Source organism: Paramacrobiotus metropolitanus, unplaced genomic scaffold (genome assembly GCF_019649055.1).
Source record: "Paramacrobiotus metropolitanus isolate TYO unplaced genomic scaffold, Prichtersi_v1.0 Parri_scaffold0000076, whole genome shotgun sequence".
NCBI lineage: Eukaryota > Metazoa > Tardigrada > Eutardigrada > Parachela > Macrobiotidae > Paramacrobiotus > Paramacrobiotus metropolitanus.
Window position 1 is genome coordinate 189,223 of NW_026570296.1, and position 233,638 is coordinate 422,860.

At 42.8% G+C, this 233,638-nt stretch overlaps 21 protein-coding genes and 4 long non-coding RNA genes across 50 annotated transcripts; 10 read left to right on the top strand and 15 right to left on the bottom strand.

The window, feature by feature from the left end:
• The first annotated feature begins 836 nt into the window (after positions 1-836).
• Positions 837-1,952, top strand: LOC129595322 (uncharacterized). The gene is made up of 3 exons (XR_008691306.1): positions 837-966; positions 1,229-1,347; positions 1,838-1,952. It is a non-coding gene; the product is annotated as an uncharacterized LOC129595322 (long non-coding RNA).
• A 3,462-nt stretch (positions 1,953-5,414) lies between these two features.
• Positions 5,415-8,777, top strand: LOC129595288 (uncharacterized). 2 transcript variants are annotated; one of them, XM_055492242.1, is made up of 4 exons: positions 5,415-6,164; positions 6,866-6,976; positions 7,549-8,352; positions 8,604-8,777. In XM_055492242.1, the coding sequence occupies exons 1-4, from the start codon at positions 5,580-5,582 to the stop codon at positions 8,763-8,765; spliced, it is 1,662 nt and encodes a 553-aa protein (XP_055348217.1). In that variant the 5' UTR covers positions 5,415-5,579; the 3' UTR covers positions 8,766-8,777. The 2 variants fall into 2 exon arrangements, with proteins under 2 accessions (XP_055348217.1, XP_055348219.1); XM_055492244.1 differs by lacking the exons at positions 7,549-8,352; positions 8,604-8,777 and having other exon boundaries at positions 5,415-6,072; positions 6,866-6,879.
• A 1,972-nt stretch (positions 8,778-10,749) lies between these two features.
• LOC129595289 (uncharacterized) lies at positions 10,750-15,139 on the top strand. Of its 2 annotated transcripts, XR_008691300.1 has the most exons (4): positions 10,750-10,854; positions 11,039-11,147; positions 14,060-14,433; positions 14,885-15,139. It is a non-coding gene; the product is annotated as an uncharacterized LOC129595289 (long non-coding RNA). The 2 variants fall into 2 exon arrangements; XR_008691301.1 differs by lacking the exons at positions 10,750-10,854; positions 11,039-11,147 and adding an exon at positions 12,004-12,290.
• A 652-nt stretch (positions 15,140-15,791) lies between these two features.
• Positions 15,792-18,511, bottom strand: LOC129595291 (uncharacterized). Its single transcript, XM_055492246.1, has 4 exons — positions 18,365-18,511; positions 17,430-17,563; positions 16,120-16,228; positions 15,792-16,055 (listed from the first exon to the last, which is right to left on the bottom strand). Exons 1-4 carry the CDS (start codon positions 18,509-18,511, stop codon positions 15,792-15,794), a joined length of 654 nt encoding a protein of 217 aa, XP_055348221.1.
• Positions 18,097-31,615, top strand: LOC129595308 (uncharacterized). Its single transcript, XM_055492266.1, has 8 exons — positions 18,097-18,181; positions 29,403-29,480; positions 29,896-30,084; positions 30,178-30,228; positions 30,288-30,338; positions 30,576-30,635; positions 30,755-31,024; positions 31,160-31,615. The coding sequence occupies exons 2-8, from the start codon at positions 29,477-29,479 to the stop codon at positions 31,306-31,308; spliced, it is 774 nt and encodes a 257-aa protein (XP_055348241.1). The 5' UTR covers positions 18,097-18,181; positions 29,403-29,476; the 3' UTR covers positions 31,309-31,615.
• Positions 31,616-32,727: 1,112 nt separating this feature from the next.
• Positions 32,728-35,259, bottom strand: LOC129595309 (uncharacterized). 3 transcript variants are annotated; one of them, XM_055492267.1, is made up of 4 exons: positions 34,966-35,219; positions 34,663-34,716; positions 33,447-33,591; positions 32,728-32,856 (listed from the first exon to the last, which is right to left on the bottom strand). In XM_055492267.1, exons 1-4 carry the CDS (start codon positions 35,085-35,087, stop codon positions 32,752-32,754), a joined length of 426 nt encoding a protein of 141 aa, XP_055348242.1. In that variant the 5' UTR covers positions 35,088-35,219; the 3' UTR covers positions 32,728-32,751. The 3 variants fall into 3 exon arrangements, 1 of the variants encoding a protein (XP_055348242.1); XR_008691302.1 differs by lacking the exon at positions 32,728-32,856 and adding an exon at positions 34,895-34,965 and having other exon boundaries at positions 33,496-33,591; positions 35,039-35,219; XR_008691303.1 differs by lacking the exons at positions 32,728-32,856; positions 33,447-33,591; positions 34,663-34,716 and adding an exon at positions 34,880-34,965 and having other exon boundaries at positions 35,138-35,259.
• A 1,613-nt stretch (positions 35,260-36,872) lies between these two features.
• Positions 36,873-43,652, bottom strand: LOC129595270 (nuclear receptor ROR-alpha B-like). The gene is made up of 8 exons (XM_055492219.1): positions 42,898-43,652; positions 42,224-42,365; positions 41,737-41,832; positions 41,545-41,673; positions 40,050-40,492; positions 39,300-39,446; positions 39,001-39,211; positions 36,873-37,543 (listed from the first exon to the last, which is right to left on the bottom strand). Exons 1-8 carry the CDS (start codon positions 43,024-43,026, stop codon positions 37,248-37,250), a joined length of 1,593 nt encoding a protein of 530 aa, XP_055348194.1. The 5' UTR covers positions 43,027-43,652; the 3' UTR covers positions 36,873-37,247.
• A 1,881-nt stretch (positions 43,653-45,533) lies between these two features.
• On the top strand, positions 45,534-47,254 carry LOC129595280 (uncharacterized). Its single transcript, XM_055492231.1, has 4 exons — positions 45,534-45,708; positions 45,893-46,030; positions 46,225-46,253; positions 46,479-47,254. Exons 2-4 carry the CDS (start codon positions 45,991-45,993, stop codon positions 46,965-46,967), a joined length of 558 nt encoding a protein of 185 aa, XP_055348206.1. The 5' UTR covers positions 45,534-45,708; positions 45,893-45,990; the 3' UTR covers positions 46,968-47,254.
• A 1,002-nt stretch (positions 47,255-48,256) lies between these two features.
• LOC129595265 (uncharacterized) lies at positions 48,257-60,507 on the bottom strand. Of its 16 annotated transcripts, XR_008691288.1 has the most exons (8): positions 60,118-60,507; positions 59,947-60,024; positions 59,706-59,844; positions 58,340-59,314; positions 53,280-58,211; positions 52,423-52,451; positions 49,522-52,188; positions 49,119-49,336 (listed from the first exon to the last, which is right to left on the bottom strand). XR_008691288.1 is itself a non-coding variant. In XM_055492209.1 (7 exons), exons 5-7 carry the CDS (start codon positions 57,169-57,171, stop codon positions 51,688-51,690), a joined length of 675 nt encoding a protein of 224 aa, XP_055348184.1. In that variant the 5' UTR covers positions 57,172-57,188; positions 58,115-58,211; positions 58,340-59,314; positions 59,947-60,024; positions 60,118-60,375; the 3' UTR covers positions 51,481-51,687. The 16 variants fall into 16 exon arrangements, 12 of the variants coding, with proteins under 12 accessions (XP_055348184.1, XP_055348188.1, XP_055348187.1 ...); XR_008691286.1 differs by lacking the exon at positions 59,706-59,844 and having other exon boundaries at positions 60,118-60,506; XR_008691287.1 differs by lacking the exon at positions 59,706-59,844 and having other exon boundaries at positions 56,852-58,211; positions 60,118-60,501.
• Positions 60,508-75,591: 15,084 nt separating this feature from the next.
• On the top strand, positions 75,592-80,132 carry LOC129595316 (uncharacterized). Its single transcript, XM_055492281.1, has 9 exons — positions 75,592-75,934; positions 77,752-77,861; positions 77,923-77,944; positions 78,016-78,092; positions 78,180-78,262; positions 78,349-78,484; positions 78,979-79,015; positions 79,333-79,412; positions 79,490-80,132. The coding sequence occupies exons 1-9, from the start codon at positions 75,761-75,763 to the stop codon at positions 79,791-79,793; spliced, it is 1,023 nt and encodes a 340-aa protein (XP_055348256.1). The 5' UTR covers positions 75,592-75,760; the 3' UTR covers positions 79,794-80,132.
• Positions 80,133-82,117: 1,985 nt separating this feature from the next.
• Positions 82,118-83,352, top strand: LOC129595317 (uncharacterized). Its single transcript, XM_055492282.1, has 3 exons — positions 82,118-82,266; positions 82,463-82,491; positions 82,802-83,352. The coding sequence occupies exons 1-3, from the start codon at positions 82,227-82,229 to the stop codon at positions 83,330-83,332; spliced, it is 600 nt and encodes a 199-aa protein (XP_055348257.1). The 5' UTR covers positions 82,118-82,226; the 3' UTR covers positions 83,333-83,352.
• Positions 83,353-88,575: 5,223 nt separating this feature from the next.
• LOC129595320 (uncharacterized) lies at positions 88,576-98,371 on the top strand. The gene is made up of 5 exons (XR_008691304.1): positions 88,576-88,785; positions 89,110-89,194; positions 95,024-95,288; positions 95,886-95,992; positions 96,572-98,371. It is a non-coding gene; the product is annotated as an uncharacterized LOC129595320 (long non-coding RNA).
• Positions 98,372-98,859: 488 nt separating this feature from the next.
• On the bottom strand, positions 98,860-106,104 carry LOC129595321 (uncharacterized). The gene is made up of 3 exons (XR_008691305.1): positions 105,687-106,104; positions 99,434-100,828; positions 98,860-99,375 (listed from the first exon to the last, which is right to left on the bottom strand). It is a non-coding gene; the product is annotated as an uncharacterized LOC129595321 (long non-coding RNA).
• Positions 106,105-110,080: 3,976 nt separating this feature from the next.
• On the bottom strand, positions 110,081-112,896 carry LOC129595315 (uncharacterized). The gene is made up of 9 exons (XM_055492279.1): positions 112,575-112,896; positions 112,419-112,500; positions 112,192-112,213; positions 111,995-112,016; positions 111,855-111,931; positions 111,668-111,752; positions 111,456-111,594; positions 110,968-111,079; positions 110,081-110,796 (listed from the first exon to the last, which is right to left on the bottom strand). Exons 1-9 carry the CDS (start codon positions 112,683-112,685, stop codon positions 110,325-110,327), a joined length of 1,122 nt encoding a protein of 373 aa, XP_055348254.1. The 5' UTR covers positions 112,686-112,896; the 3' UTR covers positions 110,081-110,324.
• Positions 112,897-112,980: 84 nt separating this feature from the next.
• On the top strand, positions 112,981-120,888 carry LOC129595292 (uncharacterized). Its single transcript, XM_055492247.1, has 14 exons — positions 112,981-113,389; positions 113,512-113,618; positions 113,798-113,819; positions 113,907-113,983; positions 114,108-114,190; positions 114,288-114,442; positions 114,883-115,448; positions 116,663-116,828; positions 117,001-117,104; positions 117,264-117,285; positions 117,433-117,509; positions 119,070-119,152; positions 119,288-119,574; positions 120,216-120,888. The coding sequence occupies exons 1-14, from the start codon at positions 113,276-113,278 to the stop codon at positions 120,675-120,677; spliced, it is 2,325 nt and encodes a 774-aa protein (XP_055348222.1). The 5' UTR covers positions 112,981-113,275; the 3' UTR covers positions 120,678-120,888.
• Positions 120,889-121,485: 597 nt separating this feature from the next.
• On the bottom strand, positions 121,486-128,907 carry LOC129595311 (uncharacterized). 4 transcript variants are annotated; one of them, XM_055492271.1, is made up of 10 exons: positions 127,967-128,202; positions 127,419-127,895; positions 126,902-126,993; positions 126,590-126,642; positions 126,157-126,285; positions 125,606-125,767; positions 124,540-124,985; positions 123,665-123,826; positions 123,341-123,551; positions 121,486-122,067 (listed from the first exon to the last, which is right to left on the bottom strand). In XM_055492271.1, exons 2-10 carry the CDS (start codon positions 127,443-127,445, stop codon positions 121,754-121,756), a joined length of 1,596 nt encoding a protein of 531 aa, XP_055348246.1. In that variant the 5' UTR covers positions 127,446-127,895; positions 127,967-128,202; the 3' UTR covers positions 121,486-121,753. The 4 variants fall into 4 exon arrangements, with proteins under 4 accessions (XP_055348246.1, XP_055348245.1, XP_055348244.1 ...); XM_055492270.1 differs by lacking the exons at positions 127,419-127,895; positions 127,967-128,202 and adding an exon at positions 128,618-128,907; XM_055492269.1 differs by lacking the exons at positions 127,419-127,895; positions 127,967-128,202 and adding an exon at positions 128,210-128,422.
• A 2,393-nt stretch (positions 128,908-131,300) lies between these two features.
• On the bottom strand, positions 131,301-134,667 carry LOC129595313 (BTB/POZ domain-containing protein 6-B-like). The gene is made up of 6 exons (XM_055492277.1): positions 134,253-134,667; positions 134,034-134,156; positions 133,212-133,371; positions 132,965-133,143; positions 132,669-132,804; positions 131,301-131,850 (listed from the first exon to the last, which is right to left on the bottom strand). Exons 1-6 carry the CDS (start codon positions 134,405-134,407, stop codon positions 131,365-131,367), a joined length of 1,239 nt encoding a protein of 412 aa, XP_055348252.1. The 5' UTR covers positions 134,408-134,667; the 3' UTR covers positions 131,301-131,364.
• A 1,938-nt stretch (positions 134,668-136,605) lies between these two features.
• On the top strand, positions 136,606-139,335 carry LOC129595314 (BTB/POZ domain-containing protein 6-like). Its single transcript, XM_055492278.1, has 6 exons — positions 136,606-136,892; positions 136,985-137,107; positions 137,499-137,658; positions 137,728-137,909; positions 138,260-138,395; positions 138,564-139,335. The coding sequence occupies exons 1-6, from the start codon at positions 136,723-136,725 to the stop codon at positions 139,020-139,022; spliced, it is 1,230 nt and encodes a 409-aa protein (XP_055348253.1). The 5' UTR covers positions 136,606-136,722; the 3' UTR covers positions 139,023-139,335.
• Positions 139,336-141,763: 2,428 nt separating this feature from the next.
• LOC129595293 (BTB/POZ domain-containing protein 3-like) lies at positions 141,764-142,562 on the bottom strand. The gene is made up of 4 exons (XM_055492248.1): positions 142,405-142,562; positions 142,193-142,315; positions 141,964-142,120; positions 141,764-141,910 (listed from the first exon to the last, which is right to left on the bottom strand). The coding sequence occupies exons 1-4, from the start codon at positions 142,560-142,562 to the stop codon at positions 141,764-141,766; spliced, it is 585 nt and encodes a 194-aa protein (XP_055348223.1).
• A 492-nt stretch (positions 142,563-143,054) lies between these two features.
• Positions 143,055-145,291, bottom strand: LOC129595319 (BTB/POZ domain-containing protein 1-like). Of its 2 annotated transcripts, none has more exons than XM_055492284.1 (5): positions 145,223-145,291; positions 144,473-144,898; positions 144,122-144,278; positions 143,871-144,055; positions 143,055-143,798 (listed from the first exon to the last, which is right to left on the bottom strand). In XM_055492284.1, exons 2-5 carry the CDS (start codon positions 144,511-144,513, stop codon positions 143,735-143,737), a joined length of 447 nt encoding a protein of 148 aa, XP_055348259.1. In that variant the 5' UTR covers positions 144,514-144,898; positions 145,223-145,291; the 3' UTR covers positions 143,055-143,734. The 2 variants fall into 2 exon arrangements, with proteins under 2 accessions (XP_055348259.1, XP_055348260.1); XM_055492285.1 differs by lacking the exon at positions 145,223-145,291 and having other exon boundaries at positions 143,055-143,669; positions 143,727-143,798; positions 144,473-145,105.
• Positions 145,292-145,496: 205 nt separating this feature from the next.
• On the bottom strand, positions 145,497-183,000 carry LOC129595312 (BTB/POZ domain-containing protein 3-like). Of its 3 annotated transcripts, XM_055492275.1 has the most exons (8): positions 170,706-170,860; positions 170,395-170,613; positions 147,743-148,077; positions 147,545-147,667; positions 147,162-147,321; positions 146,916-147,100; positions 146,335-146,470; positions 145,497-146,270 (listed from the first exon to the last, which is right to left on the bottom strand). In XM_055492275.1, the coding sequence occupies exons 2-8, from the start codon at positions 170,467-170,469 to the stop codon at positions 145,779-145,781; spliced, it is 1,506 nt and encodes a 501-aa protein (XP_055348250.1). In that variant the 5' UTR covers positions 170,470-170,613; positions 170,706-170,860; the 3' UTR covers positions 145,497-145,778. The 3 variants fall into 3 exon arrangements, with proteins under 3 accessions (XP_055348250.1, XP_055348251.1, XP_055348249.1); XM_055492276.1 differs by lacking the exons at positions 170,395-170,613; positions 170,706-170,860 and adding an exon at positions 182,220-183,000; XM_055492274.1 differs by lacking the exons at positions 145,497-146,270; positions 146,335-146,470; positions 146,916-147,100; ... (3 more) ...; positions 170,395-170,613; positions 170,706-170,860 and adding exons at positions 176,851-180,546; positions 182,220-183,000.
• Positions 183,001-186,366: 3,366 nt separating this feature from the next.
• Positions 186,367-202,549, bottom strand: LOC129595294 (uncharacterized). The gene is made up of 6 exons (XM_055492250.1): positions 199,122-202,549; positions 187,243-187,402; positions 186,926-187,110; positions 186,685-186,820; positions 186,474-186,621; positions 186,367-186,413 (listed from the first exon to the last, which is right to left on the bottom strand). The coding sequence occupies exons 1-6, from the start codon at positions 202,547-202,549 to the stop codon at positions 186,367-186,369; spliced, it is 4,104 nt and encodes a 1,367-aa protein (XP_055348225.1).
• Positions 202,550-219,567: 17,018 nt separating this feature from the next.
• Positions 219,568-221,471, bottom strand: LOC129595318 (uncharacterized). The gene is made up of 4 exons (XM_055492283.1): positions 221,319-221,471; positions 221,073-221,257; positions 220,442-220,577; positions 219,568-220,374 (listed from the first exon to the last, which is right to left on the bottom strand). Exons 3-4 carry the CDS (start codon positions 220,514-220,516, stop codon positions 219,886-219,888), a joined length of 564 nt encoding a protein of 187 aa, XP_055348258.1. The 5' UTR covers positions 220,517-220,577; positions 221,073-221,257; positions 221,319-221,471; the 3' UTR covers positions 219,568-219,885.
• LOC129595295 (BTB/POZ domain-containing protein 3-like) lies at positions 221,069-222,456 on the bottom strand. The gene is made up of 5 exons (XM_055492251.1): positions 222,296-222,456; positions 222,097-222,219; positions 222,022-222,028; positions 221,319-221,426; positions 221,069-221,257 (listed from the first exon to the last, which is right to left on the bottom strand). Exons 1-5 carry the CDS (start codon positions 222,454-222,456, stop codon positions 221,069-221,071), a joined length of 588 nt encoding a protein of 195 aa, XP_055348226.1.
• Positions 222,457-225,476: 3,020 nt separating this feature from the next.
• Positions 225,477-230,089, bottom strand: LOC129595267 (BTB/POZ domain-containing protein 6-B-like). Its single transcript, XM_055492217.1, has 6 exons — positions 229,641-230,089; positions 229,435-229,557; positions 229,162-229,321; positions 228,636-228,820; positions 228,359-228,494; positions 225,477-226,326 (listed from the first exon to the last, which is right to left on the bottom strand). The coding sequence occupies exons 1-6, from the start codon at positions 229,793-229,795 to the stop codon at positions 225,820-225,822; spliced, it is 1,266 nt and encodes a 421-aa protein (XP_055348192.1). The 5' UTR covers positions 229,796-230,089; the 3' UTR covers positions 225,477-225,819.
• Between the last annotated feature and the right edge of the window lie 3,549 nt (positions 230,090-233,638).

Consider the following 233,638-nt stretch of genomic DNA (forward strand, 5'->3'; position numbering starts at 1 on the left):
GGGAGGAAACTATCCAGGTAAGCACGAACTGGTTCATAGAATTCTAATTTGCGATTATTCATTTTCCTACGAATGTCGGCTTTAGAAAGAGAGCCGTTAAAGTGCTCAACAATAGCCGGCTTAAAGAATTCAGGCCACGATTTGCCTTTATTATCTTTCCGAAATTTTTCGAACCATTGAAAAGACGGCCCAGTGAATGCACCAATTACTCGACGACATGTTGTTTCGTCGTTCCAGTTATTCGTGGCTCTGCATTGTTCAACATTCATGAGCCATCTTTGAATTTTTTCCGGGTGAGCATCATCAAAGGCAAGTAACTTCATGCCTCCGACCGTTTTATCGCCGTCTTTCTCCGTGAATTTTGCTAAAAGTTCAACAACGCTTTCTTGTGTAAGCGCCGTCCGATCAGAAATTTGTGTTTGTCTAATTAACCATTCCTCCAGTTGGGGATTTCTGGATGTAGACTCATTACTGGCCACACTGTTGGGACGGCGATGCTCGTCATCCAGGGGAACGTCATCCCCAAATTCATTCTCGGTATCAGAGCTGTCTCTAAGTTCCGTTCCGCGCATCGGGCGGCTAGATTCGTCAGCTGTTCTTTTTAGAATTTGCTGCCGTAAATCTGTTGAGCCGTTTTTCTTCTGCTTGGCAGGTGCTGTTTCCCTTGGGATTTGACTTTCTGACGATGAACGCGGGATAGACTGAGCCTCCAAAAATTCGACTCGCGATTCCTGTCTAGGCCTCCGCAAGATGCCAGCCGGATTACTGCCAGTAGCTAAAGGCTGATCAACGTATGACGAGAAATTTTGGGGATTAAATGGTGTGAATGTGGGAGGGCGTAATACGTCTCCTGTTGCTACCGGTGCTTCCCTTTGAAAATATCTCTCACTGCCGCCAAGAGCAGTATTTGGATTTCGAAGCTGGAGAAGTTCGTTACATGCTTCCCTGAAATCCACTTCCATCTTGGTAAGCTGATCGTGTTTTTCATGCCATTCCTTCCGGCATTGCGCATTTTCCGCATATAGCCGGTTGCACGTTTCCGATTTTTCGTAGGCGTCGGCCTGTGCTTTGTTCTTGGCTTGAATCGCGTTTTCACAACTACTGCATCTTTTATCGTTTCTCAAATCATTTAATTCCTTTTGAACTTTCTGAACGTTTTCTCGCTCTGTATTCAACAAACCTTGTAACCTTTCGATTTCCTTTTGGGACAAATCATCCTTTTCTTTAGGGATATGCATCGGGCCGACCGAAGACTTATTGTTGAGCTGGACTCTCGCATGCGTAAGATCCCGTTGAAGAGACTCTTCAGCGTCTTTAGCCCGCTTCTTTTCGTCATCCAAGTCTTTGGTAAGTTTCGTGACCAGGCTCTGCGCATCCGTCAAATTTTTATTAGTTAATTTATGCGCATCTTTCTCAGAATTACAATCTTTCTGAGCTTTCGACAGCTTTTGGTTCAAATCAGATATTTGTTTCGTTAAATCCGGTGCTGGTTGCGCACTGAGGCCATCAATCGTAGCTTTCGCGTTTGAAAGGTCTCTCTGAGCTTCTTCCAACTGTTTTTCCAATTTGCGATTCGTGTCTGTTAAAGTATCGCGCTCATCTTTCATTGCATTAAACGCGGCTTCCGCATTTCTGTTGGCTTGTCTTAAACCATGCAGATTATCATTTGCAATGCGTAATTCGTTAGCCAATCTGTCATTTTCTGTTTGTTCATTTTCGAATTTAACGCGCATTTCATTGAAATCGTTTTGGAATTTCAATTTTTCGTTTCGTTCCGCATCTACACGAGCGTCTAAAGACATTATATTACCCATTTCATCTACTTTTGTTTTTGTAGATGCGATGAGCGTGCGGAGACTTTGGATCAATACGGGCATAGTTTGCCGGACTATCAAGCCCACATCCTGGTCAGTTTCTGCCGCAGCCAACTGCTCATCGACTTCCCTAGCTTGGGTAAGGAAGTCCTCATCTGGTTGTTCAAAATCCTTTTCTGACACAAAGCTATGTAATTTTAATTGTGCCGGGTGGAACGTCATTGTTCCACCGCGAATGCTTTTACTTGCTCTTGTTTCAGATCCTTCGGAGATATCCGCTTTGTCCGCAGCCGACAATGCTATCAAGTTGTTGTCCGACTGGGACGACTGGGGTTCTGTCTGGCTCTCAGCCACGCTTGGAGTCTCCGATATGGGTTCGTCCATTATCGCAGCAGACGCCTGGGCTGGAATTCTCTCCTTGGCGCCGCGCGTGACACGCTCATTTGCTGCCTGTTTTTTGGGAGTTTTTCCCGTAGCTTTAGACGCTGTAAGTGCAGCTTGGGCTGCCTCTCTTCGTCTATTCAAATCTTCCGTATATTCTGGCAGCCACCTGTTTGCATCCTGCAAAGCCGCTATAAACTGCTCATCAGTGATGTCCAGGTAAGCTTCAGGGATACATCCCTCGTACTCAATCCAAGGTTTAAAATGTGCTGGTAATCTCGTTTTGGAATTTAAGTACCGTCTGATTTCCTGGTAGTCAATCCAAGACTTCCCACAGAATGCATCTTGTGCTTCTGGTGGTTCAACGTTAAGAGCAAGGTACATCAAATTCAACGGAATTTCTTTTGCGTTGAATTTGAACCTTGTCTGAGCTCTCGATCCATCGTACGCCCCAATAATCACTTTATTATCTGGGATTTTACGCGGTGGTGGGCGATTTCTAGGAATCGAACCGCCCGACATTTCTGCTTTTATTTTAAATAACCTTTGCGGCTATTCAAAATAATACTTACAGTAGCGATTGTGCTACTGCTTCCGAAATTGCAATTGTGCAATTACTACTACGTCACTTCCCAATTCTCCTTTTAGGTTTGAATTGTTCAGTGATAGATTACTGACAGTCGACCTTTGCGGTTTCGACTGTAACAACTTCCTAAAATTACACTGCTACACTTTGCGTGCTGCAGTTATTCAACATTCACAGGTCAATCACCGTTTGCCGGTGTTTACCTTTTTTCACGGTCAACTCTCTCTAGCTGCTGATTCTGGCTACCGCTTGCGGCTTGCCTTTATCTAGCTGCTGGAGATCGTTATCTCACCTAGCCACTGACAATGGCTCGGTAGTCACTATCTGATCTATCTGCAGGCCAGGTACACTGACACTGCAGTTTACGTTTTATTCACCGCGGCTACTGCTTTGCGCAGACAACCCGGAAATTACCCACACAGACACCGATTAATTACACAGCCGACCTTTAAGGTTTCGACGGTCCAACTTAATTAAATTTAATTTAATTGGCGAGGAAGCTCACCAGTGAGGAAGCTCACAATTGCGAGGAAGCTCGCTAAAAATAAATTAACTAGGCCAGATCAGGAACGCTGACCTCCTTCGGCGTACCTTTGCGGTTCGACGCCTTTCAAAAACGGACCACTTTTACCAATAAATTACCATCAAACTTTCCACCAATAATTTTCGTTACATCGGGAAAATTAAAAGACACCGGTGGGCGCCATGTCGTGTATAAGCGTTCACGCCGGTTAAGGCTCCATGAACAATCTTTACTCTTCCACGCCTGTAAATGTCAGTCGGTAGGCACTCGTACTCTCAAACTATAACTGAAGAACTATGGTGGAAATAAAACGAGCGAATCAGGAACACAGGAACTCAGGAATCCCTCAGGAACACGCTAACCACAACTTCCGGTCGTAAGTCCTGTGAGGATCGGCAAGAGCTAGGACGATTGTGTCACGAGCAAACCTGTATACTAAGCGATAATCCGGGAGCAACTATGCACTTCAGTAGGAACAAGTATTGCTGTCTCTTTATCCAATTCACATCACAGTTCACAACGCTAGGAAATCGTAATTAGAAACAGTCTCAGAAGTAAATCTCAGACTACTCATTCCCGATATTAGTGGCGACATGAACTTATATAGACTTCGCGTTATGACATCATATACATCGCTAGTAAAAGAGAACAGCAAATCACAGTAGAGATTGACTAGATTATCCGTTATGTTGCAGGTGGAAGGCGGACAGTCAGCATCCGTACGTACATCCGGCGTATGATCCTACTCCCATACGTCATTGGTATATGACATTCTGTAGCGAGATGATTTGTTTACATTGACGCGAAAATCGTTTGTGCGCGCAACATCCGGTTCGGGAGTCAAATTTTACGAAATGGCTTAGTTGAGACGCATTACCGTCACTTAAATATTAATATAGGTTAATTAAACATCATAATTTCTGACGATGTACTGAAACCGCCGCATTATTATTTTTAACAAAACGGAAGCTGTGTGATCAGTGGTGCACCATCACCGAAACACCAAAACTGGGCGGACTAATAGTCGGGATAAAAATATTTACATCTCTAATAAAATAAGGTTAATCCAACAAACACGTACCAACACCTTCTGTTGGTACGTGTTAACCCATACCCATGTAGTTCTGTGGCTTCCGGAAACTCACTGGTATCAAGTTGCAGGACGTAACGCTTAACAATCCCCTGCAACAGCCGGAAGCATGACCACAGTTTCTCGATACGTGCCATGACGATCGCGTCGCCGCCGTCGTCCCGATTGACCAACGCTTGCATCAGCACATCCACGTAGTACTGGTGTAAAGCTCTTATCCCGGAACGATGCCGTAACTACAACGGAAATTTTGTTTTAAAATTCCGTTTGAATTTTTGAGAAAACAGTTTTATAATGAGGCTTTTAGTACACCTGTTTGCCTTTTAGAATTTATTTCACCGATAACTTCCCAACCGCCTGGTGCCATGCGCGAAGCTGCTCGCCCAAAACAGAGTGAGTCCACTATACCGCGGCCAGATGCATACCGACGTTGCAAAAGTACCCCAAGACGCACCACCTGTTGCATTCCGGCAGCGGCGCGTTGGAGACGCCAAGATCTGAAGGGCGACGGGGTTATTATTGTTCATCGCACCGTTCCTTAATGCACAAACGCAGCTTTTTGTAGAGGTTTAAAGTGTGCAGTTGTAGATAACACGTTGGAATTTCAACGTGTGACTGCTTGTCTTTCGACAACGATGGTTTCCTTGCTGAAGCAGAACACGAAATGGGATTACATACCGCATCCGGATTGCGCGCGGGTGGATTCAGACAAGAGTGTCAATATGTTATACTGCGTTATATACACTGTAATTATTGCTTTTGAACGCTTAATACCCTGCTCAAGCGTGTCACACTTGTGCAGCTACAGTAGGGATCGATAAATATACTGAAGAACAGAACAGGATGCAGTATGCCGTGTACGGGACCGGCATCTGATCCCTGATACACTGCGTGGTTAGTCATGCCGCGTCTGTGGATACATGCTACGCCGGCTACGGTATATGACTTTTTACCTTCGCGCAATAAAGCGCTGCTGCAGGCTTGTAGCACGCCGCGCGTTGGTCGGGAAGAGTCTTCGTAAAATCTAACTTATTTCAGTCCAAGCGTTGCTGTTCAAAGTGAGCAATATGTTGCATTATATTCACCTAAATTATCAAAAGCTTGGCGCAAAATTGGTGCTAAACACTGGTTTAATACTGTCTGCTTATTACGCCACGAAAAGCACCAGGTAATACATAATACGGTATGTTTGAATACGAGTCGTATTACTCGAACCCTGTATGGTGTTATGGCGCCGTGGACGTACAAGATGAGGATGGAACATTCCGCCATGGTTTCATCGTTGATATGGACCTCTTCGAAGGCTTTATCGTTGATTTCGGATATCCCAACCATCATGCTGAGCTTGTCCGTTTCCATCGATGCCTTGGGCAAATTTATGAGTTTTCCTTCGCCCTTGGCGATACTGTGCAGATTTTGTGGCGGGAGTCTGACAGCGAGGCATGTCGGTGGTATCCGGCCAAAGTAATCGCGGGATCGTGTTACACGTTTGCTTATGTTGAGACCGAACGGCACGGAAAACTAGTGAGGGAAGTGGTGAGAAAGAATTGCATCATGCCTTTAGGAGAACGACAGCCCGTGGAGCGGCGGAATTATGAGCGGCACAGTTTATCGCTGGGTTGGATAGCTTCGGATCTTCTGAAATCCCGGAATCAAGACGATTTTCAATGGTGGAATCGTGAGTGGGGGCGCAGACGCGACAGCATACTCGTCAAAGCTGAAAGAAGGAAACTAATTTATATTGCTCAATGTCCACACGTTCGGAGACCGGTACATATTACGGCTTCGACATTCTTTGCAGTTTGGACATTTTCACAATATAAATTCGTATGCCGGGCACGAGAGCTACACCACCTTACAGGAGTTTAATTAGAGTTATATAGAGTTTAACCGTTTAACCAGAGTTTGACCAGAGCTAGTGTTACAATACAAGCATAAGCTTGTATAACTCTGGAAAACTATGGGAACCAACTTCTAAGTTTTATAAAAAAATTTCAAATTTTTAGTGCGAAACAACGCAGAGAATCCCCTGTCTGTGGTGCCCGCCCCGCGAGTCCGATTGTGAAAGGGTGCAGATGCGATAAACGTCGAAGCATGTCGACAAATGCGTACTAGTATCTGTACAAGTATACATATAATATTAAAACGTACACGGAACTGAATGTAAAAGCGTATTATAATAGAAAAAGGCGTATTACTGGCACTACCATTTTGCCAGCTTTTTAATTTGACCTGTATGCCTAAAAAAAACAAGGAACGCACGAAAATCTCAGCACAATCTGGTAAAAAATTTCAAAGATCTAGTCACCGGGCGTGTATCTACAGTAAATAGTGGGGATCAAAAGTAGATCACTGCATGTTTTTTTCCCACATATCTCGCGTCTGAGTTCAGAAAATCTTCCCTTACTTGCAAAAAGGTCAAGTGTCTACCCAGTATATCTCTAATGTTGCTTATCAAAATGTTTTCATAGACTGAAATATTCCGGATAATGGCAAAAAAGATACCGCTTTCAAAGTTGCCGGATTGGAGAAGAGCTGGAAAAAACGAACGGGAAATGCGCTTTCTTTCCAAATCCTGCCTGGTAAGGTTAACGTTAATTGTGTTGCGGTGTAAGCCCTTTCGCTCACTTGTTCACGTAAAAACTGATAGTCATGTCATATCATTTTGTTTCCGTCTGTTTCTCAAGTTTCACTTAAGTTGCGCCTATGTTTCACTAAACTGGCACGCGCCAGCTCTTCCCGTCCGAGATTAAATGTGCGCACTACAATACCAGTTATTATTGATACTCTTTCATTTCAGAATTAAAATAATATACTGATTGAAACGTGGTTGTTTTCATTGCAATTACCACCAGTGTATACAGTGCAGGCAAAGCGTACTGCAATGGTCAGGGGAATCTCTCATTTTAATTTCCAAAACCGGATAATACATTTTCGCATTTTACGCTAAAGAGCACTACTAATAACTGGGTGGAAGGTTGAAATAAGGTGCTGGCGATAAAAATTGTATCAACAAAATCGCGCAATATGTTTAATGACGATTGAAAAATTTATAAAATTCAACAAAGATCTTCCCGTAGCCTTACGAATGTCCTTCATCTACTTTTGTTCGGTAATAATAATAATTAATCTAATAAACTGATTATTTTCTTAGGCTTTCAAATTATTCAAAATACGACACCGCTACCAAACGTCTATAAACTCGTGGCTACCCGTTGAAATCTTTCGTCGAATATTTTCCTTTTTGGAATTCCGGGACCAGTTTTTTTGTCGGAAAGTGTGTAAATCTTGGCACAGCATTCTAACAACGTGTTCGCGATTGGAATTCGACCTGCGAACATATGACAACGACGAGCTGGCTCTAGTTTTCGATAAGAATATCACTCAGTTCACTAGAAAAATTATATTATCGAGTGCTGCAGTACCCGATAGTTGCAAGCCATATAGCTGCCATCCTTCGCGGATCCTCAATCCCATCGGTATTCTGGTTGATTTACTACAAGCTAAAAGCGTTAAAATGCAGACCATAACTATTTCGAATTGGCTTGTTTGGGCACCGGACGTCCTAAGCTGGTCTCGCTCGTTAACTCTGCAGTTTCGTTCGGACTGGACAGACATATGTGACAAACTTATCCTGGACAATGTATACATGAACGGGATCATGTATGTGGATGCCGAATCGTGCAGGTGTAAGTGGAATGCCTTCGTTAGAGGTTATGATCACAGGGTTCGATATCTGGATTTCCCTATCTTGGCTGACTCTAACCCATATCGCCTAACGCACCATCCACACATTGGACGCTTACAAAAGTACGTCATCGTCACGAATCAAACCGAACAAATGCAGAGTGCAAGGAAAATACTGGAAGATAATTGCCTTCCGATGAGCGAGGAAGTTCTCAGCCTGCTAAAAAGCCGAATAGACAAGCAATCTGTACCGAAGACAGTGTTGCTACAGGTAACAAAGCTATCGCAGTTTCAGCAAAATGCGTATAGCTAACAGTATCCCTATTTGTATTTGTAGCGTAAGTTCAGTACAATGTCCACTACATCTTCCATTCTGTCATACTGCTTCCCAAAATTTCTGCGTCCTGCTGTATTCATTCTGTAGTTTTGCATTCTACTTCATCATGCATGTACTGTATTTGACCAGCTTGAGGTTATTCCGATGTCTTATAACCTGAAATATGTTGTGCGAATTTTTTGCAGTTGTTAAAACAATGGCAAGCAGGAGACCCACGTTTTACCGACAGCATGGATGATCCGTTGGCTTATGTGCCGCTCCATACCTTGCGAAAGTTAACTCTGTTCACACTGCGATGGTACCTGGACAGTGAAAGTTCTGAAAGAACTATTTTTCATCAGCAGTGAGGAAGGGCAAGAATCTGGATACATATGTATATCATAATTATATTGTACGAAGCGGCATATACCGTATACCAGAGATTGTTTAATTATTTAAGGCGGAGGTTTGCGTACAGTATTTTCGTTTTTGTGATATTCAATCGCTGGCTAATAGCACCGAACAGTTTTTAACGACTGGAAATACTTGGGTTTTGAAATACCGAATGTGCTTTTAGCCTTTTGATCCAGTGTTCTCAGCAAAGACGCAGGGGTAAATGTCCGCGTAACCTGCGCGGGTTATAATTCATATGGGAAAATTTGTATATGGTACTTTTATGAAGTACGTACTGTATTTATATAAAGGGTACCCTTATAGGCACCCCCTAAAACCCCCGTATATTATAGGCTCCCAATCCGTTATTTTAGTTTTCTCTATAGTGCACGCATTCGTAAAACATTTTGTTATTTTGCTTAAGGGATTTGGCCCGGTACGTTGCACTAAATTCGTGTACATTGACGGGATTATTCGCTTTCGCGCACTTCCAAACACCTTTTTGAATTGCTTTTTGACATTAGTAGCCAAATGGTTTGTGTACAGAGGCGTGAAATCCGTTTTCGCGCGCAACATCCGGTTCGGGAGTTATGGCTATTAAAAAATTCCTAAAAGTTTAAATGCATTCAGGTGAGCCAAAAGACTCATTATGGACCGATCTCATGGACCCAAAAGTCTCATGCTAGAACAGTGGATCGTTGTAAGAACGATCTTTGTGATAATCTGCGTTTACGTGCAAAATTTGAAAGGGATCGGTCCATAATGAGACTTTTGGTACATCTGAATGCATTTAGACTTTTTGGGATTTTCTAACAGCCATAACGGCCGAACCGGATGTTGCGCGCGAAAACAGACTTCACGCCTTTGTATACCAATCATTTGGCTACAAAATACTATGAAGCAAGGGAAAAAAGTGTTTAGGAGTGCGCGACAGCGAAAGTTCCCGTGGATGTACACGAATTTAATGCTATGTACCGGGCCAAATCCCTTAAGCGAAGGCTACCAGGGCTTGAACATCTCGGGTGGTCATGTGGTAATATGTACGATATTAATAAAAAATGGGTGCCTATAATAAGCAGGGTGCGAAAAGGGGTGCCTATAATAAACGGGTGTTTTAGGGGTTGCCTACAACGGTTTCCTTATATAAACGCTGGTTTTTCGTAGCAAAATGTAGTGTAACACTGAATATGGTACTAATTATGACACAAACATTACCCTCTATAATGTTAACCTCATAATTATATCGTTTCCAACATCATAAGAAGCCGGTCTTTTAACCGGCATCTACAGTAAAATAACCATACAGCCGTCTACTTAGTTTTATATTTTCATTTCATAATAGTAATTAAATAGTAAATGTCATTATATTTGTCGGCGCACTGAAGCAGAAGTATTAACAATCGTGGAAAACCGGAAACTGCTGCTGCTGCTTAGAAAATTGCAACCCATATTCAATAATATACAGATCCATAGTAATATATATACATATAGTAATATATATCGATAGTAATATATACATATACTGATATACATATAGTATACATATAGTAATATACATATAGTAATATATACATATACATATAGTAATATATGTGTCCATTGTAATATATACGAGTACATCCATATAGTAATATATCTATCTATATATATCCACGTATCACACTGTGACTGCATATTCAGTTGCGCACCATCGCCGGAACTTTAACACATCGACGGAATATTGGTCTTATAAAAATGTTGCAAATCTGTATTAAAATACGTTACTCCAATAAAAATATGTCAATACTTACCGTACCTGCTACTTCCGGTCACGATAAAATCCTAGATAAGAGGAGCGTACGTTTGCTATCGGCAACTATGAGTAATGATTTATATCAACAGGAACTGTGACGAGAGGCGGTCTTCAATCTTTTAGAGACCGGTACACTATTACTATCAGTTAAGGGAGTTGTGTTGGCACTTAGCACCAAATTTGCATACATGTGCGGAATTTTGCGCACCTTCAGAAACATTGTCTTATAACACTGTACCCACATGAATTGTGTATAATGCAAGTAGGAACAGGTTTGTGTGCGCGTAGCATCCAGTTGGAGAGTTACGGTGATAAAAACTTCAGAAGTTTTAAATGCAAACAGATTTACCAAAAATTATATTTTTCAATAGTTTCATAAAATTTACATGATCATTTTACAGAACCTGATTTAGAAAATGTACTATAGTTTACAGCCGCTTTGATTTTTTTTCGCAGATTAAAATATTTCGGATGATGGCTAAACGGAAAACGACCTACGAAATATGGACTGCGAGAAGAGTTGAAAAAACGATACGAGGAACACCTTCCTTTGAAATCCTGCTTGGTAAGTGCAGCTAACAATCTGCGTTAAGCTAAGGTAGAAACAGCTATGCTCAACAAATAGGTGACCTTTTGTTGCATTTTGTTCGAGCCTCTTCTCAACCAGTTTGCACCGTTTTCTACCGTTCGCACTTCCGTACAGGTTCGTATAACTATTCCTTAAATAAATCAAGCTTATTGGTTGTATCGTGGTTGCCTTCGTTGTGCAATGTGCATCTTGTATCGCGAGGCAAAGTGTTTCCAACTAACATTGCGCGCGCAAGCAACGCTATATCTACATATACCGGATCGCGTTATAATTTCTGTCACGATTAATCTGATAAACTGATTGTCTTATTAGGCTTCTAAATTATTTAAAACACGGCACCGCTATCAACCGTGTATAAACACCTGCCTACCAGTCGAAATCTTTCGTCAAATATTTTCCTTTTTGGAATTTCGGGAACAACTGAACTGCCGCACCGTGTGCAAATCCTAGAACATCACTGTAACAATGTGTTCGAGGGTTGGGATTCTGCCTGCAGACATATGGGAATGACGAGCTGGCTCTAGCCTTAAATAAAAATATCAACCAGTTTACTAAAAAAGTTTTCTTATCGGGTGATCCGTTATCTGGTACTTAATATCAGCCATTTTTCCCGCTCCATAAACCCCATCGGTATGCTGACCAGTTTACTGAAAGCAAAACAGGTAAAACTGCAGACCACGGCTATTTGCAACTGGTACGTTTGGGCCCCGGATATCTTCACCTGGTCCATTTTGTTGATTCTGCAATTTCGGTCGGACTGGAAATATCTATGTGAAAAACTAATCCTGGACAATGTAAACATAAACGGACTGATTTATGTGGATGCCGAATCGCGCAGCTGTAACCGTGAAGCTTTCGCTGGGCCTTATGACTACAAGTTTCGAAATCGGGATTTGAACACCTTGGCTAGCGCTCACCCATATGATGACCATATCACCTAATGCACCATTCACCCGTTGGGCGCTTAGGCAAATACGTGATCGTCACAAATCGAAACGAACACATGCAGAGTGCAAGGAAATTGCTGGAAGATAATTGCCCCTTTTTGAGCGAGGAATCTCTCCGAATGCTGCGAAGTCGACTAACGAGTAAGCTGTACCGAATAAAGTTTTCCTCCAGGTAACCAGCTTTTGCAACTTCCGCAAACTGCATATACTACGTACCTGCATATTGTATCACAGCATCACTACATGTAACTGCAGCGAAGTACAGGGCGATGTGCACTGTATAACCATGTCTGTAAAATTCCTTGACATTCTGCGACCTGCTGTATTTCTTGCTTCATACTTGTTTCATCATGCACTCCTCTTTTATTCGACAACAGCCAGTACATATAATAATGCGCCTGCGCGGGTTTACACTAATAAAAATTTCAAATTTTAAACATTAAAAAACAGCCAAAATTATCAGAGTCTTTCATTAGTTTAGAACGTGCGTTAAATGTACCCAGAACAGCAGCTGCATTTCCTCTTACTACCGCTAGACTTAAACGTTGTCTCAAAAAGGCTGTAGATCGAGGCTCCCCGGTAATATCGCGGATCTTGCGGCCGACAAAGCGGATTAGCTCGGCGAAAGGCAATCCAAAAGTCCCAGACGTCTCGAGCTCTCGACGGCCAGAGGATAGAAAATATATACCAAATCTTCGACGAAGGCGTATTTCCGCCGCTTGAAGTCTTCTGCCATCTGCGCCACATGCACTTAACGTATTTGACCAGCTTGAACACGCATTAAAGTTCAATAAGCATCCGGTGCCTTATTACGCGATGCATCTTTGTGAATACTGGCAGTTGCTGAGGCAATGGCAAGCCGAAGACCCACGTTTTACTGACAACATGGACAATCCGTTGGCTTATGTACCGCTCCAGTCATTGCGAAATTTAACTTTGTTCGCATTGCGATGGTATCTGGACAGCAAAAGTTCTGAAAATGATCTGCTTCAGCAGCAGTGAAGAAAGGCACAGAAAACTGGGTATATCGAACGAAGCGGCCTAAAAAAAGACAGTCAAAATCAAGCTTTGCCGGAAATTTACATAAAAGAGATTGACAGTTGCCTGGACAAGGAATCCCTGTACTTGCTGTCGTCATTCGGTTGGAGTATGACCTTGCGGCAGTGCATATGGATAAATCAGGCGCGGTACCTAAGCAGCATGTTACGCCGCATTGTAAACACCAACCGGCTGTCGGCAGCATGTAAAGGGAGTGCTTGCCTAAGCAACCCCCAGCCCCTTATATTTTCGTTTATGTGACATTATACCACAGGCTTACAGCACAGAACACTTTTCGGCGACTGCTCGCTTGGCTTGCTTCTAAAAGCCAGACTGAGCTTTTAGTTTTTGATAACATAAGAAAATTGAAGCTGTTATCTAAAAATGCCAATGTAATACATCTTCTGACATACTTCGAAAAATTTATAATTCCGCCTACCCATGCAGGTCGACGCTTTCCACTCCCGGCTATGTATTTGAAAATGCAGAATGAACAACCGCCCTTGTTGGCGACTGCAAGTTTATTAGCTATCTTATTCGATCGAGATGCTTTTCGAATTTTTCTATTGGTTGGCGAAGTCAATTCGTACACGATGCTGCACCGAGCAACAGAAAATTCCAGAAGCACTGTAGTAACTGGATCCGGTGCATCTATTTAAACTTGCAGTCGCCAAGAGGGCGGTTGTTCTGACTGCATTTTTAAATGAGCCGGGAGTCGGAATGCAGTATCGAACTGCAAAGGTAGTCGGAATTATAAATTTTTTCGACATACTCGTACAAAAAATATCTCAACGTCATGTCATTTTTAACGCTGCAAATGCCTTATTTTAGTAGCCGGTGTCTGCAACGACGATAACGATACAATTATCCATTAGTTTTGAATTTTATTTCAATTTGATATAGATTACAGGTTAGCAAACAAACATCAGAGCATCAGTGGCACACCAGCATTAACAAGCTCAAAAAAATATCAGCTGCATAATCAGTTGAGTACCACCACCGGAAACCACCACTGGACGGACTTGCCTCGGAAAAGCTCATCGTCAGCTCATCATCCTCTTGGGTTGCTGGCACTCCTATGGATTTCTGTGAACATCGATGCCTTCCGTGCACTGATTAAAATTTTCGGCTGGCATCCATTCATTTCATTGGCAATTTCAATTGTCTGCGTGTATGTGCGTGATGTTCCCTTTATTATACAAATGGTCTTCAACGATGCATGTCTGCCTGATTTATAACAAATCCGGGTATTTCTACTGAAGAATGCAGGTAGCCAGGTACGTATGTAATAATGCACCAGTACTCGTAACTTCTAAAACCGTGTATGTGTTAACTGCGTAAACAGTACATATAGGTTAGTATAATCTGACATTGTGCAGTAATGGCCGTAGTGGAATGATTGACCGTTATGTCGCCGTATAAATCGGTATTAAAGTGAAATCATCTGACATTACCATCCGGTGAAGAGCTGATCACGAATGCAGTATGTAGGAATGGTAATTCAGAAGATGCAGATGATCCAGACAATGCCATCATTTATGATTATCCGAGTTGTATCTTTACTGCGCACTCGGCTTCAAATGTATGATCAGGCAGCATTAGCATTGATTCGTATCCAAGTAAATGTCGATGTACTTTATTTCGATAATTACGAGTTAAAAGAATCAGTTACTACCTTACTACGGTAGAGCCAATAAACTGCATCCCGATAACAACTTGTTTTTGCAGGTGTTAAGCGAATGTGCGCCAAAAGTGCCAGCATGCAAACTACCTTTGAAGAGAAATCTGCCATGTATCGATCCCATTGTAGGCATTGTTTATAAAAAAACCTGCATCTCTATATTATCTGAACCATCGGAGTGGCATGTCTCCGCTTATCCTTATCCGGTTTAATAGCTGTTCCCTCTCTGTGTGGCAGCGTATGGCGATACTAGCGATTAGCATCCTGTGGTTTGCCATTATGCCATCTGGTCGCTTAAAATATCGCGATGCGTTTCAACAAAAAGTGAATTATTAACATTACGAGGAATTGTTCATAGAATTATTCTGTTCTATTACTAGCAGCTGCAACCGTTCGAGTATTAAACGGGGAAGTGATGAGTGCCAGTGCGAACGAAGATTTCCCAAGTCAAAATGTCGTACTCGTACTTGCGAAGTACACAGAAAAGTTCTGGATTGGTTCGAATGTGGTGTCAGTTTTCTGAGAAAACCGTAATCGTACTTAATTTTCCTCAAAGCTCTAAACCAGTTCTAAGTTCCAACCGGAAGTTGCTGCTTCTGCCGAATTTTTATTTTTGTTGTTTACTACTGTGATAGTGTCTGATGAGATGCGTTCTTTTTGGAAACTTACGAAACTTTCCGTTTGAAAAACTTTCCGTTTGAAAAAATAGCAGATTCAGCGTGTTTCAGTATTTTAATTCTGAACATACAAAACCGAACGGCTTTCAACTAGTCAGCACAGAATTATTCGAGCTACAAAAATAATTTTAGCAAAAGTTGAACAGAGAGTAATATTTCCGATTATTTCGTCGGTCAGAAACAAGTTTATTTAAGCAGGAAAAAAGTAATATTTCGTTTAAAGCCTAAATCGTTTGCATGTTGAAACAAGTGCCGTAGTTATCCACTTTTTTCCGCATTACTTCCTCTCCAAGCTGAGCACAATCCAATTGCGTCCATGCGGGCGTTCCACGACAAAGCGCTGCTTATTCTTTGAAACGGGGAACGGGAAGTGCGGTATTTCCTGACGAAGTGGAACATAGGGATCACGCCCTTCTCCAGCTGCGATATGAAATGCCAATGGACAGCGTCGACGCGGACAGACGACAGCATGGGAAACTGACAAGCTGATAGGCCCAGACAAAGGAGCAAAACATTTTTCACACTGGATGTAAGTAGCGTTCTACAACACAAGTATTACGTGCATTAGTTACGGATCGGGTAACATCTGGCGCTAACTACCGTACCGGATGCTTCTGGAGCATATGATTGCCAATTTCGTTGTAAATCGGCTTGTCTCGGCAGAAAGTACACTCCAACCAGTATTTGTAGTTTCCGGTTCGCCGTTCGTCTGCACTGAAAAAGCAATGGATCCGTTATTTGTTCTTTTTGTCGTTATAAACGTAAGATTCAGATAAAAATAAATTCGGATAAGAATAAAAAGGTTTGAACTCGTTATAGATGATAGCACTAGATCGCTTCAAATAGAAGAACATTTTTTACATAATAATTTAACTCCGGCTATTTACAGACTAATCGTTGTTCTATAAAGTTTAGCGTTACGATGTTTTTATTCAGCAATCGCGGCTTCAGATGCACGTGCAAATGGCTGCGCAGAACCCCGCTGAAGAATATCAAATACACTAATCCACATTGATCGGTATTCGAATTCCTGTAGCTCGTATTTAGTGCTCTGCGAACGGCTGCTGTATTTTGTCTAATTATTGCTAAATTTACGCTTTGTCTTGTAAACGCCACCGACCAAGGCTCCACGGTAGTTTCACGGATCTCCCGGCCGATGAAACGAATTATTTCCTCAAAGACTGTAGCAGTGTTGGTGACATCGCTGTTAGTGCATAAAAACTATTCGTATTTGGCAGACGATAGCGTACTTCGCTGACAACTGCTTATACCAATTGTCGCTTTTCTATTGCGAACATAAACCCAAAAATGCTAACCGTTGCGACACCCTAACCGTTCTGACACTGTTGCCGCAATCTGGGCTTCGGGGCTAGTTATAAGACTAATCAAACTCCACAAAAGCATAGAGCTTGTGTAAGGCGACCGTAAGTGCTTACTCAAAACTTTTAGTTCCTCTTGTTAGTTAAAACAAAACAAGGGATGCCGATTCTGTCTGGATAGTTTGGCACTGATAAGTGGCCGTCACCGACTGATTTAAATAACAGACTTCGTAAAAGATCAACGCTTAATGTAAACAGAAAAAAAATTACCGATAGAAGTATTACTGATATACAGTACAAGAAGCAATCTGCGTTCTAGTTGCATACGTAGGCCTAGTAATTTTATGGTCTGAAGAGAGCTATTTAATCGTTTATAGGTGAACAACACCACGACCTTTCGCAATCAATGAAAACAGTCCGTTACAACAGCGGCAGTTTCTTGTTTTAAGGGTTCGAAGGTAAAATTCAAAAGGACAACCTGACAGTAGCTAAACAGTTAATAATATTGGCTTTACTTAGATGTTTTGTTTCCAGCGCAACAGTTACCAAGCGAAAACGACATCAATTTACATTGTGTGTCATAGAAATGCACTTACTGCAGTAGCAAGTGAAAACCTTCGGTGCGCATAGCACTCTTTACAGTGCAAGGAATGCTTTCGCACGGGCCCCAGTCTCCTTTTTTCCCAATTAGTGCAGGCAGTCCGCAGCATTGGAACACAGTGTCGACCAGCTGCGCAAACAAAATTAAATTTAAAAAGCGCCTAGATCCGTAAGGGAAGTGACCGATGCATTTCACCAATTTGGTGCACATTTATACAAACGTAATCTTTATTATCAACCTTTCTTACTCAAATTTAGCGTGAAAGCCTCATAAAAATCAGTAGCGCTCTACGATTACAATTTTTACACCGAACCAGGTTCGCACCATTTTTTTATCGTTTGGAAGTGAACCGGGTACTCACAATTTTTTGCAGTCCTGAAACAATAAAATTTTTTTCGGAAACATCGTGGAAACCTGGTTCGGTGTGACAACGGTCTGCACGTTCGTATTTTTTTTGGTGACTTTTTTGCTTAATTTGATGAAAATCGATCGCTCTACAATAAAGCTTCTGGTACGCCAAAATGCACTAAAAGTATTTTTTATTTTTTACAGCAATAACTCCCCAAACGGACGTTACACCCTCGAACGGTTCTCACGCCCATGTATATCAATAATCTGACTACAAAATGTGATGGAGCAATGCAACAAGTGACTAGGAGAGTGCGAAAGTAAAAGTTTTCGTGAGTGTTCACGAATTTGGTGTCGTGCACCGGGTCACTTCGATAAACTGAGAGACTGCGACACAGGGTGATTGGTATTAAAAGTTATATCTTCTACTCAGTAGTATAACAAGTGTTTCACTTTTTTATCATTACAAGTTTTACACCAGTGGTATAAAGGTACTAAAAGCCCGGCTGTAATAAAAACACATGCACTGCCACTGATCCGCTAGGATAGCACAATATCTCAACGGCATCTAATCCTAGTTACCTTGCTTCCCCGCTGCAGTAGAGGTTCAGCCCACGAGCAGACATACTCGGCCGCAAGATACTCGTTCATTACGTGAAGTGGCTTTCTTAAATTCGGAGGCAGGACTGCGCATTCGAAAAACTCCTTCGACACGTTCATATCCGCCATGACGCCAGCGCAGAAACGCAAGAATTTGGGCGATTTTTCAAAATCCCAGTCAGTACAGATAAAGCGATAGAAATTTGTACCCAGCGCTCTCGCAGCGGTTGCTGAATTTCTAGAAAATAATTAGGGTACTAAACGACAAATTTTTGGAAAACGCTGCAGTGCAGTGATAATAATTTATCAAAATCGAACGTTGAGAGCCAACTTTAAAATGGCAGCACAATAACTATAGCGCAGTACGCATGTACAAATGTACATACATGGTCATACTCCGTATACCGAAGTTTATTTTGCTATTTCTTCAACGAAAATTTTAATAAGCGGTAAATTTAATTTGATATTTGAAGCGGCAGCAGAAACTGCTTACACGGTGAAATCCAAGTTTTTGCCCAGATGGTCAACAAGCCACAGAAACTCCAAGTCACATCCGTCCAAAAAGACAACTTTTCCGTTTGCTCGGTCGTGCAGCCAGTTGGGCAAAACGGCATTCAATGTGTCAAAATGAAACGTAACTGCAGTAGGGTAAGGCAGCCGACTTTTCTCCCCTTCTTGTGGCAGCAACATAAAAGCTGCGTTTAGGTTTTTGACGACTTCGGAAACCCAGCCAAGGGGCACGAGCTGTGTCGCCGCAACAAACGGGCCCCTGCAGCACGATTAAATCTGAGCCATGCACTATGTAAAACAACAACCAGTTGCAAAATTGATGTTTAAAGCTAACGGCACTGCAGAGTGCGTATGAGAAATTACATTCGGTAAATGTTTCTGAAAGGCGCGTTGAAAATCCAGACTTTAAAAACACTGGCTTTCAGTTTTTAGGATCTAGCCGGACATCTGCCAAACTGACCTTCTGTTTACACTAGCCTACGCATCTTTTGGAATTTCTAAGTTAAAAATCACAGATTTGCAGTAACCCCGCCTTTACGCACACCTTGTACATAAACTTAAGGGAAATGGCCCGGTGCATGGTGCCAGAAATGGGATACATACACTAAAACTTTCGCTTTCGAGCACTCCGAATCACTTTTTTGTCATACTTTATGTCATTCTAAAGCTAAATGATTTGTATACATTGTTCGGAAAACCGTGTGCCTTTTATAGTAAAGTTTCATAGCCATGTGCCTTTTATAGCAAAGTTTCAAAAAGATCGGGTAATAACCAGAGTTTTGGTACACAATAGTGCTTTTAAACTTTCCGCCCACTTTAGTACGCTATATCTCGGCAACCGGATGTTGCGCGCGCAAACGGTCTTCAGAACGATGTATACAAATCATTTAGCTTTAGAATGACATAAAGTATTTCAAAAAAGCCTTCCGGAGTGCGCGAAAGCGAATGTTTTAGTTTATGTATCCCATTTCTGGCACTATGTACCGGGCCATTTTCCTTAACTGGAAAGAAATACGCTAAAGTTTTAACCTGGCCGTCCCGTAGAGTACAACACAGAGCGACAGGCTTGGGTAATAGCTGCACATTTACTGCTTTCCAACTGGAATCGAAATAAATATAAAAATCTAAACCTAGTTACATACGGTCAAGCTTAGACCTACGCATTTACAGAACGAAGTTCGAACTGGCGCTCTCAGTAGCATTGCTAGCGGCAAAACGTTTAAATCGAGCGCCGAGGCAGTGCAAAAATGCCGCTCATTAGCGGTACTACTAAATTAAATATTTTGCGATACCACTAGAATGTTGAGAAAACGCTGGCGTCTACAGTATTTGTTAAAAACATGCGGAAATATATTACCTGCATCTCTAGAAGACAAAAGCAAATCACAATGCGGTACGATAAATATACCCGGAAAATAACGAAATTTGCTTAACCTTTGGCGTATTTATCTTTCAGGATTTACTGTACACCTTTCCCTTCTAGTTGCGCAGATCGCAGCCTCAAAACGCACCAGGGTGCATTATTTTTCACCGATTTGTGCGGTTAAAATTTTTAAAAGTTTGTTTGGCAAAAACGTAATTGCTTTTGTTAAAAATTGTAATAAAACAAAACAGTTTACGAATACATGAAATAGTTTTCTTCATCAGAAATCAGAATTAAAGCCGGTGTAAAGCAATCGGCTTCGCCGGGCGACGTGCTTGAATTATCCACTAGATTTAAAGTACGCAAAAATGCTTATTTTTAACATGCCCTACCAGCGGCACTTAGGACAGGTTGGGTTAGCACGGTCAGCTTCCGCAAGGGTATCGTTATTGCGAACGGAAGTAATCCACTGTTTCATGCAATCCATGTGAACGACGTTGCGACAACATACGGTGATATGAGCGATAGCGTCATCGCTTTCATAGCAGATGAAACACTGAATCCAACCTTTGGCGTTCTGAAGTGAAAAACGCCATGATGTAAAAAACGTACAGCTACAAAAAACGCATATTCCATCCACAGTGCGAGCTCACTCACAGCTAAGCAATCTTTTAGGGAATCTGGCATTATGCGCGGAAAACCGGAAACGGGAATGAAAACTTAAAAAATCACCAGATCAATCAGTAGTCAAAGAAAACGTTAAAAGGTAACCCTATAACAGAACTAGCGAAATTTAGAAATATTACGCAGAGCTGCTAGACATTACTGTGAGCTGTATGAACCAGGGCGGTTTGCATTTGTAAATGCGCTTGCTCTGCTCGACTTTACGTTGTCTGTTGGTGCATGTGGCTCCAAAAGAAAGATGGACGGCAAGAGAATGGGACAGTGGTAATGAGAGCAGGCTGCGCAGGCGCCCGATTTATCGCGGCAACCGGCTTTCTTAGGGTAAAAGGCCGCTTTGTTGCAAAGCGCTGCCGCTTCAATGAAAATTCACTCGGCAAATCAGAGACCTAGAAACAGGTTATATACGATTACGAAGAGAAAAATGAAAAAAGCCAGGAGGCGGATGGCCGAGCAAAACTTAGGACCAGGCTTCACTCTTCGGCTGTGATGCAGTTTCTAAATGCAGCTTCTGATGTCTGCTTGTTGCAGTACATATTTATATTTAGCTGCGTTTTGTAAGAATATACTGTATATGAATTATTTAAATTACCTAACTTACAGCTGTCGTTTTTTGGTTTTATCGGTTGGAGGGGTTTAGTAATACCGGACAGGATACTGGTCATCATTAATAACAGGTTTCGTTAATAACAGGTTTTATGTAACACTAACTTTTGGAGAGAAGTAAATTATGAAATTTCAATGTCACGCCACAGTTAGCAGCAAGACTGAACAACAATTAGATGACTGCGCGGTACTGCGCACGTATGCAATATTATTGTTTTGTGCTTCAGCGCAGTGTTCTTCCCAAAAACCTTGTACACTTTTTGCGGCAATCGCACTGTGCGATGGTTTATCCAGTTGTCGAGGACAAATACCTCAAAATTAAGGATATTTTAGGATAGGGTTTAAGGATAAGTACCTCAAAATCTTTAAATGCGTACGAATAAAATAGTTACAAAAAAGCTTATGCGAAACACAGCGGTTTACCAATAGAAAGTGCTAGGAAATCACATTTATTATTGTTGCAGCTAGAATTATTTCCCTTTGGAGTTTAAAGACTTGCATGAAACTGACTATAAAAGATTTATACCATTCCCGACCCAAGTCCATCTGATTCGTAGGGTTTGTTTCCCATACAAAAATTTACCGTTAATGGTTTTTATCTAACTTTATAATAGATAATAATTACCGCAACTAGGCAAACGGAAGTACAAACGAGAACAATGAGATACTTGAATCCGCTTAAAAATTAATGATAGTCACCAAAAGTATTCGTAATTATAAGTAGCGTTTTTCCACACATTTCACTGAAAGGGAAAACGAAAATGTGGCTCATGCAGAAGCTTGAGAATGAGAATTCTACTGCTAAGTGCATTGACAGTAACAGTCAACTCGGATTCAAAAAATTTCGAAAAGCCGGTAAAACTCAATGTGTAGGACATAAGGTAAATGAACGTTCGCATAAATATCAAACAAAATAACAAGCGCACTGACAGTACGCACATCCAAAGATAATGCGTAGTTGTCTACATAAATCCACGCTTTTTGGTTCCGGTTCTAGCTTTCTTCAAGGATCGATCCGGTGACTCAATCCTTCGCTTTTTAGCATCAACGGCGGAGACTTCAACGTTTGAACGCGGCATGCTGTTACCGCCAACGGCGTTTTCACAATGAATTTCAGTAACATTTTGCTGAGCTTCTATTTTCACAGATCCGTCCAATTTTACTACGTTACCAGGATACCTGAAACCGGTAGAGCTACTGTAAATAAAAGTCACCTGGCTTAAGATAAAAAACATAAAATCGCAGTAAACATATGCTGTCAATCCCATCTTACTGTTAAGTACATATAATTGAAATAATGCAACCGATTGTTACCTCGTCTTATCGGTGTCGTTGGTATATTCGATTTCATATGGCTCATCAAAAAATCGCCGGCAACCCGAAAACAGAATGCTGGTTTTAGACCGTCCGAACAAAGATTCCCAATAACTAACAGGTTTTGACAAGAGATCTGTTGTTGCGCTGTTTTCGTTGAGGCTGCCATGGATGCTATCTTGCTGATAAATTTTGCTATCAGTATGTTGAGGTAAACAGTAACGAAAGCATAAATGCATGTCATTTACGAATAACGTTTTCATTTTGCTGTTATTCCGTGCTTGACTCACGAGAATCTTCAAAATTTTTGCAAAATAAAAGTGACGAGTCACCCGCAGACGTATTTATAAAATAATTAATGCATTATGTCGCTCTCTGATAAAGCGCAAAGCAGTACAAGGGATGATTGTGAGATTCGGCACGCAAAGACTGCATGGAAAAGCTACAGAAGGGAAAAGCTACAGAAGGCGCTGGCAGTGTGAGAAGCGAGTGCACAACTGAGCAAGGGGCGTGCTAGTTTTGCGGCAATCAACTTTTGCAATGCTGTTGTTGCAAGCTTATAAGCGCCAACGACACAGGTACATGGAAGTAAGCGGCCTACAGTTTCAATGTGTAAGTATCAAGGCACTGACCAGCCTGCCTTCGAGTATGAAATGCAGTAAACCGGAAGAGACCTCGAGGAACAACTGTTTAAATACAACAAATTTAGGCCGACATGTTTGAAAATTACAATTAACGTAGATGGTAGGCATCATAAAAAAGAATAAAAGCGCAAAATTTATACCGTTTCGCAGTAAGAACAATCATCTTATTTTATCCCGAAGTTTCATAGACAGCAGCTACGGACAGATTTGCTGAACACCATCCCGCTGGCCGACAACTACCGTACATTATACAATGTACTTTGCATTTGGCACAAACACTACAAACGCAACTTTAGAAACATCTCTGAACACTGAAACAACAGGTCGAAATAAGCTTTCGATATCCAGAACTGAGAACGTATTTGCTTGAGAAATACATTTGCGAACAAATTCGCATGGCCTGCCATCAGCTAACTTGAAAAAAGGAACCGTCTGCATGCGCTTTACGACTGCAACAATTCTCGACTGATCACGGAAAAATAGAAAACCGTGAATCTCTACCACCTCACAATCGTACAGCTGAAAGATGCTGTTGCAATGCATCGTGCGGCGGTTATAGCTTTTGGCTTCCAAAGGGACACAGTCGCTTCTCATTATTCGCTGGTATACACAAGCATCGTCAACGTTAAGGCCATGTAGGGCATGCATCCAGTCGGGATTCACAGTTCTTTCAGGTCGTCCCTTTGGAACATACTCCCAACGCCCTACTTTTATTGACCCAACTACGCGTACAGTTTCGCTGTTTGTCCGGATAAATTCCTCCTGTTGGAAACTTCTAGCTATTTGGCTAAGAAGGTCAGTAGTGCCGTGCACAGATCGCATTAGGGTTCCAAGAAAATCTTCGAAGCAGAAAGTGGAAGTATGATAAACTGGACCCCAGTGCCTCAAACTGTCTGGCAGGTGAGAAATTTGATGTAAATTGTATAGCATCTTCCGCTCTCCATAAAGCTGCTGGAATGATTCCAGGTACTTTTTCAGCAACATTTTTGCGCTTGTAGCATGGGCATCCAAATCGCCATGACACAAACTGTGATCCATAAGGACCAAATGCACAGCGAGAACGAGGTCAATCAAGTTGTTATAAAGAACATCCGGCAGTATACCATCCAAAGAATAAAAAGCTGCGTAAAGCAAAAATTGCAAGTACTCAGCACCAGTTTGCTTCACCCGCGTCGACAATTCCGCATAGGTTCGATTGAAGAGGCTTGGAAATTTTAGGCTTTTAGATCTCGAATCAACACGTTCTTGCCACGTAATTGCGAGCAGTTTCCGTCTTTTGTCGTGCATATCTGAATAAACTTTTATATCAGCCATACTGTCTTTGGTCCAGTATCGAAACAGATAACGCACGTGGCCGATTCCAACTGCGTGCAGAATGTCTGGTGGCGCTCCGGAACCAGGGTCAAAAGAATTAATGCGCAGTAACCGGCTAGGACGAATAACACCTTGAAACGCCGCACCGGTGCTAACAGCTTGTTTTGCATTTTCACATGAATCGCGTCTGCTGCGATTATCGTAGGCTGCTCCCGGAATGAAAGGATAAACCCGAACGCTTCGATTACCAGCACCACTTCGTTTGCCTGGATGGTAACATACAGTGCACCCGTATTCGCCATGGAATGACCCGTGTCCTAATGCTGCCATTCTTGCAATGCTGTCGGCCACTAACAGTGGAGCTCGCACAGTGAACAGCCGTGTAGATACACTGATACCACTGTTTTCTAACGCAGTAGTTTCGCGAGAAAATAGGTCCAACAGTATATGGACTGGTGGGAGATGTGGACCAGTAGCTAAAGCGTACAAAAACCTTGTACGGTAGCGCAAACGCGGTGGCAACTCGTTAATTATGAAACTCACTGCTAGCACTTTCCCATTGTCGCTTCCGTTTATTCCGAACGTCGAACCTTCATCCACATGAAAGGTTAGTGAAATAAAGTTCGGTTCGCTCTTGATCCGCTGGTATAAACTCCCTTGCATTACGTCCAGTGATTGTATCTCAGAGACACTTGTTGAATTCAGGAGTAATTTAGCTGTAGATGATAACAAAAAGCGTCGAAGCAAATTGTCCAGTGAGAATGTAACAAAAACTCCAGAGTTGCTTTTCTTGGCGATCGGCGCGCTCTTGCATTTAGGGTGTGAACAGTATACCAGGTTACTGAGCAGCATTTCTTGGCCAATGTATTTGCCATGATGTACACAAAACTGATGGCGTTCATATTCAAGAAGATGCGGTTTCAGCGATTTATCCAAGTAATAGAGATTTGCTGGAAGATTACGTTGCCGCCCAGTTATGAAGTTCAGCATGCTGTCCTGCTGCGAACGCGACAATTTGTGCTTGCGCACGGCACGTAGAAATGCAACCATGTCGGTAACGGTGTCGACACGAGGAAATTCCGTAGCGTCGGTGCTCTCAGTTGAGCTGCTCCCTTCAAACAAACGTTCATTTGGTGGTACTGCTGCAGGATCAGTTGCAAACAAGCGGCCCACTGGCTCCACCTAAAATGTTCAGAGGCGATAGTTGAGTTGAACGTACTGAAATAGTAGATTACTTCAGCAATATGGAGATATGCCATGTGATAATAATTCAGCTAGTGGGAATCATTCCAACATAACGTAGGTAAGAAAAAGTTGTCAAAGCAAAAAGGTCAGGTCGCAAAAATCTTTGATAATCGTTGCACATTAAAACTATGAAGAATATCCATCCAATTTCAAAGGGGGGAGCGCATTACGCGTTTTAACTACATTTCCGAATCGGAAAGGAAATCAGTGTTCTTTCTGTGGTTGATGTATCATGTTTTTGTATATACGGTATACAGTAGTTGTATATTCAGTGTTCGTTTTTAAAAAAAATAATATTATTCGTCCCAGTTTTTTAGTATTATACTGTTAATAAATCACATTCTTGGTATGTACGCAAAACTATCAGTCACACGAAAGTTCGGTACAGCTTTGACTGGAAGAGCGATGCGGGCGATACGGCCGATACTCCCGATACGCATGTGCGGTACCCTTTTTGCACGATTCGCTCGTCATAATTTTTTACTGTGCATTAATGTGTAACCAGTGTATACGGTATACAGATGCGTTTATACACGGTGTACGGTAAGTACTGTGTGCTTTGTGCACTCTCTTCGCATATTACTTGTGAAAATATTAGGAAAACCACGACGCTATCTCGACTCGTATCAACAGATACCGCTAATTTAAGTTAAGTTTCCGATAGTTTGTTTAAAAAAATATACAGCAGAGGTTACTTATAGTTATGCAAAATCCGTCTGGAAATTAGCTTTTAATCCACGTCCACTCACCTCATTCTGAGCGACTTTTTGAACAGGATGAACTTGTCGAAGTACAAAATTGTCATTCCGGTATTCCTGCTTTTTGCGATAATATGTACTATTAGGCATAATATCCCCATACAAGTATGCGTTATATCTACTACGCTTCTTTGCAGAGCGAAAACTTTCGCCAGCAGCGGACACGCGTTTTGGCATTTTCTAGAGCACTAAGCGGAGTCTATTTGAAGATACTGCAACCACTGCAACTGCAACGGCACCACAAGGCTGGCGCAAGGCACAAAGGCGCTTTGTCTGGCTAACGGGGTTCAGATTTCCGCTGACGTCCTAATTTAGGCTAGTAATCGCTGCTTAGTTAACAGGTGTGAGAAAGCGCGGACCTGGAGCGTCCGCGCAACGCAGTTAACAAAAGCATATTGTGCATTAACCACCGGGTACAAATTTTCTTGTCGCTACACCAAAATGCTTCGGTAACCGATGAATTCCCCCAGTCTAAAAAGAAATTATCGCCGCTCAACCGGCAAAGTAATCGAAATTTTTGCACTAACAGTCTGCTCCCAACGTCCACCAGAACATTCGACAAGTAATAGTTGGCTTTTATGGTTTTTAAAGTACTGGTTTTTATGCAACTTTAATTAGGTGTTAGACACTGTCTTTTCTTGGTTTATGGTTGATTAAGTCATTAGAATGTCTTTTTCGCCTAAAAACTTGCGTCGACGCCATTCTCCTGCACAGAATGCTGATTTATCTGTGTTTGACGCTCATGATCAAATACATCAGGCCCATGCCGATCGAAAAGGTTCAAGAAAAATAGGGCCACCGTACTCTGGTGGCTGCTTTTAATTGCATTTTAGTGTGCAACCACGTTGCGTTTCAGATTATGTCTTGGTGCGATTCGTCGAAGATCAGAAGAGCCTGCTCTTGAACATGGCTAAGTCATCTACGAAAAACGACTGGAGACTAATGGAGAGCCAGTATTATGGGCCAATTCTCGAAGAAAAGGATGTCATTCTCGCGCGCGCTAGCAAAGCAATGGATCCATCCCGACGGTTTTACGAAGCCGTTGTCGTGCGAATCGCTGCCATAGAAGAAACGTTACAGGAAAAACGCGGTGACCTTTCAAAGACTGTAAGCTGGTTTTAAAACTTGGTATTTATTCAGTTAATTAGGCTAATGTTAATGAATAGCTTTTTTCGGAAATTAGTTTAATTGTTGCTGTAAATGAAAACAGTTTGACTACTTAGCGATGCCGGTCAGGTTTTCTTTGCCGCCCGTTTGCCTTTGCCTTTACAGTTTGCCTTTTTCAAATTTGCGTGTGCCTTTGCTTTTATCATCAAAAAACCTTAACCGTTCTAATTTACCCTTAAACAACCTTTCTAATTATCTTTAAGGTTGACAATACAATTTTGTTCCACAGAATACCATCAAGAACCTTATCGATCAACCTCGAGCTGCTCAGTGTCTATACGTATTTATGCGCATGGCTGCATAAATTTTTGTTTAACCACTTTGGGTCCGCGCTTTTGGTTTTGCTTTGGTATTATCCGCAGTTTATTGCAATGCTGAAGTGAGTGAACTAAGTGCACTGTAGGCAAACCCCCAAAAACGTGGTTCCGTTATGTCACCAAGCAAAAGCGCCGATGACATCGACTTTTTGGATTCGCTGCCTCGCGCAAGCACTTCCGGTGGCGGCGCCTGGATGTTTGACCCGTTTACCGGAGAAAAACTAGGTACGCGGTACGAACGCAAGCTAAATAAATGGAGTTTCTGTAACAGCTTTATGAATATTTCAGCCGACGTGTCCAGTAAGAACAGCGATCGACCGGCTGTTCACAATACTTCCGGCAAGTATTTCAAAATTTTGCTTAATCGTTTTATACGCACTGATTCAATGGCGCTGTAGCATATCGTGTTTGGTATAAACAGATTTACCAATTTCGTCTATCGTGTAAATGCAAGACATATTGCAGTATCTGTACATCTATTATTTGCTAACTAAATTTTGTACAGGCGAAGCTTTAGAATTTGTGTTGTGTTGTTACAGCTGTTTATTAAATTGAGATGGGGAACTGCAGCTATTTGGCACATCTTTAGTCCTCGTCTGTTGCTAATATACTGTCGTGCAGCTTTTTAACCTGTTATACCGGAATCGGACACTTAGCTTCTATGACTACCTATTTTAATTACTAAATAGTACAGACGCCTCTGACCGCGGCTATAATTCTTTTGCGATTATTTGGGCGTCCGTACGAAACTTTCTAAAAATTAGCAGCAGGTGATTTTGTCTGAATCGCAAAAGACGTTTCTACGTAAACTACTCGGGCATTTCTGTACAAACGGCGTTTTAGAACACGCGGTCATATAGCCAAAGTGGCCGGTACGTCAGAATTACCACAGTAGAGATAGCACCTCCTATTTCTAAAGTTTCGACAACCTTGCTAAAAATTTATTTAAATTATACAACATGTTGCTGTGTAATTTATTCGTGGGATGACTAATAGCTGTTTTGCGAATGTAGAGGGCATTACTCGCAAAATGTTGGATATTGGAATCACCAGAAGGGAAACAGCAGAACTGTCTTAAAGCGCTTTCTGTTTTACTTGCAGAAAAACACGTTTCTTCTTGGAGCGACGGCACTGGTTATTCCAAATCTGCTAAAGCATCCCGGGGCATTCGAGTTATGGGTGAGATTCTTGCAGATTATTTACATTACATTTCGTAACCCGTCTATCAAACGCAGGCTTGTCATCTTAGCTATCGTTAATTGCTCTCGGTACTCAACCTTTTTACGGCCTTCCTTATCTTCGATAGTAGCATTTTTATGTTTCTTCATGACTAGCTTGTTTACAAAATGTCCGTTGATAAAAATGTTTTTATTTTCACGGTCTAAGATTTACTCGCAAAGAGTGCAATGTAAATCTGCATGCTATCGTGAGAAACATTAAGGAAACTGACTTAGTTAGATAAACGTAATCACAAAACAAAAACCGTACAGCAATAACCATTGAAATTACATTTTTTGCTGTTCTCTATCGTCCTCGATCTCCGAACCGGCTTGTGCTTAACCTCAACATGAATTTTTTTAATATTATTATCTAGAATATCCGGACAGTGATTCGGACAGTAATGCGAACGAAGCAAACGACGAGCGCACCGTAACCCCGAAAGGCAAAATCTGTCCCGGAATGCCTATATCCGGAATCCGGTCTGCAACTATGGCTGGCTTAAAACGGCGAATTGGAGAAGTCGCAGGTGGCACTTTCGCGGATGACGAGACTTCGAATTCCGGTAGGTGACACTCTAGTTTAGGCAGAATTTTGAATTAATCGTGAAATAAAAAATAAAAATACAGTTTCAAAAAGTTTATTCTTTATGAAACAGGCGAACCGGAAATGCAGTTGTTCGGTGAGGCGGCTCGTTCTGCAAAAAAAGGTGAATTTATCCATAATATACAGCTCTTATTTGTGTTTAAACCTGTTCTAATTTTGCAGACAAGGTAGCCAGGAAAGAACGCTTGAAGGTTCCACCAAAAAAACCTGAGGGTAAAGCTGTGCACTGTAAACAAGTACATTCTCTTAAACTTGCTGTACATTGTTCGCATTAATATTTATTGTACTGCTGATATTATTTATCTATTTTGCACAGCCATCAAATATAAGGCGCTGAGTGAAATATCCACCGCTTACTATCCACCACCGAATCGCAGTTCGATTTTTTGCAGTGAACTACTGAATTTAATTAATAAAAATAGAAACCAGTGTAATTGTGAGCTGTTACAGATGGCATCTTCAAAAAGAAAGAGCAATCCCACACTTCACGACGGGGGAAACCGGCGGCCGGTAAGAACTGTTCGCGAAACGGTCTCTTGCCGTGGCTTGACTTTCAAACCCGTGTTGTATGCAGTATCTATGCCGCATGAAGTTTAACAAAACAGTTTCCTGGTTCTCTAATTATTTAGACAAGAAAGAGCTGCTGCACGGAATCAAGATATCGCTCAACACCAAAGGCGCGGATAAAATGGAGCTTTTTCCGGGCGCCGCTCGTTACCTTCCTCGCGGGAGATTGATGAATTTCAAGGCCCACTGGCATCGTAGCCACCCGATGACCGACGCCGTGAATCTAGCATGTATGATCTTCGGAACGACCGAAAACATTCTGCTTTTGTTTGACGGAGCGCATTTTGGCCTGAAAGCGGCGCTCGGAGCTGACGTAGTGCGCGATTTGCCGGGTACGTAACAACGGAATCTACCCGAATGAATAAAATTACATGAATAAGCAATATAATATTATTTTGTTTTTATTTATGCCTAATTTTGCAAGCATTTTGGTTGCTCAGTAACGTTATCTTGGCTATCGATTTCAGCATTTATCAACAGCGAACATCCGGGTATCGTCTCTGGAAGCCAAGAAGCAGTCAAGGAGGAACTGTTGTACAAGGCATTTAGTCGCAAAGTGTGGTACCTGCGCACGGGACCGAAGACCGGCACAAAAGATTCGACTCCGGAGCTCTGAAGCTGTACATAGTGCGATAGCGTTTAGAAAACGCTGAATTATCATAATCTGTGCGGCAATGTATTTCGTGCAACTGCTTTTCTATTAATTTCAAACTTTTGCCGGCACGTTGCAATTTTCTTGAATTTCACACTTTGGTAATGCATATATATGCTAATAAGCACATATTATCTCTTCGCCCTTGGATTATTTCTTTCTTGCATTTATGTTGCTCGAATGCTTTTGCGCTTACTGAAACTATTCAGTGGTCAAAGATGGTAAGCACGCTTTTGCATTACTGTACCGAAAAGTTGTTATAAAGATCCAGTATTGTTCCTTAATTTGTTCACCGTAACACCCAAGTACGTACGCAAAACAGTACGAAAAACACTCCCAATTTAGTAACCACACGAGGTGCAATCTGGAAGTTCAAAGTACTGATCAGGTCTTCAAACCAGTTGCGAAATCGGTACTACTTTTTGACTTGGGTTTCGCTTACTGAACAATCGAAAAGAGACAACACACCGGTTCTGTAAGGTTACTTTTGGTAAAAATTGTCAATATGATAGCAAACAAAACGGATCGGAACAGCTCCTTTGCGGCAAGCAGCGACGACGCCGCACCAGCCGGCTTGAGTCCGGGGACCTACGGGTTTGTTATTAGTGTGGCAGTCATATGCGGCGGCACCATTATATACAATATTCTCATCATCATCGCATTTATTCGCGACGCTGCCGTGCGCAGTCCTTTTTCGTACTACATCTTGAATGTTTCCATCACGGACCTAGCTCTGGCTCTGTTTAGCATGACCGGTTTCGTCTGGTTCACTTTGTCGCCCACATCCAACGCTAGCTACTGCCCGTACTACAACTTCTTTGATAACTTATTTGCTACCGGTACCGGTCATTCCATGATGCTTATTAGTCTGGATCGTTTGTTTTCGCTGTATTTTCCCATTCGTTATCGGAATTTGCGGTCTGTCAAGTTCACACTGATGGTGTGCGCTGGCATGTGGATTTATTTGTTCTGCTTGCTAATGCCGTATAACGTTATGGATGCGTTATGGTACAACGGGATGACATTGCCGTGCTCTATCAATTTCAAATTGCAGCATACATATTCGCTGGTTGTAGAGTTTTTTGCGTATGATTTTCCGTCATGGTTTGTCTTATTCAGTTATGCACTGGTGTTGTGCAAGCTGCATGGACGAGCAAAGTCTAAGCAGCAAGGTAAATCACACCGTTCCTTAGGTTAATTAGTTAAAAATTTGTAGTGCTTCTTTTGCATTTAGGTTTCCCCAATAAAGTGAACGGGGAGCGGGCTACTGTTATGCATACTAGTCCAGCCCACACCAACGTCATAAATGCACATACTGTCGGCAATACGGGATCCGCACTTAATGGACTAAGCAAAACGAAATCCATTGAGCGTGAAGAGAAGAAGAGTTTCCGTGTCTTCGCGTTGTTAGTGCTGTGCATCGTAGTCTGCTTCGTACCAGGGAACGTTTACTACTTGTTGGTGGATTTCTGGCCGTACTGGAACGATGACGTTTACGCTGTTGTAGCATGCCTGCAGTACATGAGCTGTATATTTAATCCGGTTATCTATCACTCCACTCTGCCAACTTTACGAAAGGCCGTTAAAAACGCTATATTTTGTCGCTGAGCCGAGTGTAGTTCTGAAATTGACTGTATAACAAAGCTTTGTGTACTCCAGTCTCCAGGTATTCTTTTTTCGCAAGAGCGATTCTTTGCCGTACGTCTGAAATGAGGACTATGCCATAGGGATGATACAGGAGACGCAGTGGCCGACGCAATGGGCCACACTGCGGATTGCGGGTTTGTTGTCTCCGCTACTCGTGCAGTTCTTTCGAACCATGGCTCGAAAAATGCGCGAAAAATTTTCGAGCTTGTATAGTTGGCAAGTAGAAAGTTATCAAGAAAACGAGAATTCAGATACTTACTGGTATCGTATTTTAGCTTAGAGGTCTATCGCAAATTGCCCGATAGACCTCATATCGGGCAATTTGAACTATGAATTGCGAGCAGAACCTGGAATCTGTTTTTCTTGACATGACGGGATAGTATATATGGACATCACGTGATGCCGGTTCATGTACACAGAATTAATAGAGAAAATACGAAAATGACAACGCTTACTAGTTCCACATTGCCGTGTAATGCAACTACAGTACTCATTTGCATAGTACGGAGATCCTCGCTGCCGTTGGCCTTGTAGGCATCCGCGCCGCAGGTGTAACTGACCTTTTGCAAGGGAAAAAGGTCACACGCACGGCGTACCACTCTACAATGCACAATAAGGAAATATGAAGTCCTTGGATAGAAAAATGGATCCTGTTTCGCTGTACAGCTTCGACATCACCAGTTTTGCAATTACTTTTGCTTTTCCAAATTAAGAATTAGCGGAATGAAATTATTCACGCTGCAATTTGCATTTCGTAAGTCTTTTTTCTTTCATAGCGCGATGTGTCAAACGCATTAATTTATGATGGCTACAGTACGAATTGAAAGGGGTAGTAATAATCAATGTTACTGGTACTGGTAATGGTTGCACGTTATGGTACTGTTAATGTTAGTGGTAGCGAGAATGGTACTGTTGCTGGTAGTGGAACTGGTTGTGGTAGTGGTACCATACCATGGTACTGCCACTGGTAGTAGTAGCGATTAAGATACTTTCACCAGTAGTAAAGTTACCTGAAAATCATTATGATATCGTTTACTTAATAATTCAGTAATTTTTAAATAAAAAACTGTAGTTGTTTATTGTTAATAAAGTGCGTAAATGTACGTCACATAACTGTTTCAAGAAGAAAGGGTATTTCTTATTTTTGTTTTACAGCAAAAAACTTAGACATTCTACTAAACGTGTTGGGAAAATGGAGGGACGATACCCGGCACATTTAATTCTAGCGCCTAAAACGCTGTTATTGTTCAAACTTAAGTCATATGAGAAACATGATGTGTTCATCTTGTGATCACATATGCACGATCTTAGCATATAGGTCTATAACCGACGCTTACTGCGACCCGGAATACCCGCTAGGTATATTCACGTTTATTTCCATCTGTCTGTAATCTGTATATATATAAGCTGTACACTGTTGTACCATCTACAATCATCTACACAGAGATCTCTAATTATCTGTATGCACACTGTACCATCCGTGTACAGTCATCATGTACCATCAATAAAGATACAGCACGGTCAGTCTCTCGTGTCATCCCTTTTGTTACTGGAGCCCACTATTACACTTATTTATGGAATGTCAATCTTTAGATGCTTGTCTGAGTTGTCGTACGTGTGCCATTCTATGCCACTTTTTTTATGCGGCCTTTCATGCAGAAAAAACGTTACCTCAGACAAACGTTGGCGTTGTATAGACGGATATGATCGATTGCACCGAAAATGCTGCAGCAAAATAACAAAGGGCTATTGTAACGCAGTGCGCCGCATAAAATAAAATAAAATGGAAATGATTAAATCATTATCGCTGGTGTCTACGAGTATAACGGAACAAAATTTTTGGTCCGTTATACTCGTGGGCACCAGCCATACCGATTATTATACCGTGCACGAATGGTCGTACTCGTATAATGATCGAATCCGGAAGATCGGTCATCTGGAGTATCGGATCAGGAGGATAATTAAACGACGCACCTGTGAAAAAATACGATCACAAGTTCCCCAACCATTCCGTCACGGGAGTGCAACAGATATAAGCGTGTTTTACTTGTTGGTCTGTTGTTACGAAAGCCACTATTTTCGGCTTCCGCCGACATTTCAAGCAGCAGAACAAAATGCCTGCGAAAAGGAGTATTAATAAAATTACCCCGACGATTACGGCTAGCAGTAACGATTCTGAGTCCACAATCTAGACTCAGAATCTTTGACGCTTGACGTAATCATATGGACTCCATATCGGCAATTGATGAAAAACTGGCAATAAAGCGCATAATTACTGTTCCGTGCAGTACATATGCACCGTAACACCTTTTACAGTGTACCTACATCTATACTAAGCACATCAAGTAACTCAGCACATCAACATAGTCAGCACGCTAACCTGCAGCTGTAGGTTAGCGCAGGTCTGCAGGTCCCGCTGCCGCTGCCCTTCTGCGCCCATTAAAGTAATACGTAACGCGTTAGGGGTAGGGGGATGGTATAAGCCTTTTGCTACGCCGTGTCAAATGGGGTGAGAGGTCAAAAATTTTCTGGGCCGACACCTAGCCCATAAAAAAACGAAACAATTTAAAATTTTTAATTGCAGTGTTGTAGTTGGTCATGTGGCTTTCCGCTGCCTACGCAGCTGGGGGCGAAGATTTTGTTATGTGGTATTACAAGAGGTTGGGGTTGATCAGAATTCCGTTGCGTAATACCTGAATGACGCCTTGCCGAGTGACCGCGTGCGCACCGGCAGCGGCTTAATTTTATGGTTTGTGCGGCCATATTTTCTTCCGTATAATGTTTGCCAATTAATATTACTGTTCAGTGTTCACGATATTTGTGTCACTGGTGTGCGTGCGTGCGTGAGCTATGTGTATTTGCGATTTTACCGCCATGGTCATGCTGTAACTTGTACAGTCTGTTTTACCTTGGTCGGCGGTCTGTAGAGTCGTAGACTAGGCCGGAGATGATTTTGGTGCGCTGCTGCGAAGGGCAGACATCAGGCTGCGCATGTTTTCTGGAGTGAAACGGTCGACGGTGTTCTTTTGCAAAAGAATATTATGTTAATAAATTTAGTTTATGTCTATTTGTATTCACTCTTTTTCATTTCACCATTATTTAATTTTTGTTTTTTATACTACTTACTGTTTTTTTGCTTTATATTAAAGTGATTTTAATTTTATGTTACTGTACTTTTTCACAGCTCTGTCTCCCGTACCGGATGTTGCGCGCACAAACGATCTTTATGCCAGTGTTTACAAAAATGTCTTCTGCTTATAGATTGTGGAAAATAATGCAAAAAGTGTATAGTAGTGCGTGAAAGTGAATTTTCGTGTGTGTGCTCTGCACAGAAATTTGGTGCCATGGACCGGCTCAATCCCTTCAAATGTTGCTTTTCACAAACCCGTTCTTTGTCTGCTTTTCTCTGTATCCGATTAAAGAGAACAATTTTTTACGGCAACTGCTTCATATACAGCAGATGAGATTCGTTTCGGTTCACTTTAATTATTATTTTCCTATCTCATTTAAACTTGTTGTCTGTAAGTTCGATTCGAGTACAGTTTCATTAATTATAATAATATGCAGTTGTACCGCTGCCACAGCGATGGCACAGCCACACATTGAGGTGATCACCGCAGCCATCTTGGTGCACTTCAGTGGAATGGTTCTGAAACATGGGGTTTTACTTTCAAGTCACCTTTTATAATGTAGCCGAATATTATCGGTACTTCTGCCAGTTCAGCTTGCACGGTGAACAAGTTTTCTTAAAGTGTTTATACACTGACGTACCGCAGATGACTCCCAAGTCCCACAGTTACGAAATAGTTGTGAAAAAAAGCAAGCCTGGGAACACTTTGCATTTACATTAGCTTTATGTCGTTTTCGATGCTAGGAATGCCGTAAGAAGTCGTTCCTTTAATTGGGGTTTCCAGCAAAAGAACGAAACGATACAGTAATCCATTAGGTTTGTATTTTCATCTCATTATAATATACTTCCTTACAGTATATATAAACATCTTAATATCTATCGGTGTGTTGAAACAGCAGTATTAACAATCTTAGACAAAAATACAAGCTGCACGATCAGTTGTGTACCATCACCGGAAACCAACACTCGGCGGACTAATAATCCTGATAAACATGTTGTTACATCTCTAATAAAATAAAGTTAATGCATGCAATATACTCTGTATACCAATACTGACTGTACTCTGCGACTTCCGGCCACGACGAAATTCTAGATTAATACATTTTCTATCGGCAATGCAACGGAATCAGGCCGTTTCCGGTTCGAGATGGCGCCATGCCCGCAGCTGCTGCCCGGACGGGAGGACATCGCCCAAACGCTGGCCACTGCGCAGTTTCATGGGCATCTCGCTGGTGTCCAGCTGCAGGACGTAGCGCTTGACGATCTCCTGGAACAGCCGGAAACCAGACCACATTTGCTCGATACGTGCCATGACGGTCGTGTCGCCGCCGTTGTCCCGATTGGCCAACACGTGCATCAACACATCCACGTAGTGCTGGTGTAAAAGGGTCAGATAGCGTTTATCCTTGAACGACGATGTGACTACATTGCAAAAAAAATCCTTATTTTAAAATTCAAAGATAATTCGAAATTCTATCTCCGTGCCGAAATAATCTTCATATTTTTAAACATTTTTTCCAGCAAAATCGGAAGAAGATTGCGTTATAACGATGCTTTCTGTACGCCTGTTTGCTTTTAATGGAAGTGATCCGAATACACGGTGCCCAGTTCGTTTACAAGTACAAGAACGTGCAATATCGCACGCTCGCAAACACTTCTTTGCATTATTTCAAGACACTGCTTAGCCAAATGATTTGTGTACATGGTCAAGAAAACCGTTTGTGCGCGCAGTATATGGTTGGGGAGTTACTGTATGGGAAAGCAAACTCCAAAGAGTTTAAATGCATTCAGGTAAAACAAAAGTATCATTATGGACCGATCTTCTTGAAAATTTACTAAAAAAGACGTATACATACATATTAAGATTATTTGTTGACACGAGACCACAATTCTAAAATTTTTTTAAAATTTTAAAATTTTCAAAACTCATTATCTTCAAATTCGAAAGGTTAAAAATCGGTTCCGTGTCAAAATATAATATGTTGCGGATGGATGCACCAACCAGATGTTGCGCGCACACACGATTTTCTCACCCCTGTATAGGTACACAAATATTGGGCTACACAATGTCATACAACAATGCACAAAAGTGTTTGGGACCGTGCGAAAGCGAAAGTTTTTCGCGCGTACACGAATTCGGAACCATGTATACCGGCCACTTCCCTCAAGGGATAGTAGGCCGGTACCTAGTGGCACCAAGTCCCTTTCACGCACGGGGACTTCCGGTCTTGTGCACTTCCCAACCCTTTTTTTACGGTGTTGCATGACATTCTCTGGCAAAAGGAACGGAATGCATTGGTGTAGAAACCGTGTATGCTTGCAATTTCCGGTTGGGAAAATGTGGCCATACATACGGGTAGCATAAAATTCCAAAAGATAAAACGCAAACGCGGGTGCAACCAAACATTATAACGATGGGTACTCAAAGTCTCATTATGGACCGATCGTCTTCGAATATTACCGAGAAAGACATGCAAAGCCAAAGATCGTTTGGACACGGAATTAAAATCTTACATTTTTTCAATTTTCAAATTGATTTGAAATTGCAGAGAATCTAACGGAAACATGGTTGCGTACCGAAATGATCTTCATATTTATGTGGATTTTTCTGCAGAAGGTGATCCTTCTGCAGGTTTAAGCGTAAATTTCGGACACATATTTACGCTTAAAGCCTAAAGCTCAATTTGGGCATATTTCATAATTCTTTAACCGGAAGCTGTGGGCACAAACATTTTGAAGCCAATATATACAAATCATTTGGCCACAGAATGTCATGAAACGATGCAAAAGGGTGTTTGGCAGTGCGCGAAAGCGAAAATTCTTGTGCCTGTGCACAAATTCGATACGGCATTCGGGAATGACGTTCAAGGATCACTCACCGGGGTCAAACAGCAGAACGACGAATAAGAGAAACTTCTCGGCGACGCTCAACTGCAACACTTGCATCCGCGTTGATAACTGCACGACGAAATCCATATAGTCGGCTTCGCACACCCAGTGACAGTAGTAGGCGGTGGGCGTGTCCGGTTTGTGGAGAAATATCAGCAGCTGCTGGCGCTGTTTGTTGGACATGAAGTCCGAATGGAAAAACTGCCCAATACGAATACCGCACTGATTACGGTGTAAGGTGATACGAAAACGGGAATTTAAATAGGGAAACGCCGCAATAACAACATACCACCCAGAACATGGAATGCCGCTCCGCTAAGAGATTCTGCTGATACTGCTCATCTAAGTCCGTAAAACCCGGGATCGCCTTGACGAAGCGGCTGAAGAGCTTCGTGAAGAAGCTGATTTCGGTTCGCACTGTCTCGTCAAAATCCGGCTGTGAATGAGCAAATCTGAACTGTCATTAAATTACATACATATCCCTAATTAACGATAAGCTTTTTCTTTGTATATAAGAATTCTCTTTATATACGAGAATTTTATTTCTATAAGAGAACTCCAATCAATGTAGCATTAGTTGTATCATCAGCTATTTAGCATATATCTGCTGAGGCACTGTACAATATATGTGATTAGCGTGAGTTAGGATAATCATGTATATATATATTCTTAGTTAGAAAGAGCGGGCGAAGCGCGTTCTACTCGTTTTCTCAAGCAGCGTTTTAGTTTAGGTGTCGTTAAAGGAAATGCTACGGATTTTTTTGAGTTCATGGCCCTTTACCTAAGAGAAAACAGAGACTTTGGTTGTTTTTTAATGTATAACTTTCACCTATTAAGCAGTGTACCAGCGCTTGCAATTACTGTTATTTGGGTGGCTGTTGCCAATAAAGATTATTCTTAGTTAGTAAAAATAATCATAATTATTTATAATAACTGAATACCTATAAAAAAGCCGATCAAATGCTAAAAAGGATTTACAGACATAAAAAGGCATGGGTTGTCGCTGACAAAGATAAGTTTGCAATTTTCAGTTTCTCACCGCTGTGCAATGATGGATCTGCGCTGTCTCGCTGTGGCGCTTATAAAGCTCCAGTTGCTCGCTGAGCGCACTGTTAACGGCGGCCTGCACGGCGTCGAACGACACCCGCAGCAGGACGTTACGCTGGCACACCACGCCCACATAGCGCCGCATGAACCGCGGACTCTGCACACAGCCCGAGCGGGCCAGTTCCTCCATGTTGAACTGCGGGAACAAGGTCGGCTGCAGACACCCCGAGAAGTAATGCGTCCGACCGGCATCGGGAGTATTCAGCGCCACGAAGGGCATCTCGTCCGCCCGCGCCCCAGGGTCCGGATCCGCCCAGCGGATGGCCTTGATATCCGTGCTGGAGGAGACTTCCGCCTCCCCGGCGGTGGACTGGTCGCTTTGCATGCTGCGCTGGATGTCCTTCAGTTCGCGCCACCACAGACGCTTGGACAGCACTGCAATGGGTTACACATACAGCATCGAGTGTCAGTACTACGTTCCGTAATTATTTTTCCATCTGCTCGCATCGTTTTCACTAATATCCAACATTGTATATTTTATAAAAATTCGTATTTAATTTTTCATGGTTTTGCTTTCGGTTAAGTGGAATTACAGGACTGTTACCTTTACGTTGCATTTTTCTGCTGTCGCTAAGGACTATCAGGCTTTTGTACGAATCTGTGTAGTTAAAATCGATACGAAAAAACCGTTAAAAATGATTATGATCAGTTCCTTACTTTGTAATTAATAGTTTTGAGTTTTTGACATTTCTAAACTCGAAATTTTTAATTAGTATCTACCAGCGCAGGCTTGTTGTTCTGTTAATTGGCTATGGCCCGGATAAATTAAACATTTCTGACAGTGCAATACAAAACTTCAATTTTTAGAGCTTAGCAAACTTAAAATCAAATACCGCCGCCACACTGGGCGGCTCCAACAGCGTCAAGCACCGGAACCGGAAGTATTCTCAAATTTGCTCGTTTTTAAAGTGGTTAGCCCTGCGATCGTCGCGAAATTTCGATGTATTCAACAGGATTAGTAGATTTCAAAATTATACACCAAGTCACCAATATACATGGCGACTTGAAGGGAGTCACTCATTTGAATTTCGAAAAACGCGTGTACAATCGCATCTACGCGTTTTCCATGCAGCGAAGGCAATGCCAGTACCAACAGGATAATTCTTTAAACCAAGAGAAATGTTGCAATGTTTCAGAAATGTTTCCTAGTGAAACGTAGGCTGACTAGAATCGATATGTCAGTCACACTCTCATTGTACACCTTTCTCGGTAGGTTACAGGACGGGATAGGCTAAGGGAGACAATCGATATTAATCTGGCAAATGCCATCATCTGCGCAGATTGAATACCCATAATCGGCGCTTTTCGTGGATCTAATGTCGGTCAATCTTTGGGACAGGCCCGTATCGCTAATGGATTTACGGATAAACAAGGCTAATATCTCCATGTCAGCGTCAGAGTCGATTATGCAACTCCGACAAGCATACCGTGAGCGCCCGTTGCCGCTGGCTCGGCATCCCCATCCGCTTGGTTCCGGTACCGCGGGGTGCGTTGTAATCGAAGTCCGAGGACGGCCATCCAGTCCATGCTGGCCTCCGGGCTCATCGGACTGATTTCTGCTTAAAACAGGAATTCTAACATAATTCCTCGTTTCGTTAACCTTCGAAATTTCGACGTACCCCGGAATCCATAGGTCAGCGGTTCCGGTGATGGGATCTTCTCTTTTTCCCCGGAATCCTTGGTAGTTAATTTGGCCTTCTTATTCTGACGCATCGCTAAACATAGACACCATCAAGATCAGCAAATTAATGATTAATCAAATTGTACGTTTAAAAATGTCGAGCTTGTACGGTAATAGGTTATTTTTTTCATGAAAAAGAAATTGATGATCTGTACGTTTCCGTGAATTTCATGGGCGAAGGTTTTTACTAATAAATACCATTATTTCGGAACATCTGGCGACTTCGTTGTGTTCAGAAATTAGGATAAGACACGTGCGTAATTACTGATGAAACGAAGAATTATGCCACATAAATGTGAGAAAAACTGGAAACATAGTTTTCGACGATTGACGAGTACTTCCTTCTAATTTGCTTATTAACCATCATATGTCCGAAGTAGGAATAGTTATAAAACGCATTAAGATTCGGGTTATGATTAACATACCCTGGGCGCTCATTCCCTCCTCTTCGCAGCGCCGGAAACGACAGGCTTTGCAGCGTCCGCTGGTCTTGGACGTCATAACGCAGCGTGATCCAAAGTGGCAGGCATACTTGAGGGAATTCTTGATGGCGCGCTTGTAGAAAGCCTGCAATGAGGACGATATATCATCATACTTACATAATCATGGCCAGAGTCCACTTTTTCCATATTTTCATTTTTAGCACAGCTTGTACAGATAAAAACGCTTAGCATGTGGCGACAATAATGCATAATTTAGCTGGAAATTGTGGGGCACAGCATTAACAGCAGTATACTGTCCCAAGTTCCAACCCGAATCTTACGCATTTTTCATATCATACTTAACCATACTTAATATAAGCTTTTAAAAATTTGATAATTTACGTACATAAATGATAAAGCTGGCTTCTTTTCGGAAGCAGCATAAGCAGTTACAGAAGAAGCTCGACATTTATACATATGGAAAGGTACTAGCATCATACATAATTATAACATATTTACATCGAAGATAAGAACGGTGTGAAAGTCTGGCTTTTGGCGTTTTGGTTAAGTGATAATTGTTGATTTCTGATTAATTGCCCACAGTCTTAAATAAACAAGTGCATTTACCATTTGCTTAATGGAAATGCGATCTACTGCTGACAATATAAGGTACGTACCTTGCATCCTTCACAGCTGATGACGCCGTAATGCAGTCCCGTGCTGCGTGCTCCGCAGATGCGACACCGCGGTACGCTGATGCAGGAATCCACGGGCAGACAGCTGGTGGACGATCCATCTAGACCCATAGTCCAGAAAATGCAGGCTGGACTATGTATTACAGTGCCCTACTGTACGCGATGCCCAGAATTACACAAGTTGTTGATGCTAATTGCTAAACAGCCACGTAGCCTCACTAATTCCAGCAACGAGAATATAGTGTATATTCCAGTAACAAGGATACACTGTATGAGAGATAACGAGCGTTCCCACAATCCGCGACGGGATAGAAAATTATTCTATGCTATGCCATCAACTGATGGTTCCATGCATAGAGCAACGCGAGTTCGTGGATCAATAGTCAAATCGTAAATAGCTGTAATGACAATTAGCGTAAGGTATAAATGATCTAGGCCCCTTTGACGTCGGTGCAGTGAGACGGGCACATGCGTTGGTGATTTGTAGTGAAAATAAACGCCACTGTGCTGTAGCTGGCAGCACGTTACATTTGCTGCTATCAGTCCATACCATGCTCGTATGCAGCGGGCTTCTTCCAGATACTGCACGGATTTAATCGTAAATATTTATATATCAACTTTACGACTAATTGAATTATGAATACTTTAAATTTTTACCTTAATATAAATGTAAACAGTGTATGTATAAATAATGAAAAGATTAGTCATAACACGAGCATTGATTCTGTATGTAGTTTGGGGATGTCGTATACGAGTATACTATACTATACTCGATCAGCCACCTGTGCTGCTCTCAACCCACGATAACTTGATTATTATTAAACGTGGCACAAACAAAATGTGCAGACAACATGTGGTACTGTACAGTCCATGTATCGCTCATATTCCGGATAAGCGAGCCAAAAGAATCGATTTCAATATCGCAAAATTCCCTGGGAAATCGCTACAGTTGTACAGGGATTAATTTTGCTACGGGTAGATCCGCGCATGGCATGTGCCTGTGGGATAAATATGTACACGGCACATACAAACTGGTTGTTAATTTTTTTATTACTGTTTGAATGCCAACAAGCTAAAAACACAAGCATTGTTTTCCGGCATCCAGAAATGGAGTTTGTTCCTGTTCGGTTTCGGTTTACCGATGTGTACACATTTAACGTACTGTATATTATACAATACAATGTTACATTATGTATGTACTGCCGTGGTACGATAAATAATTAATTATTAATTATTCTGCTAATATTTTGCTGTTATTTTGCTGATAACTTAAGTTTTTTCGTGTTATTACAGATACAGCCTTGAAACGATGTAGGTCCTTACATCATTTATACTTCATAGATGTACTTACAATACAAGTTGCGTACTTTAAAGTGATCGTGAGTATACAGGAACAAATGGGACCAGATTCGTGTACATAAAATGTACATGCACAAAAACTTTCACTTTTGCGCATTCCTAAACACTTTCTTGCGTCATTTTATTCATTTTATTGCAATCTACAGCAAAATTATTTGTATACCGTACTATTTTGTAGCATATTGTTGTGCGCGCCTGTGTATAAAATCCGGCTGGAAGTCATGGGTGAAATAACTTAAAATATCTAATAGAATTCCGAAAAGCTTAATTACAAGGTGTACCAAAATTGCATTCAAGGGAATTTGACCCGCTACGTACATGTACAATAAGTCGTACATGCAAGCAAAGGCATGTTACTAGTTGTTATTCAGTTGCAGTTTAGAGAAAAAGAATTAACATCACAAAGCAGTACATTCAATCAACAGAAATCAGGCTCGTGAGGAAATTCATTCAACAGAAAACAGGCTCGTGAGGAAATTCATGCACATCAATACATGCACGAAAACTTTCACTTTCGCGCATTTACAAAGAATTTTTTTGTATTGTTTTATGACAGGGTGTAGCCAAATGATTTGTATACATTGATTGGTAAACATATACCACGGATAAGGTTCGGGAATTATATAATTATGTACAGAGTTATGGGAATCAGTAGTTTTATTCTTGTTGCTTTGTTTGTACGTAAATTTGTGTAGTTACATTTACATGTTGAGATGCTGCTTCCAATATAGCCACTGTAGAATGAATGAAATGCTGCGTAACGTCTGAACTGCAGTTACGATGAGTCGATGACTACCCGGGCTAGCGGCACGTGTGTCTTCCGGTTAATAGAAGCGCGGGACGTGATACGTCCATGCAGCGGTGAAATTGCACATACAGTGTTGTCCCGTTCTCGTAATGGGCCCTTCTCATACGGTCAGCTTTTCCCGGCCCGACCGGTTCCCGACACGACGTCAGTTATGGACACAATTAATGGAAAGAGCGGAAAAGTGTAAGGTGCTCTAACTGTTGTGTTACTAACCTTTTTTACTAGTTGTATCTTAAAATCGTTAGAATCATGATTATTGAACGGTAAAATTTAATACTGCTTAGTACAGACAGTATCGTACGGTGCCTGGAGGATACAAAATGAGTAACGGAATCACAAATTCATGATTATATTCACTATATTTGCCGAATAGTTATTGGCAGACATTTATTAAACACGAGAACGTTGTTATCATATATCTTATTTGCTTAGAGAAACTATTTCGTAACGAAGTTATCTTGGGCTTTAATTAAACTAGAATCAGTTTGCTAATAGGCCGCTAGTCATTTACTTACGGTAAACGCGTAGGCAATTAATTACAATTTTCTTGCATCTGGAGCCTGGAACTGGATGGGACAAACAACAAAATACAACATTTTCGAGATGCAAAAACGCCCCAAGTTAGTGTGAGTGTGAAATGGTTTAGTTGTCTACGGCCAAGAAAATTAATTAATGATCAGGATAGCAACAGGTTATGTTATGGCTGCTTCGAGTCAGCATTAATTAGGTATACCTTAAACAACAAGGTATATAAGCCGACGTCGTCTTGTACAAAATTCTGGTAGAATCCTAACATACGGTTTATGGTAGTGTGACCGTGACGGTTTAACCGGATATACGTTATTTATACCCAGTACCACACAGTCCTGTCGGCATTGTCCCACAATTCGTTGAATTTCCACAGAGAAATGGAAACGTTCTTATCTTTGGCATTTCTTGCTGTGTTCGGTAAGGCTAATCACTGTATTTTTTTTAGTGCAGTGCAAAAAATTTTAGTGTAGTTATTGCAAAAATTATTTTTTTTTGTTAACTTCGCTTAACTTTCGCAACGCTACACCCACCGGAAACAGCTCGGAGCAACATGTGTACGAGTACAGATACAACGGTTTGAAAAGTCTAGACTTACTTGGCGTATTTTTTAGCTGCCCTGGCATACGGAGCAAGCGATAGCGTAAGTGGCATTAATTTCAATACGTACTTCAATAAAACAATAAAAATGTCTAGTTTGGATATGATGGACGAACATAATTTGAATCGACTATAACCGTAATTTGTTTATTAAACTTAAACAACATCCTATAACGGAAATAAAATATCTTCGGAAATTTAATTTTCCCTTGTAAAGGCATCCACTGGTTTACAATGTTTTAATTAAGTATAAAATATGTGCTTTTAGAAAGGGAAGATGTTCGAAATCAAATCCGTCGCAGTGGATTGTGGTCAAAAGATCCCAGACGTCGCCAGTAAATCGGCGGACGATTGCGGTAGCAAGTGCCAGAAAGACGCCAACTGCCGATTCGCATCTTACAACATCAAGGACAAAAAATGCCAACTCATTCCGCCAACTTCTGACTGCAGCTTCGGTGGAGCCGGTTTTGATAATTTCGAGCTCATTGGATTTGCCTACAAGAAATTCACTAAACGCGACAACGCCTTCCTGGATTCGGCGGAGCTGAAGAATAAGAAAGGGAACACGGTGCTCAGCAGCGGCAATGGGTTGTCGGCGGATACGTGCAGAAATCTGTGCGATATCCATCCCAACTGTAAAGCGGCGTATTACACCGCCGCCATGGGACAGTCGGGCTGCAAACTGTTAGCTAAAGCGGAACCGGTCAAATCAGTTCCCAATCCAACCTCGACGAACATTGTGTTCGCTGCCGCATAGGGAACACGTGAAGGATTATCACCTTTTGAAGTGGTCGGCTACTTATTTCGGGAATAGATCGAGTAAACACATATAATTTGCTAACGTGCCAAAGCCTGGTGGTATTACGTCAGGCTGCTTATCCTGGGTTGGATTCATACGTTGAATAACATTGAATAACCAAAAGGCGGTATAGCGTTTTCCAAAATAAGAAAAAATAGAAATTTCCAATTGCCTGTAAGATATCTCCATTTGGAGGAGCTGACTGTCTTGGGATGTGGCGTGCCAAATAAACTTTATTGTAATTGCGCATGCACCGTATGCGAAATCATGGAGTCATATTAATGCACAAAATAAAATGTGAAAGATTTCCAACCGGCACGTCTACGAAGTATCTGTACTCTGATTCTGTACACAATACTTTTATGGGAAACGCACTTCAAGTCAATAAAATTTTAAGAATATGCAATAATTATTCTACGGATACTAAAGCAATGCCGTACAATATGCAAATACTTTATGTATTGTATGTACAGTACAAAGTACATGATTCTTAAATTCCCGTCTTTTCACTCTTGCACGAAAATGCCCATCGACAGAGGAATGTGTCATTTGCGTCGATATACCGTCGGCGCTCCAAGAATTATCAATTCTAATCGACAACTGCGGGAGCAGATGCCGCGCGTGCGCGTGTACCCGGAACATTAAAAGAAGTCCAGGTTATATTTAAATCCAGTAATCTACCTACCGTACACGACCAACATATGTTTACTCCCTTAAGAATAATGAACCTGTCCGACTGCTTTGGCTGTTGCCATTATCAAAAAATTGGGAAGGCGTTTGCAAAACGCTCAGAAAAGATTTGATCACCCACATATGTATAGATTTTTTATTGGTCAAATCAAAATCGCAATGCATAAGCAAGAAAAGGAACACATTAGACTATAACAGAAAAATTTCGTTTAGTTTATCTAGCCCTTCCATCGTGCCCAGCACTGAAGCCGCATTTCCCCGCTGAATTTCGATGGACAAACGCTGTCGCAGAAATTCGTGCGAGCGTGCTTCCCCGGTGTGCTGCTGCAGTCTTTTTCCCAGCTCTTTGATGATGGCGATCGCCGAAGGTCCCCACGGGCCTAGTGTTTCGAAAGCGATCGGGACGAATAGGTAGCGGCCGGTCAGATAGAAATATAGCCCTGCTTTCTTTCCTTCTGGGCAGCGGCGCGCTCCCGCTGTGGTGGAAGTGGCTTTAAGATGCGATAGCGCAACCGTGTCTACACATGTCACGTCCCATGCAAGACACAATCCGCGCTTCCAGGCGAATGTCGTGCAGCCATCCGGGCGGCGTTCGTTTGTGTGAGATGTGCCGCGCGGCTCTAGTTTTGCAGGCACACCAGCGGATACAAAGGCTCTACAAATGATGCTGTTTAACCCGCCGTGGCGCGGATGCCGTCCGGCGGAGAAAACACACGATAACCCGTGGTGCCCGTAACCACCAACGGGTTTGTGGCATTTGACGCAGTCGTGCGGTTCACAGATCGTGGCGCCGAGTCGGAGGCCGATGCTGATCTTCAGTTCGTCGTCCCCCAGTAGATTGCCGATGTGAGCGGACGGCAAGGCGTTCAACCAAATTCCGGCTTCTGGTCTAGACTGGGCAAGCAGGCGCGCAGTGTTGATTTCGTCTCCTGAATCACCCACATGAGTTTCTCCGACACCGGCTGCCACTGGAGATACGGGGAGGAAACACGGTGTCAGTTAAGGAAAGAGCGGAAAAGTTAATTGAGTTAGCGCTCTAACTGTTGTGATATTAAGCTTTTTTACTGCGTAGTTTTCTCTTGAAGCCGTTAGAAACATGATTACTGAATAGCAGAATTTAATGCCGTTTTGTTCAGACAGTGTCGTACAAAACGTACGAGTACAGTGAATAAGTAATGTCTGGCAGAGTATACAATGCCAGTCAGGAAGTCACAAATTCATGATTAACTAGTGTTCACTGTACTTGCCAAATAGTTAATAGTGCAGACATTTATTAAATACGAGGGTGGTGTTATAAACTTTATTTGTTTCGAGAAACTATTTCGTAACGGAATTATCTGCTGCTTTTATTAAACAGAATCGGTTTTGCTAATATAACGCGGGGCCATATGGGCGCCACGCGTATCCTCGACAGCGAACAGCGTGAACCCGGATGAGGCTTTATTGCCGAATCTAATGCGCACCATGGCGCAGCAACACCAGACTAAAGAGGAAGGATTCTGCAGCCAGTGCAACTGTGCTGCAGATCCGTCAAAACAGCGCAGCAATGTGCGGGGTGGAAATCCCCAGAAACAGCGAATAGCTACTCAGGAGGGCGGGGCGTCCCGCCCTTACACTAATATGCAAAACCGATTCATCTGAAAATAAAAAAAAGATGATTGTGAAAAAAAATATGAATATTATGAAAATATATGATTGTGTAAAACGGCTGATTGTGTACAACTCTTGCTATAGCGCACTAGAAAAAGTTTTGTCCCAACTCAGGTAATCTATGCGCTAGTCATTTACATACGGTAAAAGTATAAGCAGTTACGGTAATTACCGTTTCCTTACAGCTGGAGCCTGGAACCGGATGGGACAAACAACAAAATACAGCATTTTCGCAATGCAAAAGTGCCTCAAGTAATGTCTCAGTGCGAAATAGTTTCGATGTCTGCAGCGAGAAATGAATTAATTAAGCAATCAGGTTAGCAACAGGTTAGGATACTCGGTGTCAACATTAGTAATGGAGTTATTACGTGAAAAATTAACATTAACCAGAGTTCTATAAGCCGACGCAGGCTCAAACAAAATTCGCGTAAACCGTAAGATATTCAGTAATATAGTATAACTGTATATCCATTATAGGTATACCCGCTAATACCCGGTAAGGCGACCGCTTCGTTCTGATAATTTTGTTGCATTTGATAAAAGGTCAAGAAAGTTACGTTTTCGTTAATTTGGCCCGAACTTCCGCTCTAGTTCAACGGAAAAAATCCTCGTGCACGACGTCTTTCACGATTCGACTAATATACTAACTTTGCATATAATTACAGCTACCCTGGGAAACGGAGCAAGTGATAGCGTAAGTAAACGTCAAAATATGTTATTACGGGCTTCATAATTAAAACAATACAAGTATAAATTTCGTATTCGGATATGATGGGTGAGCTAAATTTAATTGTTAACCTTGGCGGGGTCAGTTGACAAAAAGTGCCAACTGATCCCGCCAACTACAGATTACACTTTCAGTGGAGCAGATTTCGACAATTGCGAGCTAACTGGATTTGCCTACAAGAAATTAACCAAACACGACAACGCATATGTGGAAAATCCCGAAGAGCTGAAGAATAAGAAAGGTGAAAAGGTGCTCCTCAGCGGCAATGGGATACCGGCTGATAGTTGCAAATCCCTGTGCGATATCCATCCCACCTGTAAAGCAGCGGATTATACGACCGCCATGGCACAGTCCAGTTGCAAACTGCTGGCGAAAGCCGGTGCAGTCCACCAAATTCCCAGACCATCCTATATGAGCACTGTGTACGTCGCCGCGTAGTGTAATCTCATAAAACTAAGCCAAAAGAAAGGTAAAATGTTTCCCAACAAGCCAAAGAAATTCCAGTTGTCTGTAAGATACATCCAATTTAAAGAGTTGACTGATGCGGCTTGTAGTCTGCCAAATAAACTTATTGTAACTGCGCATGTTATGCGCAAATGCTGGTGTCACATATCAATGAGCAAAACAAAATGAGAAGATTTTCGAACCGGCACTCTTGCGAAGTATTGCTGCACTTGCTTCTGTTAATTTTGCGATGTCCAATAAGTATTCCATGGATATTCCAGCAGTGCCGTATAATATGCAGATGCCCTACTAATGTATGTATAGTGTAATGTGTATACGGTACAAAATACCTTTTTAATTCCCGTATTATGTTCTGGGTACAAAAATGCCGTGGTATAGAAAATCTACTCTGTAGTAATTTATTAAGCCGAATATGAGCTAAAACTGTGTTACTTTTGGTACACAGTCCTGGCGAATTTCAAAAGTGAAACTGTTTTACAGAGTAACGTAAGGTGTCAGTATTTTTGAACTGAGTTCTGGGAAGCAGAAGTTTGTACGTTGACCCTCGATGACCGTTTCAATCAGTTCAGCTAGTAGTGCAGTCTTGTAAATAATTTTTTCAGCCGTTCTACTTTTGTGGATTGTTCACTTGTTGAACGCAAGACTTCTCAAATTTACCAAAACGTGGTAAAACACCTTGTGCCAGGCACTGAAAAATGTTGGTTTGCCGTAGTGCAGTGCGACGCATGTGTACAACTACCTGCGTGGAAGTTCCGCTCAGAAAATATTTCGCTTATTAATATGACGCTACCATTTTGCATCCAAGCCACGAAAAAGTGATCGAAAATTAAATTTTGTTAAGCAGCAATTCAACAGCGGTGTGAGCGTTATAATTATGATCGAGCTGCGGCCGGTACAGCCATTATGCAGCTCGTGTAAATGAAGATATCCGACCAGACGTTACTGACAATCTGTTTTGTTAATTCTGAAAAATTCAGTACTTCATTGCTTTGATTCAAAATTTTAAGAGATAGAAGCTACCCAACCAAATTGGGAACCGTTTCTACAATCTTACAGCCGGACGTACTGCTACCAGGCTATGGCCAGATTAGCATATTAAATGTTTATTATTATCATCCATCCACCTGACTCCCTCAAATGCCGGCCTTACACGGCGATGAACACAATGCTCGTCGAAGTCGGGTTGGTAACTGGGTAAACCGGTTCGGCTTGGGCCATCAGTTGGCAACCGGACTTCCCCACGGTATCCGTGTAATATGCCGCTTGACAGTTGGGATGGACATCGCACAGAGATTTACATTTATCAGCGGATATCACCGACCGTTTACCATGGGCGCCCTGCAGCACCACTCGACCTTTCTTATCCCTCAGCAGCTCCGTATCCAGGTAGGCGTTGTCGCGTTTGATGAATGTTTTAGTGGTAAATCCAAGGACTTCGTAATCGTCAAAGCCGGATGTACCGAAAAGGCAGTCGAAATTCAATGGAACGAGACCACATTCTCTGTCCCGCATGTTGTAGGATGCCATGCGGCAGGTGGCGTCTTTCTGGCATTTCCTACCGCACTCGTCCGCCGATTTGTTGGCGATGTATGTGATCTCTTGATCACAGTCAATGACGACGGATTTGACTTCCAGCAGCTTACCTTTCTAGAAGCGCGTTGTACATTGTACATCGTGTACGTAATGTACATTGTACATAATGTAACATTGTACAGATAATGTATGTTTAAATATTATTTTTTGTAGATAATTATTTTGCTTCCGTTTGATGGTGCCTATGGCTAATAGATAACGGTCTGTAAACTCAGATTGTGTTCGCTATATCCGAATATGAAGATCTCATTATTTTTATCAAAGTATTAATATCAGCTGTATACTTACGCTCTCGCCTGCTCCGTACGCAAGGGTCGCTGCAATATAATTACAAGGAAAGTAAGTTCACTGGATAACTCGTCATACCACGGGACACATGAGTGAAATAAAATCCGCAAACGCTTGTTCGAATAATCTGCAGATTTTGCTGTTAAGGGAAATTGGTACCAGTTTCGTATGCATCCAGTTCCACTACAAATTCTGCTTCTGAAAAATTACTCTTAAGTTGTTCACCCTTAGTCCGTTAACAATTTTTTTGTAATAATTAAAAGAAGTTACTTACTTGAAATAAACAATTTTCATAGGTGTCAGCGATAATAATAACACATCAAACCTGACTAACAACGCTCCATAAGTTGTTAATACTGTAAAATGTAATGCTACATTGACATTTGACATGTACGACTCAATGTATTTGCCAAAGAAACCTATTTAATTTTTTTAAAAATTCATTTTAAAATTCAGGAAAAGGCGACGCGACTTTAATATGGTCATATTTTCTTTTCCCAACGTTTCACAAAGATTTACGAATAACCTGACTTTCGGTACACCACAAAAAATATTTGAACTGCTGTGTCCATTATTTTAATGCTGTGATATCTCGCGCGCAGCCGAATGTTGCACGCATAAACGTTTTCAGGTCAATGCATGCAAGTTAGTCAGTGCAAAATGACATAAACGCTGCAGTAATTGGTTCGGAGTGCGCGAAAGCTAATGGTTTAGTGGATGTGTACGATACCGGCACCACGTACCGGGTCATTTCCCTTAAATTAGTACGGAAGTAATGCCAAACTACTGGAAAACTGATTTTCTTGACCATTCACCAACTGCCATAAAGCAAAACAGAGCAGAATGGTCAGCCTTACCCAATCCCATGAGAAAGCCCAAAGATAAGAAGGTTTCCATTTCCGTGTTGGTCCGTGTGGAGATGCGACAGGACTTGTGGAGATAGTGTGGTAATACGAGTAGTGAGGTACTAGCCAATTAATGTACACGCTATATTATGTAATTCGTACACGGTATGCCATATTACCATATGTTACGTTTAATAAAATTTCATACCCGACTGCGTCGGCTTATATACCTTTGGCTGATATTCTTAAGTGTGACTAAGTACCCAATTAGAGATGACACCGAGTACCGTAACCTGTTGCTATCCTGATTAATTATTTTCCTTGGCGATATAGCAGATAGATATCGCCACCATTTTTCGCTTTTGGCGTGTATACTCATCTCAAACATGCTGTGCTGGGTTGTTCGTCCCTTCTAGTTCCAGGAAGAACGGAATGAACTGCGTACTTTTACGGAAGTACATGACAGCTGACTGCATAGAGCAAAATGTGTCATCTTCCGACTTCCGGGATGGGGTTCAGAAAAATAAAATTTGCAGGAACCCAACATTCACGCAGATCAGTATTGACTGTCCTGGATGCACGGATCTGCGATTGATTTTGGATTAGTATTGAAGCACCGAGCATTCGGTTACAAAATTGTCTCTCTAACTCAGAAAACATACGTAAAATCCTGATAACCACACAGTGGCACACACTAATGTTCATTAATATTAACAAGCTAATTATTTCCATTGAGTTATTCGCCCAGATACCAGACCCATATCGTTTTGTAGAGAAAAATCAGCTCTTTTAAGTAGTATTTTTTATAGCGGGGTGGCTTTTATACTTATCGTTTAAAAAGCATCTAAAGTTAGTATTGCAAATCGTCGAGTGACGTCTCTGTGCGCACTTCAAAGGTGCCGCCCATCACGCATCCGAGATACCGATCTTCAGTGAAAATTGAGCGCTGGCCTGCCTGTACGACATCTACGTTAGCGATAAAGAATTTTTTATTTGCGTTAGTTTTGAGTTTACAAAGAGCTCACAAAATAGATTGTAGATATTTTCACGTGCATTTAAGGTTCTAAATCCTAAAATTATAAGTTTGCTAATTTTTAGAATCACAAATAAAAATTACACCGCGTTCAGGTGTTCAGTGCTCAGAATATACAGCATACCGTATACCAGCTCCCACTGAATCCGGATATGATCTGCCGAGCTGATAACCACGCCATGCAGCATATCCGCGTTCAGCGCTGCAGAAGATCGGTATCTCGGATGCGCGATGGGCGGCATCTTTGAAGTGCGCACAGACACGTCACTGGACGATTTGCAATACTAACTTTAGATGCTTTTTAAACGATAAGTATAAAAACCACCCCGCTATAAAAAATACTACTTAACAGAGCTGATTTTTCTCTATAAAACCATATGCATCTCGTAGTTGTGCGAATAACTCAGTGGAAATAATTAGCTTGTAAGGAAAATGTGCCGGAACATGGTACTTAATTCGAGTGCATGCACCAAAACTTTGGCTTTCGCTCACTCTAAAACACTTTCTTGGCTTTTTTATGAAGTTTTAAGCCGAAAGGTTTCTATACATTGGCGTGAAAACCGTTTGTGCGCAACATCCGGTTGTAGATTTACAGATGAGAAAAATCCCAAAAGGTTTATAAACGCACAGAGATGTACCGAAAATCTCATTATGAACCGATCCAGTGCATATTTTGCATGATAACGTAAATTAACACGAAGGAAGTTCTTACACTGAATCACGTTTCCACTTTCCACCAGGTTTCTTTAATTTTTAAAATTTTGTCGTTCATTTTAACCCACCAAAGTCAGCTACCAGAAGGAACATGAATACCAATCTAAAAATTTGTGGGTCTTCCTCAAATAATTCAATCAAGAAAAATTATTTTTTTGGGAATTTTCTTGGCCATAGGTCAAGCAGGGCGATAGCCTGCCAAACTGACAGGGATGGGCATCATGCCATTTGGCAGGTAAAACGCCGGAATTTATGGGAAACGATGGGGAGATCGCACTGAGAAGCACGACTACTTAAAAAAACCGTTTTGACAAGATCTACATTTGTCAGATACTGTTATGGTCATCGAAATGACCAGTGGTCAAGAAACGGTAAAATTGCACGAAAATATGTTTCCGAGCGGCCATAGGCTAACAAAGGTGCAAAATCCACTTTGTTTATATAAGGACAATACAAAATGACCCTAGGTCACACAAAAACAACAGAATATGTCGGCACAATTAGATATGCGGTTTTTGTCAGTTATACTCCCGTTATACTGCATGATACACTGCAACAGTAACAGCAGTACATATGTACTTATTTGCCGTTTCCTGCTTTAATTTAACTTTTAGTGAACTTTTTAATTTTTTAGATGGTACAACTACTGAACTATAAGTAAATTATGCAGTCTAAAAGTTGCCTGCCCCTAAAAATTCGGCGATAGCTTCCCTTATTGCATAACTTGCATTAAACCCTGTAAAGCACATCGGCACCGGCACTACCGGCAAGGTCATTTCCGCTATCACGCATTTACACCACAACAACTGACTGCAAGATGCAACTCATAGAATGTGGAGATGTTGCACAGAATTAAAACGGTAGTATGTAGATACATTTCATATAATTTTACGCTCCCAGTGATGCAAATCATGCCATTACATCATATCCTGAACTGGGTGAAGACCATCATGCAGTTCTTTGTTATGTTTAGGGCTATTCAGAGCAACCCACAGAACGGTGATGAAAAAAGATATCAAACAGCTTCAGTTTTGCAATGTCACATTTATTCTTACATTTCACAATTTATTTGAAAGTAACAGCCTAAATTTTCCGACAAAAAACATGAATTTTGGAAATTTTTCTGTTGTTGACCATTGGTCAGTTTGATGACCACCGAAGCAAAAGGCATTTTTGCACTGTTTTTGTCTGATTTTTTGATTCCTTGTGGGACATTTTACCAAGTATCTGAGATTTTATAAAGAATTTATAGTTTTATTGTTAAAGTAGCGCCATGCCCATTCCTGTCAAACTTGGCAGGAAATTTTTGAATGACCCTGTTTGCCCAATGTCCAGTTATTTTTCAAAACATTTGGTGCTTTTGTAATGTCAGCCACCGGGTCTCTTTGAGTGATTTATCTGTAAATTATCGGGTAATGGGAAAGCTGCAGGAGCAGCCAAGACCTCTACGAACCCAAAAAGTGCAATTTCGGTCATCTTTGGTCAATGGTCGTGTGCCCTATACGGGTTTCATTTGATGGTCGAATTTTTTTCAACAGCCAGCAACATCCCTGCTGTGAAATAAAATCATTGAACATAAGTTTCTTCCATTATGAGCTGGAAGGGGAATAAAGTCCGCCACCCTGCCATTTGACAGGGATGGTCGGGAACGGGTTAAACATGTACCAGTTAAACACGTTAACTGTAGTCGAACTAAATTATTTTTCGCACTTCTTTTACTGTTAAAACTTTGACGGCGAAGTAGTACGTTCGCATCGGCATTTTCTGATATTCTGATGGGGATTGCCGAATAAAACGAAAGCGATTGCCTAATAAAAAAATATGTTTCAAAACGCACCGAGCTGTTCTCATCCCTTTCGACATCTTTCAACATCTGCATATCGCGACTGATTTTCCTAATTGCTGCCGTTCTATGGCCGGATTATCTTGGGTGATGATTTTTAAAATTTCTCGTAGGTGGTCTCTGTACACTCGACATGATTAATATGTGGTGACAGTTGTACACAGATTACCAGATAAATTGCGCTGGCAGAGTTTGGGATCCACGCAGTGGCGGCAGTGCCACCAATTCCTCGGGCTTATCGACTCTGTCAGATGCATGGCACCGCAGAATACATGGGCAGTATTGGAAAATATGCGAGAAAGATGGAATGGCATTTACTTCAAAAAGTTCCCTTAAACGAACAGAAGTTACAAAACAAAGTCCATGTTGACCGTTCACCAAAGCACTCAGTAGCAAATAAAAAGAATGAAAAAACTTTTTTACGCCAAGTTTCTGAAAAAACGAGAGAAATGACTTTTGGCAAGATTTTCAGTTTTATTATGCTGTTGTTCATGGCAGAACACACTTTACCGCGGCTGTCGCAATCGAAGATTTCGGATTTTGGTTGTTTTGATTTTTAAGTTTGATTTTTTTATTAGCGCTCCGCTGTACTTTTTACCGAGCGTTAAAGATGAAGTGCCTCCTTTATCAAGTCATTAAACAGTTTTTCTTTGGTTTTCTTACATAAGACAATTTCTAACTGAAAACAAATTTATTTTTTATTTATCTATTTTGTCGGCATTTCCGGCTTTTTATTTTTGCTACATAATTCATAAATATGATAAAATGAATTTTCTGAATTATTTTTTGGCATGTAGTTATTTAACGAGGAAGTATCAATTTTTCAAAATGTTTTTGTTGTTTTTAATAACTAGTTGTAGGTGCCATCGGTACTTATGTACGTACGTATGTACTTATGTACCAATTACGTATACAAAATAAAACGACTTTTTGAGATGCCGGTTTAAAAGGAATCAGAAAAACGACAGTTGGCAAATGGAATTTTTGGTATTTCCGTTAAAAAAGCGCTATCCAATGACGTTTATATCAATTTCTCAATAAAATCAATTCAGACGGTACGTGCAGATAATTTGCGTTCAAATGCGGCCGCCGGCGAGTCGGCGACCCTCTTAAGTTTACTTCCTCATCAAATATTACAATTTGCTGATCAGTCAAGGTCCGTCTAACTATCCCATCTTCACGTTTCTACGTTCACAGCTTTTGCTATGTTTACCAGCAACGAAAAGTCATACTGCAGTAGACTATAGGAAAACGCACCTACCCGAATGTTGCGCGACAACTTTTCCTGTGATTTTCCGTTTTGGCCTTTGCGTAGTGGCATGATCCACAAAACGCGACTACCGATTCTTATATCCTGAAAACAGCGACAGTAGGTATTATGAATGGTTTTCCATTTTAGTGTTGGTTAACGGAACCGCGACATTTCGCCCAGGACGATTCGTCGTAGGGCATTTAGTCGCAGACATCTCGCCGCAAGGTCACCTCGTCGCGCGAAATTTCGTCGCGGGACAGTTGGCCGGCAGGGCATCCCGATGGGAGACATTTCGTCGTGGCGTCGTTTCGACGCAGAGCCAATTCGTCGCAAGGCGATCTCTACGAACAGGGATTCCACCTACTGGGCAAAATTTTACTAGGCTTTCCAACCCCGTAAAAACGAAAAAACCTCATAAACCGAAAATTAGGGGAACTGCATTAAATTAAGTCATTATAACCAAAACATAAGTATTAAAAATTTAAAACCTTAGCTGTGGTGTACTTAGCGGTTAATATATTTTATTAACCAACTCGCGGCTAGTACGACTAACAACTAATAACAATAATTGTGTAAGACAATAAGCACTTGTATATCGGTTGCTAGGTATAGAGTACAACGACACTGTACAGTCCACTGCTGTACATATACCACATAAGCAAACATACGAAACCTATGAAAACATAAGAAGAAATCACTAGGAACACAAGAAAAACATGAAAGCAGAGAGGAAAATTCGGAAAACCTGTAAAACTAAGTGCACATATTTGTTTGCGGTGAATTGTCGGCCGTCAGTCGGTTGGCGGGTTCCTACAACCACTAGTCCCACTCCCAAAGGGTCACAGTCCCAATCGGTCCCAGGCCGAGTGCAACACAGTCACAGACGGTCACAGTCACATAAGGTACCAGTCACGTAGACTCACAGTCCCAACTCCCACCCATTCACAGTCACAGACTTTAGCAATACCCGAAAAGTGAAGGAAGAGCAAAAACCTTCACGAGACGATATTTATATCCATATCCAGTACCCGGTAACTACGTACCGTGTCAAACGCAAAATCCTGGACATCGTTCCATATCATATACCCGCGCACTACCGTCATGCGGTCTTCACGCGAATCGGATGATTGAATCGTACGCGCGCGGCGCTTACCAATATTGTTTACCAATCTGAATATCAGCAAGGCAGAAATTCATTCTGAATCCTAAAAACAGAAATGCATGACAGTCGTCAGAACTCGCTCCCGAGGTTGGCGTAGTCACGTTTCACATCCGATTCTCCATTATTATCCCTTATTTTTGTCAGAGAATTACACATTAAAAATCATATATTGGAATAAAAAAAAAGCTTGCCCTTTTCTAACGCGGAAATTTGTTAGAATTCTAAAACACGAGCAACTGTAGCAAAATTAAGCGCGAAGGTGACCGGTAAAAATCTCGAAAGTTTTTTCATTAAATCGTTAAAAAATAAGGACAATTTTCATAAAAATCGTCGAAAGCATTTTTCACTTTTCGAAATTTTTGAAAAGCGGGCAGTTTATTTCAGCTCTCGTTTTTCCCGCTACCTCCCGTTCCGAACACATGACATCTGGCTACCTCATTTCGTCAAAACGAGGATGCGCGAATATGCGTGTGTTTCCGAGTTCGTGAAAAAAAGATACATCCTTGATCAAGCCACACAACCCGCTAGTTTATCAATATTCTGCTTACAGCGGTCAGGAGGTTATCGGATAGACTGCGGGAAGAAATTTTTGATCACCTCGTTTATTATTTGAATTAGTTAAGCACAGTAAGAGCAAAGGTAAGTACGTGTAATTTCAAATAGTCCGGCTCTTACCAGTTGGCTGTCCACCGAGTCCCTACGCCCGACGAGTCTCCGGTGTTCGACGTCGGTGAAATCTTTGTGCAGATGCACCTGTGTGGTGGAGCAATTTGGGCAATACAGATGTCTCGTAAATAGATCTTTCGCTTAGCTAAGCCGGCTCCTTTGCGTCTCATTATCACGAACCTTTTAGATCACAGTATGCTTGTCAACATACTCGCAAAATGCGAGGTCGCCAGCGATTATTTTATTTGGTTTGTTATTCGAAGACGCAGTTCAAGCCGCTTGAAATACAATAAAAGATGTAAAATGTAAAACACAATAAAAGATGTAAAATAACTTTGGGAAGATGCTAATTCTAATTTTTCTTGTTGATTGATGAGCGCGCCACAAATTACTTTTCATTGGGGGCTCCTGTTACATGGCCGGATGCGTTGCAACAGCTTATACTCAGCTTTTCTTCGAACGCATCGCAACCGCAAGTTTCATCGGTATCTCTGCAGCGCAACACCAGATTTATCTGTATACTTGCGAATGCACAAGACGACAATTGCAGGGCCGAATGTGCATGTCGCCTAAAATACGTCGACTAAACTGTATCGCCAGCCATTGCAACTCCAGTAGAATATCACCAGTTGTTTTACACCGCAAGCGGAATTACTGTACACTTGCGTGTTATGATAATTATTATATTGTAGCCGCTAGATGAACTTCCACCAGAGTCTGGTATACGGAAAATGACGCACACGCTGCTCTATATTATAGTAGCTTATGCAAAACCCGGCAGGAGGCAGGCAGCGGCCGGATCTGAAAGTGGAGTAACTTCATCTAGCGGCTAAAACAAACTAGTAAATAAACTGCAAATATCCAGATTATGCGTTCATGTATCATAACACACTCGAATCGAACTGAGACGTCGCTTCCGCTGGAAAGGGTTGGTCGCATGCACTGTTATAGAAACCGACGCTGCTTCAGTTTTCGTTCTAGAGCTTCAAAAGGCTAGAAAGCGCAGACAAAATTCCATGTTTAAACCTCTTGGAAGTCTGGATCTTTAACACGTTTCTGGAAAAAAGCCGGGCGGTCAGATGAAGATCCTGTCTGTTGAGGAAATTCCGAAAAATGGCGATGGAGCGGAATCGAACCGCTGGTTACCGAGTGAGATCCACGTAGCACAGCCACTGTGCCATCGCCGCTGTTGGCGAAGATCAAGATATTTGTGCTTGGGCTTGAGCCAACCAGGTAGTAGCGAAGGTGTCCCACAATTTCATAGAAAATAAATGTGCGCCTGCGGCTCGAATTTACCACTACTGTTATATTACAGCAGTTTTGATATAAGCAGAAAATTACAGATTTATACGAATATTTTGGAGTTTGCCTTAGTGCTTTTAGTCTTCGAAAGCGACATTTTTACCCCGGAAATGATCGCGCCATTCATCCCCCATGGCCGTAAATAACACATACTGTTGATTCTTGAGGGAAGTTACCGGTACATGGAGCCAAATTCATTCTGTACGTGCAGGAGAACTTTCACCTTCGCGCACTAAGCACTTCAATGTCATTTTCTGTAAATTTTATAGCCAGATGCGTTGTGTGAATGTCGCAGTATAGTTCTCCTGTAAGCGCACCTGTGCTACACCTGTACAGGTCGACGATGACCTTTACGTGTTACCTATGTCTCCCTATAACGATTAGGCAACGCACCCGTATGTTAGTGACCTTTATTCAATATAACACTATGCCCACAATAACAATGCTAATGCTAGGTAATCCAGGTGTAGGCTGGTAGTCGAGTGGTAGACTGCTGGTGGACTGCTGTCGGACTACTGTCTGGTACGGTGTGGAGGGGTGCTTTATATATGGTCCTGGTCCGGATGGGCTCGGCTGCCATGGGTGGGGCTGGTGTGGCGACAAGCCAATGACAGAGTGCATGACGGCATGATGATGTAATATGCGGTCAGCGTGATGCCATATGACCGCGCAGGAATGTGCAGGGCATACCTGCACGGGCTTCCGGTGACTAATGGTCATGCGGTGCGACTAGTGACGATGTCGTCACATGAATTGGGACAAAAACCGTCTGTGCACGGAGTACCCGGTTGGAAAGTTCTGGCTGAGAGAAATCCCAAAAAGTTCGGTACGAACTGCATAAATAAAGTTGCGCATAAATAAACGCGACGGGTTTGTTTTTTTTTAGAAATGGATAAACGCATAAACATACCGATATATTGTAGTCAACAAACCATCCGGATGCATGACCCATCCGACGGCCGCCGGACGCTTTTGCCTGTAAGTTGGAGAGCCCTACACCGTTTCGAGAAAACGTCCGCCGTAAATTTTTTGATAGATCTGCATACGGACATTATGTCCCAGGCTGTAAATTTTACATTATAATTGCGTCGCCTTTTTGGGTAGGCATGGATCCCGGTTGCTGGCTTTGAGCACGGGTATTAGATTTACGTTTACGTATTTTTGAATAACATACTTCATAACCAGAAGTTATAACGTTGCCCCTTTTCACACTTCAATCAACATTGATCAGTTTTTCCGCATCCTCTGAGACATATGTTGTTTGAGACATATTTAGTTGTTTGAGACATATTTTTGATGTGAATTTTAATAAATGGTTTATTTTATTTTCGAGAAGACAAACTTTGAGGCACTCATTGGTGTGTCCAACATATTACAAAGTTTAAACAAATAAGCAACCATCATTTAAACAAGACTATAGAACGCAGTTAGAATAGGAAGGCTTCAGTAGAACTATAGCCAAACAGATTACCTCTGTCGCTCATACTTGTATCATACTTGTATTATTCAGCAAATGCAAATGCAAATGAGACATTTTTATTGATTTCACAAGAAGCGGTAACATCACTGTTTCAAAACAATAAATCAAATACAAAATAATTCATTTAATGCTGCTGCTCCCTCCATTGTCCCGAGCACGGAAGCAGCGTTGCCTCGCTGAATTTCCAGCGACAGTCGTTGACGGAGGTACTCATGGGAGCGAGGCTCACCCGTATGCTGTTGAAGTCGCTTGCCAATTTCTTTCACTAATCGGCTAGCTGACTTTCCCCATGGTCCAAGAGTTTCGAAAGCCAGCGGTACGAAGATGTATCTGCCCTGAAGGTACAAGTACAATCCCGCTTTCCTATCCTCCGCCTGTGCGGCGGCGGATCCCGCTGTGACTGATGTGGCTTTCCGGTGAGACATAACATCAGTATCCACGCAGGTCACGTCCCACGCCAAACAAATACCGCGTTGCCACGCAAACGTGGTGCAGCCATACTTGTATCTGTACACACTTTGTAGCCTCATCGCTGAGGTCGTCTTTCCGATGCTGCGCCGCGCGGTAGCACCTATCCGCTGTGTCCGGCGAAGTCTGTTTCGCGAACTGGTTTCCCTGAAGGGATCCAAGTCGCACATATGTATATGACGGCACAGTGGCACGTGAGAATGGTGCGTTGCTCATGGTCCGTAGGCCTTCCGATAACCGTGCATCATGTCCGGTTCGCATGCTGCAGTTCCCTGGAATAGGCGAATTTAACTCGCTTTGACGGGAGGGGGACTGAGAGCCCGGGAACCCGTCCTTTAAAATTGTTTAAAGTACCGTAATTAAACTGGTAGTTTTACTGCATAATAATTCACCAAGTTTTTACTGCCGTGTTAAAATTACAACAATGGCCTATTCTCGCGCGAAGCCAACGAGTGGTTTTACTGCAGAAATTGCTGAAAATTCAACTAAAGCGAGCGAGTGCTATTGATTTCTTCAACTACCGGGCGAAAAGTAACTTGTGCTACAATAGTGTAGAGAAAACGGCTCGTTAGATTTGCATACAGTTTTTTGCAGTCGTTTTGAAATGAGCACTTGGGCCGCCGAAAAATGCCAGAAGTGTCGAGAAAACTCTGGGAGGTCCGGAACATAAGACGGAGTTAACATAGGCGCCTGCTGGGAATGCGCTACAATGAGCGGCTAACCACCTAGCTTCTGGTTAGCCGCTTTGAGGAGAGCCATTACCGTAGCGTCCCCCGAAGGCGGAGCCACAGCCGACGCCGGTCTGCGGCGCGGCGGAGCCAGCGAAGACCTTTCTCCAAACTGGCTAATCACCAGCGCCCTCTGGAAAAAATCCTTTGCTGAGTTTACGAGAAGGAAAAAAGGTAGACATTCCACGTTTAATGGCGCTGAGAAATTCCAAATACTGGCCTGAACTACTGTACATCAACAATACGAGTATGCCGAAGATTGCCCGGCAGTCTTCTTCCTGTTATCAATGTTGTAGCCAGCATCGAGGATTGATCGGGGAAGGTGTGGCTGAATTTTTTATGGTGCCTCTCATTGCCTCTTACGCTGCGTGTGATTTTGCATGAAAATGCACTCTAAAAGAAAAAGGTAGTGTGTACTTGTAGTATGTGATGCTTGTTGATGAGATTATCATAACTGTGCTTGTTTTTCAGAAACGTTTTGAACGTTCGGCATGAATAATATAATCTGTCCGGTTGATCTATCCCTGTTGCCATGGTCGCTAGGGCTACTGAAAGAAAAATGACACGGGCATGCACTGGCTAGGTATTTACGGCAGTGGGACGAGACCGGGATCACATGAAAGTCCGGCTGCAATAATGTCGCGGAGTCGCCGCATCCAAAAAACAGGTAGCCATCTTAAGGCAGCACGAGCCTTTCGCCGAATTCAGACACTAACATAAACCTTTTGAGCAGCGGAAGTTGTGATACCACTTCAGCTGATGGTTTTGCAGATGTTGCAAAAAAACGCTATGCGAGCGTTTTGTGGTCGTCTAAGAGTGAACATTCAGTTTCGAGGAGGCTGATCGTGTCAGTGGCAGTTTGCCTACACTTTAGCGAACGCGAGCCTCGAGACGTAAGTGAGTAAATCAGATTACATCAGATTTGTTAGTTTTTTAACTACATAGTACTCTGTAATAGTACACTTTATCTCCAACCATTACAGCACTATGGCGGCATGCAAAGTACTATACTGTTTTAAGTTATGTGGTACACGAAACAGTTTCGCTACGGCGTTTCTTGTGGTCTACGGTCGATTGCAAAATCGCTGATTTCGAGCGCAGTATGTTTAATATGATAACCAGGCAGAAGGGCGACAAAAGTAGGTAGATCCGTAGATGGGACGCTACCGCAAATCGACTGGCACATGTTTACTTATTTTTGTCATCCAATGTATTCTATAAGTAAAATAACGGTGATATTTCTTGCGTTTCACGTTAATACATCGGTGATTTACTTATTCCGCGTAGTTTGCACGGGATCTACTAGTTATTGTTATTGTTAGAACTACAGAGTACAGTAGCACGATGATTTACGCTCAACTACAACTTCCGGTGAACCTGCAGTAGAGTTATCAGACGGCGCATTTGTCACTAGGTGGAATCGGTCAAGCACCGTTCCTGCCGGCAAATCCTTTTCTAGCCCAGTGGAATGCAGATCGGCATTCTGACTAACCGGTGTCCGAAAGAGCGGCATAGGTTAAAATAGTGTGTGTTATTACACAGTTTGTGTATTATTAAATGTGCTCTGTGTATTATTAACTTCTCGAATGTGCAAGATTAAAAAAGTTGAAATCCGTTGAGAAAACGTTAGAGGGGTCTGTCGAATATAAAATTTGAATTAAAATTTGTATTTTTAATGGATTTTCTTAATTTTTTAGGGCAAAATCTGCCGTCGGCTTCGCGCGAAATTAGTATTATTAAACGTCACACTTGGATACAGTGGTAATCGTGCACTAAATATTCCTTAAAAATCCCTCTCACCAGTAATAATTCGCGACGGCCCTACTTGAAATTTAGAACATGGGTCAGGTTTTCTGTACCTTCGGCATAAATCCAATTTAAAACAACCTTCATTAATAGCAATAACCGGTTCATTTTACGAGAATCGGTATTGACCTGCAAATTTATGTACGCGTATTACACGTTGTTCAAGATATTTGCTCGTTGTTTTATTACCGTTAGTAAAGTGAAGCTCGGCACAAATTAAAACTCCAGCAAAATAGTTTTTCATGCGTCTTTCATGAAAATATGTAGCTGGTCGGCTTCGCGCGAAAATATTCTTTATCCATAGCTGCTTAATAAGAACTTTAACTTACCCCACCCAGCGCCCCCGAGGTCCCAGGACTAGGAGCAGCCCCCCTGGGGGTGGGGGGGAGTGTGTATTACTAAATTTCTACTATTTTAATCTCTGATCGGCGGCTTGGTTGGCCTGGACGCTGCACGTGCTCTGGAGATGGTAAAAACCGACGGGGAAGCGTCTCTTCTTCAGCGTTGTAGGAGGAGACATTCCTGGGGCAGTCACGGCTGTCGGCGAGCGGAGGTTGCCATGACAGGATTTAGGAACCCTGCCGAAGTATGGCTGCACATTAAGAAGCACGGAAGTATAAATATGAATCATTTTTATCGAAGAAATTTGCAGTATTCGCGTCTTTCGCTGTATTCTCTGGATTGTTTCCTAAACCGGCAACGTAGTCGGCATGGAAACTGGAGTGTTCAACGCTTTTGGTATAATCGTTTACAGTATTAAAGGCATTGAAAACTCCTTTTCCATGTCGTTCACGAGTCCGACTCCTGAGGGCACATTATGGAACAAGGTCATATCTGGCTTTAATATCTTCGGCCTGTTTTGTTTATTCAGATGCGAAAACCGAAGAAAGTTCAACTCGCTCTTGATATGCTGTCACATGGAATATGTGCGAACTCAAGCGAAGCAGTTATATTATGAGTGATGTCTGTGATTAATGTGTGAGCCATGTGACAATAATTAATCAAAAGTGCTACGCACCCGGAAAATTATAATAATAATTATAATGGATTGTAAGAGGAGAATCCTCTGTACACACAGCAGCCGCCTACCTGGTTGGCTCAAGCTCAAGCACAAATATCTTGATCTTCGTCAACAGCGGCGATGGCACCGTGGCTGTGCTACGTGGATCTCACTCGGTAGCCAGCGGTTCGATTCCGCTCCATCGCCATTTTTCGGAATTTCCTCAACAGACAGGATCTTCATCTGACCGCCCTCCCTCGCTGAGATCATCACGGACAGCCGACTTATGGCTGCCTCTGTTATAGGATATATAATACAATAATAAAAAGATACAATATTACCGGGCGCGTAATTAATTTGCTGTGCTCCCGGAAAAATTAACTATGCGCCCGGAAATTTCCGGGCGCGAATTTGGTTTGCTGTGGGCCGGAAATTCGTCGTAAAAATATAGTTTGAAGGCATTACAAACGTTTCAGGTTTCCATATTACTGTATTAATTCTGAGTCTGTTTCGAAGCGGGCCCACGGTTGTTCCGGTTCCTGGCGAGGCTGTATCCGTTGTCGCGGCGGAAAAGGTAAAAGCTTCGATATCATGCAAATAACGAATCTAATTGTTCACGTGCCGGAAATACTTTCGTTTTTTGGGTGATGTTAAAGCGCAACCACGCTATAAACCGCAAGAACCGCCTGAATTATTTTTGGCGTCTGCCAATCGCCCAAGTTAGTACCCGCACCCGCACAAGAGCGTAAAGCTTTCACAGCTGGCCCTCCATCCGGTTATCCGGGGATTTCCACCATCTGGATAAGAAATGAGTTGCTCGATCGGCTCCGTGGATCGACGATGTGCAACAAGGGATAGCAGTTTGCGAGGCGACGGTTATCCCGATACCACTCGAGGCTTCATCGGTGTCCGCGGCGCAAATGTCCTAGAAACGTTCGATGTTTCGTTATCATGCAAAAAATAACATAATTTTGTACAAACCAGAATCAGGTTTTTTCTCGCGTGATACCGAGGCTAAGCTATGCCATAAATTTTAAAAATCCCCTGGATGGACGTGGAATATTAAAACAGACAGAGACAAAAACCGGAAGTACTCCAAAAAGAGCATAGAAAAGCTGTTCGAAATACGCTTTATTTAAAGTCCATTATTTATGCTGTTGTGCAGATACCGTACAACAGTACTTATAATAATGGATTTTAAAGCATATACCGGTATTTAGAAAACGTTGCAAATTGCGCACTGACATCAGGATCGTTGCAATTACGAGTTATGACCGGTAGTCCGGTACAGCTGCTGTAAACTGCCGAGTACTTGTACGTACGTAGAATTATTATATTTATAATGCGTATAATAATTTGAGTACGAGTACGTATGATTAATTGCTTATCGTACGTCTTATTTAATTGAACGTGTGCGCATTTCGAGTTTAGTTCTGTAAATCACCTGTTTCGGCACTGAATATACATTGTACCAAGTACCAACCAGAGCCCCCGATCAAAGGCTAGTGCTGCTCCCTCCGAAAATTTCACTATTGTTTGAAGACAGAGTTAGCAGTGAGAACACTTAAAAAATTGTTTCGCCGGAAATGGTCTAGTCGCATGTCCAAAAACCAATTTAAAGAAAATCGTATGCATTGGCGCTGTAGTGCTTATGGTTAGTAACCCCTTTACAGCACCCTTTACAGAGTGCTTTAAATTTTTAAAAAAGCTTGAAATGGCGTGGTTAAAAAAGCAGTAACGGCACACTTACCCTCGTCAGAAATATCATATAGTTTAATCATTACTTTTGAATTAGCTTTAGATATTAGAGATTACCTCATTTTTTATATTAAACTTACAAATATGAAACATTTAGATATGGATATCAGATACCATTTTGTATTTATTTTGGCATATTCCACATAACTAGTTGTACACAAAAAGACCAACATCCGAGACATACCTTCTCATGAAAATACCAACATAATTAAGTAAAAAAATTGATTTGGATAATGCGCCAGAAGCATAAACGGAAAACTGGCAAGAGCGATAGAAATTGCAAAAGAGCCAGCATGGAAGCATTAGCGACTACTAAATGCATAACAAGTCAATTATCCACGATGGCAAGGACAATCATGGATGTCGACATCCACGCGCTTCCCGGTGAATTCGCGTCTGGCAAAGGACCTGGAGAGCAACACTTCATCTGCCCTGCAAAACATTCAGATTTTGATCCATCAGCATGGTTAACTTATTTACAATAAGATATTTTCAGATGCACAACAGTTGCAATCAAGGTTTACTTGAACGCAACAGATGCTGCATTCCTGATCTACTGCATTCAAGTACGGTTATTCGTTATAGAAAAGCGCTGCGTGTTAGGACTTTTAATACACCAGCAACAAAATTGCTGTGCATGTCGACATGCAGTTTTCAAACGAAAAATCTTAAATTAAGCATTATTGTTTTTGTTAACGGAGCATTTGACCAATGAAATAAAGCGAATGGAAAAATGGACACTTTGGCATAAATACTCTGTATTGTTTTTATGAGCCAACTGCAATGGTCAGGACAGTGCAGCAACAACGCATTAATTCATTATTTCTTATTTTTTAAAAATTTATTATTTGAAAGAGAATCTGGAAAATGGCAAAAACAAGTTATGGACGCTTCATATGCGCACCACCAATTACGCACTGACTGCCACTTTTGAAATAGGCATGTCGACATACAAATAAGCAATACGATAGACATATGCATGTCGACATGCAAAAAAAATAAAAAAATAAAAAGACTTAAAGTCAGCTCCAGTTTTATTACGGTGAACTTGTCCCTGCGGCACTTTGAAATACCTAAAGAAATCTTCTTTAGTAAAAAATCTAGTTTCTGCTCGCTTCTTATGTTTAAGGTAACAAAAAGGTCTAATATTCCCCTTAAATTAAAATTTGTTTTATCGTTTTGTAGCTGAAAATAGCGCTTTATTTAGTCTACTACACAATTAGATTGCCTGTTGCTTTACTGCATGTTCTCATACACTTTTGTCCATCTAAGCAGAACCTCCTAAGGAGCTGGAAATAAAAAGGCACACAATAATTCGACACGTGCTATCTTTATGACGTTTAAATTGGAAACTATTCGATAAGCTCTTACCCTAGAACTAGTCCGAAATTGCAGTGGATCCTCGCATCATTGCAGACTGTGTCGAATGTTGCACTTTTTCCATAAGCATGCCGTGCGTGACAGTGCCACGCAAAAGTATCAACACTAGCAGTGCTTTTTTAAATGTTTTGAATAAAATTTGACTGTCGACAGCCATAAAGCAAAAAACGTCAATGATTCAAATAAAATACCAGAAACCATTTCAAAAGCACAGTTACAAAAAAGTCGAGATTTGCCTTTACCAAAACTGGCTGTCAAAATCAGCTTGGGTGCAACGGCGCTGAACGTGAACTTGCGGTGAGCACTGAAACTGCCATACAGCCAATCAGAAGCAGCATGAAAGTAGCCTACAGTGAGCGTAGTCGGCAACAAAAGTAATGCAGCCACTGCGTGGGCAGTGTCAAATAATACTCAAAATTTTGTCGTTAACGTTTTGCCTCCAACTAGGTAAATTGGGGCAATTTGTTTTTTGTTTCGAAAGACTTTTGCTTCTTTTTTTGCGATTTTTGCTTTTTTGTTTTTGCGACTTTTGTTTTGAGGATAATTGTTGTCGGTCGACCGATCATGTCCTTACATAGAAACTATGCCTTTCATAACTGATTATTTATCAAGGTTCTGCAGAAAAGCTTTGATGCTCTATAACGGCGACACATGAATCAAAATCGCTTTTAGGTTATGTGGCGAGGCGATCAATGTCGGTAGACCGACAAAGCTTTAGCTTCAGATGCAATATCTTGCATTGTTATTTGCAATGAACCAGAACCGCGACGGCGTCGGGACTGTTGGCAATTAACATGGGCGGAGTAATTCGTATGCGTAGTGCAGGATCTTGGAATTTGGCTGGTTTATTTTTTTTATCTTTTTGTAATTGTTTCTTGCTGAGCGAGATATTGTTTACATGTCGGTCGACCGACAAAGCTTTTGTTCTTCTTGTATTACGTTTGCTTCTGTTTAACGTTTTGGCTAAACAGTTGCGAAGACGCGGGTACGAGTTTCGAATAAATTTTGTAACTTCGATACGTTTTCGTATTGATATAAATCATTACATAAGATCTGCTGCCAAAATCATGCCGTCGGCACATTTTATGATAAACGGCTTAACATTTGAGGTATGTTGATACAGTTTAGAACAAACTTTTTGACGAGGGTTAGCCACGCCACGCGAGCCACTGCACTACGCGATATATCTCTTGTCACCGCCACACACGCGCGGCTGCATGGGCCGCCACTGTGCAAATGTACATGTACAAAACGAAAATGAATTTACTTCATTTTCAAAAAATAAATAAACTGATTAAATCAAACTAACAAAGTTGGATTGCCTAGCCGCACTGGCCCGCAAATGTATGGTGGCAAATTAAATGGCAAATGTATGACAAATGTATGACTGCAACAATTTTGGTGTAGTGTATACCTCATTAAAAGTAAATAGGTGATTGATATTTATTTCGCTACTTGTATCCACATGTGTAGTCACCCGTAGTTCGCGTGGGTCACAGTACCCCTTAAAACAGCACTTTTTTGCCGGGAAAAAACAAATTTTGTAACGATACAAATTTTGTCGAAGTCGGACATGAAGTGTTCCGGTCGAAATTACATAAATCCTGATCGTACAAAAAATGTTGTTTCTATCTTTTAAGTACGTGTATTGTTAATTATAAATTTTTTGCATTTGCTTTTTGGTAGGTCAAAAGGTTTTTAATAACGATCTGAGTGCAGGTGTTTGTTGCCTACTTGTGTCTGAGCGAAATACTAGTTCGCGATTGGTAAAACGGTAACGAAAGTATACATAATTAGTATGTTGTGATATACAGCTGATTTCATTTTCAGAGGGTTTTAAAAGTTTTAAAAGTTTTAAAAGTTTTAAAAGTTTTAAAAGTTTTAAAGGTTTTAAGACTTGGCCCATTTTGTACCTACAGTGCATTTTCAACGGAATACGCCTCCCTGGAGACTTAACAAACTCCCAGTTTTCTGTGCTTTAAGCCAGTAACAAGCCATCGGCATCCACCACAACCTTACTTGATAGCACTACAGAGTACAGGTGCACTTGGATTATGATGTACAGAGTAATTAGGCAATAACAGTGCATTGCACATTATCGACGATCAAAAGTTAAAGCAAGGGCTAAAGGTGCATTGCCCAGAAAGAACAGCTGAAACGGTGTAACAATCTTTGACTGAATGTCTTAGAAGATGTTGCGAATTTACTAATACATTAGCTCGTATTAATTATTAGATGCCGGATAGTTAAATTTTGAATACATAGCAGCGGATCAACGAAGATATATTTTTATACGGTGCAATGCGGTGCAGAATGCATTCGACTGAAAAGTCAAGTTTGACTTGGTACCTCACTGACAAGTTTTGCCGCGCGCATTGGAACAGCGCATAGAATCCACAGCCGTTACGGCGCGACTCTGTGTGAGTTGCTGATAAGATGTTTTTTTCGCATCAATATTACTTACGCGTACGTGCGCGTCTGCGATAATTATGTCTTCTTTTAACCGGTGCACGTCAAAAAGCAATATTTTGCGCATCACTTTTCGAAGGTTAATAATTTAGTTAGTGATAAGTGGTGATTTTAGTTTTACGCGCTGCCACTGCTACGGGAAAATATAATGAAATAGGTAGTATGATCGTTGCGGTTCTGGCTAACATGCAAGGAAGTAGGAACAAAAGTCATGAAATTTGCGTTTTAGGCATAATTATACTGTACTCTATAGTTAATCGATGTTTTTTGCATTCCGGACACTTTGACAATACGATTTGCGAGCCGGACACCACAAACCGGCATCCCTTTATTGTTCCATATTAGAAAGCGTGATATTTTTTTATGATCTTGTATACAAGTTAAGCATAAAATAATAATTAGCATATATTCAGTTTTTGACAAATATTTTTGCCAAGTGGAACAACATGGAGAATGCTTTGTCCAGTGCGCGAATCGATATTGTTAAATTGTCTGGAATACAAAAAAAAACAAGTAAAGCAGATTTTGTAGTCAATTATTATTAACGATGAGTATGAATACTTGATGATAATTGCAAAAACCTAATCTTCAAGGTACACGTCGGTCGCAACGTACAGTATATACCGCACCTACGTACAATACAAATGGCACTCTCAATTAAAGCATGGCTTTATACGCATTAGCAGCATATGCAGTGATTAATTAGTACATGACCTTTCCAATAACAAGAAAAAGAACTAATGTAGCCCATGCAATTTTCGCAGGTAGTAAGTTAATCGGTGTAATGATTATAATAACAGTCACAACGCCTCATCAGCAATACTGCTACTGTTTTGTGTTCGGTCTTTAATTTAGCAATTGATCTTTTATATATAAGCAGTTCAGCTCCACACAGTCTAATTAGTGCAGATGGAGGATTAGCAGGCGTAAAGTGCATTTCAGACTCTTATACATATGCGTTAATTAGCGCATAGCTTAATCATCGTTGCACGCTCATGCCACCCGTTGGATTAAGTTTCGTGAACGTGTAACGTTAATTAAAATCATTTTTTACAATAAAGATCATTTGTGTTTTTATACAAGTATAATCAAAATAATGAAATAGTACATAATACAAAACATGTTAGGCAGGTTTGGACGATGGCAATGGGAAAGCTCAATTGCCGGCAAATGTTTGTCAGCGGAAATCAGTTTTTGCGTTTTCGGAAAGAAATATGTTCAATAACGACAGCCTTCGTGCTGCACCAGATAGAAATCTAACTGCCCAGACGTTATCAGTCGGGGCGAAAGTGATTTGAATGAACCGACATGCACACTTGTGTATCACATGCCGTTTTTTGTGAGTCGCTCACCCGAAACACACAGGTTTGTGGCATCACGTAAACACTGTTAATAGGGGTAGGGGCTCGCGTGGCGTGGCTTCAGATAAGTCGTTACTGCTTTTTTAACGACGCCACTGCAGGAAAACGGTTCATCTTTTTTAAAAATTTAAACTACTTTGTGTTTAACCGACAAAAGAAAAAAAGAGGAAGGAAATCGGTTTGGGGAATTTGTGATTTACGATTGTTCAACCGAATGACCATCTCCCTTTGACTTATTATAGCAAACCAACCAAAGTATCATACGAGTAGTTATGGGTAGCTACTAACTATTCTTTTTTCGGCGATTAAAAGTACGTATTTTCGGCGGTTAAAAATATACGGTTTAAAATACGTATTTTCCAGTCATAGTGTTGCCCGTTAACACTCAATTTATAGTATTGCTCCATCACTTTTTTCCGTTTTGTATGACCGGCTTGGTAATACTCGTATAAAACGTTTGTCGTGTTTGGCATTTACTCTTCTGTCCGTATTCAGCAGTTAATTACTTCTGCTGCTACAATATTTTGTATGTTGAGCTGCTGCAGCCTGCAGGTACACATTTGCTATGTAGGCCTAGGCCGATAAGTTGCAAGACGTTCTAGAATGTTTATGTTGGCAAGTCCGCTGTTCAAAGATAAAATCAATGCAAATCTGCAGACGGGAGGGGGTACAAACATTATGCACGTAAAATATCGCTTCGCAGCCGAATCAGGAATACTATGGCCAGAAAATTACAAAGTAATATGTACATTGTACATTGACAATATAATTATACGATACTTGCATGATGCTGCATCCTCGGAATTGGCTTTTGGCTACGCCCACTGGATCATTGCCGGTGAAACTATTTTTTAAGTGTTCTCACGGCCCACTATTCTTCAAACAAAAAATCAGGTTTTTCGGGGTGGGGTAGCCTCTGAGCGGCCCCTGGTAAGAAATTTTCTTAACATAGAGAGTAATTAACAAAACTAAGCTTGGAAAATGTGCATCAGATATTAAAATGCAGTCGTACAGATATATTGTCATGTCAGCGCTGCTCCCATTCCTCAACACACTGCAAATGTGCAACGCAATTCTTATAATTGTATATTATTCTTACATTATGTGATTTTGCATTACGTGATTTTGCTATGTGTGAAACATTATTTTATATAAAATTGGACATGCAGAAAGTTTACTCACTGTATAACGATGATTGTAGAGGTAGCTTATATGATCACATGCGATAATTTTATTGGTCAAACCAAACTCGAGGCACACGGTATTCGGAAGAAAGTACGCAAAGAAGAAAGCAATCACGGACAAAATAAAGTATGCACATTAAAATGTGAGTGTAATTATGTAATCATGAAAATTAAAACGGGTAATTTAAAATTTGTAACGTAAAATTGTGTAAATTTAAATACAAATTTTTATTAAGATGTGAATGTAAAATGAAAATGTAGTTAAAAATATTACTAAAGATTTTGCAGTTCGATAGAACGCCGACATGTTAACAGATACCTGTATCTGCAAGGGCCTTGACAGTACTACACGAATGCAAGATAGTAATTATGTCGGGTAAACAAAAAGATACGAACATCTTTTACATATGTACTGTAACTGCCCTCATATAATAATTATTGTACGAGTATGAGGCAATTAACAACTTCATCATAATCTTTAAAAATTACTTTCAAGATTTTCGAAAACGTGGTAGGTTAAAAAAACCGAAAGGAATCTGTGATGCGCACAATAAAAATATGTTTTCGGCAAGTGACTGACGACTACGAGAGATGAACGAGCACTGTCGGATGCAGATGCCGGCAGCGTTTGGCCTTTATTGCGGCATGACCGTGAAACCGTGCAGATAATGTACTAGACGCTGTTGTCTTCCGCTTCTTAGTTCCATTTCTGCAGGCCCACACCGTCATTACCGTACAGCACGCCCAGATTGGCGAGGTAATTGTCTTGCAGCATCTCATGATGATGACAAACAATTAAGCAACACGAGCGCGCCGTATATCCACGTCGCGGCTTTCGTGAACATGGTAGCCGTGACAATACAGCCAATGTTATAAGTAGCACAGCCATGAAAACAGAAGCCGCCGCCCGTATTTCCGGGACACCCGGTATTACGTCGGGAAGAAGGGGGAGGCTATCCCGGGCATCACTATGTATTGTTGTGGGATGTGTATTCTTGGTGATGATGGGCGGGGCTTACGCCACGTTGGGATACTACCGCACGTATACTGTTTACGGAACGGTATGTGATCGCGTTAAAATAGGTATTAAATCGTTCAATATTAACAAGAATAATTATTTACGTCATCGTTCATGTAATTTAATAAATTTCCATTTATGCTTGATATCAGTTATTGTTTTAACGTTAAAATGAACGTTTATATGCTGTATTATGTTTAAGTATTTATGGTACGTGATTATCCACAATATTATTGCATAATATTATTTGAATTATGAAATAAATACTTATGGCACTCTTACCAATTAATATAAAAATGCCATCTAATAGCTCAAATCACAATAATAAAGTAATAATAACTTAAATAATAATAATTAATAAAATATAATTTATTTACTTGAAGTATTTATAAGCACTGTTTTTGCCAATAATGTATTACAAGAAACAGCCTCGGCTTCGCCTCCGCGTTTCTTGTGGTCCATGGCCATTTTATTTGGATTTGAATGAATATTTATTAGATTAACATCAGTCTATCCGTCGAAACATGATCGGTACACGAATTTTCTATGAAAATCAGTTCATGATTCTCTCAACCTTGAAAGCATTCCCTTTCGCTGCACATACAGATAATTTTACGATATCCCATACCCGAATAGAAAGCCGAAATATCAGTCTATAAGTTGTGAAATTCGAAACAGTGATAGCGCACTGGATCACTAGTTCGGTAACTCATCACTTCACTGGCTCCTTTCACTGGAAGTTGGTGTGTGCCCAGTGGTGTATGTCCGGTCAGTAGTGGTGGCTCGATTACTTGCTTAGCTAACCGGTTCCGTTCTCCGGACAGTAGTGGTAGCTCAGTCACTCATGTACAATATACAATAATGACAGCTCGGTCACCCGCTCACCACCCGGGCTTTCTGCGCCGGACAGGAGTGGTAGCTCGGTCGCCCGCTCACCTAACGGACTTTGTACACTGAACAGTAGTGACAGCCGCCACTGACAGCTCGGTCACCCGCTCACCTAACGGGATCTGTACACGGACAGTAGTGGCAGCTCACTACTCCTTCACCGAACGGGCTTTTTGCGCCGGACATTAGTGACAGCGCGGTCACCCGCTCTCCTACCGGGCTCTGTGCACCGGACAGCAGTGGTAACTCGGTCACTCGTTCCCTAACGGGCTTTTTACACTGAAAACTAGTGACAGCTCGGTCACTCGCTCACTCGCTCACTCGGCATCGGACAGTAATGACAGCTCGGTCAACCGCTCACATAGCTATCCATAGTGGCAGTTCGGCCACTCACTGGCTTAGCGGGCTATTTTAACTAGAATGTAGTTGTAATTTGGTCAACTAACGGGCTTGTGCACTGAACAGTGGCGGTAGTTCTGTTTATCGCTGCTTGGCCGGCACTTGTTTAGAAATTGTCCTCGATGACAGCGTTGGATATATGTAGTCGTTCTTGTCGCAATAACGCCAACGGTCTGCTAATTAAATTGATTCCGATATTTTAATTAGCGGAAAATACTTTCATTTTTTAACTATATTTTATTTGGTTTACGTGGCAACATTGCCTGGTTAAAAATACCACGATGATAATTATATTATAATAATTTAGTTACATTTGGTGAAGGTAGTCAAAACTCTTCCGCTGTGGCGCTCGAAGCGGGAGAGGTTTTAAAAGAAATGAATACTATCTGGCCGGGTTTTCGATTACGGTCATTCAGAATATAATATTGGTTTTGGTCAGTCTTTTCTGGTTTGCCGGCTCTGGTGTATCCCATTCGTGGCAATATAGATCTGAATCTTGATAAATTGTAACAAAACGGTTGTTTTTCCGGAAGGCCTTATTTTGTGTATTTTTTGGAAGCACTTTGATTGCAGGGTGATAACATTATCAGTACATTCTGCGCCCACGGTGGCCCCGGTCCCGGACATCCTTGGCGGAAATGGAATGTAGAATGCCTCGATGGGGAGGCCGTCATCGGGATACTGTATGTACGCATTCCGACGCAACGTTTTTCATATGTTTATATAAATTGCTGCGTTTGACAGGGATTCATTGAGTGACTATCAGGTATACACGGTTTGCACCGCGCAGAAAAGTACCGGTTAATGAGATATCTTGTTGTTGTCCTAATTTGGCAGAATATTGGCAATGTGTGGTGCAAGTACATGTTTCCTTATAAACCGCCCACCAACGGCATTTATCCTTATTATCCCAAGTAAGTGTCTCCTTATCGCACATGCTATTACACTTTACATATCAAAATTATTTAAATTTTAATTAAATATATAATTGATTTCGGTAGTTGTTTCTCCAAGAACATGACCTTCCAGTTCTTCTGCTACACACCAAAATACCATGATGCGTCGGTGGACAGCTTTATTGTTGGTAATTACGATAACCATAATTCCATAATACCATAATCCTAATGAATTCCATAATACACCGTGTTATGAACATTATTGGAACACAAGGTTTTTATGACGATGACTTCTCCTTCAACATCTACCGGAAGACGCTGGATGATCCGTCACCGTATAAATGCTGTAAAGCACCGACGGGATACTACATCGATTATTCCTCCTGTTACTATTTCCCCACGCATGACCAGTACGTACTTACACTTTATCAATTAACAGTATTTTATTACTGTTATGCAGTAATGTTTGTTACTATATATTAGCGTTCTCATTGTTTTATACTTATTATTAACTTTACTGTTCTGATATTTATGTATGCATTTATAACGTATGTATTAATGGATTTTGTTTATTCTTAAAAATAACATTTATCCAACAGTAAAGCACTTGCTTCATAAAATTATGCTCAGTACATACTATTATTTGTAGACTCCTGCATTATTAAACAAAAATGCAGGCTTTCTGCACAGCTACATAATTTAAATTATTCCACTGAAAAGGCTTAGATGTATTAAGTAGTACATTGCGGGTATACGGTTAACAATAGTGCATGGTGAGATTTTGTTGGGGTACTTTTTTATTTCATAGATTTGTAATGCAACCTCCTCATAATGGCATTATGAATTATAATTATTCTTTACAATGCAGCGACTGCTACTTGAAAAATCGTGCCCTGCTTTGTAGATTTTGGGAATATTACGATACTCCCCAGTATTTCCTGGTACGTACATTTAGCATTCTGCGCTCAAGTGCTTAAACCGCACTTGTACTTCTAGGTTATAAATTATTATTATCCAACCTTATGTAATAATGTTGTATATTAAGTCGCACATTTATTTCATGCGTTGGATATTTGTAAAATGTACGAGTATTAAAGTAAGTACATACGTAATAAGCGAAAAAACACGCGCTTTATTGCAAGGATCCGCGTGTTGAAGTTTTTAACTGCAGTAATGCTTAATTTCAAACGCACTTATTCATCCGCCGCGGTAAGCATAAAATTATGTTAAGTGATTGTGATTTCACTTTGTGGTGCAGGTGTACTGTACAACAGGATACGTAATGACGGGAATAGGGAAGAAGGTCAATCCTTACACGACGGAAGCGCATATCGAATGGTACGTCGATGTGCGCACATATCTGTTACTTATTGTTAGTTTATGCTTGTCTAAAACGAATGTACTGTACACTGCAGGATCCAGTGCTGTCGTCTGGGCTTCGGCACGGTACCTAACATCATGCCCGCGCCACCACCCCTCGCCGACGACTATTATTATCCCAGCAATGTCTCCTCCTACAGCGGCGGGGAGGAGGCGCGTCCCAGTCGGCCCTATACCGGCCTTGGAGGGACATACGGCGCCGGAGCTAGCCAGGCCTCGGGGCGGTCGCTCTTCCAGGCGGAAGACGGGACGCTGGTGGATAAGGGTGTTGATTTACAGCACTGGGCCTCCATCGACGGCAAGATGAGCGCGCTCTGGCACAAGAAACAGGAGCTATAGCATCCATACTGACTGACAGATTATTTTGAACAGCAGCGGCGAACTCCGCTTTCGGCGCCGGTGGATGATATTGCGATTGCGCTACCGATTGTTGATGGTTGATTTTTCATTGGATTTTATTTAAGTTTGATATCGTGAGTCTTGTTTTTCTACTGTGATACTACACCAACGTCGTTCTATGTTTATCGTACTACGGTACTAGTACCATGGCATGCTAGTACTCTTGGTATCAAAGAATACTTCAGTTTTAAGCGAAAGTTTTAGTGTATGTATCCCATTTTTTGCACTACGTACCGGGCCATTTCCTTTAACGCATACAGTCCGTGTGTAATCAATAAAGCGCGGATACATGGTGTATATCACTTAACAAAATTATGACTATTAATTTAATATTTTATTATTACTTAGACGTCAATTTGTATACCATATAAATTAAATCGTATAAATAACCCGCCGTAGCATTTCGTTACATCATTTGTATGACTACTCGCTTACACCATTGATACTTAATGCCGTATCTGCTGCGTCACCTTCTGTGTCGTATGCTGCATTTCTTCGCATGAGATCTCACTTACAGAAAATTTACTCTTTATTATACCCGTTCCGCTTATAGAGATAACAATTAAGTAACTTCTCAACGCCTACTATTCTAGCGAACAATGAACATGCACGGCACACTTGAATCAATGTTGCTAATATGCTGCTAACCACAAAATTGTGCTCAATGAATAAACTAACCTAAAACTATTTGCGTGTTATTATTATCTTCGCTCTCTGTTTAAACCTAAATACGACATCGATTATGCATATTTGTGCAAGGCAGCGAATATGCACAGTCAATGGGAACCCCGATTATTCCTCCCGGATAATTATTGGCCGGGATTTATTATTACGTACGACGACGCTCAGTTAGTACAGTACATATTTGAAGTTAGGACAATACCCCAGTTTGTTTGGCTTCAAACTGCGAGACTGTCGCGCCACTAGGAAAAGCAAGACGATGGAACGCATCACTGAAAAAGCACGTCAATATTGACCAGCCAAAAATGATCGGCAGCTATAACAAGTACATGGGCGGTGTGGATTTATGCGACAGGTTCATCAGTGATTACCGGCCGATGATTCGAACGAAGAAGTGGTGGTGGCCATTCTTTGCCAACTCAATTTCTCTGATGACTGTAGCAGCGTGGCGTATCCACAGAGAGGTAGGAGGAAACCTGACACAGATCCAGTTTTTATCGGAAGTTGTCGAAGGGTTGCTTCTGTCGGGACTGCAAAAGCCGGCTCGTCTTGGACCTTCAACACCAGTGACCAGCACTGTTCGGTTTGACGGGATCAATCACATTGTGGAAAGATGCAAGCGAGGCCACTGCAAATACTGCCGGCGTAGTTCAGCGTGGCAGAAGTGCGGGAAGTGCAATGTCCGCTTGCACAAGGCCTGCTTCCCGTTATACCACAAACGTTAACTACGAAACTTGTTTGTCTTCCCTGGAAAAGGCTTTCCAAATTTTTTGCCATTTTTTCTCATTTTCTACTGACTGTGTGTGTGATGAAACGACTGTGCCGGCTGCGATCTGTATTTCTGCAATTTTTATTTTTTTCTTGACCACTGGTCATCTCGATGACCATCACAATGCTCTTGTTTTTAAGTACTCGTTGAGATCTGTTGTTTGAGCTATTGTCGTATCCCGTGCGATTTTTGTAACTATTGTTATAAACGTAATTAGATAACATGTCGGCCCAACATGGTTCCCATGCGTGTTATTTCGACATGGTCATCTCCCGCTTGACCTATGGTCGGTAAAATTTTGAAAAAAATATTTTTCTCTTAATTGAATTTTTTTATCCCAGAATGCAAATTTTCAAAACCGTAGTCCTATCCCTTCTAGTACCCGGTTTTCCTGGGTTAAGTACAGTAAAGTACTGTGCCTAGAGAGACAATTTCATAACCGTTTAATATTGTGCTTTATTTAAACCAGAATCAATTTTGTTAATATGCTGCAGTCTTGTAGTCATGCACTTCCGGTAACCGAAAACCATTAAATACGTTTTTCTTACAGCCGGAGCCTGGAACTGACAAGACCAAGCATAAAATACTTCACTTTCGAGGTATATAGAAGCGCCCCAAGTTAGTGTCAGTGTGAAATGGTTTCGATGTCTACAGCTAACTTCAGGGAATTAGTTAATGAGGATAGCAACAGGTTACGATACTCGGTGTCAGCACTAGTCGAATACCAACTACTTAACACAAACCAAAGATGCATGGGCAGATATATAAGCCGACGCAGTCTGGACCAAAAATTTTTGTAGAGCGTAACATTACCGTATTATAGTTCAACCGTATATGTGTTGAGTGTTGACTAGCATCAGATTAATTATTACCATAGCGTCCAGTCGGCAGCATAACAGTTCTCTGTACATCTCCACAAGAAAATGCAAACCTTCTTGTCTGTGGCTGTTCTTGCTGGAATCGGTAAGGCTGACCATTCAGATTTCATAATTTTATTGGCAGCTGGTCAAAGGTCAAGAAAGCCACCTATTGATAATAAATAGTTTACTGTTTAAAATATGGTAAAATATTTATGAATCGTAATTGATATTAACGTTTACTTTCAGTGACTTAAATATGTATGCAAAAAGTTCAAGTGTACTTACTGTGCATGTTACAGTTACCCTCGCGTACGGAGCCGGCGTTTTTGTAAGTAGCCAAATGATAATGCCATAGGAAGTGATTTTAACGAATACGAAGCGATTGGATTTGGATCTACCAACAAGCCTGTCAAACAACGCAAGAACGTGCATTCCTGGATGCTGGAGAACTGCATTAAGAATTTCGTATTCGAATGTGATAACGTTGGGTGAACTTAATCTAGGCTAACTTAAACTGCCACCACGAGACGGAAAGAAAACAACTCTTAGGAATTTCCCCCTTGAATGACATGTGTTGATTGACATTGTTTTATTAACGACGAACATTGTGCAATATTTTATGTGTTTGTACAATACAGGAAAGCAAGATGGTGGAAGTCAAATCCGTCGTTGTGGACTGTGATCAGGAGATCCTCTACACCGCCAGCGAATCAGCGAAGGATTGCTACAACAAATGCACGGAAGACGGCAACTGCCGAATGGCATCCTACAACATCAGGGACAAACAATGCGGTCTCGTTCCACCACAGTTCGACTGCACTTTCGGTACAGAGGTCTTTAACGATTACGAAGTGATCGGATCTACCAACAAGCCGTTCATCCAACGCGACAACGCATCTCTCGATGCTGGGGAGCTGAAGAATCAGAAAGGTCAAAGGGTGCTACAGGGCGCCAATGGTAAAAAAGCTCGGATCTCGGCTGATAAGTGCAAATCTCTGTGCGATTTCCATCCCAACTGCAAAGCAGCGTATTACACGGCAGCCCGGGGCCAGGCCGGTACTTGCCAACTGATGGCCAAAGCGGAACCGATCCGCCAAATTATCGAACCAACTTCGACGAGCATTGTCTTGGTAGCCCAGTTTTGGGGTGGATTACCTGCCCCCACTTGATGGATTTGGTTACTGTACTGTAGTTTGATAAAAACACGCCAAATAATCGTGTTAATAATAATTTGTTTAGTGGGAACTTGCGCAAGCTGTTCCCAATTATAACGAATACAAAATTAATAATAATAACACTCTGACGTTCGATCTGCTTTGCATGTAGTTTGACAAAATGTGAGTATACTAACCATGGTTAGGACAAAATGGTCGCATACCCAACATGTCCACATTCAGTACGAATGCAGCGCAGTGCACTGTACGACTGAGTTCAAAATGTCCGTTTCGTACAAGTGCACTGCACCGCTTGCGTACAGAATGCTGGGTATGGGGCTATGCGACCATTTAGTCCTACATTGTACTGTATATAGTATACGTATAAGTGAAATGAAACATCCATTCCAGTTATTATAAGAAGGAACTGCTTGCAGAAAACTCTGACCTTTGCCATGTTATTCTCAGGACTTAAACGCTGTCCACCAGCCTTCTCCGTTCCAAAGAGATTTTTCGACAGCGTTTGTCTATGTAGATCCAAAGAGCGCACGCGCTGTATGTTACGAGCAATTTGTCGGAATGCAGGGAAAACGGAGCAGAAGGTTTTTTTTCTTATACTTTTAGTACGTACTTCTGAAAATGTGCCATTCAGAAAATTAGAGTTGAAAAGTGATGCAGCAAGATAACAACACACGAAGTAAATGATCTGCAGACACCTTTCAAGTACGAACTCAAAGTGTATGTTGCATTGGGGTTATGCATAAAGTATGTAACGCAGCAAACAACGCAAAAAGTGTGACCAACGTAGAACAAAATTAATAATGCCTAGCCCATTACGAATTATGCAAAGTACGTACAAATGTTCCTACCATTTTTTAAATTTTAAAATAAATGACAATTTTTGAAGTTTAGTTAATATTTTAATAATTTCATCACCGTAGCAGGTAATCCATAAACCTGCTGTTTTTTAGGTACATGCAACATCGGAGTTGTAACCTGGCCGAGCGCTTTAAGGGCGCCAATACCGTACTTGCAGCTGTAAATTCGGTACCCAACTACCGACCCTGTGGCTGTGGTTACTTTATCAAATTATCTGAAGCAACTGTAGCCGACTTCACAGCCTCGCTTTTTAAAATTTTTCATCCGCACCATATTTTCTCTGAAAACCAGTTTTTTTTTGGGCTAATCTGCGTAATCCGCACTCGTATTTATCGAGATGAACCGTGATTCCGTACACGTGGAATCTCGTAGATATCTCTATTGGTTACTCAGGAAACTTAGAATGCTTCATATCAACTCAACTCGAAAAGAAAGTTTACGCCACAGCAAACGGTGCATTCTCAATATTATGGGATCCAACGATATGCAGTAGTATAATTATTACAAGCCCAGCACGGATGAATATTGGCCGATGACTATTAAAAAATAAGTAACTCTAAGCATGTGTTGGTTTGCGGTCGCTAACAGACTGTCATATAACATTAATAAACCCGTACGTATGTTTAGTAATATCTATATTATGATACATTTTACATAAGTTAATCGAAACCGAAAACACGGAATGTTTACTTGTACATACAGTACATAACTTGCAATGATGTCTGACGTGATAATGACTAACGTGTTAAGTTACAGTACATGATTTTTTTACTTTGTATTGTACTCGTACTTATTGTTAAGTAGCAGCTCAGATATTTCTACTGTTCTGGGTCAAGTTGTGTTAGAACAGTGTGTATTTCTTATCGCGTCCATGGTAACAAGCTTATGATTGACCACTGGACTCAGACAAATGATTTTGACAAAAAGTCAACATTCTTGGATCCACCGCTATACCTAGAGAATTTTGATGTACTTTAAAGCAACAAAATTGGTGAAGTAGAAGCCGAGATCCTTCGCCTCAAAGGACAGGGGCCGAAGTCCTGGCACAGATAATCAGTATTCATATAATTACCAGTTTACGGGATCTACATCCGTACACAAACTTTTGCGGCGCAAGTTTGCTACGCAATGCACACTTCGCAACGGTTGATTGCATTGGTCCCAGCCGCTAAGAAAACTACGAAAACTAAGAAAGAGAAAATCTAAGAAAACTTGAGGAACCCTAAGAAAGCCTAAGAAACCTAAGAAAACAAAGAAACCCAAGAAATCTAATAAACCTAAGAAACTTAAGAAACCTGAGAAACCTAAGAATACCTAAGAATACCTAAGAAACCTGAGAATACCTAAGAAAACCTAAGAAACCAAAGAAACCTAAGAAACCGAAGAAAACCTAAGAAACCTAAGAAACCTAAAATATCTAAGAAATAGCGTATATGAAAGAATACGAGGTATACCGATCACGCTGGTGGGATTGACTGCGATTAATTTTTGCACATGGTTTTTAAATTTTCAATACTTTGGAACGTGCCGATGCCGAAGGCCGCGGTCTGTTTCGGTTTTTCCGAACGGTCCGCGAACAGACAATGCATTGACCATGTATGTTTATGGGGGCCCAAGGCAACAGTTTGTTTTTTGGGGCTACTCCTTCCCTTTTGGGGCGTATCGATGACGCAGTAGCGTAAGAACATTCGCGCCGTTGAGACGAATTTAACGCACTTGGCCGCGTCGAAATCGGTTCAGCCGTTCGCCCAAACATCGGCTACATTATCAATCGTGTATACATGGTTACGGATGTAGATAACCAGTTTACGGGATCTACATCCGTACATGACTTTTGTGCCGCTTCTTCGTTTCGAACTTTCGCCCTACCTTAATTCCGGCCGCTCAAGAAAACTGAAAGTATAACAAATCTGAGGAAACCTAAGTAACATAAGAAAATTTTAAGAACTCTCAGAAACATAAGAAACCTACGAGAACTAAGAAGCCCAAGAAAACAAAGAAACCTCACAAACCTAAGAAACCTAAGAAACCTAAGAAACCTAAGAAACCTAAGAAATCTAAGAATCCGAAGACATCTAAGAAAGCTTAGTTAACAGAACCTGAGATGATTAGGTATTTTGAAACGCCAGGTTCATAATGGTATTTTGTTGCGCATTTACAATTTTTGCATGAATTGTTAGCGAAGCGAGGCCGAAAGGCGCGATTTGTCTTTGTCGCTCTGCGTTAGCTCATGTATGTCTATGGAGGCCCATAGCAACAAGTCGTTTTTTTTGGGGCTGTCTTGCCCTCTTGAGGCGCACAATATTCGCAGTGTTCCTATGTCACTCGCGACGTTGCGACGATTCCGGCGCACTTTACCGCGTCAAAATCGGACCATCCGTTCGCCCGATCATCGTGGTCGTCTGCTTAGCATGTATAAGAGGTTACGGATGTAGATAACAAGCTGAGCACGGATGAATATTGGCTTACGACTGGGTAAATGAATCAGTTTAAAATTCATAGGTTGCAGTGTATTCGAGGAAGCAATAGCAGTTAGTATTTTGTTTGAAGCAGTTTCGTGCACAGCGGCTAATAGTCTCCTCAGAAGCTTGCAAATGAACTGAAGACGAGCTTGATCATTTGTTTGGTCCGATTTTGGACCATGAGAAACGCAAAGGCGAAGCCAAAGCTGTTTCTTGTTTGAGTACAGTATAATTGTGACCGTGGTAACAGACCAGCCCATGTTAGACCTATGGCATCCATGGTAACAAGCTTTTGAGTGACCACTGGGATTGCGGTTCTGAATTCAACAAACAACGACTGGTCTTAGATCACCCGCCAGACTGGGAGGTTTTCATAACATTTTGAAGCAGGAAGATCGGATGAGCAGAAGCGGAGATTACCGCGGTCTAACATGAGAGGCCAAAGACCTGCTAGAGATGTTTAGTATTCATATAACCAGTTTACGGTATCTACATCCGTACGTACACTCGTGGCGCACATTAGTTTCGAAAATTACAATTTAAAGAAACATATAGGTCTTCTGTATTCATAACATTTTATGAGCGTAAGAATTCTAAAAAGGCTTAAAAACGTAAGAAACATGAGCAAGCTAAGGAAATCTAAGAAATTTAGTAAACCTACGAAACCTGAGATAACCTAAGAAATCTAAGAAAATTAGGAAACCTAAGAAAGCTGAGAAACAAAGCAAAAAATACAGACTGAGCTAATCGCCAGCTTGATTACTATTATTATTTTGCCCTGGTTTCACGATTTCTTATTTTGTTTGCCGAAGCGATGCCGAAGGCCGCGGGCTGCCTCTGTCGCTGCGGCTGTACAACTGAATAGCCCACGTCCGTCTATGGGGGCCCATGGCAACAATTTCGTTTTTAGGGCCCCTGTTTCCCCGTTGGGGCGCATCGATTAAGCAATAGCGTAACATTAACGGCGTCTTTGCGACGATTCTAACGCACTTTTCTGCCTGAAAATCGGCCCAGCCGTTCGGCCAATCATTCGGAACAAAGCATACTCGTGTATAAGATGTTACGGATGTAGATAACAGTGTACGGAGGACTACATCCGTAAGCAATTTATCGGCGTCGGCTTTTGGTGATTAATTTATGTTTTTGTTTGCATCGAGGCCGCTGGCCGAGGCGTGTCGTGTCATTTACGCACATTGGAACAACTTGTCCATGTATGTCTATGGAGGCCCGTGGCAACAATTTTCCTTTCCGGTCCCCTTATTTCCCCTCGAGGCGCATCGTCTCGGTAATAGCGTAACATCCACCGCGTCGTTGCAGCGGTTCTAGCGCACTTGACCGCGTCTACCCGTTCTCCCAAACATAGGTTTTTTAACCTTACTCTGTCACGGTTGTTACGGATGTAGTTAATGATTTATGACTAAAGCATTAATTTAACGAGTATGAGGCGCGATTCAAATTCTACGTAACGCAATTTTTCGTGATTTTTTACTACTTGTTACCCCTTGTAACACTAGCTTTACAAAGCCTTCAACCCGCCAGCTGCATACGTAAAGGAAAGCCCGAACACACCACTATAAAACTGCATTTCAGTTATACTAAATTAAAATTATTGAAATCTAAATTATATTAAATTATTATATTAAATTTCAATTATTCATATTATTTACGTATGTAAATTAAATAATGATAATAATTATCGTTATTATTAATCGTAATTTTTTCCAAGTACTGTAACACAGCAGCACACAGTCAAGACCACCCCTATCCCTCTAGCGTTACGCAATACTAGAATCGCACCTAATGGTTTTGATTGGATCAAGGAAGTTGCCGGGAAACGAGGAAAAATGCCAGCCACACGTTTTACGACAACGTGACGGCGCTCTGAAATTTACCTGACCATTGAAATACTGCACATTACAATAGATATTATTCATCTGCAATTCTTCTGGTTGGGATAAATTAGATTCTGATGACCTTTTCTGTTATTCTGATCCAAAATTATATTACTGGTACACAACAAATCTGTCAACTATGGATGCGCAGTCACTATCCTCAGGCCACACCTATTTTTATCAAGGCCACTATCTCATTCTTCCGCCGCGTATAATCATTCTGGCGCGAACTAAGGTACTGGTACTCCATGTTGGCAACTTGGCCATAAGAATTTCATTACAAATACTTATTCCAATTCCTATTTACTAAACATTGTAATAGAAACAATAAATTGCGGTATTCCGAAAATAACATATCGTGTTTCAACAAGTTCGTTGCAATCTGTATTAAGGCGTAAAGTGCAAGTTCTAGATCGTGTAAAAAGTTGAAAGTAGAATGTAACTGACAATACAAATAATTGGCAACACAAAATCAAACAAATTTATGAATGACGCTTCCCGATAGCCTGGTAATACTTGTACGAGTATATCTCCGTTATTACTACAAGGTAATCTTTAGCTCCCGGCGGTCGGCTGGAGGTGACCTTAGCCCTCAGGTCCCTTGCGATGGGTGAAGTTAATCCCGAACATGGTGCTAAATTCAGGTAAATGCAGAAACTCACTTTCGAGCATGTCGAGTTTGCATTGTATTATGACAATGTGTAGCCTAACATTAAAGTACAATAATTTGAATACATGGGCGAGAACACTATTTCTGAGCGCAGCATCCGGTTGAGGAGTTGTGGCTATAAAAAATTCTAAAATGTTTAAAGTGTGATTATGAGCCAATCTCCTTCACATTCAGCAGAAAAATACACAGAAACGTGTTAGACTGTTTTGACACGGAAGCGGGACCCTGACAGTTTTCGTATTATAAACGAATTTTGAAATTTTTATAATTCGTTTGAAAATTGGAAAAACGTAGTGGAGACGTGGTTTCGTGTCAAAATGATCTTCAGACATAACGCACAATTCTGTGCAACATTTGAAGAAGATCGGTCCAGAATGCAACTTTTGGAATCCATTTTCGCTTTTATAAGTTTTGGAATTTTATTTCACCCATATCTTCCCAACCGAATCTTGCGCGTACAAAAGGATTCCACATCATTGTCGAGATATACGAGTACTTGTACAAGATTTAATTATTAAGAGAGTTTAGATATTTGGCGTGGCAATGCTCAGTTGGTTTTGGCCACCATCCTCTCACGCTCGAATTGGCATCACGTTTTCTTTTGATTTGTTGAAGCTGTTTTATGACGCTGTCCACTACACTCAGGGTTAATAAACATGAAAATTATTAAGATAATTCGCAACAAACCTGTTCAAATTAAGGTGCTATAATTTTATTATAAAATCGAAATATTTTTTAATTTTAAATTAATTTTTAATTATTTTATAAAAGCCCTATATGCCTGACCAGGGAACATAGGGGTCCTCCCCCTTCAGAAAAATCTCATTTTTTGCATAAAGGTAGTAAACATATGTAGGACATTTAAAAAATATTTTCAGCTGCTGTAATCAAGGTAGGCGTGGTCAAACGTATGTAATTTAAAATTATTAAGTTGGTAAGGACTGCACATATGATAATAAATCGATTTTTTGTCAGTTAATTCCTTGATTTCATAAGTGACGCATGGCTTAAGGCTGCGAGTTCACCTGCTGGGGTCAAGAAAACCGCACTGAAAACCACACATCAAGCCTTTAACTTTAGTACTGTACTCCTGTCCTGTACTTCACTAGTACTCCTGTACTTTGCTGCAGAGTAGCATGAGTATCTGTATGAAAATCTTCTTTACTGGAATGGTTATAAATATATTCCTTTATCATCAGTTTTTCTCTTGAATTTCGTTTGAGCAACTATAAATTAGCACGACCTCAAAGTGTCTATCATGTACAAAAAACCAAACGGTGGTGTCACTCATGAAAACGATGAAGTAACGGAGAAGAAACCTAATATACATATTAGCATATGTGAAAATATTTTTTAAATGTCCTACATATGTTTACTACCTTTGTGCAAAAAATGAGATTTTTCTGAAGGGGGAGGATCCCTATGTTCCCGGTGAGATTGCTGTTCGAATTTTGTGCTTTAACGTTTTTAAAAATTATGATTTGGAAACAGGAGATATTTCAGAAAAACTATTTCTAAATATTTCTAAATATCCAGAGCTAGTTACTGGTATGCTTTTTAAAATTACAGATATTCTTATGTTTTTTATTCCTTCTTGTTGTGTTTATATTGTTATAAACCATGTCGATAAACACATAGTATCGTTGTGTTTATTGCTGTGTGTGTGTGAGAGAGTAGAAAACATGCAGGCACGTAAGAAACATAAGGTAACTTAGGAACAAAAGGTAAAGAAAAAATAACATAAGAAAACACAAGAATAAAGAATGAATAAATCATAAGAAAAACATAAGAATAACAATATAAGAAATCTAATGAAGAAGCGCATCTCTTGGAAGGCGAAGGCGAAGGAAGAGGCGAAGACAGAAGGCCACTCATACTTCTTACCCACCCCGATTTTCCTGCTATAAAAGTATTTTAAAATCCTCTCATTGCGGGGACTATCATAGAATTTTGACCTTTCGCTATTGAAATTAGGCTGGGTCCACTGGTCCCCAAAAGGGATCACAGGGTTCACAACTTCACATGGACTGGACTTGGAGTATTACCATGACTTTAGTGCTTATTTTGCAGTACTCTGACCAGGGCACGGTTAGAGGTTCGCCTCTCACAAAAATTTTATTTTTTTTCTGGAGAGAGAGTATGCCCAGGGTATATTTAAAAAAATCCTTTCATCGGCAGTGGTCCAGTGGGCGTGGCCAAACACAAATTTAATGGTTGATAGTACTGCATATACTGTATGTATATCATTGTCGTATTAAGTCGTACTCGGCATTACCATTATACTGAAACAAATTTTATTTTCCGAGTTGTGTTGCCCGTTAGCCCCTACCCTGTAACCTTTACTCCTTCATTCGATTTATTCCTCAATCGTTGTTTGAAAATTTAAAATTTTTAGAGAATCTCGCTCCTTATTGAGCTCTAAAATATTTGCAGCACACGGACGGTTCAACACAGTCGATAAGTAGCGAGATTCTCTAAAATTAAATTTTCAAAACAATGATTAAGAAAAAAAATAAAGAATTGAAAAACCACAATGATAACGGGTGACTTAGAACTCGGAAAATAAAATATGTTAGTGTAATCAGTAATAGTGCGGCTGTACGGCAATGACAATACATGCAATACCGTCAACAATTAAATTCGGGTTTGGCCACACCCACTGGGCCATTGCCGATGAAAGTATCTTTTTAGATATACCTGGGCCTACTCTATCTCCAGAAAAAAAATAAAATTTTTCTGAGAGGCGAACTTCTGATTGTGCCCTGGTGAGTGCAGTGACACGCTTAATTGGGTGACAAGCGACAGCAGCACTCCGGTAATCAAAAGCGCATAATGTTTTAAATGTAGACCTTCCTAAAAATAATATACGTATATACAGTGCTTACACGCTGCATTAAAAATTCCGACAAAACACGTTAGTTTTCGTTTCGACAAAACTGCAATCCGTACTGAGTACAGTACGAGTACAGACTACAGAATATTGGCTTTACAGTATAAAACCAACATGCATTCGTGCTCAGCTTGTATAAAATATTTTATTCATAGTGTTTGTGGTTGGCGCTGCTTGATACCGCACGTTGTTATTCCCGTCCAGCGCGAATCGGCCGTCCATAAATGCATGCAGCAATGCGACCGGGCGACAGCAATGCTTACCTATTTCGTTTAGTATTGGCATAGAAAATTATTATTATTTTCTATAATAAGTACAGTTTTTCTATAATATTAATAATTTTTCTATAACAATAAGGTATTTGTAATTTTCTATGGTATTGGAGCGTACATATGACGACTGCCTGTTAACCGAGGGCCCAGAGAGAACACAGCTGGTGCTATACACGTAGTGCATGATTGTATTACATTGCCATGTCTAAAATGTATTAATAATAATGGAGTTTATTTTATTTTTTTCGCTAATAATTTATTAATGCTTTCTGTTCACAGAAAAATTTCACAGTAACTTCAGAAACGGTCACGCTAAGCACAATCAACAAAGGCGGCTTAATCACAGAACAATGGAGTTTATTGTCCTGGCACGGAGCAGGTGCCCCCTGTAGGCTTCAGACAGTGACAGAGAAAATGGTACAAGGCACACATGATTGTATGTGCATGCACATATCGCCGAGACGGGCTTGAGTGTCTGCGTTTGTATACTTTGGCTTTGAATAATTTTTGATTGACGGTATGTACGCCAATACATTCATGCTAGGTCAACAATAATACGGTAAATGCATTCGTACCAAGAGTTTGGCTTTCGTTTGCGGCCTGGCTTGTACGGTAATTACTGTACAGTGTACGCTAACCCTGCACTTGAAGGAAATTTCTACAGTATGAGTGGCGCGACACTGTGTGTCGACAGTGTCATGTATTCGACTAATGTGCGCTCTCCCACAACGTACGCCCGAGTACACAGGTCAAATTTCCTTCAAGCGCAGGCATACAATAAGGTCTGGGGCCGATCGGAGAAACCGGTTGATAGAAACGCCTTCTGTTCTCAGACCTGCCATTCTCTCGAATTGTGCAAATAATGTAGACTGTACCAAAAGTGATGGTAATGACCGAATACTGCAAATGGAAGCCCGGACTAACGAATCGAACCGGTTTATTTCTCCAGTTGAAGGCCACTATGTGCTTAAACTAAACTCCTAGCGATAACAGCATCACGTGACGAGTCGAGTTGATGACTCTTAGCAGGCAGTTAAATTGATAAGGCTAAACGTTTTCATTAAAGTAATAAAAAACTTTAATACAGTACGACTGTACTGTACTTTGCCACCGCTAACTCTCACGCGGTAACGTACGGTCGTCAAGTCTCACGCGGTAACGTGTGGTGTCACGTAATAAGGTCCTGCCGTTAACTGTCACGTAACTCTCACCGTTAACTGTCACGTAATAAGGTGCTGCCGTTAAATGTCACGTAACTCTCACCGTTAACTGTCACGTAATGTGCTGCCGTTAAGTGTCACGTAACTCTCACCGTTAACTGTCACGTAATAAGGTGCTGCCGTTAACCCCCACGCGGTAACGTGCGGCCGTTGACTGTCATGTAATAACGCAGTGACGTTAACTCTCATACGGTATCGTACGGCCGTTATCTTTCACACCGTAACGTACGGCTGTTAACCGTCATGGGATAATGTACCACCGCTATATCTCACGCGGTAACGTACGGCCGTCAAGTCTCACGCGGTAACGTGTGGTCGTTATCTGTCATGTAATAACGTGCGTGCTGCCGTTAAATCTCAGGCGGTGACGTGCGCACGCCGGTAAGTTTAATGAGGTTAGTTCGTGACTTGTGTAGTTAAATTTTTATAGTTAGCAGTATATTTTGTCCAGTGAGGGGAGGGGGAAGCGGAAGTGTTCTCACAACGTGTGCCATATATTACACAAAATTCTTTTTGATTCAGCATGTTTTGCTCGTTTATTCAGTAAACTGAATTTAAATTACAGTAGTTAGTCTTATTTAATTCGTTAATTTTGTCAGTTCAGGTTGGTTGAGCAAATTTGTTTTGCTTAGCTAGGATTTTCTAGCAGGTACATATTACTATTTACTAGGTATTATTTACAAACTTTAGTAAATTTGGTTTTTTTAGAACGTTTTATTTTACAACTTTTTACTTGATCACAACCGAGTAACTGTGCTGTCTCTGCATAGTGCAGTATTCCCCCGTTGTATTGCGATCGACCAACGCTCTCGGAGAAGCTTATGTGAGCGTGCTTCTTCGGTGTGCTGCCGGAGGCTTGTACCCGTTCCTTAATGATAGCGATTGTCGATGTGCGCGATGGGCCAAGCGTTCAGCTTAGTTAGTTGGGGTTAGCTTGGTTTTAGTAAGCTTAGTTCGCTTAGTGAGTTGGCTTAGTAAAAAATCTGATTTGATCGCTGAGAGTTGGAGGCGGGATCCGCCGCTTATTATGAAAGATAGTATAATCCACATAATATCAGCCGCGCCCCTTAAGCGGAGGGATTTCCGGTCATCTCCCGGAGGGCTTAGTAAAAAGATTTTTATATACTCGTATTTACTCGTACGTACGGCTTACTGCATCGCAGTTCTTGCGTACAGACAAACTTCATTCCTCGCCACGTCGGAAAATTTGTGCTGCGATGCATTACTCTATAACTAGAAAAATACAAGTTAGCGTGCTTTGGCAGACCGGAGCGTTGCTAAGGAAAAATTTGCTTTATTGTTTGTTGCTACTTCCGTAACGCACTTTCGTAACGAACACAGGTACATTTTTGCACTGGTACTGAATTAAGAGAACCTTCGCTACGCTCCGCACGATTAAAAGTGAAAGTAAAAAATTTCAGATCGTTGCCACTGCCACCGTCAAGTTTTCCATTGAGACGCAAGATCAAGAGCCTGTTAAATCTGTAACACCAGACCGAATGAAGCAATTGCAAGATTGTTCAGGGTGCTGGCGAAGCGATAGATCTTGAAGGTTTGCATGAAGAGTGCCTGAATAAATGTCCAGAGTTCTAAGAGGAAGTTATTTGCTATATGGAAATTGGGTTCTGTTTTACTCCTGGCATTAATGCAACTCAGCAAAAAGACATCGGAAAGTCTATTTGGAAGGTAGGTGATCCTAGGGTTGTCATCACGTCATCACACACTATCACAATCACGCCGATTTCCGGTTCCCAATCCCATCATGCCGGAAAATTATGGCTGTGATAATGTGATGGGATGAATGATGGGATTGGGAAGTGATGGGATGGTTTTCCACTGCCCGAAAATATGTGTTTTAGTGCCAAAAATTTATTGCGCTTCAGTTATTCCACATTTGCGCGCTACAAATTTTTCTTCCTTTAAAAATCAGGCGAGCGGTGCCCGGAGAAAACTTTATAATAAAGACCTTTAGCAGTTTTGTCATTACGGTACGGTACGCCACTTCCACCACAATGACCACATGCCATTTAATTTGATTGATGATGCCTTTCTCACTTGTGATAACTGTCTTTACAACATTCATACTTTATGAAAACATTAAAATAATTATTTTTCGAAATATAATCCATTAATATTTATTTTGTTTTCGTCCCACCAATCCCGCTATTCCCATCACTTCGCAATCCCATCACATCCCAACACAAAAATTACGGTGGGATGACAACCCTTGGTGATCCCACGTGGTAGAACAGAGCCGATTTTATATAACCTGCGTTTTTGTAGGTTACGAGCAACAAGCGCGGTTTACGAAGGATTTATTTTGCAAGCGCGTCCGATTATAAGAGGGAAATTTGATGAACGATGCTTGAACCATTAGAAAACCTTGACAGGTACTTTCGCATATTGCCTTATCAGCGGAACACCACCGACTCCCTCTCCTGAGTCCCCTCTCAGATCTATTTTGTTTTTTTGTTCACCCAGTTTCACAGGAATGGCTTGTACAAAGTAGAAGGCAGTGAACTGTGATTTTGAGAGATAGATTGGTAGGAGCTTCTTACTTAGATTATGCGCTATCAATTTTCAGCAAACACAGTATACTGCGAACACTAAAAGAGATTAAATGCTCCTACAGATCTATCTCTAAAAAAAAAATTACTGCCATTTTCTCTGTTCAAAACCTTTTTGCGAAACCGGGGAACAGAGAATACTACTGAGCGCGCATAAGTGTCGTGTTTTTCGCAGATCCACGTAATAAATACTTCGCATACGACTGATACGAGTACTGTACTTACTAACGCGCGAACTATGAAGTAGCGCACGGAAAATTTTTGACTTTTAAACTTTGTTTGCACTCCCTTTCGAGTCTTGACAATGACAGATTATTTAGCTTTGTTGGAGTAATCTACTCGTGCTTATATTGTTAACTACTATCAAGCTAGAAATTAAACATCTTTGAAAACGCGTTGCAGATCAGCTACCGTGGTCGCCTTTCTCTCAAATAAAATTCAATCTGAATTCCTATTATTCCAAAGGTGCTAAATCAGTTATCTTGGCCATCTCGTGGCCCATCGGAGTGCACGTCACACCAGGAACTCGAAGACCCTTCCGGGTCAGGGCAGCAGTATATCTGTTGGCGTAGTCCAACGGAAGAACGACTCCTTCCCAAGGTCACGGTAGAGCCATGGAAATCCTCCTTGACCATGCGCCACAAAATAGGACCCGGGAAGTGTTGGGCGTTGATGTTTTCAGTACCATCGGCAACATGAGCGCGCGACACTCCATAGTAACAGTTCCCCGTGGTCATCGTTACTTTTTATAACCAGCACTTGGTTTCGGGGAAAAAGCGATTTTGCTCCCTCACGCGTTTTGCTGCTGTAGTTTCGCCGAAAGAAATGAAAAAACTGGCCTTGTTTCACGTGAGCGCTAGCTCGAGGAAAGCCGGGAGCGTAGCGCAGTTGGTTGAAGTTAGTAAGCGCGGGAAATATGCCTTCATCGAAGAACTGGGATATCTGTTCTATCCTCTGGCAGTCGAGACGTTCGGGACGTACTTTTCTGAGCTGATCCGTTTCGCCGGCTGGAAGATCCGCGAAGTTACTGGGGAACCTCGTTCTACGGCTTTTCTCAGACAACGTTTAAGCTTAGCAGTAGTCAGAGGAAATGCAGCGGGCGTTTTAGGTACGCTGCGTGCACGTACTGACAATATGGATTATGGGTGTTTTTTCAATGTTTAAAACTATTCATTTTAATTGGTGTAAATCTGCGCAGGCTTATTGTTAAAAACTAGGTGAAATTAGTTGAATGAATGAATTAGATGAAATTTTTTCTGAAATTTTTCTATAGTTTCTACATGTATTTCGCTGCCACATCATTTTTTGACGATTTACCTTTCTAGACAAAATTAATTATTGCTGCACTTTAAATTCTGTACTTTAAATTCTTGAAATTCTGTATGGTAATTTGGTAAACCGTGTTTTCGCAGACCGGATTGCTTGCTATGGGTTTTAGTAACTGCAGTAGGTATGAGATAGATACTAGATTGTATGAACGTTGAACTGAATCAGCTAAATAATTTCTATTGTAAGGCAAAGGTAGTGCCTAGTCCTGCATGAGTAAGCCAGGGTAGGTAATACCGTCTTAGGTACGAAATACCGGTATCAGTAGGTTAATAGAAAGGCTACCGTTTCAAGCAGCATTTAAGAACAAGGATTTTGTTCAATTTGCGTGCTTATAGCGGCAACTTTTTTGGCTTCGAGATAGATATGGCACGGTTTGTTACCGCACGTAATGCGATTTTTGTTTCGTTACCGTAACCTCACGAAGCACCAGCGCAATTCCAGGCATTTCAATGAACTCAATGCAACCCTGTAGTTTTGGGACTTGTGCTGAGCCTTAAAATAAAGTTTTATTTTAATTTTACTGACGTAGAACAAACAGAAGATAAAATTTGCAGAGCAGTCAAAGTACTAGTTACTGGAGAGCAGCGATGCATTATGGCTGTCCAGTTGTCTCCGTACCACAAAATCATGCCTGCGCTTTTAAACACCGTGTTTTCATCGTGGAACATCATGTTTAATTTTTTAACATCCTCTCTGCTTTTCGATGAAATCATTTCTGTGTTTTTCACCGTTCGCAACCATCATGAGCGTTAACATACTGTACTGTAATGCACTAAGCCCAACGAATCGCCATAATGCATCTGTATCTCTACTATCTAATAATAATATTATATCTATTATTATTAGATATGTAATATTATTAGATATTATCTAATAACTTCAACTGCTCTGCAGATCTTATCTTCTGCTGCCTTAGCTGTATATGCGGAATGTGCTACGTGCAACGACCGGCTGACTATAAATCAGTTTTGGGCCGGTTGCAGCAGTTCGTAAGCTTATTGTAACACTTACCGAAGAAGGAGCCGAAGGGGGAACGCCCGGATAGCAATACAAATTTTTTGCCTACCGTACAAGTTTTTAAGTTTTGGGCAGAACATCCAAATTCATGTAGCTTGATAAAGTGTTTTCGTTTTGTAAATTATCTTAGTTCGCTTCTGCGAATTCTAAACGCGGTCACAAAGATTACAGCCGTCACGAACGCTAAACTGGACAGTGGAAACTGTTTTTTTAAATGCTATGAAAAATGCATGTTTGCGTGTATGTATTAGCAAAACCGGAGCAACACCTTTTTGCTTGTATGAGGTTATAACTTTTTTCAAATACAGTACCACCTACCAGTACCCTTAAAAATCAGCGTATTATGTAATTTTAATTTAGCAGCAAAACCATTCCAGCTTCTTATCTGATAAATGTGGAGCTTAATTTTTTACTGGCCGTAACGGACAAAAATCATTGGAAGCACTGCTTTTGAAAATGGACGACTGTCAACGACCGGAACGATCAGTTTCCATAATAATGTGGATGTTTATATTTTACTAAATTTAATTAGTAGGACAGCGAATCATTTGCTATTCAGATATGATCAAAATTAGGAACCAAATCAGTATTCAGCTAAAAGCTAAAAAAATTCATGAAATTAAAAGAACATTACTTAAAGAGCGGATCCAGTTGGGCGGGAAACCGTCTCCACAAGCTGGGTAGGATTGGGTAGGATTGGAGCTAGGTTGGGTAAGGAACCGTTTCGACAAGCTATCCTATCCTGGTTTCATCACTGAATCGCCAATGTGGATGACAGTTAATGCCGCGTCGTTGGCGGTAGCAGCAGCTACCGTTTCCGGCGGTGGAACAATTGCCGGAACGGCTCCGGCAAAGGCTTGCTATAAAAATAGTCAAATTTCATTGCCATACAAATACCAAATGAACTTTCCTACCAACCTGAAGGTCGTTTGATCTTTGTGTGCCACTGATGGCTAAAGAAAAAAACAATCGAAGAAAGCCCTTCGATTTGGCGCAAATGCCAAAGGTCACGAAAAAGAGGACTGCGACAAGGTACTGCGACAAAGGTAAATCTAAATTGTCCATGTTTTACAGTAGAAGTACGAGGAGTTTAATGTAGGCTAAGGTAAAAATGAAAACATGCAGGTGCTTCAATTATGCTTGTGCGATTTGTGTGGTATACGCCATGGCGCCACAATTTATACTGTACATCATCGTTGGAAAGTGCCAAAGTGGAACTGCATTGTCGGCGGATGACCGGCCAACGTTTGCTTGATTAGCGGACGAGCAAACTTAAGCCATATTGTCAACGCAGGTGCAACTGGACGCCGAGGTGGTCAACAAACAGCGATGCTGTAAGTATACATAAAAGCCTCTTGGCTACTGCGTGGGGTCAACGCGAGACCGGTCTTCGAGACTTTCATAGTACAATACCTACTGTCTACGGAGCGTTCATTTCATACAGTAGAAGCGTCCATTTCACGTGCGTCCATTGCGCGTAGCGTTTTTCATTGCTTCAGTTAGCTTTCCGTCGTGTGAAAATCACAGTAATTTTTTAATCGTTACGGGCACCAGTATTTCGTTTAATTAATTCCCCAGAATGTTTATTCTAGGGTTGTTAACGGTACATTCGGTACGGTGCGGTGCAACTGCGGTGCGACTTTCAATTAAAATCGCACCGAATCCATCGGCGCTTTTTAGAAAAGTCGATCGTCGGTGCGGTGAAAATTTAAAAATCGCATCGCGGTGTTTTTCACCGCACCCCAGCGGTGCACCTCGATGTTCACCGTCTGCGGTAAACCACGTGAAACTGCTAAAAATGTGAAATAAAAATAGTAAATTTCGACTTAGCTAGTAATAGTCGACAATCAAACTAATAATTACTTCATCGGTCATCATATGGTTCCGAGCGGAGAAATAGCGCAAAACAGCTAAAAAGTACAAAAAGTTGTATTGAAAATCTAGTGAAAACGTATGCCGGCTTTGCGCTTCGCGCCAAAATTTTCTGGTTTTTTTAGCTTTGTACATAGTATCACATTGTTTTTTGCCTTTTGACTTTCCCGTAAAGAAATTCGAAAAGAAATACAGCAGTTAATTATTACGAGTTTCGGATAAAGCTCCTTTTGGCACATGGTTGATTAATAAAAGAATAAGATGTAGTTCATGATAACTCTCTTTTTCCACCCTTTTCAGACGAAATACTTTCCGCCGTTTTCGGTTCTCTTGAGTGTTTGCTTCACATTGGCCATTTTATCACGTCGATCACGAAAGCCGCGATGTAGAACTAGATATACGGCGCGCCAGTGTTGTTTAATTGATTGTCATAATTTGATTCTACAAAAGACAGTCAACTCGCCAATCTGAGCGTGCTGTACGGTAATAACGGTGTGGGTGTGGAGGAATGGAATGATCCATATTTATTCAGCTTGCCGATACAATACAGTCACAAGTTTCCATAAAAGTGAAAGAATTGTACTGAATACACAGCCTCAGCCGACTACGGAAATAGGCGGCTGAGTGGAGTCGGAATGGAATTACAAAGCGGAAGGTGACAGCAGTATCTTGTACATTAGCTGCACGGTTTCACGATCATGCCGCAATGAAGACCAAACGCGGACGGCATCTGCATCCGACATTATTCGTTCATCTTTCGTCTGTATGTTGCTGATAATATATTTTGAATATGCGCCTCTTAATTTCGTCTTTTATAACCTGTTATGTTCTTGAAGATCTCCAAAAATCAATATAAATTTAATTTTATAAAAATTTAATTTTGAATTTTTAAATATGAATGAGTATCGCAATTATCGCATATTGGAGGACATGCTGCTACAGTACGCAGTGCGTAGGTAAAACCTGTGATCTACGTACTCGTAGATACCGTGAATTTGTATTTTTTATTTACCCGAGATAACTACCTTCAGTACCTTGTTCTGGCGTAGTATTTTGCAAGAATTGTAAAGTCCCCTGCTCACGCAGGTGTCGAACGTAAGTATGTGCATTTTATCAACTGTAAATATTTTGGAATTTATAGTAATAATTACCTATAATACTTTTGCTGTTCGTATTATTTATTATTTACTGTATGCTTACTACCGTTTGATATAATTACTTCACTATTGCGTTCGGGATCAGCCACTACACGCATCAAGTGTGTCTGCGCTGGTGCGCACGACGGATTAGTCTTTTATTAATGTATTATTTTCAATTAGTACAGTAACTAAAACAAATATAATTATTACAATGAGTTCTTTTAATAATTACTATAACGTGAAAATCATAAAAAGAATATGGTAAGATTATGTGATGATAAGTAATAATATTTTATAATGTTACTGACTAAACAACAATATAATAATAATACTATTATAATAATAGTATTATCCGACCTGGGCAGCTATGGAAAATGCTCCCACCGTTCAGGTAGGAAAGTATAAAGGCACTTGCTGGCAGTTGCATGGCTTTTTATAAACGGTCGCTGCACCACAGTGTACTTAAGCGTACACTTACAGTGCTGATCCTGCGGGCAAGAGCACTACATGCTAATCCGGCAGATGAGCGGAGGCATACTTAACCGGCTGCCTGCTGCGGCATGGTCACAGCGGCCGCCCCTGCCGTTCAACCAGTTATCACTTTTAAAACCGGTTGAACCGTAAAATGTTCACAAAAAACCAGCTCGTTATAAACCTTATACTGCATAACTTTGTGGTAAGGTTTGAATGCCCACGCACATATCTCTACGGCGTCATTCAGGGTGACTGCAAGAAATTTATTAGGCTGATACTTGACGACGCCGAACTACAAAGTGCACGAATAAACCAAATTTAACGAGGGGACACCGGCAGTCAAATTACAGAGTATAAATTTTATCGGCGAAAAATAAATAAATATTTCTTCGTTTCAATTTAATTTCGTTAATTTATTTGGAAGTTTATGCCATCCCAGTATCAAAATTTCCAAACCACATAAACTGACCGAACTTACGACGGCATCATAGGAAATTAAATATCGTACACGTAGTACTGTACTTCTTTCTCGATCTTAATCTGTACAAGTATCTGCGCTTTTTTAACCACGATTTCATCGTCAGTACACAAAAATTGTTATTGACAAGAGAAGTACCTATGTCGGAAATAGACAATTCTCGAGCCGAATGCATAATTCGCGCGATTAACGGAAAAAGTAAGCATAATAATTTGGAACCTGCGTCCATTACAGATTATTGTGCTTGTGTTAGTACTACATGTTCACTGTGAAAACTTTTTCTATAGAATCTTGTGCCTTAGTAGGTTTTGTTAGACATATTTCGTTCGTTCAGCGCCAGTAATAACTTGTGTTAATACTTTACGGTACTAATTGTACATGGCACTCATTCGTCAATATATATGATAGCTTACTTTCGCTCGTGTCTTTTCCAGTATCACCTTGAACCCCGCAAACTCAAAACAGGTACATACTGTATTATTATGCACCTGATTAACAATATGACAAGTTATTGACAGCGCTTTAAACATAAATAAGAAAAGCGCGGCGGTTTTCAGATAAGATTTTTTGTATGAAGTTTGATGTTAAAGTACAGTACACGTCCTTCTAAGTTGCACGTAGTCGAGTATATCTTTAAGGAAAGTTCCACAAGTTTATCAGAAAGTCACATAATATTTCATTTATCAGCCTTTCAGCAAAACCAATACTGTAATTGTTTGCTGAATTAGCGAGGGGCTGCTCACGGAGGCACTTTCCCATCCGGAATTTTATTCAAAATGAAGTATTTCAAACGAGTAAAGGGGGAGCACGGCTTAAGACGTTAAACGATTTTGCAAAAAATCTGACAAAATTACTTTTTTTATTTGCATTTCTACTGTAGCAATTTTAGCAGTAAAATCGTTTCGCGCTTGATTTACTTTGTTTATAGCTCCTTAGTGTAATTTGTAAAGCGAAATCAAAATCTCTGGGCGAAATTTTCTAATGAATTTCTAGCAGTTCCCACAGGAATAACGTGGGCCGGCTTCGCGCGAACATTCACGTTTTCTTTAAACCTTTTGCAGGATGCAACCGTGCATCCTGCCTTTCTTTCGATACAGGAGATAAAAATCAATCTCATTATTTTAATGGAATTTTAGCAGCAAAAATGCTTGATCGCGAAAATTGACATTTATGTAATGTTTGACCTGGCACCCACAAAATTGCCCGCAATATGTATTACGGACTAATAAAAACTTCGTTATAAAGCGCTTCGTTATAATAACGTTGTGTAGTAACGCTTAATCGCGGCGGCAAAAATGGGCTCAGAAAGTGTCAAAAGAAATTGTTGCAGTTTAAGATTCTTAAATCAGGACAATATGGGAATAAACTGCTTTCTCTAATAAATTGACCCAAATTGGTAGTCCATGTATGTTAAGTTGCTGTAGCCGACACTTGTCGGCGGTAAATTCCTTATTCTCAAATAATGCCGATCCCTGTGGTCGTCTTCCAGACTTAATTTGACTTTGACTTAATTCCTCGTTGAACTGATAATCTTCTGCGCGGCATATCTGTCGGCATGGTAGTGTCGGTTTGTAACACATCCAGCAAAAAGAGCCTTCCATATTTTTCCGTCAGTTGAATTACATATGATACGTTTGAGTTTATCTTGTATGATACCATTTGCCTTCGGTCAATCTTCGGGTGTAAAATGTAGCCGTGTTCTTCTCGCTATGGCAGAGAAGCATTGCGTTTGCGCCAAGAGTAAGCGGCGACCATGCCCGTGCATCGACATTAGAGTGTGCTACTTTTGTTTATTGTACGCAATAAAAAGCCATTAATTTTCATTTGGTACACTGCACCATTTCCGTTTAACCGAGTTACACAGTAACTGCAGTTATGTTATCGCATAGGCGAATTAATTCGCCTGAGCGAGAGGGGCACTGAGAACCTAAGAACCCCAAAGATAGCACAATAACTTACTGCAACACTTACAAAACATTGTATAAAAAATACGAAGCAAAATCAAAATTTTTTACAGCAAGGTGTCAACTGTCAAGTCGAAAATTAAATGAAATAAACATTTTCGCGTGAAGCACAAAGCCGGCGAACGTTATCGCTGCGGAAACTGCTAAAAAATTCATAACAAAAAATGGCTAAAATTATGAAATATTTTTACGCGGATGTCAAATGGCAAAAAAATGCGATACTTAATGTTTAAAGTTCAGAAAGACGGTGACTTTTCACGCGAAGCCAACGACCGCTTTCGTTGCAGAAACTGCTATAAATTCTATAAAACTTAGTGAAAATAAATTGAACAGTTGAAATTTTTCTGCAGCGGAAGTTAAGCGGCTAAAATAATGTGATATCATGTTCAGGAAAAAAACTGAATTTTCGCGCGGAGCGCGAAGCCGAGGCACGCTTTCACAGAAACTGTTAGAAATTCGATAAGAAATAGTTAATTGTTACGAATTTTGGATAAAGCCTCCTTTTGGCACATGGTTTATTAATAAAAGAATAAGATGTAATCCATGATAACTCCCCCTTTTTCAGACGAAATATTTTCTGTCGTTTTCAGTTCTCATGATTGTTTCGCTTCACGTTGGCTATATTATCACGTCGATCACGAAAGCCGCGATGTAGATACCTAATGTTGTGGATCACACATTCACACTCATTGTAAGAAAATTCTTAATACAACCATACAGCCTGCGACAATAGTGCCGATGAGTACCCCCGGACCGCAGGTGATTACAAAAATAAATTTGGAATGCGCACACGTCCAAATAAATTTTTTATAATGTATTGTATTGTACAGTATGTACTCAAAAATTTACATTTAATTTACTCTTTGTACAGAATTTCTGGCTGTTTCCGCAGTAAAAATTTGTGTCGGTTCCAAGTTTCACGCGAAACTGACTCTGTACTTTGAGTTCCAAGAAATTTTGAATTAGTTTTTCAATTTTTTTGCAGGGATAACGTTTGCTGGCTTTGCACGAACATTTTTTCTGCTTTAGTTTTCGAACCGGCACCTTGCTTTAAACACAAGTTTAAATCAGTTTAATGAGTTCTAAAAAATGTTAGGCAGTTTTTGCAGCAAGATCTTTATTATTTTAACCGAAAATTATGAGAATACGTTAATAGCCGGATTATGTTTCTAGAGGATACGATCACGATACAGCAAGATGCAGTGGACTTCATAAAGATGTATTAAAAGTATGTTTTTCCGTACCTGGCTGCGTACTTAATGCTTCATCAGCCCCGCTCTTGATGTAACAATAAATAATAATAATAAATAATAATAATAATCCCGCGTAACACAGCTGTATGCATAAGGCATATCCTAACACAGTTGTAAATCTTCAAGATCACATTCGCGCCAGCTCCTGTATAAAACATGCGACTTGGGATCGCTATAATTGGATTGTTGTTCGAAAAAGGAAATTAACGCGCTCTGAATGTGCTGTAGCAATATTATACTTATCTTAACGGTTAAAGCGTTTTAATTTAAATTTTTCTAAGCAATCTTCACGCCACAGGGCACAATTCTGCAAACGTGGCCTTGATAAGGCACCGCTGTAGTAGCTCGTTCTTCGTCGCCATCTTCTTTTTCTGTGCATATTTCTTGCTTTGCTGAAAAGCGGCCGGGTACAATATTCCGCCCGAAAGTCGTCTGAACCAGTCAGTCGATCAGCGGTTAGCCGAGCCCGGCTGCATGCGCCGGCTATCACGTTTAGCCGTCCCTTACTCAACTGCGCAATCGGATATTGGCGCGATTGCGAAAATAAGCTCCGCCCAAAATCCGCCCAGTTTATCCAGAGCACCTTCAATTCGTAAAAAAGGCAGTTCTACTTGAAAAAACAGAAAACAAATGGAGCGGCTTTTTCTCCTTCTGTTATATAACGCTTTGCCGATCTCCTTCAACTAATTAACGGAGCCGCACATTCGCAGACAAACGGCGGTTAATGCAGTCTCGTGCTGTTGTCCAAATTTGACCGAATACTGCCAGAATGTTGACCGAATATTCCATAATGCAGCGTGCTATTACCATTACTGGAAACTGGAATATAAGACTTTTATGACGATATGTGATTCCTCCTTTAACGTCTACCGGAAGACGCTGGATGATCTGTCACCATACAGATGCTGAAAAGCGCCGACTGGACGTTACACCGAATATTTCTCCTGCAGCTGTTTCCCCACCACGATCAGTATGTGCTGATACTTAATTAACTATTATCAAACATATTAATAAATGTATATTAGTGGGTTGAAAATATTTTATTGCTATATTTATTATCCACGGTTTCTGATGCTTATCAGTTATTTATTTCGTACGTATTAATGTAGTTTCTTTATTCTTGGCATTAAGATTTATCCAATATTAATCCAGCCCTTCATCCATATCTGTACATTTGCAATCTTCTGCATTGTTTGCCTAAAAATGCAGGCTTCTGCTCAGATATAGAGTACTGCTCAGATACATTATTAATTTTAATTGTTATACTGGGCACGATTTTACGGATAGCCGCACATTGTGCGATTTATGCTGCCATAAGTTCGGAAACTTTGTTGGCTACGCTTGCCTATTACAATTTCGCGAGTTTAGCAGAATAAACATAAAATTAGCAGCCGAGCCACAAAACCAAATGAACTCTATTAACAAAGGTCAACAATCCAAGAACTGGGCATTAGTAGATACTGGACTGATAGACCCTGACTCAAAGAAGAAGTGCAAACTGCTAGTTTGCTAAACTAATAACCGATAATTACGGTCAGCGTCGCAGGTTGGCTAATCACTATAAAGAATAAGCCATACGACAAGAAAAGAATAATTTCACCTGATACAACCGCAAGTTGACCGCAGAGCGTTTCGTGTCATTTCTTAAATCTGATAAACTGAATAAAATCTGTTGTCTTATACAAAAACCAACTGTTTTCAAACAAAATAATAACTGGTACTGCTTCCACGAATACGCTGCAACTTATGAATGTTAAACTAATTTATTTACACAGTCGTAAGCCAATATTCATCCGTGCTCAGCTTGTTTATAGGTATGTGTTGCGTAAATATCGTCTAATTATACACGCGTGTGTTCGTATTTATGCTATATTCTACTGTGAATTAATTTGAGTTGTAACGGGACCAGACCGACGTGGTACCTCACGTTTTATTTTCCATTGCAAGTCCCGCTTGCTATGTACGTATTTCTTGTTCTGGTGCTTTACTGCCGCAGAAATTCAGTGTTTGCGTCGCACATCGCGGCAACATCGAAGCAAGCGGGGGCAGCCGCGGAGCGCGCATAACAGGAAAAAATGGCAAAGTATCGGGAACTCAGCCGAGATTACCTGTTCCGTGCAGTTGGCGTCGAAACACTCGGACCGGACGCCTCTCGTTTGGTCACCGATGTCGGGAAGATGATACAACAGGAAACAGGCGAGGTACGGGCGACGGAGTATCTGCGCCAACGGATCAGCATTGACATCCAACGCGGGAACGCGGCCTAGCAGTCATGGGAACAGCACCAGTATCGGCTAACTTAGACGAAATGTTCTGTGTGATTAGGCCGCCTATTTCCGTAGTCGGCTGAGGCTGTGTATTCAGTATACAGTACATCTTTCACTTTTATAGAAAATTTGTGACAAATACTCATGTACTTTGAAAATTCATTGTTGGATGTAAAAGATCGGCGGTGATTAATATCCGCGGTTTGGTAATAAATTATTTTCGGGAAGAACATTGGCCGCTCTCTCACTGGTCGCCTGTGGACCGTATTTTGGACTCAGCCGGAATCACGTTCGGTCATTACAAAATTCGCACGCGTTTTGGAGCGGTATGTACAAAATTTTTGCAATTTACCGGGAAAGTTGACTAGTTGAAATTCTAAATTCAGTGCAATCAAATGCAACGGTTTTCATTTTTTAAACCTTTTTTGGCAGATTTGGCAGCTTTTTTATTTCTTGTTTTTCTATTATAACATTTTCGTTGCCAGGGTGACGCGATTATACACACATGGGGCGCCCATATCGGCGCCAGCTACAATCTGCCAGAAGGGAAGTGGATCGTCTCGTCGAATGCTTCGACATTAGTATGTCCGGCCGTCCCCACGTGTACGAGCATGACATTACGATTACTTTCTGTAATCATCGAAAATCACCTGATATTTGAGCATACTAGCATTGTATGTTTCAATAAGTAGCAGAACCAGGCATCTCCCACCGTTCCTCTGTACTGCTGCAGTCACCCGGCTGGAGGGTGACGTTGTGGCTGAACATGGCGCATATGTACCGCGCCAGATTTAACCATATGTATCGCCTTAGCCGTATAGGCTTAGCTGGGCTTCCGGTAGCCTCCGAAGGCGAAAGTCATCAGCCTCGTCACCTCGATCGGACGGGACGAGACTTCCGAGTTCTGACTTTCGCCTTCGGTCGGCGACATTTTAAGCAGCAGAGTCCGATCGATAGAAATTCAACGGGGAAATGCGGCGTCGGTGATGGGCATGATGGAAGGACTGGATAAGTTGAACGACTTTTTTCTGTTGTAGCTTTACGTGTTTTTGTAGCTTTAAGTGTTTTTTGTTCTTCAACTTGCATTGCGTTTCGATTCGACCAATAAAGTTGATACGGAGAACTAACTGCTTAATTATTTTGTCGTCATCCTGCACGGTCGGTTTTATCGGAATCACCTGGGCCTGTAGAAATGGAGCTTACACTTACAGTATTAGAAGCGGCAGAAGCTAGAGTCGGTATGCAATACTGTACAGTGTACACTGTATACTACAAGCCCATCCAACAATTCTTTGACCGCTGTAAGCGCAGCGCATATAAATCGCGCACAGTAATGCAATTACGCATCGTAGTGCAGTGGCAGATATATTTATAAATATTCAACCAACAATAATACATTAGATCACAGTTGATCACCGATAAAGCATCATCACAGTTAAAATTATCAGGTTAATCCACAAAACCAAACAGATCGCAGTTAGAATTATCATAGTTAAATTACCAGTAACTACAAAAGAAACAGATCAGTTTATGAACTACCATTCATGAAACGAAATATGGAACAAAATATCAATACTCAATTCAAGCGCCACCTGCGTGGAAGACCTTCTCATATCGCACTGGAATAGATTTGTAAAGATTCTGGCAGATTTGTTGCTTATTTACGTTGAATACGCAGACTCATGTGGCGTGATGTGTCGAAGCACATAAAATGGCTCAAGCCCACGTTTCTTTAAATTCCCGCTTACAGCGGTCAAAGAATTGTTGGATGGGCTTGTACATATATACTGTATACTGTACGCTATACTGTACACTGTACAGTATGTTTTTACGGCTTTATAATGGTGTTGATGCAACAATGAAGGCCACGGCTGTGATCAATCGCAGAAATGACCTCGTTCGTTTATTTCCTGTACGTGCAATATTTTTTTTCGGTGCTGCTAACGGATTAACAAAATCAGTTTTATTCTTATTGGATGTTTACCGGTATCGGTGTAAAGGCAGCACATTTATTAGGAATTTTTCAAACCAAACGAACACCTTAGTAAAAATTAACAGGATTTCTTGATCAGCTACCTTTTTGTTCCTAATACGTATATGCGTGTAATTATTATAACTTTTAATTGTGCTGTTTTTATTGCTAATTCCCCAATAATTATGACAATCCATCCAAGATGAATAAATGATTGCCATATCAACAATATTAATATACAACGGCGACAACTACCGCGCAAACCTCCGCCTCGAAAGAAAACCGGACGGACAAATACGTACAGCAACGAGCGCCATGCAACAACAACCAAGCAACATGAACGCATTGGCATCTAATCACAGTCTCCAATGATAACAAACACACACTTCTCTACCAGGCCGAAAAGGCGTCGCTAGCCTTCTGGTACACGTCCGGATGCGTCAACTCTAGCCCCGGCTCCTCGCCTATATGCTGGTCGGGGTCATAGCCGGAAAAGACCTCTGCTTCCACCGGATACGCCGGTTTATAGGTCGTCGTATCGTGCTCTTCATGTTCTTCGTCGTGTTCATCGCCCGGACTGCTGCCTAATCGGCTGACGGTGTTGACCGAGAGATCCGCCGGGCCCAGGGACCTTCCGGCGGAGGTGTAGGGGCTCTGGTCATAGCCATGGGCCTGGCCGCCGGCGTACCCGCGTTTCAGGGCCTGCGCGCCCAGATTGCCCATGTTGTATTGGTCAGCGTACGCAGCCGTGGGTCGGCCCGGCTGGCTGGTGTTGGCGTAGCTCCCGTAAGAGTATGCGCCGCTGCTCGGGAGCCGCTTGAAGTCGGGAACGGCACCGTAGCCCACCCGGCAGCAATGGATCCTAATCAACAATTTATTATTTCTGGCCGTCATTCTTATATTTCTTGTGTTTTTAAAAATATGACTACGGTACATTATTACTACCGCCGTAATACAGACACCGGTGTGAATATTTAGCAATGCTGACAAGAGGTGGGACTGACAGGACAGGACTAAAAAGGGACAGCAGTACCATTCAATGTGGTAGTCTTTGGTCCAGACGCTCATCTTCTTAGCTAGTCCGGTGACCACGTAGCCGCTCGCGCAGTATACCAGCATGTGCATCGATGAGTCGTAATATTCTCCTAAAAATTGGGCGTCAGTGGATTACTTTGACGTTACGCATGAGGACGAACGTTGGCACAGAAATTCTAATACAGTATCTGTGTACAGTGTGATTACGCATCACAGTATATAGATACTACGCATTGCGTAATATAGATACGTAATTACGAACAAAATATAAATATGTAGGTATATTTAATTAAGCATGCACATGGACTTATGTAACATATAACATGTTTTTATATCGATTCTTGCAATACGGCACGCAAACTTTTGTGTGCACCATAAACGAGTCAAAGACGTCAACCTTATCGTCTAACTTATACGCGAAATTAGGCCGTAATATTAAAAAGATTATTATTAATTTCGTATAACGTCGTTGTGTAAACAACTGACCATACTGATCGCGTGTCGGCATGTAGTAGCAGGACATGTAGTCGATGTAATATCCCTGCGGCGTTTTACAGCACTTATACGGCTGCGCATTATCTAAGAATGGCCGGAAGACGAAGAAGGAGATCTCCTCGTCCCAAAACCTGCCGGAAACCGAATAAAAAGAACCGTACTGTAAACACTGACGGTGCGCCGAAACATATGCCCATGAACGTACCGGTGACGAAGGAGTTAACGGAGGCGTCGTGATACTTGGGACTATAGCAGTGCCACTGGAAGGTGAAGTTCAGCGCCCAACAACTACCACGAGAAAAGAAAACTATACGGTATTCCTTGCGATCGTTGCACTAATATTTTTACTATGCTTTTATATCTAGAAAATGGGGCGTCGTTATTGCTCACTCGGGATAGTAGGGATACAAGCCGTTGAGGAAGGGTTTATAGGGAAAGGTGAAACGGCACCATACGGTAACCAATTTCTACAATATTGACAACATGTGGCGTATTCAAAACTGTTACACTGTACACTTGTGCCGGCTAACCTGAAAATCATCCGTAAGATCGCTGCAAAACCAATAAATTGTTACTTCAATCTCCCGCTTTGTAGTTTAACGTACAATACGATCTGTGACGGTCCTAATTAAACAATATTCCCCATTTGATACACGGTCACTGTGGATCATATTCATTAAAACCATTTGTGTTACTTTCGATCTTCAAAACCGAGACACCCACCTACCCGATGCCGATAACCGCCTCTCCTGCAAGAAAAATCACCGTTATAATTCTGTATTACGTTTTGTAATTCCTGCGTTATTCCGTTTTATTCACAAAACTGAATCCGACTATATCCTCAGAATCAGTACGTGCCAATCAGTACATCAAATTATTGACAGGAGTACATATGTATACAGACAATTAAAAGTGTGACACGGGTTTAGTCTAACGGATGATTTAAGTACTGACCATCTAAGCACTCTACATTCCACTTCCGGTGCGGATGCGACGGGCCGCGGTGCGCGTGATTCGTATTGATATACGTGTCGCCCTATATTAACAAGCATAATATATACAAGAGGACGATGCCCAGATGCGCCGGGAAGAAATTATCAAGCCACTCACAAATCCATACGTGACGTATGTCCCGTAGTATCGGTTAGTGGGGAGTACATAAGGAAGACAATTAAGGAAGACGACGATCGCCGCTGTCCAGCAGAAAGATAATCGCCCCATTATGTCAGCTGTATATATCACTTCCGGTCAGTGCATGCTTCACACCGATAAAACAGGTCAGATAATCGGGAAGGACACAACAGCCAGATGATGTAATACACAGCTGCCCTTGTACACCACAAACAACACGGCTGTAATTATTGTCGCTGAAAGTTAATTGTACTGCATATCGCTGTAATGCGCAGATTGCGATGGCGGCCAGTTCGTTGGCAGCGGCCGGCGCAGTGATGCCCACGAGCTCACAAATGTGCTGCTGACCTTGATTCATGGTTTTCAAGTATACGCAGACGCCGGCAGAAGTAACAGCCGTCGTATTACGGAAATGCAAGATAATGCCATAATATCCAACAGAGTAAAGTATCGTGTAATTACAACTGTATATACGCGTGTTCGTATTAATGCTGTACTCTACTGTGAATTAATTTAAGGCGGAACTGGACCAGACTGACGTGCTCCTCGGTTGTATTTTACTTTGAAAGTCCCGCTTGCTTCACATTTTCTATTCTTGTGCTTTACTGCGATATAAATTCAATGGTGGATGCAAAGGAGCGGTGATTAATTTCGGTTTCGTATCAATTATTCTCGGGAAGATGCGGCGGCGAACGCTGGCCGCTTTCTTACTGGTCGCCTGTGGACTGTTTCTCCTCTTCGACTCAGCTGGAAGCACGTTCGGTCATTACAAAATTTACACGCCTTACGGAACGGTTGGTACAATTGTACAAACATGGCTAAAATCGATCAAATGGAGCCAAATCTTACGAAGCCTCATTTAATTACTATTATGCCATCTTAATTTTTATTTTTCTCTTTATGTGTTCATTGGTAGGGTGACACGATTATGCAGACCTGGGACGCCCATATCGGCGCCAACTACAATCAGCCGGAACGGAAATGGATCGTCGAGTGCTTCGATGGGGAAGCGGTTATTGGTATGTCCACATGTACCAGCAATTATAAATACTGATGATCATCAAAAATCACCGGTATTGAGAACTAATGCTCTGTTTTTCATGTTATTCTTCGGGACTGATCAGGAGTAATGTAAGTAGCATCCGGTACACAAACACATACACATGTCCGACAACACATGTTCATCGTGTGCTGTTTTACAGGGGCAATGGTGATGATTTCACAGTAAGCGACACTTCTCCATCGAATTTATTTATATGCGTATATGAGCTGTACTAAGCTGATGAAGAGCTTCATTTTTTATCTGGACAGCGTATATGGTGGGTGTGGTGCAAGTTCATGTTCCCCTATAAACCGCCGTCCCAGGGACTGTATCCCTATTATCCCAGGTACTGCTGTATTAATTTATTACTTAATTAAATTTATTTTTTAATATAATTATTTATAAGTTATTTTTTATTAATTTGGTCAAATTTATTTAATAATAATAATAATTGTTAATTTGCTCTGCAGCTGCCATGTGCGCAACTTCACCATACAGTTCTTCTGTTATACGGCGCTGCAGCACGAGAAGACCGTCAACACCTTCATAACAGGTACATTAATGCACTCTACGTATATAATGACGACAATCTACAGCATTGATTGATTTGTATCATGATTTAATATCATGTACGGTGTGTTTGTGACTAGGATTTTACGGGAAACAGTGGAATTTTATCATGAGCCGTGCACCGCCGCCACCGCCCGGTGATTTATTAAATCCTTACAAATGCTGCAAGACTCCGCCGGGATATTATATCGACTATACGGCATGCTATTACCAGCCAACGCACGACCAGTACTGGGTACTTCCTCCTCACGAATAACAAACACTTCGCTCTTAATATCTTCATTTGCCATATACAATATATATTTAATAATATATTTTATTTATTTACGTTTATTCATATTTCTCTTCTCTTTTATGCATTTATTGCAATTTACATAGTATTATGTACATAGTTTTAATTGCATTTTTCATTTCTGCCCACAGAAATGTTCGATCTCCTCATATTCTCCCAAATTAGGCAAATTTAATTGTAAATTGCGTTTATTAAACTTGAATGTAGTATTGTAAATGAGACCTTGATGTAATTTCTGCCCAATTTTTTTAAATAATGCTAATATTACGAATGCGCTGTTTCCACAAACAAGGAATAATGTAAGTATTTTCCTAATACATTTTCCATTTATTTATCAATAATTGCCACCTGTCAAGCAATGATTAAAAAAACACGCTGTACAGGAATACTACGACACGCCCTCCTACTTTCTCACCTTCTGCGCCACCGGCTACGTGATGACCGGCCTCCCTCGCAAACTGAACCCCTACACCAACCCCGACTCCCACATCGACTGGATCCAGTGCTGCCGCGTCGGCTTCGGCATCAAACCCATCCAGCCGCCGCCCCGCAGCGACAACACCACCACCTACGCCCCGCCCACCTACTCCCAGGCCCCCCGTGCCTACGCCTACCCCCCACGGCAACGCGGCGGTCCCATGGCGCATTCCCGCTTTCCCGTCGATCCCGACAGCCTCCTCGGGGGGCGGGCACTGGACCGGGAGCTGGCCATGAACCCGCAGCTGATGGGGACCAACCTCTATCCTTGGTCTAATGGGGAACCGGAAGGGGAGGTGCCGGGAGAGCTGGACGTCCCGTATGGGAACACCAGTCAACGGCCGGTGCCGGATAGTGCGTATCTCAGTCAATTAAAGGCGTTTTTCGGTCCGACGGAGGACTCGGTAACGGCCGGAAGTGCCGCGCAGGACCCGGCGCAACCGCTGGTGAATTACGATCAGGAAGCTATGCGGTGACCTTTCGCCGAATACTGGTTATGTTGTTTTTCAATAAGGCTTTCACGTTGTTTTTCTCTCGTTGTGGAAATGACTCGTTAATAATTGTTGGTGGCATTATGCAGAAACGATAATATATATAAAATGTACGGTCTGTGATGTTTTCGTATACGCACTGACATTCCAGTGGCGCTTGACAAGGGTATTGCAAATTTAACTAAGATGGTAACTCGATAAAATAATAAATAATACCAACATAAAACAACATGTTATAAATAAAAATAAATAAATACATATTCACCGACATAAAAAAATAATGGTTTGTTATAATAAGCGCCATATTATAAGCGCCATATATGTATTTTTGCTTGTTAAATAGTATAAGCGACGAGCATACCAATCGGCGAGTTTTGAAAATAAATTAGAAAAACGTTTATAAAACAGCGCGTACATTAATCCAGATAATTCCTGATACACTCACTACACTAATATGTAACGCATCGTATGAAAAGAAAATCGAAATATTTTCTTGAGGAAATGTAGCTTATATCAATTAAGTATATAATAAACAGTAATTACATTTAATTTAAATCAAGCAGTTATTGATAATTTGTTCTAGTTGCGGTTCAAATCAGTGCATGAAATCATCTATTTAAAACTGGACAATCCGACATATTATTATTTCTAAAAACACATATAGGAGGATTAGGCAATGATAATGAAGGGTGTGGCAGCATGTCAGAAATATTACTGCTTAAAAAAGTAGGTCTATCGAAACTATGCATGCATCGCTCAGAATCTCCGGCACGGTACAATGTCGTTTCTACTGCGCCTTTCGGCGCATCCTTAATTAACCAAGAACCGAAATGATGCTGCCAACGAGAACGACATTGTAGTGTTGTTTTATTGATGTCTGTTGAACAAGCGCGCCGGCATCGGCACACAAGGTTACCATACAGCTTGCGGAAAAGGGTCACTCGACGCGGCGGTTTATGCAGTAATTGCAATTGGCCAACATGTGTGCATGACGCGGCGCATGCAACAATTATGGCCGCAGAATAATACACGTTACATATCACAGATTGTGCTCGTTATTATTCGTATACGGTCATCATTAATACCTTCATAACAATATATTTTTTATTATATCATCCTCATGCAAATTATTCACTCTAATTGTTGTTAATTATTGCACGCATAATCTAATAATGTAAAATAATAATATAATTATTCATATTTTAATCCCGTCAATATCCGGTCTGGAATTCAGCATGGGTCCGGTGTGCTGCGGTTGGTGGCGGAGGACGCCGGTTATTATTGTTATTGTTGCGTTATGGGGAATCAGTGTTGTTGTGGCTGTTAACCGGTACTACGGTACCTATACAGTCTATGGATCGGTGAGTTGTACTACTAATTATTAATAAATAATAATTATTAATTTACATTATTGTGAAAATAAATATGTTATTATTACATTGTCATTATTATATACAGAAGTATATGTTGTATATAAATTATTGTTATATTATTATGCCCTGCATAAAACCAGCTCTGCTATACTTTATACAGGGTGATACGATTATGACCACCTTCCATGCGCACGGCGGCCCCAATCACCCGCACCGGAAGTGGCATATTGAGTGCATGGACGGGGAAGCAGTCGTGGGAATTGGGTACGAAGCTTTTTATTTCTGCAGTAGTATGTTGTTATCGTGTCTGTTATTATTCATTGTTACGTAGTTAACATAATGTAATACTGTCTTAATTTTTTTACCGTATTTTATGAAAAATATTTTATTACGTTGAATGAGGAAGTATACTTTATTTTACAGAGACATCAACGATGACTTTCAGGTAGGTAAGCAGCATGCCTTTGCATTTACGCATTTACAGTGCACAAGTACCGGTTTCAGTGGTTCGTACGCAGTCAATCAGAATCTCATGTACAAGTACAATATGTACCCTAACACGACAACGTGATGATTAATGTTTCTTTGGCAGAAATTCGTGTACATCTGGTGCAAATTCATGTTCCCTCATAAACCGCCCACAAACGGCTTATATCCCTTTTATCCCAAGTACGTATACTTCTATGTGTAGGATGTGATCGGTCCACATTCAGTCGTAGATTGAAAAGAACGTATTCTGTAGCCAAATAATTTGTAATCATTGACGTGAAAACCGTTTATGCATGCAATATCCGGTTGGGGAGTTATGGGAGAAATATAAAGTAATCTAAAAGTCTAGACGCAGGGCGGTGTACCGAAAGTCTTGTACTATATCACCCGATTTTCTTTAATTAAGTACTAGATGTAAAATAAGGAGGACAAATCCACGGGCGCGAGCCCGTGGAAAGGATTTTGGAAAGGAAATTGCCATGGAATTCCATGGAATCCGTGGATTTACGGAAATCCAAATGGATTTCCGTAAATCCAAGGATTTCGTTTTTTTCGTTGGAATACCATTAATTAGCCATCAATTTACATAAGTTTTAACAAAACACCATTTCAGATATCGCCCGCTGATTAATTACCGCGCATTCATCGCTTGTAAATGCATTCAAAGCTCTAAACAAAGTAAAGGTACACAGAAGTGACAGAACTATCTGCTTTTCATAAACAGAGGCAGTGGTACTATGTTATTAGAGCATAGCTAGCAGACCTGGGCAGTTAATTTTAACTATTTAACTTAACGCGAGTTATTTTCGAGTTATTGAGTTATAACTTAACTCTTTAGCGTAACTTGCTCAGAAGAAAACTTAACTTTAACTTAACTCTCATACAAATACTATGTATTGTCTATGGTACCGTAACTCGCGGTTTAACTCGAAACTCGGTTTTCCTGCATAAATAACTTAACTCTTAACGTAACTCGCACGTTCCTGTAACTCCTAACTCTAACTTTGGGTCAAATTTCTATAACTGCCCAGGTCTGATAGCTAGTACAGATGCCGCCGGTCTACAGTATATTAGAGATACCTTATAGTGCAGATTCGGAAACTGCAGATAGTTAGCTACTGAACATAGAAACTGAACTTATTTCACAAAAAAAAATAAATGAAAAGGGTAGTTTCGGCTGCTACGCTAAAACCACGCCTGAAGTTAATAAATTTCGATATGCATGTCTGTTTTCTCCTTAGTTTTAAAACAGCAAAACAATACTATACTACCATCTACCAATACTAGTACTCTTACATCATTGATGTAGTGCGGTTAAACTGACACCGGTAACTTGTCTTTGATACTGTACGAGTCATGCATGCGTACTCATGTTGCAGTCTGACGTTATCTGATAACTCCGGCGCGTTTTTTCTTTACCGGGCAGTGTCAGAATAGAGACGGCCATTTTTTAAATAATAAATTTGTAGCTACTCGTTGAAAAATGTTCAGTTTGTAATTTTTTATTCGACATTTCTGTGCGTTTGGAATTCCAAATACAGGGAATCTGGAATTCCAAGCAAAAATTGGAATTCCACGGATTTCCTCTTTTCCATTTTCCAAATCCGAGCCACTCGCATGGGGCGCGGATTTGGAAATTGGATTCTATCCGTGGAATTCCATTTTCCGTGGACGGTCGTTCCTTAATGTAAAACTACGTATTGCAGTGAGACATAGCTTACAAAGCACTCTGTATTGCAGCTGTTACGTGCAGAACTTCACATACCAATACCACTGCTATAATCCCAAATTCCACGATGCCACGGTACACACCTTCGTTACCGGTAATTATACTGAATGAACAAATGCTGTATTAATTTTGGTATAATTAACCGCAAAACGACGCTCCACCGCTGTTTTAGGGGGAGTTTTGTATATGTATCTGTACTTATACACAAATACATAATGATTTTTAACAGGATTCTGGGATAACGACTTCCAGTGGTGGACGTTCCGAGACGTGGTGGACTATCTGCAGCCATACAAGTGCTGCAAGACACCGGCGGGATATTATATCGACTATTCCCTGTGCTATTACTTCCCCACGCACGACATCTACGGCGAGTACTACGACAACGTCAACCAGATCATGGTCACCTGCGCCACCGGCTACGTCATGACCGGCATCGGGAAGAAGCGCGACAAGTGGAACGACGGCCCGATTCCCAACAACGGCATGCATATCGCCTTCATCCAGTGCTGTCGGGTAATTGATACTGTAAAATACTATTTGAGTACCATACCTTTTTTCAGTTTTTTGGTTTATCTGGTTTAGGTAAAATAATCGTATTTTTTATTTTATTTTTCAGACGCTGTACATTATTTCATATTTCATCTTAATTTTTTAAGATAATAGCATAATGTTCATGTAAATTTTTTTAAATAAATTTCTTTTAAATAGTGAAAGTACTGTTTTTTTTTAAATCTGGTGCCAATTTTTCACATGTTCCATGTTTTCCTAGTACATGCAGTATCTTTATATTCATACAAGCTCACCGACCAAAGCGTATTTATGCACCGTTTTCATGGACTCGTGAACGCGTGGTCAGTTTAAGTCCAGTTTGGTCCTAAAAAATTCCATATTTTTCATAGGTGTGCCAATAGATTTTATAGTTTTTTTAGTGATCTCTGGTCGCAAAATAATTTCATCGAGTCTTAAGCATAGGCATTATACGTAGATTACTGGAATAAAGCCCAGTACTTCAGACTGCCTGTAACCACGGAGAAAATAAAACCAAAATAGAACCAATACCATGCAGTACCTAAGTGCCGAGCGCGAATGCCGTGTATTCATACACTGCATATTTTTTCGTTAGCATCGTCTGGTTAATATACTAATTATTTCAGCTTGGATACGGACCAGTGCCTAGTTTCCGACCACAGAAGCACACCTACACGTACGACTACTACGCCAACAACGACTATCCCGGTAAACCCAGCGGCGCCTATGCCGCGCAGTACCAAGGCCGCAATCTGGGTGCTTCTGGTATCCCGCGCGGATATGTCGGCTCCGACCGGCAGCCGGAGCCGGAACGCCAAGGAAGATACCTGGGAACCAACGTCGACGAGGACGACCTGTATGACCATCACGCCCAGAGCTACGCAGAGAAGCCATATGATAACCAGCCGGAACAGCATAATGGTGAACAAGCCCGGTCGCAAGAAATGTCGCCGCAACAGCCTTATATTCGACTGGAAACGTCGCAGTCGGCATCGGTACAGGGCGCTCCCTTGGTGGGACATATAATGGCGTCGGATGCTGCCCATCATGAAGACGATGACATGGACACACCGTACAGTGAGGGCTGAGCCAGCCTAACTAAATTAACTGTTGTAAACTAAACGAGAAGCTTGTTCCACTGGTCAACCGAAAATGTTCTTGGGTTTCTCGTAGGTTTCTTGTTAAAAATTCTGCAAAGCTGTGATCTCTATTGAGCAATTGATGGTTTGCTTTACAACTGATTACTTATATACTTACTCATACTGTATATACAGTCTGTAGTGTCTGGGGTTATTGAGCATTTTCATAAATTTATAGTAGCAACGAAGACCGTTCTCACTTAACGAGCGTTTCCAGAAGTTCTAATGTTGTGGCGTTTAACATGTAGTTTCAGCACCGTCCTTACCGGTACGACAACATATGTAGTAAATCTGCACGAGTACATGGGGTTTTTTATTGTCCACGTCTCGATACTCGTTAACGATCCGCCGACAATCGATAATCTAAAGATTACTGAGTGGGTGTGTCTTGTTGACAATAATTTATTCGGTAGATTCCAACGGAGCGCAAGCATCTGGTTACTGGCCGAGTTATTTTGAATCTATTTGTCGGCTCACAATATCTTGTTTGAACGCCGGGTAAATAACTGTCGGATAAATAATAAAAAAATATCGTATAATATGTAATACTTATCTTGGGTAGCGTGGTAAAAAAAAGTAAAAACATGTTCCTCATTCTCCATTTACATCAATAAGTGGCTGTACTTGCCTGTCTTTTTCTTCAATAATAATTCAAACCACTCAATGTGTAAAATCTGCCGATTCAACTTTAGTTAATACAATTTAGTGATTTACGACATACGTCCCCGGCCAGGAAATGTACGGGATGTTCCAGCGCTCTGTTTTATTCATAAATATATGCTTTTCTCAAGTTTCGATCACATGAACATTTGTAAATTATTATAATATTTCAGACCTTTCTGTATCGGAATTATACCTACAGCGTTCTTTTACCAGAACCCAGACCAAATCTCTCCCACAACCATTTTATAAAAATCTGTTGCAAAATATAAAGTCTCCTCAAAAATATAGCACAGAACTCCAAATATAACAGTACATAGATGGCCGCCGCAAAAATGGTGAAAAATACTGTCGAAAATCGCAATCTAATGTATCCGTCCTTCGGAATGAAACCGATTAACCACCCCGTTGTGATCCTTTTTCCACAGGATGCTGTGAAAGAGTTCCCGGAACGTCTGTCCACCGGCCGTGCGCAACGGCAACGAACCGAAATCCAGCTGCGTTACATACCGCTCCGATACGTCATTCATCGTGGGGATAGTGAGAAAAAACTGCTGCAGCGCCGTCACCAGTTGTTTTCCGTGCGTAAGGCCCGAAACATAGTGCATGAGTGCCTCGAGGTAATGAGCGTGGAGGGGCTGCAGAACGGCTTTATCGTCCGCCGGAAATCGAGTATTACCTAAAAGCAAACAGACAGGTGCACTTTCGGTGTTATTGTAAGACACTTTTCGTTTTCGCAATGTGCACAAAAAGTCGCGGAGTTCGGTTTTTCGTTATGGAATTTACGATAACGAAGACGTCAATGAAGTGGTATACGAAAAGATATTCGTATCTTTTCGTAACGAACGGCAACAGTAGTATTAAAGTGATGCTTAGTCATCTGGAATGACCTGGTATATGGTACCAAATTTGTGTGGTGACCACTCCGTACACACCCTTTCACACCCTTTCACTCCGTACACAACCTTTTGCACTCCCTTTCATTCCGTGCACAACCTTTTTGCGCACTACCATTCACTCGGTGCACTACCAAACTTTTATATATACTTATATATATTATACTTAAATATCTGTAATCTATATTACTACAGAAAAGCAAAATTACAAAAAAAATATTACTACTTTCTTGCAACATCATGGGACCGTTCCGACGAAGACGTCCTGGTGTATGACAGCGTCAGCAAATAACTCACGTGGCAAGCGTAGATTTAATATACAGTACAAGTGTTACGGAGCAGATCTTGCGGAGATTAGAGTGAAAAACGTTGCTGATCAAAATAAAAAAAGCGGTCGAGATTGCGCGTTTTTATTTTTTCCAGAAATAACTCTTGCTGTGAAAAAATTAAAAGGTTGTGTACGGAATGAAAGGTAGCGCAAAAAGGTTGTGCACGGAATGAAAGGGAGTGCAAAAGGTTGTTTACGGAGTGAAAGGGTGTGAAAGGGTGTGTATGGACTACGGAGTGGTCACCAATTTGTGTTACTGTATATGCATGAAAATGTGTGATTTCTCGAATGGAATTCCCTTACATCCATGAATAATTTCCCAACCGAATGTTGCGCGCACATTCGGTTTTCAAGCCAATGTGTACAAATCATTTGGCTACACAATGCCATAAAGCAATATGCAGACAGTCATCAGGAGTGCGCGAAAGCGAAAGTTTTCGTGCATGTACACGAATGGGCCACTTCCCATAATCCTGCCGCGTTGTGAACTCTCTAACGAAAGGGTGGTCATCTCTGCAATAATTGTCTGAAGCTAATGACGAAAGCGCCTGTACTTCAACGCCGCAAATCGAACCCATGCGCTGTGCAGCCGGGAGATTGTTTTCCGTCGTGTATAAATGTAGGAGAAGTGTTATTTTAATTTATCAATACCCGGTGCAACGCTGCAGGCTGGCAGTACATTCGCGAAAAGGAAGGAAATGCCACATACGGAATTTAAGCTTACGCACCTGGATGGAGAACGGATACGACCAGCAGCAGATATCGCATCACGTCATCCAGTTGTAACCGCCGAATGTCCAGTACACACTGGTATAAATAATCCGCATATTGCTTCTCACAGACTTTGTCCACATGATACGCTCGCTGATCCAGGTTGATATCCGCCAGGAAGTACACTTCACGGTCGGCATTATCGTAATAAAATGAGGAATGGAAAAACTGCAACAAAAATAAGTACATACATGACTACATGTGATGCTAGGTAGTCAATGTCACGTACGTAACCGCGGTGCATGTCAATCTACTCAGTACCGAAAGTTGTTCGTACTTACAACCCAGAAATGAAAATACCGCCGTGGAATTAGTTTCTGCAGTAAATGCGGATCCATCTCAGCGAACCCCGGAAGGGATTGCAGGAAAAGCTTGAAATACTGCGAATTGTTTCCCACATCATGCTGCAACGCTCGCAGTACACGTCTTTCGGTCTCAGGTGACTGGAAAAAGACAGAAGATCAACAACCAATTATGTATAAAGAAAAAGATTTCCGCAAGAACTTTAGATCTTGAATATTGTCCTTCAACCACACAGTAGTGGTTAAGGCAAATGGCCCGGTACTAAGTACTTGATACATGGTCCAGAATCCAGATTCGTGGATATACAATGTACACGGGAAATTTCGCATTAACGCACTTTCCAACATTTTCATTCAAAACTTCATGGCATCGCTAATTGTAAGCTAAATAATTTGTGCGCATTGGCGCGAAAGCCGTTTGTGCGTGCAACAGTCAGTTCCAAAAGATTCCAACAAGTTAAACTTGTTGACAAAAAAATGTCGTTAAGCACCGATAGAATTCTGCGCATGCTAAGAAACTCTGTCAAAATATTTTTCAAAATCGTTTTGACCCGGCACAGAATTTTGACTTTTTTCTGAGTTCTGAATTCTGGAATGATTTTTGAAATTCGTTTTGAAATGTGAAACACGTGCCAGAAACCGCTGAGAATCGGAGCTACACATGATGGAGAAAAAATATTTTAAGAAGCGAGTGAGTGAGCACCGATTAAACAGCCTGGATTATCATGCAGACAGACATTACGTCAGTACTATTACTGCTGTAGTATTATATCTACCCTAGTATTAAAATTTCGGTCAGCTGATGGTCCGACAAATTAAAAAAACGTCCTAATCAAAAGCTAGTGATAGCTCACCGCATTGTTTTGTAGGAATGCTGGATGGCTCTGAAAACTTTCAAACCTATTCGCTAACTTTCCGATAACGTTTTCGATGGCGTGTTGCATCTGGTTGATGGTGTCCGCCAGAAAGTAGCTGCGGTTGAGCATGGCGCGGACGTAATTCCCCAGGAATTTCGGTATCGTGGTACGGTCGGAAGTTTCGAGAAAGTCGGACGATACCCCGGGGAATACGCCGGATAACATCCAGCTGGAAAATACGTTGCCGGTAGTTCCTGGACGGTCGTCCTCTTTAGCGTCCGGTAAGCCGAAGGATGCTGGTCGGTTAACGGGAACGAGCGCGCTTACGCTGTTAGCATAGCCCGTGTCCGTGGATAATCCGCGGTCTGGCGAATTACTGGAATGCCGAGCGGAATAGGCTGTTGCGTCCGGCTTTGAATGTTCCGTTAGAGGCGCCGTGCTGACTACGGGAAACACGCACAGAAGTTGAAACATACTTGTACATATTCAGGAAAATTTTGAACTGAACAGGGGAATTTCGGCCAGCCGGCACATGATTCAAGACTTTTAAGATTAAACTAAGAAACGGCGTCGAACCCGAACATCATCCGTGCGGAGTTACGTACTGTGAGCACCGGTAAAGTATATTAGCGGGTAAAGCAATTATTTATGCAAATATGTGGTAAAGCGATCCATCTACAATCTACATACTTTTTATCATCCTACATTTTACATACGAATAACTGCCAAGTCTCCGCTACTGAGTTGCTAGCCTGTAATATACCACATTATCAAGTACCAAATTCCGTACCACGTTATCAAGTGTTGATGTAATTATTTTTGCTTTACTTTACTCTTTACTTTACTTTACTTTACCTTACCTTACCTTAATTTACTTTAAAAACCATTTTTATATATTCGAGGACCTACATTTATATTTATATATTCCCTCGATCTGTTGCTATTTGCTGGACTGAAACTTTAATTTAGCGGAGCGGAAGTGGCGAAAAACATCAGCTTTTTTTTATCAACATTCATGCTCGATAATTATACTGTACAATCCTTTTCTATTAGCATTTATTACCTTTAACGCGGGGATAATTTTCTGCCTGATGACGGACCGCTACGACGCCGGTATAATCGTGAGATTCCGGTTTCGGCCGTGATATGGGCATAACACAACTTCCGGAGAAACTTCCTAATCGGAACACCGAGGTATGATTGCCCCTGGCGTACGTCTCCGAGTCTGCAAAACAACCATTAAAGACACCGGCATTCGATACATTTCTCAGAATTGTGCCAAATCATAGACCCCTGACGTCAAACAACCCTCATTATCGGCACGAGAGCTGCGCGCCCGGCTTCACCCTTCCGCCGCCTGAGCGTCAATTTCGACGGACATACGCCCACTTTAGCGTAAATATCGGAGGTTCTGCGTTCATCCCTTCCCGAGTATGCAATTATTTTGCAAATATTTATAAGAAACCACGGCAATGCGTACATATGCAAGAGAGCTACTTAACCCGGCCAAGTTGTTTACAAATAAGGTGTACCTGAATTTCACGGAAACCTCGCTTAAAACGGAATGACTGAATTATTAAATTTGGGCAAAACGTCTAAGTACAAACACTTTACCAGGACTCCCCAATATTGCATCTTCTTGATCCGGAACGTAATCACGTTGAGGATTATGGTTGTCTACCATAGTGGGCGACATCTCGAATTTTTCGTCTTGGGCTCGCCATGATCGGCTGCCTTTCATCGCTGTTAAATCATGAAACATAAGGTTTTTATTGTTATGTACCGATCACCTACAGTAAATTTGTTTTTGATAAATCGTGTAACTGATTTGAGGCCGGGGCAACTAACAGCTTAGCTTATAAAGTTATTTTTCATATGACGCTATTTTATTTGTGTAAGTTATTTAACATAATTATGACGCTTAAAGCACAATACATTTAATGATAAACAATATTCTGGAAATATTCGGCGAAACTTCCTCTAGAATTTTCTCGCGAAAGCACAGAGTAACGCCGATCAATGCATTTTTCAATCTGAAGATTAATACCTCGGACATCCATTCCCTCTTCCTGGCAGCGCCGGAAACGGCATGCTTTGCATCTAAAAATATACAGCGAATTATGTAGAGACCAAATAGTGCAAATAACGAAACTACATAATACAGATATGCAATGGAGAATATAATATAATACAGATATGCACCATATAAATGCACAAAGAGTAAAATTCGAAAGTATTTTAACAACGTCGGAAAACCAGGAAGATGGAGTAACTAACAAATAGTACTTTGAATAACAGTACATACAAATATTCATAAAGAAATTAAGGAGAATGGTGCAGTATCTCCTTGAGTACGCACCTGCGGCCTCGTGTTCCGGCAGTGATGGGACATGCTGATCCAAAGTAGCATTTGTACTTTATTCCATTTATTACCCCTCTTTTGTAGAATGCCTACAACAATCATTTTTGCAGCCATTACAGAAGCCTGAAATTTCATGTATTACAGCCTAAGAAGTTTCCATACTTACGGTAGTATTAATTACATGTGCTACTTGTACCGCATGAACGATACAAAGTTCATACAACACAAACAATCTAAATTGTCAAATTTCTTACGCAACGTACAAGTAATTACACACTACACCGTGTACCTCTATACACCGAAGATACTGTAAAATATCTATACTTCTTTAGAGCCATATTTCCGTTCATCCATGCTTGATATTTGTACGTGTACATGTGCGTTGTGTCTACGGACTACACATGTACAATATATATTGTGCTATAGTTTGTCTGTACAACAAAGGCTGCTACAAAGTACACGATTTCAGGTCACTTATTTCAATGAAATTTCCCCAATAAAAATGCATACTCACTTCCGGCACTGCAAGGCATGCATGCATCGGCGGTCTTGCGCACCGACAACATTAATTATCGACCAAGCATGTCAATAACAAACTTCTGTTTATCCAGCAAAAACCGATACACTAACATATACCTATATGCCTGCACCAATACATTTATGTACAATATATATAACACACTAAATATATGTACACTAAATATTAATAATACATATTATCGTTAAATCAATAATTATATTGTTGTTATACCGATATCAGCATTCCAAGCTGGGGTCTTTATATTTTTTAGAAAACGTTCTTGCCAAATGACAATCTCTTCAAAATCGGCAAAATTTATTTATGTTGGTGAGGCTCAGTCTTCGTACTTTTTTACTTTCCATAAAATAGTGCGCTAATTGTACTAAAATTCCAGTTTGATAAATAACATTAAAAACAGAAACACAAATTCGTTGCGCTGCAGATGAGTTTCGGTGCACCCGGATTTGTGGCCTACAGAATACAAGCACTTCTTTTAAGAAACAGCTGAAGACGCACTGAGACTGATAGAAAAGAATGTGTACCTGTTTACAGCTCTCTCATGTCAGGTTTCTGACATGTACTCGTAACATATTCTCGAGATCTGTGGAAATTCCTTGTCGTTGCTGCTCAAGTACCCCCACAGGCTCACAGCCACAGGCTATGATATATGAGCCACTATGCCATTATGGTATCTGGCACGAAGCAGAAATTATATCGATGCACCAAAAACTGTACAGACTACAGGTAACTGATGTGCACTGTTTCTCGACCTCCAAGGTACTCACGTCCCAAAAACAATCCAGAATTTTGAGAAAACCTGAGAGGACACTGTGTCGATGCAAAATTATGATACGATTCAACACCAGACTGACACACAGATATAAAGCCAAGCTCGTAGTTTTTACGTTACTCATTAACTGCATCTGTGATTAACCCTATAGAACCGAACATATCTCAGAGACGATTCTGCATAATTATAATGGATCTGCATATAATTCCGGATAAAAATCCCCGAAAATCCCCCCCGGCCCCCATTCCACAATTAAAAACAACCGAAAAACGACGTGCAGTGAATATGCATGTTCAAAACATGGGGAAGTTGGTATTACCATAGTGTAATTGCATATATTATAGCTTTCATATACGGACTACAGTTGTAAACTGTGGTATTACATTCCACATAAATTTTTTACCTTGCATCCTTCACAGCTGATCACGCCGTAGTGAACGCCAGTGGATCGGCCACCACACACTTTACAGCGTGCACTGAGTATTCCGGAATCATAATCGACGGCACCGTGCTTTCTCTTCAGCTCCATAACTGCTGAGAATCATACATAATCTGTGGCAGAACCCAATTCTCAAACAAGAAGTTTGAAGGTTTTACTGTGAAAAACTATCAGTCAAAATCTGCAACCAAATCACGGACGCGTGCGTCTTCGCAAGAATTGTCTGATCAAAATATGTCGCTAACGGGAAAACATACAAGTATGTTCTTACCTCTTGGTTGTACTTGTACATCTTTTTTACTGCCGATACGGCAATAATATACCCGGTACCTACACTGCAAACAGCCGACCCGAGCGTTTCACCGGCTGGTGACTGGTTATGGATCTTTCAAGTTCTGCCAAAAGGAAAAGGCGCAGGGATTGTATTGAATTATTTGAAGTAAAGATCAAACACTGCACACTGACTGCACGACCCAAGATCACTAATGGGACTAACGATTTTGGATGTTTTTCAATGTTTAAATTTTGATCATTTTAAGTAGTGTAAACCTGTGCTAGCCCATCCGATCTGTGAGCTGACTGGCGTCGAATAAAATTAACATGCACACCTTCAGTAGTTGCAAGTTAGATTGCGGCCAAACTTTCATTTTTCGAATTACGAAATATTAAAAAATGTTTAAGACTATAAGAACGTGTTTTTGAAAATAATCACAGTGTGGACGATACTTTATACCTATTTACACCATTTCTTCGCCGACTTCCCACCGGCATCATAAAACACCGAGCGCGTACCGACCGCCCGCAGTTACCAGTCGGGCCGCATTTATGTTAAGGCAGAGCAGCTGAAATTCTGGCATCCGCCCTTTGCAAATTTTTAACGTTACGTTACTGACAAATTTGACTATAAATCATAAATGACAGAATGCCGAAAGCTGATCTCAAAATGAAAAATCAGGCAGATAATAAGTTTGCCATCCAGAAAACCTTTGAAATGAAATTCTGCAGTGCAGTGGTACTGTTCACGAGACGCTGTTACCCCGACGATTACCCTGCGCCATGGCATTCACTCTTTTGTTGCTGTCAGCATTTCCGTTTTAACAGCTGACTGAGAGGTCGCTATGGCGACAGTTACTTGAGATCCGAAAAGCGGATGAAGATGCGCAGTTAATGCCAGATTGTTACGCAAATATGCACGCCCTGCAGCAGCTACTGCAGTCGAAACCCAGTAAGTGGTCACTATTATTATTACGGCACAAGCCCCAAAGAGACTTCAAGCCTGATCAAACAAAAAACGACGTAAGCAATTAAGGGAAGTGCATGGCCCGGTACATGGTACCAAATTCGTGTAGATGCACGAAAACTGTCACTTTAGCGCACTCCCAAACACAATTTTGTTTCGGTTTATGACATTCTGTAGCCAGAATAGAATACTTTTATACACGGGCGTGAAAACCGTTTGTGCGCGCAACATCCGGTTCGGGTGTTATGGCTGTAAGATAATTCCAAAAAAGTTTAAATGCATTCAGGTGTACAAAAAGTCACATTATAGACTGTAAAGGATGCGGTACTTATGGATTCACTGTACTAGCATGTTTTTCAAATTTTAAAATGAATTTCAAAACATTCGGAATTCATTTTAAAATCTGAAAAACATCATGGATCGAAGTCTGGATCGGTGTGAAAACAATCTTCATGGCCATGTGCATTTACGTGCGAAATTCGAGGAAGATCGGTTTGTAATGAGACTTTTGATACACATGAACGCATTTGAACTTTCTGGAATTTCTAGCAGCCATAACTCCCGAACCGGATGTTGCGCGCACAAACGGTTTTCACACCAGTGTATACAAATCTTCTGGCTACAGAATGTCATAAACCGAAACAAAATGTGTTTGGGAGTGCGCGAAAGTAAAAGTTTTGGTGCATGTACACGAATTTGGTACCATGTACCGGGCCACCTCCCTTAAGACAGATCCAGATTTGAGTGAAATTTAAAGGCAGTTACGGTACTACAGTAACACAGCAGGTACAGTATCTGTAAGTTACTGTAAGTGCGCAAAAACGAACAGATAAGTGGTTAGGGTATATCTGGCAATAGATCGGAATTTAGTACTGGGCTTTCCTTAATAAAATTGAACGCCTTCCGATTAGCACCTTCTTGTCGGAAATGAACAGATCCAAGAAGTGCTTTCTTAATCAATCAGACTGACAGTATGCAGACCAGCCCGCCATTCGGCATCCGTTACATCCACAAAGAGATTATTTGCGCCCCGATCGAGAACGTATAGCCGGGCGAATTTGCGCACAAACAAACCGATCGCATTTGTGCGTTTAGAAAGAATTATAGTTTCAGGATTATCTGAAAAAAGCGCTGGATTTTAATGAATGCCATCTGAAAACGGACAAAAAGAAGTACACAACGAATTCAAAGTAACAATAATTTTGACAGAATACATGTATAACGGTACATCCTACTGTATAACGGTACATTTAGAACGGTACAGGCTACATGTACATCCTGTTAACTGTAAATGCAGTAAAAATTATGCACTCGTACAGAAAATTTCGCTTGGTTAATAAAACCAAACGAACAACACAGTTTCATGAACAGTGAATTCATAACTAAATCGTTAGAATCCCAGTGCAATCCGTTATTAAACCGTTACATACAAGAACCCTCATGCGCAACAACATCCCAGTACATTCCAGCCTCATATCTCTGTGTTGGCCATGAATTCCGTGATTTGACGATTTGTAAACAGCAAACGGTGGAAGGCAACAGCATACTGTCGACCACGGTAATTAACAATGTGCCGGATATGTTCGTGCGCTCGATCGTACTTCACCTTACACAATCCGTCCTCGAACAGTTTGGCCACCACATCTTGGCCTGGGTGGAGAATATCGGCAGCTCGCACGATATTCCAGCTGACTGCCGTCTCTCCATCAGCAGAATGAACACAACTGCGGCTCATGTAGAGAAACTCATTCTGACGAACGCCGATGATTTCCGCTGGGACCCAGTGAACCCGATCCGCCTCACCGACAAACACTGGCTCCTTATGCCGGAATGTCACGTCTCCGACACGATGACAATAGATGCGGCGAGGTTTCGTGGAGAAGGGCAGCGCTGGTTTGCCCGTGGCGAATTTATACTGGTAAAGGTCGTGTAACTCCGAGTGGAGCAGTAAGCCGCTCTGCAACCAGTTAAAAGATGCAAGAAAGTTGCAAAGCTCACTACTGAAAGGGCTGGGCTAGGCTCGCACAGACACTCGCAAAAAATCTGCCGATTGAGGGAATCGAACCCACAACCTCCATACTCTAAGGCCGAGAGAGGCACCACTAGGCTATCGGCAAAGCATACAAATCTAATGAAATATTCTATCGAACGATCCTATAGAGAGCGGATGCCGCTCGGACACTACCACTGAGGCGCCTGTCACAATGTCGACGCTGGGTCGACTTTGTGGCGCTTCGACCGTAGGTCACTAAGTAAAACGGGCTGTTGCCTACCATCAGCGCAAACAAAGAACTGTGTTGCCAGGGTGACCCGCCAATTCTTCGACGGAACTCACACTAAGTCGAACAGTTTTATTAGCCAATCATAGTTTTTGTTCTTCGAGTGTTCTTCGAGTTTTCTTCTTTCTTAGTTTTCCTAGTTTTTTTTTGTCTTCGTAATCCTGACGGTCGATTTTGTGACGGCCGACGAAGTGTTACAGTAGTAGAAATAATGCCAGAGAGCCGGTTGCAAGACCTTGTTCCGTTTCCGCCGTGTTTTATATTGCAGGGCATTATTCCGCGACACCACACTATTCGGTATCCATGAATGTAAGGGCCACTTTTTTGAGTGGCAACTTGAAATTTGCCACCGAAACTGAGCCCAGCTGGTCTATTTGTCTGGGTGTGCGACGGAATAACGTCCCAAGTGCCTACACCGCTGACTGGCATCACTGCTTTGCGCAACTAACAGAATCCATCAATCCACTATGCATTCGGGTTATAATCCGTTGCCTACCTTGACGGGCCCATCAGCTAACTGTGTGTTCGTCAGCTGTGGAAAGCGCACGAGAAATAACGCTTCACCCAGCATCTGACGACGATTGGTGGCGGATGGATCCATGTTGCGGGAATTGCACGCCTTCCGCGCCCATCTGCAGAAAGAATATTCAGCCGCTTGTTTTTTTCTTTATTGTGCTCAATACGTTGTTTTACCATGATCAACTTGTACAAACTTCCAGCTACCGATTCCCATAAATCATTAACGAACACCTTTTGTAACAAAATGCCGAAATGAATCCAATATTACTATACCTCTCAACAGCCAAATATACCGCATGCTCGGTCGTAGACAGCGTGTCACGCTGCAGAAGCAGAATAAGTGTCCCCTGTTCAATGGCCGCAAAGGCCTTCGATGGGACGATGACGTCAGCGGACTGATCCACAAATTCGAGGCAACGCTCCACAAGTTTCTCGGCATGGCTATGAACTCCCTGTAATATTTCATCCCGCTCAACACAGCACATTTAACCATCACGTTCAAATCGCAAACTTGACGAACATTTTCCAAGAGGGTTAAGCAGTTGTCCACTTTCAAATGGGTGCTAACAAAACAGCTGCATTTCTCCATCAGCAACGGCAGATCGTACTTGTCCGCGCACGACCACGTCTGGCAGACGTTGTCCACATGCAGAGACTCCACCATGTCCGTGTACATGAAACTACAATCAAGGATGCACATAGAACAAATACTTGTAAATCAGGCGTATGGATTTTTCATACTGCATGGAAGATATCAACGGCGTTGATATCTTCTATGCAGTATGAAAAATGCTTTGGCACTGCCTTTTGTCTAGGTCTAGCACTGCTTTTTATTAAATGTTAAAGTTATAAACTATCTCCTGTCTGAGATATCCTGAGCGTATCCCAGCCTACAGGAAGGCAATGAAGGCCGTTTTGCTCCTTTCAGTGGTTTAAACCGGGATTCAGTGCCGGTTTAATTACGGGCATGTACTCTCATCAGTCTCATGGACATCGAAGCTCGTATAGCTAGACGGACGTACAGAAAAATGGGACAATTAATTGGAGTGAAAATACCATACGCCGTTCGCCGTAACTATCAGGATATGCAATTTCGGTACTATTGAGGGATATAGGCATTTATACTACCCCGTAGTACCAATAATGTATATCCTGGTATAATAACTGTATTATCCTGATGCCAGAATATGTAAGGAGTAATTATGGCGGAAGAAATAATTCTTGCTAACAAACTTTCTTGACATTTCCGTAGAGTAGATAAAAAGAAACGTCTCCGACTGGTTTTTTTGGTTGCCTTTATAGTTGGTTGTATACGTGTACAAATCCAGGTCAACTGACCAACCTGAGCATATTGCCGAACGCAACGGGAGAAACATCCGGAATGTCAATAACCGCTGCAGTGTTTTCGGGCAAACTTCCATGGAACATGGCACGAAATACGGGACTACGCAGACACAGAACAAACCTGCACAACAAATAACACCGTCATAGGGTGCTGCGGTTTTGAAAGGAGGCAAGTATTTGCGGGAACGCAGCAGAACGCATCACTTGCAGTACCTACTTATGAACGTGATAAAGTTTGGCTGGTCCGAAGTGACGACCCACTGTAAACTGCGCATCACTCAACTCTCCACTGACCAGCCACTCTTTAAGGCTGTCGACCAGTCCTGGCACGGGTTGTGCGGGAGCAGTGGACGATGACGGATTCCGGGCCATGATTCTTCAAGATGATTGTAGGAAAAGTTGGTTGGCCACGGTATACCGCTTACCGTAGGCGAGATGGAGCACGAAGAACCCTTTGGATCAGTGAAAACACACGGGCACAGAGCCTTGCGTCAAATCCGCATCTGACAGTGTCATGAGAATGACCAAGATTTGAGAAAGCTTGCACAAAAATTTACGAAGATACCGATAAACAGTCATAAAATAAAGAAAGCCAGGAATTTGTTATTGGGTTTAGTTTACTGCTTGATGGCCTGGAAACTTTTCCAGAAAGTACATGCACGAACACAGAGCTAAATGCTCACGTAAGCCGTTACCACGGCGGTTACCTCACGACACCGCTACAACTTTTGTTGCTATGAGCACTTCCGTTTTGACAACGGAATGGGGGGCCGGCCCAGTAACAGATTATTATGCTGTTTGTGTTCCAATATTTCATTTCATGTTAAGTGAAGTGAAGTTTATTGTCCTTGCAACGGAGCGGTTGCCCCCTCTAGGCTTCAGACAGTAGAAAGAAAACAGAGTTTAGTACGAACATCAAAAAATAACAATAAAACATGAAGGTCAGTTTGACATTACCTAAAACAAGCAGGAAAAAAAAATACGCAGAGGTCAATCTTTAGTCATAATCACATGAACAGGCAGAAAGAAAATCAGTGCTTTTGTTACGGTTGCGAAAAGTTGAATTTACCTATGTGGAAAATGGGAGGGAGACGATCGCGCTGGGGTCGATGCGTAAAACCAAAACCCACATACTATATAAAGTAGTTATTTAGTTTTCAAAAATTTTCAAAAATAAAAAACCGTGGGGAAAAGGAAAGCACCGACACTTACGCACGTAATCGCCGTTAGTTACGTTGTTAACTGTGTCGCAACCGTTGAGATAAGAGCAGAAAAAGTAAAAGCCGTCAACACTAAACATCAGGTAATGAACGAACATTAAACACAAACATTAAGTAGCTGCACTAAACACATTCTTTCAGGATTTTCACTGATGGTAAATCGTTCAGTTTCACGGTATCCAGGGCATCGGTAAAAGTGTTCAACGTGACGTATGCGACAGGTTGTAGCGGGAGGTCATTCCAAACGGACACAAGTCTGCTGAGGTACGATTCATGGGTGACTCGGACTGTTCTTCCACAAATTGTTGTTGAAGCCGGTGTGAGTGGACACGGATGTTTCATAAGACGTTCAGATGTTCTGGTGTTACCTGCAACGTTCAGATGTTCTGGTGTTAAATTTTAGGAAATGGCTATAGGCACCCTCTTTCACCCCCGTTATCTATAGGCACCCCCTTTCGCACCCCCGCAGACTATAGGCACCCCTTTTCGATCTTAATCAATCTCTGCACCCCGTTGCGTGCGAAAGCTATAGGCACCCCTATTTTATCCGTTAATGCTATTTTTAAGGTCGAATTTCTTGACCTTAGAATACAGAAAGTCGTTGCACTACCGGCTCCAGAATTTTTTCTCTTGTAATATGAACTGCATTGTAATAATAACGGTGCAATTTCTGTCAAAATTTGTAATAATAAAGCAGCAAAAACTGCTCTGTAGTGATAATGTCTGACAGTCTGTAATAAGTAGCCCATCCGAAGATAATCACGATCTGACAGTGACCTGGTCTATCCAACCGCTATCCAAGAAAAGTAGAAAACGACTTTCAGGACGGTTATTCGGCTTTTTCCACATTCGAATCTGCCTTCAAGGCTTCTAAACATTCATAGTCAGACGATCTGAAAGCGGCCCATTGTCGGATGGAGTTTTTAGTACACCTTTTTATGTGATGCCTTCAAATCGTCAAAAAAATCTATGTCAACCAAAAAACTTTCAAAAAATCTTAGTCAGTGCTTTGGTAAAAAAAATAAAAATGGGTACCTATAGTCCGCGGAAAAAGACGGGGTGTGAGAATTATCTAACAAAAAAGGGGTGCCTATAGTAAAACAGGGTGCAAAAGGGGGTGCCTTTAGCAAACGGGGGTGAAAGGGGTGCCTATAGTCTCACCCTAAATTTTATTGTTTTTCTTAATTTTTTATTAATCGTACTAACGTTACTGCAGTACGATAAACGACAGGACCACCATAAAGAAAAAGCTTTAATCTAGATGAACTTTGCTGCTGTCAACAGCATAAAGAGCATAATTAACAACACGCACTGTGCAACGATTCTACAGTCAAGTCGTTAGCGGTTTTTAGTTTGCTTTTCTGCACAAAACTGCTTGTTCTGGCCGTATATTTGTACTTTCTTTTAAGATTTCCACTTTTTTGACGGTTTGATTAATTTTCTAACTATTGAGCGAGATAATTAGCCATGTCCACGGACGCAAATTTTTCGGCGGCTCCTGAGGTGCGAGATTCTGACTCGAAAATGGGCCAAATAGCTGACTTCGTGAAGCAGGCGTTTGTTACTGGCAAATTGAGTGATGTGATCTTCTCCGTGGGTCGTGACTTTGGCAAAATGCAGAGTTTTTCCGCGCACAAGTAAGATGGATCATGGTTGTATGCTTCCAAGGTCTACCCAGCTATTGTTGCCTCGACATTGTTAACCGTGATCGTGTGTATGTTGGGTTTAGGTTCGTCTTGTGCATTCGCAGCTCTGTGTTCCATACAATGTTTTACGGAAGTCTGCCTGAAAAGTGTGAAGGTGCCATCGATATTCCCGATGTTCATCCAGACGCGTTCGCCAATTTGCTAAGGTGCTTCACGAATTCTTTTATTTTAATGGGGAACAACGATCCTAAAGCTTTGTTGAAATTCTGACACTTCAAAGGAATTCGGTTGGAAACTGAAACTTGAAAGTCTGAAAGCTTATTCCGACGCTTGACCTACTAGAAATGCGTGCTTGCTGAATTAAGCGCCCTGGGCGACAAAATATTCTGCATCTTTTAAAGGGATGCGAAGAACGGGCATCACTGTCACTTGATCTAGACTTCAGAGTGATAGCGATGCCCATTCTATTACTGACAGATCTGTCAGGAACAAAGTTCATCGTTTTATTTAAAACCTTGTCTTTTATCATTCTCTTATCAGAATGTTTTTAAATTGCCTGCGCCTTGGTCATCGTGGTTAAACTCAGTCTTGCTCCAGTTTCTTGTACACCGATGCCGTGGACAATCTCAGTATCGACAACGTCATCGAAACTATGGCGTGCGCTGACAAATACGATGTGCCGCAGTTGATGGAAGTCTGTGCGGACTTCGTCGAGCGGCAGCTGAACTCCAGGAATTGCTTGGCTGTTCTGAAAAATGTGCGTAAGTCTGTTGTAGCGACAGTATATTGCGACAGATCATCATGTCTGCAGATCATTTGTTTCCAGGCAGTGTACTGGCATGTTGAACACATCGTGGAGAAGTGCCTGATTTTGGTGGACCTGAACAGTGCTGCAATTCTGCAGTCGAAGGAATTCACCGACATCATCTCACAGGATACAGTGCACAATATTTTGAAGCGCGATACGCTGTCTGCCGAGGAAAACATAGTATACTTGGCTGTGGAAAGGTAGGGAAGTTGAAGATATCCCACATTCCAGATGTTGCTGTGTGCAGATAGAACATTATTATCTGGTTTAACAAAGCTGCGCCGTAAGCACAGCATAAGCAAAACTTTCGGAAAGGAAACATTTGTCAATCGAATACCTTAGACTGTACATAACTGAAATCAGTCAAACTCAGAAAATAACGGTGACAGCAGTTTACCCAGTTTCAAAAGCTTCTTCAAAGTTTACCCAGTTTTCGAATCAAGCAATCGCTACGCCCGGCAATGCTCTAACTTTCTTCGGGAAATTAAAGTTACCGCGCCTACGTAATGGGGTGACTCTTGGATTATACACCACGGAATTATTGTTGCAGGTGGGCAACGGAAGCCTGTGCTCGCTGCGGCTTGGATACTTCTGGCGCTAATCGGCGCCAGATGCTGGGTGACGCTTTATTCTCTATAAGGTTTCCGCTTTTGACTGGTGCGCAACTGGCTGATGGTCCCGGAAAGGTAAGACTGGCTTTGGGTTTTCGATTCTTTAGAATTCCTTTTTTTCCCCTATGGCTGTTAGACATACATATTTAAAACGTATCAAAATCGGTATTACACAAGCAGCAAAAACAAAACTCCATGACATCTTTCTCGTTCAGCTGATTTTCTTATGTGTCGTTGTATTAGAGTGGTCTTCTAACTGAAATGGAGCTGTTGAGCGTGTTCATGTACCAAAATGCCACGGAGAAGTCTCCATATTTGGCGTTTCCCATAGCGCGCCGGACAGGAGTCCGCAAAACGTTCGCAGTGGGAGAAAAAATATTTTTGCAAGACCCAGATTATGACGGAGGGTGGTGGGAGCCAGCCACCATAACCGAGATCCAGCCGGAACGCCTGGTGTACACTTGGTGTATAAACCACAAGGAAGGCGTTACAACGCCAGACAAAGTGATTCCCGTGAAGGACCTCCTGGTGAAAGGCCAGAAAGTGTATGTGCGGTCAGTGGGGAAATATGCAGAATACGATCATGCAGAGGAGGACGCGCAGCATCGGGTCACTTTGAACGGAGGCCGGGATGTAAGGCTCGCGGATTTGATGCTGCACGCAAATGTTGGGCTGTCGTGGATGACGAAGGCTGCTAAATGAACTGCGAAGTTGCGCTGCAAATCCGTTACCTGAGTTTCTGGCCGTTGCAACGTAACTTTTTTGATAGCAGATCGGATTTATCTATTACTTCTTCTTCCAGAATCCGGTCGCGTTGCCGTCTCCACTTCAGCAACTGACAAATGCAGACAAACACAGGCACAGCGATTTTCAACCACTCATCACTCGTTATTGTAATGGTCAACAGCTTGCAAAGCGCGTGCTGTAGCACTGGACCCTGGTACTGTGTAAAGTCGTTAACGTTTTCTCGGTGCAGCAAACCGTTGTGGGCTTTTAATTCGTCGCGGACGAAGTTCTCGCAGTATTCCATCAGATACGGCAATTCGTATTTTATGGCGCAGCACATGTCGGCATAACGTTATCTATAGTTAACTTCATAACGATATCGACCCATCCATAGATACAGTATATGTACACAGAGGTAAATCAATGTGCGAAGTCGGTAAAATTTGTTCTTATTATTAGGACAGGAAATTATTAAGACAGATATTGTACTACTGTTGCACTTGGACAGATATTGTAATTGTTATTATTGTACTACTCTTCCCACAAAGACTTATCGCGGCGCTGTCCTACACAAAAACCTTTTCGGTACTAGACTAGGTAGAAGGGGGGGAATATGGTCCCCGATACAGTAGCGCAAGGTTTGGCAAGGATAGGTTTTAGAAAAACAGCGACTGTTATCGCGACCAGCCGGTAATGATACAGATCTATAATGAATCTCTACCAGTAAAGTTGGATGTAAATCATGTAATGATGGCATTGATGCGTATAATTATATCTTGAACGTATCCCATGTTAGAGCAATCGTTATCTCGAATACAGTCCACGGTCTCCGTCCGCACCCTAACAACCGAATTCGGTAATCATTGAAATCATAACAACTTCACTGGAAAGTCCCGTTAGTACATCGCAAGTCGTGAACACAAAAAGCGACATCAGCTGGAACAATTTTTCCTAGGGCAATTTTTGCCGCATAGTGTCGGTTTGTAAAGCCAGAAGGTACTGATACTCGCCATCAGCCTCATATCTCAGTGGTTGCTTTGGAATGCCGTGACATGAGCTAATCTAAAGAGCAGATTTTCAAAACGGACAGTATGCTCGCGACCATTGTATTTAACAACATGCTGAAAAGCGTGTGTCCGGCAGTAGGTAGCGTCGCGAAGGCAACCATCAATTCTGGCCAGCAATTGTTGACCAAGCTTGAGAATATCGGAGGCCCGCAAGATCTTCCAGTTAGCAGCCGTTCCATTACCAGGACCAGCAGGGCGACTAATCCAGCGGCCCCGAGAGTAGAGAAATTCACCCTGACGCACACCGATGATTTCCGCTGGCATCCAGCCCAATGGCTCGTGGACAAACACCTCCTCCTTGTCATGGAACGCCATCTCCCCGATGCGATGACACTTGACGTGGCGAGGTCGCGTAGAGTAGGGCAGAGACGGTTTGTCCACGGCGAACTGGTACTGATACAGGTCGTGCAGTTCGGAGTGGAGCAACAAACCACTCTGCAGTCAGTTACACGCATTGAGAGAGACTCCGTCAGGATAGTCAGGCTATGGACGCCTTTGTACTATCGGGAGTGTACGCGTGAGCCAGCACTATATCGTCAGGCAGTACTATCGTATAGAGCCATTCCCACTGTTATACGGCATTGCGAGCCATAGCACGGCAGCGTATGTGCTTGTACGAGTTTACTCGTGCAGTACACTACGTACAACTCGTACATCAGCCATTCTCACTTTCAGGCATAGTACTTTGCAGCATAGCCAGCACAGACTATTCATTCAGTCTGCACAGCCAGTCGGATAGGATGTGATTTCATGTCAGCCAGATCTCCCTGTGTCATAGTGTGTGTGATTGATGTTATATTTTTTTGGTGATTTTTGTGGTGATGGGAAGCCAGTAAATACCAGTATTTACGTCTTCCCGTTTCTCCTGTATTTCCGGTGTAGATATAGGGAGTAGGCCCTCACGTAGATCACGGCCTACATTGCAGCATTAACAAGCTGGGATCCATGAAGATGACGTAGCTTTGTGCTGGTATTAGCCTACAGCAATTCTGTGACGTGTTACGTCTCTAGCGTACATATTACTGTCAGTTTAATGAGTTGTGGTGATTTGACTAGGTTATCAACGAACGCATGAACGCGCTAACTTTGTCGTGACTCGGCAGAGAACGGCATCTGTGGCTTGATTGTGGCATACTTATAGTGGTAGATGTTCAATAGTTCCGATTGCAGCAGGAGTCCGCTCTGCAGCAAAAAACACAACCTGTTATCGAATACGTTCGACAATCGCCAAAGTAACGAAGTGAAATTCCTAGTTATCATCTAATCTAAAAGAACTATTACTAACAACTTAACAAGCATTTTTTCATACATACCTTTACGGGACCGTCCAGCAGCTGCGTATCGGTTAAGAGGGGAAACCGGATAAGAGACAAAGTCTGACCGCCGAACAGGCCACCATTTACGCTGACCGCCGAACAGGCCACCATTTGCTCGGCGGTTGATAGGTGAGCCAGTTTAGGCAGTCATCCTTTTGAGAATGCTGGGAGGTGGGCCGAATTATAACCGATCGTTTTTTGACAGGTGGGCTGCGAGCACGTGCACGCGACGGAACATGAAATCTTCTTCTAGGAATCGCCGGGCAGTACTGGGACTGACTGCCTAAACTGGCTCACCTATCAACCGCCGAGCAAATGGTGGCCTGTTCGGCGGTCAGCGTATCCCGTTGAAGAATGATGCGTAGCGCCTGCTCTCCAAGTGTACAGAACTGCTCCGATTCCCAGATAGTTCTGCTGAATCGTCGATCAGGGATAAGCACTTTGCCAGGATGCTCGGCGCTGCGCTGGCGTAGAAGATCGCCTACACAACACACCTTGGTAAAATCTGCAGTAGTAAAAGCAACTAAAACTTACAGTTTCCAGCATATCCAGGCAGTTGTTATCGTTGAGCTCATTCAGAACAAAATCAGCGCACTTGACCACCAACTGGGGCACGTCGTATTTATCTGCGCAGGCCATTGTGGGGAAGACGGTATCCAAGGTGAGATTCACCACATCGGTGTAGATATAGCTGCAATGTTTGTTGGATCGCGTCACCAGTTTTCCCAAGAAACATGAGGAAATGATGTTACGACTGATATACCTGAGCATATTAGCGAAGGCCTCAGGGTGGATGTCCGGAATGTCGATGGGTGTTGCGCCGCTCTCCGGTAAACTGCCGTAGAACATCGCCTGGAACACTGCGCTGCGGGCACTCAGGGCGCTTCTGCCGAAAAATTTGAATATAACCAGACGTGCATTAGGCGGAATTGTAAGTACGGGATAGTGCAGGACCACCTGGAAGTATAAGCTCACCTGTGAGCTGGAATGATCTTCACGGTACCATAATCCCGTCCCACCGCGAACTGGACATCGCTCGTTTCGCCATTCAACAAAATGCGTGGCACGTCATCACTGATCGTCGCTAGCCCCGCGAAATCTACCGGATCCAAGGACGGTCCAGGCTGAGACATGGCAACGCCGGGATCGTTAACGGGAATTCGCAAGTGCGGTTTAAGAAGTCAAATTGAGCGCAGGAAGTCCAAAACCCAGCTTGAATCAGTTAAGTACTGACTGTATCGTCACCAGCCAAGATTTCAAAAATTCGAGTGTTGCTTATTGCAAGAAAGGATATTGCAAGAAAGGATAAAAATCAAAATACTGAACTGCGAAGTTTAATTTGGCCACTTAAAGCGTTTTCGATACAGCCGGTTGTACGCTGTACGGCTATAATCGGCAGTTGCGCGGGCTGGGTTTTAAGACCGAAATTCTTCGATGCTTTAGTGTGAAGTTTACAGTGTAAACTGTCAACTGCTCCGAATGGCAAGGTAGTTGTGTTTGGCGCAGAGGTATTAGGTTCCACATCCAAAGGCCAAAGTAGTGGGTACTTTAAAGCTACCCGTTAAAAAAATGTTCAAAAAGCAAGTAGTCGCCCATTGCGGCTGATTCGAAAAGGTTCAAGAAGGCATAGGATGTTCAGTGTTTCTGATACCACCGTTTTTCGAGTCGACAATGCGCCGCATTCCACGGCATCAAGAAAAACAAAAAAAGCAATCGAATTCCAAAATGCTCATTCAAGCTACAACCGAACCGAACCAACGTGGCGCAACGTACGTGGCCTGTCAACAATAACAACACTAAAGAATTGTATTAGCTCATCACAATATAATCAACCGAAGAGATGTCAGCATTGTCTCATCTAATCCAGAGCCCAAAACGGCTTTTTGGCCGCCTTCCACTCGTCAATCTGACTGTCGGAGAACTTGAGCTGCATAAAATCCACACTGTATTCACGGCCGGCGACGTTAACCGTATGCAATCCAGCGCGCTGTTGACCATACTTGGCTTCCTTAACGGCATCGTCAACGTAAACATACAGTGGCTGGCTACGCTTTAGAATATCCGCAGCACGAACGTTTTCTGATGGCGAGGACAATTTTCCCACCGATTGTTCCACCTTCTCCTCCCGTAGCGGAGAGAGATTGAGCTCATTTTCTCCCCAAACCCTTGCAGGATGCCAGTAGCCGTTCGTACAGGAAATAAAGACCTCTTCTCTCAGCTTATACGATTTCCAGTTGCTCCTGTAGTTAGATGCTTGTCGGTCAGCAGCGGAAAGCGAACAAGGAACACAGCATTACCCAACACTTTACGACGGTTCGCAACGGATGAAGGCAGATAGATGCTGACGAGCGCAAGCCGCTATTGCCCATCTACGATATTTTTATATAATCCATATACTGATATGCGCTCAATTGGTTGTCTGCAGAAAAGCGTAAACTTACTTTTCCACAGCGATGTAGATGACGTTCTCTTCCGTCGACAGTGTATCCCGTCGCAGAACCATCTCCAGCGTCTTCAATCCGATCTCTGTGAAGTGATCCGACTGGAAAACCGCCATAGTGAATTCATCCACCATATCCAGGCACTTCTCCACAATCTGGTCACAATCGGGCGTCCAAGGGAGCGCCTACACAGAATCGCGATGCCTTGTTAAAAGCATCGCAGTAATAAGTTATCGTTTATGCGGACTTACATTTTCCAGGAACATCAGACAGCTTTCAGGCTTCATCTGCTCGAGGACAAAGCTAATGCAGCGGTCCGCCAAAGGCAAATCGTACTTGTCCGCACAGTACAGGGTATGTATGACGTTCTCAGGCTTCAGATTCTCCACAGAATCGGTGTAGATGTAGCTGAAAATGAGCAGAACCTGTAGCTGCGAAGGGATTCCGTGAAATGATTACCTAGTGCGTAAGTTGTGGCAAACGCAAACCACCTTCAACAGCAAGAATTCCCCAGTCTTTTATCATGCAAATACTCGCGCAAGCATATCGCCGTCTTTAGTTAAAGAGTAAACGATGGCTGGCATTGGTTATTTACACTTTACCTGAGCATGTTAGCAAACGCTTCGGGGAGGATTTCAGGCATTGGAATTTGGAAATAATGGTTGCGTCGCGTTTAGCCAAGCTCCCGTGAAACATGGTGTAGAATACATCGCTGCTGATGCTCAGAGCGAACCTGCAGCATTTACATAGTGATGTCAGGAGTCAAGACATGCATATCAGCATATGCATTCGTCGTGTGGCAAAGCAGCACACACTTATGGGCTGGAAACATCTTCACATCCCCATGCTCGCGTCCCACGGCAAATTCAATATCGCTGAGCTCTCCGTTAGCCAAGACGGCCTTCATCCGACTGGCGATGTGAGGAACCGTGCCTCGACGCTCTGCACTGATGAACGATGGTTGGGACATGATCCAGCACTAACTGCGCCACTGCGCAATCCAACTTGGACGAGAGCGAGTCTGGAGTCTGGAGAACGTTCGATATTATCGAAGTGTAGCAGACTGCTACAATAAGGCTACTCGTGCAGTAGTGTCTAATAATAATTAGTGTCAACAGAAGGCGAGTTAGTGTTAACCTATTGATTATAATCTTTTTCCAAATTTCTCAGTGTCAAAAAGAATGCAAAAGTGAAGAAAAAACTGGAAGGCATAAATTGAAAAGTCTACAACAGAAACTGCGATTCTGAAAAAAACCGACAAGCTGACACCTGTTGCAGAGTTTTAGGCTTTCAGCCGACAGCCACTCGGTAACGAAGGTACCGGTTTTTACACGTAACAAGTAACAACCTACCACGAGGTTGCCTCTGATTCTTTGAACAGCTTGTTCCGGCGGATGCTGATTTGGCGCACGTTAGCGGCTTACCATCCAATGCGTTCCCGTATACTGTACAGATACATCACATACCTCTTAGTGCCATTTTGAGTGTGGTGACTATCACTAGCCGTAGCATATTATTTTGATGCTCTTTCCTGAATAAGAATACGTGATAGTGGCGAGTTGTACCCGGCTTGGCTACTCAATAAACAATCAATCAATCGCGACTTACATTTTGGCTTTACACTGTTTACAGCTGAAAATTGTTGTACAAGCTTGAAGGGTATATGCCTATAAGGCTAATCCTTCACAAAATGAGCTGGCAACAAGCCACAGCTTTCATGCATACGAAAAATAAAAGCTAATACAGACAAATAGAAATATACATTTAGATTGACGTAGAAAAATATGAAAGCAAAAAGGTAAAATCAGCACATCAATCACAACCTTAACGCAATAACCATCCGCCGAAGCCGAAGGGTATGGTTCCTTGACGATCTCTCACTAGAATAAAGCAACCACCAGAACCCAGTTAATTTACAATAGCAGCAGCAGTCTTGGTTATCCACTGCTCAGCCTCCTTCTCCGGAATGATCAGATCGGCGAACTCCACACTGCGTTCGCTACCCGCTAGATTGGCGATATGCCGCGTCGCGCGTCGCGTCCCATACGTCCCCTCCACAAAGACACTGCCGTCGAAGGCCTCAATGCGCCGGCCGCGTCTCAGGATATCCGCGGCCCGGATGATATCTTCCGGCGGGGCCGTCTTCTCCTTCATCAGCTGCGAGTACCATTCCAGAACCATCCGGCCATCCCGCGTCCCCACCACCTTCGCCGGGTACCAGCCGACTCCACCCGGGCATCTGACGAAGACTTTCTCCCGGTGTTTAAAGGCGGACTGGTCGGTGCGGTGGACTGAATACACCCGTGGATCCGTGCGAAAGGCCGTCGGCTGCTTCGCCAGCTTCGTGGTGTGCTTGTGCACGTAGATGTCGCGCAGTTCGTTCAATAACAGCAATCCGCTCTATACCATTTTATTGATCAGCACGGTGTTATTTAACTATACCGCGGCTGAAATTGCATCTTACCTCAATAGGACCGTCAGCCAACTGGGCGTCCGTGAGTAGCGGAAAGCGCACTAGCGACAAGGCCGGTCCCAGCATCTCCCGACGGTTAGCGGCGGATGTGTCCAGGTTGTTGCGCGCGCATGCCGCGGCCGCCCATCTAAAGCAACAATTATCAGTAAAGTATGCACCGTATAATAGCCGAAAAATGTAGGAGGAATCACGACGTGCATCACTAACCAAGCTACTAAACACCGTGATTAATTTGCCCCTGCTTTGCACCATTAATTTGCTCCAATTTGCACCTGCCCCGCCCAGCGCAAAAAACGTACGACACAGGAACGGATATACGAATTTTCAAAGAACGTTTGGGTGTGTATGTATGATGTAACTATGTATGTACTGCGTTAAATTCAGTAGAACAGAATGCGCAGTTGACAGGAAAAATAAAACTTATTTCTAAACTTAATGCCCAAAGTTGTTTTACAAAAATGCCACCCTATCCCCGAAATAAGCTCTCCTTCTCGACGACGATCAAGCTTTAGTACCAAAACGGTGCAGATTCGACAATTACGGCAAAATTGTATTGGTCTTCCGTTGCTTACTTCTCGACAGCCAAGTAGATAACAATCTCATCCGCCGACAGAGTATCACGCTGCAAAACGATCTCCAGCGTGGTCCGTTCCAGTTTCGCCCAGTCCTTGGATTGGAGAACGGCCGCGCAGAATTCATCGACCAAATTCAGACATTTCTCAATCACAACAGAACAATCCGGGACCCAGCGTACGGCCTAAAAACACGTAGAATAAAACACGATTCCTGCTGTAAGGTGGTGTGGTAAAGGCCCCTACATTTTCCAGGTACGTCAAGCAGTTATCGGGCTTCAGCCGAAGGAGGACGAAGTCAGTGCAGATCTCCGTCAACCACGGTAAATCATATTTCTCAGCGCAGTACAGGGTCTGAAGAACGTTTTCTGGTTGCAGATTCTCCACCGAATCAGTGTAGATATAGCTAAGAGGATACAATAGGTTTCAGTCAAATGCTATCTAAGATTGTATGTCCTGGGTTCAGTTTCTAGGTTAGATGACTTGTATCTCGTAAAACCAAGGCAGAAAAGTATAAGTTTTTAAAATTAACACAAAGATGTTCCAATAGCCTGTTGAAGGTTCCGTTAATGGCGTTTGGCTAGTGTAGTTACAATAATGATTACAACGTGTTTTGCGCATCGCCCGACCTGAGCATATTGGTGAAAGCATCGGGAGGAATTTCGGGGATATCGATGGGTTTGTCCGTGGGCTCGGCCAAGCTCCCGTAAAACATGGTATGGAAAACATCGCTGCCGACGCTCAGCGCCAATCTGTCGTAGAAAACATCACGATGTTCAACGCTTCTGCAGTGGAACTACTTGAACGCGTTGGAGAAGAATACTGACCTGTGTGCGCGGAGGATCTTCACTTCACCACATTGTCGGCCGACGGAAAATTCCACATCCGTCAGCTCACTGTTGGCCAGAACATTTTTCCACCTACTGGACGTCAGAGGCACTGCACCGCGACGTTCCGAACTGACAGACGAGTCGCATCCCTGCGCCATGATGGCACTTGCAGGTATCCTGCCGCGATTGAAGCAGTTACTGCAAGCTGTTGTAGTCGCAGACTCGCAGTCAACACATAAAGAGGCGAAATATCCAATACACGGCAGCACTCCAGAGGTGTTAATTTTGTGTAACTCTGCCGAGGTGCTATCCTGGAAGCTAATATAGGAGCTCTGGAACCCAGAATAAAGACAGTCTTTAACGTTCAAATCTACAAGCTAGAAGAAGCAATAGATTGATCTGGCTTTGCCTACACGCATTTGATTGGGTTATTTTAACCAATCAACACTTCAAAAACTGTGCAGTTCAATTCAGTTCAAATCAGGGCTTGGGAGTCGGATTACCGGTCCGCCCCGTAGTGTTGATAATAAAACAAGGAATAACTACTGTACGCCTCATCGTACAAAAACACAAAAATATTTTATAGATAGAGCAAGCTTTAATTAGTACACCATTCGGGTTGCACCAAGACGTCAAAGCCGAAGAAACAAAAGATAACCCGAAAACCCCTCCGGCGCATGTTAAAATAAGATTGTCTCAGCCATCTCGGTTCGGTGGGCGGAGCATACGCTCAAAATAGATCCCTCTATTCACAGTAGATTGATCTGGTGTAGCCTACACTCATTTGATTAAGTCATTTTCACCAATCAACATTTCACAAACTGTGCAGTTCAATTCAGTTCAAATCAACGCTTGGAGTCGGCTTGCCCGTCCGCCCCGTAGGGCTGATAATTAAAAAAAGGATAACTACTGTCCGAGTGTTGTGCGTAGTGCACAGGATATTGGCGTGTTCGCCTCACCATTACTGGATCGGCTCACCATTCGCCATTCTGCACACATGCTAAAGCATGTTTTGCCATTCGAGTGCCAACCTAGGAACCGTTAACATCGTTTCCTAGTTTTCTACGATTTCATGCCCTTTTTCTCGCCTTAGATTTGTTTCTGATGTCCTTTTCTAGACTTTATTTCTGTGAAATAAAGTGATCTTTTCGAGGAGTCGTGTTTTCGTTGTGTTTTCTCTATGCAGCGCGAGCGCTTCTCCGAGATGGTGGAGATGCATTAAGATCCCTGTCATTTCCGTAGTTTTGTTGACATTCTGCACTCGATAACCGCGTTACATTGAACACGCCGTGACACGGAAGTTTCCTCTCCTTCAGTGGAGACCTCGATCCACCAACGGTAGCCAACAGCAGCAGAAGCAGGAGAACCCTCCCAGAGAACCGAAGCACGGAGCGTCGCTGGTTCGGAAGGCACGCGGCCGCCAGCAAGGAGAAGAACCGAGGAAGCGATTCCTCTATTCGTAAGCTAATCGTATGAGTAACAGTAGATTAGTTCTACTGTAACAAGTCGTAGTAGACCGTACATTTCCCGAATTAGGGACGATAAACTGCAGAGGAAATACCTCCATAATCCTTACAGATTTTACGATAAAGTGGGATTATTTCCCTGTCAGATTTAGCGATCCCTATCTGTAAAGGAAACGTGGCACACGTTATCAATGGTATTTCTTTGATTACTATTGGAATCTGTTCTTTGACATGACGGAACCAACGATAATCGTTGTTTTTGTACAGCCATTAGTTCCGTATATCGATGACATTTTAATCTTAACGGAACGACCGTTCCGCAAACGAAGAAGTCAAAGCACTCGCTGATATTATCAGCAGATATTTTTCTTGAAAGAGAGGGAGGGAGAACAATAGAGCCAAGCCGAGCAAGCTATTTATAGCCGCCCAGGCACAGGCTGCAAAGCAGCGACGCAGTGAAACGCATTGACCTACAATGCGGTGTATAGCACATGCAGTGTAAAAAACCCATTCTGAAATAAGTTTAGAATTCAATTCTGAATTCTATCGTTTAGCCTTTAACGGCATAATGCCCGTAAATCGTTCACCGCAGAGAAAACAACCGGCTATTGATCGGTTGAAACAGGGCGTAAAAGACGTCCTCAAATCAGCCAGTAAAGTACTAAAAGGAATAACCGACGATCCAGCAAAGGCTGGCACCAGTGGTGTTTCACAAGAGGATAAGATTACGCGTAGCAAAGCGAGTCAGTTGAAAGGAGCGGGTGTGGAGGTCACACACAAAGTACTCGAGGATAAAACTCGTAAACCGCGTAAAGCGACCGTAATGGATCAAGGAGATAATCTCCTTGATACACCTGTAATGGAGCCGCCTGACCAGTTGTTTTTCAGGCCGCTAACTCCAGATAAAATTGGAAAGATTAATCCCGATAGTCGGGAAGAGGAACGCGCGCCTGCGCCAGAACGGTCTGACAGTACCACAGAGTCAACGGCCACAACAGGGTCGTTTTCTCAAGTGAGCGAAAGTGAGTTGAACAAATCCGCGACGACGGAAGAGGAGGAAGAACCTGTGACGGTAATACCGACTACCTTGCGTAAAACGCAGTCTTATACAGCCAATCTAAATGAATTGCTTAATTCAGCGGCTAAGCCGGTAACAGGTTCCCGTATAGTGGAACTAAAACAGGCGACCGAAACTATTTCGGCAAACCAAGTGTTAATAAAAGATTTGCAGAGAAAGTTGGAAGTAGCTGAGGACGAAGTCCAACATCATAAAAATCAGTACCAACATGCCCATAGTTCGTTCAAGAACATGGAAAAGATCGTGCTAGGATTACGAGCCGTAATAGGTGAAAAGGATGCGGCAATTGCCGAACTAAAAGTGAAAGTAGACGAAGTTCGTGTTAGAAATTCCGAAATGAATCAGCAATTAGCTGAGAAAGACACCATGCTTGATCAAGTGTGGCAGGAAAACCAGCGATTAAAGACTAACAATTTTAATTGCACGACAGATCTGAAGAACGTGCAGTCTATGCTGCACGAAAGCCAAACGGCACATCAATCCCTTATTGGGAAATTTAATTCCCTAGCGAAGGATTATCGAGTACTGTATGATCGGCAGATGAACCCAGAGGCCGTAGAATACGGCGAGCGGCCACGCAGTAGGGCATATGCCGCTAATATCGAAGAGACGCAATTGTCTCGGGCACAACATACACCCTCGGCAATGAACGAGAGTGATTCCCGGGAAATGCCGAGCGCGGATAAACAGCAATATCTCCGCAGTATTTTGCGGGAAGAGATCCAACGAGCAGGCATCGTACAAAGCAGGACAGTTAGTCCTGTTAGAAAATCGGACTTGGCTGAAGTGATGCGACAGCCCGTACCGCGTCCCAACTACAATGGTAGTAAGGAGGACATCGATAGCTTTATTATTAAATTTGAACATGCGGCAACCGCAAATTGTTGGGTAACCGACGAGAGGAAGATCACCGAACTGGCGTATTGCCTTAAAGACGATGCCATTATTTGGTATAACGGATTGATAACGTCGACAACGCCGCCGACGACCTATAAGGAATGGAAGAAACAGTTAATCGCCCGTTTTGGCGATTCGAAAAGAGCAGTAAATGCTCTCGCTGAACTGGCAAATCGTACTTACAAGCCAGGTCAAGAGACTCTGGAAACCTATTATCAGTCAATGACATTGTGCGATCGCGCAGGATTTAATGGATCACCGGAGCAAGTCGTAAACTTCCTCGTAAAAGGGTTGAAAACCCATGAGAAGTTACACGACAAAATAGAGATAATGACACCGCTAACACCAGAACAATTTCTGGAGATTATCCGTTATTTGTCGTCGAATAACCCTGAGAAATACGTAATCCCAGTCGGCAACGTCCGGCGTAAACCGGATCGCGATAGCGAAGTGGTGACTGTACGAACTGTACAAGCACAACCAAAGACTTACGCGGCGGCGGCAGCCAGCCCGCCGCGGCCAAGCAGTAAGAATAGTGGGAAACCGAGTTACGGCAACCGTAACAATAATAATAACAATATTCGTAGTAATATCAGCAAAGCTGAGAGTAATGACAGTCGAATCAATCAAGGCGATAATCGCGCACCGTCTCGTAAGGAGCAGTGGGCAAATAACGTTAATAGAATACAGGAAGTGACCGATCGGTCACCGGCCTTGCAGAAAACCTTGCGTGGCAATAGAGTGGTGAAGTACGGCCAGCACTGTGATTTGTGCGGACATTACTTCCGTGAATGCCAGTTTCGCGATAAACCGCGATGTGAGAATCCTACCTATCTGGCCTATCATGATCCAGAAACTGGAAATCGGCGATATGCCGCCGATTTCTATCAGCGCCGTAGTGGCAGTCAGTCAGGAAGCGAACCCAATTCGCCGGTCAGACAAAGGAGTAATTCTCGCCAGAGTAGTGGCTCGGTAGAGGATCGGATACGTCCGACTCCAGGATCACCGTTACCGGATAATAATCCGTTTTCGGGTTTAGCTGATCAGGAAAACGAGGAAGGGCGGTAAATTCCGGCTTTACCGACCCGATTCCACCCAAACCGCCGGACAAAATTGAAATAATCACAATTAACGGATTGCGTATCGTTGAATCCGATGAATCATCGGATAGTAGCAATGCTACTATTAACTTTTGTACTGCTGTAATCAATTACACGGAACCTAGACGCGCACATCCACTAATGTTGGATGCAACTATAAACGGGCGCGAAGCGCCAGTAATGATAGACACAGGATCAGAAACATCGTTAATCTCTAGCGAATCTGCTACGAAAATATGCGCTGCGAAAATTCCGCTAATTAAGTCTCTGCATATTCGCGGTATTGGCGGAGTGCGCGGCTTTTTGGTAACGCATTACTGCCGGATAATTATTAAAATACGCGACTTTGAAGCCATCCATTCGGTTTATATTAAACCGACGACCGACGAAATTAAAGTCTTGCTAGGTCAGGACTTCCTGCAGCATACTTTCTATGCAGTACGGAACAATAAATTGCATTATTTGGAGTATCAACCGGATGGAAAACCAGGCCCGCTAATAATAAGTGAATCGGTGTCGCCTGTTATTCAGACGATAAACACCGTGGAGGAGAAAGTCTTCCCGATACCCGTGGCAACGGGAGAATTACAGGTTAACCGACCAGCGAAATTATTAGAGGTTGTTGAAAATACACCAAACGAGGACAAAGTCTTCCCGATACCCGTGGCAAAAACCACAATTAAATCAGTATTAAAAAGACCAGCGAAAATTCGCTTGGCAACAAAATCAACGTTCCGACGCCTATGGGGCGAATATAGGGTTTTAGTGAGAGAAATTCAAGAATTAGTAAAAGCAAAAGAAGATGGTACAAACGTTATGTACCTTTTCATGGATGAAGATACACCCGTACCGGGGATTGACTCTGCAAAGGCAGAAGAAATCGTCCGTAATCTAGCGAGGCAATATAAAGCGGAATATTCCGCCTTAGAGGAAAAACAACGACAGTTAAATGAGATATTTAGGCATTTAAAAATACCGCTGCCTTATGTACTACGTACATCCCTGCGCGTATTAGCGCAATTAACTCGACGTCAGCTGCCAGTATTACCGTATCAGTTAGCGGTATGTAAACCGCTGAACAATTTCGTGAATGAAACAATTCCTAAAACACTTGCGACCCATAATCGGTCAGTAAGTTTTGCGCCAATGGCGCGCGTAGTTGAATTTATGGCAGACGATTCGCCTATCGTAGTGAGAAAATCTCTGGATACTGCCGCTACTAACGAGAATAATAATAATCAAACTAATGAACCTAGCATCGAAGTAGTACCGGATCCTAACAATTTAATTATCGTAAATGCGGAAAAGGTAGGCGCCACCGATTCTGCCGAGATTAGTAATGAACCTCCGACTTGGGAATTCTCCCAGTCCCCGAACATTAACCCCACGTACCGCGGTACACGCGCTAAGCCTATTAAAGTCTTCGCAGGCGATAAACTATTAATTAATCCGGGTACTAATTGGGCGACAGTAAATGTCCAATTCGATGCAGATGAGCAGTTCAATACCGACAAATTTTTATTTCTTCCTAGTCCGCACCTGTATATGGAGCGGCGGATAAAACCGATGGAAGGAGTGGTTAAACCACTGGATAATAAATTTGATATGGTATTTGTTAACTTTCAACATCAGCGGCAGTCAATTAAGAAAGGCCAATTTATTGGATATTAGAACCGTATGAGGATATTCCCGATATAGATATTCAAGTTAATGCCACAATGTTGGCGGAAATGACACCCGAAGAGCAGGAGACTGTGATAAAAGCGGTGGATGAATTAAAAATTAATCCGGAATTAACCGCACAAGAAATTAGAGAAATTAAGGAGATATTTCTCGAATATCCCGGTTTATTTGCGACAAAAACCGTCCGTTTGGCGATGTCCAAATAGTCAAGCATCAAATCGATACCGGTGATATCGCACCGATTAAATGCGAACCGCATAGAACCTCGTGGCGTGGCCGCGAGATTATTCAAGAGCATGTAAATGAAATGCTGGAAAAAGGGATAATTCGAAAATCGAATTCTCCCTGGTGTTTTCCCGTAGTATTAGCTAGTAAAAAGAATCCCGATGGAACCATCGGCACGCGATTCTGCGTGAACTATATTAAATTAAATGACGCTACGAAAAAGAACAATTACCCTCTTCCAAATCCGGACGAATTATTGCAGGCAGTAGCCGACAATAAATATTATTGTGGCTTTGACTGCAATGCAGGGTTTTGGCAAGTGCAAATGCACGAAGATTCCATAGAGAAAACTGCGTTTATTACGCAGGACGGACTTTACGAATTCCTCAGAATGCCGTTCGGTGTTTGTAATGGCCCTGCAACGTTTCAGGAAGCCATGAACAGGACACTGTCAGACGTTCACAGCGAAAATATTTTCGCCTATTTGGATGACATTATTACAGCCGCTAAGGACTTCGAGGATCTTAAACGTAAAATACGTTTAATGTGTGAGTGCCTTTTAAAGGCTGGTTTCACATTGAAACCGAGTAAGTGCCATATTGGCGAGACGGAACTACATTTCCTTGGACATATTGTATCCAAGGATGGAATAAAAACAGATCCCGATAAAATAGCAGCTATTGAGAAATACCCAAAGCCAGAGACAGAAAAAGATCTGAGGTCATTCCTCGGACTGCGTAACTATTACCAAAAATTCGTTAAGGACTTTGCCGGCAGAACACGCCGTCTATACGGCTTATTAAAAGGAGAAATTGACGTGAAAGCGAACTGGTCGACCGACCATGATAGTGAATTTGCTGATCTAAAATCAGCATTAATTAACGCGCCAGTATTAGTAAAATTTGATCCAAGTAAACCGACCGTAATTGAATGCGATGCATCAACAGTAGGAATCGGTGCGATACTGCACCAGAACGGACACCCGATTATTTATGCGATCAAATTGCTAACTGATGCTGAAAAGAAGTATCCAATTACTGAATTGGAATGTATGGCAGTAGTTTTTGCGTGCCGGAAATTTCGGCACTTTATTGAATACTCCCATTTTTCGGTACAGACCGACCATCAAGCTTTAACGAATTTATTGCGATCGGTTTCCCGTAAAGAAGGATTAAATGGCCGTTTAACGCGCTGGGCACTCCAGCTAAGCAGTCATAAAATGACTATACTGTATAGGCCCGGAAAACAGTGTGACAACGCTGATGCGTTGAGTGGACATCCGGTGGGAGAAGCTACCGAATGCCCAGACGACGACTGGGATGAATTTAAGGATTCAAAGTTTAGTACGCCGTCGATTTGGGTATTAACGGTTCGAGATGGAGCTGAGCACGAAGAAGAAGAAGACAACTTCAAGTTCTACAGGATAGAACAAGAGAAAGACCCGAATATCGAGCGTATAATTCATGCACTAGAAGGACGCGTAGAAAGCGTTCATTTGCTTAAACGTCCCGGTTATTCCGGTTATGAATTGTGGAATAGTGTACTGTATAAAATATCGGAAAAAGACGGTCGTATTAACCGTCGATTTGTTGTGCCAAAGCACATGCGCGTGGATATCATGCATGCAATGCATGATGCACCAGCTAGCGGTCATTTAGGCCGCGCTAAAACTTATCAGGCGATCGCCTTACGTTATTTCTGGGAGAATATGGTCTCTTAGATTATCAAGTACGTAGATCATTGCTTTGCATGCCAACATCGCAAAACACTGCGCAAAGCGCCACCAGGCAAACTACAGCAGATCGCTATCGGCGAGCCGTGGTTTAGAATGCAAGTAGATTTAAAAGGGCCATTGCCCAAAACAACACGGGGAAATACCTATATCGCCGTAGCGATAGATGAACTTACGAAATTCGTAATTGCAAAACCGATACCAGATGCAAGAGCGGAAACTGTCGCTAATTTCTTAATCTATGATGTGTTCCTGCCTTATGGAACACCACAAGTTCTGAACACCGATAGAGGAACACATTTCCATAATTACCTATTGGAAGCAATAAATAAAAGGCTAAGAATACAGCACCATTTTGGTGCTGCGTATCACTCGATCGGGCGTGGACTTGTCGAAAGACAAATGCAAACAATTGCTGATTCACTCGCGATGTACGCCAGTGACGGCCGGGAACGTAATTGGGACAAAGTCCTACCATTTGTAATTGCCGGAAAAAACCGTGTAGCGAATAAAACGACAAATCTGTCGCCGTATTTTATGCTATACGGTAGAGAGCAGGTTATTCCTGCGGATACAGAGACAAAGACAAATTTACCGGTAGATCACCCGACAATTCGGGACTACCTGGAAGATCTCCAGTATAATCTGAAACGGGCCCGTGAAATCGCCGAAATTCATATAAATACAGAATTCGAAAAGAATGCCGAACGTTTCGACAAACGTCGATCCGATGATACATATAACATTGGAGACCGAGTTATTCTCAAAATAGAGAAAAAGAAAGGCGAGACCGAGTCTTTCCGTCGTAAATTCGAAATAGAACCGTGGGAAATCGTGGGATTCCCATACACAAATGCTGTGGAAATAAAGAGAATTAATTCCGATAAATCGGAAGAAATTGGAATTGTAAACTGTGAAAGACTTAAACCGTACAAAGCTACAGAGGAAGATCGCAAGAGCGAGACTTTACTAATTAAAGATTTATTAGAAAGTCACGGACTGAGCGAACTTCCCCACAACGATGTGGTCCGTACCTCTGCAGATAATTCTGCGAATAATTCCCCCGTAAGTGATACGGAGGAATGGGAAACTGTGGCCGACGACGATAGTCATGCCAAGCGCAATAGCGCTAATAAATCCGTGCCGAAAAGAAAGTTTTTACTGAAATTGCGCAAAAGCGCTAATGGATACACTAGAGTGCATCAATTATTGGTTGAATCAAAACGCACTAAGTGCAACAGTAATTAGAACAGTACAATTACTGTTTAAACGAAATATAACGATCGTTATTCTACTACCGTAAAATATCGTACAAAAATCCACAATTAAATTGTGTATTTTTTCCATTGCAGATATTTCCGCAATGGACCGCAATCAGCGACCGAACCGACCGGTTGGCCGAGGTAATCCTCGATTTTTCGCCCCACCCGTAGCGGGAAATCAAGCATATCGTCCGATGCAGCGATTTGCTGCCCCGAATGTTCAGAACGTTCAAAATGCCGGTAATTTGCCCAATGTGGCACCAGAAGTAATTCCAGTGACTATGTCACGTAGCACGCAAACAGATGCAGTAATAGTGGCATCATATGCCGAATATGAGCTACTGTTGCGTAGTAATCGGGAACGCGACTTGGCATCATACAGACACTCGTTAGCAGCGACTGCTGCCCAACCAGAGGAAATAGCCGCAGTTGATCAACTGCATATTACTCCGCCAGCAGAAAGAGTGGCAAAGGCCATGATAGCGCGTGCAAAGGCACAGAGTGACGCGGCAGAAGCCTCAAAGGAAGTTGAAGAGGTACCATACGAATCAACTGTAAAGAAACCTATTAAATCACCTGTAAAAGCAGGAGTAGAAACAGCGTTAAAGGCAAAGCCTAAACGGAGTAAATCACCGAAACCACCGGCAGACGCCAACGAGCGATTAGCAAAGCTGATCGCCGACCATGAGCAGCAAGAGGCCAGAGATAGGCAGCGTTGGGGACAGTCCTTTATAATGGAAGGTCCGTTTGCCCCGACGAAAACAGACGCCCCTAATGGGAAGGAATTACGAGTAGTTACGATACCGCAGCATGTGTATAATACACCACAAGTTTTAACGCAAATACGGCCACAGTTGCAAGTGCAACCGCCCCCGGCGTTTTGGAAGGAGACTGGCTTAAAGCCAGCTGTAATCAGATTCCCTACTCCGATGGGAGTGGTACAAGCACCGGTCGAACACCAGCAAACAGCTGGAACTCTTAAACGGGGTCCAAACCCGGTACGAATTAAGGAAGAACTGAGCTACATCATCCCGAAATTAACGGGATCGCGAACGCCGTCGCCAGCCGTTAGTGTTAGTGCGATATCCAGTAAGACGCGCCCTTATCGCGTGCAAAGCACGCCCTCACCAGTAGAGGAGGACAAAAAGCGTAAACTGGAAGAAGACAAAGAGGAGATTGCTCGAAGAGTAGTCCAAGTCAGGGTAAAGCTGAGACATCAGCCATCGTCGTCTGATGACGATGAACAACCGCAGCTTGTCATAGACGAGCAATGTAGCGATATTGCCCAAAGAGGTAGCGAAGGAGACCCGATTAGAGTTTCTAGTGAATCCAATGGACGGAATAATTCTCCGGAAATTCCGGAACCAAAGCCTGGCGGACCACCGCCTACACCAAGTCCCTCGCCGCCAGTAAAGACTGGAAAACCGCTTCCATCGGTGTCTAGCGATAAAATCGCTGAAGTCACGAACGTGACTCTGGACATTATTAATAACGTCCGGAAAAAGGACAAGATGGCGGCGCCAGCTTACCTTTTACAAAAGTACAGGCAGATTATAGCTCCTCGGTACATCGATACCGAGGAATATGCACTTATTGTGCAGGTAGCCTCAGAACGTGGGACGTTGGTGGAAGTTTACGAAAACTGGTCACCAACAATGAAGTACGCGATAACTGCAAGTCGTAAAGGTCGATATGTCGACATGAGAGTTAATAACATGCAGGAAATGGTAGAAGCAGTGGCAATCGCCATTAGGGACATCCACAACGTTCGTGGATCGACTATTGACGAGATTGTTAGGTATATGTACTTAACAATGCCGTTAGACTCAGTCAATCCTGAGCAGCGTTATTCGGATGTTACTACCGCCGTCAATGAGGCAGTTGCCACAGAAATAACCGTAGACGCGGCTCTGGCCGGGAATAGTGGGCGATATGCCTTAGCGGAAACCAACCGTAAACGGATCGCCGAGTTAACCGTGCCAACATGTAGAGGAAGTACCGTATTCACCCGCGAAGCGTGTTCCATTCGGGCGAAGGCCCATAGCTTTGGATGAACAAAAAACTTTGTTGGCACAACCCTCGCGTAATGATTTGGCAATCGCCATATATAAAATTGAACAGAGAGGGGAAAATCCCACAGCACAGCGGATAAGTGAGTATTTCGGCACTTATCAACCGTACGCCGTGCAGTCTATGATTCGTGCGATGTACGAAGCCTCACAAATAACCCGTCGCTATAATGGCGAAACTTCGCCGTCCTATTATTTTGGTCGTAAAGGACTGTCCTTTCTGCAGCGAGTGCAGTTCGAGAAAGTCCCCCAGTGGGATGAAATCGTCATAAAAACGATTGCGGAAATTGGTGATCCATCAGGATCGTCGCCTGACGAAATCATACAGTATATTTCAACTGTATGCCCGGCAATAGCTGACCAAGTAGACGATGCCGTAACTTTGGCGATAAGCCGCTTAATTAGCGATCCGAGAATTATCGGATTGAATGACCCGCATCGCGGGATGGTTTTATCCGTGGTGTTAGACCACGTTAGTGAAGAGGAGAATTAATTTAATTTCACAGTATCTCCGAGGTGGTTAGATGCGTATACTACGCAATAATAGTAAAACGCTGTAAATACTGCATAATTTAATTATTTTAAATTATTTGCAGAGATGGAGGAATTACCGTACGCCTATGCGCCAATGCGCCCCTGCAATCGCTGTTTAAATAATACGAATAACCGTAAATGCGTGGAATGCACGCTGGGACCCAACTACCGATCGGATAATCCGCAAGTCGTTGTCTCCCGATTGTTTGACGAAGTACTCATGCGCATCCTGGATGCGTATCGTACCATAACGCTGCCGGAGTATTGGACGATTGTCTGTGCTACGCCATATTACTATAATGGCATCCACAAGAGTGCCGTTAAGTTTATCAGCGATCAAGCCGATGAATGGTCGTGTGCGACCCATCCGGAGAACTTCGGACGGAACACCGCTAATTTGATGCAATGCATCACAGCACCATCGAATCAGGTAACTATTCCAGTGAATAGTGCCTGTGGAAATTTTGAGATATTCCCGGTTAATACGGGTATCCAATACTCATCGAATAGAGATAACTCTCGTAATCTACAGAATTATCCGACGAATGTCGGTGGACAGCAAATGCCGTCTCAGCAGCCAGCATATGGCCAATGGCAGCCGTCGGTGATGTTTTCACCGCAGCAGCCATACCAGCAGCAAAGTCTGCCATCAACAGGATATCAGCAGCAACAGCCAGTTCGGTATACGAATATGGCATTGCAAGTACCGCCCGGCTCATTGCCACCTGAGCATATTGCTCACCTACAGCAGAGTCTCCCTAGCGGAAGTTATCAGTACGACCCGGAGACGCGGATGATAACTCCGTGTCCATGGCCAGCCGGAACAGCCCCGAAAGAGCCACCACAGCGGCAAACTAATCCGCTGTTAGCGAATCTTCCGCCGCTGACCAGGAAGCCTCCAGTAAATCAACAACCGCATCTACAGCTGCTGCGAGTGCAGCCTGCGCCTGTAAGTGAACCAGTTTTCGATTCTGAGCCGAACTCAGGTGCTAGTCATTCTAGCAACACTAGCAATGCTAGTGGAAGCGGAAAAAGTCGGCAGAAAATAACTTATGACTTACCGAATGTGGGGAAAACCCCAGATAACTCGTTTGTAGAAGGCGATATTATGCCCGGCAAGCTAAATTCAGCAGCTGTTAAATTTCAGAGAAAGAAAACGCCGAACTGGAATGTCCGCGCAACGCGCGGTGAACCGGTTAAATACCAGCCAGATGCATCTGTATTGTTGATGCCCGAACGACAGACGCATCCGCAACATATCCGCCGCGATATCGACGTTATTCGTCGAGACCTTGATCAATATGTTGATCGCGTTGTGTCAGTAATTGGCACCGTTAACGCTGATCAGCGAGCCGAAATTGGTAAAGCCATTACTGATACTTTGGATTTACTCCACACTATCGGATATGATCTCCGTATACGGAATTCGATCAATATGTATAAAATTGATCTGTTCCGTCAGATGGAAATTAGGCGATATGAAACGCCGCGCCGTCATGGACTGCGTAGTGCGCTGGATATTTCCCAGCTAAAAGAAAAACTTATTGAAATTACCGTTCTAGATTGGGAATTAATTTCCCAGTTTAAAATCCTATATACCGAACAACCGGAGGAATTCCTCTTACAGTTCACCTTACCGGACACGGATCCAGCAAAGTTCTGGTTCTTTTGCCGTGCCGCATGTGCGATGCAGCGAAAAATTGCTCCCATGAAAATTACAGGGGATACGATCCCTATCGGATGGGGATTAAAGAAGTACATTTTGGTTATCCTCTCAGCATTAATGGGCAATTGCCACGCTCATCACTGGGCCCGGACATACCGGCAAGAGGAACAGAATCGCCGATTAAAAAGCTACGTTAATCGCCTGGGTGAACCTCTAAATGAGGAACAACAAGCGAAAGTCTTAAATGACATTCTGAGTGTCATGCAAATCGATGTATTGAAGGCTGAAGCTATCCATAATGGACATTATGATGGAATTTACGATCTCGTTAAACGATTTGCTGAACGTCAGGGCCAGGGAAAGCGCAAAGTCGCCCCAAATTCCCCCGACACTCCGTCAACTAGTAAGACGGTTCAACCCGAACCGAAGAAAACCGTAGTGTCAATGGACACTGAAGAAACTGCTGAAACGCCGGAGACAGCTAATGCTGCACCAGTAATTGCAGATAACACTGCAACCGTACCGCCGACTGTGAGTACCGAATCTGCAGTGATCACTGCGCCACCAAGCGAAATTCCGCGAACGGATGTCGTGGCGTCAGTGGAATCACTGACGATTTCAGGGAGTGCGCAGAAACTGCTGGAAGAAGCAGTAATGGAGACGGACGAGAAGCCGTCCATAGAGAATAATTTTCTCTATCCATCCCGACAAGCCCTGCGGGATAGACAATACGAACTGGAAGCAATGGGCCAGGATTCGACTTTCACCGATGTGGACCATCTTATTTTTGCGGTACACATCCCGGATAACGATACTGACCCGTTGTACTATCCAGGAGGCAACGGAGGAGTGGATATGCTGGACGATAGTGCCGACATTAAGACTACGTCTGCCGTACTGAGCGACGCTTTTAATGTACTTAATGCTGAACCGCAGTTAGAAATGCCGTAAAAGCATTAAATGCTAAAATTAAATCGCCGTAGTACACTGTGTGTATACCGTAATTTGATCGCCGTAAAAGCAATAAATGCTAAAAAATTAAATCGCCGTAGTACACTGTGTGTATACCGGAATTTAATCGCCGTATAAGCCCAACGAGTGCATCAAAAATCGAATTTATTTCGATCAATTCTAAACACAAATTTGAAAAGCCGTAGACGCACAAATCTGTGCACAATACTCGGTTAACGAAAAGCCGTAGTGCATTAATTGTAAAAAAAAAAAAAACAGATGAATAAAATTGCCGAAGATGCACAAAGTTGCAAAGGATGTCGTGGATCGACGCAACAATGCGTATGATTGGAGGAAAACTCCGGAATGGATCGGAAAACCTGCAAAATAACAAGGATTAACATGCGGGATTGGATTTAACTGGAATGGAGATTTACCGGAATAATTTTACCGGATTTTGTTGCGAGTTTAACTCGTTTGATTAATTTTACGCCGCATTTTGCAGCGTGTGTTCTCACTACCCTGTGATGGAATAATTGGCACATTTTTTAATAAGAGTTGCTCATTATGTTGCATTTAAGAAGCATTTCTCATAATTTTTTCTCATTCCTGTTTCGAGCCTCGAAAGGCCTCGGCATCCCGTCCCGTGGCATGTCAGAGTGTTGTGCGTAGTGCACAGGATATTGGCGTGTTCGCCTCACCATTACTGGATCGGCTCACCATTCGCCATTCTGCACACATGCTAAAGCATGTTTTGCCATTCGAGTGCCAACCTAGGAACCGTTAACATCGTTTCCTAGTTTTCTACGATTTCATGCCCTTTTTCTCGCCTTAGATTTGTTTCTGATGTCCTTTTCTAGACTTTATTTCTGTGAAATAAAGTGATCTTTTCGAGGAGTCGTGTTTTCGTTGTGTTTTCTCTATGCAGCGCGAGCGCTTCTCCGAGACTACCGTGCGCCTCATCGTATAAAAACACAAAACTACGTACTCTATAAATAGAGCAAGCTTTAATTAGTACACAGCTTGGTTGCACCAAGACGTCCAAGCCGAAGAAACAAAAGAGAGCCCGAAAACACCGTCGGCTCATGTAAAAATAATATTGTCATAGCCATGTCGATTCGATGGCCGGAGCATACGTCAAAATAGATCCCTCTATTGTAGAAAATTGTGAGAGCTGATGATTGTCATGATGGCAGCTGGAATGACACAGACGGTGGTCTCCATTTGGCAAGTCGAATGTATTATTATTATTATTATTACGGCACAAGAGCAGACAACCCCAAAGGGACTTCAAGTCTGGTCGAATGACTTGCCACAGCATGCCTTTGTGCTCCGAACAGCGCACCACAATCCACTCGATCAACCACGGCCCAGGCACGTACAGTACCGTCGAACACCTTTCTCGTGAAAAGATGCCCTGCTGCAATTTGCAAAATATTGGTGGTGTGGATCGTTGGATACAAGGTGTATCAGATGTTCAGGAATAAAGAAGTACAGTGGACTTTAAAAAAAAAGTCACATTCGGTCCGTGACCGGCAATCTATTAGCCATGGGCATGAACATTACTTCCCTACTTAACCCTTTTCTTGCTGCTCAGCAGCGACAATGCCGGTAAGCAACCATACAGGCTTTTAGTGAGCGTTTGTTGTTATAGCTGCGATCACTATATATATACTTGAAATTATGGTAGAGTAAAGTGTTTAACTGATATACTTTTAAAAAATAATTATTGCTGGTTAGTTTTTTAAATGTTGCAACGGCCATGACATTTTGTCGGCTCATTTGGCTTAAATTATTCAATCGTGACTGACGATGCACGCGGTATAAATGCCAGGTTCATACGGATTGAGTTTGTAGTAAGATGGTTTATATTGTACCAAAATATCTGCATTAAATTGACATTCGTTAATGAAATTTCAGACTAACTGTCAGTTATTTTGTAGTGAATTTTTTCTTCGAAACTGTGTCTGAAGTGTTTTTTATACCTCTTTTCCGGAACAATTAAATACCTCATATCCTAATACCTCTTTTCCGGAATAAGACCTCTTATTTATATATATATATACCTCTTATTTATATTTATACCTCTTTCCCGGAATAAGACCTCATATCCGAATGAGCCGATTTTGTATGACGGGGATATGTTTATTATGCAGCACCTATTATGTAGCACCTAGGATATGTTTATTTTCAAGGAAACCCTGGGCTACCATCACGACAGAGACCGGCGTCCTAGGGATGCAGGGGTTAACATTATTAAACGTGTGCCCTATTTGACATTATTCCCTTGTGCCGCCGATATATTCCGACGCAAAGCACGTACCTTTCAAAGCGGATGTGGATAGATTATGCAGTATATCCAGGCTCAGTCAAATTACCGCACCGTCTACCATTACAGACGAAGCATCAAAATCGGATTCAGGGTTTTTTCTTTGTAATACAGAAATATCACATTAAAAAGGTAAAGCGCAACCTCATGTAAGGGCGGGACGCCCTGCCCTCCTGAGTAGCTATTCGCTGTTTCTGGGGATTTCCACCCCGCACATTGCTGCGCTGTTTTGACGGACCTGCAGCACAGTTGCACTGGCCGCAGGATCCTTCCTCATTAGTTTTGGTGTTGCTGCGCCACGGTGCGCATTAGATTCGGCAATAAAGCCTCATCCGGGTTCACGCTGTTCGCTGTCGAGGATACGCGTGGCGCCCATATGGCCCCGCGTTATATGGTAGCAAATCGTGGTTTCGAGCCAGGCCGTGCGCGCTGCCCGCGCGCACGGCTCCTCTGATTATTTGAGCCAATTTAACCCCCATGTGTGGAGCTACAAATGCCCCCCATTCCCGCGGAACGTGATGGATTCCTCTCCCAACTGACGGAGATGGACGCCTCCCCGCGACGGATGCCTCCCAAACTGGACGGAGATGCCGCGGAGCGAGAAACGCCTCCTGCGATGCCGTGGAGCGAGAATTGCCTCCTGCGATGCCGACGGCGAACGCGACCCGGACCAGCGGGAAACCAGAACGAATACACCGCCAACAGCAGCACCAACTCCGATCCCAACGGCACGGATCGACCACCAGCACCACGCCGAAGAATTCCCCCACCAAAACACTGTCCGAACTTCCTGGGACGGCGACATCCCCCCGGACGGAGCAGTGGATTTCACCGCGGATTTGCGTGCTTTGTTTTTTTTGCAGGGGTCACGGGCCACATAGACCCCAAACCCCTGCCCAAATTTCCCCAGAACGTGACCTTTCCCTTGCTGAAGAAACTACGGAATTCACCCGTTTCCGGGTTGGACCCTGGATCTTGCGCGACAGTGCGTTGACCCAGACGGTTGACTCGGACCGAACCGGAGCCGACCTGACCCGGAACCCAACCTGAGCCGAACCGGATTTGAGCCGACCAAACTGGAACCGAGCCGACCGGATTAACCGCCCGAACCGGACCGAACTGACCCGGAACCCAACATGAGCCGAACCGGCGGGGGGGGTGCGGATCCTCCGAATCCTGGGAGATTTCGCTCCGAGGACGTAGCGATGCCTGCAAAAGGGGTGTAAGGGCGGGACGCCCCGCCCTCCTGAGTAGCTATTCGCTGTTTCTGGGGATTTCCACCCCGCACATTGCTGCGCTGTTTTGACGGACCTGCAGCACAGTTGCACTGGCTGCAGGATCCTTCCTCATTAGTTTTGGTGTTGCTGCGCCACGGTGCGCATTAGATTCGGCAATAAAGCCTCATCCGGGTTCACGCTGTTCGCTGTCGAGGATACGCGTGGCGCCCATATGGCCCCGCGTTATACTCATCTGCAGACTGCCAATATTAATTTGTAGATCTGGAAACGTACGAGCGAAAGCAGAAGGAGTCGTAATTGATTATCGATGGTCTGGTACCGCTAGTTTCCGGTCGAAAATGTTTTCCCGTTATTCACGCAACGGTTCAGTGCAATAATTATCCTAGTTTTTACCTGCCAACTAATCCACTGGTGAAGTATCAGCGTAGATACGTTACAGTTGTTAGACTAAAATTATACACTTGCCTCTTGTTAAAATTTTAGTGGATAGTAACTGTTATATAGTGACTGCATAGTGATAGTTAAGTTTTAAAACTGCATTATCAATACGTCGTAAAAAATATGCGTCATCAAGAAAATGTTATGTGAACGACACAAGGTACCGATACATAGTACGTATTTATAAGCGGCATGGATAGGTCACTATCCAATTAAAATTATTTTAGGAATTGTTTCGGTTTATCAGTTCGTTTTTCCGATGCGGTCAAAACGGGTCAAACCCGATAACAAAAATCCCAGCGTAAATAAGAATTATAACTAAGAACTAACAACACGTCAGCATTGACACCAAAACGCACAGATGGAAAATCTGGAAGCACAAACGGCGAAATATTAATACCCTCCCGTCCTGACCCTCCCGGTCTCCGACCCTCCCGGCCTCCGACCCTCCCGGCCTCCGACCCTCCCGGAAGGGTCAAGAGGCACGAGCGGAAAGTTGACCATTCACCGTCGCTCCGTCACCATTGCTGTGGTACTGCCGCGGCAAAGGCCGCCTATAAATAATCGTGGTGAAAATAGAAACCAGTACTGTACTGTACAGAAAAAAAAAATAGGAAACAGCAAAGAGTTAGTTAATAACTAGCAGTGGCACACCATACTCGTAAAGATGACAATGGACTTTGAATCTTACATGGACCCTCTTTTTTTTGCGCTCGGCGTGATTTTAATTTTCGTTTCGCTCTGCTTCCAGATGCCTCCAGCACCTAGAAAGTTTGCGCAGTTTATATATAAACTGCGCAAACTTTCTAGATGCTGGCGGAAGTGATGAAACAATGGAAATGTCTAAACGTCGACGTTGGATAGCGGATACGGAATGGCATAACTGTTGAGTTCATGTTTCTTACGTGCTTTTCTTGTATTTTTTGTTACTGGTCATCCACGAAACTGAATTCAAAGAGCTATCGAATTAGTCTACCGGAAATCGTTATTAGCGATTATAATTCATAGGTTGTCCAGGTACGAGGAATGTAGATACTTATGTGCCACATCTGAGCTGGCTGGGGTACTTATATATGGCGTTGTTGAGGCTCAGTGGCACACAAAAAAACAAGATGATTCATTTTTGTAAAGAATTTCCTTCTTTTTTGCATGACAACGAAACATCTAAATTTTCTAGGACAATTTCACGTTTGCCATCGGTGAAGCCGGTGGAACCGGAAATGGATCAACCATGGACGTGGCGCCCGGTAACACCAGTGACAATGCGTGTGGATCAACCACCGAGCCACCTAGCCCAATTGCTGTCCACATCGAAGATAATCAAGATACTGCCGAAAACTGCATGACCGGAATGCAGGCTGCGCGAGTACTAACCAGCGCGATTGGTACATATTGTTTATAAAATATTGTTGGGCCTTGGGCAACAACACATAATCATGTTGCAATAATTCTTGCCAAGCCCATAAAAACTGCTTATTCTATTATTATATTATATTATAAACACAAACTAACTCCGCGCCGTTTTTTATCCAGCATCTTCTACGCCATTCTACCGTAATTTTCTAATATCTAACAAAAAACATCTATGTGGAATCATCAATCATGTAGTTGTTTTAAAGAGTTGTTTTTCAGTCTTTTGTTTCTGCGATCTAAGAAACACGTTCGAAATAAAATTTTCGCTGATTGGCTCATCTTTAAAAATCAAAAAAGGATTGGCGGAAAAACGGATATTTGGAATGTAAACCGCTGACTAACAACATGCGGTACAACAATACTTACGGGTCACAAGCATTATGTTACTATTCCTTATTGGCGTATTACCATGCTGCACTGGTTCGTAAATTAATAATATTGTCTAAATAGAGAAATACAGAAAGGCATAACTTAGTACACACTCCAACAACTGGTGTATCTGCATTGTTACTGTACATGCTCAATAACTTAGCAGTTAACTTGACACATTCTATAACTGATACAAGCTACAATAAAACAATACGGTACAACAACAACAAGATGGCTAGTACTTAATACTGTACTTCCGGTATCTGTCTGACAAGCAGTGATAAGTACTGTACTTCAATTTAAAAAACCGCACTTTCTTAATCAGTGACCCTTCTCGCTTAAGCAGCCCGTCCCAAAATACTGACCCCATGCCATGACGTAATGCAAATTATTCTGACCCGTTCGAAATACGAGTATCAGCCCGGTTCTAATTAAACCGGGCTATGTTTTCTAATATTATATTCAGTGACAAGAAAAATTTATCCCGTCATCCTTATAACCTGGCGGAAATCTCGCCCATCTGCAGACAGCTATTATGCCGTACGTAAGCACTGTAGTTAGCAGTAAAAATTAGTTGCGCAATTGCATTAATGCGTGAGGAAACAGCTCAATTTTAGCGTGAATTTCAGTATGTAAATGCTACTACAACCCACCTTTGCCGCTGTTTTTCCAAACACCTCGTACTACCACTACCGGCGCTACTTTTATGCGACAGCATAAAAATCGTGTTGTTTGGTTAGAAAGGTTTTGTTTTTATACCTCGTTTCCCGAATTTAAAAAGCCAGTCAAATGTAATTTTGCGGATGGAAGATTGTTATTTTATAATGGATTGGCGGAAATTGCAACATTTTAATGAAAATTGCTAACTGCAGCTATAATGATCAACCTGTTTCATTAAAAAACGGTACAACAAATGTTGAACCTCCACTGCGGAATTAAATATAAATACAGTACAAACAGATTACAATGGAAGTCAAAATTGTCTTACAAAAAAAATAAATGGCAAGGACCAAATGACCAATAAACAGAAAACGCGCAAGAATACGAACGCTGGTTCCTGGCGCATTTCCCAACGAAAATCATCAAGCGATATCTCAAACGCAAGACAAAACAATTTCAAGAATTTCGATACCAAACGGGTCATCCTTTATGAGATCTAAAAGAAAATCGAGCCATTTTAGTTTGTCGTAGACAAAGCACACGTTTTCTGTGTGAAAACTGAAACCAAACCGCGGATGCAAATCCTATGCTGTGTCTACGAGAAACTTTAGATGCCTCGATTATCTTTTAGATCTGATAAAGAACAACTTGTTTTGCCGGGCTCGGGGTCGGCGTTGTGCTGCATGGCGTTTGAATTAGGCAAGGTAATAATATTGTGTTGAGCAAGTTGTTCGGCATCCCTAACAGATGCCAGCACTGCAAACAGCACAACAAATACGGTGATGAGACTTACAGATACTTATAAGTTCAGGAAATCACGAATAAAAGGTAACTGTTTCTAACGCTACGGAAATTGTCTGAAAGAGCGTCTTTACCGTTGTTACCGCTGTTTGAGCGTTGCTCTTTAGCTGTTACGTCGGTCCTTTATATTTGCAAACATAATGGATCAAATTAGCAAATTGAAAATTCTTTTCAATTAGTGACATGAAACTGGGAATAGAAATGCTGGAAAACGCCAATCACGGCTAGCGATCACTTCGGCCGTTTTCATTTCGGCCGCGTGAATTTCGGCCGTCATTCTACGAGCTAATAATGGACCTGGTGACCAGTCATATGACAGTTTAAGAATCACTTCAATATTAGAATAAATACATTTACAATAAAGGCAAAAGGGACAAATGCCAAAAATACACATGAAACTGGAAAAACATAAGAGAATGTTGAAAAAAAAAACATAAAAAAGCATAAGGCATTACAGCATAACAAATCTACGAAAACATAAGGCAACATGAAAAATTCATAGAGAACCTGAGAAAATTTAGAAGAACGCAGAAAACTTAAGGAACTTAGAAAAGAAACGTAAGAAAACATGAGAGAAACTGAGGAAACTTAAGAAAATCATAAGAAAACTTGAAAACCAAGATGGCTGAGAACTTGAGATGTCATGTTGCCGAAATAAGCGTTGGCCGAATTGAGCGTATGGCCTAAGTGATTCAATGCGGCCGAGGTGATCGGACGCGAATAAGGAATAAAACTTACAAGACATTTGTTCAGGAGAGGCACCTTGTGGATGAGCGTCGGCAGGATCAGGGTTATTGATTTTGAACGTCGCATGGAGGTAGTGCGATCAGACTGGTGAGCCAGCAACTTGATTCAAAAATCAACCCAAAAAATGACCACACGAACAACAATCTGCGAAAGCGACAAGTCGGTGCCACTTTTACCTTGGATACAGAGGCACATCTGATACGGTTCAATCTACAAAAAAGTCAAATAAAAAGACCTAAAAATGTTAAGTGGGATCTGCAAAGCATGCACTATACAGTGTGGATAAAAATACGAGTACCTACTATTTATACGGCGAACGCCCCATCAATCCATCATCTCGTATAACTATTACGAGTATAATACTCGTATTTGAGCTCTGATCACAATTCAGCAGTTCCGAATCCAGAATAAATTCCCGAAGGACCAATTTCGTCAAAGCCTGAACACTGCGAGTTTGTAGAAAAGTTGAGTCGCCTCAATGAGCCGTAATATTTACTACTATACAGCTTAGGACAAAATGGTCGCATACCCAACATCTCCACATTCAGTACGATGCAGCGCAGTGCACTGTACGACTGAGTTCAAAATATCCGTTTCGTAAAAGTGCACTGCACCGCTTGCGTACAGAATGCTGGGTATGGGGCTATGCGACCATTTTAGTCCTACATTGTATACTGTACAACGCTCTGTGGCTATTATACTCTGTCCTAGTGATTTCTGTCTTCTGCTGCCCGCTGGTATGCCCTCTTGCAAAAGTTATCACTGTTGCTCTTTCGATTATTCTAGAGGAGAACAAAGAGCCGAGGATCAACAAAGTGTCAAGGCTTGGATTGAAAGAAGGTTGGGCGGAGTCTTCAGTCTGTGTCTGCTGCACATCTTGTCATCATCGTACCACAGAGAAACGGAAGGGTGTGGGCACAACGTGCATATAATTTTTCCTTTGCCAAAGCATTCAGATTACTTGCTGTACGAGGCAAGCGGCAACTCTTTCCCATCGCTTTAGTAAATTTTATCACTTTCCCCGCTGCATCTTACCCGTGCGCAGGCGCTCACGTGATATCGTATCTATTCACCATTGTAATCAGCGCTTACTTAGCCGGCGATAAAATCTCACCTGCCGTCCTCTTCGCTATATTCTTTATCAGTCTGCGTAATCAACTATAGCTGCAAAGCGGTTTATTAGACGTGAAACGGCTGAAATCAAGTATCACGTGAGCGCCTGCACACGGAAAGATGCAGCGGGGAAAGTGATAAAATTTACTAAAGCGATGGGAAAGAGTTGCCGCTTGCCTCGTACTCATATTGACCAAAATTCAAATTGATAGTCCGTACTCGCTATATATACCGAGCGCTTGCACGAGAATATATGAAACTGCTGGGCCGACATTAACACTGTCGGTTGAAATTCTTCCTTCGTATACGGTATGATGCCGAACTCGGTGGTCGTCTTCCATTCTTCCGGTCGTTGAGCGAGCGATCTTGGGCGTGTACCGTATCAGCCGGCGTGGTACTGTCGTGCGGTAACATACCCGAGAACCTTCCTTATTGTTGGCCAGCTGCACATAAAGTTCGACACCATTCGACATTCGGTCGCTCTTCCAGTTGTGTGATGAATCCTTATTCTCTTCGTCATACGGCCGTGGGGGACGGTCTTCCTTATGCGTGCATTTCGGCCTTAAGCGATTTGGCCCGGTACATAGTACCAAATTTGTATACATCCACGGCAACTTTCGCTGTCGCGCGCTCCCAAACCCTTTTTTGCATTGCTTTATGATATTTTGTAGCCAAAGGATTCGTATACATAGGCGAAAAAACCGTTTGTGCGCGCAACATCCGGTTCGGGAGTTATTAGTGACATAAAATTCCAAAAGTTTAAACGCGCGGAGGTGTACCAAAAGTCTCATTACGAACCGATACTCTTCGAATTTTGCACGAAAATGCACATTACTATGAAGATCGTTTTGGTACCGAACCAGCTTTCTACCATTTTCTTCAAATTTTAAATTGATTTTTAAAATTTTCGGTTCATAATGAGACTTTTGGTACACCTCCGCGCGTTTAAACTTTTGGAATTTTATGTCACTAATAACTCCCGAACCGGATGTTGCGCGCACAAACGGTTTTTTCGCCTATGTATACGAATCCTTTGGCTACAAAATATCATAAAGCAATGCAAAAAAGGGTTTTGGAGCGCGCGACAGCGAATTTCCCGTGTATGTACCCCAATTTGGTACTATGTACCGGGCCAAATCCCTTAATAGAAGCACGAAAATGACTACGTGCACCATTCAAATCTGTACCGTGCATTTTCAATTATTCATTTGCAACTGTACGTTAATTGGTTGTGTCAGGTGTTAAGTTAGTCTGAATCCATCAAGTGTCCTGTAAAGTATTCGGTACATGCAGTACTTTACCTGCGTGCAGAAAATGTTACGGTCAAGGAATGGGACTGGATACTGGTGCCTCCCGCAGCACCGGGATGTTAGATAACAGTGGCGCTATTGGATGCACTATGCACAGTGTATGCAGAGGGATTGCTTTCGCTTCTTTTGAGGAGATTAAAACTAATTTACGTCCATAGAAGTAGAAATACAATACAATACTCGCTACGTAGCAGATCTGGCTGTGAGCGTAAGGCTAAAGAGGAGCATTCTTAATTACTGATTTGATTTATAAGAAACAAGTCGGTGTTCTCATAATCGTAAAAGATAAGATTTATCCATACAAGTAAAGGCGTGTACGTGCTTGACGTTTAGTATTTTTGTACACTGTGTACACCGATAAAAATGCTTATTTGAGTTATGTTTTGTTTGGCTTCCTGACCCTTTCAATGCGCAGGCAAGGTGCCATGATCATCATGATTCATAATTTACATGGGTGTGCCGCCTTTCTCGAATAAAACTGTCAGCACGTACCGCATATTGTTTCACGTATACAACTGCTTTTATTTTAAGCAGGAAAATAACAGACAATTATCAATATATATTTGCACTGCGTGGAATAAAACGCGGATTTCCGGTAGACTGACAAATACTGAAAGACCAGAGACACGCATACGGATTAATAGTGCTCGCCACCGGTATCTGTGCTATGTAGTATGTACAGAGGTACACGTGCTATGTGTAATAGGTATCGTACGTCCACATAGTACGTACTTGCAGATTATGCTTTTTTGACCCAAACGACGAACAGTCAGTTGTCAGTTTTTTCATATTAAAGTATTTTGTGTTTTAGGCTTCTTCAGTTTGGGCCAATCATTTCTACTTGTTTGGGCCACTGTCGATTATAACCGGGCAGCTGCAACCAGAACCAGAAAGCTTTAAGACCAAATCATGCTTCATAATTCAATATCCCTAGGTTTCTATTGTTTCGTGCAATAAGCAGTTCTCATACTGAATTGAAGGTTTTTGAAATTCTGGCTGTTGATGATACAGTTAAAACAGTCTGATTTTAGCTGCGTTTAGAAAGGACTTGCTTTCTGCTCGGTTGTTTAGAAATTCACGCCTGAAATTCCGTATTGTCAGTCTCAGCCGACACCCTCCGCTGATTCGGGAGATCACGCTGGAATTGCGATGATCGGTGATGGCACGCGGCACATCTTGGCCAGTGGCGAAATCAGCGATGTCCAGTTCGCAGTGGGACGGGATTACGGTACCGTGAAGATTATTCCAGCTCACAGGTAAATCAGTATGTACTAGCTATTGGATATTTGAGTTTAAGTGTAAACTACATTTGCTTGTAAAAGTTTGGAACGAAGTGTAACTACTGTCATAGTGCTTTGTAGCACGTGCTTCTACCGTACTTACATTTCCGCCTGATAAGGGTCTGATTATCTTCAAATGTTTCGTGCAGAAGCGTCCTGAGTGCCCGCAGAACTGTGTTTCAGGCGATGTTCTACGGGAGTGTACCGGAGCGCTGCACCGCTCCCATCGACATTCCGGACGTACATCCCGAGGCCTTCCTTTATATACTCCGGTACCTCACTATCCATCTTTACTAAATTTCCCGACTTTTCTTGCCAGCCAATACCGCAAATGACAAGTATTGACAAGAACATTTGCAGCTACATCTATACCGATACCGTGGAGTTCACCCATGATACCGTCTTCCCTATACTGGCTTGCGCGGACAAATATGACGTCGCACTGCTCGTGGGCAAGTGCACTGATTTCGTCCTGAATGGGCTCAACGACAACAACTGCCTGGATATGCTGGAAACTGTAGGTTTTCTCGTGGTGGCATTTGCTGCAGCATATATTAACAGGTTGTGCTGTGTAAGCGATCTTCTACGCATGTCCAGCGCCGAGCATCTTGGCGAAGTGCTTAGCCCTGATTGATGAATCGGCAAAAAGTATCTGGGAATCGGAGCAGTTCTGTGCGCTTGGAGAGGAGGCGCTACGCATCATTCTCCAACGGGATACGCTGACCGCCGAAGAGGCCACCATTTGCTCGGCGGTTGATAGGTAAATTAGGTTTTGCAGTACTGAAAGGCGATCCGAGCCCGTTTTTATAACAGACTTTGATCAGCATTTTTTTGATAGGTGGGCTGTGAGCATGTGCAAGCAAACGGAACATGGAAGCTTCTTCGGCCAATCGCCGTGAGATACTGGGTCAGGCTTTCTTTCTCATCCGATTTCCGCTCTTGACCGATAATCAGCTACTGGACGGTCCCGTGAAGGTGGTCATGCTATTTAATATTTATTTGTGATTTATTGATCTTATTATATAATCGGAATTGGTTACTACACTCCGTTATTTCAGTTAGAGACAGACTTTAGAGGCTCTGGCAACGGACAATCTAGTGCACTGTACAGATAATAATGCCTGGGCAACTGTGGGCCCGAAATACAGTCGAACGTTTTCCGTGAAATCTTGTTGTGTTATGTTTGTGCAGAGCGGCTTATTGCGGCAATCGGAAGGATGGGACATCTATCACTATAAGCATGCCACCGCCAACCACAGCTTTCGTTCTGTGCGGAATCCCGACAAAGTGAGATCGCTCTTGCTTTCGTTGAAACTTGCAATCATACTGCGAACGTTATGGGGCACTTCCAGATGTTCGTGGTGAGGGTATCATTAATTATACGGTTGCGGATATCCGAGAGCTGCGGGAGAAGTACAGACACAGCGATCGTATAAAAGTCGGAAAGCTATTCCGGTGAGGAATTCGCTTTCGGCGAAATACACATTAGCAAGGTGGGCGCAGTACGCTGCCAACGGTGTGCACTGTTTGCAGGAACATCGTCGTCAGTAAGAACAGTAGCGATCAGCCTTCTGCACTGAGCTATCATATTTCGGTGTTCTGGCTATCCGAAATCCGCTTCCTGGGCGTGCCAGGTTTCTGGAGAACTGCGTCTAAGCTAAACAGCTATCGAATTAGTCTACGTTATTATCGATTATAATCCATAGGTTGTCCAGGTACGAGGAATGTGGATACTTATATGCCACATCTGAGCTGGCGTTCTGATAAATTTGTTGGTTCTGCATTAGTTGACGAATACCGTAATTATCGAATTTGTGGCTCCGGGGTGCAAATAGTTCGATGGCCATGGTGGAGGGGGCTTATTTCGGGGAGGGGCGCAATTTTGGGAGTGGCATTATTTTTCGAACAGCATATTTTGGAAGGGGATAGAAGTAATATCTATTAAGAACTGCGAATCCTGTTCTTGTGAAACTGAACGCAGTAGTTACCTAGTAACACTATATATACCAATACATTATATATACCTCGGATTCGCAGTACAATACTGTACACGTAACAGCCTACCTGGAGTTCGCCTACAAACACCTGTTTCCGGCGGAAATACTCGGATCCTAACTAGCGACTACAGGTACGAGACTACGAGTAGTACAGTACCTAACTAGCAAAACTGCATGTGTACTACTATAAAGCATAAACTATTACTATAAAATAATAGAGTTTTGATCCATTTTTAAAGAAATTGTCGGGCACGCTGCGTGCCTGACAATTTCGGTATGTGATGTGTACACTTTACAGAGTACTGCTCTGTACTTGTACATCGCATGATCGCATATTAGCCCAAAAGTACTCTGTACTCCGTCACTCCGTACATGGCAAAAAGCGGCGATTAGCTCCATCTCAAGCCCCCGCTTTTCGTACAAAATGATAAAAATTAAAATCGATCCTGCCATCGATCCGGGGATCTTGTATGTCTTACTATTTATTAATGACTACTGTCTGTAATTGTTCGGTATTAAGGTTCCACGTAATTTCGGAGTGCTTCTTCAAGCTACAGTAACAACAGAACATTGATAACTCTGTACGAAGGAATGAAATCCAACTACCACAATGCATGAAAACACACAGAATAAAAAAATGAAAACAGAGAGCGACATTAGGCATATCCTAATCATACATGGCCTGTCAATCAAACATCACGGGCGAATTTTTACCAGTTCATCATAATATCATCAACTAATGTTACATGAATAATTGGCAGAGCGAAATAAAAGGAAAGGTCACGGCGGTGTAAGACCGGCCGGTTTCGTAGTCTAATATGCAGTGTTTACGGAAATATGCATTAACGGCAACGAACGAGACGGCAAATGCGAGTCAGGGATTGTTATTGAAGGAAATCGGACTGTAATCCGAGGCGACTGTGCCAGAAAAGCACAAAAACAGCGGTATATCAGAGCAACAAGTGGAACGGTATATCAGATAACAGCATGAACGGGCATATCGCCCTTGACAATCAGAAAGCGCATTACAGGAGAATCGGCACATACTAAGTGATTCAGGCATTGGGCAAGGGAGAAGTAGCGAGCCGAGCATCAGAACAAAGTCTACATGTAACACTTCTCTCCATGAAAAAGGACTGTCCGCAGTCCATAACTAATATAAAAGAAGCAGAAAAGCCAGTCAACCAGCAATACAATAAAGCAGCTATTTTTGCGTTTAGAAATTTTCAAAACACATTCAAGAAACAACAGGTATTATTATGCGAATAATATTTATACTTGATATGATTATAAGAAATATAGGTAGTACAGCGAGATATTTTGTATTTTATTTTCGTAACGCTTTTAGGGAAAACCTGGGTTAAACCAAATTTTCATTTTATAAATGTTTTTGGATTTAGATTCCCTGACTCATTTTCATAATAAATGCGTTGCTATTGATGATATCATTCGGTCGCACTTGAACTTGAACTTTGATCCGCGGTCAACCATACACCAAAACCACAACACTACACCGTATTCACGAAATTAAACAGAAAATCCTATTCTCTGAGGCAAAATCTGTACGAAAAATTCATTCGCTCATTTCCATGATCTGATTTCGCTGGTTTCAAACACTGTTTGTTCGCCTGTCTATAACACGCGCATAGCGTCCACTTCGTTTCCCCATGTTGGAATTTTTCGTACACTGGTACTTGTACAGACGAGTGCGTTATTAATCGGTCTGAGTAGATTAGTAGCATGTCTCGCGGTCAAGTCGCGTACTTACGGCTCAACACCTCGTAAACCAGTGATGCGCCGAAAGCTAGAGTTGTTACGCGCCCATGACCAAAGTATTGCTACAGCAACGGGATGGCTGATCAGACACTTTTATTTTATTAAGGACTTCGTTGTTTTTTAAGATGATTTTTAGCAATTATACTCACCTCGACATTTAGCAAACAAACTGCTGCACCAGCATCTTCGTAGGAAATTTTAATTAATTAATTTCAAATTTTGCCCCAGAAAATACAATGCGTTAACCATGACCATAATGCAGGCTACCTATTACGAGCACTCATTGATTATTGCAAGGCTGTAATGGCTGATAAAAATCGATGACATAAGGCTTTAGGTAGTGAATTTAATATAACTGGGTTCCCGGGGATAGAACCGGGTCTATCTTCACGAACCTTTCCTTTTGTTTTAAAAATTGGAAGTAAAATCTGACAAGTAACCAAGGAAATTTCCTGACCAATGTTTTTTGGTAAATTTTCTACAAAATAAAATGATCCTGTTTATTGAAAATTGAAGTAATTAATCCTGACCATTTTGAAATTGAACTAAATACAAGCGAGAACCTGACTTGATTTGAATTATCTAAGCAAAATATAAAAACAAACAGCATAAAATACAATGTTTTTGAAATTTTTTCAATAAAAAATTTTTTTTTTTTTGCGAAATTTTAATTAATGTGCTGGCTGACTTTACATGAGCGGAAAAATAAGGCTAATGCTAAGCGGTTATACGCTGCTCACGGTCGGTGGAGTTCCGTACCGAACCGGTGCCAACTTCCGGCGCTGTTCCATCAACGCATTTCCAAAGGTCACCGTCGGTTCCGTCCGTGTTCCAACCGTGTGCTCCGGAGAGGGAGTCCGTGCGCCGATCGTTGATCCATCCGAGTCCTCGGCGACCATACGCGCATTGGCGTAGACAGGATCCTGTCGCACCATGTCCGAAGGACGGTAACGCGGCGTCATGGGAATGTCCACCGTCCGTGTGTGTACAGTCCGAGAAAGGTTCCTGTCCTGGGTTTCCGCAGCGGCAACGGTGACCGCAGCCGTTTCCTGCCGTCGAGGCTGAAAATCGTATTGCCGGCGCGAACGCGGGCGGCAACAATCTATAAGACAGCTTAAAAACGCGATCACCGTTCGGTGATACCGAACGCAAAACACAATAGCAATAAAAACGGTGATCGAAGTAAACGAAATATTTAAGAGGCTATGCCATGTCATGGACTTCATCGTACTCTGAACATATTTTGGAGTAATTATGGTACTCAAATTTGAAATACCGGTCTCCAACATCAGGCCGGATAACTCGGCTGTCAAGTCGAGAAACCGGAAAGGATCCACTGACAAGGAGTCACCGAGAGTGTCTTCCAAGTTGTCCGTCAGGAATTTTGCAGTGTAATGCCAGTGCGCAAGCGTTTTATGGAAAATAGGATTTACAGGAGTCCAGGCACCGTCTTGGTAGCGGTAGAGAGTTCCGTGTACGATTACTACCGAGTGCCGATGGAGGCAAACTGAATGTCTTTTAAGGGTTTCACCGTCGAGAGCAACAGTGTAGCCGCGGTCATCATTTTCGGCTGCGATGTACGGATCTGGTCCGCATGTGGAGTATTTTACGCCGATCGTGACGTTAACCTCCGTGCACTGGTAAATAGTAGCTGAATCACCTAGAACTACAGCAGCCTGGCATTTCGGGAAACCGAGTTTGGTTCCGACAACCACAGGGGAAAACTGACTAAGTAGTATCAGATTTTCCATTTCGGTTTTATCGGCCTGGCATTGCAACTTGTGCAGGTGATTGAAAATTTTCATTTCTTGAAACGCGAAGAAATCCTCAACGTACTGAAGGTGGGACGACAACAAGGTGGCAATTTCCGCCGAAAGGTTGGCATTCAACCGACTTTGGATGCCAACAGGTGGGCGAGCTGGAGGGCGGATTTTTTCAGTGACGTTTGGACGATACCAAGCGTGGTAAAATTTTATTCGGAGTGTCGGATGGGAGCGGACGTAATGAACAGATGCGCCTTCATCGCATGTTCGTTCCATTTTTTCCTCAACCGTAAAGCTGAGTTGATGTAGATGGTCACGAATGTGGATCTCTCCTGATTTTAATTGAAACAACTGTCCCTCGCTGTTAAGAACCGTGTTAGCGCGACACTTCGTATGGTTTTTGTCAGTAGTCCACACGTAAGTTACGTGCGGATGAATACTGGACTCGGCAAGAATCGACGAAGAGATTTCGCCGGTAGCGGAAAGTACTGGGCAGTCGTCACACGTTGTTTCGAGGGTGACGTTCTCCAAGAGACAGGTAACGACGTCGGCACGGCGGAATTGGTTCCACCGGCGTTCAACCACAGGTATTGCGTCGTATACCCAAGTACGTCCACTTTTAATCATTGCGTTGCCACTACAAGTTTTTGTTCGGACCATGTCACGGCACTGGTCAGCGGTGACCGGGAGTGCTACCTCAAAATTCTGGCTGTTATACCCGCCGAAGAAAAACCCTTCTTGTATCGTACTTTTCAGAATTATACGGCAAGCGGAGCCGGGAAAAAGTCGGGTGATGTTTTTATAGTCAAGAAGATAGTACTTGACATCATGAGTTTCTCTGATAGGGCTATCCAACTGATCGCATCGAATTCGCGCAGAAAGGTCAGCAATTCCCACGTATTTGCTGCGTGAGCAATCGCATAGCGTAGTGTTCAGTCCGTACGTACCCGACAGGGTACAGAGTAAAAGGAGAAGGGAAAGTGTTACGAAACTTGGTAGACCAGCGCGCATACGCTTCGCCGGAACCGTATAACGGGATGATTCATCCCGAGGTAACGATTCTCTTATTTTAATATAGAACGGGTCACGTTTTGGAAAAATAAAGTTCATCTGATAACATACATGTTGAATGCTATGTGCAGCATAATATTTATGCTGTTTAAATGGATACGTACAAAAATAAAACGTAGCTCTATAGAGCATAACCGGAAAATATGAATATTATTTGCAAGAAGAAGACAAAAATAATAGAATGAAGTCCAGAAAACTGTAAATAAATTTTCGAATTATGAAACCACATCAAAGAGAAAAGGGAATCTTACAATCGATGCGGATTTTGTCGATGCGCATTAACCAACAACGTGTTACAGCAAGGACACACGGTTTGTGTTATATATTGGAAGACATAAAGGTCACTCAGGTTTTGTCGAGGCGCAACTAAATGTGCTCTCCTGGACTCAAGGACAATACAATGGACAAACAAAACTTTTGCATCGTTGCTGAAAATCGCAGTACAAAAATCTGCGAATTCATCAACATCATCACTTTCTGTTGTCTGCCAAACACTGTGAATTATTCGGCCCGTATGATCACGTGAAACAGTTTTATATGAGAATTGCATTTCACAACAGATCATTGAAAAGAATGAGATAAAAGAATATATATATTTATTCCAAAGCAAAAATGACATTCATACATAAGAATGCTTACAACAAGGGCACGTTGCCTCAGCAATATATTTTTGTACATATGCATCCGTACTCTTTTCACGAACATTAATACCGCTTCCGACGGGGTTGAATGTCACGTAATCAATTAGCAATGCCTCAGGATTATTTTCGAAAAAGGTATTACAAAAAGAATCGAAAGCGTCTTCGTCAGCGTGATTTGCATCCCGAAAGAAGCGCCAGTAGATTACGCCATCAGATGTACGGCGACAAAGAACTTTATAGTCGAATAACATTTCTTAAAATGCATAACAGAAAGGAAAGAAATACCGCGCAATAATTTTCATGAAAAGAGAATACACGCAATAAAGACAATTAGGAAATGCAAATATTGAAATATTAAATACGGTGATCAGTGAATTATTCTATTCAGGAATTTGCAGCACATTGCGCATACCACCGAACGATACCAAACGATCAACAATATCTTGAACAAGAGAATCCGTAATAGGCATTTTAAATAAAATCCCTGTATCTTCAGTATCCAGATTTTTCCACTCGACATACAATACAGTCGAATATTGAATAAACAGATGACTGCAAAATGTCGCTAGTTCATTATTATTTTGAAAAGAATAAGTCTGCGACAATCGATGTATATACACCTGATTATTGATTCGCTGAACAAGTGACAATTCGTATACCATATTTAAATTTTAGAACGAATAATGGATTATTCACGAAAGAAATTAATGAAATGCAAACATTTTCAACAATGGTAAAACACACACGGCCGTATTACGGCACATATGACACTACAGTGTCATGCACTGATATAATTCACGTGCACTGTCGAACGGCTGACAACCGTCTCTAATCACTTTTCGGGTTATTAAATATAAAGACTCACGTTTCCGGTATGTTGCCGGTCCATGCTGAGGCAATGCGCAAGGGAAATGCCAGGTGGCCAGGTAATGGCACGGCGATGCCGGAAATAACGGTCACCGGTTAACACGGCATAGGACAGGACCGAATACAAGGAAAAATAGAAAGACGACTGTAATAACCGACAGGTATTTTCTCAGTCAATGAGGACCATTTGTTACATGAATAATTGGCAGAGCGAAATAAAAGGAAAGGTCACGGCGGTGTAAGACCGGCCGGTTTCGTAGTCTAATATGCAGTGTTTACGGAAATATGCATTAACGGCAACGAACGAGACGGCAAATGCGAGTCAGGGATTGTTATTGAAGGAAATCGGACTGTAATCCGAGGCGACTGTGCCAGAAAAGCACAAAAACAGCGGTATATCAGAGCAACAAGTGGAACGGTATATCAGATAACAGCATGAACGGGCATATCGCCCTTGACAATCAGAAAGCGCATTACAGGAGAATCGGCACATACTAAGTGATTCAGGCATTGGGCAAGGGAGAAGTAGCGAGCCGAGCATCAGAACAAAGTCTACATGTAACACTAAAGAGATTTCACCGCCGCCTTATCTGATCCAAGCGCACTCTACTACTTTTGGTCAGCCTTCCATTGGTCCATCTGCTTGCCGGAAAACTTGAGCTGCATAAAATCCACACTGTATTCACGGCCGGCGACGCTAACCGTATGCAGTCCTGCGCGCTGCTGACCATACTTCGCTTCCATAAACGCACCATCAATGTAGACATACACTAGCTGGCCACGTTGGAGAATATCCGCAGCACGCACGACCTGTGTCGGTGCAACGAGGGATGCAGCAGACGGTGGATCTAGCTTCAGGACCAGCGGGGGATGGGGGTCCACTAAATTGTCGCCGCACACTTTGGCGGGATGCCAGTAGCCGCTCTTGCACGCCAGGACGATCTGCTCTTTGGGCTTATAGGGTTTATCCGTAAATGGGTGTACGCCGGAGCTGGTTTGGGACACGCAGAACCCATAGGTCAAATATTTCCGAGGCTCCGTGGAAAACTTTAGCGGTTCCTTAATGTCTGAGTGCTTGTACACGTAAATCTTAGACACTTCCTCCGAATCCAGCATACCATTCTGCACAACAGCACAATAACTAATCAAGCAAGGATTTCAGTTGTTTTTTTAATGTTTCATTTTTAACTATTAATTAGTGTATCAGCGCTTGCAGTTACTGTTGTTTGGGTGACTGTTGCCAATAAAAGAACATCAAGCAAATGTCTTTTTCTTGGGAGCATGGTAGTGCCAGCTAACCTTAGCGGGTCCGATCGCCAGTTGCTTATCCGTCAGCAGCGGAAAGCGAATTAGGAACACAGCATCCGCCAGCACTTTCCGAAGATTCGCAGCGGAGGGAGGCAGGTGCTTCTGAGTGCAGGCAGCTATCGCCCATCTACGACATTAACGCTTAATTGGTATACTCACGTGGGGCACACAACTGCAAAAAATTTCAAAACAGTGACAGCTTACTTTTCTACGGCGGTGTAAATGACATTCTCCTCAGCCGACAGTGTATCACGCTGCAGAATCATCTCCAGCGTCTTCATTCCGATCTCCGTGAACCCATCCGACTGGAACACAGTCATGCTGAACTCGTCCACGACATCCAGGCACTTCTCCACAATCTGCTCACAATCGGGAGTCCAGCGGAGCGCCTACAAAAAGCCGCGATGCCCCTATTAAGAGCGATAATGCAGACTCACGTTGATGCAGACTTACGTTTTCCAGGAGCATAAGGCAGTTGTGGGGCTTCACCTGCTCGAAAACGAAACCCATGCAGCGGTCCGCCAACCATGGCAAATCGTACTTGTCAGCGCAGTACAGGGTGTGTATGACGTTCTCAGGCTTCAGATTCTCCACGGAATCAGTGTAAATGTAGCTGAAAGGGAGCAAAAACCTATAGCTGCGAAAGGATTTCGCGAAATGGTTGCCTAATGCACAAACTGTTGCAAGCACAAGCCGTCTTCAGTCCCACAGCCTACTTTTCAAGTATCCAGTCAGGTAAGTATTGAGTCGTTATGGCAAGCAAGCAGAACGACAGAGGGCTCCTTTAACGTTGCATAACTAACGTTGAATACCTGAGCATGATAGCAAACGCTTCGGGAAGGATTTCAGGAACTGGAATGATGGTTGCGTCGCGTTTCGCCAAGCTCCCGTGAAACATGGTGTAGAACACATCGCTGCTGATGCTCAGAGCGAACCTGCAATGTTTACATCATCATGTTAGGAGTCAATACAATAATACATGCATATGCATTCGTCGTATGTCAAAGCAGCACACACTTATGGGCTGGAAACATCTTCAGGTCGCCATGTTCGCGACCCACGGCAAATTCAATATCGCTGAGCTCTCCGTTAGCCAAGACGGCCTTCATCCGACTGGCGATGTGAGGAACCGTGCCTCGATGTTCAGCACTGATGAACGATGGTTGGGACATGATCCAGCTCCAACTGCGCTACTGCACAATCCAACTTGGACGAGAGAGACTCTGTAGATAGTTCGATACTATACGAGATCAGCACTTAAAGTAATGATACTGAAGATACTCGTACTGTACGAGTCGTACAGTAGTGTCTAGTGTAGTAATTACTGCCAACAGAAGGCGAGTCAAAGTGTTAAATTATCTTGTGAAATCTCTTTTCGGACTTCTCAGTGTCAAAAGAAACGCAAAACGAAAGGAATAAATTGCAAGGCATAAACAAAAAAGTCAAAACCAGAAAATAAAGATCGGAAGGAACTGACAAGTTGACAGCTGTTGTGGAGTTTTAGGACTGGTTTCGGCTGACAGCCAGCCAGCGTAACGAAGCTACCGAGTTACACGTAACAGCACACCACGAGTTTACCTCTGATTCTTTGAACAGCTGATTCCGGCGGAAGCTGACCTGGCTTCCATTGGCGGCTCACCATCAAAATCGTTCCCGTAGAGGCGTATTATGCGTATACATATTGATATCTCCGATTCTCCACTTGCCATTTTGCCAAAAACACAGCATTCTATACTGTTTGTTAAGTGTTAGCAACTACTCTGTAGACCATCTTTAATCATAATTCCTGAATAAAACTACGCCATAAGGGGCTGTTAGTAACTGTCAAGCGTCTCAAAATGACAGGTATACCGGAAATTTCTCCATGCAATTGGGATTTAACGGGTAAAAGTATACGAACATCAACATAATGTGGTGTTTGTTGGCAAACAGTTGCATAGGTATGAATATGCTCCAAAATGTTGCTCACAAGGTTGTGCGGTTGCATATACCGGTAACTACTGGGTACAGCTTCACTAGAACAGAAGGCGCAGTTGCTGGAAATGTAATGTCTCCTTCCAAGATATGCTGTTTGAAAAATAATGCCACCCAAAAATTTCGCCACTTCCCCGGAACAGGACCCCGTCCGCAGCAACCTTCGACCTATTTGCGTCCCACAGCCACAAATTCGATAATTATGGTATTCGGCAACTCGCACATAACCGCTCGCACTCCCACACTCGCAGAACCACTAACCAGCTAACTTATCAGAACGCCAGCTCAGATGTGGCACATAAGTATCTATATACCGCTTCTTCTTAACAGCATTAACACCGTACAAAACAGATCGACGATAAGCGGCAGCTTCTGTCCAGCTTCATTAGGAACATTACGATACAGACATCAGTATTCAATAACTATGCAAAGGGCAAAAAGATCCAGGCTGAACATATCCAAGCTTATAAAGAAAAACAAGCGTCAGTGTCAGTCCTGTAAACTACCTATTCTTATGTGGCCTCACTGGCCTGCTCATAAAATATCCCTGGTGACTATGGTTTCCCGTCGCTCTAATCTTCGTATCATTCATTCTTCAAAGTGTTCCTTTTAACTAACGCTTCGGTGAGTTTCCAAAAACTGACGTGCTTGTTGGCAATCCTCAGCTGCATAAAATTCACCTGATGTTCTCGACCGGCGACGTTCACCATATGCAATCCAGCGCGCTGTTGAAACTTGACAGTACGTGGCGTCCTTATATTCGCCATCAATGCAGACATCCATGGGAAGACCCCGTTCCAAAATATCGACAGCGCGAACGGTTTGTATTGGCACAGCCAACGGCGATCGCGGTGGTTTTAACTTCAGGGCAGGCGGGGCATAGCGATCCAGTACATTCTCACCGGAAACCCTGGCAGGATGCCAATAGCCGTTCGTGTATGCAGCAAATATCTTTTCCTTGGGCTTGTACGACTTGCGCGTAAAATGATATACATTCCTGGTTCCGACGTCATAGGCCAAATATTTCCGAGGTCCGTGGGAAACTTCAGCCCTTCTTTGGTGCCAGCATGCTTGTACACATAAATCTTGCACACTTCGTCGGGATATAACAAACCACTCTGGAATCGAAAAAGAAATGTTCGACCACGCAACTATCGATTATCGACAGTTTTCCAGCTCACCGTCACAGGTCCCTTAGCCAGTTGCTCATCAGTCAGAAGTGGAAAACGAACAAGGAACCGGGCGTTTCCTAGCGCGTTCCGGTGATTAGCGACGGAAGGAGGCTTGTTTTGGCGGGTAGAAGTTGCCATCGCCCACCTACAACAAATGGTAATATTACCAGAATACAAAAGCGCTGTCCATTTATTGAATTCCTCTTTCAAGTGTGCAACTACATTAGCTGCCAAAATAGTGCTCACGTACTGTTCCACTGCTGTGTAGATAACATTCTCCTCCGCCGACAGTGTGTCTCGTCGCAAAACCATCTCCAGTGTCTTCAATCCGATCTCCCGGAAATGATCCGACTGGAGCACAGCCAAACTGAACTCGTCCACAATATCCAGGCACTTCTCCACAATCTGGTCATGATCCGGGGTCCAGCGTAATGCCTGCACAGAAACGATATGCTTTTGCTAAACATCAGAAGACTGATTGGAAATGACCTTTCACAGTAACCTAAACGTTTGCTTACTGGGTTAATATGAGCGTATTAAATATTAATTTTTTTGACACAGACCCACATTTTCCAAAAATACCAGGCAGTTATAGGGCTGCATTTGCTCAAGGACGAAGGTAATGCAGCGGTCCGCCAGCCATGGCAGATCATACTTGTCAGCGCAGTACAACGTCTGGACAACGTTCTCTGGCTTCAGATTATCCACGGAGTCGGTGTAGATGTAGCTGGAAGCAGAGGAAAAAAACATACTACTCTGTTTTTCTACAACTCTGTAGTAGTTAGCTGTAAGCTGAATTCAAGTCTTTAAAAAAGTTGAACACAATACTGGCTTGCTGCTCAAACCTGAGCATGTTGAGAAAGGCTTCGGGATGGATTTCAGGAACTGGAATGATGGTTACGTCGCGCTTAGCTAAGCTCCCGTGAACAGGGTGTGGAACACATCGCTGCTGATGCTTAGAGCGAACCTGCATCGTTCAAATCGTCAAGCCACGATCGGACGCTCGTTAGTACAAACTAGTTTAGGTTAGGTTGGATAGAATCATAGAAAAGAGCAGTGCGCACTTGTGGGCTGGAATCATCTTCACTTCGCCATACTCGCGTCCCACGGCAAATTCGATGTCGCTCAGCTCTCCGTTAGCCAAAACTGCTTTCATTCGGCCGGTGATGTGCGGAAGCGTGCCTCGACGTTTTGCGCTGACAGACATGGTTTAACTCGCCACCGCACAAATCGTCAAAATAATGTAAAAATAATCCAAACTACAGCCAAAAGATTCTAAACGACGAAAGCGAAATTATGTAAAAGTGCTAGGCCTTAGACTTTCCGATCACAGGAATCAACGCTGACAAGAAGACCAGGGAATATTGCCGATTGAAAGTCCCAATTTGGAACTGATTTCGGGCTTTTTTCGTGTCGAATAATTTTAAAATGCAAGTGCAGTAGAACTAGTGTAAAACTATAGTCCGTTCTTACTGTGATCATTACAGCTAAGAACGGACTACAACAAACAATAGAGAGCGCAGCCCACACGCAATTAACTGGGCAGCTGTTAACCAATCAAAACGTCCAGGAACTTTGCAGACAGACACTACTCTAGTCTGGGAAATCTGGGATTTCTGGCTTCGTGCGAGGTATCCTCGCCGAGGATTCCGATTTTCGTAAAGAACGACGAAATGAAATTCTAATTCTGCAGTCGATCCGGCGACCTTCGGTATTGATAGGCGACCTTCGGTATAGTCCCGTATAGATATGCCGCCGCCGCTGAATGACTATCAGTGTTTGCCCGTATACATATATATTATTTTTCCATTACTGTTTATTTTATTCATGTCAGTTCGGCGACAAAAAGCTATGCGTTTCTATAAAACTAATAAAAGTTAAACTATGCGCTGATTACACAGGCGCGAGCAGAAATATGCAGCCTAATTAACCAGAACATTCCGTCTAAATTAGCCAATGGTGCAGTGCAGTTCCGGCCGCGTTCCCATGCTGGATTTCGATGCCGATCTCGCTATGTTTCGCTTGTTTCCTGTCGTACCTTCTTCCCGAGCTCGGTGACAACGCGAGAAGCGTCCGGTCCGAATGGTTGGAGCGCTTCGACTATTCGGACAATAGCATATTCTGAATGTATCCCATAATACAGATCTCCGTGACCTTTGTCTGCCGCTTAAAGTTTACACTATCTACAACTTACTAGTAAAAATGCAATGGTACTGACGTGTACTGGCGTCCCTTAGTACACATCGGTACTACTTTACTACTTCTACCCCTACAACTAAGGCTTAGGCTTTACTACATCTTCTACGCGAGTCCTGACCCCGAGTCTCTACTTCGACTTCTCAGAAATCCCCAGCAGAGAACTTTGACCGCGACTTGCCATTTCGACGTGACCGCGCTTCGATGACGTAGCTCAACCTGTTGTTCTAGTGTATTAGTTGACCTGATGTTCTCATTAGTCCACGTGTAGTTGTGCAGCGGTGTGATTAGTCCACGTGTCCTCAGATGTCTCTTATTGGCTAGAGTTTATATCCCTATTGTTCTCAGACCCGTACCTGCGTGTACGAAGAGCCAGCACCTGCGGTGCCCAGGGCTATATAAGGCGCTCGTCGCCCATAGAAATGTCAAGAGTTGTAATCCCAACAAAAGTATAGTCTTGTTACTCGATCTGATTAACTTCAGGCTTTTGCTCTGGTCTTCTCTTTCCAAGTGAGGCTGTTCAAACTGACCTCTGGGTGACCTTTCACCTATTGTCAGGGGTCATTCCTCTACTTCGTCGACGTGCATTATCATCTTCGGATAGTCTCGTGACGTAACAGGCTACCCACTTGATCCCACTTGTTTGCCTTGACCTTTCGGTCCCTTCGATCTTCATGCCCTGTAGTGCCAGGTTGATGGATTTGTCATACTCATACGCTTCAGCTACCATCTAGCGTCGGACAGGTAACGTATGACTTCACGCATCCCTTGTGTTTCCTTTCGTGTCTTCTCTTTCAGCAGGCTTTCGAGTTCCGGATCCTCTTCTTCATCCTTGCATATCATCTCATACTTGTACATCAACATCCTTGAACTTTCGCTCCATGAAATACATAAGAAGTTGAGATTAAGAGTCGCTCTATTCCCCGACTGGTCGTGGTTTGGGAAGTGCATATTTCCACCGCACAACCGCCTTATTTTATTCAACTATATTGCACGACATGGCGCCCACCGTGGTTCAAACTTTCCCGATGGAGCAGAAAGTTTAATTTAATTTGATAGTACAATTAAATTGATGGTGCAGGATGGTTGGTGGTCAACTCGAGAGAGCCCACATTTAAGAAAGTCCGTTAGGAGCCACTAGTGTGGTGCAGGAGGTCTGCGTTCCAGTACTGACCTAGGGTAACCGAGTCCCCCGGTTTGATTGATGTATAGATTGATTCGCACTTAGCGACATATATTTTGGGTGACAATACGGACTGAGAACAGTATAGGCACTTGAAAACTGTTCGTGTATGCGGCACTTTACGTGTCTATGATTGAAAAAGCACCGTAAGACCATTCGAGGTCAAAATTTCCTTTCAATTTATTTTCTTTTCTGAACCGGGCAAGCCAGAAAGACTACGTGAATTTGAACGGCAGAACCAGCAGGATTAGCTGATCGGAAATTGTAAGTCAAACGTGCGAATATTCGCAACCTATTTTAGCCGTTCTTTGATACTGAACCTTCGTAAAAATGTTGAATTTTTGTAAATATGGCGTATCCGAGTTAGCGGAGTAGCCATCGTACTACGATTTTTGAAAATTTTCGGTAATCAACAGAGCAGATATAGCTGTCTCTTGTTGTGAAACGCAGTGTCACTGTTAACTGGAAATCAGTCACAGTGTTGTAACTAGCGGTTAAATACGATTCGCAGTTGAAACCTTAAAGGTCAGCTGTAAATACGAGTTGCTCACTTACGCTTGAGTGCGTGTTGTAGCAACGAGATTCGTACGAGTTGGTTACGCATGCTTGAGTGTTTGCTGTAACAACGAGACTTTCGGACGTGTTGTTTCGGTACCGCGGAAGTTGGTATTGAGTCAGCGTCGTCCTAACGAAACGGTGTCGTCAGGAGTCACAGCTTTGAGTAGCGTACGTGCATTTCTGTCAAGAGCCGTGGGTCATACGAGTTGGTTGATTCGTCAATCAACGGGAACAGTGTAACTTTCACTTTCTGAATCCAGTTGTAATTGGTAAGGTTAGTCGCGGTTGCATTGCAAACAAAATGTCAGAATTAGCAGATTTAACTGTGAAACGAGATGGCTTTTGGCCATTAAGAAAAGTTGAATCAGATAGATTGCAGTCGAAAGCTGTTGAAAGCGGGTTTGATACTCGTTTTCAGTTTCCGAAGAAAGTTCCCCTTGGCTTAATGTATAGGGCAGTAGGGTTAGAACCTCCGGAGAAAAAAAGCGCGTATTGCAGTCAACAATGGGTTGACTGGGAAGACAAAAATTCAACGTTGGTAAGAGCTCCGAGTTACTATAGCACTTGGTTCTCGCACGAACGGTCTATCCCGTCAGCTTATTTGAATATGTCAGAAGCAGAGTTTAAAGCAGCAAAAGAATGGGCGACCTTGAATGTCACTGCGTACGAGGCAGAAGTTCAGCAAAGAAAGGAGTCAGGTACTGGTAAGAAATCTCGGGATACCATAGTTATGTCAGATGGGCAGCTAAATGCCTCGGTAATTATTGAGAATTCTGGGAATGCGGTAAGCGAGTCGTTGTTGGACTTGGAAGATAGTTCGGCTTCGAGTGCACAGAAAAATGGCATGACTCTGTCCAGTATGCAGTTGATTTCAAGCCAGTCAGTTGGTACGGTTAATCCTGGGAAACAGGTAACTCCGTCAGTGGTAAATCCAGATCAAGTGGTGGATCCGAGGAGATCGGTGATGTCGCAACTGGTAATTCCACACTCAGTAGGGCAGTCAGTAAATGTGCAGAATACAGAAGTAGTTGGAAATGCAGTTGAAAATTTGAATTCGGTAGCGGTAGGGAACTTCGTGACTCCGTCCAATATGGCGAGAGAACGTAGTGCAGCGGCTCAAGTGAGCGATGAACGCGTGTTTACTATGAGTAATGATCAGAATAATAATACGGTTGGCGGTAATATTACGATGAGAGAAGGAACTCCTTTTTCTGGAAATTCAGATGATGAAAATAATACGGCGTTTAATTGTGAAAAGTCATTATTGGATGAAGATATTCCTTTCGATGAAAATGTGAATAATCTTTTGCATCCTCTTCAGTCAGATTTGCGGCATTTCATTTTTGAAAATGATTTTGATCCTTTAAATCAGGAATTTGCGCAAGAAGTAAGTGAGGTGGACGCTAAGTTGAAAGCTTCAAAATCGGAGCAAGAGGCTTTAGCAGTCACTCGTGACTCATTGGGTACTATGATTCGGTGTACGAAAAATTATGTTGCATTGTGTCTTAGGCAATTGCAAAATAGCGATGAGATTAATCGGTTGAATGAAATTTTGTCTAAAGACGATAAATTGAAAAATAAATTACACGGTGATATTTCGGCTCTAAGGCAGCAGTTATTGGCAGTGCAGGCAAGTAATGCAGAACATGAGAAAAATGTTCGTGCACTTTCGAGTAAGTGTCAGGTGAATGAAAAACGTATTCGCGATCTTGAGGAGGAAGATTCTCAGTCGTCGAAATTAATTTTGGAAAATCAGGAGCTTAGTGCTCAGTTGCGGTCAGTAAATGAACAGTTGCAGAAAATCAAGGCAGAAGCGTCGAAATCGCTTGGTTCGAGTAATTTGCAGGCCTTAGCTGTTTTCAAAGAAAATGAGAAGAAATTGCTTTTGGAAATTGAGCAGTTAAAAGTTAATTGTAAATTGGAATGTAATGCGAAAATTGTGGCGGAAAAAGATTTGAAATCAGCTTTGAGTAGGGAACGCAAGCTTAATGCAACGCTTGAAGAGAAAGAGAAATTAATTCATTCAGTTGGTGTCAGAATTGACGGTAAAGATTCCGAAATTCTTGATTTAATCCAGCGTATGGAAAAATTGCGAGTTGAAGCAGAAGAATTGAAAGGTAATCAGATTTCGCATGAAAGGGAATGGAATTTTGAACCTGAGGTTCGTGTAGGTACGGGTAATTTGGCTTTTAATCAGCCACCGGCTTACAGTAATATTGCGCAGATGTCAGGTCAGTCTCAAGGTTTTATACCGAGCGGTACTCTGAATAATCATGGTAGCGGAAGCAGTCAGTTTTACGCGGGTAATTCAGTCGGTAGCGGCAGCAATCAAGTTTGCGGGGGTGAAAATTCTCTCCGAGTTCCCTCAGTTTCGCGTAATGACAGTGGTCAGTTAAACGAACCGAGATCAGATCAGCCTCGTTCGGCAGCGTCTCGTGTTAGGCATCAGTCGCAAGATAGGCGGCATACGCAGGCGGTTAACGTAGGGCATGTTCCCTTGATTAATATTGAAATACCGGTAAATAACGGTATCGATGATGACGGTAATGTCGACAAGGAAGACGTGAATGCAGCGCCGGTCGGTGGTTTTGCTGCACAGCAGAATGCGAATCCAGATTGGCTTGGTGTGATCAAAATTATGGCGGAAGCGATGAAGAATGCAAACTCCAGCAAGCCGAGTAATGTGATGAAATTACAACCGTACGAAGGTAAGCGGAAGTCAGGTTCGATTGAACATTGGCTCACGCAAGTTGATCAGTGTCGATTGTCGAACGGATGGAGTGACAATGATACGTGCAGGCAAGTTGTTGGTGCATTGAAAGGTAACGCAGTATTATGGTTCCAAGGTTTACTTCGCGATAAACCAAATCGCGATTGGGAGAACTTTTATAAGAAAGAAATTCTTGAACATTTTAATATTGCGACGTCTCCAGCAGATATACGTAGGGAAATGACGGCAAGAATCTTTCGAGACGAAGATACAGTCGATAACTACGCGGATAGTTTTATTAAGTGGTTTAACGATTTGGAATTAGGCGATATCGAGAAAACTAGCATTTTGCTTGAAGGATTGAAAAGTAATAAGCCAGATTGGTATAGGCATTTATTTATCATGAATATTACTGATCCGTATGAATTGATTAAGCACATGAGAGAGTTGGAAAAACTTCAGAATATTCTCGGTGGTGAGAAAAAGTCTCCTGAAACTCAGCGTGTAAGTGCAGGCGGTAACAATGGTTTCAGCGGATTTAGCAGCACTTTCAGAGGTGGCCGTGGTAACTATGGAAGTCGCGGTAATTATTCAGCGAGAGGTAATTCCTTCCGTGGTCAGTATTCAGGGCGTGGAAATTATTCACGTCAGTATGGTAATTTCGGTAATAATAATGGCGGTAACTGGAGTGGTCAGCCTGTTCAGATGGTTCCACCAGTTTATCAGAATCCGGTAGTTTTGCAGCAGCCTGTGTTGTCTTCTGTACAGCAACCAGTGTATGCTCCAGTTCAGATGTCGAATCCAGTGCAGATGTCAGATCAGCAGTCTTTTGTCAGATAGCGCAACAGCCAGGTAGTATGGCGATGGCTCCGGTAAATAGCGGTCAGCCAGTTCAAAATTTTCAGCCTTTGCAGAATAATCAGAATATGATGAATTCACAGAATTTTCAGAATCAGGGTAATTTTAGGCAAATGGCGCCTATGAATAATTTTCGCGGACAGAATAATCTTAGACCGAGATTTCAGAACGGTAATAATTTTAATCGCGGCGGTTTGAATGGAAATAATGGTAATGGAAATTTTCGTCCTCGGTTTAACGGTAATAATAATTTCGGTAACGGTGGTAGTAATTTCGGAAATAACGGCGGAAATTTTTCGAATGATATTCGAAATGATCAGCAGCAGAATAATGGTCAGTTTAATGAGAGTCAAATTCAGAGAGACAAGTGGAGATTGTCGAATGGTAGGGAAATCTGCTATAAGTGTCATGATCTACATGCAGCGTCAGCCTGTCAGCGACCCTTAGCGTTTCCTCGTCTGATTGAGCCTACCCTAGAAATGTTGCGACGTTATGGTGCGCAGGTAAATGTGATTGAATTCGAGTATATATGGCAGAAGAAACCAGCGCAGTGTAACACTACAGAAGTTATTGACATGTCGAAGTATCCAGCGTCAGAATTGGTAATTCATAAGCCGACGTTAGACGCGCAGGCGTGGTACTGTACGATTGACGTGAATTACAAACAGGTTAAGGTCATGATCGATACAGGTTCGAGTATTTCGATAATTCCCTTTCGGTTAGCGAAGAAGTTAGATTTGCATATTTTTCAATGTCCGAGTCATGTTAAGGGTATGTTGGTAAATACGGCATATAACGGTCAGCATGCGGTTGAACCTCTGTCGACCTTGATCACTATTCATGAATTTGATACGGCATTTGAGCATACGTGTTTAGTAAGCACAAATTGCGATCGTGATCATATTATTTTGGGAATGGACTTTTTCGTCACGAAGCCTTTTATTTTGGACTTCAGTTCTATGACTTGGCGTATGATTCGTCAGAATTCGTTAGCCAAACTACATGAGAATGCGTTAAGGAAGACTTGCGATATGGATGAGATTGTCAGAGAGCATAATTTCGTAGAGTTAGCTCCAGTGCATACGTATTATGGTAAGTCGATTCCGGCTTTAATGCAGGCGAACATGTTGGGTTTTGCTCCGTATGCGGAATTTCTTCCGTATAAGACAGCGCATAATGTGTACATCGGTGCACCAGTCGATATTTGTCAGATGGAAATGGATTATGCGGTGAGAAAATGGCCGAGAGTGTCAGATTCGATCTGTTATGCAGACGTAGATAATTCGGAATCTCAGTTGAGTAATAATCAGCAAGCAGGTGGCGGTAAGCAAGTTTGCGAGGGTGTATCTCAATCCACCGCCCAGCAGAGAGAAGTTACGGATAATTCGGCAGTAAATCGTAGTGTAAGGGATGCAGAATTAGCAGATGTTCGTAAGCGATATGATAAATTACTTGGTCATAATGATGAACCGGTAAGCGTGAGTAATCCGAATTTTCGCGGACAAAATAACGGCAGAATTTTTGAGGAAGAAGTTTTCAGTATTACGAATTCAGGTGAACAGCAAGTTTGCGGGGGTGTGTCTCAGCAAGTTTGCGGGGTAATTCTTTCTCAGCCGATAGCAGTACTAAGCAAGTTTGCGGGGGTGAAAATAAGCGTGAAAACGTACGCGGTAATGTTGAGAACGTGCATAGTTATGCGGCCCCACCCGCCCAAACCCTTCAGAATAATTCACAGAATAAGAGTATTGTGCAGCGACGTACTTTTCCTGATTCGAATATGGTTAAACGTAATCAGCATTTGATGGAGAGAGGAATTAATCAGCCAGCAGTTAATGGCGATAAAGCGGTTAATAATGGTAAATCTTTGACGATTGCGGGTAAGAAATTGAACGTAGTTCCGGTTGAACAGAATAACGGTAAGAGAGTGCCTGTTAAAAGTGCACAGTATAAAGTTGATTCGGATTGGAAACGTTGGATGATACCGAGACTTGATCCGGAAACGCGTGAGATGAAACCGAGTCTTGCGGATTTCAATAAGGTTACTTTTTGGCGAGCACAGCAGAGAGCGCAGGGTGACGCTAGGTGTTGGTATCATTTGTACTTAAATCCTCATAAGGCAGATACGAATTTCATTAAGGAGGAGATTAATTGGTTTACGATTTACGATGGAGTTTTGTGTCATAAGAATGAGGCGCGAGGCGCTAAACCACGTATTTTTGTACCGTATCATTGGCGTGTTAAACTAATTTTGGCAGTACATGCGGCAGTTAAGCATGAGAAAATTTTGAAAGATAATACGACTTATCGTCTTTTGGTTGAAAAATTTTATTGGCCGAACATGCTAGTTGAAATTGATCATGTCGAGTCTAATTGCAAGTTCTGTTATCCTGAGCATCGGGATACACGTCCTCCGAGACATCCAGATCCGGCAAGTAATGAGTACTTGCAGTCAGATATGTCGAAAGATGAAGTTGCGACTTGGGTTGATCCGAAATACACGAATAAGTTCGCGGTATTGCAAGGAGAAACTGGAGATTTTGTAAATGGAAAATTTGTACCGGCTGAAGGCAATTACGATGTTGACCTTGGTAAGGCACCTGTCTCAGCGGAAGACCAGCGTGCTATGGCGAGAGCTATTTCTCGAGTGGATTTTGACGGTCCTATTCAGGTAAATAGACCAGGAGTAATACGAGATCCGTTACCGAGTAGTTTTACGGATACGATCCAGCGGAATAGAGTAGATGCGGCGTATAAGAAGTGCGATAAGCCGACGAAGACTAAGAAAAAGGGTAAGAAAGTGACATTTTCAGGAATAGCACCGGCAGATGATGATGAGTGGTCAGTTCCACCTGTTCAGTCGAATGTTAAGCAAAACGTTAGACAGTCCAATGTTGAGAAGAGAAATCTTCGGAATGGGTCTGTTCCTCGGAATGAGTCTGCTTTTCGGAATGAGCCTATCTTTGAGTTGAACAAAACGGTACCTGCGGTGAGCGGTGAAACGGCACGTCTTGTGAATGAAGCGGCAACGAAGCAGAATAAACCGGCAGTTAATTTTTGTGCTATGGAAGTTTTTCCTCAATTCGCAGTTGATATTAAACCTCGGTCCAAAGGTGTGATCCGTGCTCGCATAAATAAGTCTGAATCTGAAATTGCTGAACTGGTGAGAAATGGTTTGGTTGAGCAAAATTTTGAGTATGAAGGTAAACGGTTTGGCAATTTGCTTCTGTTTGACGGTGTGATTGATGTTAATGAAAATGGGTGTTTGCGTATTGCTGTGATGAATCTGTCGGATAAAACGGTGCAAATTGGCAGTAATCTATTTCTGGGTGAATTAGATCCTATTGACAAAATTTATGCGGTTGGTTCGGATAAATTCAACAATAACTTTCATGATGCAGTTTGTACTATTGCCAAAAATTGCGAGTGTTGGGCGAAAAAACTCGTTAATAGGAAAGTAGGTGTCGATAATATTGACCGAGATACGGAGGAAATGGTCAGTAAACTCGAGTCTAAGCACTTAGTCTCCGATTCCACTTTTGGAACTCCTGCGGTGATTGTGCAGAGGAGTAACGGGTCAGTAAGTTTAACTGACGATTGGCGGAAATTATCGCATAGGATAAAAGACTTACCTAAGCGAGAGTGTCAGGTAGCCACTATGGAAACAAAGAAGGCCGTTAGTACTGAAGCAGTAAAGGTTAGTAGTGGACCGCCAATTCAGAACGGTAGGCAGGAAATCGATATTAGTATTGAAGGCATGTTCGAGAGTGTGCCCGAATCAGAACTAAATATAGTAGTCCTGGGAAGACAAAAGGTCGAAGAAACTGTGCCGATCCCGGCAGTACAGGCGATTAAGGAAGTTGTTTCAGTACCGGTAATTCAGATTCAGAAATCAGTAGAAATTAATACGGCAACTATGAAGCGTTTAGCAGATTTTAGTAAATTAGGGTTAGTACCTCAGTATCCGATTGAAATTCAGCCGAGAAATAGGGGAGTTATACGTGCTCGTATTAATAAATTCGGAAGTGAATTAGCAGAATTAATTAAGGGCGGATTATTGGAACAAAATTTCGAATATGAAGGTAAAAATTGCGGTCTATTATTGTTTTGTGACGGTATTGTTAAGTTTGATGAAAATGGTTATTGCGGTATAATTGTTGTGAATAATTCGGACGAATCAGTAGATTTATCTGAAAATTTTTATTTGGGAAATGTTGTCCCGGTTGAAGAAATTTATTCAGAAGGCGAAAACTATTATGAAGATGATTTTCACGATGTTGTTTGTAAAAAGTTACAGGCATGTGAGTGTAACGCAGTTAATATTTTTAATGAAAGAAATGGTGCTAATAGTATCTGCATTAAAACTTCGAATGCTTTTTGTAACAATGGAAAGTCAGTCTGTATTGTTAAAGATAGTAAGGGAATACATAAAGTAGCGGACGACATCCATCTAGCCGTTTCCTTTTGCGCTGACGGCATCCACATAGCCGTTGCAGTGGTCACATTCACTGCAGTACCATTCTGCAGTGGTGACCTTTCCCTTTTATCCGGTGGTTTAGGGTCGGGTCGATCAGTAGGCTCACCGGTGCCTACTGATCTTGCCCGTTTCCCTGAACCGGCGCACCACCTTGTTGTACGCCCTGGACATTTCCCTGTTGTTGTCCGTTACCATTTGCCGGGTTAGGATTCTGTCCGTTTCCCATGTTCTGGCCGCCACCATTATTTTGTCCGCCACCCTGTTGGTAGTTTCCTTGGCCACCTCCGTTTCCGCCGCCTTGGTTATTGCCGTAGTTCCCGCGGCCATAGCCTCTGCCTCTTCCTCTGAAGCCGCCGCGGCCGTAGCCACCACGGCCGTAGCCGCCATTCTGGCCACCGCCATTTCCATTTCCGTAGTTCCCATTTCCGTTCCCTTGGTGGTTTTGGAAGTTTGCTTTGTGCTGGTACCATTGGGCGATAAGGTCATATCCGTTATTCACCGCTAGGCGCCAACCACCAAGTCCGCGCAGTCGTTGCCATTCGTTAAAGGCGAACAGGTTCGGGTTCTGGTCCGGTGGTGTGTTGGCGAATTTGCATCCCTGGGTCTGGTGGTTGCCGTACATACAATACTGGCACATTTGCACTCCGTTTGCCACCCATCCATCAATCAACTGGAACTTGAATTCCGTCCGTGACCCTTGATTCTGCTGAAAGTTATTCTGATTTCCTCTGTTTGGCTGGAAGTTGCCTTGACCTTGACCTTGATTCTGATTCTGGAAGTTCCCTCGACCTCCGTTCCAATTTCCATTTCTGTAACCATTTCCACCGAAATTTCCATTGCCCACTCCCTGTTGTGGTAACCCTACATTCATAGGGGCCACATTCTGTGGTACCTGTGGGGCCGCATTCTGAGGTGCTGGCCTCGCTTGAGCGGCCACCTGTACCGCCGCCGCTTGTATTGCTGCAACCATTGCATCGGCAAGCGTGACCTCCTTTATGACTTCTTGAGCCGGGTTTGTCCTGCGGTATTCCGGTGGCTGCTGAACTGGCGCCACTGCCATCCTCTGTTGTGGCATATCTTCAACTTGGCCGGTACGAATTGTCACATAGTCTTGATTGCGTTGACCTTTAGGCGCTTTATACTTTTCTTCTCCTGCTGACCAATGTCTGAAGAAATCTTTAATTTCGGTCGGTGTTCTGCACTGTTGCGTACGCAGTGCCTTATAAAGGTCACTGTCCACTCTGCATCCTTCAATCAGGAAACCGACTGCTTGTTTTTCAGTGATAATCCGCTTCGCCTTGTATTTCATGATCGCTTGATAAAACTGATCAAGCGATTCTTTTCCAAGGTCGAATTTCCTTGCCATGGCTTCTCGTAGGCCGAGGACTTCTTCGTCACGGTCACCGTATTCATCTTTGAACTTGTTCATCCATTCTGTTACAGTGTATTCAGTTTCTTCTTGGAGTGCAATTTCTCTCTCTCCTTCAAACCAGATTTTTGCCGGTCCTTTCACCGCGCTGGCTATCTCAATTAGGATCTGGTCATCGGTAAGGTGATACGTTCGCTGGGTATCCCTAACCAATTGGGTCCACCCATTCACGGCATCGCGACTTCCATCAAAGGTCACCAGAGTCGTTTTGCGTCCCATCGATTTGAGCGCATTTGCCAATTGCTCCGATGCTGATTGTCCTCTCTGGTCATCTTCCTCTTCGCTACCGTCGTCGTCGTTTTGGTTTCGTTTCACCTTTTCATAACGAGACTTTCGTGGGCGTTCTTGCCGGCTAGACGGTCTATCTCTATGTCTTTCATCAATGAACACGTTTGTTTCGATATGTGGGGGAAACTGTGAAGGGTCACCTCGACTCATATGCGGGTAGCTTTCTGAAGGTGGCTCTTTGTCATCTTTGACCTTTTCACCGTCCCTTTCATTTTTGACGCTTCCTTTGCCGGTACCGGTTCGTAGCGGCATGTCAAAGTGGAAACTTTTACTCGTGCCCGTTTCATGCGCCTTGCTGTAACTGGGCGGCGGTGATTCCACTGTTGTTGTCCTGACTCCATATTGCAGCAGCTGTTCATCTTTGTGTTTGTTCGACATGTTGAGCGCCTTATTTTCATCTTCAAGGCGTCTGATCTTCAACTGGAATTCCTCCTTCTCGGTTTTTAGGCTCTGGTTCTCCTCGTTGACCTTTAGCATATGCTGATGCAGCTGGAAAGTCTTCTCCTGAACGACCTTTTCAGTGTCATTCTCCACCCTTTTAATGTGTTCCGCCAGTCGGGTCACATCCCTTTCCAACGTCGTGTATTCCTCAGCTGCTGTTTTCAGCTGATTCTTGGTTGCAATCAACTCATCATCTTTCGCCAGTGCTGTAGTGGTCATCTCGAGCAGTTCAGTATTCAGCTTTGTGACTTCTTGGCTCTTTTGGGCGACTTGTTGTTGCCATTCTTTGTCCTTCAGCTCTAATGCTGTGACCATCGTATCCAGTCGCCTTGCTTCCTTTTGCCACTTAAGCCCTTCCTTTGTGACCTTTTGAATATCTGCAGTGACCTTTTCATTTTCGTCGTTGACCTTTTTAATCTCTTCTTTCAACTTTTGTCCTTCTATTGCAGTGAGGTCTCTCGCATCGCGCATCGCTTTGGTTATCTCGTTGCGTAGCCTTTCGGCTTCGTCAGCACGTTCCTGATGACCTTTCGACTCATTTTCCAGGGTGCTGATGGCTTCGTCTCGTAGCTTCAGGTCATTTCTGAGTTTGAATGTCTCTGTAGCCAGCGTTGTCAATCGTTGTGTGACTCCCGCGAGGTTGGCCGCGTACTCGTCCCGCTTTGCCTCCGCTTCGGTGACCTTTTGGCGTAATTGGTCACATTCGTTCTTCAATTCAGCTAAGTGCCGTGACCTTTCCGCCGACTCTTCCGACATACTCTCGTTAAGGTCACTGACTGCAGGATGACCTTCCATTTCTCTGTCATCTACCATTTTCAGATATTCCTCAGCGAGTTCTTTTTGACGCTCGTATTTGATTTTCCATTCATCCGCTGTGCTTTCCAAATAAGCCTGTTGTTGCTCCAATTCGTAAATACGAGCGTTAAGAGACCCCGTCTGGTTATGGTATTCCTGTCTCCTTTTCATCACCAGACCTTCCTTAACTTCAAGTTCCTCTTCCAACTCCTTCACGCGTCTTTTCAGAGTTGACGTGGGACTGTTCGGTGACGGTGGTCGTACATTGATGACCTTTCCTGTTTGTGTCCGTTCGATAAGGTGCTCTGGTATCTCTTTGAAAGGTGTCATCCCTTCAGCACGGTCAGCTTGTCTCATCGCAGATTCGAAGGACATATGCATCGTCGCTTCATCATCCGCGAAGTATGACTCGTTCGATTCGTCTGAGACCATTGGAGTTGCCCAAAGGTCATCGCCTGCGGTCTTATCGTTCAGTGAAAGGTCATCCAGACCCAGTTCAGCGAGTTCTTCTTCGGTGACCTTTGTCTTATCAACTTCCATTTGAGTCAGGTTCACGTTTTTATCCTGCTCATTGGTGGTAGCATCCGACTGTGATGCTCCAACTGGTTCCGCTCTTCTTTTTGTGGGCTTATCCTCCCCGGTGACCTTTATCTGGTTCATCGGATGACTTCCCGCCGCAGACGCGGGAGTATGCTTCTGGTCGTCACTCGAACTTTCCTGGTTGGCGACCGCCTCGAGCGCCTTCTGATAAGTGCTATCAGAGCCTCGCGAATCCTTCTTCTCGAATGCTTTAGGCGCTCGAGTGTTCCGCTCATGTCCGACTGGACGTGAGTACGTGTGAAAATCCCTTTCGTATGGGTTTGGTGCACCTTGCCGTGAGCTGCGGGAGCTTTTGCTTCCCTGACTGCTGTTAGATGTCGGTTCTTCTTTGTCTTTATCCATGTTGATCGGATAACTTGGACGCTCCTGCCAATTGTTCTCACAAACACGTTATTGTATGGTTTATTCAATTGTCCTAAAGGTCACTTTCGTTCTGTGAAATTTTCTAAGTCCTTAGTAAAGGTCACTTTTCGATTGAAAAATTTCGACTAAGTCCCGTTTAAAGGTCACTTTTTCGATAAAAAGTTCGAGAGATTTGCCCTAAAAGCTCACTTTCGGACAAAACTTCGAAACCGCTTTTACAGTTCAGAGCACGTTAGCGAATAAGATCCTACAGCTGCTGGTATCGCTGTACTACTAATCAACTCAATTTCGACTTCGTTAAAGGTCACTGTTGGTTGCTTTCAGATCATAAAGGTCACTTTAATAGGTCAATTTGGTCAATTCCAACTTTTTAGTAAAGGTCACTTTCCGAATCTCAAAGGTCAACTTCTGGTCGTAAAGGTCACTTTCATACTCGTCTTAACTCACAAGGTCACTTCCCAACACGATTTAAGTTAAAAGGTCACTTTCCCGCTCAATTCAATCAAAGGTCACTTTTCCTTTGTTTCAACTCAAAAGGTCACTTCTCAACTCGATTTAAGCTAAAAGGTCACTTTCTAGCTCAATTCACTCAAAGGTCACTTTTCCTTTGTTTCAACTCAAAAGGTCACTTCTCAACTCGATTTAAGTTAAAAGGTCACCTTCCCGCTCAATTATCTCATCTCAAATCAAATTTCCCATTACGACTCGAGTTCAACGGAAAATCCCCATTCGGGTTGTTTACTTCGTTCTGATTGGTCCGCTAGCTCAGAATATTCAGCTCAAATTTCGGCCAATCACAGCTCAGATAACTAACCAATCACGTCAGTCCACTTAAATTTTATATTAGCCTGACGTCACGGTCAACGGCCAGACATACGCGCCGTGTGCAAAACTCCGCCTACATCTACGCTCAGCTCAGTACGGACCAATGAAAATTGCCAATTTTACTAACTAGCCAATCCCGTAATTAATAACGGTTTTCTACCTGTTAACCGTCCGTCCGTTCCGCGTTCCACGGGGAATCGATCCAGATGATCCAGATTCTTCTTCCACTATCCGTTCCCGCGTCGCCGCTGTTCCGTAGCGTGCCTCGCGCTATTGGTAGGCTACTGTGCCGGCTGTGCCGTAGCAACAGTAGTTATACGCTCTACACCAGTTTGGTGGAGTCTGATCTGTCTTTTTCCCGTGCGCCCGTTTCGGCGTTTCGGCGCTTCTGCCCCACGGCTTAGGATTCGCTGAATCCTTGCCGAGTACCAATGACACCAGTGTAGGTCTTCGCTGAAGACTCTACACCGAGGAACACTGGCGACTGAACTCTTGCACTCTTTCACAGCTAAGGAAACAGCACGGTTCTTCGCTGAAGATACCGTACCGAAAACCGAAGCTGGTTATCCGCGTCCGATGGAGGGAAATTGCACCGCTTGTGGTGTGCGCTTTGCTGTTGTACACACCTGTGCCTTACTGGTCACAGAAAACACGTCCGATAACAGGCCAACTTTGCCTGACACAAATCAAATCAATTCAAATCAGAGAACCGCTGTCGGCTCTGCTACCATCTAAAGCTAGATCCAGAATGGATCCAGAGACGGAGACAGAAACGGAATCTATCCCGTGGAAGTGAGCGATACGACCTGGATCGCGAACTATGCGGAAACACAAACGTCGCGCCGTAAATCGCTGACTTTTAATAATATTGAAAGTCTGCACAACAGAAATCAACAAGTGATCGGCGCAGCTCGATCGTAAAACGTAGAGCCCGTTCAACAGTGTGCAACACTGTGCAGCACGTGCTATGCCGCGCCCACTATCAAAACGCAAGCCAATCAGAAGAGACACAACACAGACACGTAATCCAAAGGCGTAGCGCCACAGGCGTAGCGCCACTGACGTGAACGCTAGTGATCCCGGTCTCACACCATCTATTCAGTTTGCTGCAAATCTGACTACTCACCTTCTGAATGAAGGTATGGCCCCAACCCTGAAGATTCTGCATGCAAAACTGGCATTACATCTGTCAGAGAGCCGGCTTCTTCAAGCAGAACGTTACGACCAAAAACGTGTCAAACAAAGAGAGTCCGTTCAAATGAAAAAAGAAGAAAATCAAAAACTGGCGATCGAGCAGACGAACAGCGGGATGCGGATGTTGCTGCACGAGTAAAAAATTACATCGGCGACATTGTCAAAACAACTCCCAAGAAAATGGGCCGTCCTTGCAAGACGAAAGAAACCACCTCCCTGCGCAAGCGTGGACGCAACTGGACAGACAGCGACAGTACGCCTACCAGAGTATCTGCTAGAAAAAAAACCAAACTTTATTCTAGCGGGGACGGTGAAATTTGACTTTTTTCTGATGTATGTTGATGTTGTTTGTGTATTTTCTGATGATTCTGATGGTCAGAATAAAGTTGAGTGTGGATGCAGGTTTTTATTAATTTTCATAAGACACGGATACATACAATGCAGATCGAAAACAGTTAATCATAGTAACACAATTCACACAGTGATATTTTCGAAACATTTATTACTGCAGATCAGCGATATCCTTCAAGGTCACATTGGCATCCCCTTTCTAAAAATTTAACAGCTACATAAGTAAAGAATGTATGCGCTGGAAAAAATCTATACACAGACAGTCACATTTCGCTCTAGCACAGTAAACGCCGAATCGTGGTGGCAGTACGCTATTTTGCTTCAGCATCACGGGCGGCAGTGCTAATGTTGCCTAATGCAGCGACCAGCCGAAGGCGGTTGACATTACATTCTGCCAACCTTTCGCGTTGGCACCGTCTTATTCACGGAGCGAAATGCGACTGGTAAAGTGCATGACTACACTGAGTGCACTCACATCGACTCCGGCAATTTTGTCCGGAAACATCTTGCGAACTAGCAGCAGGAATTCTTCCGGATAAACCGCCGTTTTTGACACAACGCCCGCTTTCTAAAATATTTATCAAAAAGTTTTCATATGGTACTTCAATATTTAACAAAAATATCAAAATTATTGTATGTGCTTGCAAAACAGACCGTTTATTACAGTTATGTAACTGAAGGCGCGGAATAAGTTTTCGTACAATAATGATCATGGTTGTTTTTTTAACGTTTACATTCCTATCATTGGCCAGTGCCGAATAAAAGAGGAGTTATGTAACCTGTTAATTCAATAACATTTTAGAGAAAGACGTGTAAGAAGTATTGCACAAACAGTATCCATTCAAATAGCATCTGCGCGTACACACCTTTAGTTTTATGTACATCTTCCGGTAAATGTGAGCACGCTTAGCTGCGTCGGAATCTTTTATTCGGGCAGCTTCCCGAAAAAGCTTTGTCAGCCAAAGCGGAGTTTCCAAACTGTCAATGGTGTTGTACGTTATCTTACGTGAGCCGCAATACATTACAATAATTACGTGTAATTTCACAATGAAATAATGCTCAGAAATTATATCAGTGATAATTTTGTACCTGTTGTCTTTAAACAGTGTATGCAGATCAAAGAGTTCCGGCAAAGCCATAATCCAGTGATATGTGTAGTCGTGTACCAGAGCCAAGTAATTAATCCCTTATGAAAAGCAGTGCTTCAAGTAATAAAGTAATCTCCGGCAGTGCCATGTTTTACAAGACGCAGGTGTCCCTTTGCGAAAGCTGACAGACAATGGAGGATATGTAATCAAACCTGAGCGTAACAGTTTCCCCTGCGCTGTGTCCCTTTCTGCGTGAACTGGAAAGCGAATGTCCAGCGCCACATTCAAGACGCGGATCTGACCGCGCGATGTGCGAACAGAAAAACAATTGCTGTGAAAAAAAGTCCTGTTTTTGTTCTCGAGTGTACCAAAAGTCTCGTTTCTATTCGTTTTTTTTCCAACTTTCTCAGTAAATGCCAATGTAGGCCAAGATCGTTTTTACTTTTTACACCGAACGGCTTATCTAGCTTAATTTTGAAATAAGTTATCGAATTTCAAAAACTTTGAAATTCAGTTTAAAATTTTAAAACAACATTTGTACGGTGGCTCCGTGTAAAAACGATCCTTATGTGAATGCCCATTTTTTGACAAAGTTTGAATTCAATAGGGTAATAATAAGACTTTTGGTACACCGAGGCGTGTTTAGGATTTATCCTCTTTTAAGTTTCCATTAACTTTACAACCGAATGTTTTGCGCGTATATCGTTTTCACAGTCATGCCACCAAATCGCTCAGCTAGTGGATGCAACAAAGTAATTTAAAAAACGTAACTGTTTGCGCGCAAGTAACGCAGGTTGTACAGGTAGACATGAATTTGAGGCCATGTACCGGCATATTTCCCTTAAGCGATTGTTTAGCGGTCGTTAGCCGCGAATTAGAGGAGGAGGAGGAATGCTTCAGTATTATATTGAGAACAAGAAAGTTTTGCGAAACTTGAAATGATTTTTTTAGTTTGTCATAGAAGGCGGATCCGCAGAGGACGCCGAGCTACGACGCGGGTGAAGCTGGCGGAGTAGGAATGGATGGCAACCTGTGCAACCTGCTATACACTTCCCAGTTCCGATTCAACGAGCGATGAAAAAAATATTATAGTGCTTTAAAACGGCAGTTTACTTTTTGCAATATACCGTTAATTGCTTTGTAAACACAAAGCAATAGAAAACCATTTAAAAATCGGAATCTTTTTTGATAATTTGACTGTCTAACGGGAATATTTGATCCATTATCAGCATTTAAAGGCTGCACGACTAATAGTGGCACCTTGAAATTAGAAACAGTTCGATCGAGCGCGATGGTAAAAGTAAGAGCTTTTTGCAACTGGGCGAGAAACTTGAATGATGATCATTGACTGGTGCAAAGGATTTGCTCTGGAGCTTACTCATTTCCGGGAAAAAAATTTTAAAAATTTCCAGTGATCATGTCTAAGATTTTCCTGACAATCGACGGGATGAAGAAACAAAAGAAGAACTAGAAGGGACAGAAATTTAAAGCTGGTCATTTTTTACTATAGTCTGTAATCAAACTACTGATAATTCTATAATGCCCTCAAAAATTTACTTACGTAGATCTATAGGAGTAGTAGGTAGTTGTAAACAGTTATTTCTCGCAATTTGCATTGATTTTTGTATCGTTTATTTATTCCGCGCAATTTGCGCGGGGTCTACGAGGACATTTGGGTGCTGTGAACATACCCTGCACGATTAGGCTGCGATGAACAGCTGGTTAGCCGTAGCTCGCAACGCTACTGATATCACAGTCTGAATGCAAACGGCTGTAAATTTAGCCGGCTGTTCATCGCAGCCTAATCGTGCAGGGTATGTTCACAGCACCCAAATGTCCTCGTACTAGTGGTATACTAATTTTCTAGCGCTGCGCGCACTTGCAGATCTCTTGTTTCCTGTTTATACCGATCATGCCCATTAATACAAGCTTATTCAATTCAGTCTTCGTTCTTGAAGACGATGAAATCAGGCGGCATGGGCTTGCGACAGACATGACGGACGATGGTCTAATTATCAATAATTAGACCATCGTCCGTCATGTCTGTCGCAAGCCCCCACCTTCTGCCCCAAACAACGGCTGAAATCATATTCATTCGACCGAATTATTCAGCTTAAACCGATTCGAGGAGCCTATTTAAAACCTGGCTCGACAGTTGCTATACAGTTCTTGGTGGAAGAGACTCCGGGCCCGTGGTTTGTAACCCCAGGAGAAATGTTTCCTTCTGAGGTGCCCCTAGAGCTATCCGGCGGGACGATAATATGGCACACAAACAGCACGCGCGAAAATAAATCCTTGGATTTTGTGCCTGTTAAATTCATTTGCTTGCCAACGGATACCGGAGAGATCCAGGATCGGATTGCTAATCGCGCGGAAACGGAGACAGCTGAAAAACTGTCGGTTAAAGATCTAAGTGGCAATATTATTTGTCGCATGGATTTTGCCAAGCGCACCATGGATCTATTTCAGGAGTTTCCATTGCTGTCCCCTGGAAACATAGACGCAATTAGGGATGAAATGAATAAGTGTGAACTCCCTAAACTGAATTGTCCGGCATTCATAACTGCACTAGACACTAAGAATCTCTCGTACATAATAATCGCGTAAGCCTTAATCTTTGTTGAGTCCGTCAGCTCAACGCACTGATCCAAACTGCCATGACTATGTATCATTCGATAGCCCTTAAAGTGTAGATTTGCCATCACAAATCCGTTTTTCAAGAAAAAGTTAAGTTTGAAGGAAAACTTTCAAAAACTTTAACATACAAAGTCTATGGGAAAACCCAAGAACCCACCACTGCTAAACCGAACACCTCATCACTGTCTCAACAGCCAACACGCTTTTTTGACAGTTTCCATTCAGATGGATGGAACTTTTACGTTCCATGACAGATAATATTCCATCGTTTTTATTTATATTTCTCATCAAAATTTAATTTTCAAAAAAAATTAAACGAAAGAAAGAAGACAAAGGGGCTGCGAAAATTCTGCGACTGTTGGATGGTTTTTAAGTCTGATTTTAAAAATGTACCTGACCCCCGCACTGGGTTATTTAGTTTCCGCTTAACTACGCTGTGAAGTGCCTTCCCGGGCGGGCGCGATTGCCTTTCGTGGCAGAATTGCCCGCGAATTAAGGCAAATTTGCTACTTTTTCGTTTTCAGTAAATAAGGCAAGGTGGTGTTGAGAAAGACAAACAGGGAACTTGGAATATTTAAGATTTGCTTCTAAGGACAGCAAGCTGTTTGCGTTGCACGTTGTGTTTGGATTAAAGAACCTGTATACATACGAGTATCAATGCAAATCCCACTTTCTGCTCAAGCTAAATCAGTTCAGTTTAAAAATGGGTAGGGTGGAATTGATGTGGAGCGAATTGTACTATGTAAGGCGGAATGCTTCATTGTTAAGTAAAAAAGGACAAATGAATTTTTCAGTGCGCTATATAGCATGCTGGAAAGGGCGCAAACGGAGCTCGCGAAGCAGCAAGCACGTAAGAATTTCATTTAAAGTTCTCGCTTTGAAAAAGAATTACCGTAAAAGCGAAGATGGAAAGTTGGAAACCCAACGAAATGCGTCTGTTCTTATTTAAATTTAAAGTTTGCAAATGTGCTCTGTGGTTAAGGCAGTGGTAAAAAAGAAACGGCGATAGCAAGTAAAGCGGTTGCTCTGTCAGTGTCATCGTTTAACTGGGGTAAAAAGGGCACCAGTGGTATTACTATTCAAATTGGGATTTATAGTACAAGTAAACTGTTATCGGATAGTCTACGGCTCTAAAGCTTTAAAAAGCGCGGAATGACAAAAATGGGAAGGAGAGCAACTTCTAATAAATTTACGGATGCCCTGTTCAGCAGGTGCACGAAATTTAAATGACTGATAACTGATCTGGAAATTAAAAAATAGGTGGGGAACTAATGAGGAAATTTCTTGTCTTTAACACGCAGAATTTTGCATTTCAGGTTTAAGGTCATCTCTGCAGTCAATTAAAGCGGCAGGCAAATTTTTCAGTAGACATTATCGTCATCTGTGACTTTGGTATATTGTAGAATTTTACGCTTCGTCCTTAAAATAAAGGGTGGTATTATAGGCACCCCTTTCACCCCCGTTTGCTTTAGGCATCTTCTTTTGCACCCTGTTTTACTGTAGGCACCCCTTTTCAGTTAAATAGATAGTTCTCGCACCCGGTTTTTTCCGCCGACTATAGGTACCTATTTTTAGTTATTTTCCGCATGACTGAAAATGGTTTTTTGACAGTTTTTTCGGTTCACAAAAATTTCTTCAACAATCTGATATGTGACTAGGTCAGGCATTCACATAAAAGGTGTACAAGGGAGTAGGGACCACATCCGACAAGGGACCGGTTTGGATGATCGAACGAATGGTTGGAAACGAAACATTTGACTACGAATGGTTGGAACGTTTCTCTTTGATAACGCTTGAAAGTAGCTTCGAATGCGGAAAAGCCAAAAAGGGCGGGTAACTGCAGGGTAGCCTTCTGGTAGACCAGGTCATCGTCAGATCGTGGATGATCTTCGGATGGGTTACTTATTACAGAATTGGACAATATGAACATAGAGCCGTGTCAGTTCTGCTGGAGAGCTCGCATGAATTACAAGAGAAAAAACCTGAGGTCGATAGTGCATATGACTTTCAGAAACTTCTATAAGGTCATGAAATTCGGTCTTAAAACATAGCACAAGAAAACAAAGGGTGAGCTTATAGCTTTTGCACGTGACAGGGTGCAGGAATTAATTAATGGAAAGTGGTGCCCACTTTGACTCAAAGCGGGTGCGAAAGGGGATGCCTGTAGATAACGGGGGTAAAAAGGGGTGCCTATAGTCACTTCCTAAAATAAAACCTGTACTTTACCTGCAGGTTGCAATTATGAGTTATGATTTGTCCATCGCATCAATTATTCCGCGCAATTTGCGCGGGGTCTGCTAGTACCTTTTATTCATAAATGGTAGAAAATACATAAAAATGGATAAATCAAGATCAGAGACACTGATATTCCAGTCGGAAATCCATTAACAGGAGCATTTCTTTAGCTAATTGCCATCATGGGCGGCTACAGTATACACCGTGACACCTGCAACGTTTAAGTACACAGTCATGTCACGAGAAGATATGCATTCCTGCGCTGCTTGGTCCCGTGACAAAGCAGCACGCACTTATGGGCTGGAAACATCTTCACATCGCCATGCTCGCGACCCACGGCAAATTCAATGTCGCTGAGCTCTCTGTTTGCCAAGACGGGCTTCATCCGACTGGCGATGTGGGGAACCGTGCCTTGACGCTCTGCACTGATGAACGATCACTGAAACATGGTTGAATGGTTCAGCACGAACCTACGCAAAGCTTCATATCGTAATATCCAACTCGGCTAAAAGTGAATCTGCAGATTGTAGAATTTAGTTTTTAGTCAAAACTGTCAGCTGTTCTTCGCCCGAAGATTCTCGATGTTTCATACAAGTGATGGTCAGGAGTAGGACACTAGTACTGAGCGCACGGATAACCAAAGTTTGCACGTAACAGTCCACCACGCGTCTGCCGTAAACCGCAGAATCTGGCGGATTTCAGCAGGGTTACTTTGTTTAACAAAGTATTTTGCAAGTCGGACTGTTGCACGGCATAAAAGGATTAGAAAATACCTGCAAATAAAACTGACAATAAGAGATATACATGACTACATGTAGCAACTCCATCGCGTAAACTGATTCGGGTGGCTGCTTTAGGAAAATTATTGAACTTTCGTCTAATAACCCAAAGGCGCGCCGCGTTTCTATCATTTAATGATTAATCATTCCAAAGAAGTAGTACGATTTAAATGCCGGCTTTTTCTTCGAACTACAAAGAGAAACGGTACACTAATAACGACGCAAAGAATAAAAAAGTCACAAAGTAAGTAATCATTTGAATGTACGAGCATGGAGATGCACAGGTAGACAGTCCATAAAATACGGAAGAGATTACCGTAAGATATACGCCACACGTCACAAACTAAAGAAAAGATTGATCGTCGTCTATTTTAGATCACAACCAGTGGACTGATTTCTGGTCGCTTTCCTCTCTTCAACATATTCGTCGGCAATCTTCAGCTGCATACGATCCACATTATGTTCTCGACCGGCGAGGTAAACAATATGCCGACCGGCGCGCTGTGAGCCGTACATCGCCTCCTGATAATTCCCGTCAAGGTAGACGTACACTGGCAGACCACGCTTCAGAATGCCCGCAGCACGCACCCTATCCGTTGGCAAGAGCCTTCCTTTGGGTTTTTCCAAATTCATATCCGGCGGCGGGCTGGTACGCACCAAATTCTCCCCGGCAACGGTAGCAGGACGCCAGAAGCCGTTCGTGTATGCAACGAAGACCTTTTCCTCCGGTGTGTACAGCTGAGCACACCCGTACCTGGATGACCAGACGCGGTAGCGCGCACATTTCCGGGGTTCCGTGGGAAATTTCAGTTCTTCTGTGGCTGCAGCATGCTTGTACAGATAGATCTTACACAATTCTTCTGGATGTAGGATAGCCTTCTAAACGAAAAGGAACAGTTACTCGAGAACACCGCAGTCTATGCACAGTTTTGCGTAGTGACTGTGATCCCTAACCTTCACGTGTCCGTTAGTCAATTGCTCATCGGTCAGCAGCGGGAAACGGACCAGAAACAGCGCCGCGCCCAACACTTTGCGACGATTACCAATGGAAGGAGACAGTTTCTGGCGAGTGCAGGCGGCCGTCGCCCATCTACAACACGACACAACGGGATACAGAACCTTCAGTACATCATATTTAGAAAAGGTGTAGGTTGTTTAGAAAGACTGCTTCTTCAGCTCCAGGAGCTAAACACGACTGACTGACTTTTCTACCGCTGTGTAGACGGCATGCTCATCAGCGGACAGTGTATCCCGTCGCAGGATTATCTCCAGAGTCTGTAGTCCGATTTCCGTGAACTGATTTGACTGGAACACGGCTAAACTGCATTCATCGACAACATCCAAACATTGCTCCACGATCTGATCATAATCTGGCGCCCAGCGGAGCGCCTAAACAAAACCGCAGTGCCAATGAGTCACTGTTACGTACGTAGTGCATTTAAAGTACAGTAATTAACACATAAACAATAAAATTGATACAATTAAGGTGGTTTTGGTAGTTTGCTTTAATGAAGAGTAATTCCAAGTGTCGTTAACATTGTAATTGTAGCTTCTTATATACTCAGTAAAACAGTCAGATTGACTAAACTTCTGAGTAACAACTTCGCCTTTAAGGCCGGTGTATGACAAAGGGGCTGGGTGCCAACATGAGTAACAGACATTAGTAACGGTTACACTCATTTATTCTAACACCCCCTTTCACCCAGTCCGCGGTCATTCAGTCCATGCATCCCGAGCAGTCCGGTGATGGATTTGACCTTGATCCCTCCGAGCGCCTTCGTCAGCATGTCCGATGGATTTTGATCCGTTGGAATATAGCTCACCTCGATCGATCCGGCTTTCGTTTCCTGGCGGATTCGGTGGTAGCGAATTCCGACATGCTTGGTCCGCTTATGGAATTCGGGATCCTTCGACAAGGCAATCGCGCCTTGATTGTCCACATACATCTGGGTGGCCTTTGTCATGTCCACTCCGAGCGCATCCAGAAACGGTCTGCTCCACTCGTTCTGCTTAACTGCCTCGGCCAGTGCCATGTATTCGGCTTCCGTCGCAGAGAACGCTGTCACTTTTGCAGCTGGGAACTCCAGGCAACAGGTCCGCCTCCCAGGGTGAATACATATCCGGAGGTTGATTTCCGCTCATCCGGATCACCTCCCCAATCCGAGTCACAATATCCGGTCAACTCCATACTTGCTGTACCAAACGTCAAAGCCATAGTTAATGTGCCTTTAAATAGCGCATTACCCGTTTAACAGCTGTCCAGTGGTTGAATCCCGGTTTCTTCCCAAACGACGCCAGGCGGTTCACTGCGTAAGTGATATCCGGTCGTGATATGGAAGAGATGTAGATGAGGCAGCCAATCGCTTCCATGTATGGACAGCTATATGGCTCTTCTCCATCCTCAGATTTCATCAGCTTGACATTCGGATCCAGAGGAGACGTATAGGTTTTACTCTCCTGTAGTCCAAATCGCTGCAGCATGCGATTGATGTATCCCTGCTGGTTGATGCTGATGGTGCCGATCTTCCTGTTCCGACCGATCTCCATGCCCACATAACAGTCTGGCTCATGAACCGTCAGTTCGAAATCTTCTTTAAGTTTCTTCAGGAAATCATCCACCACTTTTCGCGTCGCACCACATACCAGCCCATCATCAACATACAGACACAGTACCATGTACTCCTTACTCGTACCTTTCTTCACGTAGACGCACGGATCTTCACTGCATGCAACAAATCCATGTCCAGTTAGTACTGCGTTCACTCGCTCGTTCCACAATCTTGGACTTTGCTTCAAGCCATATATTGAACGCTTCAACCGGCATACACGTCCACTACCGTCGTCGTACGTTGCCGGCTGGTCCATATATATGACTTTATCCAAGTCACCATTCAGAAATGCAGTCTTCACGTCAAACTGCACCATTTCCAGGTTGCGTGCAGCAGCCACCGCTAACACACAGCGCACCGATTCGTGTCGTACGACGGGGGCAAAGGTTTCGCCGTAGTCGATGCCTTGCGCTTGTGAGTAGCCGCATGCCACAAGCCGCGCTTTCCGCTTATCCAGCTCGCCATCTGGAAGTAGTTTCGATTTAAAAACCCACTTACACTTCACAGTGCGCCGGTCTGCTGGTAGCTGTTCCAAAGTCCAAGTGCCCGTTTTATACAGCGCTTCAATTTCAGCATCCATTGCTTCCTTCCACAGGTGCCCGTCTGCTCTCGACAGCGCATCCTGAACATCAACTGGATCTGCGGCCGTGGCCATTGCGCTCAACGCAGCTCCCTTGGCTCTGGTTTCCATGGGATGCGGAAGAGGCGGATCCTTCACCAGATTCTTTGATCCCGGTGGTCGCCCTGGCCGTCGCTTCTCAACTGCTGCCTTTTCTACAGCAGTCTCGCTTCCCAGCTCATCCTCCGCATCTTCCCACTCTTCGTCATCATCCCGCTCGCTCTCATCCCCCTTTGAGGCAGGATACCGTAGAGCAACTTCGGGAATCTCGTCGCCACCATCCGCGACAACCACATCTCCAACCCGCTCCACCTTTTTCGTTTCCCGGTTGAACACCCGGAACACTTTCGTGGTATCCCAATCGTAACCTACAAACAGTGTTTTTACCGACTTGGGATCCAGCTTCCGTCTCTGATCCTCCGGAACTTTCACGTAGGCAGTTGATCCGAACACCCGCAGGTGGTCAACTGTTGGCTTTCGGCGGTGCCACAATTCATACGGGGTAATTTCCAGCTTTCCCCGATTTGGCACAATGTTCCGTAGGTAGGCAGCGGTTGAGATGGCTTCATTCCACAGAAGATTTTTCTCACTTTTGTGATGTCCGCATCGTAGAGCAGCGTTCGCGCACTGTCACAGAGCGTGCGGTTTTCCCGTTCTGCCATGCCGTTTGCTTGCTTCACGTACGCCGGACTTCTTTCGTGCTTTATCCTCTGTTCTGAAACAGCGTTTCAACCTCCTGGTTGATGTATTCAGTCCCGTTGTCCGTGCGAATCGACAACACCTTTCTACCAGTTTCCCTTTCTGCTGTGATAATCAACTCTTTTGAATGCATTACCCACAGAGTGCTTACTTGGTAGTGTTCGAACCATTCTGTATCCGCTGCTTTCATCTTTGAACGTCAAGAGATATCGATGTCCTTCCCAGGAGTCTGCGCCCATATGACACACATCACTATGGAACCTCTCACCTGATAGACATTCCCTTCCAGCACTGCTGTCATGGGTGTTAGCCGTTTGCTTTCCCATATGACACGCTTCACAGTCACCGCGCTTCGAGGTCACCACCTCCAGGCCGTCCACCACCTTGTTGCGGACCATGGAGTCGACCAATGCGTCGCTGACGTGTCCAAGTCGTTGGTGCCAAATTCCCACAGGCTGCGCCTTCAGCGCACCTCCACTTGGCGGCACCACGCGTATGAAAGGTCGGTACGTTGTACCGTCACCTCGCACTCCACCCAGGAACGGCTTGCCATCTCTGCTGATTGTCATCTTGCCTTTAGCGTGGGAAAATGCGAATCCTTCTCGCTCCAAGGTCACCGTGGACAGCAGCGTAGTGTCACATGCATCGGGTGCATAGAAGACATTCTTCCAATCCACTTCCCGCCACTGTCTCCCATCAACGGACACTTCGACGTCAATCGTGCCAATATGGGTAGCCTTGATGCTCTGATTGTTGCCAACCACGAACGATTTGGGAACATCTAGCTTAACTAGAGTTTTAAACCAGTTGTATTTATTCGTGATATGGTCACTTGCCCCACTATCGGCGATGATCACATCCTCACTTCCGGTCGCATGCATGGCTGATACCATCATCGATTCCTTCTTGTAACCGTGACCGGACTTGTCCTGTCGCTTGTTGGTGACTGTTTCCCCTTTTGGCTTTGACCAGCAATCGGCCTCTTTATGGCCCGCTTTGCCGCAGTTGTGGCAGCTTCCGGTGAACTTCTTCTTCGCTCCAGTTGGTAGTCGCTTACCTTTTGCGTACAGCGACTCACCGGCTGGACTGGACCTGCTTCCTTCTCCCTGTCCCTTCATCATCTTTTCCGCTAGGAGCAGCTTCTCCCGGAACTTGGACATCTCAGGATTAGGACCGGCCATCATGTTCCACGACGACACAAATGACGCGTACTGTTTGGGCAAGCTGGCCAGCGTCTTACCGATCAACCAGGTGTCGGTAACCTTTTCCGGCTTCCCGCACGCGTCTATCTTCGCCGCTAGAACATACAATGATGCCATGAATGTATTTGCGTCGTCTACCTCCTTCCACTTGACTTCGAAAAATTCGGTCATCGCCGACATCAAGTCGTTGTCAGTCTTCGGCTCTTTCAGCTCCTGGATCCTCTTCAGAATCTCAGCGGACGTCTTGCAGTCCCGACACTGACTGAAGGTGGTATCATCCACTGTTGCGCGCAAAATACTTCTGGCTTTTCCATCGGCAGCTATCCACTTCAGGTGGTGCTCATGCGCCGCTTTATCCGTTGCCGAATCTAGGGGCATCGTCAGTGTCCCATTCACAACAGACCACAAGGACTCACCAGTCAACACATCCTCCACCTGTACCTCCATCGCGAGTAATTGGAGTCGTTTAACTCGGTGACCTTAATACTCTTCAACTGCGCCATTGTATTATCCACAACACAATGATAAAACAAACTTCACACAAACACTGCTTAGAGACAAGCAGGTCTCATAATCTGATACAATTAAGGTGGTTTTGGTAGTTTGCTTTAATGAAGAGTAATTCCAAGTGTCGTTAACATTGTAATTGTAGCTTCTTATATACTCAGTAAAACAGTCAGATTGACTAAACTTCTGAGTAACAACTTCGCCTTTAAGGCCGGTGTATGACAAAGGGGCTGGGTGCCAACATGAGTAACAGACATTAGTAACGGTTACACTCATTTATTCTAACAAAAATGTTCATATGCTTTGTTCCTATGCTGTCGATGCCAGCTGTACATTTCACAATTCGCATGTTTTAAAAATAAAAACTTCCTTATTTTTTGTCGGTAGAGATACGGTCGGCAAAGATACTATCCGTCTTCAGCAAATAGTGTAACAGTTTCCATGGGTCAACTTCGTTACCAGCAAGCAGAAGGAAATAAAATAAAAACTTTTTTATTTTTTGTCGGTAGACTCACGTTTTCGAGAAACATCAGGCAGGTATCAGGCGTTATTTTCTCGAGGACGAAGCTGGTGCAGCGTTCCGCTAGCCAGGGCAAATCATACTTGTCTGCGCAGTACATGGTCTGAATAACGTTCTCGGGAGTGAGATTCTCCACTGCATCAGTGTAGATGTAGCTGAAAGTGAAGACAATATGCAACGGTCAGTGATGTTCGTAAAACGGCTATCTGCCGTACTCGTGCGTACAAAAGGCAAAGACACTATCCGTCTTCAGCAAATAATAGTTTCCATTTGGATTGGATGGCTGTCCGGAGGTGTCGGTGCATGGTGTGGAAGTGAAAAATAGTTCGGTGGTGGGAATAGGCAGTGGAGGTATATCTGTATAGAAAAACAGGTTAACTTCAGGTAACCATCAAGTAGGTAACCATCCATAGATAACCATCCATAGGTTAACTTCTTCAGGTAACCATCAAGTAGGTAACCATCAAGTAGGTAACCATCCATAGGTAACCATCCATAAAATTTTAATAGGCAATAGCCGTCAAAGTAACAAGAAGTGCAAGCGCAGGCACACTACGTTAAAAGCTGGACCGAAAACGCCAAACGTTTCAACCACTAAGGATAGAAGGAGTATCGGTTTCCTAAACCTGCGTACTTCCGTCGCCATAGGTTAACCATCCATAGGTTAACTTCTTCAGGTAACCATCCATAGGTTAACTTCATTACCATCAAGTACAAGAGCAACAGTTCTCTGTTTTCGGTACTTCACCTGAGCATGTTTGCAAAGGCTGTTGGAAGAATATCAGGGATTTGGATGACATCTAGATTGTGTTTGGCCAAGGTTCCGTAAAACATAGTGTAGAAGACATCGCTGCTAATGCTCAGAGCGAACCTGCAACGTCAAAATACGGTAGATCATACAAGAGCAAAACAAGCATCGCTTCGCTGCTTTATCAAATGAAAAAAAGCAGCACTTACTTGTGCGCTGGGAAGATTTTGGCGCATCCATGATCGCCACCCACGGAAAATGCAATATCGCTGAGCTCCGCACAAGCCAAAACAGCCTTCATCCGACTGGCGATCTGTGGAACTGCGCCTCGACGCTCTGCACCACTCGTAGACGTTGTAAACGACGACTGAGACATGATCCAGCTACTTACAAACTTTGTTTTGCTGCACAAACAACGAAACAGGTTAAATCCAGCTTGGCCGAGACTCGAGAGGGACTCCGACACCACTGATCCTAATTCCTACCTACTCTGTACTGAACTCCTTTGGAATTTCCAAAGATAAAATTGAAATAGCATAACAGTGTACAAAGGAAAGCGTAAATTTACTGCTGGCAAACGGAAAAAGCTCAAAATAAGAAATACACAGTTACAAGATACTGCCTTGGTCAATGTTCAGTAATTTCTGTAGAAGTACTGTCCAGTTCTCCTATACAGCAGAGTGAGACCTGTCATTTGCTTGGCCTGTATTTGGCAGGCAGTCCCTCCACTTGGTGATCACCAAGTGTGTACGACTGTACGTAACAGCCCACCACAACTCTGCCTTTACATCGCTAATTCTCGCGAGTAATCTTTTGCCACCGAGAAGTATTAGGCGTCAGAGTTTCAGATCCCGTCAGTCCCAGTGATCGGAGCGTTTCGACCATTCAGATACAGCTTATCCTGAACGTATCCCATGTCATATGTTTCGGTGGTTATTGTCTATAACTTAAAGAAGGCTTTTCTGCCTCCCGAAAGGATGATAATTCAACTTTTTAAAGGTTTACGTTGTCTGCATAAATAAAAGCGTATAGTCAGCAGAGCAAAGTCTGCTCTTCCTCACAGAACCTGACTGCTTACAAAATAATCTGACAAGAAGACACAGTTGTCATGCATATGAAAAATAAAAGCTAATACAAAAAAATATAAATAAATACACATTTAGATTGACTTAGAAAAATATGAAAGCAAAAATGCAAAATCAACACACCAATCACAACCTTAACATAACACCCATCCCGCAAAGCCGGCAGGCACGATCCCTGGGCGATCTCTGACTGGAAAAATGAATCAACAGATATCAGTTAATTGGCAGAAGCAGTAGTCTGCGCTTTCCATAGCTCAGCTTCCTTCTCCGGGATGATCAGTTCAGCGAATTCAGCGCTGCGCTCGCGGCCCGCCAGATTGACGATGTGCCGCGCCGCGCGTCGCGTCCCATACGTCCCCTCCACGAAGACACTGCCGTCGAAGGCCTCAACGCTCCGACCGCGTTTCAGGATATCCGCGGCCCGGATGATATCCTCCGGCGGGGCCGTCTTCTCCTTCATCAGCTGCGAGTACCATTCCAAGACAAACCGCGCATCCTGCATCCCCATCACCTTCGCCGGGTACCAGCCGACTCCACCCGGGCATCTGACGAAGACTTTCTCCCGATGTTTAAAGGCGGGCTGGTCGGTGCGGTGGACTGAATACACACGCGGATCCGTGCGAAAGGCCGCGGGCTGCTTGGCCAGCTTCGTGGTGTGCTTGTGCACGTAGATGTCGCGCAGTTCGTTCAATAACAGCAATCCACTCTATACCATTTTATTGGTCAGCAGCACGTTGTTATTTAACTGTACCGCGACTGAAACAGCATCTTACCTCAATAGGACCGTCAGCCAACTGGGCGTCCGTGAGTAGCGGAAATCGTACTAGCGACAAGGCCGGTCCCAACATCTCACGGCGGTTAGCAGCGGATGTGTCCAGGTTGTTGCGCGCGCATGCCGCGGCCGCCCATCTGAAACAACAATTATCGATATCAATATGCACCGTATAACAGCCAAAAAATGTAGGAGCACGGCCGGTGGCGTGCATCACTAACCAAGCTACTAAATACCGTGATTATCGAATTTGCACCTTTCGCAAAAGCAAACCTCCGCTCTTACCCGTTGTAAAAGTTTACCCAAACCCCAAAATTAACTCTCAGGGAACGTTAATGATTGAACAGTTTTATGCGCTCAGAAACACTGAACACTGTACAACGCAAGAAACGGGTATAAGAATGTAAAACGAAAGTTAAGTAACTGAAACTGCTGCGCTAAATTTAGTTTAAGGGAATGCGCAGTTGACAGGAAAAATAACACCCCCTTCCTATCCAAAGCTTGGTTTTTAAAAAAACTAGGGCCACCCCGTCCCTGGAATAAGCTGTTTCTCGATGACGTTTGAGTTTTTGTACCAAAGAAGGGCGAATTCGACAATTACGGCAAAACGGTGTTGTTCTTCCGTTGCTTACTTCTCAACAGCCAAGTAGATAACATTCTCTTCTGCCGACACAGTATCACGCTGCAAAACCGTCTCCAGCGTGGTCCGTTCCAGTTTCGGCCAGTAATCCGATTGCAGAACGGCCGCGCAGAATTCGTCGACCAAATTCAGACATCTCTCAATCGCAATAGAACAATCCGGGACCCAGCGTACGGCCTAAAAACACGTAGAATAAAACACGATTCCAGCTGTAAGGTGGTGTGTTAAAGGCCCTTACATTTTCCAGGTACGTCAAACAGTTGTCGGGCTTCAACTGAACGAGGACGAAGTCAGTGCAGATCTTCGCCAACCACGGTAAATCATATTTCTCAGCGCAGTACAGGGTCTGAAGAACGTTCTCTGATTGCAGATTCTCCACCGAATCAGTGTAGATATACAATGTACGACAAAAAGAGGTTGAACCGATCAGTCGGTCCGCGGTTCAAAATAACCTCGCAACGACACGCCACCACTAAAACTTGGACGCTTACTGACTACTTTCAGACGCTCGCGCTCCGTGAATATCAATGCAGCTATTAGTTGCATATCAAAGGTGAAACAAATTTTAAACTTTTTGATACTAAACCTGTGGCGGTTTATGGCGAACCGCACAAATTCTAGCCATTTTGCTTTCCCATAGACTTAAGCATTGATTGCAAGCCAAACGGTTATGCGCACAGATCCTATGCTGTGCCTACGAGAAAGCAAAATGGCTAGAATTTGTGCTGTTCGCCATAAACAGCCACAGGTTTAGTATCAAAAAGTTTAAAATTTGTTTCTACACCTTTTGATATGCAACTAGTATAGCTGCACTTTGATATTCACGGAGCGCGAGCGTCTGAAAGTAGTCAGTAAGCGTCCAAGTTTTAGTGGTGGCGTGTCGTTGCGAGGTTATTTTGAACCGCGGACCGACTGATCGGTTCAACCTCTTTTTGTCGTACATTGTAGCTAAAACGATACAATATGATCTGTTTAAAGGCTAACAAGCGTTACAACATGTTCGCACGTCGCCCCACCTGAGCATATTGGTGAAAGCATCGGGAGGGATATCGGGAATATCGATGGGTTTGTCCGTGAGCTCGACCAAGCTCCCGTAGAACATGGCATGGAAAACATCGCTGCCGACGCTCAGCGCCAATCTATCGTAGAAAACACCACGACGTTCAACGCTTCTGCAGCGGAAACTCCTTGAACGCGTTGCAGACGAGTACTGGCTTGTGTGCGCGGAGGAGCTTCACTTCACCACATTGGCGGCCGACGGCGAATTCCACATCCGTCAGCTCGCTGTTGGCCAGAACATTTTTCCACCGACGGGACGTCAGAGGCAGTGCACCGCGACGTTCGGAACTTACACACGAGTCGGATCGCTGCGCCATGATGGCACTTGCAGGTATCCTGCCCCGATTCAAGCAATTACTGCATAAACAAGCTGTTGTAGTCGCAGACTCGCAGTCAACAAATAAAGAGAGGAAATATCCAATATACGGCAGTATTCTGGATGTGGTTGTGTAACTCTGCCGAGGTCCTATTCTGGAAGCTAATATGGGAGTTCTGGAACCCCGATTAAAGACTCGACGATCAAATCTACAAGCTGAAGCAGTTGTAGAAAATTCAAAATTGTGAAAGCCGATGTCATGATGGGAGCTGGGATGACACAGAGACAGCTATTCTTTTGGCAAGTCAAATGTATGACTTGCCACAGCATGTCATTCCCAGAGGCGCCGAACAGCGCACCACAATCTACTCGATCAGCCCACAGGCACGTACCGTCGAACAGCATTCTCGTGAAGAGATGCCCTGCTGCAGTTTTGCAAAATATTGGTGCTGTGGATCGTTGGAACAATGTGTAACAGAAGTTCAGGAATAAGGAAGCACAGTGGACTTCAAAAAAATGCCACAGTCGGTCCGTGACGGCCAGTTTGTTAGCCATGAACAATATTTCCCTACTTAACACTTCTCTTTTGCATACAGTCTGAAAAGCGCTTTCACTAGATCTACATCGGTATACTTTCCGGATGCCATTTTACGCCATTCTATGCAAACAATGCCCAACCGGAAGAAAAGAATAACCAAACCATTACAAAATTAAAACCATAACTGCTGGAGCACGAACGACAACATACGGCCGACAAAATTTGTTTTTATTAGTCGGCGGCCGATTGCCAGCCGGAAGTGGCTGCTTGAGAACAGTTAAGTGCCCATATGCGTGCGTTTTTGTAATTGTGGTTACACAAGTGTAATTGTGGTTACCTTTTTGATATCCACTGTATATCGGTGTTACAAGCGCTACCTATGCCACATGTCGAATGCACACATCACTCCTTTGTTATTATGCACCTTGAAACGAGCTTTATAGCCGCCTTCCGTATTCGCGCTGTGCTCCGGTCTAGGAGTGCACAGTCTGCTGCATTTTCCAAGTTTATTTATTTGCTGATTTACAACCACTTATCCTACAGAAACGTATTTCATCAGGAAAGGATGATAGGAACCATCCATGTACTGTGCTACGCCACGTCGATTGCGCAACCTACCGGCAACTACTGACGTTTACAAGCGCTATTCCCGTGCCGGCGTGCCGATAACGGCCGGCATGAGAATTGGACTTGTGAACGTTAAAATCGTCAGGAGCGGCGGCAAAAACAACAAAACGTGGTGAACGGAGTGAAAGGTACAGAAGGTAGTGTGCGCAAAAGGCACTTTACGGAGAAAAGGTGGTGCAGAAAGTTGTGAATGGAGTGGACACCTTGAAAATATGCTAAGTAATTTGTGTCAAGTTTTTCACTGTACGTCGTTTGGCTTAGAAACTTGCCAGTGGAAAATGGTTGGATTTTGTGGTTGCACAAGGTTAGTAGGATACGCTTATATTAAGGGCCTTTAAGGCTATTTTTGTACGGGTAGGCCTGGATGAGCTTATCGCTATATTCAAGTACAGACGGCAAAAACTCCCACGTCCGAATAAGTGTCCAGTCACCGGGAGATAGTGGCGCGAAGCAAGTCAAGAGCCTAAGTCGAAGCCTGAAGTATGTCTGCTATCGAGAAATCGCCATTAATGTTAACAACTGCCCAGTAGCTGGCGGTATTTCGAACCCAGGGCCAATGTACCATGTGAGAGATACACGCGGGATCTGTCAATTGTGAATCTGGAAGAAGTTATCGCCACCACAATGTTTGCACTTTCCAGGCGAAACTCCGAAAACTAAACTTCCGCTTCCAACCTTGGAACCGGTTCCAAATAATCTTGCTGCTCGCAGCCTTCGGACTAACCATGGCTTTATTAACAATAAATGCCGTGTTAAATTTAGCCTTGTCATGCATCCATCTGACAATTTAAACTGTTGCTGTGCGCTGCAAACCTATCGAGCCCGCCACGGTAATGTCAGTAACACTGAACACAGTACTGTAGCTACTGTTTTTCAATCCTCTGGATACTGTACCGTCTGTACGTTATTATACGCGTCTATGTGCTGCACACTTACAGTGGTCGCCCTTTTTAAAACAGGCTTGCATTATTAATTTTCTAATATAACTGAATAGCCTACATTGATTTTAATTACTGATGCTGTCAATGGTGCCTGAGAAGGGAATTAAATCGCGCAGCTGATTGTAGCCACCGGATTTCCGGTTTGTGGGCCAGTGGCCTTATTTTCCCAAAGTAGAACCACAAAATATAGACCTTGAGCGAATATCCACGAATTCATGTACTCGTACTCGGTACTACCGAATTCCTTCACCATGCTGTAATCGGTGTGATGTACGTTATCTAAGCTGACTAAGCAAAAATAATTTTCTGCAAAAATAATTGCAAAAATAATGACTGCAAAAATAATTTTCTGATGCATCGGCTTAGTTTAGCGAGAGTGGACGCCGTCATAGTCTCCAAAAAGAACGGGAAGTAATGCCGCACTTTTGCAAAGTGTGCTTGCATCCAGTTAAATGGGCAACCACCGACAAAGGACAAACATATATATTAAGTACAACGTCCTTCGGACATCGGTGGATATAGTGATCTTGCCGATATCAGGAAGATTCAGCACACAGAAAAATAAAACGGTGTTTCGTATACGCAACTGCAGCGAGGACATGCAGTTTCTGTTCTCGGTACATTTTGCGATCGAGAACAGAAAGCCGGCATATAATGTCCAAAAAGAACCGGAAGTAATGTCGAACTTGTGCAAATACTACTGGTATATAGTGTCAATGCAACTGCAACCACCGACAAACACAGAAGTATGTATACTTCTACTACATGTACAGTCTGTATATAGATATAGCATGCTTATGAACACAGTCACTTTCTGATTGTACAGTATTAATGCAGAGTATGGGCAACAAAACGTCAAGGTAGGAATCTGTTTGATTACAAGGGAGACGATCTACCGACACCACTCTACCGCGTTCTTATGGTACCCGTTAGTCACTTCAAAAAAATAACACCTAAATTTTGATTCTCTGCTGTGAATTGTAACATCAACACACACTACATCGATAACTATACAAAAGAACAAAGCAGTAATGGAATGCATGTAGGTATACAAACTAAAAAAGTACAGAGGCGAATGCAAAATAAAAGCACAAAGGATAAAAAATAAAAGCAATGACAAGAGCAATAATCAGTTCCGTAATCATTTCATCATATGTATACCATCCATGAAAGTGCTACCTAAAACATCATTCCGGATTTTTCCGACAAACTGAAGCAATTTACCACCGAGTAATCCGATTCCCACGCACGTCCCCCACTACTTTTTGGCCGCCTTCCACTGTTCAATCTGCTTGCCGGAGAACTTGAGCTGCATAAAGTCCACATTGTATTCACGGCCGGCGACGTTCACTGTATGCCGTCCAGCGCGCAGCTGACCATATGTCGCTTCTTTAAAGGCACCCTCCACGAAAGCAAACAGCTGCTGTCCACGCTTCAGAAGATCCACAGCACAAGCAATCTGGTTTGGCAAGGCGAACTTTCCCACTGGTATTTCCATCTTCAAGCCAGACGGTGGACTGGGATCCAGCTTGCTCTCACCGGAAACTACTGCCGGATGCCAGTATCCGCTCGTGTACAGAATGAAAATCTTTTCCCTCGGCTTGCACGACAGATACTTGTATGAACTGGAGTCGTCCATGGAAGCGACGCGAAACTCATGGGTCACGTATTTCCGGGGCTTTATGGGAAACTGCAGGCCTTCTTTGGCAGCACCATGCTTGAATAAGTAAATCCGGTATATTTCTTCGTGAAGCAGCGTAGCGCACTAAATAACAAACAGTATTATCTACATAATCGACCGAAGCGTAGCGAAGGTCTTCTATGTTCAGCGTTTATGAAAAAAGTGGTGTCCGTCGGTCACCGCCACTTAATGCACACATGCGCAGGTTTATTATCAAATGCACGTATGCGCGCTGACCGTATATACTCGAGCCGCAAGCAAACTATGGTGTCCGTCGGTCACCGCCACTTAATGCATAAATGCGCGGGTTTAGTATCAAATGCACGTATGCACGCTGGCCGTATATACTCAAGCCGCAAGCAAACTATGGTGTCCGTCGGTCACCGCAACGTAATTCACCGCAACGTAATTCACACGTGCGCAGTTGCCTTTTCTATCAAATTCCCACATGCGCCGTGGCCGTATATACACCCACCTTATATATTCTGGTGGTATCCGTCCGTCGGTCACCGCATCAAAAGTGAAAAGGCACAGTGGCCGTTTATTCTCGCGCTACATATGAATTGTAATGACAGTACATTGGTCACCGCCACCGAATGCACACATATGAACGGTGGTATTTGTTACCGTCTGCAGTCTGCGTACACATGCGACGTGACCGTATAAACTCGCAACCGATGGTATCCGTCCGTCGGTCACCACATACAAAACAGAAAGGGCTCAGTGGCCGTTTATACTCACGGGCCACGGCTATCGCCAGCCGTGGTGTCATTTGTCTGGTACCGATGCCCTTTGGTTACTTTGCTATACATATTTACAAACTGTATACAATACTATGAATTATAACCATTCAAATACAGACAATTTGAGCAAAATTGGGCAGCAGAAATATCAATGGCCAGATTATGGCAATAGCCGTTCCGTAGTCCGTCAACGAGACGGCTGTTGCAAACTGCCGCATTTTTCCCAAATCGCTCAATTTGCTAAAATTGCTTTTGAATACTTTAGCCGCTCGATGATAAAGCACTACCTGGTCTGGTGCGAAAAAACTCAAACGATGGTCGATGTATTGTATTTGGCGAAATTAAAGCAAGGCAAAATTATACCAGTTGCCGTTTTTGTGATACTATGTAGATAGAATTTTGAAACGGCTGCCTTACAATGGCACAGCCATCCGCTGGGTCAAAAGAACTTTCTTCGTACTGTGGTCCAAGGGTGCTGCCCTTAGAGGGGATTTTCAAAATTTGCCACTGTGACTGTAAGAGATGACCTTCAAAATCTCTTTCCAGACCGTCTCCTGTACCTGCCCATCGTCAAACAGGCAACCTTCGGCAAGAATGATGAAACACGAAACGGAAATCGTGGTTTTTACATTAATGTATTACCTTACCGTTGAATACCTAAACTGCCCAAGCGTTAACAATGCATCACCACGACGAAAAAAAAAGTTCATCGAAAATTAATCTTATTTGAGGAAAACTACTTTTGATTAAAATTATTCGTGCGAAATGAGAATCATTGTTACCGAAAACTTGATAGATGTGTTTGGCAGTAAGGAACACATTAATTGTCTGAGATTCAAAATGGTGAGTCCGGCATGAATAACATTGAACCGTCATACCTAAAGAACTTGGCAGAGCAAATTTACGCAGTTTAGGAACAACCAAATGTTCATCTGTCCGGGCGGTTTTACCGGTTATAGATTTTCTATGTACTTTTAAACGTCTACCTTAGTAAAGTGGATGTTGCAGAGTACAGCAAAGTGCTATAACCGGTAAAACCGCCCGGAAACTCAGACTTCGAAATATCGTATTTGGAACTATTTACAGTACTTTATCCTGCAGAGCTGCATCAAATTTTACAGTCACTTTACTAATTTGCGGCAGCTCTGCAGAAGCCAAAGTACTTACTGCAAATAGTTCTAAATCGATAATTGTAAACATCGTATAATGGACTCCTACCGCCAACGACCTAATGCGAATTATCTAATCCTGATACGCTTCGGTCATGCAGTGCCCGCCAAAAGCGAGAGCACTTTCCTAGTTTTATTGAACGTGGTATTTACTCACTATTTCGTAATCCGATTAAGAATCAGTACCACGGTGGATACTCTAACCTTTATTTGTCCCTTGGTCAATTGCTCATCGGTCAGCAGTGGGAATCGGATGAGGAAGAGAGCGTCGCCCAGCACTTGTCGGCGGTTTGCAGCGGAATGAGGCTTATTTTGGCGAGTGCAGGCAGCCACCGCCCATCTACGCCAACACAGTTGGAGTAACAAGAACATCGGTTATTGACAGATTTTCTGTATTTGCTAGCAACTAGATGTCAGTAAATGATGCACCTATGTTTCTGCCTGTTTGACGTGTTAGCGAAGCGATGCAGCGCTCACTTACTTGTCCACGGCGCCGCAGATAACATTCTCGTCAGCCGACAGTGTATCCCGTCGCAGGATCATCTCCAGCGTCTTCTGTCCGATTTCGGAAAACTGTTTGGACTGCAACACCGCCATACTCGACTCGTCCACAACATCCAGGCACTTCTCCACAATCCAGTCACAGTCGGGCGTCCAGCGAAGCGCCTACATACACAGAACCGCAATATGAACTTATTCCCTTACGGAAGTCGGTCGACAAACAGAAACCAGAATATGAGCTAAGTAAAACGTGTAAAATAACAGTTGAAAGGGAGTATTACATTGAAGAACCGAAAAAGAAAAACCCTGACACCGCTCCATTTCAGATCCACTTAAAAAAAGCACAACGAAAATGCAGATAAACAGAGCAAGACAAAATACCAAAATACAAAAAGCTGCAGTAGAGACCGAAAATTTGTGTTTCACTGAGAAACATTTAAAGTGAATTTTCCATTCAGTCAGTTTATGCTAGTGAATCTTGGGATGTTTAACGTCTGTACACTTACATTTTCCAGAAACATCAGGCAGGTATCAGGCTTCATCTGCTCGAGGATGAAGCTAGTGCAGCGGTCGGCCAACCAGGGCAAATCATACTTGTCCGCGCAGTACAGAGTCTGCAGAACGTTCTCGGGCTGCAGATTCTCCACCGAATCAGTGTAGATGTAGCTGCAAAGGGAGCGAAAATACCGTTGAAGTTGGCGAGTGGATTTCATTCTTAGCAGCTAAAAGTTCCAAGGAGGCACAGCAATACCCTGACACTCTGCTTCGCGCTAAGGTACCTGAGCATGTTGGCGAAGGCTTCGGGAAGGATTTCCGGGACTTGGATGATATCCAGATTGTTCTTGGCTAAACTCCCGTGGAACATGGTGTAGAACACATCGCTGCTGATACTCAGAGCGAACCTGCAAATACACCAGCTCAAGCATGTCAGGACAGGACAAACGTCGCTTTACTGCACTGTTGAGTGGAGAAGAGCATCTCGTACTTGTGGGCTGGGAAGATCTTTGCTTCGCCATGCTCGCGGCCCACAGCAAACTCAATGTCGCTCAGCTCTGCGTTGGCCAGAACAGCCTTCATCCGACTGGCGATGTGAGGAACTGCGCCTCGACGTTCTGCACTGATAAACGACGATTGAGACATGATGCAGCGGCCCGCGGGAAACTGCCCAGGATGACAAATACAGCAAAATCCTACTCGGGCGGAATTGACTCGGTAGATTATTGCTGAATTTACAGTTTAAAATGGGAATCTATCAAACAGTATAAACCAGCAAAGAATAAATTACCGTGCAAAAAAAGGCTAGATTCTAGAAGTCGTGAGTAGAAGAGTGAATTCCTCAGTAAAATGTAGAAATATCGTAATTTATAGAAAGTAGTGACAAGTTGACAACTGACAAGGTCTCGATTTCCTGCAGCTTTGCAACCGGATGTGCACAGTTGTGCACGTAACACGAATAACGAAGCCACACCGTGCGGCGCGCATGTACTGTACTTCGAATTACGGTCGCAGCGAAGAATGTCCTACCTGAACGGGACCATCCGCCAGCTCGGCGTCGGTCAGCAGGGGAAAGCGGAGGAGGAACAGGGCATCGCCCAGCATCTGGCGCCGGTTGACACCCGACGCGTCCAGATTATTGCGCGCACACGCCGCCGTCGCCCACCTATATGTCCACAACCCATCATCATAACGGTTTCACAAGAAGCAATCAGAAAGCATAAGGCATTTTACTCGTAGTACGATAGTAGACTAGTAGCAATGTTAATTTTCATTTTTTCAATATTAAACCGAATAATGGGTCGCGCAATATAAAATCTAATGCATACGCCTCTTCTAACTACAGTAGTGTCTTCGGTTTCTTTATCCTACGGTTGGTCGTACTCAAGTTATCTCTTAAAACAGACCTCTGCGTACAGTAGCTAAAAACGATTGTCATACGCGAACACGACGGCACTCACTTGTCGACCGCCGTGCAAATGGTGTTCTCGTCCGCCGACAGTGTGTTGCGCCGCAGAATCATCTCCAGCGTGCTCCGGTCCAGGGCGGGCAAATGCTCCGACTGGCAGACAATAGCTGGATGCATCCACAATGTCCCAGCATTTCTCCAGCACCGCATCACACTGCGGAGTCCAGCGGAGCGCCTGTCATGAACAAGTACAGTACTTGAGCCGTTGCGCCGCAGACTGGGAAGAGCAAAGTCCCAGAATCTGGAAGAAGTCGCCACCCCAATGTTTCCAGTCTCCAGATGAAACTCCGGAAGCCAGACTTCCGCTAATATCCGGCCTTGGAATTGCGACACTCCATTACTGCAATCTTGCTCAGTATAGCTGCATTCTGCATCATCAGGAGTTGGTACTTACTAATTCCTGTAAACCTGTCAGTTGTAAGCCATAGTAACAAAGTACATAGTACAACAGCCACTAGTACTAGCCACTGCAGTGGCTGCTGCTCCCTTACAGTAGTCTCTTTTTGAAACGGTTTTGCTTCATTAATTTTCTAATATAACTGTATATTCTACATTGGTTTTAATTACTGACGCTGTTAATGGTACCGGAGAAAGGAACGAAATCGCGCAGCTGGCTGCAACAACCGGATTTCCGGTTTTTAGGCCTGTAGCCTTATTTTCCCAAAGTACTGTATATCCACAAAATATACACCTTGAGTGAATGTCCACGAATTCATGTACTAACAAATTCCTTCACCACGCTGTAATGTACGGTATCTAAGCATGACGATTGCAAAAATAATTTTCTATTCATCGGTTCAGTTAAGCGAGAGCGGACGCCGTCATCGTCTGCAAAATGAACCGGAAGCGATGCCGCACTTTTGCAAAGTGTGCATGCATCGCAACCACCGACAAAGGACAAACATATTAAGTACAAGATCTATACTACGCGCGGCGCCCCATAGTTTTGAGATCTCTATAACCATAAAACTTCTGGAAAAACGGACAACGTCATTAGATCCGGGATAGTTCAGAAGTGGCCGGCATGTGTTTTTTTTTATGAAAATATCGAGCCGGCATCAAGCCGGCATCAAGACCAGATTGATCCAGCCCATCTTAAAGGTCACCTTGAAACTTGGAAATATTTGCCTAGATACAATACAAAATACCAATTGACATAATTATCACACTAATTAAACCGAAAAATAAATAAATTATTGTACTTATTCAAACACTCGCGTTTAAGGGGCATCCATAAATTACGTACGCAGAAAACCACGATTTTTTCACCCCTCCCTCCCCCTTCGTAGCGGTCCGTCACATTTGCTTGACCCCTCCCCCCTGGTTCGTTCAATCGTAATATATGGAGCTGACCACCCCCTCCCCCCTGGGTTCGTCGAGGCCGTCACAGCTTGTCACGCTTTTTGGACCCCTCCCTCCCTGGTTCGCTGCGTACGTAATTTATGGATCCCCCCTTATTCAAACATTGCTGCCGGTGTTGCCGAGCTCGAAACACGTTTAAAATCAACCGATATAAAATGTAAAAATATCAATTATAAAATCAATACGAAAAATCACTGGACGAGTGAGTGACCGAAACACTATCACCGACCGCTGAGCGGAATCTCTAGATGAGTGGGTGACCGAGCTACCACCACTGACCAGTAAGAAAAATCACTAGACAAGTGAGTGACCGAAACACCTTTACTGCCCACTGAGCGGAATTTCTAGGTGAGTGAGTCATCGAGCGGGCTTTGTTCTTGCTCGGTCACATCCTCACCTAGCGATTTTTCTCCTTACCTAGCGATATTTCTTACTGGACAGGTTGAGCTCGGTCAGTCACTCACCTAGTGATTGAGTGCGTCAGAAAATCGCTAGGTGAGTACGTGACCGAGCTACCACCACTGTCCAGTGCCCAGAACCCGTTAGGTGAAAGAGTACCGAGATACCACTACTGTCCAGTGCACAAACTCCGCTAAGTGATCTAGTGACCGAGCTACCAATACTGTCTAGTGCATAGATCCCGTTAGGTAGATGGGTGACCGAGCTGCCGATACTGTCCAGTGCATAGATCCCGTTAGGTAGATGGATGACCGAGCTACCAATACTGTCCAGTGCATAGATCCCGTTAGGTAGATGGGTGACCGAGCTACCAATACTGTCCAGTACACAGAGCCCGTTAGGTGAACGCGTGACCGAGCTACCACTACTGTCCAGTGCACGAACTCCGTTAAGTGATCTAGTGACCGAGTTACCAGTACTGGCCTTTGCATAGATCCCGTTAGGTAGGTGGGTGACCGAGCTACCAAAGCTATCCAGTGCACAGAGCCCGTTAGGTGAACGTTATGACCAAACTGCAATATTACTGAGCAGAATAGAGCAGGGCCTGCTAAGTTCTTAATGGATGACCTATCTGGCACCACTGTCCAGTCTTAGCGTCCTTTTAGTTTGTAATGTGATACTCTCGTGGGTGATTAGATTCGGATGGTTTTTCGCTAAGAAAATTTAACAAAAAATGATCTGTAAAGTCAAAGTAATTGCGTTCGACTGCACGAAACCAAAACATCCATTTTTTTATAAAATTTTTGTTATCGGGCTCTTCAGATTTATCCGTTCTGAGTTAACAATCCGTTAACCGGCCAAGGAGTTTAGAACCCAGGAAACGCGGAGGCGAAGCCGAGGCTGTTTCTTGTACTAGTATAACGTCCATCGGACACTGGTAAATAGAGCGATCACTGCCAATATCAGGAAGATTCATCACACAGACAAACAATGCGGTGTTTCGTGTACGCAGTTAAAGGCCTGTTTTTCACTTCAGTTCAGTCTCGTTTTATACGTGCGTCAAAATGGAGGCTCATGTGTGCCCACTACACCACCGGTGCGTATGCCAGAAATGAGGTCCGTAAGAAGAAGCGGTGCTGACATCCAGCTTCGCCCGTGCTAATGAACACAGCCTCTTCCGAACTGTACAGTACTTACTAATGCAAAGATTATCGACAGTACAGGCACCCCCCGCTCAAGAAAGTTTTTAAGCCAAAGAA

Excerpts from the sequence above, each read along its gene's own strand:
- LOC129595315 (XM_055492279.1), bottom strand. The coding sequence starts at position 112,685 with ATGGGGCGATTATCTTTCTGCTGGACAGCGGCGATCGTCGTCTTCCTT. Across the intron at positions 111,932-111,994 it reads ATCTTACGGATGATTTTCAG|AAATTGGTTACCGTATGGTG; the intron begins GTTAGCCGGCAC and ends TCAATATTGTAG. Across the intron at positions 111,753-111,854 it reads TTGTATCCCTACTATCCCGA|TTGTTGGGCGCTGAACTTCA; the intron begins GTGAGCAATAAC and ends TTCTCGTGGTAG.
- LOC129595314 (XM_055492278.1), top strand. The coding sequence starts at position 136,723 with ATGTCCACGGACGCAAATTTTTCGGCGGCTCCTGAGGTGCGAGATTCT. Across the intron at positions 137,108-137,498 it reads GCGTTCGCCAATTTGCTAAG|TTTCTTGTACACCGATGCCG; the intron begins GTGCTTCACGAA and ends GTCTTGCTCCAG. Across the intron at positions 137,910-138,259 it reads GTATACTTGGCTGTGGAAAG|GTGGGCAACGGAAGCCTGTG; the intron begins GTAGGGAAGTTG and ends TTATTGTTGCAG.
- LOC129595288 (XM_055492242.1), top strand. The coding sequence starts at position 5,580 with ATGTTTGAATACGAGTCGTATTACTCGAACCCTGTATGGTGTTATGGC. Across the intron at positions 6,165-6,865 it reads GTCCACACGTTCGGAGACCG|ACTGAAATATTCCGGATAAT; the intron begins GTACATATTACG and ends ATGTTTTCATAG. Across the intron at positions 8,353-8,603 it reads CGAAGACAGTGTTGCTACAG|TTGTTAAAACAATGGCAAGC; the intron begins GTAACAAAGCTA and ends AATTTTTTGCAG.
- LOC129595308 (XM_055492266.1), top strand. Across the intron at positions 30,229-30,287 it reads GGCTCGTTCTGCAAAAAAAG|ACAAGGTAGCCAGGAAAGAA; the intron begins GTGAATTTATCC and ends CTAATTTTGCAG. Across the intron at positions 31,025-31,159 it reads CGTAGTGCGCGATTTGCCGG|CATTTATCAACAGCGAACAT; the intron begins GTACGTAACAAC and ends TATCGATTTCAG.
- LOC129595318 (XM_055492283.1), bottom strand. The coding sequence starts at position 220,516 with ATGTTGGGACCGGCCTTGTCGCTAGTACGATTTCCGCTACTCACGGAC. Across the intron at positions 220,375-220,441 it reads TGGCTGACGGTCCTATTGAG|AGTGGATTGCTGTTATTGAA; the intron begins GTAAGATGCTGT and ends AAAATGGTATAG.
- LOC129595313 (XM_055492277.1), bottom strand. The coding sequence starts at position 134,407 with ATGGCCCGGAATCCGTCATCGTCCACTGCTCCCGCACAACCCGTGCCA. Across the intron at positions 133,144-133,211 it reads GCTTAACCCTCTTGGAAAAT|GGAGTTCATAGCCATGCCGA; the intron begins GTTCGTCAAGTT and ends GAAATATTACAG. Across the intron at positions 131,851-132,668 it reads TAGCTGATGGGCCCGTCAAG|AGCGGCTTACTGCTCCACTC; the intron begins GTAGGCAACGGA and ends AACTGGTTGCAG.
- LOC129595316 (XM_055492281.1), top strand. The coding sequence starts at position 75,761 with ATGAAAACAGAAGCCGCCGCCCGTATTTCCGGGACACCCGGTATTACG. Across the intron at positions 78,485-78,978 it reads TATTTCCCCACGCATGACCA|ATTTTGGGAATATTACGATA; the intron begins GTACGTACTTAC and ends CCTGCTTTGTAG. Across the intron at positions 79,413-79,489 it reads ACGGAAGCGCATATCGAATG|GATCCAGTGCTGTCGTCTGG; the intron begins GTACGTCGATGT and ends TGTACACTGCAG.
- LOC129595317 (XM_055492282.1), top strand. The coding sequence starts at position 82,227 with ATGCAAACCTTCTTGTCTGTGGCTGTTCTTGCTGGAATCG. Across the intron at positions 82,267-82,462 it reads GGCTGTTCTTGCTGGAATCG|TTACCCTCGCGTACGGAGCC; the intron begins GTAAGGCTGACC and ends TGCATGTTACAG. Across the intron at positions 82,492-82,801 it reads CGTACGGAGCCGGCGTTTTT|GAAAGCAAGATGGTGGAAGT; the intron begins GTAAGTAGCCAA and ends TGTACAATACAG.
- LOC129595293 (XM_055492248.1), bottom strand. The coding sequence starts at position 142,562 with ATGTCTCAGCCTGGACCGTCCTTGGATCCGGTAGATTTCGCGGGGCTA. Across the intron at positions 142,121-142,192 it reads GCCTTCGCTAATATGCTCAG|CTATATCTACACCGATGTGG; the intron begins GTATATCAGTCG and ends CAAACATTGCAG. Across the intron at positions 141,911-141,963 it reads GCCTGGATATGCTGGAAACT|GCGATCTTCTACGCCAGCGC; the intron begins GTAAGTTTTAGT and ends TGTGTTGTGTAG.
- LOC129595311 (XM_055492269.1), bottom strand. The coding sequence starts at position 128,347 with ATGCAGTTAATGAGTAACGTAAAAACTACGAGCTTGGCTTTATATCTG. Across the intron at positions 126,286-126,589 it reads AGAGGGAATGGATGTCCGAG|CGATGAAAGGCAGCCGATCA; the intron begins GTATTAATCTTC and ends ATGATTTAACAG. Across the intron at positions 125,768-126,156 it reads TGCAATATTGGGGAGTCCTG|ACTCGGAGACGTACGCCAGG; the intron begins GTAAAGTGTTTG and ends GTTGTTTTGCAG.
- LOC129595291 (XM_055492246.1), bottom strand. The coding sequence starts at position 18,511 with ATGGCGGATATGAACGTGTCGAAGGAGTTTTTCGAATGCGCAGTCCTG. Across the intron at positions 17,564-18,364 it reads TACTGCAGCGGGGAAGCAAG|CTGGTCGACACTGTGTTCCA; the intron begins GTAACTAGGATT and ends TTGTTTGCGCAG. Across the intron at positions 16,229-17,429 it reads GGTTTTCACTTGCTACTGCA|TGCAGACGAACGGCGAACCG; the intron begins GTAAGTGCATTT and ends TTGCTTTTTCAG.
- LOC129595270 (XM_055492219.1), bottom strand. The coding sequence starts at position 43,026 with ATGGGTCTAGATGGATCGTCCACCAGCTGTCTGCCCGTGGATTCCTGC. Across the intron at positions 39,447-40,049 it reads AGATCCATCATTGCACAGCG|CCGGATTTTGACGAGACAGT; the intron begins GTGAGAAACTGA and ends GCTCATTCACAG. Across the intron at positions 39,212-39,299 it reads GGCATTCCATGTTCTGGGTG|TTTTTCCATTCGGACTTCAT; the intron begins GTATGTTGTTAT and ends CGTATTGGGCAG.
- LOC129595292 (XM_055492247.1), top strand. The coding sequence starts at position 113,276 with ATGCGGCGGCGAACGCTGGCCGCTTTCTTACTGGTCGCCTGTGGACTG. Across the intron at positions 115,449-116,662 it reads TACGATCAGGAAGCTATGCG|TCATATTTTAATCCCGTCAA; the intron begins GTGACCTTTCGC and ends TAATATAATTAT. Across the intron at positions 117,286-117,432 it reads ACATCAACGATGACTTTCAG|AAATTCGTGTACATCTGGTG; the intron begins GTAGGTAAGCAG and ends TTTCTTTGGCAG.
- LOC129595265 (XM_055492209.1), bottom strand. The coding sequence starts at position 57,171 with ATGCCATTCCATCTTTCTCGCATATTTTCCAATACTGCCCATGTATTC. Across the intron at positions 52,452-57,026 it reads CTGCCAGCGCAATTTATCTG|CGACCCTTGCGTACGGAGCA; the intron begins GTAATCTGTGTA and ends ATTATATTGCAG. Across the intron at positions 52,189-52,422 it reads CGTACGGAGCAGGCGAGAGC|AAAGGTAAGCTGCTGGAAGT; the intron begins GTAAGTATACAG and ends ACGCGCTTCTAG.
- LOC129595312 (XM_055492274.1), bottom strand. The coding sequence starts at position 180,302 with ATGGTCCGAACAAAAACTTGTAGTGGCAACGCAATGATTAAAAGTGGA.
- LOC129595295 (XM_055492251.1), bottom strand. The coding sequence starts at position 222,456 with ATGGCGCAGCGATCCGACTCGTGTGTAAGTTCCGAACGTCGCGGTGCA. Across the intron at positions 222,220-222,295 it reads AAGCTCCTCCGCGCACACAA|ATTGGCGCTGAGCGTCGGCA; the intron begins GCCAGTACTCGT and ends TTTCTACGATAG. Across the intron at positions 221,258-221,318 it reads GTTTGACGTACCTGGAAAAT|GCCGTACGCTGGGTCCCGGA; the intron begins GTAAGGGCCTTT and ends ACGTGTTTTTAG.
- LOC129595267 (XM_055492217.1), bottom strand. The coding sequence starts at position 229,795 with ATGTCTCAATCGTCGTTTATCAGTGCAGAACGTCGAGGCGCAGTTCCT. Across the intron at positions 229,558-229,640 it reads AAGATCTTCCCAGCCCACAA|GTTCGCTCTGAGTATCAGCA; the intron begins GTACGAGATGCT and ends GTGTATTTGCAG. Across the intron at positions 229,322-229,434 it reads GCCTTCGCCAACATGCTCAG|CTACATCTACACTGATTCGG; the intron begins GTACCTTAGCGC and ends CTCCCTTTGCAG.
- LOC129595309 (XM_055492267.1), bottom strand. The coding sequence starts at position 35,087 with ATGTCGGCGGAAGCCGAAAATAGTGGCTTTCGTAACAACAGACCAACA. Across the intron at positions 34,717-34,965 it reads GTGATCGTATTTTTTCACAG|CATTTTCGGTGCAATCGATC; the intron begins GTGCGTCGTTTA and ends ATTTTGCTGCAG. Across the intron at positions 33,592-34,662 it reads AACGCCAACGTTTGTCTGAG|AGTGGTACGCCGTGCGTGTG; the intron begins GTAACGTTTTTT and ends TGTGCATTGTAG.
- LOC129595294 (XM_055492250.1), bottom strand. The coding sequence starts at position 202,549 with ATGGATAAAGACAAAGAAGAACCGACATCTAACAGCAGTCAGGGAAGC. Across the intron at positions 187,403-199,121 it reads TATGACCTTATCGCCCAATG|CTACATCTACACCGACTCCG; the intron begins GTACCAGCACAA and ends CTCTGCTTCCAG. Across the intron at positions 187,111-187,242 it reads GCCTGGTATTTTTGGAAAAT|GCATTACGCTGGACCCCGGA; the intron begins GTGGGTCTGTGT and ends GTTTCTGTGCAG.
- LOC129595280 (XM_055492231.1), top strand. The coding sequence starts at position 45,991 with ATGGAAACGTTCTTATCTTTGGCATTTCTTGCTGTGTTCG. Across the intron at positions 46,031-46,224 it reads GGCATTTCTTGCTGTGTTCG|CTGCCCTGGCATACGGAGCA; the intron begins GTAAGGCTAATC and ends CGTATTTTTTAG. Across the intron at positions 46,254-46,478 it reads CATACGGAGCAAGCGATAGC|AAAGGGAAGATGTTCGAAAT; the intron begins GTAAGTGGCATT and ends ATGTGCTTTTAG.
- LOC129595319 (XM_055492284.1), bottom strand. The coding sequence starts at position 144,513 with ATGCCTGAAATCCTCCCCGAAGCGTTTGCTAACATGCTCAG. Across the intron at positions 144,279-144,472 it reads GCGTTTGCTAACATGCTCAG|CTACATCTACACCGATTCTG; the intron begins GTAAAGTGTAAA and ends GCTCATTTTCAG. Across the intron at positions 144,056-144,121 it reads GTCTGATGTTCCTGGAAAAT|GCGCTCCCTTGGACGCCCGA; the intron begins GTAAGTCCGCAT and ends GATTCTGTGTAG.